Genomic DNA, 288,358 nt, shown 5'->3' with positions numbered 1-288,358 from the left:
GAATAAATAAAATATAGGGGGAAAAGGAGGACATGACTGAAACTTATAGAGAATTAGAATCCTGATACCACCGCTTATGAGCTATAGAAACTTGGAAAATTCATTCAATCTTTTCTAAATCTCAAATTTCCTGACTGTAAAATGAAGATAATAGTTTATTATATTTAGGGTTGCTAAAGGGATAAAATAAGATGCAGTTTTAAAGTCCCAAACATAACACCTAAAATAAACCATGTTTTCTATAAAGGGGCAAGTTCTCTTCACCTTTCTGCTTGAAAGAATAGAAAAAAAAAAAAAGGCATTCAAGTGAGCAAAAGGATAGAAGAGGCAATTCAGGTGACAGGTACAATGTACAGATCAAGTTAAATAAAACTCGAGGTTGATTTAAAGCGTAGTCAGAGGGTTATAAAGGAAAATCTGAGCTGACCATTTGCAAATATGCGCATATTACTGTAACTGATCCTTTGTTCCCATGCAGCTCAGACATGTTCAACCATAGTACTAAGTTGTGTTATGCACGGTGTAATTGCTAGTGTTGTGGGGTGTTGAGCACATAGCTTTCTTGATTAAGAAAAAAAAATCAAATTTCTTTTCTCTTACATACAGTCAGTACTATGGCATTTCTTGGTGTCTGACCACCTAGCAATAATATAGCAAATTTCAAATCCAGGTGTTCTGAAAGAGACACAGTCCAAGGAGAGAAGAATGCACTTGAAAACCTATTAGAAACATGTGCAGAGTGTCCTTTGAAGGCTCAGCTTCCCCACCCCCTGTTCAGTCCTGAGTGTAAGACCTCATTCCAAAAGGTTGAATAAAAAGGGAAGATAGACTAATGATTAAAAAAAAAATCAGATACAGTCTTGCCCCGATAGCCCACCCATCATACTTTCAAATAAGCTGATCACTTACAGTAGAGGTTATTTAGAACAAAGTGGAGCTCCAGAGTCCATTTATTTGAATGTATTTCCATTTCAATCACTCAGCTTCAGAAGTTGCCTCTCCTTCTCGTCACATAAGGTGAACAGATGTGATGTTAAGGACTTACTTCACAAACTGCTCTGAAAAAAACAGAGCTGTCTGGATAGGGTGTTTGTTTGTTTGTTTGTTTGTTTGTTTTTCCCCGTTTGGGGTATAAGATTAAAAAATTAGTTCATTTCTGATCCTACTCCTGTGAGGGCATCATATTAGTTGCCTTTCTATATCCTTAGTCATAGGTTCTTAGATGAATGAGTTTTCCTCCACTCTGTGCATAAATAGATTAAAGCTGTCTGTTCAAGTGAGGAAGCAGAGATCAAGAAGACTTTTTAAAATTTTTCATTTCATTTGGCATAGTCATTGGTATACAAAGGAATTCCTCTTACACAAGTGTAACATCAGTTGAAGTTCCTTTTCCAGAAAATGAGAAAGAAAGGATGGATCTGAAGAGAACCAAGTGCACAGTTTCTTGTGCTCTCAGTACTCTTGTGACATACAGGCTTTTACTTCAAATGATTAGCCAATACCAGAGTTGATGTCTGCCCTGAGACCAAATATGGTTACATTATGAACATTCAGCCATTTATCCATTATTTCTAGTGTATTATAAAACAGGAATAGCAACACTGAAAAGCAAGATACAAAAATGTACGATAAATTCTTACCTCTTCTATGACTATGGAAAAATAATGGCATTATTTTGTGTCGTTTTTGAGAACTTATTATCCTGTTAGGCAATAGTATCACCCTGGCCACTCTGAGAAGAGACAAGGCTTTTACCCTCCCAATGGGAAGATAAAACCTACACACACACACACACACACACACACTCATGCACTCACTCACACACAGAGCTCAAAAAATATGACATAAATAAATAAAAAGTAAATAGAGTGCACGTATGGAGACAAAAGGGATATGGGAATTTTCTGTACCTTCTACTCAATTTTGCTATAAACCTCAAACTGCTCTAAAAATAAAGTCTATTTAAATAATTAGAGAGATAGATGACAGATAGATGATGATAGATAGATAGATAGATAGATAGATAGATAGACAGATAGATAGATAGAAGTTCATTTAGAATAAAAATAGGCAGAGAATCATAGGAAGCTTCTGAAAGAGGTGCACCTTGTTTTGGAACTTGAAAGGGGGTAGAATTGGTATACATTTAATTAAAGCAGAGAACTACAATGAGCAAAGGCTAGGAGCACAGAATGTTTGGACTTCATAGAAACTGTCTTTATTCTATCAAAAGGAGCATGTTGGAAAGTACTTGGAAGTGAGTCTGAAAAGTGGAGTCACGAGAAGGTAAGGTCCTTGTTTTTATAACATCAATCATCTTATTAATTTAACGTGCCTACTTGATAGGGTCAAAATACAGGGCTAATTAATGATGAGGTGAAGCTCTCACAGCCAAGGTATGTAATTTCAGAAAAGCTAGTAGTGGCCTTGAGCAATATTCACCTTTGACACTAGGTGCCCTGGTCAGCCTGACACATCTAGAATAATAAAGTTGGAGATACGCAATAATCCAACTTCTGTTCAATAGGACTAAGGAAATGGGGTCATTTTTTTTTTCAGGGGGGAAAAAATCCTGCAGAGATTTTTTTCTTGGAGGAAGAAGTTCAAGGACAGAAGTGCCAGCAGCAACTGAAGCAAACAGAAAAAAATAACCTCATGTAATGGTAATTTGAAGGGTAGGAAGGAGTTTGTGCATTTAATTACGATAACACCAGTTTGTCAGGAAAGCTAAACTCAACAAGAAAGTCCTTAATCATTAACACTGTCATCCCGGAAAAGTGCCTTCTCGCAACTGCCTGTTTGATAGATTCTGGATGACAAAAAGAGCCTGCAGACAAGAACATGTCAATCCTGCTGCACAAAACATCAGAGAGACCCCTGAATATGTTGCGCGTATGTGCATGCGCACTGTGTACGGTGTGTTAGCAGGGTATATATTTGTTTCCCTTTTTGCTTTTCAGCCTTTGTCCTTGAAAATTCTTCCGTCTTGTTCTCTAAAACAAATTGGCAATGCCCAGTTTGCTCCATTGCACTTTTTCCTCCCAGTACCTTCTGCTTGCTTATTTCCCTGAAGGTTTTAGTCATCTTCACGGTCTGCTTCCAAGGGGGGCCATGTTATTGAAAACCATTGTCAAATCCCAGTCTCTTTCCAGCATGCCCTTCCACCTCCACCTTCATCTTACCTCAGAATAGAAGCTTCTAAACCAGTTGCACAGGTTGAGAGGTAGTTAGAGGCCACCTGCCTGGCCCAGATACCCACAGCCAGGACCTGCACCAACAAAGAGGTCAGACTTTAATTGGTCTCTTGTTGACTCCTGCCACTTCTCTCCTCCTCACCAGCCGAGCAACATGGCAGGTAGTTCACCAGGCACACACAGTCACTCACCTCTAAAGGCTTGCAATCCACTCCTCTAAATCAACAGCCTTTGCCCGTTCCTGCCTACTTCTCCCAGCACATTGTCTTTAAAAATAACCTAGCGATTTAGCATTTAAATTGGTAACATTTATACTAATTCCCAAGCTAAACTACTGAGATGGGGTGGTAGTGTTGGGGAGCGAACCGTGGGCAAATATTGAAAGATCGCAAGTCCCAAAAGAGGTGAAAAATAGTTCTATGTCGCCCAAGAGGGTATTATTCAGAACAAAGAAATGAGATTGAGAGAAGGTAAATACATGCCCTATTGCAAGGGGAGAGATCCTAACCAAGAGTTGATGAGACTGCAGGGTAGCTTCTGTGGGGAAATGGCAAAAACTGAAGCAGCAGGGTCGCTGGAGACAAACCCAGCAAAGTGCCCGAAATGAACGAGAGGTAACACTCTACACAAAGGGCCCAATTTTGTCAGTATGTGGTAATGGCAGATTTCCCAGTTTGGACATCTGTCATTCTCAGATTTTGACCAGGGGAAAAACTGCTATTCATTTTCTGTACATTTGATGAAGAACCCTTGAAACTTGTGAGAGGGGAAAATGTAACTTGCTGCCACCTTCCAAAAATACATTTCTATGACAGAGTCTTGGTTTTTCACAGAATCGCAGGTCTTTGCTAGATCTTTGCTTTATTTGCATTCATATGTCATTTGACAGTTAATCATATCTTGTCTTGTACCATCTTTTGCATAACACATATTCCACTTTTACATTGTTAGTGGTTTGTATTTCTTACCTCCCTAGCCAGCAAGTAAGATTTTTGAGGATAGAGGATACTTTGTTCCTCAAAACTTTTAGCATTAGATTCTCTACATAGTAGCCAATCATAAATATGCTCAATAATCACAATTATCAAATGTTATTATAGATTAAAAAGAGCACAAATCATTGATGATCTATCATATGGCAGAGAGTATGCTAGGAAATTTTTGTCATCATTTTATCTGATCGTCAGAACAATGTAATAGATATCATTATCCCCATTTTACAGAAGAAGAAATCAAGGCTTGGAGAAATTTAAAAACAAAACTTACCTAAAGTCTCCCAGTTAGTAAGTGACAGAGCCAGAATTCAAACCCATCTAATGCCACTCCTCCAGCTCTAAAGGCCAAAGAATCCAAACTGTATTATTTTATAGCACATTGTAACAGCTAACTTTTTGAATGTCATGCAATAAGCATTGGGCTAAGTGCTTAACATATGTTAGCTACCCTATGATGCCAGTACTATTGCTATGTGAACTACAGCCATTTTACAGATGAAGAACCAACACAGAGATATCAAAGAGCAAGGCCGTGCAGGTAACAAGGAGCAGAGAAAGGATTTATACCCCAGTGGTCTTATTCTGGTGCACATGCTCCTCATCACTTTGGTATACCACTATTCAGATGAAGGAACTGGAAATTCGAGAAGAAAATCTGGGTCCTCGGGCTCCTAGCCCCAGGCCATATTCACCACAGCATAATTTGTTGATTCGATAATTGTTTAGATGTGACTCTCCTTTGACGTTCGTTTAACTGTCACTGAGTTCATGAAAGCTTCACCCAATCTTGTTAAGACAATTCAGTGGAAGCTCCTGTGCCTTTTTTGAATTGCAACATAGCGACATTAAAAGTGACCTTTGAAGAAGAAAAGAAGTAATGCTATTGCCCATGCACCCCTTACAGGAATCAGAGGTGAGCCAGAGTCTCGGGCTGGGTGTTTGAAGAGGAGGTAGAATGGAGAGTATGTAAACTGAAATCTTATGTTTGAAAGTCCTGGTTACAAACCAAATCCAAGGTTTAAAAAAAGCCACAAAGCCTATTTTCCAATGTGTCTTACCATTGTCGATCTACATCATAAATTAATATTGAATTCTCACAAAAAAATTAAAAAATAATATACCATAGAAAGGATCTCCATTGAGCAACAACAATCAAGCCATAAACTCCTTGAGAGCATGCATCCTAACTTTTGGCTCTCTTTGTGCCCATCAGAGCTTTGGCACAATTCTAAACACATAGGAAGTGCTTGATCAGTGAAAGCTGAATTTAACTGAATCTTTCTAGAGTCTTGTACTGAATCTACCACTAGCTAACTAGGTGATAAGTCACTTATGAGACTCAGGGGAGGCGGCAGGATTAGAGGACTGGGCTATGAGAGGACATGATCTTCCTCAAGTTATGGAAGAAAGTCGCAAATCCATTGGGTGCTATCACTGGCTATATAGCCTAGCAAAATAACATATTTTACACACACATACTTTTATGACAGTTTTTCTTCAACTTAATATAGATGCAGAAATGAATGAGGTTCAGATTCACTTAACAGTGTCACTAAATCCATAGCTACTTTTTGTGAAATTATGGGTTTTTTAATTGGAGAATACAACTATTATGTGGAGAATCTGGGATATTTCATAGCATTTTTAAAGGATCCTCGTGTTTAAAGATGTTTGGAAATATTGGATCAGAAGACTTTTATAGTTTCTTTATATTCTAAGCTTTTATGATTCTTTCACTTGAAGTAAGATGAAGTGAGTTGACAATGCTTTTCAAAAGGTGTGTGCTTCATTCTTAGGAACTGCCTTTGGGTGGTGACAATTTTCACAATATACCTTTGAAAAATCAGGACATTTTATATTTCCATATCTGGTTCTATAAGTAATGTTTTCTAAACCTTTTTTGAATTACAAAGGTAATTATTATCTTTAACCAAATTACCTTGCCTTCTTCCAAGATAGCCAGGTCTTTGCAAAAAGCTTTTCAATGGAGGGAGTAGATTTCTCAGTCCCATCTCTTATTATACCCCTCTATGTATTATTTGCTGTAGTCACACAAACCTTTGTTCTTTTTTCCCTGAACTTGCCACACACCTTTACATCCATGCTGTTCCATTAGCTGGAGGATGCCCTTTCACCAATCCTCAGACCAATCTAAGTGCCCTTGAGCCTCTTTCCCTTGCACCATCACTATTAGCCACTGCTTCCTACCACACAGAGGCCCTAACACAGCGCCGAACCCAGGGCATCGCACTCTGCCTTATGTTATAGCTCATTGTTTGAATGGCTATGCACTCTTGTAGCCTGAAGGTTACTTGAGTTAATTGTGATTATTCCTCATTTATCTTCTTTCCCCTAGACAACCTGGCTAAGGTGATCTCTAAGTGTTCATTAAATGTCCTGAATGAATGAAATGATAGATGAGGTAACCAGAGAAAGTAAATATCTTTGATTATAAAAAAACTTGCATTCAAAAGTTTAAACTGGTTTCCAACTTGTACCTGATATGGTTTAAGATGAGTTTAAATTTAAAAAAAAAAAATCTTACCCTCCTCCTCTTAATTACCTGATATTCTTTATACTTTATCAAAAGGCAACTGAAAGAAAATAAATTCTTTCTGCAGTCTCCTGGCCCTGCTTCTATACTCTGCAGAAAGAATTAATAAACCAACATTATTCTAGAAACGGGGTAGATATAAATTGATGACTCTAGTACCCAATCCAGGATGTGGCAGTAGGATAAGACTCTGAGAGCATAAATTTTTGTTAAAGGAAGAAACTACATTAGTTCTTTCACCGTATATAACAAACCAAAAGTTAAAAAAAAAAAAAGAAAGAGAGAGAGAGAAGAGAAAATTACACTCCCTTTGTGGGGATGAGCATAGACAGGGAAAAGAAAAATATATATTTGTTCTTTTAAGTTATTTCTAAACCAAGGGGAAGAAATTAGAATGTACATGTAAGAATGAAGACATTTGCTAAAACAAAAGATATGGCATGGAGTTTGTTCTCACAGCAAAACTGTTTCTTCTCTAAACTGCAGAGGGATAGTATACCATTCAGCACAGGACCCAAGACATAGAGCTGACAATTGCTAACGTGGATACATCGCTTCATCCCAAGTCGGGTACTGTGCTAAGCTCTTTACCTGCTTATAATATTTTATCTTTACACTAGGCCTCTGAACTGTGAACTGAGTACGGTACTATTATTATCTCCATTTTTCAGACGAGGCTTAATGAGATTAGGTTGCCCAAGACAACATAAATAAGCCATGAGACCAGGATTCAGACCCAGATACTCTGATTTAAGGCTCCTATCTACTTCCCATTCCTAGTACAGCTTAAGGATAGGAAATCTGGAATTTAATCTCAATTCTATATTTGAGCTAGATTTTCAGCATGAGGCAGAATTTCAACAAACATGGACTGAGGATAAGATTTTCCAGTTTGAGACTAACACCAAGGAAGATGTGGAAGTGGGAAAGCAAGAGGTACCCTCAGGGAAGAGAAGAGACCCAGGAAGCAAAGAGCACAGTATCTATGGAGAGGGCAGGGCTGATAAACTGACCCACCACATGTTTTTGTACAGCTGATGATTAAAATATGTTTTTTACATTTTTAATCAGTTGAAAAATAATTTCCAAAAGAATAATATTTCATGGCACATGAAAATTATATAACATCTATAAACTTATATAGAATTTCATTGTTATTAATAAAGTTTTATTGGAACACAATTATGCTCATTCATTTTGTATTGTCTATGGCTACTTCTCAGAGAATTGAGTTACAGCATAGACCATGGGTCCTGCAAAGCCTAAAATGTTCACAATATTGTCTTTTACAGAAAAAGCTTACTGATTCTTGATCTAGAGAAGTAATAGAGGGATGCTTAGAAGGGTAAGTGACAGGCAGTCTTTAAAAACAGGCTCGATCATTCATAATATGAAAGATACTGGATCCAGAATTCTGAAAGGTTTTGAGACATGAAATGACATAATTAGAATCCTAGGTTTTTAAGATTGCAAAGAAAAGACATTCTCATATGCCTTACGTAATGATCATTTATTGTAAAGTCACGAAGAGAAGCAAGGCAACTGGATCAAGGGCAGTATAGCCATTCCCAGGACTTCCAAGCTGCAAGGAAAATAGTTCATCTACTCAGGATTCATCATGACCTCAGGGGAGCTACCAGCCCTAGAGGCCATAGCATTCATTTCCCCAAGAGAGACTATCTTGTTAGACTGATTCATTACCATTTAATATTCAGTCTGCCTTATTTCACTAAGTAGGGTGGCTAGCCTTCTGTACTCCAGCCTGTCCATGGTTGCTCTTGACTGAAACCATTGGTAGGTCCAGATAATGGCAGGAAATCAGGTTCTCTGGAGAAATTCCAGCTGCTACAGAAGAACTGCTTGAGGTCACTTTCCTTTGAAGAGAAATGTGAATGCAACAGCCCCTTAGCACTTTGAGGTTTCCCCCCAGTGCAAGAGAAGAAAGACTGCTCTTTGGATCCAGAGGCTACCCCAAGGGACATATACCTACCTTGACTTCAATGGAGACTCTACCTCAGTATCTGTTCTCCAACTGCCCTGTTCTAGGCTTCACAGCTGTACCAAGTATCTTACTGGCTCTAAGGATCCAAAGAAAGACACAGGCTTCAGGTCTGAATTCTAATTTTGTGTCCTAATAGATTAATCAACCTTATCTACTGTTTTAACCATTTCTTTTTCATGCAGCATTCTGCATCTTTTACTGCAATTACTTTTGTTCTTTTCCGAAAGAAGGAAGGAAGAAAGAAGGAAGGAGAGAGGGAGAAAGGGAGGAAACTGAGAGAGAGAGATGTCCTTGAGAGGATCTCTCTCCATTAGTGATGACAAATCAGCAGGCAGTCATTTATCCTCCTTTGAAGATCCTTGTGTCATACCTACTTTGAATAGAATAGCAAAAGATTGTCTTTATAACTAGCTTAGCAAGTCTTAATAGTTTTCAAATCTGAGTCCCTAAAAGTTCTTTATCCTTCTTTCCTCTGAAGTATTTGAACTATTTGAACAGAACAGCCAAAAACCAGTTTGGTAGAAAACCTTACAGATGAAGAGAAATATAAAGTGAACCTGCAGAAATAGCCATAAGAGAACCTGAGTTCTAATCCTAACTCTATCACTCACTAGCTATGAGATCTTAAGAAAGTCAAAACCCTTCAGAGCTTCATATTAGACATATACGAAATATGAATAATAATACTTCTATGACACACTTCATGGCTGGCTCCAGTGATCACATGAGAAGAGAACACATTCCAAGTTTTAAATACAGGATTCATGTGAATAAAGGATTTAAATATTAGTACACAGAATAAATATTACAGGGCTGCAGAAGAATGATACTGGGCCAGATTGATAAAGGGTTAATCTGGAATTTCATCGAGATGTTGAAGAAAGAAAACATTACAGGCTGGAAGAATAGTGCAGAAAAAAGCCTAGAAGCCAGAAAGCTAGGTATGCTTAAGGAGCAGTGAGAAACAGAAGGGCTGCAGCAGACTGAGCGTGTCAGCAAAGCCAAGAGACACGAACATGGAAAAGGTAAGTCGAAGCCACACTGTCGGAGGCCTTGAATGCCAGGGTTAGAAGTTTAGAATTTATTCGGGAAACGAGGAGCAGTATAACTTGCCCATAGCACGCAGGATAGATCAGAGATAGACTGGGGAGCAGACAGAACCTATTAGAAGCGATAGCTTTCATCTATCTAGGAATGAGATAAGGAACGAAGCTGAAGCTGTTGCTGTGTTGGCTACCCTGAAAGATGAGGATGTAAAGGGAGAACGAAGCACCTCTTTTAAGATGCTGTAGTAGGAAATGGTGACTTTATAAGCGAGCCATCCTAGGAGAAGAAATTAACTTACTTTCAGCCTCGGTTTTTGAGGTGCTGGCATCTGGGGCTTAAAAGAATTATAACATATCAGATGGTAAAGGCTTTGAGAAAGGAATGAGCTTGGAGCCACAGAGAAAGACAGAGGCAAATATTTCCCCAGATTTTTAGATTGAACAGGTTCTCCAAAACAGGCATGAGGGAGGCTGAGAGCGATCCAGCCAGAAGAGAAACAGCTCCCCATGGAGCCTGAATAATGGAGAAGGAAATACCGAACTCTCATATTAAGGCCCTGGATTGTCTAAACCTGACCTTCTCCAGAGGTCTCCTACACAGAGGAAAACTGCAATTTAAGCCAAATGTTTCTGAACTAGGCAAATGGGGAGCCAAACACCGAGGAGGGCTAATTTATATTTAAATACAATATTTTTAGTACTTTTCTGGAAATTTGACACCAATCCTCATTTTAAACTAGACAAAGCAGCATAATTTTTTTTCTTTCAAAATGATTGACACTCAAAAGGTAATACCCTTTAAATTCCTCCAATTAAAGCAAATTTAATTTTAAGTTTAATTAAAGGAAACTTTAATTAGAAAGAAGATTAAATTTTAATTAAATTTCTCTAAAATCTTTATACCGGCCTTTACAGCTAATATTTCTGTCAGAAACCAAATCCCTTCTTAATATTCTTAAATTCTATTCTAGCATTTTCCTTCGTATTAAAACAGCATCTCACCAGCTGTACCTGCCACTGTGAAAATTATTCCTATCTTAAAATACTGGAAATGCAACTGAGGAACCAAAGTCTCCCTGGGCAGAGAAGGGAAAACAACAGATTATATTATTGATGAGATTTTTATTTTCATTCTCTTCCCAGTCCTTTTAGAGGCAACTGGGTATGGTGGACCTGCTGTGAGCCAGTTATACTGCATCCATAGCATTGACAAATATTTATGGAACACCTACTGTGTGCATGGCCCTGCACTAAATTCTTTGTCTAGCAGGGAAATGTTAAAATACTAGTTCAACCAGAGACAAAGCCTGGATTCTTGGGTGCTTCTGGATTCTTGGGTGGTTCTTTATTCCCAGAGTCAGGAAGAAAAAGATCATCTCCTAGTGACCGCCTAGTCCAAGGTCTTTCCAACTGCCCATCCCTGTTCGATGCCTGACACAGGTCATTAGGTGGAAGGGCCCTGGTTTGGGGACATAAGTCTCAGATTCTAGACCTAAATTGCTGCTAGATAGCTATACTATCTTTAGGGATGACATAAACTCCATTTCTCACATTTCTCATCTGTAAAATGGGGTAATAAAACCTGTCATACCTACTTCCCAAGGATGCATAGGGATCAAATGAAATAATGTAGCTAGAAAAAGTTTCTGAAAACCACAAAGTGCTACATATTCTCATGTATAACCTCCTCCTATTGCCATGTTGCATGTCCTCATCGCATTCTTCTCAGGACCCATGTTCCTACTCTCTATCAACCCATAACCAAGCTCAGCTCATGTCATTTCCTCCCCAAAGCCAACACTGAACTAAGCCCCCAACAGGGAACATTCTCTTTACATATGAACCCTGACCTCGACTGCTGTATATTTACAGATACCGATCTAGAGCAGAGCCCTGCCTCTGCCTTCAGACACATGAAACAAATTTCAAGATCCCCAGCATAAGAATGAAGTTAAAATAAAGTGAGGATAAAGAATTGCATTAAGAGAAAGGTAACTTCAGTTTGCTTGACTGAAGGAAATCTCCTCTGCAGGATACTAGATTGAGTTTCCAAGCACTGTGAAAAGGGCTGTGCTGAGCTCGGCACCTGCTGCTCCACGTACCAGTGCACACCTTGTTTTCTTGAGTAGCTAATATGGGCAAGGGCCTAGGCTGCAAGCTACAGAAAGATGCTCTCTAATTTTCTTTATCCGTGATCGCCCCCTAACAACTCCCCCTCATCCCAGGGCAACTTTTGGCCCTAGATCTAGAATGCCTCTCCTAAATCTTCTACTCACTTAGTCTTCAAAATTTCCACCAAGCTCAAGATCTTCCAAGAATCTTGTTTGACTCCTGTATCCTCCCTGCTCAATTCCTATATCCCTAGGAATTGGGTAAAACATAGTGAAGCCTCTGATGCAGGGCCTGGCTCCTTGTTATATGTACCTTGGATCTCAGTTCTGTCCTTTCACCTGCACACAGCTTCTCTGAGGAAGGATCTCTGCTTTATGTTCCTTCTGTGCCCCTGTAGTGCCCAGGCCACTGGCTGCAGACACGGGAGGTAACCAAAAAACACTTATTCATTACCTGTTTTTGAAAAGAGAGTAGAGGCCCTATTGCAATTTGTTAAGTGTACCAGAAATATAATAATTCTCACAAAACAGTAGAGACAATGATTATATGAGACAAAAAGCAAGCAAAAGAGAGGGATGGTCAGACATGGAAAACAAAATGAAGGAAAGGTGCTTAAATCGGTGGGCTTGGCACAGGGTAAAGGTGAGATGTGGAGGGTGGCTTCTCCTAGGAGTGTGTGGGAGATTGACAGGCACCCAAAGTGAGAGGAAGGAGTCAAGGACAGAGGACTTAGAAATAATTGTTTCCCAGAAGATTATTTCCTAGAAGATTGCTGGCCAGAAGATTGGTCAGCTCTCAACGTGTAGTTTTCCGTTATTCAACTATAAAATGGGTACAGTATAACTGTTCTTACTTTGAGGTCTTTTGTAGGCCCAATTATTTATTGTTTGTAAAGGGCTTTGAACTCTCCAGATGAAAGACAGCACGAGCAGTTCAAAGGATGACTCTAGACTGTTATTAGCTGTAGTTAGATTCAAAATGAGAGGAAAGACATGACCATTTTCAGTGCACCTGTCAGCTTGGCCTTTTTTTATCATTTGTAGGATTTTCATGGTTAAATTAAAATTGCTCTTCATTACTTTTTCACTGGCAATTAAAAAAAGATCAAAATGGGACTTGTAACGAGGAGACTGAATGCTAATTTTTGCTCTCTATAGAAAGGCAAAACATACATCTCAGGAAGCCTTTTCTCTCTACACTTACAGTCTGCAAGAATTTTAGGAAATGTGTGACTTTCCTCTTCTGCCTCAAAAACTGGGGCTAAGAGAATTGAAGGAAAAAGATAACTCACTAACTTCAAATGTTGATTTTTCCTTTTTTACATTACTTGCCAAACTTCCAAACTGTCAACCAAATGATGGAACACTTTTATTTTATTTATTTATTTTTTTTAGCTGAATCTCTGAATATAACTATGGTTCTCATTATCAAAATGCTGCCATCAATAAATCCTGACTTTTTCTCTCTCTGGCTCATTCATATTCTCTCTTTCATTCTTTTGCTCCCTCTCCCCTCCCTCCCTCGTCGCTCCCTGCCACCTCCCTTGAATAGCATCCTCTTTAGGAGGTGAATTGCTCAAGGATCCAGTGGAAATGAAGTGTGACAACTTTCTTTTCCTGTTCTGATTGAAAAATTCTTTGGGGTTCCTTCTTCATCAAGGGATGTCGCCTACAGATCATGTTCATCTCATGCCAAGGTCCCCATTTACTCCCGGCCCTTTTTCTTTCTTGCCTTTTGTTTAACCTAGCTGCTTCCAGGAGCTACCTTCACTGAGAACCAGCTTGCTCCAATCTTTTTATTTTCTTTTCTAGCTTTACTGAGGGATACTTGACAAATAAAAATTGTATATGTTTATGGTATACAATGTGATGTTTTGATATACACATACATTATGAAATGAGTACCACAATTAAGCTAATTAACATCACCATTAACTCACATAGTTAGGATATTTTTTCTGTGGCGAGAAAAGAAAATCGACTCTCAGCAAATTTCGAGTACACAATACAGTAGTATTAATTACAGTCTCCATGCCATGCAGTACATAAGATCTCCAGAACTTATTCATCTCACATAACTGAACCCAAAGATTTGACCAATATCTACCCGGCAAAGCACAATCTACTCCCTATATTTATGAGTCTGACTTTTTTAGATTCCACCAATGAGTAAGATCGTGCAATATTTGTCTTTCTGTGTCTGGCTTATTTATTAAGCATACTGCCCTCCAGCCTCATCCATGTTGACACAAATGGCAGAATTTCCTTCCTTTTTAAGGTTAAGTGATATTTCATTCTGTGTATTTTATGTATAATATGTGCATACATATATACGCATACATATAGATGTATATATACATACATAATCACATTTTCTTTATTCATCCATCAACACTTAGAATGTTTGCATATCTTAACTATTGTGAATACTGCTGCAATGAACATGGAATGTAGTTATATCTTTGAGATACTAATTTCATTTCCTTTGGAGGTATACCCAGAAGAGGGATTGCTGGATCGTATGATAATAACTCTATTTTTAATTTTTTGAAGAACCTCCATACTGTTTTCCTGTGATCTTTGAGAATCAGGACTAACGAGAGGTGTTGTTGTCACTTCTTTCTAGCTCTTCTTTTTTCCCTCTTACATACAGAAGTTAATTCACCAAGATGAACCTTCATGTTGGAGCTACAGATGAAGATCAGGAAAGAGCAAAGCTGTGACCTGTTCATACAGCCTCTTTCCTTCTCCATTATATACTAATCCTCAAAGATAGTCTGACCAATAATCTAAATTTTTAAATATTGCTTGAAGATGACAAATCTAACCCAGAACGGAGAGTTGGGAATAAGTTGGCTTGAAAATAAAATTCGGAACTAGAATGCTTTCTGTTTTGACTGCCAAGACTGGTTGTTGAGAGGATTCTACACACTCTTACCCCTCCACAATAGCAGACACTGTCTAAACAACAAATAGAGGTGAGGTAAACCTCCCCCCACCACTTGGGTTATTAGAGCAAAGATCCACTTTGTTCCTGGTCGAGGAGAGTCCCAAACTGTGCTGTGGACAATATTAGAAAATTTTCTTGTCCCCTCCAAAGGTCTGTGTTTATATTTAGGGTATCCACAAGTATTCTGTAAAGGGCTTTTCATCCCATAGCAATACTACATGAGTACTCAATCTGAAGTATCTTGAATGTGTGTTTAATGTGTCCTATCTTTTCATAAATTTTTCCTCCAAGAATATAAACTTCTCTTTTTAATAATTGATGTTGGTTATCTGTTGTTGTTGTTGTTGTGTTGTTGCTGGAGGGTATATTATATAATATAAACAATAAAGGCATCCATTTCAGTAATTCCTTAAAGTGTAATAATTTAACAACAATAACAACAACAACAAAAACAATGCTCAGGGATAGAAGCAATGAGATGAAACATTTAGGAGATTTCACAATATTCTTACTGCTTTACTTTCTCTCTCAGAGTTCTATTTACAAGGAAACCTCTACCTAAGTGTTCTCCTTTAAACACACACACACACACACACACACACACACACACACACACACACACATATCCCCTTCACTCTAATACCCTATACACATATAATCATGGTATTTCTCATTAGCTTCATTTCCAAGACTGGTCATTGTTTTCAAATGTCCTTGGCTTCTTTCATTCCCTTACAAAACTCCATACTCATCTCTGACATCATCAATCACCAAATGCTTGAATAAAAAAACAATGAAATAAATTACTTAACCATTATTTTGAGCATAGGAGTAAAAGACAGGTAACCTATATTGACCCCAGCTTTACAAATTATTAGTTTTGTGACCTAGAATAAATGACTTAATACCACCAAGTCTAATTTCTTCATCAGTAACATAAGGAATATAACTGTTCTGCCCATTTTACAAAGTTGTTGTGAGAAATATTTGTGTACTAAATAGACACCTGAAGCCAAATGCTTACTATCGGCCACATCTATCTTATGATATCTAGGTCTCTGACATCTTCCCTGGTAGCATTCCCTAATGATTACTATCTCACCTATTTGTCATTCATTCTTTTATTCATTCAACATACACTTGTCATGTGCTAACTACAGGCCAGGCATCAGGAGCTCACACACTCATGGGAAAAGCAGATAACTTACCAGAAGTGGACTCCTGTGTGAAAGGTGCCCAAAGTTCTGAGGAGCATCACACCAAGTCTGTGAAAACAGAAAGACTTGAGGTAGTATATCTATATCTATCTATATCTATCTATCTATCTATCTATCTATCTATCTATCTATCTATCTATTATCTATCTATATAGAGTGGATTTCTGTCTTGTTTTACTTTCTCCTTCAGTCACTCACCATTCATTTTCTTTCTTAATAAGATCTTCTTTTGAGAAATTTACTCTTTACCCCAATGGGCCAAGAAGCAGATTCAACTGATGCTAATTGGGTGCTCCTTCCTTGATACATGAAACTTGCTCACAGTGACAGATTTTGAATGTGGATTTACTGATTATAGCCATGGCCCCTGACCCAGCTCTCTCTGCTATGAGATTGTTTCAGTCATTACCTTTTCTGCTCCTCCAAAGCTGTCTCAGTTCCTCTCCCAAGCCTGGTTCTTAGCCTTCTCTGTGAGTTATCAATCTCCTTCTATTAAATTTCATTTTTGCTTTAGTTAGCCAGAGTTGCCTGTAACAATAGCAAAAAATAACAAAAACAAAAACAAAATTGCCAAAGATGACTGCACTAATTTTTGTTCTGTCAAAAACTAATTCTACATAGTATCCATTTCCGTTTCCTGCTGTTTAAGACAGCACCTCTTTCATACTGTTTTTCACATTGTAGTGTGTGTGTGCGTTCTTCTGTTTTCCTTACCACTCATTTTAATAATGGAAAACAATTATAAGAAGAGCCCATGCCTCAGGTCCTGTTCAAAAATTGTCAGAGTCAGTGACTCAGTGTAAATGATGTTATCCCACTGAAAAATTACTTGCCAAAAATCCTGTCTACCTATATATAGAGAAATTCTATGGAAAGTAGAGGGCATCCAACCAAGACAGCTATCTGTTGGTCACCACTGGAGATGTGACCTTTCTCTTTACTCCTAACACCACCCACCTCTGAATGACTAAAGAGCTCTGAATAAGAGATATCCTAGAGCAGGGAGACAAGCAAATCCCTGGGAGGACAACTCTTTGACTATAGAAAAGAAAGAGAGAGAGAGAAAGAGAGAGAGAGAGAAAGAGAGAGAGAGAGAGCACACAGTCTAAGGGGAAAAAAATAAAGTAGGAAGATCTGGACTTCCTATTAGTTTCAAGACATGAGAAATCCTTGCAAACCACTTCCCCTATGATTAAATTTAAGCACCAAGCTGTGAGCAACTTCTCTTTCCATTAAAATTTACTAAAAGAACAATGAACATGAAGGAAATTTTGTTGACAGGTGTTGGTTTGCAAACTTAGAAGTTCTCCAGGTAAAATCAGAAACTAGTCTTCATATATAGAGGACAAGAAGAGACCAAAGAAAGAGGCAAACTGCTCCATCCAGATTGGCAGGTGGTAGTTATAATAAACAAGGGAATTTACAGATGAGTCTGTTTTGAGTGGCAAAATAAGTAGATCTCACCTGTCCACGAGAATCTTAAAAGTTTATACAGAAGCCCTAATTGGTTCTGTCGCATATACTGTCCAGATGGTCTCAATAACACATTGTTCTCTCAAAGACGCATTCTTGAAAGTGGCTCCTACTATGTGAATAGTGAGCAGAATGTATATTCTAGGGACAATAGAGGAAGTGAGGAGACTCTGATGGCCCAGGTTCAGCTCTCAGGTCAGCCAGCGGTCATGTTTTCTCGATAACCTCCTCCAACAATAGCTTTGTACCATCTCTGAGTGTGAGAAGGAAAATAAAACTCAAATACAAAGTGAGCTCAGTCCATAAAAGTTCATGTAATGTCAGCACTGCTAAGGAAACACAACTGAGAAGACTATACAAGGAGCACGTCTCACCAGGGGTCTGGAACCAGTGTTCTCCAGGGCACAGAGGCACCCACCCTCCCAGCTAGGGGAGCGGGATCTAGGGTGTGCGAACTTCAGCTTTAGTTCTATTGTTTTATTCTCCTTGTTGCTCTTCTAATACACAATACACATCATCATTGTTAAATCTTCACCCATCCCATTTCTCTCTCTCCTTTTCTCCCCTCTTGTCTACATCTTACCCATCCTGAAGATCCAGTTAAAATTTGGCTAAAAACCCCTGGGAAGTTTTCCCTATTCAAACTAACCCTAAGTCTCATCTCAATTCCTATGGCAATCACTGTATGAATCACTCATTTGGCACTTAAAGTATCTTTATATTATTATGAGTTAAAATAGATAATGGATATGATAATCAATCGAAAGCTATAAAGTGATAATCTAGTATTTATCAAAGTATATTCTGCAGAATAATAAATATGTGGCATATTAATAAATATTACATTTTAAAAGGATTACTTAGTATGAAGAACAGGCCGATCCACTTTACCTGTGAGGATGGAAATCAGGTTGGTGGTTGCCTGAGGGAAGGGCAGTCTGGGCAGAGAGGATTGACTGGCAAGGATCATGAGAAAACTTTCTAGAGTGATAGAAATATTCCACCCCTTATTTAAGTTTTGGTTATAAGAGTGTATCCATTGGTCAAAACTTATCAAATCTTATACCTAAAATCTGTATATTTTGTTGTATGTAATTATATGTCTTTATCACAAAACATCTGAAAGCTTCTATCACGTTATTGCACATTATGCACATATCCAGAAAGTGGATATAGTACCTTATTTGTCCAAAGCATTCTTCACTTTTTAAAGTGTTCTGACATAGTAGTAGTATTCTATGAAAAACTCTGTGCTTTCACATAACATTTATTTCGATTTTCTACTATTAGATTAGTTCAGGGTATAGAGCGGTTTTGACAGTCTGTACTGACAATGCTTACAATAGGGCTCCATAGCCACAGTCAATGTGCCCTTCAGCTGTTGCTGAAAATAATGATGCGGATAATGATGATACAAGATACTAAGATACTAAAAGTAAGGGTGAGTAAGTTGTCCCAAGATTAGAACCAAAGCAATCTTAGCACCAACGAGTATGATGGATTCTCTGGCTATAGGAACAGGATGAAGGGGCAGTGAGTATTATATTTTAGTGTGAAGATTCTATTTAGTAGTTCTCAGGTCTCATGAGGTGGCTGCATTCTCTACTCATTTAGGAGATCATGCTGCCACTTTCTGAAAATTTACTCACCCATAAAACACCCATGAAACATTCTGGTGCTAGGCACTGGGGAATCCACAGTGAATAAAACACAGTATTTGCCCTCAAAAAGCTCATGGTCTAGTGAAGGAGTGTGATACAGAGATGACTTAAAATACAGTGGAGTAGAAGCAAGTGCTAGGTGAGAGCAAGTGCTAGGTGAGAGCAAGTGCTAGGTGAGAAATAACTCATTTGGATCTTGGAGGATTTGAGACACTGATATTTCCTAGACAGAGATGGTGGTGGAAGATATTCCAAGGTGGAAGAAGATAAAGGTAATAAAGTAATATATTTGGAAAGATTTATAACTTATATGCCTTATTATCTTGTATAAATCATTTATCTTTAGCTTCCTCATCCCCTAACAAATATAATAGTAGTTTAGATATGTCCAGTAACGCTGGAACACAAAGTCATGAAGGAGATTTGGTTGGATGAGCTAGGACCAGGTCACAAAGCTCTTGTGGATCCAGGAGCTGTAAAGGAATCTGGAACTTATCCCCCGAGATGAGTTTGAAGACAGTGGCATGACTGCATATGTATTTAGAATATCACTTAAGTTTATACCACATGGCTAATTTTACTTGTGTTTTTCAGTATTTTTTCCAGAGTGTTAGCTTCGTTTCCCCAAACACATCGTAAGCTACTTGAAGTCAAGGTTGTTAACTCACATAGCAAGTAGCAACATACTGAGGCCATAGAATGTGCTAAATGTTTATTTCTTGATTCATTCTAATATTATTATCTGGCTTCCTTTTAGACGTCTTATATGATTTGATATAATCATATATTATAAAGCAGAGATAGAAAAATCAAAGGGCACAGGATTTTATATTTTGTACAAACATTTTATAAAGAAAAAATTATTTTTATTTTCAGAAAACTTGCATTTACCCATATTTTTTTCTAACTGAATTGTATATGTATGGAGAAGTCTCTGAGCATGATGTTGCTAGAAGGTCTCTGCACATGTATGGAGAAGTCTCTGAGCAATGCTGTGAGGGCTGCTGATTACACAGGCTTAAGTAGAAATGGGGTAAAGGAGATAGTAATGTCCAAAAAATCCTAGCAAAATATATTAGAAGGCAAGAGAGATGTGATGAAGAACTGAAAGTAGGATAAGGGGAAGGAGAAGATGAATTGATAGAGGCAACCAGCTTAGAGATCTATTTACTGGTGGGTCCAAACTCTTCTTTGGAGACCACAGGATTTAAAGGTTCAAAGAAAAATGTATACAAATAAATTGAGAAAAATCGATGATGACTTTGTAGACTATTGAAGACTCAACTTGAATGAGTTATTTTTTCTTTTGTTCATCTTTGCTCATAAGTAGAAATACACATCACGAACACACTTGAGTTCTAGTGTACCTCAGCCCCTCTTAGGATTCACAAACCCTGGATACTAACTACCCTCTGGGCCACAGACTCCCTCTTCTCCCTCACAAAGATAAATTTCATATCAGCCCAGCACTCAGCCATCATCTGTTCTCAGGGGAGGAGTATATAGCATGACCTTCCTTGAAATATTAGCTCTATTTACACAGGTTTGCATGGACCACATTACTTATGAGTCACTAAGGGGAAACAGAGCCACTAGTAGATAAAGCGATCGGTACAAACCTTTGTAAATAAATCTGAAATTTCAATGAAGGTCATGCCAGGCCTGATTTATTCCTCAGCATCCTATGAAACAGTGTTGACCAGGTAAGTGGTTTTCATTTTTATCCCTCCATCCACATAAGGGAGAAACTTTTAGCTCTAAGGAGTTTGGTGTGCATGTAATGATGAGCATCTGGCTGGAGAGATAATACACCTTGAAGGAAATAACCTTTTATTATTATGTTAGATTCTCAATACTGAAAGACAAGGTCATACAGCAACAATTTTGTTTGTTTTTAAATTTAATCTGGTGGTACAAGTTGTTGTTACAGAAATTAATTGAGGAGCTATAGCTCAACAATAGAAAGTAATTTTTACTTAATAAACAGAAATGAAGCATCTACCTATAGGAAGAACTGAGCAGACAGAGCATGAGGTTAATGAATATAAGGGGGATGAGATAAATATGGCATAGTTCCTGAAAGCTTCCTTGTGCCTCCATTGAAAACCCCCAACTATCTTATGTCTATGACTATTTGATAAACTAGTCAATTTAGTAAATAAATCATTTACTAAATTTAGTAAATAAATGTAGTAAATAATCATTCAGTCAAACTGTATTTATTGAGCGTTTTCTAAGGATAAGACTTTATGCTAAATATTGAGGTAGTAGTCGGGGGTAGAAATGAAACGAACGCATAAGAAATTTTTCCCTAACCCTCAGAAGGTTTTAATGCAGTTGAATTTTATTATATAATTAGTCATTCCAGTAAGAAAACCAATAAAATTGGTGGTTTTGTAAATTTTAGAGCTCAAAAACCATATTTTTTTCTAACCGAATTTTCTACTTTCCCATCTGTGTTATACATAGCTCATATGTAGCAAAGGGACTTCAGGACCCCAAAGAATTGTCCTTTAAGCAAGAAAAAACATGATGTTGCTAGGTCCTGAGAGGATTTCTGAGAAAGGTAAAGAGAAGGCTCAGAAAGCCTAAGGTAAGAACTAGACATTAGTTGTTCAAAGAAAAAGATGCCAATAACACTAGATGTATGCATCTAGAATTCTCACTGTCAGTATGACTCTGCCAGGTTTGGTTGTAATTTACAGAACGAATGGTAACAACTCTTGCTTTCATTTCTATCTGGAATTATGATAAAAGATAACTTGTCAGTGTGTATGGGTGCCATTAGAAATTATAGCTTAGAGAACAAGAAGTTATCCCTCTGCCCAGTGTTAAGAGAAATATTATCTCACTCATTTTTAAAAAGGTTCCTCTAGTTCTCATTAAAAATATCACTTATATGTAAACAATTGGTAAGTTTTTTTTATAAGATAATTCCATCTGTCCATTAAACTTTCTCACCTTAAGCAATTCACTGTGTACCTTAAACTAAAAAATTCTGGATTTTGTTACACAGACTAATTCTTATTTAAACAGATTTCCTCATCTTTACCCTCTCTTACAATCTTCTGACTTCTTGCAGTTCCACTGTCCTTCTAAAAAAATATCTCTTCTTTTGAGGCCTGGCCTCATACCCTGTTGAAGAGAAAGTCTCAAAGTGTTGTTGTTTCTATATTTCGCAACTTGGATGTCCAGTAAGGCATGAGCGTCCATTCTGGATATGATATATGGTAATTCTGTTGGGTTTTTCAGTCCTTGCTTACAAAGGTGTCAGAACATTTTAACTGGTTAGAGCATTAGCGAAATCCTGAGGGCTGCTTATTGTCATGCTGAGGCTCTCGCTGTTATCTTTCACTTTTTTTTTTTTTTTCCATTAGATCAGGCTTTATGTGTGCTTTGATCCAGGCAAAACATAATAAAGATATTTTTCAGTTGCAGAACTCTATATATCCACAGAGAGCAAAGCTAAAACCATCATTAGGCAACAATGATGCTTTGAAATTCTGGCTGTAGAATTTTGTGGAGCATATTCTCTTTCCCCTTTGTGTGAATAAAACCCTTTATAATGCTTCATATTCGCGATGCCTCTTGGTTTCCCTGTAATGCAACCCTGCTTTGTTATTCCCTCCTTGCTGCTAAAAAAACAAAACAAAACAAAACAAAACATGTACAGGAGTGGCTAAGTAACCTAGTCACATGGATTAAAATAAGAATGTTAAAACTACTGTAAAGAATGAAATGAATGTTCACAATCACAGATTCTTCCTGTGGCAATGCTAATACTTGTTGCCTGAAATGCACTCTCCCTAAACTAACATCTATCAGTTCAAATTTTGTCCCTTCTCTGAGGCTAGCTCAGGCCCCACCTTTATAAGGTCCCCTTCTTCCAAACCAGCCTACCATGAACTTCTCTCAGACTTATCAACTGAATGCACGACCAAGGTCTTGAGTCTATATATAGTTGAACCTCGGACAACAAGGATTTGAACAGCGGGGGTCCACTTGCATGCATAATTTTTTTCAATAAATACATTCGACTCTTGGTATCGTGGGTTTCCAATCGGCAGATTAAACCAACAGTCAGTTGAAAACGGTATTTTTGCATTCCCAACCATAGTTTCCCAGCAGCAGATTCTCCTCCGTGGATCGGAAAATACTGTTTTTAATCCTCGATTGGTTGGAATCCTCAAATGCAAAGGGCTGACTGTAGAGTCAAAAGTTATATGAAAATTTTTAAGTTCATGGGGGTTTACACCCTAACGCCTACATTGTTCCAGGATAAGCTAACTGTACTGTATTTCATTCTATGCAATCCAAATTGGTAAAGTCTTTAGGATAGTAACATGTTCTCTACTTCTTTTGTCTACAATGTTACTCATCCTACTTCATGGCAACAGTAGTAGCATGATAATTATTTCCATTGACTAACAAAAAGTACTAGATTTAGACTCAAAAAAAAAAAAAAGACTGATGCTATAATAAGCTCTAGAAATGTGGACAAGTCTTTTAAGTTTCAGTTTTCCAAACTATAAAATTAAAGTGCTAAATAACACACTTTCTGATAGCAATTCTAAAACTAACATGACTCTATTATTTTATTTGTACATATCTTCTAGGATGCTAAGAGGAGGACTTCCCTTGAATATTCTCACTCCCTTCCCTCCTGCATCCAACTTTTATCTACATGTTCCTTCAATCTGACCCAAGGATCTCACCATTTCCAGAAGTGGGGTTTAGAGAGATGTTACTAAATAAGTCTACTACTAGTCTATTTAATGTGTCATCATTTTAAATATATATATTTCAAGATGTATTGCAGCAAGTGTCATGACTCTAATCATGGATGCTTCAGTTTGGAAGTATTATTCTCTGTCTCCAGTATATGGAAAAGGAACATTGCCAAACACATTTTTTCTAGCCTCAGGAAATAGAAGTTGATGAAAGCTTTTTTCTTTTCTTTTTCTTTTTTTTTTTAAGAAATTGAAATTGCATATGAGAGTTCATGGTAATTAAAGGAGAAAAAGGTTGTCACTGGTATTATTCATTCTTTGATGAACAATGCATCCAACTTGGCATTATGAAATCCGAACTCCTGCTATTGAAATAGGTATTTGGTAAACTGGAAATGGTCTCTAATATCTCTTCCAGAACTAACTTTACAGTATTACAAGATCTGATGGGGCCTCCTCTACCTCCTCTGAGTAACTCTATACTTGAGTTCCCAAGACCCTCCGTTCCCCCAGGGTAGTGTTCTTTTCCTCCTAAAACAGCTCTCAATAGGTGGACCTATTCAACAGCTTCCACCTATATCAGTCTTAACTGGATTTATCTCAGTTCTTCAGAAACCTTCTAGTGACATAAATACTTCAGTCATGAGGCGAGCTCCTGCTGTTAATTTACATGCACATGTGAGAACACAGGACCTCCTTGGAATCTGTCCAACATAATAAAATAAGCTACTGTTGGATCAGAAGAGTGATCCATATTCCCTTGTCTGTTGACCAGTTACCTCAATTTTCAGCAGGTATCTATTTTTCATTATGACCTGATCTTTTACAAATATCAAATGATGCACCAGCATTAAGGAAACCAATCTCAGAGGGCTCTTTGCCAGTAATTTTATATGAGCTAAAACTCTCATCTTTCATATGAAAGTGACAGCATGACATAAAGAAAGGACTCAAGGAGACCTTGAAGAGACCTTGAAGAGTACTTTCTCTGGCTTCAGCTTCTTTGTCTATAAAGTGAAATGGTTGCATGTATGTCCAAAATTACAAGTATGATTTAGTAACTTAAGGTAGATCTACACAATAGACTATCATGAAGCCATTCCAATGAAAATTACAAAAAACTATAATACATTTATTTTTTTCTAATTTAACATTAAATAATAGTAAAAAATATTTTATTGTAATTTTACTTCAGTAACCATATAAATATAAATGTGTCTATATAAGTGAAGACATTATGCAAAAAGTGAAAATAACTGAGTAGTTTGGTATTGGGCAATTTATGTGGATGATAGCTTGAATAATGGTAAAATCTTTTTGATGAACAATAGTTAGAATGATTGCTCAGGTCTCATCCATCAATGGAATTCCATGATCATTGATAAACACATCCATGTAAATATGTTTAGCAATTGTAAATGGAATAAGAAGCTTCTCATTGAGATAAAGGGTACATTAAAAACACACACACACACACCTGGAAAAAATGCCTGTATAAAAAGCATGACTGAAACACTTATTTCAGTAGTTTCAAAATTAGGAAAATATTTTATATCTCTTGTCTTTTGGTTTTCCTTCTACCTCTCCAGCTATTTTTTTTTTCAGGGACTTATCTTCTCTTAAATATTTAGGTTCTGTTTTTATTTTTCTTCTCATTTTACTTTGTCTTCCTAGGTGAATTCATCTATTCCCATGAGTCAGAAGTTCTTACATGAGAATGATTTTCACAATCCTCAGCCATATCTATCTCCTGAGCTCCAGAACTAATATACCATATAGTGAATATCTCCATTTCAACATCTAGAGACACCTTAAATTTAACATTTCAAAAAAATGAACTCATTATTACACTCCCCAAACATGTACCTCTTTTGTATTCTTTATCTCTGTGACTGGTAAGAACATGTACCCATTCACCTGAAGCAGACACCTGCTAGTCATCCCCAATTCTCTCTTCTCTTTCTCACCCTCCCTACTCAACCAATCACCAAATCTTATTGCTTTTCTTTCCTCCATAACTAAAATCCATTCACTTCTCTCCATCCCCAATATTGATACCCTACCTAATTCAGGTTACCATCTTCTTTCACCTGAACTATTTCTACCATTTCACCCTTAACCTTAAAAGATATAGTAGAATGAGGCAGGAAATCCAATCAATTCTTTCTTCTTATAGCCAAATTATTTCCACCAGCATAAACACATTTTAGGTCTATGTAGTTACTTTACCTTGATCTTCAAACAGGTTACAGATTAGAAATAAGGATAGATACTCAAGAGAATCACAGCAGTGTTCACTATACCCTATTGCCCTTAATTATGCAATTGGAATGTATCTTTTGTCTCATTCACAATTTCACTTCTTGCATGGTATTAATCAACCAGTGCTCAAGACTACAGAAAAGTGTTACAAGTACAGGCTCTGGAGCCCATACGATTAGGTTACAATACTTACTGTGTGGCTTGGGGTAAGATATTTAACATCCTCAGGCCTTAGTTTACTCATCAATTATATGAGGACATAAATTGTGTCTATCTCAAAAAATTATTATAACGGACATTTGTTAACACAGATTATGAACTTCAGGAAATGCCTCTCCTGAGGCAAACTCTGCTGGTCTTTTTCTATTATTATTTCACGTGGCTTATCTCTTCCTCTTATAGTTTTCTCGAGCCTACTATTCATGACCACCACCAGTTGCCCTCTTGCTGTCATGAGATGCACCCTTTCTGGCATCCCCTCCTTTTCTCCAGCCTCACACCTGTACTGAAAAGTAGGCTTAATGATCTTCTCTTTAGAAAAGAGGGAGAAAGACTTTAGAAATGGAAGAGATTGCCACAATTAAAGAGCAAGTGAATGGTAGAGATGGGAGTAGATCCCAATAGCTCATAACTTTGCGTTCAGGGTACTTTTCATCTCCTGGGAGACATCTTCCTCTTGTTATTGAACAGAAAATGTTTCCATATGCCCTACATAAAGCATTATTTCTAGACAAGATAAAAAGAGTGGCTGTCAAATGATGGCTTTATTCTGCCATGGTGTCTACAATTTCCAGCATTGAAAGTACTCCCTAAGATATTCTGGAGAAACTTTCTCTAGGGAAGCCATTTTCACTATTTCCCTTCTAAGCCACTTTCCTTTTTTGTTATCTCAGAGCACCTTATTTACTGTATTTCTATCACAACTTAGCATAATTCGCTAAAATTAGTTGTTTCTGTGTCTCTTCTCATTCTTCTCCTACGCCCAATAGATTATGAGCTTTGTGAAAGGAAGGACATCTCATTAATCTTCAGCACCTGGCATGAAGGTTATCTCATAGAAGATAATTCAATAAAAGCATATTTTATGAATTAGTAAATAATATGCTCCAAATGGGTTAAAGCACAAAGTATTTGAAAAACAGCAACATCCCAAGAGAATGTTTTAGATGATTCTACACAAGCCAGAACACATCAGAACTCTCATGAGATTGAGTCTAGAACAGCTGTTTTTCATGGCACAATACTTTCATTTGCAAATAACAGAATACCCAACTAAAAGTAGCTCAGATTTTTAAGGTGCCATGCATTGCTTATTTCAAGTTTAGAGATGGATAGTCCCTCAGCACCCAAGAACCAAAGGAGAGATGGCAAAGGTGTAGAAGAATACAGCTGCTCTTCTGTGAAGCGTAACCCCAATTGCCTTACCAGGTTTTTCTCTCCTCTTTGTAAAATTCCATAAGACTTCTCAATACTAGTTGTCTATAATTTACTTCTATTTTATGCTGATATCTCACCTTCCCAAGTAGATGTTAAAGTGGTCAAAGGGAAGAAGAATATCTTATACATATTTGTATCTGTCACCGAGATAGTTATCATGCCCCGGTAGGCACTTACAGCTTAGTCATTGTTTGAGTAATTGATTCAAAGTTCCACTCATGTCCTACATGCAAGGGATTTCTACAGAGAAACAATGCATATTCTCTATTATGGAATACAGGTTTTAGGTGAGGAGGAGGGTCTCTTCACTTGCTTATCCAGCAATCTAACCCAAATTCATTTGTATTTTCTTCTTTCTCTGAGGTGTTGCTGCATGAGTCTCTGGTAAGGATGAGTTTGTCAGAGTCATGCCCTTACGCTATCAACATTGCCACAATTTTATCTGAATTGAGTTAAAGTCCTGTTGATTTAATTCAGAAATTTATTTCTGACAGATGAATGAGTAGCTTTTTTGCCAATGTGTTTTGAATCTACAGTCAAAGAGATTGAGAGTCAGCATCATCAGTGTTTGGGTGGTAGTAAACCACAAACGTGGTTTATTTCCATCATAAACTGGTATTTGTTGTTTTTACAATGTGCAGAAACCCATAGGCTAAACAACGGGAATGCTTTATACATTGTACAAATAAAGACATAAACGCTCTGGAATGAGTACTATGTTTTGGTATCCAAGTTTAGATATTTCATTCAGAGGATCTGGTCTCTTTAATCTAGACTTTTTCATTTATATCAGTCAATGGAGCAAAAATTAAATATAGGTGCCATTAAAACTCTCCCCCCAATTCCTTTGGCACAGATTTAGTAAAGGATACTGTTCTTGGCCTCACATCTCAGAGATTCCCCAACAGCCTCAGCAGGAAATATACATGAGACAATCTATAAAAAATGTGTGGTTAATGTAGACATTCTGTCAATGAACAGAAAAGTAATTCAGAGCCAGAATTCAGCTTTCTATAATATTTACCAACTAAAGTCAATTTGGAAGTAAATTCTCCATGTGGAGAAGCCAAAAGCTTTAACCACATCACTACACAATTTGTCAAACAATTAGCTGTTTCCTAAACTATTACCATAACCACACACTATTTTGGATAAAGGCTAATCAAACCTATGTGTTTTATCGCATCTTAAAAATTAGTGAATTTTAATGAATCAAGAAGGGAGGTTACAGCTTCCTAATTTCCCAGTACTCTATGAGTTTGACATCTACTTATAGGTTTAAGCAACTGTTACAGAAAATGAATCCTAGAACAATCAATTTAAGATTAATTCACTGGGTAATAGATTATTCGTTTTGTACCTGGTTGTACCTGAGGATTGAATGTAGAATTCAAAGGTACACATAGTGTAATACAGCACATTTACTGGAAATGGAACACAAATTTGTCTCTAAATGAGACATGAATTTGTCTTCCAAGAGACCTACAATAAAAAAGAAAACTAGCATTCGCATCACTTGGTGTTTGAAAGGTAAAACACAGGTGCACAGGAGAAGTTGATTTTTTTGGTACTAAGAGCAGAACCCTCATGGAGAAACACTCTCATGTAGTGAACAACATCTCTTAAAAAATACATTCACATTATAAAAGCATTAATGATGCTCTTTCATAATAAGGCTATTTCTTAAAAAGTCTCTTAGCGTAGCCATTGACATGCCACCAAAGTTCAACACAGTAATAGCATTTTCTGTGGTGCTGCTTTTACTTGTACAGATAAGTTAGACAGTGGATCAGGAAATTAGCAAGTAACATTTGTTTATCATCTATCAGAGCAGCCTGCTGCATCATTTGCATTACAGCTTAGAGGTAAGCATAAAAACGGAAGAAATTTTTCTTTTTTAAAAAATACCCTAAAGTCGGAGGGCAGATGGCCTGTTACTTACAGTGCTCTGGTTTTTTGAAAAGCTTCCTAAGATTTCTTGGACACAGAAACTGTACCTATCTAAGTACCCTGAAATAGAGATATAATTATTTAAAAACTTTGGCAGGGAAAAAATAACTTTTTTCACTGAAATGGCAGTTGTGTCTAAATTTATATAGTATGGCTCTGTCATCAGCCAAATCACTACACAGTTTTCTTAAAGTTCTATCTCCTCTGCCAATACATTAGTTTCTCCCGGGGCATCAATTACTGTGAGCCATTTTTTGGAAGGTATTTAGAGACAACTATCCTAGCAGTTCAGTAAACTGTAGCCGTCACCCAAAGCAATCTGTTATTTCCATATACCCTATATATGTACTAAATTTCACTGAAATCTATCAAATATTACAGAAGATATGCCTATTTGATAAGTTTGCTCAGCTTGCATTTTGTCTCAAGATGAATGTGTTAAAAATAAAGAGACATCTTGATATCCTATCATAAAGTACACAATTTTAGCAAAATAGGTCAATGTAGAACAAACCTATACTAAAACAAAATGTTTCAATAGAGTTGAAAGAGAGTAAATATTCCAGCAGACTGAAAAACCACATGAAATGCCTACTAATTGAATGGCACACCTTTTATTAAAACTCCAATGAGATTATGCAATCAAAGCTCTCCAGGCTCAGGCCAACTTTCATTTACTCCAATAAGAGCCCATATTCCTCTTTCTGTAACCTACAAACACACTATTTTCAGAAAAAGGCCTGTAGTAGAGTGTATTTTCCAAGAGGTCTGCAGCAATATCCCCTATCTCATTATGGCCTTGCCCCTGCCCAGTGAGAGGCAGAATCTATTTTTCCACTCCCTTGAGTATGGATGGACCTTATAGCAGCTTTGATTGATAGAGCAGGGCAAATAATGCTGTGCTTCTGATGTAATCCTTAACTGGGCTGGCATCTTCCAACTCCTGCCTCTTGGAGCCTGTGTAAGAAGACCACGCTACTCTGATAGATAAGCACTTGGAGAAGTACTGAGAATCTAGACACATGAGTAAAATGCCAGCCTCCTATATCAAGTTAAAGAACTGGGATTTTGCCCTCAAGAGTTGTAAGGAGAATGTCATAGTCAGATTTATACTGTAATTTATTTTCCTGACACATATATATTATTAATAATATAAATAATATGAAATAATAAATTAATAATTATATATCATTACATATATTATATATATATATATGATGGGATGAGGAAGGCAAGTCTCAGAGAAGAGAGAGTTCAATTAGGTATCCATGGCAAGTCCATCTCAAAGATGGTAAGAACCTGCCTGAGGACAATAGCCATAGTGACAGCAATTAGAATTAATCTAACTGAACTCATGCACTTGTAAAATCTCAGAAGGATAAGCGCTCTTCCTCATGCTCTGACAAGTCAGGACAAAATTTAAAATAAAATTCAGATTTACTAATTCTTCACTTTCCTCATTCTATTAAAATGATATCTCCAATCTCCAAGATTATTCACTCTTTAATTAATAAAGTGATCAATAACTATTCATCTTTATATTTCTTATAATATGTACTGCAGACCCTTTAAATAATGAGTGCTTAAAAGTATTTGTTGACTTTGATTCTTAACTCACATTATGGAGGCAGTAATATAATAATGTATATACCACATTACTGTTATTAATATTCTCTCCAAAATATTTTTTTGAATGTGTAGCAATTTTAACATACATGATTCTGATTTAAAGAGTCGACATCTGGGTAGCAACAATTACCGTGGTAGCTTTAAGAAAAGCATTTACTTACACTCATTTTTTCCATCTATAAATATGAATTCCTCTTCTAAGGATCATACTAGCACCATCTCCAGAGGAGTCGCCCCTGATCCTCTAATCTCATAGCCACCCATCAGCCATCATGTCAACTCAAGACCCCACAACACTAAATGTCTAGAGCACTTTAGAACTTTGTTTATTCCTTCCATGTTTTTCTGTGGTGGTTTTATATACGTTGACCTTGTTTCACCAATGAAATGATATCAATGTGGGTAAGAAGAGCATTGAACACATGTCCTGCTCTTTTTCCTTGCACACGAGAACACAGAACTGAGTTAGAAATACTTGACCAGGCAGTTTACCCTTGAGCTTTACCCTTGCCTTCCATGTATTTATAAAACAAAGACACATGAAATGACTACAGAGTGATATTTAAAGGAAATAAGCATGTTGGCAAAATGGGGGAAAAGTTTGAACAAATTAATACAGTATTATATTTATATTCCAATTAATTGAATAATAGTAATAATAATAAATACCTAATAATGTTTATAAGATGTCGGATGGTCTATATAGCCCTACGTAACCATTGTCTCATTTATCTTAGAAAAAGATATATTAAGGAATATAGAATAATTGAAAAAATGTTGGAGTTATGTATCAATGAGTCACCAACTTTAATCAATCAAGGAAGGCTTCAGAAGTAATTGTGTACTAAAGTGAAATTCTGTAGAGTGAAAATAATATCATTTTACTTTGTCTTTGTCTATGGGATCTACGAAAAATGATGTCTCTCCAAGGGAATGAGCAAAATTTTGAAGATGTCAGAAGATGATTGCAAACCTGACACGGAATTTTGAAAGGCAACTAAAAGTAAAATGAAGACAAAAAAGATTTTCTCCAATACCACTGCCTTGACTCTAGAAGGAAATTACTGTATCCTTTAAAAAATAAACTGTTTTATTTCTTAGAAAAAGAATATTATTAAACATGTAAGAGTCAGTCAGTCTTTCTCTATACATTCCCCCTTGGCTAATCAAAGGGACCAGTAATTATTTTTCTTTTTTCAGGACTTTCTCTGCATGGAATTTGGGAGCACATCCAGCTAATTGTTGAAAAGGCAAATCATACAGAGGAGGCAGAGGACTGGATGAATCACAGAAATGTGTCACAGTCCTTTTAATTATAACAATATTTTAAAATAATAGATCATGTTATAGTTCCATGGGCCCCTTTGCTACCACAAAAACAAGGATTCCCTTTTGTGCATTGAGTCCAATAAAAATCTGGTAGTAGATTTCCAGTACATGAAATATACTCCACTACATTTTTCCATGTTTTTTAATTCAATTTTTATGAGCCTCTGTGGCTTAGGAAACTATGGCTAAAGGAACAGGGAGTTCTGGGTGTTTTAACAGCAGGCTGATATATGCTCATAGAATTATAGAAATGAAATGAACCTTGGGAATCAACTTGCCCAATCCCCCCTCACTTTATAGAAAGTACTAGAGCAGTACTTTCCAACCATGTTCATGTCATGATAGCAGAGAAACTGAACATGCTTTTACACAATGAGATAATCTATAAAGGCTGCTCATAACAAGTCCTGCTTGGCTGCCAATATCTTGAGATCAATATCTTGGCATACTTATAACCCATTCATAGTACTTCAGTGTTGCCAAGGTCGCATCAATGGGGAGCTCTGGTCTAAAGTCCACACATTCAATTTACATGAGTAACATCTGAGTTTCTAACTTCCCAAAAGGTACTTGTATGGTCTTGACCAATTGATCAGGGAAACGGTTAGAAGCAGGCTGCTCCATCATAAGGTTTATGGTATGCAAATGGTGGTTGCCCTCAATTTCCAGCCATCTTATACATCACTACTTAATGTCTCTACTTTTCTGATCTCTCCAAGATCTCTGGCCTTAGAAAATAGCATAGCAAATTTAAATCATTGCTTTATTCCACTTTCCCATCGCCATCCATTAACTTCCACAATAACTAGACAGAATTATGATTTTTAGAATAGAAAAAATATTGATGTGAATAATTGCTACAAATTTCATGCACACACACACATAAGCATTCATAAAAGTCTATTCTGAAATAATTAAAATCCTATAATGTTGCAAGCCTCTTACGTATTACAATTTTTTAAAAATTTTATTTCACTGTACCATTTTCTTTAAACTTAGGCAGAGACAAGATGCTTGCTGAGCCCATGGGTGGTCAGATCTCAGTCTCAGTAGCTTTCACAAGCTAGCCTCAGAAAACTTGAAAGGCATTTAAACTATTTATGAACTTTGTGCTTTGTCAGGGTAAAACCTATATGAACCATACTTCATTGTTATAGGGTGCTTGTGGCAGTGCCTAAATCAGAAACACCAAGGCAACTAGGCACTGGTATTATTAACGTTGTATTCATTAGCCTTTCTTCTCCATCACAACTGTTTCCACATTGAGTTCTTTTCTGAGCTCTGAAGGAGAGAAAGAATACGCCTATGAAATGTTTTCTTGTATGCTGCACATTCAAGAATGTAACAAGATTCTTCTCGTTTTGTTAAAAGTTATTATCTTAGTAAAGTCCAGGTTCAAAACAAATGACTGCAGAATTATATTTTTTAACATTAGGAAAACTTGCTTTTTACACAACTCTACTTCCACTGCACAGAGAATGTCTTGACTATTCATTTCATTTGACTACTTTTTAATCTCAGTTTTTATGAGGACACTAATGACCCTCACAGATTGTTACCCTCCAGTGAAATAACAGAGCTTTGGCAGCGGCTGGATTCCAGTTGAAGAGTTCTGAAACTCACTGTAAATCTTCCTGTTTTGTTGTTCTTCAAACTAGGCTTTGCCATCTGCCTTATGAATTGAATTTTTGTCACAGTATTTCACATGATCTAAAATACGGTTATTGCCATCCATAAACTGAGGTTCCTGGAGAGTATTAATTAAGTCCAAAATATTGCACCAATGTGCACAGTGAAATACAACACAAATGTCATGGCGTGACCATCATTATAACCCTATCTACATTCCATGATGGCTGTTCTCTCAAAATGCGGAGACAATTTGGTTATAGCAGCCAATGAAGTTAAACCTGAAGACTTAAATTCAGGTGGATGAGATAAATTGAAACAGATCTTATTGCTCCCAAACACTCTTTTGGAAATAACGGCATCTTGACATTTTATCAGTCACTCAAGCGGTCATTCTCAGCAGTATCAGCCAGAGCTTGAAGGATAGAGCCGTAAAGAAAGAACTGTCAGCCATAAACATTCCTCAAAACCATGAAAACCACAAATGAGAGCTTAAGTAATGGAGGACGCAATACCCTTGATATTTCAACAATCACCTACCTGCAGCAACAGGCTTTGTTCAGAACCGTAGTCATTTTTTCAAAAGTCTTACTTGTCAGGCCCAGAATGGGGGAACAGGAGAAAGAAAAGAGAAGGGGGAAGGCGAGGTGAAAGGCGGATCTGATGTCCTTAAGTTAAAAAGTGAACTGGAGCTGGCTGCATATTTAAGCTATGGGAATTTGTCAACAGCAACAAAGTAAAAAAGTAAAAATAAAAAAAAACCCACCAAAGATTGATCTGAGGACATTAGTATTATTAAGCTCATAGTGAAGCTTTGAGAACATTAGAAGGGCATTTACACTGCTCAGCCATTTCCTGTGTGGCCATTCCTGATGTCAAATTACAGAGCAGAAAAACAGCAGGGAATGCACTGCAGAGAAGAGACCGTAGTGATGAGTAAGAGTGGGAGTGTGGGAAGGAAAAATAGATTTAACTTCATTACACTTCAGGAACATATCGCTGTGTTGAGGAAGAAGAAAGACAAATTTTAAATGGACTTGGTGCTATTATCTTGGCAATTGGGACCCAAGAAAACTAAATAAAATTGAGTATATACCACCACCGAGTCACCCAAACTCAGGAGACGGCAAACGTGGAAAGGTTAAATGCTCTAGCAATTGCATTTGTGGAGTTTCTCAACACGAGATTAATGGTTACTCAAAGCAATGGATAAATATTAGCTGAAGACCATTAGCCGAGGAAAACACATCAGTGCATCACAGTTCTCAGGGCTTATCAGATCAATTTTAAATAGGTTTATCTTGGACTTTTCTAACATTTAATGAGGAATGAATTGTTTTGTTTTGTTTTTCTGTTTCCTCTACGCATGTTGACTTTTTGATATTACCTAAGAGAGAACAATTAAAATGAATGGGTTTGTGACAAAGTGTTAATTTGCTTATCTCTGAAGCAACTGGGAAAGGATCATTTTATGATCGTTTCCTCCTATTACATAGTTTATCATTTAGATTGAATAGTAGGCTCCTTAGGTGAGAAGAGAGTTTGTATGGTCATTCGGCTCTTTCTACAGTCTTCACATAACACCCACCTAAACAATCTTAGTTTAACATGAATCTAATAGCTCTCAATCCATGTCAATCAGAATCAAACTGTCAGTCAATTCTCTTTATATTTAACAACAACAAATAAAAGCAAACATAAAACACATGTTATTATTATCTATCTGGGTCCAGTCACTGTGCTTGGTGTGGTGGGGAATTTAAAAAATAAATAAAGCTCAAGTCCTTATCCTCAAGAAGCTTAGCACCTATTAAACCTATTTCACTCGTGTGATATAAACCCATTTCTTCTGTCCCTAGGAAAAAATGAGAAGAAAAAGTGCAATTATTTTACTCATAGTTTCCTGATTGTATGCAAAGAATACTGAAGTGCAGAGCTTCCTGATTAAGCATTAACAAACCACTGGGAGAAAACCAAGGAGTATAGCTGAAGACTATGGAGATCAAACTTCAGTTTTACGGCTTGGCTTCTGCCTCAGCCCTTTTTTGTCTCCATCTCAGCCTCAATTCATCGCTAGGTTCTCCTATCAGCTATGTGGCCTGCTTGATCATTCTGGAAATCACAAAGACATCGAGATATAAGTTTGCCTCTTAACATTTCCTTTTTTAAAAAACAACTTTCTGTTTCTATGATTACACTTTGCAACTCAGGTAGATTTGCAATAGCTATCTAAACTTTTTGATAAGCAGCAAATAAAGCAATACAAATATTCAACCAAATTCTCCAATTTTGAAAGTAACAAGTGACATTTCTGCTTCCTTCAATGAACCATGCATTTCATCTTCATTAAAAGAATCGCTTCTTTTATTCTATGTCAGTAGCTCATAATAAGGCATAAATAGAATAGTGCTTATATGCTGTGGCTTGGCTAACCTGTAAAGCAACTTCTCATGACCCCAATATTTCTCTTTGTGAATAGTACAGCATGAAGCATCCTGGTCCCACCCATACAGAAGCCTTCAATGCCACAACAAACAAAATAGCACAGTAGAAGACCATGCATGCTTTTCATATATTGAGGACTGTTCACAGATTTAAATCTAAGGATATTCATGGTCTGAAAACACAGGTCATGAACAAAGGAAGCTTTGAGAAAATTATTTCATAAGAGAACAAAAGACAAGTCCCCTCCAGTGATCAGAAGAAATGTGTCCCTTCTAGTATCAATAAATGGAATATTCTGTGTCTTAGCAATAGTGACATTGTTGTTCACCGTGGAGGCTCTGTATAGAGGAATCTGATTGGGGTAGGAGAGTAGAGGTTAAATTTCCTTCTCTCTCTCTCTCTCTCTCTCTCTCTCTCTCTCTCTCTCTCTCTCTCAACACACACACACACACACACACACACACACACACACTATCTATCTATCTATCTGTTTAGGGTTTTTACAATAAATATGCATAATTTCATGTTTTAAAGTTAAAAATAGGGCAAACTCTCACACAGTTTCTAGTATATTAGCTTTCAATAATTCTTTTTTTTTAAATTTATATTCTACAAAAGCAAGTGTAGCCAATATCTATCCTATCATGAGCCCTTTCAGCTAGGTCACAAATCCTCTTTGTCATGCTCATAATGAGAAATAAAATTATGTAAAACAGTAAGTTGGTCGGAGCTTCTTTCTTCCACCCAGATCATCCATTTACATTTTCTTGTTAATCTCATTTTGGAATTCCCAACTGCATACCCTGACTTCAAAACTTGCCTCTGATCTACTTTGGTTCAGATGACTCTCTAGCCTCCCAGGCTGGACTTTCAGATTTCTGCTTTCCCATGCTGTTTTTGTTTGGGTCTCTTGACTATCTAGGCCAGAACTCCCAGCCCAGTCTCCAACTCTGTGGAACCTCATGATCAAATGATCTAGTTTCTGAAATCTTCACTTTCTCTGCCCAGAAGGGCATAAATTGAGTTAGCTAAAAAGTAGATTAGTCAAAATAATGATGTGATCGTCATTTTTATTATTTTAAGAAAGAAAAGAGAAATTCAAATCTAAAGGGTAAAGCTATTAGTAAGAAAAATGACAAAAGTTAACCTACAAAGGAAGGAATCCAACAAGAGAGGTAAAAATCAAGAAGCATTTGGAGGCAGAGAGAAGGAATTAAGCTACTGCTTATTAGTCCTCACTCAAACCCCAAGGATGCTATTAGAGAGGATCTCTAGGTCTACAGTATTTCTGGGCCCACACGAATCATAGGTAAGATGATAGGATCATTTTGTTTCTCTTTTCTATTTCCTTCCCTCACATCATGTTTATACTTATTTCTATTTTGTCTATCTATTCAGCCAAACAACTATGAATGAACCAACTCCTAAATTTTCTATAAGTACAGCAACAAAGAAGAAAAATTCTGTCCTTATATACTTAAGGAAATTTGCCTCTACATAATAGACAAGGAGATAAAATTTACATTTGTATTAATCAGTAACAGAAAAGAAATTTCTGCTTTCTCCAGAAGAGTCTGATAATTAAAAATTAACTTTGGCTATGCAAAAAGAAAAAGAAATGGAAGGAAAAAAGCAAAGACCCCAATTTGGAAACAGAGACAGAAGGAGAACTGAATCTTTGCATAAAAAAAAAAAAAGAGGAAAAATATTGGATCATGTTGGGATGGGAGTAGAGAAAAAAGGAAGATGGGGAAGAGAGAGAATGTCCTAGAAACTTCGAAAAGTATAAGAAGGACTTTTAATGAGAAATAGGCCTAAATTTAATTACACAATTTTACTTTACTTGGATATAGTCCCCAACTTTATGGAACCTCATGATTTCAGGAAAGTCTGAAAAATGCAAAATAAACCAAAAAAAAAACAAAAAACCTGTATCTTTGTAAAAATCAGAGAAATGGGCTAATATTCATGCTTGGAGAGAAGCCACAGTGGAAATAATCTGGAAGAAAACACAAAATGAATAATCTGGAATTCAGAAAAGGCCAGATACTGACCTTGATAATATAACACACCATTAAAGTCAGAAATCTCGGGAGAGCAGTGAACCTTACACAGAGCATAGAACAGGAATATAGATTAATTTAGATCTCAAGAAAAAAGGAGACCAGAACTGATATCTGTGTTCTCCATATAACTAGCCATATGATGTAATATGTATGTCAAATACATAATACACACCCAAAAATGCTAGCGAGAATGGAGAAATTAAAGCAAGCAGAAGGCCAACAAAAAAAAAAGGATTTTAAAGGAGGTAGAGTTCAAAGCATGAGCACAGTCCTGATTTCACTAGCTATTGTGAAATAGGGCCGCTTTATTGTAATATAAATATAATGTTATTTGGAAGCTGTGTCAAAGGTTTTGTAAGGACACTCAAAGCCCATAGGGACAAATTCTATAACACCAGAACTGAGAAAAATACAATCTCTTCAAAGGGTTTCCCCCTGGAGAGTTCTAGTTTTCTTTGATCTCTTTGCCCAGGGTCTAATGTTAGCAATGCCTTTCCTGTGAGTTCCCCATACAGGAAATAAAGAGTACAGCCTTAGTATCGCTTACTCCTTATTTAGGAAGAGGGAATAACATAGTTGTCAGATATCTTTGAATCCCAATTCTGACATTGACTAACAGTGTGATCCTGAAAAAGTCACTTGACTCTTATGAGCCCTGATATTACCCTCTATAAAGTGTGGATGAGAATAGCTATTTCATAAAGTCATTAAGAGAATTGCGTGAGATCTTGTAAGCAAAGCATGTAATACAGTGTAACACAGCAAATGCTCAATAAACTGAAGCCTTCATTCTAATCATAAGCCACTCCAACATAAAATTATTTTGTTTTAGATGTGTATTCACTCAATTCTACAAATATTTGAACTCAATATACTCACATAATATTATCCCAGGCATTAGAGGATTTACCTAAAATATATTTTCCCACCCTCTAAGAGTTTGCCATCTGATTGGACACTTAAGACACAGACACCACATAAATAATTTTTTTAAAAATACAAGAAAATGTCATTAAGTGCCAGAGGGAGAAAGCAGTACATATCTCAAGTATAGAGATTTCACTATGTTCCTGAAAAAAACAAAAAAATTATCAGGAAAAAAATATTTCAGGTTATCAGATAAAAATGTTGCTTATGCCAGCTTAGTAACTATTTAATTCAGTGTTGAGAGCACTATAACATTGGGTCATGCAAATGTCTAATAGTTGATCAATAAATATTTGATGAGCATCTACTATAATCAAAGATTTGATATAAAACTAGAGAGGAAAACAAAAAAAAACTGAAAGACATAAATGTGTGAAGTTGTATTTTGGAGATCCTCAAACATTGAAAGAGAGTGAGCTTCATCATTTAGGCAGAATGGTAAAAACAATTTATTAAGAGTCCTTAATCTGAAAGAAACGTATGGAAAGAGCTGGACTAGGTAGAGAAGAGAGGCAGGTAGATCCATTTACAAGGCTTTGGAGGTGATAAGAGCTGAAACCAAATGACAATGAGAATAAAAATAAGTATTTTTGTTATCTTTTAGTTATTTTCAACTATATATAGAAAAAATAATATAATTCCTCTGATAGCCATCACTTAGCTTCAGTAATTATCAATATATGGCCAATCTTGTGCTTTGATACCTTTACCTACTTCCCCTCACCTCATATCACCATCATGATCTCTATTGCAATGCTAAAATGGTACCCCAAAATGAGGACACGTAAGAAGTACTGACTTAATAAGTCTAAGATCCCTGAATGAGAATGGACTTAGCTCATAAATATGTAAGCTGCTCTACTCATTTGGAATTCTGTAATGCCTCCAACCTTTGATGGGAATTTAGTATAATTGCAAGTATCAGCTAAGGGAGAGTAAAAGTACAAATTATTCCACAAACTTGATAAACCTGGGCATCTATCTTTCCTTATTTTCATTTATTACAAGGATCTCAGCAATAAAACTGTATAACCTTAAGGACAGGGACTCTATCATCTTTCTTCTTTAGTGCACTCCCCATCCCTAGGCGCTAGAACTTTACTTTGCACAAAAAAAAAAAATTTCTATGATTAGTATTGCAGAAATAATAATACAGTCATGTGCTGCTTAACAAAGGTTATATGTGTTGAAAAATGCATCGTTAGGTGATGTTTTCATTGTGCGAACATCATAGAGTGCACTTACACAAACCTAGATGGTATAGTCTATTATACACTTAGGCTATATGGTATATAGCTTATTGCTCCTAGGCTAAAACCTATACAGCATGTTACTGTACTGAATACTGTAAGCAACTGTAATAATGGTATTTGTATGTCAAAACATAGAAAAAGTACAGTAAAATATAGTATATAAAAGATTTTTTTTTAATGGTCCACCTGTATAAGGCACATACCATGAATGGATCTTGCAGGTTGCTCTGGGTGAATCAGTGAGTGGTGAAGGTGAGTAAATGTGAAAGCCTAAGACATTACTGTACACTACTAAATACTTTATAAACACTGTACACTTGAGCTATAGTAAATTTATTTTTAAAAATTTCTTCAATAATAAATTAACTGTAGCTTACTGTTACTCTTTTACTTCATAAACTTTAATTTTTTAAAGCTTCTGACTCTTGTAATAACACTTAGATTAAAACACAAACACATTGTACAGCTGTACAAAAATATTTTCTTTCTTTATATCCTTATCCCATAAGCTTTTCTCTATTTTTTATTGACTTTTTTTTTTTTTACTTTCAAAACATTTTTGTTAAAAACTAAGACACCAACACACACATTAGACTAACCCTACAGGGGGTCAGTATCATCAATATCACTGTCTTCCATTTCCATATCTTCTCCCACTGGAAGATTTTCAGGGGGCAATAACACATTGGGAGCTGCCATCTATGATAACAAAGCCTTTTCCTGAATACCTCCTGAAGGAACTGCCTGAGGCTCTTCTTGAAGAGGTATCACTCTTTTCAGAAATATTTCCATGGTGGTTTGTTTCATTTATTTCTTTTTTTCATTGTAGATTTGCTTATAAGCCGATAATGCACCATGAACAGCCCTTTTTATTAATGAAAATCTTTTAGTGTTGAGGTCAACATTGTCATACTTTTTAAGAAGCTTCTTGAGGTCTGCAAAAGCTTCTGCTAAACTCATCACTGTGAATTTTCTCGGAGGTTCTTTTTCCTTTTTTTCTCCTATAGTTTCCTTTTCTCTTGCCTCTTCTTCAGCTATGTCTTCCTCTTCCAGTTCCAACAACTCCTCATTAGTCAATTCCTCAGGGACCACCTTTAGGATCTCCTCAATGTCATCCTTATCCACAGCCAGATTCTAGTTGTTTGCCATCTAAACCCCAGCCTCGTTGATCTTTGCAACTTCCTCAGCTTTGGCAAAGCCTTTAAAGTCATGGAAGAACATCTTCAAGTCTTCTTTCAGATGCCATTCATACACTCCTTGGTGACATCACCCCAAGTCTAAGGAAAGTTCTTGATGCAGTTACAGATGCTTCCAGAATTGCATCAGTATCTTCTCAGCATCTTCCTCAGTTACAGAAATAGCTAGCTAGGGCAAAGGAAGCTCAAGCAGCAAGCCTTAAAAGCTACTATGACTCTTTGATTCATTGGTTGGATCAAAGAGGTGGTATTTTGGAGGAAGAAACACCACTTTGATATTGGGATGAAGATCATCAATAAGGGAGAATATCTGGTTGCATTATCAACAGTAAGACAACTAAAAGGTATGTTATTCTATAAGCAATAGTTCATTTCACTGGCATAGCAATTCAGGAGGGCATTTTGGAAGTGGAACTGGGTCATCCATGACTTCCTATTGCTCCTGTAGTATACTAGCAGTATGTTCTTGTTGATATGCTTGAAGGTCCTGGGGTTCTTACTATGCCAGATCATAAAGGGTTTAATTTGTGGCCTGCAACACTGCCTACAACACTGTTACCCTGTTCTTAAAAGCCTTGAAACCTGGCATTGATTCGGTCTCCATATGGATGAAAGTCTTTTTAGGCATCCATTTCCACAATAGGGAGGTTTTATCCATACTGAATATTTGCTCTGGCAAGTTATTTTCCTCCATAATACATTTATCTAGAGTTTTCAGAAATTCTTCAGCTGCCTTCACATCTGCACTCATAGACTCACCACTCACTTTTATATTGTGTACTAAATAATAAATCTTGAGTCCTTCAAATTTCCCAGAGTTTGCAATAAATTCAACACCATAGTTGGGTCCAGACTTTGCTTTCAACATTGCCGACAAACTTTTGCTTTGGTCATGATCATGACGGTGCTGAGAGGGATGCATTTCAGTGTCTGGTCTGGTCTTCAATCCAAGTCATTAGAAGTTTGACTTAGGCCCTTCTCAAATTTTTGTTAGTATCATTGCATTTAATGAAGCAGATCCTTTAACAACTTCTACCACTTTGTTCCTATTCTTCAAGATCATAGCTATGGTAAAATGGAATATGCCTGACTGGAGAGCAATAACCATCACTAATTTTCCATAGTGGTAGTCCTTAACCACTTTTAATTTTACTTTCATGTTAGTCACTTGATGTGGCTTCTTACTGGTGACATTAGCAATGGATTTTGTATGCTTAGGGGCTGTGATGAACAAAACAACATGAGATTAAATTAAAGATGAGAAAATGATGCAATAAGAGATGTGTTAAACACAAGATGTATGAGGCTACTGCAGGCATAATAGCATACTGTTATAGAAAACCTTTTTTTATAAGTAGAAACAGCATACTGAGGAAGACAAGATAATGATAAATGGTATAGTATAGTAAATGCATAAGCCAGCAACATAGCCATTCATTATCATTTTTAAGTATTATGATTGCATGTGCTATACTTTTACATGACTGGCAGGACAGTAGGTTTGTTTACACCAGTATCACCACAAACATATGAGTAATGTGTTATGCTATGACATCACTAGACAATAGGAATTTTTTAGCTCCATTGTAATATTATGGGACCACCTTCAAATATGTGGCCTATATTCGACCAAAATGTAGTTTTAATTAATGATTAATTAAAATAAATTAGAAATAAATTCATGTATTACAGTTATTTGATAATCCTCCCCCACTCATAGTTTCCCCAAACTTCTATTCTAATCACCACTTTCTCTCCATAATAAGTAACCTGACCCTAATTCCTTTATTTTGCTCTTTTCATTTCTTTATTTTTGCTGGAGAAACATGGATACTTAGTGAATGAGCAGTTGTTTCTCCAAGTTTTCTAGCATGTCATATTTTCTTTAGATCTCACTATATTATCTCAACCTTAACCAGATCTTATCATAAATATGTTGCGGCTGTGACAGTGCTTATGCTACATCTCGTCCTTATCCTCGAGTTTTACTTTTGTGTTTTGATCCAATGTATTAGAACCAAACTACTCAACAGTCTATGTCTTCCTTTTCTTTCTTTTCTTTTTTTCTTTTTCTTTCAAAAAACCCTGTTTTTGTCATTGCTCCCGAGGTGTGCTTCGCAAGCTTTAATTGAGACAGGAACCATCAGAGCCCTTAATAAAATGCAGATCCTGATTCAGAAGGCCTGGCTGGGTTAAGCTGTAATTCTGCATTTCTAATGAGCTCCCAGACAGAGCCAATGCTGCTAGTCTATGCAGCACACTTTGAGTAGCAAGGCGCTAGTTGTCCTCAAAATCCCTTACAGCATGGTGACTATAGTTAACAATACTATACTGTATACTCGAAAGTTGCTATGACAGCAGAGATTTAATGTTCTCATCATAAGAACAACAAAATGGTAATTATGTGAGGTAAAGAATATACTAACTAACCTTATCATGGTAAACATTTCACAATATATATGTGTGTATCAAATCATCACAGTGTGCACCTTAAACTTACATAATGTCATATGGCAATTATATATCAATAAAACTAGAAAAAACATCCTTTGCCGTGCTTTAATTATAAGCATTTCTTTAAACAACTAGACAGGGCTGAGGAGGCACAGGAGGGAGAGATGTAAGATATAAGAGCCTTTGCCTACTTTCATTCACTGACCATCCAGTAACAATGGTTGATTCCTTAGGTCTCTTTTTGCCAGACATTGTGCAACATGCACAGCATTATTATTTCATTTTACCTTTACAACTATTATTTCTGAAGTAGGCACTATTATTTCTATGTTACAGATAAGAAAACTGAGGCCTAGAGAGGCTGAGTAATTTGCCCAAGTTCACATAAACTAGTTAATCCATGTCAGAGACAGAAACTGAATGAAAGCAGTCTAACTTAGACCCTAAACTCTTCACACTCATTATTTGTCTCTTTTTATACTATATTCACATAGCAAAATATAACCATATTTAGTTCTATGTCAATAGATTAATCAATTGTTTACTTAATGCCCTTACAGCTGTAAATAGAGTTTCCTCCCAACCATGGAGAAAGAGTAAGATACAGGCAATTTAGAAAAGTCCCTTCCACTTAGCCTCAGGGAATATCTTTTACCTAAATTGACAGATTCTAGGTAGTTCCCTACTACCCATTAGCCATTAGCCATCATCAGGTGATTCTATTCTTGTTTCCCTCACCCCTGTCCCTTGTTCTTGTCACCCTGGAACTTCCACTGGCTCTGAAAGAGTTGTCTTGGCTCCATGCTGAGCAACTGAAGGCCAGCTCTGCCTTCTTTCCAGATCACAACTCCAGACCTATCAGGTTAATTCTACCCTCCTCCCACCAATCAAGAAGAAAAGTTCGGACACTGAGCCATTTGCTAGTCACAAAAATAAATCCAGGCCTATGAATTTGTAGTTGGAGAAGGCTTTCGCAAATCAGGGAGTGTTTTGCTTAAGCGACCCCATCTCCTATTTGTACCCTTAATGGAGAAACTGAAATTATCAAATCAGTGGAATCTTCTGCACACGAATAATTTATTTTAAGACTTCTTATGCCTTTGGGGTTCTCTTTTCTGGGTCACAAATGATAAAGCATGAAAAATTTTATTCATTTCTATCATGGTCCTGGGGATGTTAAAAATCACATTCTGCTTTTAATAGCTTCTCTATCAATATAGGTAGTAACCTTTTACCCAGCCTCCCATCTCTAACTGCTATTCCTGCCAGTCTGTCTTCACTGTGGAAACAATTTGCTTGTGTGAGCTCTCATTTATTAAGTGCAGACTACAGCTAAGTGCTTTGTAGAATATACAGCATTAGCACTTTGTGAGATTCACCCTGGTTTTATAAATTGATGACAATATTAATGCTTTACTTTTTGTAGTTCTTTATATTTTTCAAAGGGCTTTTCATGTTCATTGTCTCATTTGATCTAAAACAACCTTGAGGAAGTAGAATATGTATTATTCTGCCTATTTTAAAATTTTTTTAAATGACAGTTAGAGAGATTAAGTGACTTGTTCTGGATTAGACAAGTTTTGTCAGTGTCAGTTGGAAATAAGGGGTCCCCTAACTCACTGTACACTTCTTTTTAAAATTCAAAACAGAAAAATGCAAACAAAAACCAAAACACTTTGTCACCTACCCCAAATTAATAAATACTATCATTTTGTCATAGAAGGAAGGAAAGAAGGAAGAAAGAAAGGAGAGAAGGTGGGACAGAGGGAATCAGATTTGACTGATTAGTTCACAAAGAAGATAAAATTTTATCTTGCTCTTGAAGTTTAGCTGAAATGTTAACAGTCAGTAGGAGAAGGAATTGGCATAAGTAACTGTGTCGGTATATGATCATCTATGAATATGCAAGTTGAGTACATGAAGCTTTAAGTAAAAAAATTTAACTAGAGCAGAAGACTCAATTACGAGAGTTAGTAAGAAGCAAGCCGAGATCAGATGATAGAAAGTCTTGAATATCAGCCTAAGGAGTTTAATGCAATTCATATTTACATAGTTGAAAACTAACGTGTAGATGGTAATTATTGCATTTTCAGTCAATCCATTTATCTCAGTAATAACTACTAGGCTCAGTGCTGGGAAAAATACAAAGGGTATTAGGCAGAGTGATCTCTGCACCAAGCTTCTACTACCACGATTAAACATGCCTTTCCTAACCTTTAATCTTGATCTTCATAGCTGTGGACATACAGTGCAAGTTTAGGGTCATGGGTTTTAATGTGTGACCCTTTCTTTGGAAGTATTTTCAAGAAGCCTGCAATGGTAATACCTCAAATAACTAAAATCCACTTCACTGGTTATATCAATTAGTCAGATTTTTTTTTTTAATTGCAATCAAGCAAGTGAACTTAAATATTAAGAAAATGTGAACCAATGATAGTAAAACATGTATGGTCATGTATTTCCTTAAAAAAAGCATGGGGACAGGGCTATATATATTGTGGGACTGATACATTCAGCCCAACTCCAGAATCTTCTTGTTCCCTACCTCTATCCTTGGTGATGAAAATTCAGTTTGAGAAAAAGAGCAGTGGAATTCTGTAGAAATTCCTAGTTTAAATATATATATATATATATTAAATTATGTTCCCTGAAGCCTACTGATCAGGATTTCTCAACCTTGACACTATTAGCATTTCAGATCTAATAATTCTTTTTTGTGATGGTGTGGTGATGGTTGAGGAGTTATTCCGTACATCAAAGGATGTATAGCAGCACCCATGGCCTCTACCCACTAGATGCTATTATCAATCCCCTAGGAATAACAACCAAAAATGTCTTCAGACATTGCCAAATGCACCTGGGTGGCAAAAATTGCCCCTTATTGAGAACCACTGGACTACAGCACACACACGCACACACACACACGCGCGCGCGCGCACACACACACACACACACACACATTCAAAAGGATCTGTACAATAGGTTTGAAACAAAACTAAGAAAAATAAACTAACTAGCCTCTCTATCTCCCTAAGCATTCCAGTTCATCAAGACTTTGCTGTATAATCTCATTTGCATAGGTAAACCTATCTAAATTGATAATGGAGGGAAAAAAAATGACGAAAAATAAATCTCAGCTATGAACCAGTTAACTAACATTCCACAGGAAGTTATAGACAATTTCCCTCAAGAAATTAAATTCCTTTGCAAAAACACCCTTAGGACTTTAACACAAATCACTCTTCTTACTTGAAACTATTTATCATTTTTTAGAGCTTATAAATTATATATACCAGCAGCAATTTTATACACCAACAACCACAATAATCCAGACACAAAACAGAGCAGTTGAAGGGTATACTCTTCTAACAAAGAAAGAGATGGAGGGGAGGGGAACAAGAAAGGAACTAGCCATGCTCTCCTTTACAGCTCTCCTCTCAGGGACATAGCTTTTCTCTTCTGTCCTGTCTTAATAGATTTCATCTTCCTTTAAAAGACAAGTCACTATCTGTCCCCAAAGACAGCCGTTATCATTAAAACGCTCCACTGGGGGCAGAGGGGCAACATTACTCAGTGTGAAACAGGACATGTGAGAAGACGTGTGACACTTTTTCTTCAGGGCTAGCATTGTGGAGAATAGAGGGGCTAAGACAGGACTCCCAAAGGTCAGCTCTTCCACTCTCTTGCCTCTGGTTGAGGCTGCAATCTAAGACATTCAAGAAGGAAAAGCAGTCAACTCCCTTCATTTGCATTTCCAGAAAGGAATAGTTTTTCATTTCACAGCAGTTAAAAGAGCACAGTTATATTCTGTGTTCACCTTAGCTATCCTGATCTGAACATCACTTAAAATGATCAAGAATCAGATGCCAGATATTCATCTGTGCAGCGCACAGAGACTACATCACTCCTGTCCTCCCGTATTAGGGGCGAAAAGAAACCATATGAAGGACACACACACACACAGTGGTCAACTTTCTTTGCGGTGCCTTTCATCTCATTTTTCTGCGTAGTAACCTACATATCACAATTAAGCTGTACACCATTTACAGAACTCAATAGATAGATAGTAAAGTAATTACAGTATTTAGAGCTGGAAGGCACCTTGAAAAAAATCTCTACATCCAAACTCTTTTCACAAAAAGGGAAAGTCAGAACCAGGTAGGTAAAATGACACTGTCCAAGGTCATTCAGCACATCAGTGACTCATGAGAACCAGAGCCTCTGTCTCTGGACTCAGTCAAATGCTCTCTCCTTGACAGTCAGAAACAGTGACAAAAAAACCTAGTTCAAATTGGCACAAGGAATGAGAAAACAAAAACAAAAGCAAACAAAAGAGTTCCTATAATCAAACAAATCAGAGAGTGAGTACTTGGGTTTTTTAAGCTGCCCAGCAGCCATTCCTGTTCCTAGCAGCAATCTAAGTTCTTTGTCTCCCGTTCTCAGCCATCCGGTTTGGGTGGATCTGGCCTCACTGCCAGCTCCATGCATCTTCCTTTGAGATTCAGTTGCAAACTCTTCAAAGTAAATGAATTTATCGGATTGTTTTCATTCCAGTAAAGAGAAATATTAACAACAGGAAGACAGGCAACTTGAGGGTAGGGTTAGAATGAGGAACCTGCAGATATACACCTTTATTTTGTTTGGAGCTGATCCTAAACAGAGTTTCTATTCTTATATACCCAAGAGGCTTGGGAGAACCCAAGACCGAAGAGGCCCAAGACTTCTCACCAGATGTCACAAGGCAACAGCTGAAGAATATAGCTCCAGTTTATTAACTCAAGATCCTCCTGAGCCAACCAGAAATTAACAAGAAATATCTCAGAGAACTCCACCCAACAGTAGAACATTGCGTTTACTGTCCAAGCCACTTTGGATAAACCCTCTAAGCTAAAATAAAATCCCATGTGTGACGAACATCAGTGGCCTTGTTTATTCCAGTTATGTGTTTATGATGCTCTGGCTATTCCCAGAAAGAAGAACAGGTCTCCTCTTATAATTGTATTTTTAAAAATAGTACTCAGGTAATAATAGCAATTATATTTTAATTTTTTAAATTATAAAGATCACATTTGACTAACACTTTTATACTTTTCAAAACCTAATGTATGCTTTCTCATTTGATCCTCACAAGACATTATTTATCCCCATTTTACAGATGAGGACAACTGAACCACAGATTCAAAATGATTATCTAGGATTACATAGTAAGGACACTCCTGACACAGGATTAAGATACATTTATTTTATACGATGCAAAGAGTAGGGCTCTTTGTTTCTTTTTCTTGGAATGGCTCTAAATATATAATTATTCTTCTCTGTCTTCAAAACATTGAATTTTTGTCTAATCTCCATAAAGTAAACTAAGACAAGTAGATCTTAAAGCAGGCACAAAGGAAATACTTTTGAAGTAATATGACATTGTGAGAACTTTTGACAATTTCATTCAAATTTCATGAGATTCTGGCTTCATGCTCTTGTTGCTGATAGAGGGCTTGCTATAGCAATGGCAGAGTGTGTGTGTGTGTGTGTGTGTGTGTGTGTGTGTGTGTACAGACACATGCCAGTGTAAAAAAACAGAAGGGCAACATGTGATAGATCATGGTATGGAAATTAAAGTCAGAAAATTTCGTTTATTTTTTATGTGGCACTATTGACTTTAGACTGGGATTAATCATTCATATAGTCACTTAGGTCACCCAACGTTTAAAGTGACTTCTTGGCTATGAGATTTACACTTAGATTCTTACTCCTTTTTCTACTAAAATTAATAAATAAGCATTTTGGACAATGCCAATGATCTTGCATCTATGAATCTGAAGGTGCTTTTTAAATCCCCATGCTCTGGATGCAGCACTAAGTCAATTAGAAATGTTTAACTCTGTTATATAGGTATTCATTTACCTAAATCTACTTCTTCTATTTGTTTATATCATCAACAAGTATGAGAAAATCTGACCACTCTATTGAAATTTCAGAAGACTAAGTGAGAGGTTTTGAAAGAATTACTTCTCAATTCTTGCTAGAAAGATTGAGAAAAGCAGCAGAGGTGAGCAGCTGCTCATGTTTCCTGCAGCTTGGAAACAGAGGAGCTGACTCAGACATCATCATGGGAGGAAGAGGAAATGGAGGAAGGAGAGGGGGTGTGTGGCGAAGCCTAGACACCTCCACCCAACCCACTAGCGCTTCAAACAGGTCAGCTCCACATCTATCTGTTTTATATATTCAGATTTCAATTAAGAATTAATTTGGTAGATTCCGGTTCCACAGACACACCCTAAAAGGTTTGAAAAGTTTGAGGATCATTCAGGCAAAATGACCTGGCCCATATCACCTAGTCATTGTGAAATAAGGATTCCAGCCCTAGCTGTCTGCATCCAGCACACGCTTCCTTTACCAATTCACAACCCCCTGACTTCCTGCCTCTAATCTCATTTAATCCTCATGGCAACCAGGCAAAGTAGATATTATTAGGCTTATTTTCTGACTGCAAAAACTGAAGCCCAGAACTTCATAGCATTTTGGCTAAGGTTGGATTACCTGTGTTCCCTGACTACAATCCCCATGTCGTTGGCACTATACGAATCATGTCTCAATGCAAAACACCATGTGTTTTTTCAATAAATATGAGTCATGCTATTTCCCTTTCCTATTTCACTTTAAATTGTCTTCTTTAAACACCACCGTGTCTCTTCTGAAATGTCTTTGTCCTTTAGCTTCAAGTTCGTTTCTTCTCTATTAAACTGATTGTGTCTGTGGTGCCCTTCCAAGATGACCTCCGCCTGGCACAGAAAGACATCCAACAGGCCATTTGTCACACCTCATCTCTTCTCTTTTAGGAAAGGGACAAAAGCTGTCTTGGAGCCCCCTTTGGAAGTGTTTTCATGCTAATCCAAGAATTACTGTTGTGTTTGTTTTCTGGCTGGTGCAGTGTGAAGCCATTCATGGGGCCGCATGGACCTCGTCTAGTCACATTTCAGGCCATTCTTGGAACATTTTGGGGAAATGCATCATCGCTCTGCTGGTGGGAGACAAGTCTGTGTCCCTGCCTGAGGCTGGCAGCCAATGCGTCTGTGCCCTTGATTGCACATGAAAACATCTCCTGCCATCTCTGCCAGGCAGCCCAGTACACACACATGGTGAGGAAGGAGAGCAGAATCAAAGGTTCATCCAAAAAAAGAAGATGAAAACAACAACCTCCTAAATGTGTATCTTTCTGGAAAACAAGGAAAGAAAGTGAGCCTAGCACTTTTGTCAAGAAAATGCACGCTTTTCCAAAACAACCTGTCATTATGAGGTAACAGAAATAGATTCTGAATGGGTATCCAGAGACAGAAATACCAATTCTGATTCTGCCACTAACTAGCTGTGTGACTTTGAGCACATTCCATTATTTTGTCTCATATTATCTCTGATAAAATAGGGCTAATATTTCAAACCTCATGGAACTCTGATAAGGATTAAAGGAAATTCTGTCCATAGAAGCACTTGGTAAAAAACAAAATCCAAACAAACAGTACTGTTGTTGCTACTGCTTTCTGGAAGATACTGGGGTAGAACTATGTCTCGAAAGCCAGCAATGTATCAGAAACACTCAAGGGGCTTTTTAAAAATCTAAAGTAGGAGCCTCATTAAAATCTTGAGGGTTAGGACCCAAGCGCATGTTTTTGTTTTAATTTCTCAGGTTATTCAGATATACCCCACCCAGGGCTGGTTTTTAAGATCTCCTGGATTATCCACTAAAGATCAATAGTTCAGTGTTTAGTGATTCTCAAAGACAAAATAGCTGATCTAAACTGAGATTCTCTATAATTTCACCACTAAACTTTCAGTATTTTGAGTTACTAAAAGCCTATCTTCAAAAGTTCCCTATTAAAAAGGTAAATATCATTGATAGTGGCAACAATCTAATCTACCAAAGCTTATTTGTTGACCCTTGTCAATTACACTAACGATTAAAAGCATACTTAACTTAGTGGAACACAAGAAATGCCTGTGTATGTTTCAGCGTAGGATTTTCTAGAACAATCTCTTTATTTTCAAATATGGCAACTGAACCCAAGAAAGTTCACAAGTAGAGTAATCATATAATTTTCACACAAAACAGGATATTTTGAGAGTGAAAGAGAAATTCTTGATAGTTACATTAGAAAAAAAAAAAAACAGGGCGTATAGGGATATACATTCACCCTATTTAAAAGGACTTGTCTACATCACAGAAAAACTTCTTCATCAACCCACATCACAGCCTGTGTGATTTAAATTTACTTCACTTTGGGTCCACGTTCACACTTACTTCTCAGAAAGAACCTAAGAATATAGACCTTTCTTCTCTTCCTTTTTCTCTCCATATTCTAGTTGGCCTATGTTGGGGTTCTGACTCCATGACATCTGTGACACTCCATTGACTCAGAAAGTTCGCTAACATGTTTAAGGTGCCTTTCCTTTGGATGAGCAAAGACACCAACGGTGCAGGATTAACAGCAGCCCGTGTAAATATCAGAGATTACACCAGGACCCTTAGAAATGCTCCCAAATGAAGACAGATATTCTTGAGTTTGTTGTAAAACCCTGGCAGTCCAGAAACTCTGTACTTTCCCCCTCTAATTCTCATCAGCAGTGTCATAACTAAACCCAAGCTGCCAGTCTGCCAACATCACACTGGGAAACAGGAAAAATATCTCTTCCCCAAATTAGGTTTTCAAATATTTCTTGTTTGACAAACGTTATTTCATTTGGCTTTCTTTCCAAGAGATGACTTCTGGGTTGGTAATGAGCTTTTGCCCCTATTCCCCTATTCTCAGTAAGCAATATTAATAGGTACCAAACACCAGGCATGGGATTTCAGAAAAAAATAACCTGTTTTCCAGTCTCCTTTCATGTTTGAAAGGAAATTTGTATATTGTCAACTTGACTTAATTTTTCCTCTGGACTCACACCTATTTGCTGTAGTAAGAATCCCCCACCTCCTACCCCCCACCCCGGGTTTCACTCATCTGCAGCGTGTGGCAGAAAAAAAAGGATTAGGATTGTTTTTGTTGACTTTTCTGAGTGGATTTTCTTTCAGCAAGTCTGCTATCAATTCTGTCTGCCAAAATAGCATCTTAATGTGTTACCTGCTGGTCAAGAACATTCTATTAAGTTCTACCTCTGCTGTGTTTTCTGATGCTGTTTACTATTAATTTTTCCCATTGTTACTAAGCTTATTATTTTTAATAAAAATGCAGATTAGGCTATTTTGATCATTTCTCTTATTTCTGCAATACATTAGTTTAAAAAGAAAAAAAAGGAGGGTGTGGAGAGGGTAGGAAATTCGGCCTATACTTACTGGAAAGACAATTTTAATGAGTTTTATTCTGTAGTTGGGGAGATGCTCTTAACCTCTTTGGCCCAGTAAGATGTGATTTCTCAACACTGAGCATATTGCCAATGCATTTTTATCAGAGCTGTGTAAGGTGGACACCAGGGGGATTTAACCAGTATTTAACAAAGGCATCTATTTGCAACACAAAGTAATGTTTTGTTTACCCTTCCTCTTTGTCCTGGGCATGGCATTATTCCAGAGGCATTGCTTCTCCCTTGCAAACTGTCAGTAGCCAAGTGTACTTTTCAGCGTGGTTGGGATCATAATTGGCAAAAAAATGTCTGCTCAGTAGTGGAGAAGAGGTAAAGGTCAGACATGACCCGATGGGGGCCATTCTCCAGTTTACGTGACACAGACACCAAAGTGTCTTGCCCATTCTCAAAAGTTCACAAACCCTTCTATGTATTCCAGGGACACAGCCTTTCCTCCCTGCCAGATAATTAGCAGCAGCAGCAAGCCCAGCCGACTTGTCACTGGGCACTCAATGGTGCTCCTTTCCTCCAAGCTTATTTCCTGGGAAGGTGAGAGCCATTATCGTAAAGAAGGTTATTGTGAATTCTGTACCTTCTGCTACATGGCTCTGAGCAGAGAAATTTGTGTTTTCTGCCAGGGAGAAGAATAATATTTATTTAATGGATGCTGAGCAAAAGTATTCACATTTCATGCTTCGAGACTTAAGCCAATCCTAGATCAGAAGGGAACTTTTCCAGGCTCCGAATTGTACAACTGGGTAAGTGCTTAGTGCTAACAACCCTTCTGTCCCCATCCGGGCATACTCTGAGGTCACCACCCCAAGAGTGTCCCCACATCCCTTCAGCTCCTAAATTTGTTCACAAACAGTGTTTTATACCCCCCCACTGCCGCCCCAGCTTCCCCTACAAACTTAAACCTAGTGGTGCTTCTTACAGACAGCTCTGCTGCACTGGATTCCAGTTCTACTTCACCAGCATGCCAAATTCTTGAAAAGAATCCTCCACAGCAGGAGTCTCCAACTCTTGGGCCACAGACTAGTAACAGTCCATGGCCTGTTAGGAACCAGGCCGCACAGTAGTAGGCAAGCGGCAAGTGAAAAAGCAAAGCTTCATCTCTATTTGCAGCCGTTCCCTAGTACTAGTATCACTGCCTCAGCTCCACCTCAGATCATCAGGCATTAGATTCTCATAGGAGAATCATTCTCTGGTGCCAAAAATGGTTGGGGACCGTTGCTCTAGTGTTAGAGCTGTGAGTGTTTCCTCATTCAGTACTGCAGACAGCAGAAAACCATGAGGACAGAGAGAGCCTTTGCAGCATTGTTTTGAGGACCAAATGAAGTCACATGTCATATATGTGGTCCATAAAAGGCAGAAGTTGGATCACATCTCATCTCCCATGTCTGAAAGGATTGCAATCTAGTCTTGTTCTAATGCTAAATTGCTAAGTAACTTCTAGAAAGTCATTCAAATTCTCTGTGAGTTCATCTTCAAAATGAGGAAAAGGGAAACTTCCATCCTGCCTTCCCTGCAGATTATTATGAAATATTCATTAAAACAGAAATTTGTACAATGCAAATAAAGTAAGCGTTGCCAGGAAATAACGTGTTGTTATTATGCTTATGCTTACTCTTATTATCTTTAAAGTCTAGAAATTGTGTTTTTAAAAATATTATCCACAATTAACTAGGCCCATCTGAAAATATAATGATACTTTGCAATCACATATAGATTCAGGCCACAGTGTTCTGATGGTGGAAAAACTATCATAATCTTGTGTCTTGAGAATAAGTTTGCTCTCAGAGCTAAGACAAAAGATTCCTAGTGGCTTGGTCTATATATAAAATGAATAAGTACTTGGAAATTTAGTGGTATCATAATTAAGCAAAAGCCTTGCAGATAAGCATGTGAAGCATATAACAGATGCTCACTAAAATGTCAGATTTCAAGTTGTCATGGTGTGCCAATCAGCCCTGGCCTTCTTCTTCACCCCATCTTCTGGCCTCTCAGCTCTCTTTGCCTTCCCATCCCATACACTGTGCCCCACTCATTTTCAGAGTCATCTGGACTTGAGAAAGGTAAAAGCTAAGCATCTCCAGTTGCACTCAATCCTTACTTCTAGTCTTCCTTGGGCATTCAATCCTAGTCTCCTAGCTAAGGTTCCACTTCACATCTTGGATTCTACTAAAAGGGTCCTATCTTATTCTTCATTCCTGAGCTTTTTCTCACCAATGTCTAGGGAGCTTCCATCTCCACTTTAGGGACTCTTTTCAAATCTGCTAGAATGTAAGACTCTTTGGTTTGGAAATAACAAAAGCCAACTCAATTTACCTTGTGAAATAAAAATTAGAGAAATACACGAGAAGAACATAGGAGTGTCTCGCAGAACACAAGACTTGAATTGCACTGGGCTCCTCTCCATGCCCCTGCTTCCTTCTCGGTCTCTCTGCAGTGGGCCTCCTTGGTTCTCTGTCCATGTGACCACTGACAGCTTCACAGAATACAAGACACTGATCCAGCTACCAGGAGAGAATAAATTACTCTTTGGGGCCCAATGGTAAATTCGTGGATAATGGAGACTAATTAGCCTGGCCTAGGTCACATGTTCACCACTAATTAAACAACAGTGAAAAAGGAGTGGGCCATTGTTAACTGAAATTTGAGGAATAGAGGGACATTGTAAGCTGAATTCCCCAAAGGCGTCCACTACACATGGTAGAGTGGTCTCCAGAATTGGCCTTCACTCCTATTCCTATTCGATTACGACAAGTCTTCCACTTAGCCCTCTACAGCCTGCAAGGCATCATCAGGCCATCTCCAATAGTGTCTAAGACTTCTATTCCATTCTTGCGTCACAGTCTGTTAGTGGGGTTTCAAATATAGTGGGGTTTCATGCGTTCTGTGTTATACAGATGTAGGTGAAACTACTTTTTCTTTTATTTGTGGCCCTCAGCATCACTCAAAGCACAAGTCTTTGCCAGTGGGTCAAGAGCATCATGACTTGTTCCTTCATCCCTTAACATGGGTTTTCTCCCAAGAGACCGCTTAGCTTTTATGAAATTCCTCTGGCATGCCCTCGAGTCCTGTTGTTCTACAGTTGTTCTACAGGCATAGACATGTAGGAATCTCATCTTGAACTAGAATCTTACCACAGTCAGAATTAAACAGAAGTGACTATAGACTAGTTGTGAAGCTAAAGTTTCACTCAAAAAGGTTTTCCTGTCTATGGCCATGCCTCCCTGAACAAGCCTGATACCGTCTGATTTTGGAAGCTAAGCAGGGTCAGGCCTAGTTAGTACTTGCATGGGAGACCACCCAGGAAGACCAGGTGCTGCAGGTGTAAAAAATAAATAAAAAATAAAAAGTAAGAGATTGTAAGCTGACAAGGTCCTTGCAATCTGTGAGATCAACCAAGGGTTGCCTCGCCTAAAAAAAAAAAAATTTTCCTCACCATAAGATGTTCATAATTACCACTTTTAGTGAATCTCACTATTTAGTCAACTAGGATTTTGTTTTTATCAAGAGTAGCCTCTTACAAATAAGAATTTGTTCCCAACAAGAACTTAGTTTCCCTTGTATTCAAGCTTGCTTTATGTTAAAGTTGTATCAAAATACTCTGTCAGACAGAGTATTTTGTCTGGCATACCTGTAGTCGGTATGTAGCCAAATGAAAAGCTGGCTTACTGATAGTTCCTACTGCAAGGGAAGATGGTGGTGAGTTAGGACTGTGAAGAGTGAGGCTGGGACAGCGAAGGAAGGAGAGAGAGGCTGCAGTTGGAAAGTTGCAGTAAAATACTGTAAAATATTGCTGAGGGCATCATCATGAGTGCCTTCTCCCTGAATCCGCTGGAAGAACTGATAACTGCCTGGCCTTTACAAAATGAAATTGACATTTGTAGGCTTAAGTTCAACAGAAACTGAAAAGGGAGGGGTGAAGGATGCTGTAGGCAAAGCCAGATCCCAGTTCATTGGATCCAGGGCAGCAAGTCCATAACTCTGCTGTGAGTGATGGGTCAATATCCAATAACTCCGAATCAAAAGCTGAAGTCTTCTTGAGTCAGCAGAGCTGAAACCTCCTTCAGGGGATAAGAGTACAGCACCAACCCTTCTGACACAGCTGGAGTTGCCAGTAGCCTTTAATCTAAGGAAACCACAGGCAAAGCAAACCTGGCATATAACTTTTCCTACATTAATTAGCACCCTTAAGTTGAAAAGGGAAAATATAATAATATTCTTGGGAGAGCAGCTAGAGCTCAACCTCAACTCATTTGGATTCAGCACATAAAGACCCTGGGAGGGCATAATGGGGTGGAGAACAGAGCACAGTCAGGGAGCAGCAAAAGAGATTATTTTCAGTTCAGCTGAACAGTGGCTTTTAGAAGTGGGCTATTGTTTGAATTGTTTCATGATATTGATTAGGAATCATCTTTAGGAGTTCTTCACCTTTTTGGTCAGGCTTTGCCTGTCCTATTGGAAATGAGATTCAGTACATCCTAGAGCTGTGCTAAATGTGTTCTTTTCTTAAATGCAATGAGTCCGTTGGACATGGTTTTAAAATGTACTTTTAATAGGTCATTGTCTAGTAAAATTTAGCTAAGAAAATTAGTTAAATATTTTTGTTTTGACTGACTGCTAATCAAAAACAAATCAATGAGTGAAAAAAATTATCTAATAGGTACTTTTCACTATTTATGTGGATTTTAAAGACCTACAAAACAAGTTCTTTTAAAAATGAACTGAGTATAGGCACATCAGACTCACAATAGTAATTCAGTGTGGTGAGGACAAAAGCTCAGAATTGAAAATGATGGACAAAAAAGAGTGAGCTTTATCTTGCCACTCTAATTTTTCATTTTGAAAAGAATAATTAAAATTCATAAATGCTTATGTAATTAATTATAGGAAAAAAAGAGAAATCGCTGTAGCTATCTGTAGTTTTCTTTTAATTCCCCAAATTAAAACAAGTAGTTGGCATAGGTGGTTATTGTTTCTGTCCACTTTGCATCTGAAGGTAACATTTCAAGGACTGTTCTTGGACAGAAGATACTGGACTCCTGACTCTGACATCATTATCTAAATGCTTTTTAAGTTTTGAGTCAGCTAGCAAGGCAGCAAGCAGAAGTCAAACTCTATGTAGGGAACTATTGTCCCTTCTTCGAATCTACCTTCAGCCAGAAAGTCCATAGACTTGAATCCATCTGCAGATTCTAACTTCCTTTTATTTTTACATTTTTTGTTTACCTTTATTGTACTTGTAGCACATTTTTAAAGAGTTATTTAAAACATTTTTAAATGTTATAAAATTGAAAAATGAAAATAATTTAAAACTATTTCAGTCTCCAGTTGCAAAGTCTTTTAAGTAATTACTTTGGAAGGTGCTTGGGTTGAGATTATTTTACCATTCTACAAATGAAGGAACTGAAGCCCCAAAAGATTAAATCACATCAGTAGTAGTAAGGACCATAACCAGAGTTCAAGTCTTCTGGTTCTTAGCTGTCCATCCATTTATTCATTCAACAAACATTTATTAAGCTCCAACTATGTAGACTCTTTTCTAAAATTATTTTTAGTGGCTCTGGTAACTGTATCTCCCTAACTCTTTACTATGTTATTGTAAGATACTATTATAGACTATATTATTAATTATTGTTCCATTGTGCATGCCTTGTCCTTCACCTCAACTACCCAATAGATTATAACACCCTTAGATAATTCCATATTCCATGATGTAATCTTTTTTTATGTCCTATAAGACTTAGCAGTTCTGGGTATATGGAGACAATCAGTGTTTGTTACTTAACCAATTTATTGAAGATTATTTTACTGGTTTAAAAGCCTAGATCTTAAAGATTAACCCATACACCTCTAATTATGATGAGTAGAACCACATCACATATGTTCCATCTGCCCCAGATATGTGGAGAAGATGTTAGAATCCAATAACAGATCAGAAACTTCAGAGGATATTCTCTGTGCCTGTGTTACCCTAGAAACTGTGCTAAGCTTCTAGTTTAATTCCCACTTAGAGCCCATTATATAACACTGAGAACATAATCAGACTAGCCCTTTTGGTTAGAGAAAAAAAATTGCCATCTATTGTCATCTTAAAAAATTGTCATCTATTCATCTATCAACTGGTTTTCACTGAGGTTCTACTACATGCACATTATTTTGGATATTATAATTAAACAAAGTAAAGCACGTAAACATCTTCCTTCTCCTCAATGTGAAGTGTACTTTACAGTTTATATGTTACCTCCTTCCAAACTTTATAATATAGTTTAGCATGGCAGTTATATGCTTGAGCTCTGAGTCAGATGGTCTAAATTTAAATCCTGGCTCTACCACTTTCCAGCTGTGTGACCTCAGGCAATTTGCTTAATTTTGCCAAACTTCAATTTCCTCATTTGTAGAATGATAATAGGGTTCTTGGGAAGATTAAAAGAGATAATTCATGTAAAGCACTTAGCACAGTGTCTGGCACAGAGTAAGCCCTCACTAAATGTTAGCTATTCCTATCATCATCTTTACAATCACCCTCTGAGGTAGATAAGGCATGCATTATTTATACATTAAAGAGAAAACTGGGGCTGAGATAAATTATGTTAGTTGCAAAGGGTGACAGAGATAGTAAAGACCATCCACTTCAGGCATAATCACTCTAGTCCCCAGTGCTAGCCCCATATTGCACTGCCCTTTGACAGTGAGGATGAGGAAAAAACACAGAAACATCAGGAAAAGTATAAATGTGGAAGACGATTTAAGAAAAAATGACTGTTCTTTCTGTCTGAGCTCTCTTCTCCTTCAATCAAGGTCTGGTCTGCTCCTTACCAAAAGATGAACACATACTTGGTGTTTTGAAGTTCTTCCCGATTAAGCTTATTTTCTTTAATATAGGCCAGTCTCTGTTTTTTAATCTCAAAGACTTGCTGGCTTTTTTGATGACATGATATGCCTTTGGATTAAACTAAATAATACAACATACATTCAAGGGATAAACATTATTCATTGGTGTGCCCAGAGGAATCATGAAGGAGGTAAAATTTATCCCCAGCCCCACCACAGCGCCTGCACCAAGTTCTCATATTTTAGTAAGCATTTGAATCACAAACTGTTGGGCCCATCTCATAGATTTTGATTCAATAAGTCTAATAATTTGCATTTCTACAAATTCCCAGGTGCTGATGATGCTGGTCTGGGGTCTATGATTGGAATACTGCCCTCAATCAGCGTTTCCTAATGCATAGTCTCCAGACAATCTACATCCAATCGTTCCAGGCAATTGTCAAAATGCAACTTCCTAAATCCTACGCCAGACTTGCTGAATATGATTCCTCTTGGACGGGTCCTAGGAATCTGTATTGTCACAAGTATCCCCAGTGAATATTAAACATAAAAGTTTGAGAACCACTAATTTAAATTCTGAGTTTTTCCATGACCTAAAATGTATTATTGCATACTCAGGACCTAACATAGTCCTTGGCTTGTAGTAGCTACTAAATAAATGTTTTATTTATTTTGTTAGTCCTGTCTCCCTACACCACCCCAGGTATAGCTCCATACTCTGAATGCCTGCCTTACTGCCACACCTACTCAGCCAACATTTACAATTTCTTATCTAAAAATAGCTTTCATATTGTCATTTTAATTACTTCATCACATTGTTATGAAACCTTGTACAAACCCCTTATGTGATGATAGGAGTATAAACCCTGAGGAGAGTGAGTGAGCACCTTATTTCCTTCATCCACAGAACTTCAATCCCAGTTAGTGCATTGCCATTTCCCTCCGAAATAAAATATTTGTTTAAATTTTGTTTTATCAGATTGAAAATCTGTTTTTATTCATTCAGTTGTTAAATTGAGCATCTATTAGGTTTCAGACACTTAGCAAGACACTAGGCTCTCAATTAACATATATAATAATCAGTGAGTGAATGCTTGGCAAATACTAATTCTCTTTCACTTCTTTGTCTCCCCATTACAACACGCACACTCACACACACATTCTTTTAGAAGGCTGACAATATTCACTGGTGGCTGAAAGGGATAAAGCTCTGATAACAAAGTGATTTCTCAGGAAAGATTTGGGAGCTTATCTCAGTGAATATCTATGCAATTCTCGTCCCCACCTCACTCCTGAGAAAGAAGTAAGCCATTTCTTTTGCCCCCTCCAATCTGATGACAGATACTTTCATATTCCCTGTATTCAATCTATGCTTTATCATATCACACTACATTGTTTTTTCACTGTGTGGCAGGGAAATGCTACCATCGGTTTTATGGAAGTCTCTCCTGGAATCAAGTAGCTGTCGGCAAGATTGGCTGGCAGCAGGACTTAGACGTTTACAGATGTGGATCTAGCTGTGAGGGAAGAAAAAGTAATTTAAAGAGACACTGTCAAATTTGAGAGGACTAAATATTTCATCTTCAAGTTAGTAATTAGTAGCTTGAAAACTATCCAATTAAAAATATTTTCATTAATCTTTTAAAGAAAGAAATGAAGAATCAGGTTTTGTTTTGTTTTTTTCCACCCATGGACTTATTCCCCAAATGACAAAGCCAGGGAAAGCTGAAGGACAATTAAAAATCATCTTCAAATAAATATAAATGTATTGCTGGACAAGGCCATAAAGATGAACAATTCAATCCCCTCTTATGCTGAAGCTGAGATACCGAGACAGAAGATTTACCAAAATTCACAAGCCTCACTGGCCATCATTTCTTATGTTAGACTGATTAGGTAAAATGTTAACGGCAGGAACTCTTAAAAACCTTAAAGAGATAGTACTTTACAACAGAGAGAACTTGGGCAAAACTGTGATTCAGGGTCACATAGCCAGATTCTAGTCCTGTAGCCATGTCTCCTCTTATACCTACTCACTGCCTCCTGGGAGAAAAATCCCCCCAAGTTTCAGTCAACTTAGGGAAAAAAAAGCAGTCTATGTTCATAAAGGATTTCAATTAGACATAAAAACCCCATTTCTCATGGTAAACTTGGTTATAGGGAATTTCTCCTTCTACATTCTCCTGTTTTTCTTTAAAAGGCAGGAGTGACAACAGTACCACATCTGTACTTTGGCAGATGCCTGTGATGTGCAATTTATAAAAACTAAAAAAGTACTTTTACGTCTTGAAAGCTCCTTGTCATTGGCCTATCATGGTGTCTAATGTCCTTGCCATTAAAAAGTTGCTCCAAAAACACTAAAATTTAAAGCATTTTATATTCAGAAAACTGCAGTATAATGTTACTACTTCTAGAAAGGCTGGCACATGAATCAAAGAGCAGTCATTAATGCACTGGCATAGCAGGACCCTGAAGGAATGGGATGTAGAGCCCCAGCTTGAAAGAGTAGGACCTGAAGCCATGAGTGCTGCCTGGGGAGGACAAACAGAAAGGTGAGTCCTAGTAAAGCCGGATTACAATTTGAGAAGAGCAAGTAGCTGAGTTATTGAGGGAAAGAAATAAATGAAAGAAAAATAAAATGAACCACCTACTTCATAATTTGAACTAGGGTTGATTCTAGGCGGTCCCCAAGAAAAGCATGGGTTAACACAAGCTAAATGACTCATTTGGCAAGTAGTGATTTCACACCTACTCTGTGTTAAATTCAGTTAAGGAATACAGAAGGAAACTAAAGGTATGTTTTTCTTTTTCCTTAAAGAGATAGTGAGTAAAAAGACAAGATTGACAGAAACTTAACAGGAAAAGAAATACAGTGTCTGTGGTTTAGAAGAGTGGCCAACCAACATTCGCTGAACCTTAATAGGGCCAAAGCTATAAGTTAGGTTTGTGGGATGTCTCGTTGCCTTCACTGATTGATAGAGAAGTTGGTCTTGGTACACAAACAGCCCCAGTAGGATGGGAGATGAGGTCCTGGCAGGAGATACAAGCAAAACTTGAGCCACAAGTGTGTGCATTTGGAAGGGACATTATTTCTACTGCAGAAAATCTTTGTTGTGGCTCTGTCACTAAACTTGAGCCTAAACTTGAAGGAAAGATAAACCTAAATAGCTGAAGATTAAGGATAATAAATTAAAGAAGGCCACAAAAGCAAACATATGTATGTTTGCAAGACCGTGAGCAGTCCTGTTGACTGGGATGAAAAAAAGAAGTAAGAATTTAGGAAGTGATCTTGTACTTTTCCCACTTCTCAGGAATCAAAGAATAGAGGACAACTTTAAGGGTCCTTGAACCCTTGACCTATTTCTCCAAAGAAGCAGAGTGAATTTAGATCCTATTTCAAGGCCTGGCTTAGTTGCTTAACATGTGAGTGACTTGGGCAAATTAAGTAACTTTCCTTAGCTTGTTTCCACATCTGTAACATAGGAGGTGGAATATTCTGACTACCTGACTACTGGCTTGATAAGGTTATGAGAGCCAAACAAAATAAGATTTTTTTTAAAAAATCCTAAACAGAGCTATACAAATAGTCATTACCATTATTATTATGGAAGTGTGCCTAGCATGGTGGAATTCATCTAACACTAGGGCAGGACATAGAATTAAATTAGTCCATCCTGAAATGACCTTATAGTCTGGAAAAGTAAATCCCTACCTAAAATTAGAAATCAAAATAGTATATATGTAAGGTGCATCTGGGTTCTAGCATAGATACCTTTGCTGTTTATACCTTTCGAGCAGCAGAAAAGTTAGTTCATGGGGTGAGGTAGGGGTGGAAGGTCACCCCGATCCTTCTAGAAATATTTAGATGGACAAAATACTACAAATGCTTCCAGAAAGAACACCAAGAAATATTTTTTCTATAATTCTGATTAGTTAGAACTTCCTTATATATCATAATGCTAATAGGATATCTTTCAATAGAATTACATATTTTCTAATTAGAGCATAAATACAATGCACAATATTTTATATATTTCTTTACACATGCCTCAAAAACCTCAAAGGCAGCACTGAAGAGTCTTACGATATATTAAGGCTAGTCAATGACTACTTCTGTAAAAAAATGGATTGGTAATAACTGTGGAGATTTCAAACTTATTATAAGGATATTCCAAAGGATCAAGCTAACAGTATGTTCAGTTTCAGTTTTGAAATATGAAATGCCTATTCCCTTAATTAGCCCCATCCCAACTCTTCCTAACGAGTATAATTATCTGCAGACTTCCCATACATCTTTAGAACCAGTGAGAGCCCAGGGTTACAATCAGGCTTTGCAGGTAGTCACACAGGTTCCTACTTACTTTAATATTCTTCTTCTTATTATTAATAATCTTATTTTCAAACTTGTGTTTAATAAGCAAGTGATGGGATAATGGAGCATGTGTGTGAGGAGAGGAGATAAACAGTGGAAAAGAAAAAGCTTCCCAGTTTAGCACTTTTCAGCATGGTGTTTTGGCCTGAGTTGGCTCATGGCTGCATTTACAGAACAGCTCTTTAGACAGGAAATATGGAAAACTGAGCTGACCTTGCAGTTGCTGTTTCTTCATCCCCTACTAGATGCTGTTCTTAAGGCCCTGTTATGCCTCAAACTATTTCACTGAAGCCATGACAATTTGCCATACTGCGGCCCAGGCTGTATCTTCTTTAGAACACAAAGCTATGTTACATTTTCAGAACTATAATAGAGTGGTGATACTAGCTTTGTATCAGTCTTTTGAGTTGTAAGAACAGTGTTAATATTCTGTTTCAATCTATGATGAAGAAATATCCTCTATCAAAATCAATCCATCCATGTTTTCAAAAGTAATTCTGGAAAATAGAAGCCTAAGAAATATTAAGCACTTAAAAATTCAAAGTAAAAAACAATGAGTTAAGATTAAAATTCCAAATGTCAAATTGGCTTCTGTTTTGACTGCTGCTTATCTATTTCTTTCATGAGAATAAATTTAGATTTCTCTTTCAGTCTCAGTACTTCAGCAAATTCTAACTTGTTTTAAAGGGGTTCAGGCACACACATACACTTACACATACCTATCTGTCAACAAAGGCATTAAATTCACAGTCTTTAGATATTGATGTTCTATTTAGAAGGATGTCAGACATATAAAAGCTGTAGGGAAAAGTTTCTTTGCATAACAAAAGAGCTAATGCATCAAGTTATGGTTTGTTAATGGCATTCAATTAACAAATAACTGTTGTTAGTTGATTAAAAATTAACTGTGAATAACCATTTAACATTTAGTACTTGCAAATGTTCCTTGATTTATTAAAATTGTGGGAACTAAGGAGTCTGGGGAGAAGCTAGAAATATTTGGTTAGATTTTTTAATGGAAATTGTAGGCACCCTGTGAAATATTTCTTCCTAGTAAATATACATTTGTAAATCAATCTTCATGTTTTAACTGCTCATGAAGAATTCTTCAGACCTCCTGTTTTAAAGGCACTTGAGAAATAAATATCTGCCAGGGAGAGAAATCCCATCAGTTTTCTCTCTGTTCCTATACAGATGGTGGACCATACTGTGAAATTTGCTATTCTTCGATTGCTCCATTCTGCACACGCCCCGAGGAATCTCAGAATTGTAGAAACTAAAGATGTAATAGACTAAATAGGTCATCTATTCCAATAGAAATTTTACTAGATTTACACAAGACTCCTTTGAATTTACAATACAACTTACTTCCAAAGGAGTCTAAATGCTGAATAAAAAAAAATGGCTTTTTTTTTTCAGCCACCCTAGTGTCATATATTATGTTCTACTATTAACCATGTTTTTCTTTTGTGAAGATAATACACCATCGGAATGTGCACGCGAAATTGCTTTTTCAACAAAGGGATTAGATTTGCAGTGATACATGTCCAGGCTCTCATCTGCACCCCCACTCCACGCCCAACCCAAGGGCTATACTTGCAGGACAACTGTCTGCAGTCTCAGGAGTATCCCCCAGCCCTGGGAGAATGAACTTACAGGTAAGTGACTTTTGTGTGTGTGATATTCAACAGTTTAGTCTCTTTGAAACCATACCTTAACCAACCAAAATAACTAGCTGCAGACATATTCCATGATTACTCCAAAATCATTTCAACATATTTTTGAACACCAAGGATATGTAAAGAATACTCAGGAATTTGAAACACAGTCTCAAACTATAAAGGTTTGCATTCTTGGGTAGATGGTTAAACCTTTAACTACTTGAGAACTTCATACCACTAGGTAATGTGAATTTCCTTTGTTTTTATGTGCCTTCCTTTTTCTTCTTCTGTTCCTACGGTGACTATTCTCTCTGTGGTTCAGATGGAAATGACCTCACAGTAACTCATACCTTCAGCCACAGCAATTGGTGCAGAAATGATCAACGATCTAAGTTTGCAAATTACGGTCCTCCCAGGAATTTTATGCTAGAGGTCTCTAAAAAAAAAATAAAACAAAATAAAACAAAAAAAACTCCATCACCAAAAAGTCCTAAACATTTTTAAATTGGAAGAATGTGGGCCCAAGGCTACCAATGGCAACTTACTCAACACATGTAGAGAGCCCATCTGAGAAAAAAGTCAGGGTAAGAGAAGTAGAGAGACTGCAAGAGTCCAGACAATATCATTGAACTTACAAATTCAGCTGCTCCCAAAGCTACATCCAAATTTTTAACTTCTCTGTTCTGTGACCTCCCACAAAAGATCTCCTTTTAATTAAGGTAGTTTGAGTTGGATTTCTATCATTTGTAACTGAAAGAGATCTAATAGAGACACCTGTCAAGTGAGATATATAGATAACAAGAATTACGGGAGTTCAGAGTAGAAGTTCAAGGGAAGACTTTCCCGAGAAAATGGAGCTTGAGTTATACTTTTAAGAATGTGGGAAGATAGAAAGGAGAAAAGAGGCATTGCAAGTAAAATGTTATATAAAAAGGCTAAAAAGAATATGCCAGTTTCAAGGGTCAGAGAAGATCAATTTTGGGTAAAATGCAAGCTACACATAAGATAAGAAGTAGGAGGTAAGGCACAAAAATAGAAATATGCTTAATAAATGTAGGACATAACTGGTCATCTAAATGCAAGATAATGTTTTTAAATAAGCTTTGAAAAAAATAAAATGCTGAACAAATATCATTGTCATCATTATTAAGTACCATTACAAATTAGCATCACTCATAAAAGCCTTGGAAAAGATCCTGGATACAAGTACAGAGAAAGCAGTCCAAAGGTAACCAGAATTGCATGTGCCCTCTGACTCAGCTACACACTTGAGCATCCAGGGCCATCTACCCTACATTTGTCTTGATGACATAATCCTTTTAGAAAGACCAATAGAATCGACTGTATATATAGATTACAATTTTTCTCCTCTTCTAGTCTCTTATCTCTGGAAAATAATTCAATTAGATACTCTTTCCCCTCACTTTCATCATCCTGAGCTTTTGTTTGTCTATTTCTTACATTCTATACCTTAACTTTATCTGGGGCTAGTATACTGTTGCATGTATGATACAGAAGAGAAAAGCTTATAATGTTTTCTCCAGCTGCAGCTGAAAGTTCTTTTGTACTTATATAAAGCACTGAAAACATATGTAAAATGTCAAAATAATTATCTAGCCAATCTGATTCTTTGGGAGTAGAGGTGATGAATTTGGAGTAATTTATGAAGACAAATTTTGTAAGCCACAATAATAGGAATATATAGTTAGATATATATGGATATGAATTTAGATATACAGATGTATAGATATAGATGGAGATGCAGCTGCTGGTGTAGGTAGAGGGAGGGATAGGGATAGAGATAGAGACAGAGACAGAGACAGAGACAGAGACAGAGACAGAGACAGTGATAGAGGGAGAATGTCTGCAATCTGAGATTACCAAGGCCTTTCATACGATCGCACCCTGATCTCCTCTTTCCCAGCGACCCCTGTCAAACTGTACTCCTTTTAGCTCTATAAGGGTTGTGAAATAACCTGTGTCTTTCATTAGAATGAGCTCACTCACAGAAGTGATACTTTTTCTATATATTGGAAAACAACTGGTAGAAAAGGTGAAATAATTTGAACCACCTTTTTGAACGCTGGCTGAGGAGGAACAAAGCTTCAACTACATCTGACTAAAAGAAAGAGGTTCGGCTAAACCTCTTTCTATAAGTGTCATTTTCATCTACTCATTTAGAGTTTATACTTATATACACATATCTAATAGCCAGAGAGAAATGAATCTACAATGGGGGGCATGTATTAGGATGAGAAATGGAAGCCATTTTTATAATTTCTAAATAATTGAGCTATATTAATAATTTAGATAACAAATATTAGTTGAGTATTTACTGTTCTCTTAGGCATCAAATTAGCTGCATTGCATGGTGCATATGTTTATGTACCTAAATTTTAGACTATGAGCTTGCTGAATGATCTAGCTTGTGTCTTTCCATTTTTATATTATAAAACCGAAAGCAATGTCAGGTATGTTGTAGATGGTTAATATTTGTTCAACAGATTAATGGTTTGATGATTAAATGATATAATATGTGCAAATTATAGAGTAAGTATTCCATTGATGTTGCAATTTTTATTAAAACATTTAAAGAAAAGGAAGATAAAGAACATGCAAAGATTGAAAAGGAAGAGATAAAAAGGGAATCAGGAAAACAGAGATGTCACATAAGCCATGCCTTCTTTCCATCATATTTTTTTCTCTTTGAAATGCCCTCATAACTCCTTTTGCCTGGCTAACTTATTCTCATTCACCAAGACTCAGCTTTGGTGCCAAGAATGGCCAGTTTGACTTAAATGCTCTTCTTTTCTAGTGCACCAGACTCCACATCCACTAACCCACATTCAGTATTTATAACTCCTATAAACCACCAGAGCTAAGATCATGAAGGCAGGAGTCTGATGAGTTTATCCATTATTTAGATTCTCTGATGAACTCATTTATTTATGCAGCCAATATTTATTGAGCACCTACTATGTGATGTATACCAACACCTATGGAATAAGCAATATCACATCTCAAGAACAGCCCAAAGAGTAGACTTTTAAAACATTTGTATAAACTAAGTCTATCTTCACACTGAAACAGTTTGTGTAAGTCACTTCTATTATCAGAATAGCTCAAACCCATAATCATCAGCATTATAAGGAAATTGATGAAAGCTAGTCATTTGTCTTCAGGCATATTCAATAAGGTTAACCATTTCAGAGAGGTCAAGTAAGATGGAGCCTGAAAAGTCTGCCGGAGTGAGCCTCAGCTGTTCCTTCATGCTCGCCATGAGGAAAGTTGAAGTGAAACTAAGGAGAGCAAATCCGAAGGCAGTGGTAGAAGCCTCAGTGTGAAGTCAAGAAGCTTGACTCTCATCCAAAGGCAAGAGGGAAGTGGTTTCTAAAGGTGTGGAATATGGAGAGATCGTTTTGAGGATTTTTTTGGTTTTTAAGGTAGAAGAGGCTTGAGTTTATTTATAGGATTAAAAAAAGAAGAAGAACCAATAAAGAGGGAGAGGTTGAAAATGAGGAGAGAGGCAAAAAATGACTTCTTAAAGGAGAGGTGTGGGGATGGATCATGAACAACTCTGGAGAGAGTCATCGGTTCCTCAGGAAAGAAGAAGAGCCTAGGTAAAGGTATAAATTTATTAGAAAGTAAAAGGCAAGGTCACCTGCTATGATGGAGCAGATTTGGAGCTAGGGACTTTAGGGACATGAAGCAACCCTTCACAGAATATTAGAGCTTTGGAAAGGCTGGGACTAGGCTTTACCTTTGTAGAGATGTCAACCCTCACCAAGCAGCCTAGTTGGCTGGGGGAGGAGGTAAAATCACACCAGGTAGCAGCTGGGGAAACAGGAGCAAATTAGAAGTTCATCCTATTAGGAATGACAGAGAAGGGTCAGAGACCACAGAACAAACTTAAGATTTTAGTTGATTAAAAAGAAACAAAAATCCAATGTATGATCTCAGAATTATGAGCCTGCAGTGGAAGGGGTAAATATTGTTTTAAGTTTTAAGACTGGAGCAAGAAGGTCAAATTTGTTTTCTTTCATGAAGTGCTATGTTGACAAAGATTCTAGGAGTTCGTCTAGGCTTAATAGAAAAGAGGGCCATAGTCAATGAGTAATATCTGCCCTTAGGGAGTAAAGGTAGGAACATAGGGCAAACTTTTACCATCTCTTGCCTAGGCTGTCTACATGGATAGTCATCTAGAACTTTAGAGAGAAGAGCAATACAGTACGGCAGGAACCAAAGTCCTAAATAAAAAAAAGGGTGGTAAAGGGCAGCCACAAGTAGCATGAACCTAAAAAAAGAGGGATTTCTTTTCTTATGATAAATAGTAATAATCTGGCAAAAGTAATGAGAATTGACAAAATGGAGTGGGGCATTAACAAAATATAAGACGATAAGCACTTTTGTCAGAATAAAGAAAATTGTGGCTTTAGGGGGAAGTTGAGTTTTCATTAAAAACGTTTGATGCTCAAAGTGTCCTAACCAAACCATGGAATTGTTCTCTATAATATGCCCTTTTTAGGCTTGCCATGGAGAAACCTTGGTTTAGTTTTATGCATAAATCACTGAGGCATATCAGAGTACTGAATTTGATCTTATATGAGTAAGTGGATAAAAATCATCTGAAACACTACTCTGAAATGGCACTCTCTGATTCAAAACCTTCCGTTGAACACTCATATTCCTTAGCTGGCTTTAATCTAGTTTTTCATTTTCTCTCACATTCCTCTAAATTTCTGCCACAAACAGGCTCATATGTTCACAGTCAACCCTTCTTTCCACCTCCTCTTCCTTATTCCCTCTTTCAGCATCATCCCCACCTCAGGTGTCCCCTTTGTTTTTTTCTGGCTGTTAAAATTGTTCATGTCCCTTTTAGCCCAGTCCATTACCCACTCATTTCATGAAGTCGTCCTTTGATACCAGAGAATTATGACATCATCCTCCTCTGTAATTATTTGTACCCATTTGTACTTTCAGGTGTACTTTTTAAATTTTTTTAATCACCAACAAACCTATTAGAACCTTGCATGCAAGAACAATCCATACCTCCTACCTTTTTTCATTCCCCACAATACCCAACATACACCAGATACTCAGTAAATAACTGGTAGATAAATAAGTGAATGAATTAAAGAAAAATTCCTCCATTACTTTCAATCTATAATTTTTACCTTCTCCAGGGTGTGGGGGTGGGGGAGCTCTGAGTGATAGAATCGAAGACCCAGATAGGGAATGAAGCATAATTCCAATAGGGAGAGGGAGGCAGAAAACCAACTTTAATGCAGACACCTGCAGAGAGGTTGGCAGTGGGAAGGTGGGAGCTAAAGCCACCTGAAGAACAGGGGTTAGGAGGGGAGTACCCCTCCCCCCCAAGGCTTGAAGGGTATCTCTGTAGTCACTCACCAGAGAGTGTGTAGCACTTCTGGCAAGTTCCCATTATCCCATCACTCTCTCAGATGGTGGGCAGTGGAATCGATATTCCCAAGGCTTTAAAAAGCTCCCAAATGTTGTGCTGCCATTCATTCAACAACAGGGGGAGAAATAAGAGAAGGAAAAAAACTGATGTTGGCTTCTTATTTTGCTTATGTTGTTAAAAGCCACTCTGATGCTGCTGTTCTGGAATAGGTCCCCTCTTTCTTTGAAAGCATGCTGTGTGATAGACTGTCATTTGTCCCCTGCCTCCAGAAGAGCCAGCTGGCAGCTAAGTGCTAAAGCCAGTGACTTGCATGTGTTTTTCTGACATTTAACAAATGGGAACAGCTTGCAAATCTGCATTAACTCACTCTGTCTCACAAATAATCAGGGCCTACACAGTGTAGACACTGGGAACATTAGCTCCGACACAAAAGAGTGAGAGGCTGGGGGTGGGGGACGACAGAAAACAAGTCAGCAAATAACGGATGTTTTAACGAAGAGATGAATGTAACATTCTGGTTCAGAGGGAAGAGTTTCGAAGTCATTTTTGCTTTTCAACAAGCCACTGCTAATGGTGCTAAATCCGTCTGTCAAGGCCCCGCTTTGCAGCTTGAAGTCGAGTCGCCTGCACCTCACAAATGCTGATCTGTTGGTTCCTTCCATCTTGCAAATACCACTTCGAATTCTTTATGTTTCAGAGTTAAGGGCCTATGTTTGACCACACGTGGACTTTTGCCAAGTCACACCACACAGTTAGATTTCCACCCCTACTCAGACGTTGAATGAAAGAAAACATATCAGTCAAAAGGGCACACATAGACATAGATTTGCAGGAAATTGTCACATGCATGTGTAGGAATCTGTTGCACAACTTTCTCAAACATACCCCCATAAATTGGGGTACATGTCTGGCTCATGCTAGCACTGTGGATTTAGAATAAATTTAGGAGCTTTTCTCATTAAGAGTGATTTGGCATTTGGAGATAGGCACTATCAATCCCAAAATGTTTCAGACCATTTAAAAGATAGCTGTGTTTGTGATGTTCTAACTTCTAGCCCCAGATATCCGAGGAAAATAAGTCCCTAAGCATGAATAAAGAAAGAAATAGATACACTGGGGAATGTGTTTGGCACAGAGTTTGGAAATTCTGTCTTCTAGGAGAGGCAAAATAAACCTGTACCTTCCTTAAACTTTCAGGAAGGGTCACAGTAGAGGAGGTTAACTCCCATCCTCCTATGTGAGAAAGAGAGAGATAGGTCCTCAGACCTTCTGGAAGGAGCCATGAAGAAAACTTAGGGTCTCATAATTAGGACATTGAACCACAGGATGAAAATATTGTTACAAAAAAAAAAAAGGAAGGATATAAATATCCCCAACCACAACCATGAGTGCGCAGGAAGGCAGTCACCTGGCCCAAGGGAAGATGTTCTCGAGCCTAGCCCTGCTTAGAGCCTGGTCATGGTAAGCATTCTTGAGGTGATATCTCTGCCCGACCCCAAGACATAAGGAGAGATTCCCAGCAAAGACCTCTTTTCTTCCTAGGTGCCTTGATAGAGGAAGCAATAACCCTGAAGACCACATCCAACTTTCAGAAAACAAAAGGGCAGGAATTAGAATCCTAGTTGACCACTGCTGGGAAAGAACTGTCATGCTCAGAAGCAAGTGGCAACTGTCAGTGGAACAGATAGTGATCTGCAGCTCTGAATTTTGGCAAGAGTTACAGCTCAGCAAGGAAGCAGATGAGAGCACCAACTGAAACTGGAAGTTCAGAGGCATGAGGCCAGGTGTCAGGATGAGGGGCCCTGTGGCATTGAGACTCTTCAGCCTATTCTACAACCTTAATTGAGTTGTTTACAATGCTGAGAAGAAAAGCAAAAGGGAAGGGTGGCCCATTCCTCTAGCATAGGGAGTCACGCATGTAACCACTATGGGACTGAACACAACCCAGTGGCCTCTCTGCATATCCCACGAATCCTGATTTCTCCCATGGCAGGAGGCTGGGGAAAATAAGAGTTACAGACAATTTTTATACACAAAAGATCAACAAATTATTTGTCTGAAATGTGAGACAGCTGAGGAATGTATCCCTCCAACTGGATCAACCAGATATAATGTTCAAAAATGTTATTTTCTAAATAAATAATTTTGAGTCCAAATCTCTATTTTCTCTGCCTTTGTCTAGCTTCAAACCTTGTGTTTTGATGTCTATTCTCTTAAATAATAGTCACACATGCCTCTTCATTTATAGTAACACTGTGCTAGACTAAGCTTCTATCATCTTACCTTCCCCACTGCAAGTGCTTCTGAATTCATCCCCCCCAATGCCACTTTCAATTCCAACCAATCCACAAGCCAGGGGGCTTTCTTCAAAACACAGGCTGGTCGTATGAATCTCCTGCTTAAAATTCTTCAATTAGTAGTTCTCAAAATGTACTCTATTAAAAACTCACGAGAGCCTTCTGGGATATTTTTAAATTTCAAGAGAAATAGCAATCCTCCACATCAGACCCAGCAATTTCAACACTGCTTTGCACTACATTTCTTTCAATGACATCACATCTTCATGATGCTGTTTTCAGTAATTGCTGTGAAAAGAAGCCAATACCACATGAAGTCAAAGTGGAACAAGAAATAAGGGTGGAAGAGTCTAATCTGATCCCAAGTTTGAGAAGTAGTGGAGTGCCCAATAGACAAACATGTCCAATTAATAAGTCAGGACATAGACTACAGCCCTATGTCCAGGGTCTTGTTAAAAAAAAAAAATAGCAATCTCTAGTTTTATTTTGTTAACATTCGCTGTATGCAGCCAATCCTTTATTCATCTGATTGGACTTCTGGCCTGGTTTCCTGCTTGTATTCTGGCCTTCACCTAGAACGAAGCCTTGCTATAAACCCTCAAGCAGTCTGCTGGGGTCTTAAGCGCCTCTTCCCCACTCTGCCTGGCCCTTTCTCCCAGGACTGGCTCCTGTGTCCAGTATCCCTTATCCCAACTTGGACAGTCCTCTTTGAACTGCAACCCTGAGCCAGAAACTGCAATCTGCTGCCACTGAGAAGCCTTTAATTTCCACCATACCCCCCATCTTTCGACAACAATAAAAAATTATTGAGTACTACTGAGTACCAGTCACCAAGGAAACTGTGATAGTCATACAAACAAAATTTAAACTGCACAGTGGGGGAGACAGACAATGAAAAGTACACAAGGAAATAATGTCATTTTTCAGCTGATATTAAATGATCTTGTTTGTGTATTGACATCAGCTTGGATTGAACTTTAGTTAACTCTGCCTTTTGTTTGGTATTTTCTATTCCTGGCTCCTCCCAGAGAGATAGGGGTCACTGCAACTACCATAGTCAGCTTGTCCCACATGTCTACTAGACCAGTCTCCTTCATTTCTTTTTGTTGGGAGTTCTCAACATCCTATAAACTTGAGTTCAAACTATTTATAACACTCCTGTGATGGTTAATTTTATGTGTCAATGTGGCTGGGACACAGGGTACCCATATATTTGGTCAAACATTTAAATTAGAGAACTTTGAGTAAAGCAGATTGCCCTTCATAATGTGGATATCTTCATCCAATCAGTCGAATACCTGAGTAGAACGAAAAGCCAACCTCCTCCGAGCAAGAGAGAATTCTCTAGCAAACTGCCTTTGAATTTCATCTGCAACATTGGCTCTTCCTGGTTCTATAGCAGATGGTCTTCAGACTCAAACTGGAACATTGTCTCTCCTGGGTTTCCAGTTTACTGGCCAGCCTGCAAATCTTGAGACTTGCCAGCCTCCATAATTGTGTGAGCCAATTCTTTACATGAAATCTCTACACACACACACACACGCATGCACATACACGCACGCGTGCACGCGCGCGCGCGCACACACACACACACACATTGTATTGTATTGGTTCTATTTCTCTGGAATATCCTGACTAATACATCTCCCTATGACCAATTGGAAATTAAAAGTAACTTTTTCCCCCAAAAAACAGAAAATAAAACCTAAGGTATCTCCAGCCAAGACCAAGGTCAAATGATATGTACGAATCCAATAAACCCTTGCTGGCTGATTGACTCACCAACCAGAGAAAGCAACATGACACTAATCACTAGATTTAGGATTATAAAGTACATACAAAGTCAAAAGATCAAGACATTTCACAAAACACTTGAAGCAAGAACTATCGACTAGAGAACCAACTAGGGAAACAAATCACTTGTGCTATGTAATTATAAGCAGAAAAAAATGGAGGGGGGCAGTAAAAAGAACCTCATTTTATTCTCAAAATCAATGTGTCAAAAGTGGCAGAAGCAGAAGGAGACTTGGATTCTTATTACTTGAATCAGTAATGTCAAGTGTAAAATGAGGACAATAATGAGGACACCTACCTCACAAGATTGCCATGAGGATTAAATGAGAGAATGAAAGAAAAGCATTTAGATAGTGCCCGGGTATACATGCTAAGTGCTCAGTAAATGTTGACTGCTCTCATTATTATTTGTCTGTCCTACATCTTGAAACGTAAGGCCAGAAAAGTGCTTAGGAATGTAAAGAAATAGAAGAGAGATTTTTAAAAAGCAAGTTAATACAATAATATCCTGAGGACTATTCATTCATTAACATATGTCAAGCCCACATCTGACCTTCCCCCAAATATGACTATCTGGCAGATCCGTTAACAGATACACAGACTAATGCAATCCCATATAGAAACATTTAAGTGCCATAAGAGAGTTTCAGGTACCTCGTTGTGAAAGTTCGGGGAGAAAAAGAAATCCCTTCCTAGAGAGAATCAATAAAGCAAGCAGGACTGGAGTCTGGTTTGGGAGGACAAAGGACATATGTGCATGTGGAGGTAAGAGAGGAAAACTGTGAGCAAAGTCATGGAGGTGGGGCATCTTTGTTATCAGACAGTAGTCCAGGTTGTTGGGGGTGAGAGAGGAGTGAGGCGGAGTAGTGACAGGTAAAAAGTGAAAAGCGACTTAGAAGAGGTTAAATGACTTTCCCAGATCCAAAGATAGGATTCAACTCCTAGGCCTGATATCGAAACCCTTTCTTTCACTACCCAACTCAGCAAACAAACAAACAAAATTAAGTTTGGGCCAGGATCATAAAAAATATAGTGTTAATGTTTGATTCCCCAGTACCTAACACAACATCTAACCTACAATAAGTAAGCAGAAACTTTGTAACATATTAGAAAAGGGGCACTGAAATAGCGCAATGTGGAAGACCAGCTTGTTATAAGGTGGAGAATTAGTTACATTCAATGAAATTTAATTGTATCTTGAAATGCCTTCTGAACAATATCCAGAATTATAACAATATCCAGAATTGTAACTAATAAAAAATACCTCAAAAGGAGAGCTGCCCCTCTATTCGTATGCCTGTCTCAGCAACCTAGAAAATTCCCATTGACATAAAAAAAAAAAAATCTCCTGTGTGGGGTTCCATTACTCCTATTACCTTCTAACTATGAGCCAAGTAATTCTAACAAATCCTTTCTAGTAATCTACAGGCAAATTCAAATCTCACTTTGGAAAACCCTTTACAGTGTATCATTTCTATGCTCACCCTGAGCTAAATTCATGAAGAGGCTTCTGTTGGCATTTGAGTCAGGTGAGCTGGATTTATTTACCAGCGCAGACTGTGAGGAGTCAGAAGATGCTACCTGGACAGGCCTGTGCACAAGCTCCCACCCCTCAAGTCTTTCTGGAACATTCCTTGACTTCTCTAGGCCTAATATAGCAATCTCACCTAGCTAATAGTAAATTTGTTACGGGCCAGATATGTGTGTCTGTACGTACGTGTTACTACTATTTTGACAGCCTCTTCCTAGTTTCCAAACCATTCTTAATGCTGGCAAGTCCATTTGTTCCCTCCATGTTTTTTTCTTGTACTTCTTTCCTTTTTAATAAATTATCAGGCTAGAGGAAGAAGCTCTTAGTTTACTTTTGTCGCTTCTCTAAGAGTTTTGGTTTTGGTGGTTTCCCTGGCCCTCCCATCTATATAAAATGTGCCATTGCTCTTTTCCAGGATTTTTATGGATTTATTCAGCTAATATATTTATGGAGCCTCTACTATGTGCCCAGCACTGTGCTGGCTGTCAGTTTGATTGCAAGCATTCCATTTAAACAAATATCAACATAAAGGCCACAAAACACTGAGTTTAGAAACTTATAAACCTCAGTTAGAGGGGCCGCCTGATATGCTAAACCAGAAGGCTAAAGTTCTAAATTAAGATCTGCCTTTAAAAATCTGTCTATATTTTCATTTTTCATATAAAAAAAAATTAGAGAACAGGACTGAATGAGTACTGTTCCTTCCAGCTCTAAAATTATAAATTTGGAAATCTATTCAAGATTTCCTCAGATGGTCCATGTTTTATTAGGTAGAAAAAATACCTTACAATTTATCTCATCTCATATTTCTTCAATATGCTCTTTATATTGGCTATCAATGTCCTCTTCAGTATAAACCCAATTTACCTTTCTAATAAAATCTCCTACAAGTTACCTTTTATATATACCCAAATTTCCAAGTCAATTTGAGTCTTGTGTCCTAAAATCATTCCAATTCTCCCAACCAAATGCCTTTGCTATCATTATTTTTTCAGCTTGAACTGTCTTTTCCAACCAGCTCTATCGAAAGGCCACCATTTTCTGTGTGGCTCAGCAGGTATGTTTCCTAATCTATAAACTTTGCCTTACTCACTTCAGTCAATTATGGTTGTTTTTTACACTGACCTCCCTAACACTCTCTACCTCCCTTATTAAACCTATCATGTCATGTGTCCACGAGTCACATTTGTTACTCCCTACTTGCTATGCCCAAATGTTCAAAACTGACTTATCGATATTCCCCACTCTGCCCCAACATTTGTGTCCTCCTATATAGGGTCTTTCTTGGTGAATGATAGTTTGAGAGCAGTGATGTGCTAGTAAATGTTTAACAACTAGTTCTCTGGGGGAAAAAAATTAAATGTTCACGCGTAAGATAAAACTGAAGCAATGAAGATGTCGGAAATTTACTTGTTGCTCAATCAATAATAGTTTTCAATACTACAAGAACATTTTCTCAAATTTTATCATATTCACTATGTAACAGCTACAGAGACAATACACTTTTAGGTTTAATCTACATTATTAGCATCTTTTCTATCACTCTTATAATGTTTCTGATTTTCACAAGATAAGTACAACTACCATGGCTAATTTTAAGCTAACAATGTAATATCAGTAAACAGAGCTCATCTTTCTGGGCCCTGTTCAAGCATCAGCTACTCCAAGAAGATCCCTTGTCCTCATCCCAACTTTCCAAGCTATGTCCTCTGTTCCCATAGCACAGGACTTGGGTTTGAATTTCAAAGCCCCAAATAAGTCTCCTTAACTCTATAAATGTTTGTTCTCCTCACAGAAAAATAAGTTAAATATGAAAGAAGAAAGAAAAAGAAAGAAAGAAAGAAAGAAAGAAAGAAAGAAAGAAAGAAAGAAAGAAAGAAAGAAAGAAAGAGAGGAGGAGAGAGAGAGAGAGAGGAGAGAGAGGAGGGGAGGGAAGGGAGGAAGGAGGAAGGAAGGAAGGAAGGAAAGAAGGAAGGAAGAAGAAAGGGAGGAGGAGGAGGGAGAGGGAGGAGGAGGAAGGAAGGAGGAAAAGCAACTGCAAGGAGGATAAGGGTGATGTCGTGGTGCATAGTTCCTTCACCAGCTTTTGGCTCCCTTCTGTGGATAAAATAAGGCACTCTCTCACTGCCATAGGTGACAGGAAAGGCCACTGGCTCTTGAGCAATCAATCAAACAAAAGGGCGTGCTTCTCCCAGAATTTTGATATGGAATCTTGTTTCACATTCCCATCTTTTAAACTGGGTGTATTAGAATAAATAATTACCAGAAACATGGAATAATGGGTCAAGCTGTATAACCCATCTGAAAGCAGCAGAGGGGGTGCTTTTCCTCCCTGGCAGTCAGCCCCTCATCCATATTCATAAAGTGGCCCTCTGCCTTGATAAATGGTGTTTTAGTGTTATGAATCAGTTTTCTCTGGATAGTACCACAGCCCTCCACTTACTCTTAACATTTTTGCTAATGCTCTCCTCTCATAATCTTCAGCGGTTTTCAGGGAAACAGGAAAACTTGTGCATTGATATTATACTCTAATACAAATAACTTCCCACTTTCATAATTTTTACTCACAGAAATTCATTCTCATAAACAATGTTTCCAATTCTCTTCCAAGATGATGCTGTAGGTAGTAAAATGTATGTATGCATGGTGGTAGGGGTGCATGAAGTAAGCACATTAACAGTTACATACCATCACATGATCTAGGTCTGCCTTCCCTACAAAGCAGAGGACTCAAGTGTGTTAAACCCAAGCTTCTCAAACCTCAAAAACACATGGAAATGCAATCATAAAATCTCTGATTGAGAACACCTATCAACAAAAAGATTACAAAACCCCACCTACCTCTTACTCCCAGATTATCTCACAGGTCCTGTGCTTAGCCAGTAGAGAATGGCTGCAGGACTTAGGTTCCTGGGGAGACAGCAACATGCACAAGTGCCAGATGGTGCAGTGTTAAAAACCATCCTTTGGCACCAAACTGAATCCGAGAAAGTCAGTGAACCTTCACCTCCCTGTATAGAAATGACCACTTTATACATTGCTTGCTTGAGAAGTTCAGCACTAGGGCTAGACTGTGAGTGCCACCCTTTCTGAAGATCCAGTCACTCCTCATACAAAGGTATCTTTGAAGGTCCAGGCAGCAGTAGAAATCCATAATGTCCCAGCATAATACCTGTTGGAATTCTCTCTAGCTAGCACAATAACTGCGTATGTGAAAGGAAGAAATGGTTTTATTGGGTCATCACTGACCTTCATCTCTTAAAGAATAAGGGAATTGATTTGTGCTTTCAGTACTGCCTTATGAAGCACTCAACAACCATTTATAAGGAAACTCCATCTCTCATTGCTATGCGAATATAACCTTTCTATGCCTTAGAACTTATTCAGCTCATCCAAGAAATTTCTGGGAAGTCAAAAAGAAGGGCATTTTAAAGATGGGAAGTTAAAAAATAAGAAGAGAGTATCTTTCTTTTGGTACATCTACTTCTGAAATTCTTCATGTTGTTCTGTGAAAGATCCAGATAAGACATTTAAGATATTTAAGAAAATAGAGATTTCCTCTGTAATGTCAAAATACAAAGATCCAAAGGCAGTGCAAAGACTGACAAGATAATATTGAAATCAATTATGTATTTTTATCATGTTATATTCATTTTCCCCATTGCAGTTTACCATAGTTTCATCTATATTTAGTTTTTGCTTTTCAAAATCTACACAGAAGATATTATTCATTTCTATTTCTCAGAGGTGGAAACAAAGTCAGAAAAGTTAAGTGAATTGCCCATATTCAACCACCCAGATAAATGTTTGTGGAGCCAAAATTAGAGGACCTTCTAATTCTTAAACCATTGTGCTTCCATTTTACCACAAATTCTTTTCTACGAAGGTTTGGAATGGTGGAAGAAAGAGAGCCTATGACATTGCAGAGTATCAGAATTGGGAAAGAGAGTAGAGAGACATTTAAAAATTGAAAGAAACAATTTTGAGATGAAGAAAGTGTCATTAAGGCAGTTAAGCAAACCCGTCATGCAGACAAATTCTGCAATCAGAATACCTAAATTAGAATCCCAGCTCTTTCACTTACTCTGTGTTCTAAGACAAATAACCTTCCAAAAAGTCTCAATGTGATTGTCTGTAAAATGGGGGTTATCAGAGGAACATCTCCTTCAAGATTGCTGTAAGGATAAAATGAGCCAATGCATGTGAAGCACAGAATACAGAAAAACATAAGAAATACTTAATACATTTTAACAATTGTCATTGGTATCTCACAAGTTGTAACACTAGGTAAAAATTAAAAATAGCTCAAAAGTGGTTGATATGAATTTATAGATAACAAATCTAAAGGTGTCCTTGAGAAGAATCAGATTATTTGGAAAATGTTCCTAACTTCTCAACACCAAGGAGAAGGGGCAGAGACTCCCACAACCTCTCCTTATGTGCCTTGCTAGAATAAATCCTAAGTAGATGGAATACACAGCTTAATATATGTATTTATAGAAAATTCTGTGTCTTGGTTAATACGTTCTTAAGACTATCGACTTCTGGAGGGCAAGGACCGAGTCTTCTTTAGATCATTTAAAACCCTCCCAAAGACCAATACACTGCTCTGCACTCAATGAAATAATTTTAATCTCTTACTTATTGATGGAAAAAACATGAGGTATTTGGAGAGATTTGCCACCAGCAATTGATTGTAAAAAACAGCAATTAAACTTCATCAAGCAAAGTCAATGGCAGGCAGAAACCAAGAAAGAAGCACTGAGAAAATGGAAAACTAAGGCAACAATGGCTTGGTAAAGAAAACACCCATAAAAGAGTATTTATTCTGTAATTTTTCATTAAGCATCAAATTCAATCCCCTTGATACCCCAGAATGGTAGGGCAATATTTTTACATATGATATCTCTGAGACTCAGAGAGAAAACAGCTGGCTTAGAGGAACACAGTTAATAAACTAATATAAACCAATAAAGCCAATGCTTCGAATTTAAAACAACGAAAACTATGCAGAGGAATGACCATGTTTCAAATTTTTTTGTTTAAAGGGAGCTATGTTGACAATCATTTTTCTGGCACTTTTCTCTATCTGTCAATATAATACTTTTAGACTGCAGATGAGTTTTATTTTTAATAGAGCTACAGTTACTAAGATATAACATTTGATAACTTCATGGCCTTGCCTTGCAAACTTGGCCCTATAGCTTGAAGTGTTAGTGTGTGCGTGCGTGTGTGTGTGTGTGTGTGTGTGTGTGTGTGTGTGTGTGTCCCGCTAGGCAGAGCTATATGTGAAGTCCGCTTTTAACCTGGGAAAAATCAGATCATGTGATAGAATAACGCTGTGAAAGACCCAGACATTGCCCAGCAGAGTAACCCAAGCAACAAAGAGTCCTGGCTCACCTGGGAGCCTTCTCTTTTCCTCTTTTCCCCACAAACCTCCCCCATCTCTGAGCAATGCACCTCCCAGTGCCACATCATGGAATGCCCAGCAATGATGAGGGCCCCTGCTGATCTGATCTGCCCAACTGTCCTGAAAGCCACTTAAAATCATTCAATTTCTCCTTACGTTTCAGGCAAGAGAAGGTGCTTGACAAATATTTACTGATGAATGCATTGGGGCTGGGGAATTGTAATGCAATTTAATAACAGGATAAACATGAAAGAATTCTATAGAAATACAAATAAAGAAAAAGTATATCTGACTGGAGGAATATGATTAGACATCACTGCATAACGCACAAACTGGACCTGAAAGAAAAGTGGATCACCACAGAATTAGGACAGTTAGATAAACAGAGGGCTGGATGGAAGTTCAGTGGTGATATAATCCAGTGAAGCTTTTCATACTGTAAAATCTCTCCATAATATGAAAAGTAGACTCAAAATTTTCACTCAATAAAATGTCTAGGCTGACTATTGTGAAGTTAATGAAATGACAAGTGCAACATTTTATTTGGTGGTATAATCTGGACCTATTCAAATCCCAGTTATGGTGTAGTAGCATCAGGGCTTCGGTGCGGGCTGGGGCTTCTAAGACTGCTGTAAGCAATTCCAGGAATCATTTAATAAAGTGGTGCCTGTTCCATAGGCCTGATCAGGAGAGATTGGACCAGGAGAACACAGGTCTGTTAACTGGATGTGGTTGCCTCTTATCTCCTTTCTTAACTTCCCTCTCCCCTGTTCACATCCAAATCAGCTCTCCATTCCTCTCCTCGTAGGAAAATAACAAATTTAGCCAACCCCTTTTGAAGAAGAGAAACAAGGGGCTAATTGTTAAATACATTATATGAGAATCCCTATGATCATGGGGCTCATTATCACAGGATTTTACATTTGACTTCTTCTTATGGCCTATAAGAGATCAGTCAACTTACGCTGTACATACCTGTTGCAAAGCAACCCATTCCTCCAGTGGATGTTTTTATTTATGAAAAGTCATGTCCCAGACACTACTCCATTTAACATACGTACATGAGCACTAATTCTGTGATCATCCAGAAGGATGCTATGCCCTTCAAATATTGGAAAATAGATAGCACATATTTGCTAAGTTTTCTCTTTTACAGGCTAAATTTCCTGAGTTCCCTCAGGAATTACTTATCTGCCTTGTTCACTGTTGTATCCTGAGAACCAAGGGAAATTCCTGGAACACAGTAGGCACTCGGTAAAGATGTATTGAATGAGTGAGTACATGATGAATGAATGGTTCCAAATTCTGCCCTATGATGAGAATGCCCTCATTTGTCTCTGTTTCTCTTCAAGTATGGCACCTAAAATAGAATGTAAAATTCCAGGAATTGTCCAGTAAGTACGGAGAACCAGACTGGTCCCTACTCTCATCCTGGATGCTACACATCTACAAATGCCACCTAAAACCTACTTCGCTTTTTGAACAATCCTATTACTATGGATTCATATCAACTTTATTGCCAGCTAAGACCCCCCTGAGATTTTTTTCACAGATCCACTGTTAAGCTACATCTCCCCCAATTGAGTTTTCAGACTGAAGTGCAAGACCTCACATTATTCCCTGTAAACTTTGTTTTATTGGATTTAGGCCATTACACCAGCATCTAAAGACCTCTTTGAGCCTTGATTCTGACCTCTGACATACTAGATATGCAGCCTAGCTTTGTGCCACTTACAAATTTGATCAGTGTTCTCTCACTGTCCTCACATAGGACTTCAATAAGTAGCTGGACAAAGTCCTAGACAGAGCCCTGAGACTTGCTTCAGAGACTCTCCTCCAGATTAATGGTCATTTATCTTGTAGCTGCATTATTGCCTGAGGCCACATGGGAAGTCACCAGAAAGAGAAATAATATACCGTCAGGGCTTAGACAGAACTACTTTGTAACCCCAGCTTATCATTTACTAATTGTGTTCCTTCTGGCAAGAGATGAGGAAAAAAGAGCATCTATTGCACATTTATGGTCATATGTCAGACACTGGTAAAGGGTTTTGAACCCATAAGTTCATGTCATCATCAGAACAACATAAATAAATATCATGATCCCCATGTTTACAGATGTGAAAATTGAGGTTTAAAAAGGTAAAATAACTGAAACAAACTATATAAATAGGAGGCAACAAAGCCAATATTAGAATTCAGGTCTTTCTCAATTTAAAGCCCATGTTGCTCTCACTAAATCTGTGCTCCATTCAAATCTAATTTCATAAGACAGAAAATTTAGAAACCTTAGCAATGGAGGAAACAACAGACATCACCTCAGTATAATCTTATATTAATCCTGAACATTTTGGGACTTTTAGGCCTTTTAAAAATCTCTGGAATATTTTTAAATAGAATAAATTCTAGCTTTAAAAAAATAATTCTGGGAAATTAATCATCTTACTCAAAGACACAGGGTGGTTGGTAACAAAGCCAACATCTAATAAGAATCAGACCTCCATCTCCTTTCACTTACACTATGCTTTAAGATAGGAAAATGCTGCCCTATCTCACATCAAAATCCATCAATAATACTTGGCAAGTCTATTCTTCATATAATTTATTTTCCTTATGAGTTTCTGAGAGCACACAGGGTAAGATAAGGTATGGACCCTCCCTCCGGATGTTCACATCTAAATGGGAAGATATAATATACAGGATTTGATTCCATCCCATTTATACTATTCAACTTTCTTGTATTTAATAGTCCACCACAGGTAAGACAGAACAGAATATACAGGTATAAGTAAGTGATAGCTCCTGTGGGCAGATAGCTTACACTCTAGTGAAATGCATAATCTAAGCAAACACATGGGGTAAGGTATAACAGTATATTAGGGCCCTAGAGATACAGGCAGAGTATTCCAGTGAATCAAGGAAAAAGTACAGAACTGCTTAAGATCTAGCATGATGCCTGGATCTTTGATGGTGCTCATGGCAAAAGGGAACTTTTCTCAGTAACAGAAATAGTAGTTTAGAGTAGGAAATTCTTTTAGCCAAACAAAGGAAAAATTACAGTAGAAAAATGAAGCTTGAATTTGATTTAGGTGGCAATGAAGCACATGAGACATGGCTAATCAAAATCGATTATGTGCTCTAAATATTAAATGCATATAAAAATTTGGAAGACTTAATATAAAGAAAATAATATAAAATATCCCATTAACAATGTCTATATCAATTACATGTTAAATGATAATAATTTGGATATATTGAGATAAATAAAATATATTATTAAAACTAATTTCTACTTTTTCTTTTTTTAAACATGGCTACTAGAAAATATAAAATTTCATGTGTGGCTTGAATTCTTCTTCTGCTGGACAGTGCCAGTGTTGAGAGTGGCTGGCACAGAGAAGGTGCTTACTACATGTGTGTTGAACCAGACTGAGGGATACGAAGGCTATTTCAAGAGTTGCAAACAACAAAAGCAATGGCACAAAAGCAAAAAGCTAAGCCATGCCCAGGGGACAGAAAGAAAAAAAAAAAGATGGTGCTATGGTACTTTGGAAAAAAGATAGGCTATGAATGCATCATATTGTTGCTTTTATGTTTGTATAGAAATTGTCTAACTACTATCTGAGACTCAATAATTGGGGGAAAATACCACCTTAAGTAATAAAGAAATAATTTCTCTTAAAAGAAGTATTTATGTGCAATTTTGTGTGTCAAGAGAGGACAGAGTATCCTGGTTCTTCACCAACTTGTTTTGTGACATTGGCGAGGTCGCTTCATTAACTTCTTTGATCTCCTCTCCTACAAAATAAGGGAGTTAGACTGGACTAAGATCCTTGCATTTCTACTGTGGTGGGGTGGGGGATAAGGGGATAATCTATAGGGCCTAAAAGCAAAAAGTTACATTCTACTTTCTGCTGATGAGTGTTTTTCCTTCCTCTAGTCTCCTCACTGCTAGATTTAGGCAGCCTTGGAACTCCAACGAACCTTTTTTCCTTCCTACTTCTGGTCCTTCTTAGGAGAAAACATATAGAAGAACATTGGCCAGCTCAGCACGCTGTCAATCACAGTATTTAAGAAAAAAACCCAGGAGTTGATGAAAATTCCTTTCACTGTAAGTTTCCCGAGAAAAATGTGGTAAATTGTTACAAGTATTTGATTCTGTCCTAAAATGTCGTAAATTGTTACAAGTATTTGATTCTGTCCTAAACAATACCTCTTACAGGGGTAGCTAATACTTCTGCTTCAGGTCATAAAATGTTCATGAGTCAAGATGACCAAAATTTGAAATATAGTTATATTTTCTTCTAAAGATATTGACTGTTTTCTCTATTAGAATCAGATGGCAAGCTGAGCTAGCAATATAAAATAATTTAATTAATGGAATTCATAGTAGCAACATATATGCATATTAGAAGACTCAGTCGAACTGGCTGGGGAATATAATAGTCAAGGTTTTCATGGTTGCCAGTGGCAGTGTCCCGGCTTCAGTAGTTTAAGTTAAAAAGGAATGTATTAGGTCATTTAACCGGGAAGATCAGAGATGGAGCTATTTTATCATCTCTACCTTTGCTGAACTCACATCTCTGCTTCTTTCTGCCCATTAGCTTCATTCTCCATGACTTCAGACAGTTTTGCTCCATGTTTGAAGAGAGGAGAGAGCGAGGCCACAAAAAGTTCCAGGCTTCTATCATCCCAGCTTCACTATTCCAAAGAAAGAGAGAGCATTTTATCTGTCTGTCTATCTATCTGTCTCTCTAAATAAAATCTCAGAGAAGAAGTCCGATTGGCTGTTTTTGGATCATAAGCCAATTGTATAACAGATACTATGGTTGATGAGACCTGATAACATGCGTAACCTGTAACCAGAAGATTGCGATACTGTGTTTGCCAGACCCAAAAGAACCACATGGGGTAGAATAAAGTCAAAGGAAGGGCTATATTTATAGAAAAGAGAGAGAGAGAGAGAGAGAGAGAGAGGGGAAAGGTATGCCGAAAGGAAGCAGGAAAAAAATGTCCAGTACAGGAAGCCACTGGCCCTTAATATGACCATTTCCCATAATGCTCATAAATCCACTTCACTTTCATTAAAAATCTTCTGGTCATCTCTTTGGCCCTGACAATAATAGTAGGTATTGCCTAAATCTTCAGACTTTCTTCTGACAATGATAAATGCCTCCAGGCTCAGGGCACCATGATAACAAAGAAAGCTAACAGAGCAGGGAGAAACAAGCCTCTGCTCTAGAGCCAGTTCATCGTGTTTGGCAGTGCCTGCCATCAGTGGGGATTTGTCTTACTTGGACCTTGTCAGCTCTGAAACCTGACTGCCTGTTGGACCTCTGACTCTCTGCCTTAACCCTCCATGAACACCACTTTCCTTCATGGTGTTTTGGTATTTTTCACATTCTCTCAACTCAACCAGCCTCCAAAGGCCCTTTGCTGTCTCTACCTCCATATGACTAGGGCTAGCTTCTCATGTATAGTTTTCAATATATTTTGCTTTTTTGCATTCTTATGCATGGCCCTCCCCAAATTCCAACTCTTGTACTTTACCAATAATTCAGTCCTTATTTATTTCCTAATCAAATTGGGCATATTTGGTGCTGTCAAAACCACAAAGCTAACTAGGCTCCCATGTGTACATAAATGTATGCCATCAGGGATAGTTTTATAAAAAAAAAAAAAACACACACACACATAAAAGTAGATAGCCAAAATGGTGACTTCACAAACAATATCTCTGACTGCCAAAATTCAAAACTTACCTTCCTACCATTAGTATTTTATTCCATTACTTTATCAAATATATGCTTTGTCTCCCGTTAAAATGGCTATCTTCAGTTGGAATTAGTTCATCAATCCTTTTCCTGGGGCAGGATTTGATAAGGACCTTTGGAAAAGAGCATAAAAGCTCCAAGCAACCAAGAAGAGTACCAAGCAGGAGACACCATTCTAGAAATCAAAGCCATAGGACCAGAGACTGAAAGAGGGCTCCTGTCTCTGGCATTGCACTTCCCCGGAACATACATTTCTGTTTCTGATTTCCCTTTATACCTACGACCCAATCTGACCCGATCTGCTGTTTTCTTTTTGCCCTATTGGGACTCCCTGACCCCACCCTAATCTTCTTTTGGACAGATGTCCCTTTATCAGATTTGGCTATGCATCAAAACGCCTACTTACAGCAGCTTAGGCTAAACAGGAGAAAGCTGAGGCTACTGAAAGGCCAGATTAGACGAGACCCGAAAGAGATCAGCATCAGCACGGTGGTGACAAGCTAATGGGGTTGGCAGAGCTATGACGGGCAGATTGCCAGTATCTTACCTCCCAGAAAAGGAGTCGTGGTTTGCTAGGTGGTTCTAAATGTTGATAGCAGCTCCAGGGCCAGAGAATTGAGGGGCACAGGTTAGGCAAGATTGTCAGTTTCTCCGGCCTTCCATTGGGATGTCTTGCATCATTGGGTTTTTTGTTTGTTTGTTTGCTTGCCTGCTTGCTTTATTTTTCTTTCTTTCTTTCCTTCTTTTTTTTTTTTTTGAAGATGTGTCCTACACTGGTCTTGATACATTTGCAAATGATGTTCACAGTTGCTATCACCCTTTGCATCATCTGAAAATGTCCAGATGAGTTGGAGACAGCAATGAACAACCAGGCAGCCAGCTCCCATAAAGATGAATCAAACTATGGTGATCTGATAAGAAGACTTGCGAAATCCATTTATTTTCACTCAAAAGGGTAAGAGTTATTATATCTTCTGAAATTGTCAATGTTGATAAAGTAACCAGTTGGAAGACATACTATTCATGTTTCACCCAAATGTACCGACCAGGTAAACAGAACCAGCTCGTACCAGCAACCATAAATTTAAAGTTAGTATTTCAGGTCTATATCTAAAGAATGACAGAACATCACCTCTCCTGATTCATCCAGCAGAAATACATCACTCTTTTTCTCCCAATCTAATCAGGAACACTTCTGCCATGTTCATTTTTCTTTGTAAGTCAGAAAAGCACAGAAAAGATTTAGGCCTTCTCTTCTACACCCCTTTGGACACAGGGTAGGGGAAGAGGCAGAATGCATAAGAGCAAAACCTCAGATTCTATTCTGACCACACCACAGGTACTCGATTTTTTTTTTTAACCAGAATCCATTTGAAATGCTGTACACAAGTGCCATCTAGTGGTCAGCAATAAACTAACATGGCTCTTCAAGAAAGAAAGTCATTTTGTGACTAACGAGATGGTCTTTTCTTTTGTATTTAAACAAGATTTTTCTGCATTTGCCTTTTTTTTTTTTAAGAGAAAAAATTATTTTTTCCATAAGGTTCTCTTTGGTCCAGATGGAAGTATCTTGGCTCCTCTTCTGCCAAGGTGTGCTTCAAGCCATAGAACACAGGCTGGGGTTTATTCACAAGAAAACACATTGAGAATGTACCCTTTATTTCCAGTCACTACTCTATGCAATAAAATCCGTGTGCTTCTATCAGCTCTGTGCTCTACTTTTACAAACACTTCAGAATTGAGTAGTGGCTGAAATGAAAGAGAAAAGTAAGAAATTGGGATGGAGCAAACCACGGTCACCACCTTCAGTGGTTCTCCACTGCATATAGGGTAACAATAGAAGCTACCACCCTAAAATAAAAATCTCTGCAGTCTGACTCAAACTCACTTTACTAGCCTCTTTCTCCTTCCACACCCTGGTGTAAATTTTTATCTCCATATTAGCCTATCCATTGACTCCTGAATAAAAGAATACAGTTTAACCTCTCTACATTTTCTTACTATTGTCCCTTTTCTCCGGTCTGTGATATTATTGCCTCCCCTCCCTGCTTGTTCTGTAATCATCCTTCAAGTTATATATTACTGTAACAGTATATCTGATGGAACTATTTTAGTCTTAGTTCTCACTGAGACCTCTATCAATTGCTGTATAACAAATCACCCCAAAACTTCAAGCATTAATTGTTGTTCACAAGTCTGAGTTAGCTAGGCAGTTCTAAGCTTAGCTAGGCCCTCTCATGCATCTGTGGTCAGTGGTGGATCATGTAGGCAGCTCTGCTGTTCTTGGTCCAGCTTTCTCACATGTGTGTTGGTGTGACATAATAAGAAATATATATTTGGTGGGAACCTCCATTCTGCAGACTTTAGCCAGTTGTTCAGAAGTACAGGTGACAACCTGGGACTTGCAACTGGTATCTGAAGTGGGAGCAGTCTGTGAGACTGAGCCTTTAACCTGTCATGTCTATACTAATTCCTAGTAATTAATGTCATAATTGAATTATGACATTCCATTTGGAATTATAATATCCATTTAGAATCCAAGAGTTGGAGTATTATTTGAGAGGGGGAGAAACCAATTTGGTGTCAGAAGTGTTATGAGTATAGAAAAAGTATCCTATTTAATTAATTAGCTGGCTGTAGGCTGGTCTAATATGGCCACAGCTGGGACAACTGGGCTCTTCTCCTGGGGAATCTCATCCTCCAGCAGGCTAGCCTGGATTTGTTCACATGATGGTACAGGTACTTAGAGAGAGAAGAATCACTGAAGACTTCTTGAGGCCCCAGCCTGGAACTAGCACCTTGTCACTTCTACTGCAATCAGTTGACCAAAGGAAATCACAAGATTAATTCAGATTATAAAGAAATAGACTCCACCTTCTGATAGGATGAAATAACCTATCTTAGCATAGAGAAACAGGGAGAAGTGAGGGAAACTGGTCATTTTAGCAATCGATCTACTTCAAGGCCCCCACAGATGCTACATTTCACAGTAAGGTAACACTCTGCAGACTTTATTATGTATCTACATAAATATTTGTGTGAAAAGTAACTTTTTTCCAAAGCAAAATAATTTAAGGAGAATAGTGGCATTGTTTTTCCTTTTTTCAAAATGTTTTAATATCTGCTCTAATAGAAGACAGATTCTTATGTCTGCTTCTGCATTCAAAATTGCAATATGTAATTTTGGTTATAGTATATGAGGAAAATTTGGCCTTACGTAGATATGTACTTGAAAGAGTGAGGAGTATTTTAGTAGCAATTTCAGATAACTGAATATTCTTCTTTGATACTACACCAAAACTTAACAAGTGGTAATTTCTTAAAGTTCATAATAATATGAAACCCAAAACCATATCAATGATTTTGGTACTCTATTACATAAAAACTTATTGGTTTATTGTGTACTTTGAGTGGATCTTTTATCCATGCATGATTTTATTATATTATGTATTGTTCATTTGGAAAATACTAGTTCATTGATTTATATAGGTCATCCAAATATTGACATATTTTATTATTCAGTATCAAAAATATTTATTAATATCACCACTGGCCTCATCGTAAAATTCTCTAAGTATTGGGGAGCTATCATTTTCATGTGGCAGATAGAAGGGGTCTATACTGACAATTTTTGCTTCAAAGCTCAAATGTTTTATTAGCAATAAATATTGTTCATTGTTTCCTTGGAGTGACAAATTTACATTGTTCATTTTCAAAATATGTCTGCCAGATTCTAAAGACTGAATAACCATACTTTGTCAGTGTTCAGTTTCAAGCAAAATGGTGTCTCATGAAAAAAAGCTGTTAGCTAAACGATTTCAAAAGTGCTTTTCCAGTGGAAAAGGGAGTGTCTGTAATGCTGGCCACACTTTCCTTCCTGTACACTTGTCTATGCCACTTGTCTTGGCCAAGTTAACAGTGGTGGCTTTCAGTCACATATCTCAACAGGAATTTTATTTTGGCTTGAATCATCCAGGAGAGCCATAGTAATAATGTCAAATTAGTGAATCATAGAATTAGAAAATATTTTAAACATCATCTAGTTCACTCTAAGAGAAAATTCTCTGTACAGCAGGCTTGACACAAGGTCATTCAGCTTCTGATCAAGCACTTCCAGTGATGTGAATCTCAATAGTTCTCTAAGCAGCCTATTCCACCATTCTTAGATAACTTCAATTATTATTCAGATCTTCGTTATATTAAGCCAAATGTTCCTTTCTTGGTTTCATGATGCATGAGAGAATGAATCTACTTTCTCATCCATATGGCTAACTTTCAAGCATTGAAACTTTAAATTTCTTTGAGTTTTCAGGACTATTTTAATCCATACCCTTTCTCACTTCATACTCACATACATACACATACACACACCTTTCCTTATGCTATTTTTTCTCTAGGATAGAACATAGTTCCTTTACTACTCTCTCCTAAATAACATAGTTTCTCAATTCCTGTTACCTTACCATCTTAGACTCTTTCTATTCATTCATGTGCCTCTTAAAAAGAGCACCAGAACCCTACTAAAAGATTCTAAATCAAATCTTTTTAGATCAGAATTCATTTCCTTCCTTATATCAGTGCAACCTACAATTGTATTTGCTTTTTTGTTATCATGTTTGTTTTTCAGGAACCACATCAAACTGTAGGCTCATACTGAATTAGTCTTCAAGCAAAATCTTCAGCTCTGTTATCCCTATGAACATTGGTAATTTGGCTTTCCTATTCCATACTTGTGCAATTAATTTCTTTAGCCTAAGTGAAGGAATTTAAATACTAGGTTGAAAGATTTTATTTTATCTAGGTTTAGACCCATTTTAAATAATCTATGCTGTTGGATTTTTATCTATTTTAATTTTATATCTGTGGCAAAGAATACTTGCTGGCCACCAAGACCTAGTCTCTCATTCCTGAGGACAAGACTAGATTACATTTCCTAGCCCCCTTTGTAGTTAGATGCAGCTCTGAGGTTGATTTCTAGCCTGAACGTGAGTAAAAAGATTGTGTACTACTTTAAGGGGCTTTAAGGAAGAGTATGCCTACTTCATCCTCTCTTCTACCTTCCACTCTTGAACCTGGACATGACAATTCACCTTAACTATATGATACACCAATTAATCTATGGTTATGTCAGAGGCACTGGCAGATGGAGCCTGAATCTCTGCATGAGAGCTGCCTTCTGACCTTGAGTACTGCCCTGGAATTATATGTGCAAGATATAAACTGTCCTTAAGCCATTGAATTTGGGGTCTATTTATTATAACAGCTTAACTTACATTTGTTAATATAATATGCAATATATTGATGGTAAATATTATTATTAAGATACATGTTTTCAACCAAATTGGTTGTTTTTCAGATAGAATAATGGTGAGAAATATAATGCCCACTAATAAAATTAGGCCTGCCACATGTCTATGCTTCATTTCAGTTCAAGAAACCTATTTTATTTCCTAGAGGATACCTTAGGTCCCTGATTCTGGTAATATCATGCTTTTATCATAAGTAACCTCCTCTTTGAAGTCCAATCCATCAGCCCCAAAGTCAGAACCTTTCTCTACTATGCTCTCAATAAAACCTTGCCCAAGCCTCATGACTTGTAACTCCATTAAAATTGCCTGATATCCCTTTTTTCGACTGTGTGCTCTCAAAGATGTGGATCACATTTTATTTTATTTATCTGTATATTCTTAGTGTTGTGTCACAGTATCTGACACATAGTGAATACTTAACAAATAATAAAGACTTGGAAATGAATGAATAAGTAGATTTGGACCTTAAAAAGAATCACCGGGATATAGTGGTTCTAATATCACTAATTTCCCACTAATGTCAAATAAAGATTGAGTCCCTGAGTACAAATTTATAAGAACAGAGTAGTATTTAGTTATCTGGAGACTGTCTGGTATTCTGAGATCTATGAATCCTTTTATAATTCTATTTTTACTTTGAATGTCTAGAACTAGTCATGGTGTCATAATCGCCTATAACTAACTAATGTTCCAACTGCAGTGAACGAACCTTTGAAAACCAGAGCATGTTTTTCAAACCATGCACATTCTCTTCAGATGGAACCTGATGTCTACTTAGATTTCTTACTTTCAATACAATTTATTTAAGACTATTCATGACAACCAGATGGTTCACACTAGTTGCAGACAATTTATCACAGTGCTCAGCTGTTCCATTAAATCTGTTTCTTAAAGGAGAAAAATCGTTTATTATTTTAACAAAAAAAAAAATAGGGTTTCACTTACAAAGTAGCCTAAATGTCAGCTCAGGGCTCCCTGATTTTTAGACTCTCTATCTAGAACTTATCTGATTGGCTTAAACTCCAATGTCCTGAGGAAATCCAAAACCCTTGCCAGATTTTCTCCAAACCCTTGGGAATACGGGATGTGGAGTATATATCCTAATGATGACCTCTTGCTTGGAGGTCTTTCTTTTCACCTTCTCAGGTACACAGTCTGCATTCTACACCACAACTCAGTTATGAAGATAAGCTCCTTTCTCAGTTCCCACTAAAAATCCCAACAGATGTTATCAATGACTTAGGGAAATTATAGAATTGCAAATAACTTCAAAGTGAATGCTAGCCTTTTAAGTAACCTTGCTCTCTCAATTTCCTTAACCCACCTTGGCATTTCTTTCTAATTGGCCACTTCACCTGTGGTGCTTCAGCCCTGTGTCTTTTCACTGGCTCTTCTCCCCTTACCTCTCTTGTATTTCTTCTCTTATCTCATTTTTTATATTTTTTTTAACTCAGAGGAATGTAGTTATTTCATTTTTGGCTTAGGTTCCTTCGGACACAATGATGGTCTCACCTTCCTCTCTGAATCTTACCAAGGTACTTTCCTAAATAATGACATTATTTTTCTAAGCGCAATTCTGTCTCCAATTGTAAGCCCATAACAAATAAATGCTTGGGGTGGGGGAGAGATTGATGACATCTGGACCTCAGTCACTTTGTATATAGACTTATCTAAGGATCCACAGGACATCAGCTACAGAATACAGCCTTGACTCTGGCCCCCCTGGGTCCCAGTTGGCTACTCACCGTAGGCCATAATCGTCAGCCTCTGCCCTATGGAATGAGTGTACTTCAGCCTATACTCCAAGCTCAGCTGACACTCCTCTACTCTCTCGTCTTTATGCCTCAGTTCAGTAACAGTACTCCTTTCTTGTACCTCTGTTCCTGTTTTCACAATCTGTCCATTACTTCTATCCATCTAGAACTACGATTCTGATACTCCAATGCATCTAAGGTTAGAGCTACAATTCCAGCTTTCACTATTTCACTATTCCAGGATATTGAGATATTTCCATGTACTAAATTACTGCATTTTGTTTATGATTTTTTAAATATCAAATTTGTATAATTTACACCTTGAGCTAAATCTTTAAAAAACATTCTGGCCATATCCTCCCCTTGTTTAAAAGCTCTACAATGTGTCTTGCTATTTTAACTCACATTTCCTGAGTTAATAGAAAGATTGGGCATGTTGTCTTACCTTTACTGGTTATTTGAATTTACTTAAGACTAAATGACCTTGATAAAGTGTTAGAAGTTGAGACAGAGATGTGGGGAGCCAAGAAAAACTAGAGGTGGATATATTTTTTAATTAACTGTTACTGGGATGAAGTATTCAATATGCAATATCCAAATAGGGCTGGGAAGTAGATAATCCATTCATACATATGCTGAAAGAGAATTATCTAAATTTTGGCAATAGACCAACATGTAATATGAACTAAACTTAAATATTCTTCTAAACTATATCACACACACTTTATCTCAGAGTTGGGTACAAGAGGGGTTAGTAATTGTTTCCAAATAACATCAATATATCCCCTCACAAAGTTAATATAAGCACATGCACACTCACATACCTTCCAGATGTGTTGTCTTTGTGTTCAGGACACCTGGTTGTTTCTAAGTAGCTGGGTGCATGGCCTCCTACAGGTGGAACATCTGGATGATTGACTGTATTTTTCCCTATTCATCCAAAAGGTTTTGGCAGCTAGTTGCAGACAGATTGAAGATCTTCCCCTGAAACAAGCAGGAGTAGCCTCTGTCAGCTGAATATTGACAGGATCCCTCGTAGAGTTTCTTCCCCAAGTCTCAGCTACCATCAAAATGTTATTTTCCAACTGCTGATCTTTTATATTATAACTCAAGAACAATTATATTTGCAATGAAGCATTAAAAATACATTTGGTAAGATTTAAGCCCTGGCAAAGGTGCATATATAGCAGATAAAGTCACAAAATGGTTTATAGGGCAACGTACCTGTGAATATCAGACTGTTTGACATCTGAAATTTCCCTTCATGATGAATTCGGCCTCTATGTATATAAAAAGAATTGGAGTTGGTCATCTATTGGCAATTAAATTTACATTGGTCCGAACCCACGTACATTTATTTTTCTAATGAACAGTGGAATACTAAATTAAGGAGATTTCTGAGTTCCAATGGAATAAACATGTGGTTTAAATTGATTATAGATTGTTTGGCATTAATAATCACAAATAAATTATGTAAAATGCACCTATATAGTAAAACATATACACATTATTTCCTGCATACGCATACATTATTTAGCTGTATGGCTTAATGGATAAGAAGAACATCTGTTTTAGTAATCGGGCTGTGTATGAATTTTAGCTCTACCACCTACTACCTACATGAACTTGGGCAAATTATTTAACCTCTCCTGTGATTTTATAAGTGTGAATAACAATAGAGACTGCATCATAAGGTCATAGTGTGAGGGTTAAATGATATCATATGTGTAAGGTATGTGGGAGGTCCCTGGATCATAATAAACTCAATAAACGCAATAGGTCTGTGTATGCGTGTGTGTGTGTGTGTGTATGTGTGTGTGTGTGTGTGTGTGTGTACTTAAAAATCTAGTCATATGTTATTTTTTCTGAATACTGAGAAGCTTTGGCATTGATTTCCTAAATTTTACCTTCAACAAACAGTCATATGATTTACAGGTTTTAAAAATACAGAAGGAATAAAAAAAAAAAAGGGGGAACAGAAGAGGAGAGGGAAAAAATGGTGTAGATGATAGAGGCTCTGTTCATCCCTCTGGCTACCAAATCAAAGTTGTGATGGAAACGAGGAGTAAGCAGGAAGGAAAAATTGCCTGAGATCTAGATGAACAAGCCATACAACTATGGAGAAATCCAAGAAAGCACCCTGCAATGGCAGAAGTGCGGACAGGGCGAGAATATGGGGCTGCCTGGTTGAGCAGCTGAGTGAGACAGAGGCTTCAGCAACAGCGGCAGCAGACACCACTTAAAGGGGCTGCGTCTGCAAGCAGATTTTCGTGGTGACGGACCTGCTCACTCTGAGTGCCCATTAGGCTGCTCACAGGAAGCACCAGGGACTTACAGGGAGACATTGTCGGAGTGAGGGCCAAGTTGAGACTTGCTCAATACAGAAGTGCTGGCAGTATCCTGTTTCCTTTTGAGCCCTCCCCCTCCAGTGAGCCAGACACAGCACTGTAAAGCTGTGACATCATCAAACTGGATAATAGAGGTCGTTCCACCCAGAGGATTCTCTGAACCCCGCTTACCCCAACTCAGGCCCCACGCAAGCTACAACCAGGTATATCTGCAGCTGGCCCCGGCTTCTGGTGTGGCCTTTTGAGGCACAGCATCTGTGGATTACTTGCTGAATCTTAACAGGTGACCACGGAGGAATAGAGGCTTGGGCTACGTTTGGCCTGCAGCTAAACCCTTCTCAGGACTGTGCCACTGGACACCTACTTCACAAATCCACACTAATAAGACTGGGAGACCTAGGAGCTTTGCTTAGTACATAGAAATAGACAGGGAAAGGCAGCCAAAATGGGAAGACAAAGAACCAGAAACCATATGACAGAACAGAACAGAGATCCAGATATAAAGGAGTCAAGTAATCTAACAGATGCAGAGTTCAAAACACTAGTTATAAAGATGCTCAACAAAATTTTGGGAGGTGTAGAGAACTCCAACAAAGAGATAAAAATGGAGATGGAAATTATAAAAGGGAACCAGTCTGAAATAGAGAACATATTATCTGAGATGAGAAGTATATTAAATGGACTAAACAAAGGAATAAACAAAGTGAATAGAGAAGAGGATCAAATGCCCTATTTAGAGGACAGGAAAGCCCATCAGGACACTCAATCAGAATGACAAGAAAAAAGATGCCAAAACTATAAAAATAATTTAATGAGGTTTTGGGACACTACTAAGTTTCCAAATATTCATCCGATTGGCATAACAGAAGAAAATCAAGATGTTGAACAGCTGATTGAATAAATAATGATGAAAAACTTCCCTAACTTGGTAAAGGAAATGGACATAAAACTCCAGGAAGCTCAGAGAATTCCAAAAATCAGAGATCCAAAAAGGCCCACACCAAGACACATCATAATCAAAATGCCAAAAGGTTAAATACAAAGAAAGAATATAAAAAGCAGCAAGAGAAAAACAGATAGTTACTTACAAGGGAACACCCATAAGACTGGTAGCTGATTTCTCAAAAGAAACTATACAGGACAGAAGGGCTTAGCAAAAAATATTTGACAAAATGAAGTTCCAAGATATACAACCAAGAATAACTTATCCAGCAAAGCTATCATTTAGAGTTGAAGGACAGATAGAGTTTCCTAGACAAAAATAAGCTAAAGAAATTTATCACCACTAAGCCAGTATTACAGGAAATGTTGGAGAGATTTCTTTAAGAAGAAAAAACATGTATCAAAAACAGGAATAAAGAATGGTAACAGCTATGTTCCTATCAATAAGTACCTCAAATGGAAAAGAATTAAGTGCTCCAACCAAAAGACAGAGTGGCTGAAAGGATAAGAAAACAAGACCCCTACATATGAAAAGGAAAGAGATGGAAAAAGATATTGTTTTGATGTACATGGAAGGTATTTAATTCAGACAGAGAAAGATAAACACTATATGATTTCACTTATATGAGGAATTTAAGGAATAAAAAGAACAAACTAATCAAAAACAGACTCACAAATATAGTGGATGATTGGTGATAGACAGAGGGGTAGGGGGTATGGGGAGCTGCGAGAATGGGGTGAAGGGTTAAAGAAGTACAAATTAGTAGCTGATGGATGGTCACGGTTGGGGAGCACGGCATAGGGAATGCAGCTAGCATTAATACATTGGCTAGGTGGAGGGTTAGTGGAGGTAGGGAGCAATTGGAGGGATCATTTTACTAACTATATCGATGTATAACCAATGTACTATATACTTGAAAGTAATTAAAATTTTTTTAAAAAGGGAACAGAAGAAAATCTTGCTCAAAACTAAAACATAGCTATGAGGGCTCATCTCTATATTGCTAATCTTTCTTAAATATCACTTTGATTATTTCACTTTCCTGCTCTAAAACCTTCAGTGACTTTTGATCAAGTTTGTGCTTGACCTTTTACAAATTATTTGACTTTGGGCCAGCCATTGCCTCCTCATATATTAATGAGAATAGGAATTCTTGTTCTATCTCTTGGAACTGTTGTGAGGATCACATAGGAAACTTTAATAGATATCTACTTCTTTCCTTGGGGGAACTGTCCCCTTTCTCCATCTGCATAGGTCCTGTGGATTGTCCACCATGGGGACCTGCTTGCTTCTCATCTCAGACCTAGGCATGAGGTAGAGGTGGGATCAACTGTGGTACTCCATTCCCATGTCCTCAGCAATTGGTCCAAAGAATAGACATCCAAGAAGAATCAGGAATAGTCTATCCATGAATTTACATATAAACGGACTCTTGGTAAGAAAACAGCCTCTTCTTGGATCACCATTTGTATGGAGGATGTGGGCTAGAGCTTTTGCCACCATCTTCTATAGCCACAAAAGGAAAGCTGTCTTTAATAGCAGAGAAAGAGGCTAATCAGTAAAAAGTAGATATGAACAAAGAAGACAGAGCAAGTCTATAGCAAAACCACTTTTCCAAGCTTGCTATAGGTCTATAAAGAATCACTTAAATTATTTCTCATTACCCTGAATTACAGTCTCCAAGTTTATACCTTCACTCTCATTGCTCTACTTCCGCTCCTCTCTCCATACTCCACTTCCAATACCTAAATCTCTTTTCAAATCTTGGGGTTTTCAATTTCTAGATTTCTTTTATTTCTCCACCTCTTATTTATTTCCTTCTCTTAAATTTTACCAACTATTAACATGTACTTCATATTTTGGTATTGAAAGATATTCTATAAATGATACTTTTGGATGTTTTATGTGTCAGTCTGGGTTTCTTATCCATACCTGCTTTTGTATTGTAGTCCCAAGACTTCACTTACTCCATAATAGAGTCAAGACTACTTGCCTGCCAGTTGCTTTCTAACTTTTAAATATCTAATCCATGTTCAGAGCAAAATGAGTAGATCTTTAATAGATAGGGCTTAGTAAAAAATAAAAATAAAAAAAAATAACAGAATGTTATACCAACAACATTTATAGACACTAAATATATAGACGTGCATCTTATAAAAGCACAAACAAAAAAGTTAATATTAAAAAGAATAAAGTGGATGTAGAAGAAAGGTGTGAATATAGGAGTAGAGTATAGCGTTGAAAGTTTTTGCATGAACTAATGGTCATGGTGTGCTGTAAACTGAAAGGATAAAAAAAAAAGCCAACCCTCTACACTTGAGGTCCTAAATAAGTTCATAAATATATATCTATATTCTGGGTCACAAGTGTTACAAGATCCTTCGACAGTTTTAGGAATTAAAATTAGAACCCCTCTCAAGTACATGTTTTGTTACATATACCCTATTTATGTAATGAAGCAAAAAGATCTCATACTGAATGGATGTCAAATTAATAAAATCCAATATTAAAAAATATGAATAAAAATTTTTAAAACATATTTAAAAAGTTGGGAAGTAATTATCTCTATTGCCAAAAAAAAAAAAAAAAAAGAGTCCTACTTAATAGATAACTTGCTGTAAGGTTAATTTAAAATTGAGCAGTCCTATTTATGTAAAATCATGTTTCAATTAAAATGTTCTTCTAGTTACAAAAATTTAACTCACACCAATATTTCATAAAGAGAAGCAGCTCTACTTTTTGTTGTTGTTCAATCTCTGCTTTTCCAACTTTAGTTTACATGTTACATGTCTTAATGAATAAAGTATGCAGTATAAAATATATACAGAGAAATCTGAGAATATTTTTAAAGAGTAATTTAATCATTTTAAAAATACATTTTCCAAGTGTTTGTTTCAAAATATCTGCTTTGTTTGGGGGGGTTTGTTTTAAAAATGCTGGACTATAAGAGCAGAGACATATGGTGTCCCTTTTCTTGTGAGTCCTAGATTTACAGGATCTGGCGATGGCAGTCATCTCATTAATGATGTTAATGACAGTAATAATGTCACCAGCAAAGGTAGTCAAGATTGGCGAGTTGAAAAATCTCATACTTGAAATGGGTCCTTTTAAATTATCTTTTCTTCCTTTTTTCCCCCCTTTTCTCCATTGGCAATAATAGGTATGGAATCACAAATAATTTCAAACTACATCATGTTCTTTGACACAGGGGACCATGTCTTAAATCACCAGTTTTCAACCAAGGTGTCATGATATACTCATTTGTTCATAACAGCTGTGAAGTACTTTAAGATCAATCTTAGTGTGTGATATAAGTAATTAGATATTAATAGGGAAAATACTTTAAATATGATTTTTAATAAAACAGAATATCTTTGAGGCTGTACCATGAACACTGTCATTTTGACTCATTTTCTTTCAAATATGCTTTCTTGAGAGAAAAAAAATGAAGATATAACCAGTATGTTAAAAATTGTACATAAAGCCCTTCTATTTTGTCTATACCACAGCCCTATGCTGAAAACCTTCACGGATCCTCATTTTAAATATCCTGTCGTCCCATAAACAAGGAAAGATCCCAGTATTTAAGTCTGTCACAATGTGCTTCTTCAATAGCAAACTGGCACAAAAATCTTTTGTTGAATTCTTGATCCTGAATTTTTGTTTGAAAATTATGGTCACCATGAAAACCTGCTAAAAAATGTAATGTTTGTTAGTTGTCATATAGAAGAAAAACAGAACCAGAGCACCATGTTACAGAGAGTTTATCAGGTACAAATCAGGCTTAAACCAATAATCTATGAAAACCCAAATAAATAAAAATTGTTTTTCATCAGAACAATGCATTTAACTGATAATTTCAACATTTTCCTTCCCATAGTCTTTTTACTATGTCTGTTAACAACAACAAAAAAAGGAGAAACTATAAAGGGCATCCAAGCTTCTAAGAATTTATAAGACCAAAAAGGGAGACATTTGGTTATATTCGCACCTGCAATAGATTGCCAGTCATTTGCAGTGCACTGAATAAAGAATTGCCGTTTTCAATTCACACTGGGGAGAGAGAATGGAAAAATTCTATAGGTAAAAAGGAAAATGTCATATTCACACAAAACACTAAAAATACAAAGTTGAGTGAGAGAAAAAAGGTAGGAAGAAAAGGAGAAAAGGAGAAAAGAAGCCCGTGGGTGTCGAGGTAAGACTGAAAGAGGAGAGAGACTGAATTGAGTTTTTAATTTTAAGAGAAGAAGGAATTAAATTCTCTACCAGAAAAATAAATCAAGGGAACTTTTACAGGATGACTAATACATTAATAACCTACAGGAAGAGTTGAGCTCTCAGGTGAAGTCAGTTCAAGGACAAAAGGCAAGCTTCCACTCTCCAAATACTGTCAAGGGATCCTCAATGAATTCACAGACCAGAAACACAGAATCTGGAATTCTTAGAGATGCTCATCCGCGTCCAGAAAGTCTCTTGTGTACATCTCTGAAAGACCTTATTATTGACTAATGAGCTTGTCTGAATCACCTATTTGCTTTATTATTTGCAAGCAAACATACAATTATGCCTGAGCTAATTTGAGATTCCAACTTTTCATTTTTAATGCAGCTTAGTTAACGCATAAAACCTTTCACAATGTTCATGACAAAAAGGTTACTCTTTATTCTTTTGTGATGGTGAATTTTTCAGAGTGAGCTTCACTGGATGTCATTTTCTCTAGAAACTTTTTTCCCTTCTTCCATTAGTGAAACAGTCTAATTACAGCATAATCAAAAAGAGAAGCGCACACAGCCGCCTGGCTTCGCCACATCCACACAATAGTGCCGAATACTTCTTAACAGTCCAGTGAACTGTCAGCGGCAAAAGTAATTGGAAATTGGGGGCTATTTCTTCCTGTACTGGTAGTGGGAGTTGTTCTTGTGCTTTGTTAATAGGCAAATCACTCTTGGGAGGTAGGGAGTATATAGTTAGTTTGTAAAGACTCTTTCTAATTTTTTTTTTTTTTTAAGTTAAGACACTGCCTTACATTCTCCTAAAAAAATTTTTTTTTTCAATTATACATTAAATGATTTGGCTTTTGGGGTAATGTTATCTAGTGTTAATTCACCTGTTAGGAAATTGCCTCTCTCTAGAACGTGGGGTTAATAGAGTGCAAAAGACCATTCTTATCAAGGGGTGGGAGAAAGGCAATTAATTTACACTATAAATTAAAACATAGAAAATGGAAAGAAAACAGACTCCGAGTTCTGGCCTCACTCCTGAAAAGCCATTATGTTTTGTTGTTTTTTTTGTTTTTAATTTGTTATTTTTATCCAGTTTAGCAGGCCTCTAATCATTTCAGGCAGAACACACAGCATGGATGAAACTATACATGAAAGAATATGCTTCAGGAAGCAAAATTAATTGACATTGCAGGGAACATATTCACAGAGTCCATGGAGTTACAGCCATGTGGCTTCTATTCACATCACAGTAGAATCATTTGTCTGTTTAATATTTGCAAAAGCACATTTGAAAAGGGAAACCATCAAGTGCTAAGTAGTTTGTTGACAAGCATGGATCTTCATTGTCATATTTTACCTTTAATGAAAATAGTGATGCTAATAATGATTAAATCCATTTGTACCACATTCAGAAGCCATTACAAAGTACTGTAGGCCAGAAGATGGCTTCCAACAAGTGAGCCTGGAAATAGTTGTTTATGGGCCTTTGTGAAGATCAGTTATTTTAAAAAAAGTCTCTGGTGAATAAACAGTAAAAAATAAATAAATAAGGATAGATACGTAAGTTATTCATTTTCTTTTCAGGAGACAGGCCTTTGTTCTCTTCTTTACCCACCTCCAACAACTAAAGGTAACAGCAGGTCTCGTCACATGCAAAATTTTAAATAACCTACTGATGCTTACCTTTCATTTCCCTGACTGCCAAGCCCCAGCATCCTCATGATATCTGGTACCTTCCCAGAAGGCCACACTCAGATGCCTCAGGTTAGACCTTAGCATTTCCCTTCTCCTTCTCTGCCAGTATTTACTTTTCCTGTTCCTTTCTATTGACATAGGTAATTTGTGTGATTGATCAAGTTTCCACCACTTACAAGTTTGGTAGCGTTAGACATTGTTGCTTAATTTCTTAAGCCTGTTTCCTCATTTGTAAAACTGGGTCAATACCCCTATAAGGGTCTGGGGAAAATTAAATGAGATGATTCATATAAGGCCCCCATCCCAATGCCTAGCACACAGTAGATACTCAATAAGTATATAGATAAGAGATTATTATCCCCACAGCCAAGCACAGTACCTGCCACATAATTGGAACTAAATACATGTTTGTTGAATAGAATGAATGAATAAAGACAAATGAGGCCAGATTGCCATCTGCAAACCTGAAATATCAGAACAAGTCATCAATCAAGTAGCAATTATTTTGTGCAGAAAATATCATGCAAATACCAACATAGTTTCCAGAAGAACATAACATTTTAGGTTATTTCAGTTTCCTCCTATGATAAAGCATAGATTATGGAGATAGGATAAATGCTTAATACTTTCAGTAAGGCATTAGAGCCTATTACAGATATCATTTCCACTGAAGGAAACATGGAATTGCCCCAGTCACTGCTACCTGGGATTATTTGAATTGGAATTAGAAATAATTCACTTTTCCCCTGACAATTTCATATGGTGGCCCAAATGACACATTTTTAGCATCCATTTCACTCAATCTATTTGCTGAAAACAATGAACAATTCTTTTAAAAAATCAATTTCAATGTATTACAAAGTAAGTGTTAAAGACAAAGAAAACTTAAAATGTCCCTGAAATTGTTTTTAAAATAGTACAAAAATCAATGGGGATAAGACAATCCATTTAGAGAAAATAAATAAAGAGTAAGAACTGATGGAAAAGAATATTTGGGGGAGGAAAAGGGATTTTAATGAAAATAAATTTGGATTAGAATATAATTCCATCACTTCTTAGCTGAATAACTTTAAATATTCCACTTAGCTTCTCTAAACCTGTTTTCTTATCTTTAAAATGGAAATTATAATATGTCTCTGCAAGTTTCTTGTGAGAATTCGAATAATAAATATTCCGGGCCCACAGCAGCCAGTCAGTAAACAGCAATAGTAGACTACTGCTTTAACTACAGGCTAAATAAAGTAGCAATTTCTTATTGTGGGGGAACAGTATTTTTTAAAGTATGTAATGGAAGAGGAAAAAAACAAATGGGCTTTCAATTTTACTAATGATCAAGGAAATGCAAATTAAATAATGAGATACCATTATGCACATATCCGATTGGCAAAAATTTAAAAACATGACAATAACAAATACGAGTGAGGATGTGAAAAACAAGAGCTAAGAGAAGCAGTTTGGAGAGCAGTTTAAAAGCTGCAGGTTCTCTGCTGCTCTCCAGCGGCATTTCTCCAAAGAGACACTCTCATACAAGCATTGCTTATAATAAAAAAAGAGAGAGAGAGAGAAAACATAAATGTCTCTCAACAGGAAAACATATAAAAGCAGTTTATTCATTAAATAAAATATGATAGAACATTTAAAATGAATGAATCAAAGCTACATGTATCAACATGGATAAACCTTAAAAACAATGCTAACATAAGAAAACCACTTTGCTGAACGATAAACAAAAAAAGTCTACTATTTTGTATTGGTTCTGGAAAAGCACAAAAACATGAAATGATGCCCACTAGATTCAAGATGGTAAATTTCCCTGGGATAGGAATGAGAAGACTAGAATTAGGAGTACAGAGTCTAAGATATTTGATTTCTTTCAAAAAATGTTTGAAGCAAATAAGACAAATGGATGATATTTCTTAAACTCGATACTATGTATGCAGAAAGGCCCATGTAAACACACCATGTAGACAGATCTCTGGGGCTTAGAGTCACCATCTGTAAAATGAAGTGACTGGACCAACTAATCACCAAATTCCCTTCCAGCTGAGGTATTCCATAACTCTATTGAAAGAAGAATTTATAATGATGGAGCAGGCCAGTCAAGTTGTTCTCTCTGGCATAGGAAGAGGAAATCAGTTTAAAATTAAGGAGGAATACCAGACAGATACAGTAATCAAATAGTGTGATATTAGCATCAGGCTAAACATACAGATAAATGAAATAGAACTGAGAGTTCAGAAATAAACTCTTACATTTATGGCCAATTGATTTTCAACAAGGGTGTCAAGGCCATTCAATGGAGGAAAGAATGGTCTTTTCAACAAACGGCAGTAAGACAGATATTCACATGCAAAAGAATGAAGTGGACCCTCGCCACTATACACAAAAATTAACTCAAAATATATCATAGATCTAAATGACAGAGCTAAAACTGTAAAATTCTTAGAAAAAATAGAAATTTTTGTGACCTTGGATTAGGCAATGTTTTCTTAGATATGACAGCAAAAGGACAAGAAACAAAAGAAAAATAAATAAAATGGATTTCATCAAAATTTAAAAATTTGTGTTTCAAAGAACACCATCAAGATAGTGAAAAGGCAATCCATGAAACAGGTAAAAATACTTTTGAATCATATGTCTGATAAGATATTTGTGTCAAGAATTCTGAATAATAAAAAGACAAATAACCCAATTTTTAAAATAAGCAAAGAATTTGAATAGCTATTTCTCCTTATACAAATAAAAAAATGATATACAAGAAGCAATAAACATATGAAAAGATATTTAATATCATTAGTCATTAGAGAAATTCAAAGTAAAACCACAATGAGATACCACTTCACACCCACCAGCATGTCTATAATCAAATAGATGGATGATATCAAGTGTTGGAGAAATGTGGAGAAAATGGAAACCTTATGCATTGCTAGCAGGAATGTAAATTGGTGTAGCCATTTTGGAAAACAGATTGGAAGTTCCTCCAAGAGTTAAACATGACCCAGCAATTCCACTCCTAGGTATATACCCCAAAGAACTGAAAGCATATGTGCGCACAAAAACTTGTACACACTTATTTACAGCCGTATTACCCAAAATAGACAAGGAGTAGAAACAATCCAAATGTCTAACAACTGGTGAAGAGATAAATAAATGTGATATAGCTATGCAACAGAATATTATTTGGCCTTAAAAAAGGAATAAAGTACTGATACATTCTACAACATGGATAATCCTTGAAAACATTATGTTGAGTAAAAGAAGCCAGACACAAAAGGTCACATATTGTATGATTCCATTTATATGAAATGTCCAGAATAGGTAGACTCATAGAAATAGAAAGTAAGTTAGTGATTGCCAAATCAGGGAAGAGTAAATAGGGAATGATTGCTAATGGGTTTCTTTTTAAGGTGAGCAAAATGAGTTAAAATTAGTGGTGATGGGTGCACAACTCAGGATATACTAAAAACCACTGAACTATATACACTTTAAAAGGGTGAATGTTATGGTGTATGATTTATAGCTCGAAAAAATTGTTTTAAGTTTATAAGGGAAAATTTAGGGTTAAACTTTTCAAAGACAATCTTGATTATCACAATTATTAGGATTATTAGAATTTCCTTATAAAGCTCTAAGAAAATATGTGGGGCGTTGTTATAAAGGATTTCCAGAAGAGAATGCATTATAAACTGTCCTGATGCCTTTAGACACTTTTTTATCTGAAGGCAAAAGATTGATTCATAGAATTTTATAAGATTTCTTCCAGTTTTATTCAATAATGAACCTAAGACTTCTGTTACCAGGTATTGATTTTTCTCTTGTTTCTCTCTTGGGTTTTATTTCTAAATACAAAATGTATTCTCTTTCTCATCAAATGTGAGGAAAACCATTTGTGGAAATCAAAATTCAGTGATAATATATTCACCCGTCATCATTAAGAATTGTTCTATGTAGGTAAATATTATAAAATAACTGAAATGTATCTGCAGCCAAGCCCCACATTGTGCTTTCTTTAACCACACTTGATAGAAATATCTCAAAAATGCTTTATTTCTCTGACTTCTGAAGCAGAGAATAGTGACCATACCCGCACTTTCCACATTATTCACTGGCTGGCTTTGCATTGGTTTTGAGTGTCCTATTCTCCAACAGTCACTTCTGTTGTCACTGCAGAATGCCTTCCATGAAAGCTTTGCATAGGTTTACAGAGGGATTACTTCACTTCTGCCTAGCCCTCCCCCGTGTTTCAAGCAAATAAACTCTTTAATGTCAGTCACTTTTAGAGGGAAAAAAGGAACTTTTTATAGAGAAAAATGAAAATAAAGGACAACAATTGCCTTGCACTCCCATAACTCGACCACATCTCGACTTGAGTGGTTGATGGAAGACTCCTGAGTCCACTCATCCTTTAGGGATGAATGGCTTATGGGAGGCTTGATGTTAAATAATGGATGGAATCCCCATCTTTGCAGTCCCAGGGAGAGCCAGAGGAGTTGAGATAGGTACCAGGACTTTATCCTCATGAAGTCAATATAACACTCCTTCCAGCAGCCCTATTCTGCAACCAGGAGCCCTTCTAACTAATGTCTTTTCCCTAAAGATGGTAAGGTAAGTGTGTGGGCAATTTTAGAGGATGAGGGGAACAAGGGAGGCAGAAGCAAGGTTTTTACATTGACTTATTTCCTTCTAAGACCTAAGCAGAAGAACAGGATTAATTATTATAGTATTAGCTTCTTAATCTTACTTAAAGATACAATTTAAATAAATTAGCGCATTCTCTGGCTACATTATGTTGCCCAAACAGGATTATTTTTTATTTATGTACCATTTTTCATCTTTGAACCCTGGATATAGATATGGTCTTGGCTTTCATTTTTTCCAAAAGAAGGAACAAATATCTCTAGGAAAATTGTCTCCCAAATTGGCTGCCACCTGTCTTCCTTCTTTTGTCTTCCCAGCACTTCAGTGTTAAATAATTACAAACAAAACTTTAATAGCCTTTGCGTCTGCATGGGTAGAAAATCAGATTGATAAACACTAAAATATTATAATAGATATTTTGGAATCTCAGGGTTCCCATTCATTTATTTCTTGGTCCACAAATATGCTATAAGTTTGAGTATATCTGAAGTCTCATTTCTAAATAAATGAGATAAAATTATTTAAGAGGAACAAATTTAAGTTCAGTAGCTAAGATTACTGTGTGTTTCAGATGGTACGGCTGTTTTTTTAGGTACTGTTCTCTGAGTGATTATATGGAAGCAAAATCCCTGACGACCTTTATTAGAAATGTAGCATGAGCAAGAAATAAAGATTTGTTAAATAATTGACATTTCAAGGTAATTTGTTACCACAATATAGCCTACCAATCATGACTAATACAGACTATGAGTCTAAAGATGGAGCAAATCTGTACGAAAGGGTATTCAGTTTGAGCTTTGTCAAAAATGATTGTTATTTAGAAAGAAAGAAAAGCATCCTAGGCTAGGATATGCAACTTGAGCAAAAGGAGAAATGTGAGGTCCACGTGAGTGAAAGAGGAAAATGACAAATGTAAAGAAAGCATTCGAAAATATTGAGGAATATGGCTGGCCATTTAATATAGGGACCAGATCAGATAGAGCTTTTGAAATCCAGTCATTTCACTGGAAGTAACAAAATGATTTAAACTAGCTTAAGCCAAATAGAAAAAAATATATATTTAGAAGATATGGAGGGGTTTTAAAGAAACCCAAATTCAGGAATGCCTCCAAGACTCAGAAAAAGTTGAGAACCAGAACTGGTAAAGATGGTACAAACACTGACTCTGAATATCTCACTTCTACTTCTTTTGGCATGCCTTTTTCATTTCTGTCTCTCTCTGTCTCTCTCTCTCTCTCTCTTTGCAGACCAGCTTTGATTTACATATTCTAATTCTTGACATAGACTGGTTGTTCTAGATTCCAATATCATATCCCAGGAGACACCTTTGGGTGCCGTATAGGTCAGGTGTCCCACACGGACCCAATCAGCTATAGGCCAGGAGGGAGGATCATGTCATACATATAGGAATGCCAGGAGCTCACTCTGTGAATCAAGGGTCTCTCAAAAGGGAGATAGCCTTATGGGCTGGACTGGCCCCCAGCAATTGCCCACTACAGAGAGTATAGTAATGATTGTTTCTTGTTTTATAGGACAGGATTTGAATATTGTGTGGACAGTCTACTTCTTATTCGGTTAAAGCCATATGGACTAAGAAAAATGAATATTTGTTAATGGAGCCAATCAAGTCATTTCCTCAAATTTTAAAGATAAATACACATAGACCTCATAACATTGATAAATGAAACATTAATGCCTTCTATCGGGTCAATAATAGGAATTTCCCCTATCTTTAAACATTTAAGTCAGAAGAGTTTTCTATTTAACTTTTTCAAACTATGAATAATATATTTCCTCATATATTTTTCTCATTCAGAATTTATATCCTCTTTTGAGTCAGTCCTGCAAGAAATGAGTTTGATGAGGCTGAGATGGCCCTAGCCTTAAAGTTGAAAGACCTGTTCTGAAATCATTAATTCTGCCTCTCTGGGTTTGGAGTCCTTGAGTAAGGATTTATGAAGTTAGACTCTCTGTTTCTTCATACATATATTGATTTTTTAAAATATATTTAATAAGCAGGGCTTTGAGCAACACAAGAAAGCATCATTTGGTTCACACTGAGTACCACCAACAGAGGTTTGGCACATGTATGTCTCCCCAGTTCTCATGCCATTCTTTGTAGCAATGTAATTGGCTGAGCAGCACTGGTTCCACTATGAGGCTGGGCTCCAAGAGAAGGATCTTGCCCTCTGCAGATGCACCCCTGCCTGTGGTGCTCTGCGTTGCAGAGGATAGGGATATGGTCTGAGTGTGGACAGCAGAGTCTGAATGTTTGGGGGACTTTCAATCCTAGCAGCCCTGCACAAAGCCATCGTGTGGGAAGTTGACCTTTTCATAAAGCCGACCCTTAATTATTTGCTGATCCAAATCATTTTCCTATTCCAGGGTAGTGTCTTTCACTACCTATCGGCAAATAGAAAGGCACATGTTATCTCAGTAATCCTTGCTTTCATCACTTGATAATAGGTTCATCACTCATGTTTTGAAGTATATACATGTTCTCCAATAAAAACCAAAACTACATTGGTGTAAGTTGTGAATCCATTTGGCATATCTATTGACATTTCTCACTTCATAGCGTCATAGTCATATCAACATTAGTGTCCTACATTGAATTCTGTAATCCTAAGGTGAAGGTAATTTGCCTTTTTTTCCTTTTGTATTAGCTGAACCTTTCAGAGTGCCTAGAAAATGTGGATGTTCAATAAATATTCATTGAGCAAAGGAAACATGAAACATTTTCTTATAAAATAAAATCTCAAAGACAGAAATGAAGGAAAGGAATGCATCAAAGATTTGAAAAGTAAGCAGGCAAAGAGTAGCTTGAGACTTTAATAAAGTTCCAACTGGATTTCCACCTGGCATAGGAAGTGTGTGTGTGTGTGTGTGTGTGTGTGTGTGTGTGTGTGTGTAAAAAAGAATAGGAATCTTAAAGCAATATGATGTGGCCTTTCTCTCTAGCCCAGATGCTTTTGCTCCTTTTAGCTAGTATGTATAATCAGAGGGGTTGTGATTCTTTAGATTTATTGTATTTGATATTCACTCAGCTCTTTAATTTGTAGGTTTACGTCTTTCACCACATTTAGGGAAATTTCAGTACTATTTTTTTTCAGTCCATTTTCTCTCTATTGTTAAGATAAAGTAAATTCAATTGATCTATCTTCAAATTCACCAATTCTCTTCTCTATCATCTCCATCTATCACTGAGACCACCATGCAAGTTTTTCATTTCAGTTACTGCATTTTCCAGTTTTATTAATCTCTATTAGTTTCTTTTTAAATAATTTTTGTTTATCACAATTTTGTTTCACTTGTTTCCAGAGAATTCATAACTGTTTGTTGAACATTAGACAATGGCTGCTTTAAAAACTTTGTCAGACAATTCCAATATTTCCTTGGAAGTGAGACAACACTAGCATCACAGCATTACCTCCAGTGGGAGTGTAAACTCCAGAGGAAGAGGGGAAAGAAAATGATGTGTCAACTATTCCTTCTCCCTATCAACTCACTCACTATTGTTAGATGGCAGGTCTGTGTGGAAACTGGCTCTCCACTAGGCTCTCCAGATGTGGGAGGGGAGGTGGTGGGGAAGGAGGAGACTGGAGCACAGACTAGCCCTTCTTTTCCCTGATTCATTCAGTCTCATTGCAGCCACATGGGTGTGAGGTTCAGCTTCCCACTGAGCTCTATTGACCTGGATGATCCGGGGAGCAGTGAAACATAGTGGCACTCAGACCTCACCCCTAAGAACCCCACACTTACCTTTCTCCCACCATTTTCTTAAGTCTTCTTGCTGCTTGCTGGGGGTGGAGGCTCAACTCCATATAAAACCCTGCTGCAGATGCCCTGTTGGAGAGCCTGTTTCACTGTGGGAGAAAAGGATAGAAGATCAGTTTCCCCATTCAGTCCTGCTGAAACCACGGTGGGAGTGTGTGCTGGTTTTTCTGTTAGGCCTACATTTTCCAGACTCTTTGGCTGGGAGAAACAGACTTTTCTTGCTGCTTTTTTGTCTGTGCCTGTTGGTGACTCCAGGTTGGAAGTTTCTGTCAGCTAGATCCAATCTGGAGATATGTGGGCGACAATAAGGAAGCCTATAGAACTCACTGTCTTGTGGTTTCTCAAGTCCTGAGGTCCCTAGGAAATCCATCCATTTCTTTCTACCTTTCAGAGTCTTCTTATACCTGTTTGTTCTGTTTATGTCCAGAGTTTTTTAGTTGACCTCTATTTTTATCAGAACCATAAGTCTGGGGTATACTCATTTAATTCGGACAGCTGAGACACTCCCCAGATTCGCAGGCAGGAGCCAGTCCAACCATGTGCCTTCCTAGGCAAAAAGATTTTGGAGGAACAAATGAATGAATGCATAAATGAATCAATGATTACCATATACTCTAAAATTTTAGCCATTGTCACCTGATTTGAAGAGAGGTTTCATCCCACTGTAATCTATTTATGTGATTTAATATAACCATCCTCTATTTTCACTCTAACACACAAAAGACATTTCATGAAAACAACTAGACAGATTAAGAACAGTTTATTTAATTGTGATGTGTATATTGCAAGATTTTAAAAAATACTTAGCTATTAATCTAATGTTAAATCTGATTTAAAATCTTTTTTCTTTAATTTTTAAAAAACTTTATTTTTGTTAGAAAAGTAATACATGCTTATTATGGAAAACTTCAAAGTATAGAAAAGTTTAAGGAAGAAACTAAAAATACCTTTACTCTTACTACTTTCAATATTTTGTAATATTTCTAGTCTTTTTTGTGTCTACTTAGATGCATTAATTAGATTCATCTAGTACATACAGTTTTAAATTCTCCCCTTTTTTTTTTCATCTAACTGTATCCTGACCATTTTCTTTAGAGACTAAAATTATTGAAAAATTTAGAGTTCACCATTTTAGGAATTAATCGGAATTTATGTGGATGACCCCTTTTATTGAATATTAAGATTATTTTTTGTTATGATAAATTGTGCTGCAAAACACAATTTTTTAAATAAATTTATCTCTATGTAATTGTGATTATTGCCTTAGGATAGATTTCTTGCCTTTAATTTTTATTTTGAAGGACAGTTCTACCCTATAAGGTCAATGGTATTATTTTGGTCTGTTTAGTAAAAGTGGAAAAATAGTCAAGATCCTAGTTTTGAACGTTGCAATATACTGTAAAAGTATATAAAAAATACAGTTATATGGAAAGTTAGGGCTCCATGTTTCCAGTACATATTCACATCATTGTTATTTGATGCTTTATTAGAGTTTGTGATATTTTTAGTAGCCTCTGTAATGTTACTGTAGTGATGAGTGGCTCTTACCTGACATCTGATTTTTCCAACAAAGTGTAAAGATTGCACTTGAAATAGTAAACAACATCTTTAAAATATACCTGAACACATGTTTTATTTGTTTTATTTTTTGTTTTTTGTTTTTTCGGTTTTAGGTCTTAATGGCATCATCAGAAAAAAAATTTCATATTAATTCTTTTTGAAGGATATGTAGGGAAAACATTGTTGAACACACAATCTGCTTGAGGACAGCCATTGGTAGCATGAAAATTAGTGAAATTTTTAGAACTATTTGGTAAAGTTTATATGATTTTTTAAAAAGTGAATCTGATTATCATTGGTGAGCGTAACAATCAGGCTTCAGCTGAAAGAGGTCCAGGACTATCACAAAAGATGAAAAACAAATTAAGTTCAGATGACTTGAGGATAAAAAGAGACTGGTTATAGGTAAAGTTCTTCATTTCCTAAAATGCTCAACAGTAGAAAAAAATATTCACATAAAAGAGTTTAAAGATTAAATTGCCTTAAATTGCCTTTTCTTTCTTTAGAAAATAGACACAATACGGCTCTTTGTAGCAACAGATCTCTTCTGTAATTGAAATGATAAATAAATGGAGGTAGGTAAAACCCGAGGTGGTTTGGAGTTTGAGCTGAGAGTATTGCATTTACACTTTCTAAGTTTTCTTTCTTAACTTGTGACTCTGGGGCTGAAATAATGATCTCTTTTTCTCCTTTAAAATAAATCTTTCCCTGCTTCTAACTACCAGGGGAATATTATGAAAACATTCAGAACTAACATTACAGAACTAACATAGCTAAAAACCGTGCATCAGCATTGTGAAAAGGCCTATAATCCCAGAGAGAGAAAAACTCCAAACATTATCAGCAGTGCAGGGCTCTTTACTGTTGATTCTGAGAAACAGTAAGTTTGGGGTTCTTGTGCTCATTTAGCAAAAATAAACTTGTTTGAAAAAAAAGAATAAAGAAAAAAGAATAGTTAAAAAGAACCCCATAGAAAAGACTTCCCTGTGTTACCCTTCACCTTGGTGCTTCATCACCACATAACCTGTCACACCCTCACAGAATGAGAGCAGACAGAAGGGAGAGACGGGAGAAGAGCCGAAAGAGGAGGGACAGAGTAGGAGCTTCCAGCTTCCGGTATGTTGCTTCTTCCTCCATGCTGCTTTGCTCATCCAAAAGAATACAGACGTCAGACACCAATTTTACTCTGCTATGTCTTCCCAGTTGGTATGAGAATTAGCAGGGAATTGAAGCAGCTCAGGTTGAAAAAGGAGATGTCCTTTAAACAATTATGAATGTTCCCTCCCATCAAAAAAAATTAAACCCAGTGCCACCATCTCTCCATGAGTCCTCCAGTTCCTTTTGGTATTTACTTTCAGTATAATTTGAAAGTCTACTGCACATATTTCTATCACCGTGTGCATAACTCTGTATGTGTATGTGTGTGTGTCTCGAAGGGGGCAATTCTTTGCTTCATTGCCTCACCACTTAATTATGCACTCCTTGAGAGTAACCCTGAATCCCAAAAAGTTTTCAAAATACCTGGCACATTGTAAGCATTTTACAGTAATAATTATCATTATATATTGAGCAACTACTAAATCCCAGAAATTCAGCTAAGTAATTTTATAGATGTTTAAAAGAATTAAGTAACTCGTCCAGGGTCACCAGCTAGTGGGGGCAAAGCTAGCCCCAGGAGCTAGGCTTCTGACAAGAAATAAAGTCTCACACATTTATTAAATAAAAGTAGAAAGCTCTTTTACACTCTCCCCATTTTGATAACTGTGACTACAGATAGCTGATATTTTAAATATAGAAACCTGAAAAATTTGTCTTTTTACTATCACCAAAACACAATTTAGCACTTATATATGCTGAGAATCCAGGGCCATTACATTATGGGCAGCACAGATACATAAAGGACATACAGCCTGAAGAATAAAAGCATTACCCTATACATTAATGGACCGTAAAATACTACTCAGAGGTCCTCTGTATTCAAGTTATACTGAAAACCGCAGCAAGAACATTTAAATATATCTATATACATGCATACGCACATGTATACACATATATCTATATACATAAATACACACACATGTATACACACACACACACATACACCTATGTATACGCACATACATGCACACATACACACATGTATACATACATACACCTATATCTATATACATGCATGCACGCATATGTATGCACACATGCATATATGTATTTGTGCATTATACATATATGTGTATATAACATACTTCTGTATATATATTAATTATATATACATATACATGTGTACATATATATACATACGTATACATATATGTATACACACACAACACAGAGACGAGAATCTTCTTTATTTCTCTGACTCCACTGTAAAATGGATTGTTGTAAGAATTAAACAAACTAAGAGTAGTGGCAGAAGTTGGTGTTTCCTGGAAGCAGCTGATATTGACAGAAGCGCGGGTGGCAGAGATCATTCAGGAGATTATAGGTTTTAACAACCATGGGAAGTTGTGACTGGTCTGCTTCTACCAGTGTTTCCCAGAAGAAATTCTATAGCAGATTGTTCAAAAAACTTTCTACCTAGTTGTCAGGAGGGATGGCAACATCTGTAACTTCTTAATTGGTAGCTCTGCCTACGTACTGATGTATGGGCACTATGCTATCTTCTACTTTGTATTTTGTGTGAATTCATAAGAGTGAACTTGGGATCTTGGACCTCATCTAGGAATACTGCATACTGGAAGACTTATTCATTGTATCCAAATAGTCTTTATCCCGAGGATACAAATCAGTTTAAGGAAAATTTCCTAGACTCTATTACGGCGGTAAGAAAAATAGCGGAAACAAATATATTGTGTCAGTAGATGCTGAGAGATATTATCTAAATTATATTCCTAAAATACTCTTAAATTGAAATAGGAATCATTGTTATTAGATTATTTAGTGCACGTTTATTTGTTTAATGGAAACTATTTATCGTTGAATTAAAATACATTTATGGGGTTCAAAATTCGAAAAGCACACCAAAAGTATACAGTGACAAATATCTTTCACCTAGTTTATTTTCCTAGAAGCAGCCAATTTTAGTTTTAAAACCAAGAGCCAGAGCCAATGTTATCTCAGGGGAAAAATCTATAGGAATTCATGTAACGTATCTCTTACTATGCACTACTATTTGAACAAACACTTGTAATGAGTGATAGCGAAGGAAATGAAGAAGTAACATAGTAAAGGAAGAGAGAGATAAGTTATCAATGTCAGATGGTCTGATATATCCCTAGAAAACCAAAAAAAGAGAGAAAAAAAAAAACAAAAGCAAGAAAGTATAACGAGTAATAAATGATATGAACAAAATAGCAGAATTCAAGATAAATTCATCAAAATTGAATTTTCTACTTCTTAGAAAACTGCTTTATAATTAATTTCACTTGTAGTAGTGACAAAGCATATTTAGTATTTGGAAATTAACTTAGTACAGAATACTTGACATTGATTCCAATAAAATTGTAAAATCTTAAAGAAAAAACAGACAGAATACTTGAAATAATCGAAGTTATAAGCCCTCACCTTGTTGGGGAGAGTCAAGCAAAGATGACAGTAGTAATCAATAGATTAAATGAAAAACCAAGTATAATTCCATCAGGAGATCTTACAGAACTTGGTAAAGAGAAAATTTACCAGGAAAAATAAATGGTCAAGAAATGCAAAATCTGTTTTGAGGGAAAAACGACAGTAATAGGGGATGGATTGGCTTTACTAGCATAAGAATATATAATGTTTGCAAATGAAATTAACTAGAAAATCTAAAACAATCAACTGGAAAACAATTAGAACTAATAATAGAGTTTAGTAAGGGGACTGGATACAAATCTAACATGTAAAAATTAATAGCTTTTCTTTAGTAATAATAAGTTAGAAAATATAATATTTAAAAAGGGCCCACTCACAATAACAAAAAGTTCCATAAAATGCCCAGGAATAAATGTAAATAATGTACATGATCTATATGAAGAAAACTTTAAATCTCTACTGAAAATATTTTTAAAAGGAGCAAAATAAATGAATAAAACATCAAATTAAAGAATTAAGTGAGATAAAGTATAAAAAGTGCTTCAAATGCAGTCTGCACTCTGTCATTTCTCAGATTATCACAGCAGGAGGGAACATTCCTTCTGAAGTTAAAGTAGACATTCTAGTGAGCTGAATTCCCAGAGTAGAGCTCTGTGGATCATCTACCCACTTAGAAACAACTCAGGACTGCTCCAAGTGCATCAAGCCTCGCATTTGTGTGTCCTTTACTATCTAAGTTTTGGTCATCCACTATTACCTGAATTCTCATTACTCTTTGGCCATACTACCCCAATGTGATTCAATTCCATCCTCCTTCTCTCTGAATACTTTCCCTGGGCCTCTGGAACTACCTTTTGTAATTAGACAGTAACCACAGCCTCATTTCTCAAAGCCGTTGGTTTTTTTTTCTACTACACGCTATGTACTCAGGCCCAGGAGGTAGACTAGGTAAACACTTGATCCCCACTGCTGCTTCCAGCCATTCTCCTTTATCTCCTTTCAAACAAAGGACAACTTATCCACTGGACACAGTAGGCACAGAGCTTAGGACCTGTGTTGCTTTTAGAGGACTATGAGAACATATTTTGATTTCTTTTAAAATCGGAAGAAAATAATAAATATAATCCAACCTGAATTATATTCATCTTTTACTAATGCAGATGTAAAATACACTTTTTAGTATTTTTTTAATGAAGGAGAGACATAATATGTCCCTGCTTTAAATCCTTTTCTCTTCCCAAGCTCCTGCCATCAGAGTCCATCACCTCTATTTCCATACTGGTCCATCTAACAACTAGAGTTCTGCCCTTATTTATTGAGGAGCTAAGTTCCCACCACTACTTTCCTCTCCATCTGGACTCTAATATCCAGAGTTGGCCCAACTGTATACTGAAGCATTAATGCAAGAAGCCACACTTCTAGATATGCCTCCTCACTGGGTTGCAGAAGGTATGTGTGCATTTGGGTGGGTGCAGGGGTGAAGTGTAAGGAAAGAATGCTAAGAGCTGGAACACTAAATATTTTCTCTTCAGTCCAGATCATCTCAGACATTGGGGAGAGATTGAATCTAAAAGCAGAGGGCCTTTGGCAGTCTTGGTAAAAAGAGCTAGGGAAGGCAGAGAGATAGCAATTGAAGCTGAGGATAGTACCGTGGTCCACTCTCATCCTATAGGGGAATACATTCCCAAATCCCCAGTGGATGCCCGAAACCGCAGATAGTACCGAATCCTATATATAAACTGTTTTTCTCATACGCGCACACCAATGATAAAGCTTAAGTTATAAATTAGACACAGTAAAAGATTAACAACAATAACTAATAGTAAAATAGAACAATTATAATAATATACTGCAGTTGAAGTTATATAAATGTGATCTTTCTCAAAATATCTTATTGTACTGTACTTACCTTTTCACTGAAAGGAAGCACTTCACAGCTTTCTCTGGCATATCTGAATTACCAGCATCACTACTCTTGTGCTTTGGAGGCATTACTAAGTAAAATAAGTGTTACGTAAACACAAGCGCTGCAATTCCAGGAGAATAGGTCCGATAACCAAGATGGCTACTAGGTGCCTAACGGGCCCGTGGCATACATATTCCTCGTGAAGACGCGAGGAGGAGGGATGATTCACTTCCTGGGTGGGACAGAGCCGGATATCGCGAGATTTCATCATGCTACATAGAATGGCGCACAATTGAAAAATTATGAATTTTTTATTTATGAACTTTTCCATTTAATATTTTTGGACCGTGGTTAACTGCAGGTAGTTGAAACGAAGAAAAGCAGAACGGCAGGTAAGGAGGGCTACTGTACAGGCATTTGGAAATTTTCGCCAAGTATTCTCTCCTTCTCCGTAGCCCCAGCCACTCTCATCTACCTTGCAGGGCTGGATGAGCCAAGAGAGGGATGCCAGGTGGGTGTGCTCATGACCCAGTGTTGCTAAGGACCTCCTTGTGCTTTAGCCCTGGATGAGCAAACCACATGCCTCTGGCCTCTGAGTGCGCTGTATCAAAAGCCACATGTGAGTTTTCAAGGTGCTTCAGTGCATCCTGTAGGGAAAGCAAATGCTCATCGCAACGGAGGGGGAAAAAAAATCCTAAATCCTTATTTCCCCTGAAGCTTCGTAAGTTCTTGAAGTGCAAAGTAGAGTGAAGAACTCAATGTGTGTGCAGAGGGCTCTTCATGCTGTAAAAGCCAGCCTGAGAGGGGAGGTAGCACTCATTAGGCAGGTTCGGAGAAGCCTCTTCTTCAAAAGGCAGGATGCTAGGTAGCAGCTGATGGGGCAGAAGTGTTTGTTTTAACCTGGCCTGGGTCCTGGGACTGCACTGTGGGGAAGGACGATTGCCTGGGGTCAGAGAATGACCCTGCCCCAGGCGTCTCTCCTTATTTTTCTCTCTTTGTTAAAATACAGATTTACATCAGGAAGCAGTCTAGCTTCATAATGATGGAGATTGCCTCTGTGCAATATAATCTCTGATGGTGTGTGGGGAGGGAAGGAAAAAGACAAAAGATACTTTATGAATTCACTCTAAGATTCAAATCACATCAGGGACCTGCCGGCCTCCTTAAGCATAAAATTGGGCAAGGCAGAGATTAGCACTATGTGTGTTGATGTTTCACTGGCTCCCCATTTTCTCTAAATCTATTTACTAACTTAACAATCTACTGAACTTGCAAAACGGAGCCTTACTACTTCTTGCATAGGCAAAACAGACATGGAAATTCTTGATTTTGTTGTTGTTTTTTGTTTTTTTGTTTTTTGTTTTTTGTTTTTTTTTAATCCCTGTTCTACCCTAGGGACACTAGCAAAACTGAATTTATTGGTTCACTTTTAAAGAAATTTTTATCTAAATTGCTCCCAGTGGGGTGCTCAGAGTTTATTTAGTTTACTATTTGCCTCAGTACTTAAAAGAATAATGTATGAATAAAAACAAGGATTTTGTAAATGCTCGCTGTCATTCACCTAAAGACAATTACTCAAAAGATAATCAATTTAACATCAATATATTTTTTTTGTGCCAATATCCATCTGGCACTCTTCTGGGACTCTTCATGAATATAAGAAAATAAAAGTCGTATTCCATGCTGATTAATGTGGGGTAAAAAAGCAAACTCATGAAACAATGGCAAAGAAAGCAGCATGCTAAATAAAAAAGTACCAACAGGCATAGCAATTTACCTTACACATTCTAGGTGTTCTACACATGTGTTGAATAAATAAAGCTTATATTTTCTATATAGTAATACTGACCTATAAATACATTATGCCATTTCATAATGCTGGTCACCTTATCAATATAACATGCAAATCATGTTCAAATGAAATAAAAAAAGAGCGAGGTTTTTTTTCCTTCTGAGATGAGATCATTTGCGAGACTAAGAAAAAAAATCAATAAACCACAGAAAGATTCTAAGTCATGGCAGAACTATTTAAATCAGTTTAAGAAAAATCTGTATTTTAAAAGGGTGCTTCTATAGAAAATGTGAATCCATAGTTTCTGTGCATAGTACTGAAAAACACTTTCAGTAACCCTAAAGTCGTATGGGAATGCAAATACTAAATGCATATCATCAAATATTGATATCATACTAAAGGACTTTATAGGCATCAAGTACTACTAGAGACAAAACAGTATGTTGTATAATTTTACCTTCAGAACTTTTCTTTCTTTCTTTTCCTTCATATAATTTTTAATTGTTTTAGTTTAATATAAATAGTTAAATACCAAAAGAAGGTTTTTGTTTGTTTGTTTGTTTGTTTGTTTAATCAGAGAATTATTGTGCAGGGAGAAGTTAACCCTACTGCAGAGGATCCCAACAGTAGTATATTCAAGCAATAAATGCAAAAACTACAGGGTGAGACTCCAGCTATGGAAGGGGAACAGAGAACCAAATAAATTTGACATTGGAACTAAGGTTGAGAGGAAATAATAATTTCACTGAACCTACAAGTTGCCTATTAAATTCTAGATTTTCATTCCAATTTCAAGGCTGTTTGGAGACACTTGGAATCTATGATTGGTTCTTGTCAAAGACGAAAACCAAACAAAGAAGGAAATTACTTTTATTCAGGCTATTACTATAGAGAAAACATCCCAGATCTGAAGATCAGAGTTTCTCAGCAGGATGGTTTCATCTCAGGCTTTTACAGAGAGAAGCAGACCAGTTATAGGAAGAGAGATTTTACAGTTGAGATTGTTTTTATAATTAGGGGCATTCTCAGCCTGTCATCTGAACAGGAAATATTTCCGTCTGTGTTTGTCTAATCTGAGGAAGAAAAACTGTTCTATTAATCATTTAAGAGACAAAGAATGGAAATTTGATGGATCTGTGTATAGTCTTGTCATAAGAAAAAAGGGGTTCATTAGCAAGTTTTATCTAAGTTGTAGGGATAAGGGTGGTTCTTTACAGTAAACCATTTTTCTGGATCACAGAGTGGGGGTTTTCTTAACCATCCTTGTTTTCCAGGAATACAGGGCTCAGATAAAGTTCAGTCTATAACTAGAACTAAACTGTTTTGCCTCTTGAGAGTTTACTTACTAGAAAACCTGACTTACTTATGCAGTTGTTCATTTTTTATTGAATTCTCCATTGAGGGCTTCAAATTCCTGCAGAAGGTAATTTTCAGAAAAAGATACAGACATAAACACATTAATAATTTTATTCTACTCATTAATCGAAGAGAGAATCAGGTCAATGTCATAACCAATTCAAAAGAAAATTCAAAGACTATTCTTTATATTTTTCAATCAGGAATATTGGTATGAACATGTAAATTAAGACAAAACTGGTTTTGCCAAAGATGTTGGAGGGAAGTCAGTTTGGATTTTTCTGTAGGAATTATTTTGCATTGCTATTAGTTACCTACAATTTATGAAATAGTAAAATAGCTCAAAGGCTATGAAAGACTACAAACATATAACCTTGAGGAGTGTCACTGGAAAATGCCTAGTTCTTCCTTGAAGCACAGTTTTTTTCTGCCTTGCCTTTATGGCGAAGCCTGAACTTTTTAGTGTTCTTTAACCAGGTCTTGGCGACTCCTAGCTCTCATCCTCTTTCATTGTCTTTCCTCTCAGTTATGAGTTGAGTTGTGTCCTCTCAAAATCCTTATGTTAAAGAATGTGAGCTTATTTGGAAATAGGCTTATTGCAAATGTAATTAGTTAAGATGAGCTAATACTGAAGTAGGGTGAGCCCTAATTCAATATGACTGGTGTTCTTAAAAGAAAAATTTGCACGCTAACATTCACACAGGGAGAAGGCCATGTGAAAAATCAGGGTGAAGCTTCTATAAACCAAGAAATATGAAAGACTGCCAGCAAAACATGAGGAGAGACATGAAATAGATTTTCCCTCACAGTCCCCAGAAAGAGCCAGCCCTGGAGATACATCAGTCTTGGACTTGTAGCCTTCAGAAGTATGAGAATAAATTTCTGTCATTTATGCCACCCAAGTTATGGTACTTCTTATAAAAGACCTGGCAAACTAACATACTCTGTTCCTACTGTTCTGTGCTTCTTTCAATTCGTCCTCTTTTGAGGAAACCCAGGCTCTTTTCTATTCCTGGAACACTTTTCTTTCTTCTTTCCATTCATATTTCTCCCTAGTCTCCTGACCAACTTCTACTCATTCTTCAGATCTCTGTTTCATCCTTTCTTCCTCTGCAAAGACTTCCTTGTCTCAACAGCACCTCACAACTGTAAAGAACCACTCTGATGTGCTCCTGTGGAACACTATATCACTTTTCACGCTATCATAACTAATTATAGACAATTCTGGTTATTTGCAGTAGTTCAATTCTATAAAGTAGCCGTGAACACTGAACCAATGAATACTGAACCATTCCTCTTAGGGAAAATACAGGGTTAAGTTCCTTTGAGCCTTGGGTCCCAACATTCTCATCAATCAACACATAATCTAGTTTTATGTGTGTTTCTGTTTAAAGACACCTGTTTAATATATATCATGGATTCATTAACATTGAATTCATAGCTAACTGCTCTATACTCAGCCTGAATGAAGCTTACATGACACACATAATTTCTCTGTGAGGCACATCGCAACCTTCTTATACTGAAAAACAGTAGATAGCACTTCAGCACTACATTTGGGGGCCATTTTAAATGGTGAAGTCACCAATAAAAAGCACAAACATGCAAAATAATGTGACACTAAATAGATTGCAAAGAGGACACTTGTTTATAGTATAAGAGCTGAAACAAGGCAGAACATTGCCTTGTTCAGCCTCAGCCAGAAAATGGGTATCGTACATGCAAGACTCGAATTTTTTTTTTTCTCTGCACATGTCTGCAAATGACCATGAAAGCACTGTGAGTATTAATTTTGGGGTTACAGAAAAATTTTAGTGAGAGTAGGTAAATTTGTAAGTATGGAATTCAATAATAATGATTATCATACTTTTTTTAGTTTTATGCCTTTCCTACGAAATGGTAACTCAGAGAGAGCAGAGACTATACCTACCTATGTCTATTTTTTCTTCTATTTTCACTACTATGCCTGGCACATGGCAGATAATAAATATTTGTTAAAAGAATAAATGAATGACAGATGCCATAATAAATTTGTATACTGTTGTTCTGTGGAAAATATATAGAGAGATGAATTAATTTTGGCTCTTAAGACAACAAAAGTACATACATATGCATGCCAATAAGTGTAGGAATTTCAAAGGTATCTAAGAGTTTGGAAAATTTGTGTCTGAATATCAAAGAGAGCTAAATATAATAAAGCTGGTTCTTGAAGTAAGAGGGATAATAAAGAAAGAAGAAATTATTTAAGGAGATGTAGCATAAACAACAGATACGTGAGGAAACCTGAGTTGCACAGAAGACTGTAGCTGGCTAGAACCTAAAGAAAGTTTCTTCCTTGAGAAGCAATGGACAACCACATACCAAAAGGAGGCTGAAGTAAAGATCTGGAATATAAACAGTCTCAGGTAGGAGACCTGTATTTTGTTCTATCAAATGTGATAAGCCATTGAAGGATTTTGAGTAGAGGAAGGACAAACTGATATATAATAAAATGTAGGCATCATGGAAAGAATAGAATGGACTCTTATATGGGCTTATTAGAAATCCTAATAGAAAGGTTTTGTTCTTTTTAATAAATCTGGAGAAGATGTTCCATAGTATAAAGGTGGCCTTCAAGAATTGCAAACAGATATGGGAAAGGAATGGAGAAGGGGAGAAGCAGAGAGCAGCCAAAGCAGATCATAGCTTCCTAGGAAGCCCTAACCATAAGTTTAATTTGGTGCCTGTTAGTATAATGGAAGTCCATCTTCTCTTTGAAGTCTTCTGGTACACTGTACTCTAGTTCCAACTCTATAATTATCAGTGTGATCTCAGCAATTTACTTTAATTTCTACAGAACTCGATTTCTGTGTCTCTAAGTGAAGTGTAATGAATGGTGCAGATTAGTACTACTCAAGACAGTCTTAGCCTCACTCATTAGAAATAAAGACTCTCAGGCCCCACTGCCCCTATCTACTGAATTAGAATCTGAGTTTTAGTAAGGTCCCTGGATCACATGCAAACTGGTTTAGAGAAGCTCAAGCTCTTTTTTCTCTTTCGAAAACAAGTACATTCAATTCTGGTTATTCATGGATTCTGTATTTGTGAATTTGCCTGCTCACTAAAGTTTATTTGTAACCCCAAAATCAATACAGCCATCACTAGGATGCACAGAGCAGTGAAAAATTTGAGTCACTAGATGTACATGTTCCCAGCTGAGGTCAAACAAGGCAATACTATCTTTTTGTTTCATTTCTGATACAGTAAATGAGTATCTTTTTTGTAGTCCGTTTAGTGCCAAGCTGTGGTTTGTTTCTTTGGTTTTTTTTTTTTTTTGCACTTTCTGTGGTATTTTTTTGGCCATTTCACTGTTTCAAATGGTCCCCAAGGACACTGATGAAATGCTGTCTGGTGTTCCTAAATGCAAAAAGAATGTGATGTGCCTCATGGAGAAAATACCTGTGCTAGGTAAGCTTCATTTGGGCATGAGTTATAGTGCTACTGGCCATAAGTTCAGTGTTAACAAATCAACAATATATATTAAATAAGGTGTCTTTTAACAGAAACATATATAAAACAAGGCTATATATTCATTGTGTGATGAAGTGTCATGACCAGAGGCTTGCAGGAACATAACCCTTTATTTCCATTAAGAACAATATTTTAATATTCATTAATTTAGTGCACTGTGACCTTATAGAACCTAACTACCATGAATAACAATGATTGACTATACCACCTACTGGGGAAGATAAAGGCAAAATCTGAATAGAGAATAAGAGAAAGGATATTCAGAACTGATATTTTCAAACAAACATTGAGAAACAAATAGAAAATAACAATTTCATGAAATAAAACTTAACTCCAATTCTAAATAGGTTCTGGAAATCCTCTGTTATTAACTGTTGTGAAGAGCCCTGGCATAGAACAGCACTTCCATGTTGTTTTGTCTTTATTGGTTCAAAAATTCCAGAGCTTCCTGGGTGAAATCTGAAACTGGCCCCCTCATGTGGAAGGTAAAGACAGACAAAAGAAAGACAAAGGCCACTTCATATTGGTAGATGGCAGTTTTAATAAGCAAGGGGACATTGCCTATGCATCTTGTCTTGAGTGACCAAAAGATGAGTATCATCACATCTGCCTATCGGAATCTTCAAAGTTTATATAGAGGCCTTAACTGAGTTCAGTCACATATATGACCCAGCTGGTCTCAACAACACCTTACTGTCTCAAGGTTGCATCCTTGAAACTGGCTCCAGCTATGGAAATGGTGGGTTAGACATACATTCCAAGGGTAGGGGAAGGATGAGGAGCCTCCAATTTCCCAGGTCCCACTCTTGAGCCATCTGGCTATAGCATCCTCTCAAGGACCTCCTCTCATAGTCTTTAAGACAGAAAAATAAACAAAGTTTCATCCCTGAGTGTTTTTTAGACTTGATTTCTCTTAGAAGATGAAAGTCTCAGTGTTTTATTTTTCACGTTCTCTCATTTGAGTCCCCTTATGAAATTCCCCTTCCAGCCTGACAGGCATCCCTCTCTTTCCAGAAAGAATATTAACTTTCAGAATTCTTAAACAAATACACAGCTTAAATTCAAGTAGACTCTCAAGTAAACAATTAATTTCCTCCCCTTCTTCCTCATTTCAGAGTTTCTTTTAGTGTTTACATAAGCTTTTTGTTCTGTTCATCCTTAAAACATATATTCCTACAACACAGTGAGGGGCTTCCTTTTAGGGTGTTTGTCATTCTTCCCCTGTGCTTTTACAGAATCTGGGTAGGTGGTAAAGTGATTTAGAATGATTTAGGGTATAGCAAGGAATTACTTGTGTCACTAATTATTGCCTATGGACGCAGGTTCTGATTGCTCCTCTACCTTCTGTCTCAGAGAAGCAAATCTGAGTGTCAGGTCAATAACCTTTCTGTGATTAAATATTCATGCGCAAACACAAATGCACACAGGCAAGGCAATAAGAATTGCCAAAAATAACAGCAGCATCTCTGTCCTGCAGGGCATGTAGAAGCACAAGTAAAGAGTGAACACTGAGCAGAACTGCAGATCAAACCTAATGTGGGCTGAAGATGGGTTTTCTAATAACGGTGAGTTCTCAGAAACATCTAAAGCCATTATCATCCCCCCATATTTATAGAACAAATAAAATAAAGCTCTCTGTGGCCTTCATTCTTATAGGACAGATTGCATGATGACACAGGAAACACGTGAGGAATGCCAGGGGTGGCACCATGCAGAAATTGTTACTACCATTTTCTCCCTGGTGAGATTGGAGAGAACAATGTCTAAAACAATGCTTGGTGAAGTTTGTGGCACATTTTAAGTGCTCAGTAAATACTTGCTAAATAAACGGATGACTTGCAAAGGTGCTCTGTGGGCCCAAATCTCCTCTCTTGATGGAGTCAATCTACAAGGGGTCAAAATGTTTACCTGATAATATAATTTATAAAGAGACAGAGGGATCAATGGCAGTGCTAAATAACACCGAGGATGGTAAAAATACTACCATGAAGAATTTATTTTCTGTTGCAAAAAGTTCAGAAATTGCTCTGGAATATTTCATCATAGTTTGGTAAAAATATCATGTCTTTTGAAGTCAGACACACCTGGCTCTGCCATGTATTAGCTATTATATACAAATCACCTAACCTACTTTATAGTTACTTTTCTGTAAAATACAGTAACAACACCTAATTCACTAATCTGTTGAAAAAATTAAAATACTATACTTAAAACCACCTAACGTGTTGTCTGACAGATACTAGTTTTTCAAGTGCTAGTCTAATTCTGCTTTTCTTATTGAAAATCTGCTCTATGCCAAAAACTAAAGTAGGTAGTAGTGGTAAATATAACTGACACAATAGAACCCTTCCCTTGCAGAGCTTGTTGTCTAGTTGGGAAGCAGACAGTAACCAAATTACTGGTTTCCCTCAGATCTGAAAGTAGAGTGTTTCTATGAAAACTTTCATAAGCCAAACGGTATAAAATGAAGAAGCAATTACCTTTAATTTATACGAAAAATATTTTAAGCATTCCCAGACCAAAAATTCAACACATGCACAATGGCTTAATTTCATTTGCCACAATCAAAACGCTTAGTTATATCCAGTTTTACACTAACCGTAACACCCTTATGAGCTTTCTTAGGCTTTTCTGATATCTTAGGACACATCTTGCTATATCTTAGGACACATCTTGCTACCAAATGCACAAAATAAATCAAAATAAAGCACAGATGTTCACAGACACAGTTCAAAGTGATAGCAGCTTGATGCTGATCTGCTGAGTGTAGTGACCTGGAAATGAGCTTGGCGGGGGCTACTCTGCTGCCCTGGGTGCTGCTGCCCCTGTAAAAGCTCGCTGCTAAACAAATGCTGAGCGCTATTTTCACTTTTTTCCAATTACAGTTGACATACAATATTGTTTTATATTAGTTCAGGTACACAGTGTAGTGGTTGGACATTTATATAATTTACGAAGCGATCCCACTGATTAGTCTAATACCCATCTAGAGCTATGCATAGTTATTACAATATTATTGACCATATTCCTTATGCTGTACTTCACATCCTTCACATGACTAGTTTATAACTACCAAATTGCACTTCTTAATCCCTTCACCTTTTTCACCCAGTTCCCCAACCTCTTCAATCTGGAAACCATCAGTTTCTTCTCTGTATCTATGAGTTTGTTAATGTTTGATTTCTTTGTTATTTCTCTTTGTGTTTCTTTTGGTTAGCAAAAATAGGTTCTAATGTAGGCTTTGCTTTAAAGTAAACAGGCGTAATTCAAACTTTCAAAAAGCAGGGGATACAAGTATTGTAACAGAAACTTTTGAAAATACTGTGAAAGAAGAATACAAGGAGGGATGGAGTTTTGAGTAAGATGGCTTATCTAGTGTTGGGGAGGAACGTGAGGTCAGAGGAGGAAATAAATCTTAGGCTTGAAATGTAAAAATCTAAGAGAAGTTTCTTTGGATAGGGTCAGGGAGAAAGAGAGAGAGTCTCCCAGGGTCCAATAAAGTTTGGTAATACACAGGGGGCTTAGGGTTTTAAAAATCTTCTAATATTTTGACTTAAGACAATATAAAGAACAATTAGATACTTCTCACACTGTTTTTGAGATTTGAGATCACTCCCATATTGAGTGAGGGGGTTCAGGAGGCACAAAGACCTCAATCTACAGCCATGTTTTTGGACATGATCCGATCATATATCTTAGGGGGAAATATGACCCTATTTCTCATTTATAGCTGACATTCTTGATTGACAGTGATATCTTTAATTATGAATTTTCTTTCCTCACTTGTGACACTGAGAGAGAAGCTAATAGAAATAATAGAAATGTTACATAATAGAAATATTACAAAGGAGCACGCATGTAAGGTATACTTTTAATATTATTCAGTACCTCATGCTTTTGATCCTTTCCCTTTTGTAGATGATAGAAATTACCTTTTTGAATGGAACCACGAGGCCTGTGGGTTCGTGCTCCAGGATCACTAATAGACATTCTCAAGCTCATTCTTTTCTTCATTGTTATCTGACAAATGGCCAAGAGTCTTGGCTTATAAGGTAGAATTTTTCAAGTTTCCTTACACTGTTGTCTGTTCTATCACATGATTAGGCTCTAAAACACCTGAAGTTATTAGAAAATTTATCAAGGCAATATTTTAATTGGATAAAAAGGAGTTATAATTTAATCTCACAATATAATATTCATTTTAATAATAAATAGTTGCTTTTTAAATAGGTCAATAATAAATAGTTGCTTTTTAAAGCTGTGAGTGCAATATTTTATTCTAAGCTAAAGAGAATAAATTGAGTGACAGAAACTTGACAAAACCAAACCCAATTATCACTACATGAGTCCTGAGCAACTTGAAGGAATGGACCATTATCAATAAATTCTCGACATCATTAAAATCTGTTATTCGAATAATTAAACACGAAATTGAAACAAGATAGCAAAAGAAACACAAAATCAAAATTGCAACTCTGAGAATGAATTAAATATGGAACCAAACAGTCAATGAAGTTGCTAGCCTATCACATGAAGAAAACTCCTAAGTGTACAAGTTATTTTTCTACAGATAGAAAGTGGTCTGTGGAACTGTGGGCTCTTACAATGCAAATTGTGTTCTATAATTATAAGTGTGTATTATATTTCTGAGTTGTGAAAGATCATGTGGGAAAGAAAATTTTATTCCTTTCCTTTCATAATAAAATGCCTAAGGCTTCCATTTTTCTCTATGGACATGGCCTTGCCAACTGGACTCCGTTACTCAGATCTACTAACATCTTTCAGACTCCATGAAAGGCACTGCCAGTTTCTGTGACTTCTATCATACTTCTATGACCTACTGAAATCATCTTCCTTACTGGCACATTAGTTTTTCTTACATCAATATGTTTAACAATTACATCCTAGACATCTAAGATTTTCCCATGATAAATTTTTAATGTCATTTTTGATGATTATCTTTAAAAAGTTAAAATAACTTTATCCTGAATTCTGTGAATCAGTCTCTTAGAACTAAGTACTGACACTTCAATTTTACACCTTTATCTGTGTTTGTGGTTGTGTTGGGGTCAGTTAGTATTATTTTAATTGTTATGAGCTAATGAGAAACGGACAGAGATAGACTTAAGACAAAAAAAATGCTTTGGTGGTCAAGTAAAGGCCAAATGTCATCATGATACTTGCACTGATGAAGATTTCATAGTAATTTGAACAGAAAATAAGGCAAGAAAATTAAATTGCTATGTAGTATACAGTAGTTTAGACCTGCAGAATTTCAAAGAACCAGTCCTACAAAAGTAATCAATGCCATATTCATGTTGTAAGCAATAGAGTTAATTTTTAATTAAATCTATAATTTTTTGAAGGCTACTGGAATTTAAACTTGGCAAAATTCTAATTCTTTTGATTGTTCTCTGTTTAGCCTGTAACCAGTAAAAATTGTTACAATTCTTTTAGAAACGAATTTTCTTTGAGATTGATTTTAGAACCAGCTCAAGCTCAAGTGACAGATGAATTAAAAAAAAAAAAAAAAAGGTCTCGTTAAGACAGGAAGACACTAGAAAATCTGGAAAGTAACCCGCCCCTATTTTCCGGGATCCTATTTTCCCTTAAGCAAGATGGCGGGCTCCTGTGCACATGCGCAGAAGGGGAGCTTGGGCGGGGAGTTCCGCCGCGTCGGGTCGCACACAAGGCAGGGATTGGCGCCGCTAGGGCTGAGAGGCGGAACCGGAAGCGCCTGTGTTGTGAGACTGAGCCGGTTCAGTCCTATCCTCTTTCCATCACCCTGCTACCAGCTATAGTTTGCTGTATTTATTGGGACTGCAATGGGGGAAGCGGAGAAGTTTCACTATATCTACAGTTGTGACCTGGACATCAACGTGCAGCTTAAGATGTAAGAGAATCTGTGGACAGGGTTTGCTGGAGTTTAGGGACTGGGAGGCAGGGGCCTGTGAATTGGGGAGAGATGATTAGTCTCATGGCCGGTCTGGGGGCGGCCAGAGGGGCTGTGGGCAGGGAAGCGGAGGAAGAATGGAGTCCTGTAGGAGAGGGTTTGAGGACGTGGTCTCTGAGAAGGACAGCGGCAGGAATAAGCCCTTAAATCCCACGGTGTTTTACGTTCTTCAAAGCATTTGGCTGTGCATAGCAACCTTTTGAGGGATTACTGTCCCATTTTACAGGTGAAGTCAAGTCTCAGTAAAGTCGTCCCGCAGTTAATAATTGGGAGATCTTTAATTGAGAACGAGGCCTGAAAGTGAAAAGGAGACTGCAGAAACTTGGAGAGGTAGGCTAAGGCAGATGTAGTAGCTAAGACTGAGATGAACACATGGATTTATGGTAGTTCTGGAAGCACGGGAGGTGACAGAGGCTTAGTTTGAATCTTTGGACAGTCGGGCATTGTTTAGTCAGAGAAGTTATTAGCTGAGTCGAAGGTGAGAGTTCTCGTTGCAAAGGGACCAGAAGATATGAGAAAAAGAGCCTTGCAGGAAAATCTAGGGGCATCACGGTTGAAGTAAAGGCCAGGGGCATGACATTTGGAGATGAGAATATGAGAATAATGGAACTGAGGCAGACCACAGTTAGGATAAAATTGGAAATTATCTCCATTTTAAGGCAGTCTTAGAGGAATATTTTCATGTGCAAAAGTCACAGCATTATTCATAATATGTTCCTCAGGCAAAGGGCTGCATATTTCCAGGAAGTACTTTTCTCAGATGGACCTTTAAGTGATTGTCTTTTTTTTTATTTTCAGAAGTTACTTACCTCAGACTCTGACAATTTACTGTTCATTTTGTGGTGGTCGTAAAATGATATGTCAACATCCATACCTTCCATTTGTGTAATACTTTATACACCCATTTAAGCTAATTTCAGCAGCATACACCACTAGATGCTTATGTGGGATCTGTATGCCACATAAGTTCTCGTAGAGAACTTGCCTTCAGTCTTATTCCTCAGTATTTAAGGGACATATGAATGTATATTTTTGAAACTTTTGAACATTAAAAGGAAAGAAGAAAAAAAAAAAACCAGGCCTATTATAATAACAAATACACACATCGAATATTTTAAGATAAAGATAAAGCATAAATCAAAAGTTTGGCAAAATTCAATACAAACCATCTTTTAGCTTCTGAGATTGCCATTGTTGGTTTTTGAGGGGCTGGAAGTATCAATTTAGAATTATATAATCAGAATAGTAATTTCTTTAATTCTGTTTATTCACCCCAGCCCTTTTCATCTATTTTTATGGGTTTAATAACAACTTATACTTTGATGTCTCTTTTCTTAGCACCGTAATTGAATATCAAACTGCGCACAAGACATGGTCTCTTTGGATCTTTCAAAGCATTTTAAAAGCAGCTTGTCCAAAATTGAGCATGTCATTAGCCTACCCCTCTAACTCTGATCTTCTCATATTCTCTCACCCTGTTTTGGTGAATGTTAACATCATTCATCAACTTGGTTAAGACAGAAAACTTCAAGTCATGCAGACATCCCTCTTAGTTTTTCTGTTTAATCATTCTCAGGTTGTCTTGAATCTACCTGCTGAATATCTTTGACCCACACCCCCTTTTCTTACCCACTGCCCTAGCTTTAGTCTACCTTTTTCTTTTCTAATTTTGACTGAAAGTCTGACTAACTGGTCTGCATGCTTTCAGCCCCACCTCTCTGTTTTGTTCTTCTGCTACTGCCAAAAGTATCGTTAATACAAATCTGATTGTATTACTCTCACCTCAGATAATTAATTTAACAGATTTTTGAATGTCACTGTGTCAGACACTATACTGAATTTGGTGTCTCCTTAGCTTCATTGTCTCCCTACTTTTCATTGTCATGTGTAGCTTCTTCTCCACATGAGCTTTATGCTTTAGCTCTACCTAATAATTTGGCAGTTCTTCAGACACACTGTCTTACTCTTTGCCTTTGTATTTGCTGTTCTTTTCTTCTGGGATGACACCCTACCTCTTTGGCTCTCATATCTCATATATTGTTCAAGCTCATTTCAGGCATCTCTTTGGGATATCAAGTCCCTGTCTCCAAGCTCTGAGACTTTTTTTTTTTTTTAATGCCTACAACACCTACTATTCCTAGGTGGTCTCCCATCCAAATACTAACCAGGCCCGACCCTGCTTAGCTTCTGAGATCAGATGAGATTGGGCACGTTCAGGGTGGCATGGCCGTAGACTGAGACTTTTTGATGTATGGTATCTTTGTATGGTGGAATTAACATTGGTTTTGAACTCCTGTGCCCTGGTTTTTATTTTCAGTTCTGTTACTTACTTTGTGATCCTTGATCTCTGAGTCTCTGCTTCATTATTTATGAAATGAGAATATGGTAAAAAAATAAATAAGAAAGAGTATATAAAATGGGAGGTATATTATCTGACATAATCTCAATGTCAGATAGCAATGTTTCTACCTCTTTTATAGTTTCCTGTGCATATCTGTTATGACTTATAACACTGCCTTTTTTAATTTGAAGAAATATAAGATAATGCATCTACATAGTAAAAAAAAAAAAAATTAAAAAGTACAAAAAGAATATCCAATTAAAAGTAAGTTTTCTCTCCAGAAGAAAGGACTTAACATTTTCTCGTAATGCTGTATTGCTTATCTTGTCTTTTGTTTTTGAGCCTCCGTGCCTAGTACAATAACTGTTTATTGAAAGAATAGATAAATAAGTGCTCAGCTTGAAATAAGTAAAAATGAAACTAAGGCCTGGAAAACTTGATATCTGGAAGATAGACCAAGAGTTGATGACAGGGTTTAAAATGAAGAAGCCTAACAGAGAACTAGGTTGACGAAGAGATGAATGATTTTAGGTATGTTAGGGTTAAGAGACCTTTGTGAGATGTAAAAGTGACTTTAATTTCGAAAATGTATAGGTAGCATAAGGTTACTGTGACACGACCATAAACTGTTTTTCGTATTTATTGTATATATACTTAAAAAATGTATGTCTAAACATTCTTGTTCTGCTTCCAGAGGAAGTTTAGAAGGGAAGAGAGAACAAAAGAGTTACAAAGCTGTTCTAGAAGACCCGATGTTGAAGTTCTCAGGATTGTACCAAGACACATGCTCTGACCTTTATGTTACTTGTCAAGTTTTTGCAGAAGGGAAGCCTCTGGCCTTGCCAGTGAGAACATCCTACAAGGCATTTAGTACAAGGTGGAAGTAAGTTGTTTTCTTGCATACGGTGGGTTCCAGACTGTTCTCCCATTTCTTTATAGGTGTTGCAAGTATAATTTGGTAATGATTACAGGGGAATTTTTATTTTCATTTCTTTATTTGATACCTAAAAGCGTTGCTCGAATAATTTAAAGTAGTTACCTACTCAGAATGAACTATTATATATAGTGATATAATAACTGCAATTAAGGTGGAAGTGAATTTATGTTTGTATTTAGTATATCCACATATTTTTATAAGAACTTCACTGATTCACAAATGACCTAAACCAAAAACACATATGTAGCATCTTTAAATTTTCTATTCTATGCCTTTGAATGTATAAAAACTCCTTGATAATCTGAAATCTTGACTAACCAGGTGTTTGGAGCTCAGATCTTCAAAGAGAGATCTGTTGTCATCTGTCCAGATCATCTTTTTATTATTATTTTAAATATGAAACTAACTTTTTTTTTTTTAAAGTTTATGATTTGTTGAGCATAGTACTTTAGCACACCATTGTCAGGATGCAAGGTAAATATAATAAACATGAAGTTCTTGTTTTTCCAGAACAGTATTGTAGATCTTTAACTTTCTGATACTTCTTATTTAATAGGTTATATGGTGCAGTTTTAATGCTTGATCCACAATTATTATTCAGTATCCTGGTAGGCTTGCTGCAGGATACACAAGTTGTGTGCCTCTCAAGGAAGGTGCTTATGCCCACAGTGTTCGTGGAAGACATGATGTGTGCCCACATGGACTACCAGGCTGTGCTGTTGAGGGTACAACCCTGTGTTTGCCAAGCGTGGCCCAGCAGGCTGGGAAGGATTTTTCAGTGTGTAGAAGCCTGAGCTCTGGTGATCTGGCTACACGGAAACCAACTACTTTGATGGCGTAATTTCTTACTAGTTTTTTTGTGCATAAGTATACACAGAAGTAGATATATATGTGTGTATATACTTGTTATTAAGAAAATTTTCAAACCTGTAAAAGTAGAGAGAAGACTATAATGAACTTCCAAGGCCTCATCATCTACCTTCAATAGTTACTAACTCAAAGACAATCTTGTTTTACCTATTATTTTGAAGCAAATTCCAAATATAATATTATCCTAATTGTAATTATTTCCGTATACCTCTTTTTAAAACATAACTGCAGTATTATCATTTTATCTAAAACAGTGGTCCGAAATTCCTTAATTGTATCAGAGATTTTTAAACTGGAATCAAGATATCTACAAAGCCCCGAAATTGTATGCAGAATTTTGTGTGTCTTGTACATTTTTACAGGGACAGAGCTCAAAGCTTTTATTAGACATTTTGAGGTGTCTCGTGACCCCCCAAAAAACTTAGAAGCACAGATTTGGTTCTAGAAAATCAACATTTATGAATTCTACTTTTCTGTGGTAAGGAAAATTGTAAAATGGTTTTGTTTCTTGCCTTGGCAATAAAGAAAATTAGAACAAAAGCAAATTCCCAGTTACAGGGAGATTAAAGTCTTTCTCCTATTTGTTAATTCCTCTCTGCATTATTTCTATGTTAGATTTTTTTCAAGGATATAAAAACTTCTATATTTGCACTCTAAAAGTTTGTTTTTTTAAAAAAAAATTGTGAAACTACTTAATAAAATAAGTAACATAATTAAGAAATAGCCTTTTTAAAAATTAAAACATTTAAAACAACTGTGTAGAAAATATGTTGAGAAGATACTTCATGTTGGATAAGGTAACAGGATAAAATAACATACTCTTTGGGCTTAGGGGAAGACATTTGCAGATTTGTGCATCCTGTTCATTAGTATTTAAGATTTAAAGTTTTTACCAGTTTTTCAAAACAGATGTTGCCTTTCTAAAATCAACAAGTTGTGTAAACTTTACACAGCTATCATTTTCTATAAGCACTTACTTAAATATTTTGTAAACTGTGGGAAAAGTAAATTATACCAAAAAGGATCTCTTGCTATCCAGTTCTCCATTTCCTTAGTTCAGGTAGTATTTTTGAGTAGTACAGTATTCCAAATTATCTAAATCTGACTTCTGAGTTTCTGATAGTGAGTTGAAAGAGTTTGAATAATGAAGAATTCATTCAAAATTTATCCAAGTCTATTTTATCACATTCTATTCTATTCTATCCTATCCTGTAATAAGAGAGCCCATAATGAGGGAAACCTATACTTTCTTTAGTTATACTTAAGATAAAATTTTCATTTTTAGGTGTGGACTACTGCAAATTTCCAAGTTTTATATATGAATATTATTCTGTAGGCAAGTAATTTAATTTTTTAAATTTATAATTTGTCTTGTCCCATAAGGCGTTTAAAATGGCTTTAGAGAGAGAGATATATACTAAATTGTCTAATATAACTTAACAATTAGAAATTTACAGTTTAGGAGTACATTAATTAGACTAGAGAATTAGTACAGTGGTGTGTGCCGGTGGGGGTACATGATAGGGATTGAACCATCCAGAATCGAACTTTACATTCTTGCAGTGTTTTGAGAGTTGCCAGGTAAATTTAGTCTTGAGCTTAATGAGGGTTGGGGCATGGGGAAGGGATGATGTATGGGGAAGGAGAGAACAGAATGATATTCAAAATACACAGCTTTCTGATGTCTGATGAGATCTTTCCATAACTACTGAAGTATCTAGAGCAGTTTTCAAACCATTTTTTAGCTGCAGATTCATTTCCTTCAAAAGAACTAACTCTTCTGCAGAAGCCTAGTATGTAAAACAGGTTAAAGTACAGTTGCTTTGACTTATAAAGGTGTGGGCTGGTGTTGGATGGCAAAAGGTTTGAGGCGAATGATTGCTTGGTCATGTGTATCGTTTCCTGGTCAAAGGACAGAATATAGAAGTGAGAGTTTTCACATTTTGGGTATTGTTGCTGACTTTTCTCTTGAACTTTAGCCTGTGTTAATAACTTCTGTGTTTTTTTTCATTGGTAGAAGATGATAATCCTTAGTATTTACCTTTTCTTCCTGGCCTACCATGTGGATACTAATTAAATAAATTCATTTAGTTCCTCAAGCTTATCTGTAGTGGAGAATGACTTTTTAGGCATGTGACTTATTTTTAAGAACTTCATAGCAGAAATGCGTTTAATGACTTTAATTCTCCTTTAAATTGATGGTCATCTCTAATTTTCCTATAGGTCCTTGAATTTATATGGTAGATATAAATGATTTGTCCTTTATGTTTTTGAAAGTTCTGTTCAATTTCTTAACCAATGCAGATATATTTGACCTACACTGGTATATGCCCCTTTGAGATTAGTTCTGAGTAAACAAAATAATTTTGTGTAAAGAGAGAGAAACAATTCCATGTGTCTGCTGGATATTTGTGTACTGTTTGCAGTTTTTGGGAGGGATTTTTTTAAAGACATCTATTGTTTAAGAGAGTTGAAATTATCCAATAAATCCAATGTGAAGTTTGAATACAGAAGAAACTTTTCAGAGATGAATAAAAACTAAAAAAAAAGAAAAGACCTGCATTGTTACTATATTATTAAGAACAAACATTACTTAGGGAAATTGTATATAAACATACTTTGAAAGTGTAAAAAAACTAATAGCTAAGCATTATCAGTATTAATTAAATAACTTTAGGAACAGAAAAATCTCATGTAAAAAAGTGTCACATGTCTGTCCAGAGCTGTCTGGTAACTTACTCATATTATAAAGGTAGTGGGTAGTCTTCTTTAACCTTTTTAAGGTTTGGTTATTATTTTTTTACTTTATTGAGGCACTACTGTATGCTATAGGACCCTATTACCCGTGATAGTGTTTTAAATGTTATGTGAATAATTCTGATTTTTTTCTTTCTGTAATGTAAAACTGTGTTCTGGAGAATGCTCATAGAAAAATCACAGTTTGATTCAAAACATGTTTGGTTCAAACGGGTTTAAATATTTTCCTGGATGTTGTCTGAGTTTCTTAGTTAAAGGATTTACCAGTGTTATTTTCCATGAGCCCTGTTTTTCAAAAAATTTTTTGCCATGTTTTCTTTATTTAAAATGGAAGTTACCTAGAGCAAAATTGAGGTAACTGCCACATTTATTTTTTGTCGTACTAACTTAATCTTTTGAGACATTTTCTCTGGCCAAAGCTTGCATGGTTTGTTAATTTAAAAGAAAGTTATATATATATATATGCGTTTATGTTGACTTTATTTCCATAGCTGGAATGAATGGTTAAAACTGCCCGTGAAATACCCTGACCTGCCCAGGAATGCCCAAGTGGCCCTGACTATATGGGATGTGTATGGACCAGGAAAGGCAGTGCCTGTGGGTGGAACAACAGTTTCACTTTTTGGAAAATATGGGTAAGCATTCTCTTCCAAATTTGTAGGAATATTGTAGTTTTCTGTTTCTTTTCTTTTGGGGAGGTTTTAATAGTCCGGTCTGGTTCTCTATATGTACATGTTTGATACATATGATTCCATCATTCTTGAGACTGAATTTGACACATATCTCCTGTGGGATATGCAGATAAATTAATTAAGAAATGCAGTTTATATTACTTTACTGCTAGTGTAATATGATTCCTCTTAGAAAATAGTCATTGGAAATTAGAAGCTTGCTTTTAGGAAGAAAAGGCTATTTGGTATATATTGTAATTGCATTGTCATGGGGTTTTTCTTTGTCATAATGATAAAAACGACAACAAGCTGGGTTAAAAAGCACTAATTTGCTAATAGTGGTAACGATTACAATAGAAAAGTTGTTAAGTTTTTAAAAATTTACAGATAACAGAAGTTTATTGTGAAAAAACAAAACCCATATTCCCAAAGGATATTTTTACCTATCCTTTTTTTCTTTAAAGACTTGGTCTTCTATGTTGTTATAAATATTTCATCATTTTTTATGGTTGAATAGTATTACATTGATTGTATGTACCACATCTTCTTTATCCAGTGTAAGTGAAGTAAGTCAGACGGAAAAGGACGAGAATCATATGATTTCCGTCATATGTGGGATTTAAAACAAAGTAACAAATGAACCAACAAACAAACTCATAGGCACAGATAATAGTATGGTGATTACCAGAGGGGAAAGGGTGAGGGAGGAGGTAGAAAAGGGTAAAGGTGGTCAGATATATGGTGACAGGAGACCAGGCTTTGATGAGTACACGATGCAGTATACAGATGATCTGTTATAGAATTGTACAACTGGAACTTATATAATGTTAATAATTCATATCCCCCCCCCAAAATTTAATTAAATATAAAAAAAGAATAATCATTAGAAAATAATTTAAAAATATAAAGAGCTTGGTCTTTTATCAAGTATTGACTTACCTTGGTATACAGTTTGTATAGGAAGGGCAGATGAATGTTTGATTTTTTTTCCCTTTTACAATTTTAAGAATGAGTTGGTGCCCAGATAACCTGCAAAGGTGATGATTGATGTTTTTTGTTTTTTTGTTTTTAAGTTTTTTCATGAACTTTTAGTCTTACACATTTTTGAAATATTTCAATCTGTTGCTGTCTTTATTCTTTATAATGCTCGAAAACTCCCATTATCAATTTGTAGGAGCCCCTTGAAGTTGATCCCATGTCCTTTAGATAGTAGGCCAGTCAGTAGTCATTGCTTTCTGGTAGACAAGCTATTCCAGGCCCCAGACTTGGAGTCTTTGAAAGATGTCTAGTTCCTTTCAGTACAGAATAGAGACCTTAATTTAGGTATTATTAAAGTTGTTAATTTTTGCCTATATTGAAGTTGAGAATTGTAATTTCCTGAATTTTCACATCATTAAATATGAATGATCATATTTTGATATGTTCGCATACTATTTGTGTTTAGGCTTCTGTGATTTGCTTTTTTGATGATATCCTTTGCTTATTTGAAAATTGAGGTATAATTCACATACCATAAAATTCTTGGCTTTTTTTTTGAATTGCAGTTTTTCTTATTAGTGTATAAGAGGTCTTTGTAGATTAATGAAATCGGCCCTTTGTGTATTACATGTTACGAATATTATTTTTCTTGTTTGACATTTTCTTTTGCGTTTCTTGTATATTTGTTTATTTGCTTGTTTGCTTGCTCTTCATGAATCTTAAATTATGATGTTGAATGTATCAGTTTTTTATGATCTGTGAATTTAATGTTTTTGAAAGTCCTTTCCTATTAAAAATAAGGTTTTTTTCTGTTATGGTTTTAATCTTTCGTTTAAATTTTTGATTCATCTGAAATTACTTTTGTAATTTAGAAAGGAAATGGTATGTATTGGGTTAGCTTTATTTTTTTAACAGCAATTGGCTAGTTAATTTGTCTCAACACTATTTATTAAATAAACTATTGTTGCCAACTATTCTGAAGTGATATCTTTATGTATTTAGTTCATCATATATTCACATCTAAGAGAAACAATGTAGTGTGTCGTATGGTGGTTAGGAAGGCAAGTTGTAGAACTAGATTATCTGGGTTCATATCCTGGCTCCGTTAATATCTGTGTACCGTTGGGCAAGTTATTTAATCTCCTATGCCACAGTTTCCTCATATGTTAAATGTTATAACGATAGTATTTACCTCATAGAGTAGTTTATTATGATAAATTACCAAAGATGTAATGAGCTTAATGAGTGCTCAGCAAATATTAGCTATCATTATTTCTGAACTATCCTGTTAGTTTTCAATACTATTACATTATAAAATGTTTTAATAATAAATAGGAATAATCTTCCTCATTAGTCCTCTTTTTTAGAATTTTTCTGGATATTCTCTGTGTTTTATCAGGTAAATTTTAATATTAATTTCTCAATTTAAAAAAGGTTATTGGAAAATTCTGTTAAATCATATATGTTAATTAAAGGGATAATAGACACCTTCATAATATTGAATTTTCCTCTCTAGGGAATAGGGTGTGTCAGAAAGACTTAAACTCATGAATAAGATCAAGATGTAACTCCATTTATTTAGGATAGCTTGATTGCTCAGTAATGTGTAAATATTTTAGTTTAATGTAGCTATTAAAGAGATATTTATTATTGAAATCCATGGAGGAACAGTACTTTAGATATAGTTCGACACTTTGTGGCCTCCAGTTTTTAAGTGTAAGTTTTGATAAATAGCATGTTGTAGTACAGCGGTCATACTACTAAATCAGTATTGTTCCTTTTCCAGAGTGTTTCTTTTTCTTTTTTTCTTTTAGGGTAGGGTTTGCTTGCCACAGAGAAAAAATAGATAAAAGTTTATTACTCTTACTATATAGTCTTAGTTGTTAAATGTTCTTGAGAAACAGCCAGATGGACTTCTTGGTTTTTCCTCCCAGCTTCTCATAAGTGTTTACTTTATGAAGAAAAACACCATGTTAGCACTCATGTGCCTTTTGGATGACCTTAGGATGTAGTTTTAGGAGACACTCTGGTGACTCTAATGTATGGATGTGAGACAATTGAGATTTCCACAGAAGTGTGGTAAAATGACCTGCCAGGATGTGAGACAATTGAGATTTCCACAGAAGTGTGGTAAAATGACCTGCCAAAAGCAAATAAACTCTTTCTCAGACTGATATTTGTGACATTGTTTCACTTGGCTTTTGGCAAGTTTTTAAAAAATAGGCGAAATCAGGATTTAATGAATATATGTATATATAAGAATCATCTGTTAAACTCACTAGAAAAGCACTTCCCTATGTTCTCATTAATTCATTAAGTCTGTAGTAGGGCCCAAGAATCAGTGTTTTTAATGAGCATCCTGAGTGATTCTGTGAAAGGTGGCTTATGGACCATATTTTGAGAAAGACTGCATTAGCTTTTTCATGCTGGTCTAGCTATATGACTTATGCAGGCAGTTATTTTAAGAATTTCTTCCTTTACTGCATTCTCTGGTACCCACTTTATTTGTATTTCTATGTATATCCCAGTGAAAGAATAATTTCTTTACCTTCTGTCCAGACATGCTGGAAGTGTGCCTGAAACATAAATCAGAAGTATTTGTTCTACTTTAAGAAGTAATTAAACCACAAAAACCCATAAAAGTAGCAGTAGCAATAAGTGAGAGTTAAACTTCAATTACTTTTTCTGGTTTTAAGTAAATTAAGACTTTGAATTTTGGACAGTCAACTGTTTTCTCTTTACACAACTGGAGAGTAGTTCATGCTATTCCTCCATGTCCTGAACACATCAAATGTTAGATACAAATGAAACATTTAGAGAGCAGAACAGATTATGTGCAATTACCTCCCTTAGAGCAGGGTTTCTCATATGTGAGCCATTGACTTGCAACTTTCAGAATTCCTGCAATAGCTCTGTACTAAATACATATACTCTTATTTACTTGATTTTTTAATTTAAAGCAAGTCACTTTTTTTGACTTCCATTCAGTTTAAGGCAAAAAGTTAGTATCTGCTGTACATGGCAAACAACTAAATACAATGAAAACAACTATGTTATTAAATATTAGAAATTGAAGAGGAAAAACCCTAGTGAAATACAAATGGTAATCTATTTGCTTTGTAAAATATGTATATAATACCTACAAAAAAAGTCTTTTAATTAAAATGGTTCTGTTTGTGCGTAATTAGATGTAAGGGGATATTCAACTTACTGTCACTTAATTTAAAGGAAAGATAAGGTTTTGCATCAACATTTTCTTTTACCAGTTGTAGGGCATTTAAGCAAATGATAACACTAAATTTTAATAGAGGTCTGTGGTTGCTTTGAACAGTGGGCAAGGAATGTAAAAAGCTAGATCTCTTAACTCCTGTTCCTTCTAGGCTGACTCTTATACTGACCTTCACCTTAGAAAAAGGAATTCTAAGAAACCTTATGAAATTAAAATAACTCCTTTTCCCTATGTGTCATGGAGCCTTTCCTTGAGAGTAAACTGATTGCAGTGGAGCCAAGACCAGATGTACTCTAGGATGATACTGGACTTCCTGTGCAGCTTTGGATTGTGGAAAAATATGATATTCAGGATGCTGCAGGTGCTGTAGCAGAGTGCAAACATACACTTGTACTGCTGGATCACAGCTGCTGCTCTGCATGATGCTGCTGACATCAGGGAGAGAAAGAAGTATGAGTCTTTTGGGTGGCCTCAGCAGGAAGCCTATGCAAATTTTCTTTCACCTACCATTAAAAATCATGTCATGTGCCTCCACAGTTCTCATTACTTAGGGAATGGTGCTTTGAACCGTAGTTTCATCAGATGTTTCTTAATCAGTGAGATAACACCAGATGCTCCCTCCTTGTTCCTTAAATAGCCCTGTTATGGACTCAGTAGTTTTTTAAAAGAGGTCCTCAAAGTGTCTAATAGTTGCATTATAGTATTAGGATGCTTGTGACTACCAGCTCTTCCTATTTGCTAATAATCTGTTTTATATACTTGAGTCAGTTTGAAGCAGTCCTTCCTGGAGAATAGTGTAATTAATAATTGAAAGACTAATCTGTTAGGATATGGCTAGAATAACTGTTCTCATTTTGAAAGTCTAGCTTATGAGATTTCTAAGTAGGTAAAGAATGGATTGATCATTAAGTTGAATTGGCAAAGAACCATAGGCAAACTGCAGATTTCTCTTCCAGATGTTTTTTCCAAATGTGGATTCTGAAGTCAGGGCAGTTGCTGCTGTAGTGGCTTGGCACTGGGAGCTGGAGTGTCAACAGCAGCTGTCGCCGGGCCTCTGTTGGCATGTGAAGGAGGTCCTGCTGTGCTGTTTCTTTTGTCTTGCCTGTTTGGCTTAATTTCCCAAGTGGACACGATACTCTGAGCATCTTCCGGCTTGCCACCTGGAGGCTGTGTAACTCTCTATAAACGTTCCATTAGTGTCAAGAGAAAGTAATATGTTCACTTGATTATTTGAGTCACTTGCCATCACCCCTACCCTCCACGTTCCCTATCCTTAAATCTTATCTCCACATTCATCCCAAGGCACCTAAATCATTTAGTTAAACTGACTTCCTGCCAAATGTACTTATTTTTGATGTAGTTAAGTTCAGCTAGTCATAGTATTCACTGGGGTGTAGGGAAGTAGAGAAAAGGGAGGGAGGCCTTCTGATGTTTCTGAAGATACATTTAAGGATATTCATTAAAAATGATGTTATTCCTTCACCGTACTCAGTTTCTTAGAGACCAAGCAGGTCTCCTTGATGTTGAATCTATATCTCAGTTGAAATGGAAAGAAAATGGAACTTTATAAATGGCTTATATATGTGCTTTTTTGTAAGGTAACTTTAAAAAAAGATCTTTAACATGGTAAATATTGAGAATTTTAATGCCTCACAATCATTCAGTGTATTTTGTATTGGGCCTATAAGGTAAGCTTTTGCAGATATAGTTGCTCGATATTACCTGTTTATTGCCAACCTTAGAGACCTTACAACAGATATGGTCTTAATCTTTGCTTATGAACTTGTAGCTGTCCTTTGTAGTTCCCAATCTAAATGTTTATGGCAATATTACCTATATACATTGTACAATGTTCAGTGAAAATCCTCTTTGTTATGCCAGGAAAGTCTGTGAAGAAATTTTCCATTAGTTAGAACACGATAATAATGGTTTAAAAAAATTTATGTAAAACTTTTCCAGTTAAGTGCAATGTTTTTAAAGGTGGGAAAAAGTATCAATATATCCAAAATGTATTTTTAAAACTATTTCATGTGAGAGTGTGCAAAATGCTTTGGACTTGCCTACTCACCTGTATACACTTCCAGTATTACTATTTCCATTGCATTTGACAACTTACTCTTTCAGTTTTTGGGAGGATGCTATTTGACTAGACTTTACATTGTCTGAAAAGTTTTGTTAAAGAACACTGAACAAGAGAGAACACATAACGGAGCACTATCTTTATCTTTAAACCTCCCATAAAAACAAAACAAAACAAACAAACAAAAACCTCAGAAACTTGACAGGAGCATATCTAAAAAAAACATAGTTATCTAAAGCTCCTTTATAAGTTTATTCTACCTTTATTTTAGATCTTGGTAGCTTTTTGAAGGAAAAATGACTAACAAAGGTCATATGGTGTTTCATTTTAAAGAAGGATCACCAAACCCAGATTGAATTCTGACTATGTGTTTAATTTCTGATTTGTAGATATGGGGATTTTTTTCTTGTACGAATCCACTGTTGTATTCCCTTTTAGACATTGATCTTATGGAAGACAGGAGAAAAATCAACCTGTACCTAGTGAAAAGGATAGTAATGGCTAACATTTATTGAATACTTTTTATATGTCAGATACTATTATAAGTACTTTTTACTTGTACTGATTTACTTAAATTTTCTAACAGCCCTCGGAGATATAGGTACTCTTTATAAGCCCATTTTATGGATTAGCAAACTGAGGCACAGCAAAGTTAAGTAATTCACCCAAGATCATGTGGGAAACAGATAGCATAGCTGGGATTCAAATCCCAGCAACTTGATTGTACAGTCTACTATTGCTGAATTGTCACTTAAAGTAGACAGTTATGTAATTATTTAAATTTTTGTTTCAGTCCTTGTAAATGTGACATTCTTTCATTAGGTAAGAATTGGTCTCTGTTATTTCTGAGATCTCCACTGGAGTGATGAAGGGTGTAGAGTCCTTTACTGATCGTTTTCTCCTTTCGGTCTGCCTTTAGAATCTCTGTAATAGTTCTAACTGCTTGGAAGAGAAAAGATGGCATGTGAAAAACAATGTTACACGGATGTTAGTTGCTTAGTTAATTGCTTTACAACCCACTGGAGGCTTAAAGCTTGGCGAGAGACTTGCATTTCCTAGTGTGGCATTCTCTCTGTCTAGGGATCGAAAATTCCCTATAATGAACAGCATTAATTTACTTCTACCCCGAACATTCTCTTTTTGCCTAGCATGTTTCGCCAAGGGATGCATGACTTGAAAGTCTGGCCTAATGTAGAAGCAGATGGATCAGAACCCACAAAAACTCCTGGCAGAACAAGCAGTACTCTCTCAGAAGATCAGATGAGCCGCCTTGCCAAGGTAAAAAAGAAACTATTGGAACAGGTGGAAAGCTCTGAATAACTTCTATTGTAGTGTAAATTAACATTATGAAATCTGTCAGATTATTTTTAATTTAAATTTAGTTCTTTAGTAGTAGTTTTATTGAAATAAAATTCGCCTTTGGAAAGTGTACAGTACATTGGATTTTCGTAAATTCACAGTTGTGCAGTCATCACCACTACTTAATTTGAGAACATTTTTCATCACAAATGTAACCATGTACCCATTAGCTTTTATTCCCCATTCCCTCCTCTCTTTTGCCTTTGGCACCTACTAATTTTCTTTTTATCTTTATGGCTTTCCTTATTCTGGACATTTCCTATAAATAGAATCATGTGACCTTCTGTGTTGGTAATTCCGTCAGATTTAAAAATGTGGAGCTTATGGTGATATTTTCAAGGAGAATACCTACGTTTTTTGGTGATGTAGTCTTAAAGATGCAAGTGTTATATGTTAGAGATTCTTTTGTTGTTTGGAAGTGAAGATTCCATACCAGCAGTCCCCAACTTTTGTGGCACCAGGGACCAGTGCTCCTATGAGAATCTACTGCCTGATGATCTGAGTTGGAGCTGAAGCGGTGATGCTAGTGCTGGGGAGCGGCTGCAAATACAGATGAAGCTTCACTCGCTCGCCCGCCGCTCATCTCCTGCTGTGTACCTGTCCACTGCCCTGTGGATGGGGACCCCTGCCATATATTATTAGCTAGTCTAAATTGCCCTCACTCCAGTTCTACCCCTGTTTTTGTAAGCAGACAGAGTTATTATCTTTTTCTTTTAGAATTGTTTTAACGAAATGTTTTCATTTAGAAATACAAAAGCTAAGCTCAATTCTGTGCTTAAATCAGAACAATATAACTTGTCAATATCTGTTCAGAAACACTATGCTAGATACTGTTTAAAGATCCTTTTACAATTCTTTCCATAAGAGACTTTTAAAAAATTTTTATATGTAATTTTCCTTTGCAGTCTTGTTAGTATAGATGACTCTTTAATGTCTAAAGAAGGCTTGACACCAAGCACTTTATAGCTTGTTGCCCCAACCTCTGTGTGAAGAAATCTTAATTATAAAGAATAAGTACTTGAATTGGCTAGGCTTTGTGCTTCACAGTTGTGCAGTCATCACCACATTGGATTTACTAAGATCCCATGCTCTGTACACTTTCCAAAGGCAATTTTTATTTCTATAAAACTACTACGAAAAGCTAAATTTAAATTAAAAAATAATCTGACATATTTCATAAGATTTTTGCTATTCTGTGTTTTTTTGTATAGCTCTTTTATGGAAAAATTTCATGGCTTCCTAATAAGCTCTTTAACCAAATTGTCAACTTCCTCCTCTATAATTAAATAAATAAAATTTAATTTTTAATTCGTTCTGAGTTTTTGTTTACATTCTTTCATAGGATGTAGGAAGTTCTTAAGTTTTTAATATTTCTACCTTCTCTTTAAGACTTTATCTTAGTGATGAACTTCCATTTAAGGTACTCTGTGACTTTTGTAAACCTGGAATAGTTAATAGAAATTCCATTAAATTTAGATCATTCATAGCTTGTGGGTCACAAAAGGTTAAATCTCAAATGCAAGAGGAATGTAGCATGTGTCGAAGAAGCAAATGTTCTTAAATTGCTTTATTGAGAACAGCATCATGATTTATATTAGGGATAAAATTTTTAATTTAAGGGGGAATGGGTAGAATCAAGAAATATAAAGCTATATAGTTGTACAATTCGTCCACTTTGGTTCTCATTAAATAAATTCATACGTTCATATGTTCTTAATTTTTTCCCAGTTATTTTTGATGGGAGATTCAAAAATAATTTTTATAGCAACTGACTTAGGCATTCTTCAAACTGCAGTAGATGCAGCATTGGAATTTGAACTGAACTCTTCTGACTTTTTAATGGAGTGCAATGTTACAAAATGTTTCTCATTTTTTTAATATTTTGGGTTTTATGGTAGGAAAAAATGTGACTTAATAATGATCAACTTTTCATGATTGAAAGACTAACCCTTGAAAGAATCGTATGGGTTCATATTTATTTTTTTGGTTATCACTGCACATTTGCAACTCTAGAAATGACGACTAAGCATATATAGAGCTAAACGAGGTGTTGGGAAGAAGCCTCCTTAACACTTTTGTTAATTGGTAACAATCATCAACAGTCTAAATTCTTTATATTGGAGAGTATGGCAAGTTGGGTCCTCCTTTTTCAAGAGATAGTTATTAAAATTTATGTGCCATCTGTCTTGCCCAGGGTAGTTAACAGTTTTCAAGTAAGTCTTTATGCATTGGTTTCTAAATATTTAACATAGGAATAAAAATTAATGAAAATAAGCATGTTATAGTCTTAATGATGCTAATTGGAGATGAGCGCTTTTCAAAGTTCTTTGCCCCTAATAGAATTCTACTTTTTACTTCTGAGTGGAGACTTTAGAGCTTGCTATGCTGTGGCAGCATGTGTTACTGTTAACTCATATTCCCCAGAAACTAAATAGAAACCATTAAAACCAGTGGTTATTTTTCTTAAGGGGAAACATGCATCAAGTTTGTAGCATTGGTGAAACAACTGCTCCCTCTTTGAAGGAAGCTCTTTTTATTTTTCGGCACTTGCAGGTTAATATTTCATTCTTCACCATACAGCAGTTGGTCATGTTCTTTGAGGTTTCAGAACCTGTTCTAGCCCTGCTGCTGTTGAAGAGAATGTGTTTTAAAAAGGTCTTAGGTTTGATGAAATTGGAAAGTTTTGCACTTAGAAGCACTTTACAGTGGGAAGAGCACTGTAGTATGAGTCAGATTAGCTACCCTACCAACTCAGGGAAAATCATTTCTGAGCCTATAAAATCAGAAGTTTAGAATGAATGATTTCTGAGGTTCTATGTAGCTGTTCATATTTTATGACTCTGAAAGTTCTGAAATAGCAGATAATTGGGATTATTTCTCTACCTAGATTTTATAATTATCACCTTAGTAGAGAATGAATATGTCATCAGTTTGCAGTTGTGAATGTTGTGTTCATGTCATTTCTTTTCTTCTGCAAGGTGTATGTCTAGAGTATTATTTAGGGCCTGCCTAATATGAATGATGTGGCTATGCTCTTAGATTTTGTTTTGGTTGTTATTGTTTGATTAGTGCCTGCTTCTTAAATTTTTCAGACTGGATATCTGAGTCTCTTTCGTTTGCCTTGTATCAGAGAAGGTATACTTTAATATTTGTTTTGGTCTTAACTCCTAAACTTACCAGGGAGTATATATTCTATTACTTGTTATGTCAAACTTGAAATTATATTTCAATATTTATTTTGTTTTTAAAATTGTGACGCAATAGGACTCTTTCTCCCTGCTTCCCTATCACCATCCCTCTCCCCCCATCATTCATTTTTATGGTTCCACATTAAAAAGTTTGTTCAGTTAGATTATCATTTTCCTCCTCAAAACATTTTGAAATTGTTTTTGGTACAATACACATTAAAAACTGGGAAAGAATATGTTTGCTCATATTTCCATTTTCATACAAAAGGAACAGAAATTTTGGGTATAATATTTATATTTTTCAACTCCCATTTTATGAAAAGAAAAGAGTATTCAGGTAGATGAGGTTTAAATGGTTGGAACTGAATAGTTTATTTCTTGTTGCACTTTGATTTTCCAGCCAGTGAATTTACTGTGATTGTTTCTAATTGTTAAGAAGGCAGTTGGCTTACGAGTAAAAAGGTGTACATAAATCTTAATAATAGGAAAGCATAGTTACCATACATTGTACCCATGAGCCAAAATAAATAGCATAGTGACAATTTTCAAACTGCAATGTAAGAAAGTTTATTCAGTTATAGAACTGCTTCAGTTTTGGCTGCCTGGGGATAATGAGACAAGAGGACTGTGAAATGAAGATGAACTATTATTTAAATGGCCTGTGAAAAGATGGTGTTAGATAATTATTAAGCAAAGAACCTCAAACTCCAGCTGGACTAAATAGTCTTATTCTGACTTATTGCTTATCAATGAAAGTTGGATTATAACTGCAACATGAATAACTGAAGTTTAAAAAGCCTTATTTCTAGGTTTAACTTATTAAAAATCAGATCTTTTCAGAGGAATTTTAGTGGAATTAACCTCTCTACTGATTTTACATTATTTTGTGAATATGTGTAGTTTTCCCTTGAGAAAAAACTGAGTAAAGGTGACTAACCTGAAGAGTCTTCAGTTTAGTTCTTTATGTAACTGGATTTCTTAGACTTAGTAGGCAATAGGAAGAAATGAATGTTTTAATGTACACTCCTCCTCAGTCTTTCTCATTATCTTTCCCAGCTCCGAAATTCCCTAAGTAATTTTTACCAATATAGTATCTTTCTGTTTGAATTGATTTGTGAAAATAATCAAAGGCCAGACTTCTGGGGCATTTATCATACTTTCATTGTTCATAACCCAGCCTTTTAATGATTGTGGCCTTGAGCAAATTTGCCCATTGTTCCCATCTGCTCTGTTTTTCAGCTTGTCATATTGTAAGAGTTTTATGACTAGGATGTGTATCCACCTGGGGTTTTGGATGTGCCGACCAAGCTTTAGTGTTTGATTTATATTTGAATCCATGTCTTTAGACATGAAAGGTTAGTGCAGAAGCATGCTTCTCTACTGTCTCCTTTTCATTTTAGCATCTCTGCTTGATTCCTCTGGAATGTGCTTTAGTTTCTGTCAGTTTGATTAAGAGGCAGCAAAGAGAAAGTAACGACTAGATGAAAAATGTTCTTTGGTCTGAGTGACACAGATAAGTTGAGGAATGTTGAGCAGAGTGTTTAAGTGAGCATTGGTATAGTGATGTTGTGGTAAGTTGTGGTGATGTTTTAGGCTGGCCTTCAGATTGCCTGCATGGAGTCACTGTGGTCCAGAGGCCAGACCTCAGGTTTGTCGCCATAGGAACTGGATTTTTCTAGTTCATCCAGAAATAACTAGTTTCTTGCAGATAGGTTTATGTCAGTCAATTCAAAAGGTTATTTATCCTTTAGAGCTGTACTGTTAAATAGCCACAATCCACATGTGACAACTTAAGTTTAAGTTAATTAAACTGCAATTAAAAATTTAGTTGGTCTATTACATAATCACATTTTGGGTGCTGAACAGCCACATGTGGCTAGTGACTACCTATTGAACAGTAGATATGGAATATTTTCATTATTGCCAGAAGTTCGATCAGACAGTACTGGTCTAGAATGACCACTTACTAATTTGTAATGGGTGAGTAACCATTTTATTGTCTTTCTGGTAATCCTCTTACTTGTGTCTGCTACCCAGGACACCATTTTTCAAGGCATCTTGGAAATTAAATTAGTTTTCAGGAGACTGTTGATTTCTTGGTGAGCCATGAAGGAACTAGCCTGAAGGAGCTAGAAAGTTTTGTGAGATATTTCTCTCACTTTGAGAGAAGTCTTAAAAGGACTTTATCTTTTGACATTATCTTTCTAGTGCAGGATTATTTGAATGTGCTGGCTACACCTCATTAAACATTGACAAATTGTCATGATTACAAAACAATCCTTTAAAAAATTGATATTAAGGTAACAAATTTTCTGGTCACATAATTTTGTGAGGTGGCATTGAGCCTCTTTATTTTATATTATTTTATAGTACTGTTTAACATTTTGCTGAAAAATTTGCTATTGAAAGAAAATATTTTGCATTGAATGCTTTGACTGAATAGGGTACTTGAGTCATTAATTAGAAGAACTCACAAGTCGTCTTTATCTCCACCATAGTCACTTGTTTTGGTAAAGGCGTACTCCTGAATGTTGGAGACAAAGTATATTGCCATGTTGATGCTGTCATGACTAGGGCCATTTTGAGGAATAACAGTAACAACTACCACAATGATAATCACCTTGCATGTATAAAGTGCTTTAACATATGTAAAATCCTATAGCATAGCTTGAGAACTAAAGTGGAGACATGGTTAAAATCATGGCTTTTGGAGGCCATTTTTCATTCAGATTCCAGTTGCGTCACTTCTTTAAATGTGATCTTGGATTAGCTACTCAACCTTTACTAAACCATGAAATCCTCATCTGTAAAATAGGGATAAGAGTTATATCTACCTTTTTGAGTTATTGTGAAGACTAAATATAAGTGAAATAAAAAATTTAAAGGATTTAGCATATCGCCTGGCAATTCTGAGCACTAATAAATGTTAGCTGTTGTTATTACTTTATCATATTTGCATTCGTTTGATTCTAACAAGTGTAATGATTAGACTTGTAGCATATATCAGGGAGGGGGAAATTCCCCCCTCTACCCTTCTTTGGTTCTGTGGTTGGACTGATAACAAAACTGACACAAGACCAGATTAACAGAAGAACCAATTTAATATGTGTACATTGAAGATGATAGATGACGCTCTCTGAAATGATGAACCAGCCAGCTTTTTATACCTTTTAGACAAAGAAAGAGTAAATTTGTGAAGAAACGAGAGGGCAAAGGCACTTTAAGTTTGAGTGCTCGTTAGTAAGGGCTCTAACCAAAGTTTGGTCTTGGATGGTAAATTAGTAAAGGAGTAACAAGGTTCTTTTATGTAAGCTTTTGGCCCTAGATTCCTTAATTCTAGCCTTAAGGGTGTCTCTCTTAGCACCCCTGGATCAGGAGGCCACGTTTCACAGGGAAGATTTATTTCTTGATTCAAGAAGACAAGGGAGGGTCCACATTCTCTTCATGCACTGGCTACTTGTCAAGTAATTTTAATTCAAAGTAATCGACATGTCACTGTAGGATATTTTGGGGTGGCCTGCCCTGGGATCCCAACACAAACTCATGAATATATATTTGTTTTTAAGCTCATGAAAAGATAGAAACTTAGAGAAGTTAAGTGATTTATTTAAGGTTTCATGTTTATTAAGTTATAGAACCAGGACTTAAAATCAGTCCTTTAAATTCTTTATGTAAATGTCTTTCCAAAGATATGCATCACTGGTGTGTTTTAAGATTTAAGGATTGTGAAGATTTTCTTTGCATGGAGAATATGTTGTTCTTATCAAGAACATGGCATTTGAAAATAGGAGAAGAGGCAGAGGGAGTATGAAGCAGTTGTTAACAACACTGGAGTTCTTGGGTTTCCCAAGATAGAAATTGAGAGGAAACCCTAGAAAAATTTCTAGACAAATTTTATTAAGCTTGTGCTCAAGTACAGGGGAAGCAGCACAGAGGAAAGGTCCTCCAAAGTGACTTGGGGTCTGGCTCTGTTTGGCTATTTTTATAAGCTGGGGACAAAGCTGGCTTTTTGGATAAGGGAGGTGCGGGACTTTTGAATAAAGCAGATATGGGCTTTTCGGAGTGATGGGGTGGTGGTATTCTTGTGGTCAGTTTACTTGGCATTCCTCCTGGCCATCTGGCATTCCTTTGACCTCAGGGCCCAAGTCCGTATGCTGTCTCACAATGTATATACACCCGTAGGTCCTCGGGTGTGGCATAAAAGATGGTGCCCAGTACCTCACTAAACAAACAGAGACTAGCCTGTGGTGAGTGAGCACCCATTACATATTTGTGCTGTAAATGAACTGGAGTTATAAACAATACTTAGAGCTCTGGTTTGTGTAAGCAATGCATAAATTAAAAGCAATAAAAAACAGTTGTTCTTCAGATTTCTTTCACCCATAGACCTCAAAGAAATGAGATTAAGGAGGAAGGGAATCATGACTGCGAATAGCATATATGTTGTTCTAAGAAACGATATAATAGGAACTTCAGGGTACAGACACATGTGAAAGCCCTTTACTAAGGATAAAAAACAAAAAGGACAGATGCTGATAAACTTGTGGAAACATTTTGGAGCCGTAGCAGTGGCTGATAGTTTCGTTGTGATGCAGCTAGAAAGTTAGCAGTGATAAAGAAGTTTCATTTACTTAGCCCAAGCTTTTGTCAAATTGTTGCTTCATCACAGGATAATTTTTCAGGAAGTTAAGGAAAAAAGACACACTGCTCTAGGACTAATTATAATCTATGTGAAATAATCAGTTGGCGAATGAAAGGAACTTTGGAAAAAATTAAAGTTGTCGCATTATACTGTGGGATTACAGTTATACCTATTTTACTGCTACTTCACATTTTTACCTTTTGCTGTGGGAGGATTTTCAGTTTATTTTTGTCTGCCACATTATTGAAACTAGAAATCAAATCCAACATTATTTACTTATCTGCTATTGATGTTAGACAGACCTAGAGAACAGAAGAGATTTATTGGAAAATAAGCTTGGCAAATGTTTTGGTTTTTAGAAATATGATTTAAGAAATGAATTTTGTTATTATAAGCTGGGTGTAATTTTTTGTTACAAATCCTAGAATAGATTATCAAATTGATGATTTATGTGTATTTCTAAACTTGTATTCACATAATCATATTTTTGTAGTTAGATTTTAGAGGAATGGGGAACACGGAACTATCCAAGGAGGTGTTTTGAAAATTGGAGGCATTACCTTTTATTTTATGCTTTTAAAATTAGTAGAAGTATCAAAACTGGTGGAAGATTTAAAAAGTAATGAGATACATCATAACTGAGTAGAAAGACTGGCAGTCAAAACCTGATTTATAACTCTCACAGTGGCTCATTGAATAACCAATTATTTCTGTAGTTGTGGATATTTTTTATTGATAAAATATGGTTAGTTGGACTCCTTTTTCTCTGTTAATTATAGAAATCACAATAATGCCATTATTAATATTTTTTAGCTATTCTGAAAAGGAAACAACTTTAGAGACTATTTTGTTCATAGTATAGCAAGTTGATTAACTATATTTTTCTTGGGTTCTGAATACATTTCCACCTTGTAGCAGCTGTATGAAATATTTTTCATGAGTAAACTGACATTTTTAGTAAAACTAGTTTAATAGAATAAATTATTTAGTAGGACCTATTAATGATCTCTTCCCCTCATTATAAGTACTGTTTTTAGAATGAAACACTAAGTTCCTAGAGATACTTTCAATTGGTTTCATGTTAGGACTTTTCTTGGGAAGTTGGTATTCTTTGTAATATCTGTTCTTGATTAAGTCTCTTCACATGAAGAAAGTGTCTTTTTTCCATAGTGATGATGATTTGGTTATAACTGAAGTAGCTTGATAATGTTTAGTTTTCTAAGTTACAGTCAGTTCACTTATGAACAATTACTTATGCTATGAACACTATATGTGATGCAATATTAGACCAGGTATAGCAATTTAGGAATGTGAATCTGCTACTCAGAATCACATAACCCACATCTAAGTAAATGGACATACAAAATACATACAGGGTTTTGTCTGTTGTATCTCTATTACATTTACATTTTATGCACAATATAAAACAAGCCATTGAGACTTGACAATATACTGATGAATGTAGTAGAAATAATTTGATGTTCTCAAAAAAAAAAATGAGTGCCCCATTTATGTATTTTGTCTGTAATAATGTTCTTTAATGACAAGAAACAAAACAAAACAAAATCTTCTGTTTTTTAAATGTCTATTTTAGAGGAAGGAAAACAGAGATCAAAAGCATTAATAGAGACATTTTTTGCTTTAAAAACGAAAAAACAGAATCTTGGCCACAAAATTTGAGTTGGGCAGAAGAGCCTCATTTTGTTTTATTTCTTTCCTCAAAATGTAAATGACAGTAATAACAGACTGATGACAGCTGCTGAAATTACTTAAAGCTGTGAAACTTGTTTAGTGGCACAGTTGACATCATCGAAAATACCTCTTAGCTGCAGGATTTTGTATAAATAATATGTGTAACTTTTATAAACATAGCCTATTTGAATTTATTATGTGTTACCATTCTTTTGTGTCTGGGAATCTCTTAGATCTTTATTACTAATGATGCATAGTAGAATCTTTTTTATTAGTTTTTTTAGTTATCTAAAACTGTCAAAACTTTTAGATTTGTTTTGAAATCTATGGTAGTAAATAGACTAAGGTAGTTTTCACAAGGGTAAGATTAAACCCTAAAAAAAATATTGATTTATGTTCTATAAATCTATTCTGTCTTTACAGCTATAATTTCTGCCAGAAAAAGAAAAAAATGACATGGTTCTAAGACAAGATTAATCTCTGAGTTTAGCTGAATGAAACTTTTATGAGGCAAAATTTTAAATATAAGATTTACCTGTAAAGTTTCAAAGTAAAATCGAAGATTTGTGGCTAAGACTTTATTAATCAGGAAGCTAGAAGTAACTCCGATGCTTCCTAAGAATTAAATACACAGGTGTGTGTGCAGATAGATTCTCTGACACACACAACTTTTTTACTCTCAATAGTTCAAGTGAATTCTTCTATACAATTACATTTTGTCTTGAATTATAAATTCCTGCATTGCTTGTATTTGATTTAATACAAGTAAATCTCACTGCCTTACGTTTATTGAAGAATTATACTTTTAAATAATAGAAATTTGAATAAACCATAGTACATCATGGAAATGGATTAGCTGACCAATAATGATATTCTGTTCAATAGTATTTAGCTCAGTTTTAGTCTTTGCTCAGGAAAGCATTAAGAGTTGAAGAGTTACATTATGGCCTTTAACTTTAGGGAATTTAGAGGTACAGGATATAAGGTAGTTGAATAAACAATCCTGTATAATCATGCTAAAAAAAAAATAGCCTTGCATATTACTATAAATACTTCAAGAGAAATTTTGAACTTTCATATAGATTTTGTTAATCTAAAAGTTTTGTGTCTGGTTTTTCAAGTGGTAGAGAAAAAAAGGGGAAAAAATACACCTTTGTCATTTGTTCCCTTTTAGATAGCATATGTGTACCTAGACCAAGCATCACCTTTTGTATAACTACTTTTTTGGGGGAAATTCATTTATTGGGAAACTCTCCTGTTATAGATTTTTGACATGAGTAAACCTGATACCAAAATCCTCTATGTTCTGTATTATAGGAGTTTTTATTAAACACATATTGAAAAATGGTAGCATCATTTAATTTATATGGTTCTTTAGTTGGACCTAGTTGAAAGGCCTTTGGAAGAAGTAATTTGAGAAAAAATTATGTTAGTACCTGGTTTTCATTTTAGATGGTGAAGTTAATCAAATAGATTTTTATTCTTTGAATTTTTATTATGAGGTAAAATAATTTAACATGTGTTATTAAATGCTAATCTGTAGTAGTTTTCTCAAAAGAGATTTTTTCCCACAGTTAATTATTTTTAAAATAACATTAGTTTTTAAATAACATTTTTTTATTACAAAGATTATATGCATCTTCTACAATGATAGATTTGTTAAAACACAAAGACTATAAAAATCACCTCTGACCCTCTTCCCAGAAATAATTATCATTAATATTTTAGTTGATATGCTTTCAGTAAATTAATATGTGTGTTGCATATGAATGTGTATATAGTTATTTTTAAATCAGGATCATGTTGTGTATGTGTTTAATTGAATTCTGCTTTTATACTTAATGGTATCTCAAAATTGTTTTGGGTCATTTAAGATACAGCAGGTCCTCAAATGACATTGTTTCTTTATAATGTTGATGACATACCAGAAGAACTTAACTCTTATTTATATCAATTAGCCTATGGTAAAATTGCTTTTGTTTCACATCGCTTCTCTTAAAGTCATGGAACCTATCAAAGACATTAAGTAAGGACTTACTATGCTTGTACATGATTTGTAAATAATTCAGGATTTTGCAAAGTTGGATATGCCATAATTCATTTTAGTAATCCTCTATGGTTGGATATTCAAGATGTTTGCAATTCTGTGCTTTCGTTAAGCCATTATCAATTTTATATTTTCTGTTGGCTTGAAAATAAAAAGTGAAAATTGTTCTTTTGAGATGTTTTTAGATGGCTTATTTGATTTGTTCATATGCTATATTTCCAAGTTACCAGACATAGTCATAAGGTCTGTGTGGGTGCTTAAAATCAGGATCGAGTTTGATATACATCTTTGACTATTTTTATTCTATCAGTTATATTCTGTCTATGTGTTCATCTTATTTTTATAGCCAAATATTAAACTTGTTAAGCCATCTCTTAATTAGCAAACAAACCAACCCACTTTTCATAGCATCTGTGAACTTCGGCTTTGTATCTGGTACTTTTTTATAAATACATGTTCATCGATGTCTTTTGTAAAGATAAAGTGGTCATATGAATATGGAAGAAACTAGTTGAAGGAAAATTTATAAAGTAGAAATCATTTCTCTCCAGTTTCCTTTTGAATCTATCTGCCCCCATTTACCTCTACAGATTCCTGGGCAGACTTGAAATATATAAACATTGTTTTTCAGTCCCTCTCACTTTTTCTTTTTCCCCTGTGGGCTTTTTAAGTGTAATGTCTATTATAAGGAAAAATCTAGATCATCATGACCTCAAGAAAGCTGATTCCCAGTAAGCATCTTATATATGTATACATCTTCCTACTTTCACCTTGCAGAGAACTTGATTTATTTAGTTAAATATTTACTGAGGACTAATCAGGATCTCTCTTTAAAGCCTGGGCACATCAGGCTCACTGACGTACTGGCAAACATGTAGTTATTTGCTCTGCTGGAAGATTTCATCCTGTTTGGCTGATTCTTTATCCTTCGGGTCTCTGCTTAAATGTCATTTGCCTGAGACGCCTTCTCAAGACTCATTATTTTCTGTCACAGCACCCTGTTCATTACTTCATCTCACTGTTTCAGTTTGTAGTTACACATAGAGCCATTTACCATAAGACTGGCTCACCCCTTCCTACCTTTAAGTTCTACGAGTGCAGGGAAATTGCTTCTTTCAACATTCTGTGATTATCTGCAGAGCAGAAGACCTAAGGAAAGTTTGAAACTTATAACAACAATCAAGTAATACATATTTATGTCGAGGGTACAGGCATACCTCAGAGATATTGCGGGTTTGGTTCCAGACCACTGCAGCAAAGCAAATCGTAATCTTTTTGCTGGTGGAGGGTCTTGCCTTCAATCTGTGAAGTACAATAAAGTGAAGCTCAGTAAAGGGAGGTGTGCCTGTGTATAAATACTAGAGAAAAGTGACTGAAGGCATGTATCATTCTTTTCTTCAGCTTCCTTTGGACTGTTACTCTTTCCTCCTTGGCCCCCATCAAATCCCTAAAGCTTTTGAGCAGAATTCCAAAGTATATAAACATTTGTTTTCTCTCCTACCACTATTCCATATTAGAAGGCCTTTCAATAAATGTAAACATTCACTGAGTGAGTAAATACAAGGTTCTATTAACTATTCATAGCTCTAGCACTCAAGGAGCTTATAGTCTAGTGGAGCAGGTATGAATAAGTCGCTATGAACTGTGATTTGTGATCCTGGGAGTTTATCTGTTCCCAGGGATCACTACCTGGTTTGAAATTTGTTTTTCCTAATGTTCTTAGTCTATATACAGTGCCGCAAGTTGGCCTACTTTTAGTTCTGTCCCAGGTACTTGTATTGTACACTTAAATTCTGAGACATCTTCCTCAAGCACTTATTTCTGTCCTCCCATTAAATCTGATAATACATGTACACCAAACAATTTCCTTGACATGTTACTTGGTTCTTACAGATTTTTTTTATTTAAATAGCTTTTAAAACTCCTTGCTGTTTAATTCTTGGAGAAATTAGAGCTCAATAATTATGCACTTATTTCTGTGACCGTGGGCTTCTCCTTTTAGTTCTATGTGACTTCTTGTGAATTCTTTGGAAACCCGTGTTCCTTAAAAAGAGAGAATGACACTTTCACTGATTTCTTGACCTGTCTTCTTCCTAGGATGGGCACCCTAGTGAGAATTATTTTTTCAGAAGCAATTTGAAACAGATTGTACTAGTTTTACCCTGCTGTTTAACAGAATGCAGATTTCCTCTTTTGAAAGATCTAGGTCACTGACATTTCATACCCAAAATGAAATATGAATTGTTAAAGTTCATTTTTGGTTTTCATTATCTCTAGAAGTTCCTAGCCTGGAGAGAACTAGAAGCTGCTTTAGACTGTTGAAAACCACCCAAGTCTGTCTATATTGTTATCAGCACCTATAAGAGGTGAAGTGACATAGATTATGGGCCAGTTATAATAGCTGCTAACAGTTTGCATAGTGCTTTATAGTTTTCTAAAATTTTACAAAATTTTAGAAAAATATTTTCATCCAATATTTAATTATTTTATCTGCATTGAGTCATAAAAAGTAAAAAGTGTTATGATTTGAATAATTGAAAAGGGTGGCTGAAATGTAGCATCTCAGAGTTGTAGATTATTTTAGAGAGGAAAGCAGTGGCCAATCATTTAGAAGTTGTGAAAGTTAATTCTAGACTTTCCCTGTTCTCTAAAGTTTAGCCAAGAGCTGACTTTGCCATCTTGAAATCCTCTCCCCTTGCTCTTTTACAGTTGCGCAATCAATTGTATCATATGCTTGAGTTTTCCAAGAAGCAAGTGTTGTGCTAGCTGGTCTCCAAAGATGGTTCTCAATGAAACATGCCTCCCGATGCTCACACCCTTCTGCATTGGATCTGCATTAGCCCTGTGACTCATTTTAACCAATATGATGCAGCTGAAGTGATGCTTTGCCTGTTTTAAGATAGCTTGATCGCTTTTGTTTTTACATTTTTGGGAACAGTGAGCCGTGATGTAAGATGTCTTGCTACTCTATTGCAGTGACTACGTTGAAACCTGGAGAGAGAGTAGTACTGATAGTACAAGCAGAAAGAAAGAGGCCCCACCACCCTGGTTTCCCAGCAGAGCAAAGGCATTAGAAATGTGCGTGGAGCTATCTTGGACATTCCAGCTCCAGCTACCAAATGTCAACAGTCTTGTGAGAGGCTGTTAGAAAAATATCAAAAAATATCCAGATGTCTCTCGAAAAGAATTCTTGAATTCCCCAAGAATCATGGAAAATAATAAAATGAATGTTGTGTTAAAGCATTTAGGTTTGCGGTGCTTTGTTACATAGCAGATAAATAGCACAAGTGGCTAGGGGACCTTTTGAGTAGTAACTTTCCAGTTCTGCAGAAATTATAAAACTAATTCAAACAAATATTTAGAAATTCTGCTCTCAGTCTCAAAGTGTAGTGCAGGAGACAGACTTGTAAACAGTTAGGCGTAGCATAAGTGGTACCTCTCATTTTGCAGTTGCTTTTGCATTCAGCAGTATTGTAGTGATGTTCGCCTATCAGGGTATGTTGATTTTCCTTTCTTTTTGATCATAGTATTTCATAGTGTGTGTACTATAGTCTACTTAACAGTTGCCACTATTGAGGGACATTTACATTCTTTTACGTCTAAATTTTCTTTATTGCAAATAATGATACGCAAATGTGAATGTATCTAGGATAATTTAACCTTGTTCTCCTAAGTGGCCTTACCAATTTATGGTACTGTTATCCTGACCAAATGGTCATCTTTAGCATTCATATAGAGAAGCTAGGAATATGCTATATAGGAAGTAATATATATTAGCAGCAAACATGAATTCTGGAAAGAGTGAAAAATGACTTTTTTTTAACATGTTCAGATGGCAGATTTTGGACTTAAAAAAATTTTTTTAATTGTTTTTCTCTAAGAAAACATGATGGTTAGTCACTAAGCCAAGTCTTTCTTGTCCTGATTGTTGTGTATGGTGTGTTATGTACAGGAATGTATCAGATATGATGATGAGAGCATTGTAGAGCAGTTTTAGGTTCTCAGAAATATTGAGAGAAAGGTACAGAGATTTCCTGTATACCTTCTGCCCTCACATATGCATAGCCATTATTAACATCCCCCACCAGAGTGGTGCATTTGTTGTAATTGATGTACCTAAAAACAAAACAAAACAAAACAAAGCAATTAATGAACCTACATTGATATATCGTTATCACACAAAGTCCCTAGTTTATCACAGGGTACATTCTGTGGGCTTGGAGAACTTTATAATGACATGTAGCCATCATTATGTATTATTCGGTAGTTTCATTGTCCTAAAAATCTTTTCGTGCTCCACCTGTTCAGCCCTCCTTCCTCCTCCCCCGTGCCCAACCCTGGGCAACTAATTATCTTTTTACTGTCTCTGTAGTTTTATCTTTTTCAGAATGTCATATGGTTGGAATCTTACAGCAGTCATTCAAATAGATTTCTTTCACCTAGGATTATGCATTTAAGATTCCTTAGTGTCTTTTTATGGCTTGATAGCTCATTTTATTTTAGCACTGAATAATATTCCATTGCTTTGAGTACCACAGTTTATTTATTCATTCATCCACTGAGGGATATCTTAGTTGCTTCCAGGTTTTGGCAATTACAAATAAAGCTGCTATAAAAATTCCTGTGCAGACTTCTGTGTGGACATGATTTTTCAGCATCTTTAGGAAAATATCAAGGAATGTGATTCCTGAATTGTATGGTAAGATTATGTTTAGTTTTGTAAGAAACTGTTATACTGTCTTCCAAAGTAGCTGTACCATTTTGCATTTCCACCAGCAGTGAATGCGAGTTCCTGTTGTTCTACATTCTCGTCTGCATTTGATGTTGTTAGTGTACCAGATTTTGGCCACTCTAATCGGTGTTTAGGGGTATCCTGTTGTTTTAATTTGCATTTTCCTGATACATATATGGAGTATCTTTTCATATGTATATTGGTCATCTGTATATCTTTGGTGAGTTGTCTGTGAAGGGCCCATTATTTAATCTGGTTGCTTGTTTTCTTACCGAGTTTTAAGAGTTCTTCGTATATTTTGGATAATAGTGTGTCTTTGCAAATATCTTCTCCCAATCTGTGGCTTGTCTTGGTCTCTTGGCAGTATCTTTCACAGAGCAGAAGTTTTTAATTTTAACGAAGTCTGGCTTATCAGTGATTTCTGTCATGGATCATGTCCGTGGCGTTGCATCTAAAAAGGCATCACCATACCCAAGGTCATCTAGGTTTTCTCTTATGTTATCTTATAGGAATTTTATAGATTTGCATTTTACATTTAGGTCTAATGCATTTTGAGTTAATTTTTGAAGGGTTGATTCTTTTCAATTTTTTTATATGTGGCTGTCTAGTTAGTCCAGCACCATTTGTTGAAAAACTATCTTTGCCCCATTGTTTTGCCTCTGCTCCTTTGTCAGAGATCAGTTGACTATATTTATTTATATGGGTCTCTTTCTGGGCTTTCTATACTGTTCCATGAATGTTTGTCTATCCTTTTGCCAGTGTCAGACCGTCTTGATTATTGTAGCTTTATTATAATTTCTGAAGTTAGATAGTGTCAGTCCTCCAATTTTGTTCTTTTCCTTCAGTATTGTTTTGGCTCTTCTGGATCTTTTGCCTCTTCATATAAACTTTAGAATCATTTCGCTATCCACAAGATAACTCACTAGCGTTTTTAGTGGGATTTTATTAAATCTAAATATCAAGTTGGGGAGAACTGACATCTTGACAATATTGAGTATTCTTATTCATGGACAGGATTATATCTCCGTCTGTGTAGTTCTTTGGTATTGTTCATCAGAGTTTCGTGGTTTTCCTCATATAGATCATTTACGTATTTCGTTAGATTTATAACAATATCATTTTTGGGGATGCTAATGTAAATGTTGCTTTTAAAAAAAATAATGGCTTTATTGAGATATAATTTAGACATCTCTGTGTCTTTAATTTCAAATTCCACTTGTCCGTTGCTGGTATATAAGAGTAATTGACTTTTGTATGTTAACTTATTATTCTACAGCCTTGCTATAATCGCTTATTAGTTCCAGGAGTTTTTTTTGTCCATTGTTTCCTATTTTCTACATAGATGACCATGTCATATGCGAACAGAGATAGTTTGATTTCTTCCCAATAGCTTTTATTACATTAGGTAGTACTTCCAGTATGATGTTGAAAGGGAGTGATGGGCAATGCTATTTTTTATCTCATGCTGTGAGATCTATGTTAAAATTTTCTCCATTGTGCTTTTTCTGCAGCTCACCAAAGCCCATCGACAAGGACACATGGTGAAAGTAGATTGGCTGGACAGACTGACTTTTAGAGAAATTGAAATGATAAATGAGGTGGGTTGTATTCTTCTTTTTTATTACAAAATATTTTCTCCAGGTATCTAAATCAAGAGTTTTTTGAGAATTATTTATTGCCAGATATCTCACAAATATGGGATTATTGGGGTGATGTGTAGTTGGGAGTTCTTTGTTAATAAGTGGAAAACTTGGGATATCTGCCTTTCTTATATTTTAGTGTTCTGTCCAACCGTGAAGTAGGTAGTGTATATTATAAGTATACTAAATATCGTATAAGTGAAGCCAGTATGAGTTTGATGCCTCACTTGCGTGTTCTGTCTCCATATGGCAGCTTGTATTCAGCACAGTGCTACCTCTTCACTTCAATTACCTTAGTCATCTTTAGCAAGTCCTCTCTCCAATTAAGATACTTCTTCTCTTATGTACTACATATAGGACTCTGCATCCTTAATAAAGTTACATAGTTCAAGTACTTTGTCTCTTGATCTTGTGTATCTTAGGATATGTTTAATTAAAAGATGACTTCAATGAAACTCTTTCCAAAAGTTAGAATGCATAATTTCTCTTTTTTATGTATTTGCACTGAAGTACTAGACATTTTTCCTAACATTTGGCATCTAAGAGAACAGAAATAACTATTACTATTAATCACATTAAGAGAAAGGAATATCAACTTTGTGATATGCCTAGCTTACAGTGACCACCACAGATACTGTTCTCTGCGAAGTTTTCAGGAGCTGGAAAGAGAAAGAAATTTTTAATTTTACAATGAACACTTGTAAAAATTATATTCTAGCATTGTTAATTTTTAAAAAAGAAATTAGTGGTGTTTAACAACATTTATATTTAGTATGAATACTGGGCATTTTTTCCAAATTTATTCATAGTACATTCTCATATATTCAAACTGGAAGGAGACTTTACTATTTTGAATTTTTATAATAATCACATTCCAAAATTAGTTTAATCGAAATGCTTACCTGTATTTTTCTGTTCTTCAACTTAGGTACCCCCTGGGTAGAAAATATAATGTTAGGGCTTACTCTCTCCAGCCTTTTCCATTCTCCTTAAAAGATAGGAGACCATTACCATTACCATAATAGACTATACTATGCTTCATAAAGTTGAACAATGTAAATGACCTCCTTAGACTTTGATTTTATACATATGGATTTAAAGCCATTTAAAAAACTGTTTTGGGTCAAGACTAATCATCCTTTTAGACTTAATTTTATTTCACTTCGTTATTTACATAGTATTTGCTTGTTTTTAAAGGGACAAATTTATACATAGAATTAACATTTTTTTACGTTGAAGAAGTAACTGTTTCCCAGTATACTTAAAGTATACTGATAAAAATTTACGAGTCACTGCAAGTTGTCTTAAAACTGTTTATAAATTGTGAAAAACTTGTAAAGGTTATATCTGTTAAGATCAATTGCCCTCAGTCGTTAGTCACACATTTTGTTTTCCTTTTGATTTTTGTTATAGCAATTGCTATAGATTAGTTGTATGGTTTAAGGGTGAACTGTTCTTTGTTTAACATTGTTATAAGTACAAAACATCTTTAGTTTTGAAAGAAAATAGTTCTCATACATGTGCATACAAAATACCATCAAGATTTTATATAATAAAATCCAAATTACTGAATAAACTAAGTGTCATTAAGTTTTAGGAAGGAGTTAGAAGTGAATAGTAGATACTACTGGCTAAACAGCAGTGTTGTATATAATAAAATAGTAGTGCTGTAACATTGCATTTATAATAACAAAATAAAAATTTGTTACATTTCAAGTTGTTCTTGATAGATCTGTGTATTACTGAATTGGGAATAATGGTATAAACTGATCCTTTAAGAGAATGTTAAAGATGATCATTTTTCATGAAAATCTTTTTTTTTTTTAGAGTGAAAAACGAAGTTCTAATTTCATGTACTTGATGGTTGAGTTTCGATGTGTCAAGTGCGATGACAAGGAATATGGCATTGTTTATTATGAAAAGGTATTTGCCTTGGAACTGTTTATGGTCTCTAAAGTAGAGGGGAGGGGAAACATTAAAAAAAATTACTGTTGTTCCTGCTGAGATGAATTATTTGGTTGCAGGATAGCAGCAGACAGCTGTCAGCAGCAGCTGTTTATGTATGCACAAATCAAATCATATAGCTACAACAAGATTACAAAAGCCAATCATTCATGTAATACAGTTCTGGGTTACAGAATTCAATAAATATGCAGAAGATTAAAAACTTTTTGATTAATTGTTCTACAAATTGGCAAATAGGACATTAAAGCTGTAGCTTTATTAACAATTAGAATTCATTTGAAAAATAATCATGCTTTTTAAATAGTAATCTATTGAAAGTTAAGGTTATGTTTGTTATTTGAGTATATATATAATGTGTTGGAAATTTATATGTGACCCTAACATAAGTATGCTTAGGAAACACTTTATACATCTGCATTTATTAGTATAATATATGCAGAATTAAGAAAATTATGTTATCAGTAGGCCGAGTGATAGCACATATGCAGTTCTAGATTTCCTCTGGCTCATTATGCGAAAGAAAGTAATGTGTGTTTGACATGTAGCTACTTGAAAAATGTCTGTGCCTCAAATGTTTGTTGAAGGGTCTTTATTTAAGTATTATAGAAATAATTCTATGTGTAGTTTAAAACCACATAAAACAGGTACTTTTTATTATTGTAGAAATACTAAGACAAGTACTTAAATCAGTGTTAATGAGGACAGACTTTTTTTTAATTTTTATTTTTCAATTGGAATTGACATTCAATATTATTTTATATTAGTTTCAGTTGCATAGCATAGTGGTTAGAAATTTATATTATTTACTAAGTGATCCCCCCGATTAGTCAAGGACCCACCCACCTGGCACTATATATTGTTATTACAGTATTATTGACTATATTTCCTTTGCTGTTTTTCACATCCTGTGACTGTTTTGTAACTACCAATCTGTACTTCTTAATCCCTTCACTTTTTTTACCCATCCCCTTAACCCCTCTTCTTTCTGGCAATCACCAGTTTATACTCTGTATCTATGAATCTGTTGCTCTTTTGTTTATTTCGTTCTTTAGATTCCACATATAAGTGAAATCATATGGTATTTGTCTTTCTCTGGAGGACAGACTTTTGATACATGGCATAATAGAATAATATTCTTCTAGCATATAGCTAAGCTCATATACAGTGCATTTGTTCATTAGAAGCAACACTTTTAAATTACTTTTAAACTTTAGTGTTATTTGTTAAAGCTGTCACAAGTGATTTTTAACAATATATTTGTAACTATAAATTATCGTTTGAAGGATGTTTTCATAATGTAATTCTAGGGTTTGTACAGTTAATTTATCATCACTTTTCTGGTATTTTTCAAGTTACTATTCATACTTTTTCCCTTTAGCTTTTATACCTTCCTTTTAGTAAAAGGTTAGGAAACATTAACTTGTTTCAGCTTTTCATTTTATAAATGAAATAAAATAAGAAAGATAGACTAACATTGTTTATTAATTCATTAGAAAAACTATATAAATGAAATAAAATAAGAAAGATAGACTAACATTGTTTATTAATTCATTAGAAAAACTATGTTAAAAAGAGAAATGTAGGTGAGTGAAATTTTTGTCACCATACATTTTTAAAAAATTACATTTTACATTTTACATTATATATAATTTCATTTAAAGCAATATTTCCTGCCCATGTGGAGTTTATATTGCAAAAGCATGCTAATGAAAGTGGTATTTTACAACATTGGAGATGTGAAGGATCTTTCGAAAGACGGCTTTGATAGTAGATGAAATAATAACAGAATAGAAATTAGAAGAATTTCAAGTATTTTCTGAAAAGGTTCTTGACCCCTTTCTACTGCTTTTTGAAAATTGCCCATAAATTAATGCCTGTGTACCTACCCTGTCATACTTCCACTTAGTATAAAGATTGCTGGGCCAGTGTATTGAATCTAATGGAAATAGACTTTCTTGTCACCTGTCTTTTGTGACAGATAGCTTTAGTGAAGATTACTTGTCACAGTTGGGCTGATAAATGTGTTTTCTGGTGTTGTGACTAAGAACCAGCCTGTTAAACAACCGCTGTGGGAATTTGTGGTTTTCTCTAAGACTCAATTACTGAACTAAAGTCACAATACTTCCCCCTTTTCAGTGTCTCCTGATTTTGTTGAACATATCTAAAATTGAAAATATAGTAGCATTTGGAAATTGACAAAAAATCTTACCTCTGGTTGTACAATCGTGAGGAAACGAATTTTTACCTTAATTAGTTTAGCCTTTCCAGTATGTATGCAGTGACATTTATTATACTGAATTACCTTTCTTGCCTGAATTGCATAAAAATAAAAGCCAACATTCTTCAAAAGTGATAATACCAACAAAATAAGACAGCTTTATTTCTTAAGAATTGATTCTCTTTATTGAAGTTTGCATTATGTTGAGTTAGGTGCCTCTGTGAGAAGCAATGCTGCTGAGTCTCTTCCTGTATATAAATTTGAGTAACATTAATCCCACACTTAAAATTCTTCTCTGAATGGAACTTAGTTGTGATCATTTGAACTTACCAACATCCACTTAGTAGTGTTTGGAAGTGATGTAACATATCCATTGCACAATATTTTAATTATGCTCTGTGGTTTCTTGTTCCATGTTTGAATATTAGGACATATTATTTTTGACCTGTGGTCATCATAGAGTTTAAAAAAAAAAGACAAAAACAATCTAATTTCTAGACCTCATATTCCTAAAAACTGCATTGCAAATTTTTATTGTTAGAGTTTATTTTTTCCAAAATATTTTATAAGTAACAAAAGGTAAAAAATAGATATGTTTTAAAATATAGTAAGAGGAAGAATAATTTTCTTAAAGGAAGGAGTGATGTTCATTACATGGAATTAAAATACATTGGAATATACATTATCATGTATTATTTCTTATCATTTGGTTAAATTTTATTTATTTGCTTTTTTTGACTTATTACACTGTAATCCAGGATGGTGATGAGTCATCTCCAATTTTAACCAGCTTTGAGATAGTGAAAGTTCCTGACCCTCAGATGTCTATGGTGAGTTATTGCCAAGTTTCTTACAAAAGTACTTTACTTCAGAATGACTTAGACCCACATCATACATTTCTTTTTAAAAAAGTGTACCTCAGTTATCTAAAATTGATTTATAAATCCACTTTAGCTGTCTGGTTCAGATGAGATTTTTATAAGAAATCTTAACATGTAAAAATAAAGTCAGGATAGTACAGTGTTGGGGAGCCATTTTATTTGGATTACTGAAAGAGCTGGGGAATGTAGTCTTGAACTGAGGACTTGGGGGACCAGGTGCAGCCTTGGAGATACTGCATGTTTGGTTCCAGGCTGCTGCAATAAAGCAAGTCACATGAAGTTTTTGCCTTCCCAGTGCATATAAAAGTTACGCTTATACTATACTGTAGTCTATTAAGTGTGCAATAACATTATGTCTAAAAAAACAGTGTACATTAAAAAATTAAAAAATACTTAATTAAAAATACTTTATTGCTAAAAAATGCTAATCATCATCTGAGCTTTCAGAATATTGCAATCTTTTTGCTGGTGGAGAGTCTTGGCTCGATATTGATGGCTGCTGAATGACCAGGGTGGTGGTTTCTGAAGGTTTGGGATGGCTGTGGCAATTTTTTAAAATAAGACAGCAATGAAGTTTGCCACATCGATTGACTCTTTCTTTTACAAATGATTACTGAGTAGCAAGCAATGCTGTTTGATAGCATTATACCTACGGTAGAAAGTCTTTCAGAATTGAGTCAGTCCTCTCAAATCCTGCTACTGCTTTATCAGCTAAGTTTACTAAGTTTACATAATATTCTAAATCCTTTGTTGTCATTTTAACAGTCTGCACAGCATCTTCACCAGGAGTAGATTTCATTCCAAGAAACCACTTTCTGTGCTCATCCATAAGAAGTAACTCCTCAGCCATTCAGGTTTTATTATGAGATTGCAGTAATTCAGTCACATCTTCAGGCTCTACTTCTATTTTAGTTCTCTTGCTATTTCCACCACATCTGCAGTTACTTCCTCTGTTGAAGTCTTGAACCCCTCAAAATCATCCATGAGGGTTGGATTCAACTTCTTCCGAACTCCAGTTAATGTTGATATTTCGACCTTTTCCCATGAATTATGAATGTTCTTAAAGGCATCTAGAATGGTGACTTCTTTTCAGAAAGTTTTAAATTTACGTTGCCTTGATCCATCAGAGGAATCACTGTATGGCAATTACAGCTTTTTACAAAATGTGTTTCTTTAGACTTGAAAGTTGAAATTACTCCTTGATCTATGGACTGAAGAATGGGTGTTGTGTTAGCAGGCAAGAAAACAACATTAATCCATCAGAGTTCTTGGGTGACTAGGTGCCTTGTTAATGACAGTAATATTTTGAAAGGAATCTTTTTTCTGAGCAGTAAGTCTCAACACTGCGTTTAAAATGTTCAGTAAACCATGATGTAAACATATAAGCTGTTATCCAAGCTTTGTTCTTCTATTCATAGAGGATAGTCAGATTAAATTTAGCATAATTCTTAAGTACCCTAGGGTTTTCAGAATGGTAAGTGATCATTGGCTTCAACTTAAAGTCACCATCTGCATTAGCCCCCAACAAGAGAATCAGCCTGTCCTTTGAAGCTCTGAAGCCAGGCATTGGCTTTTCCTATCTAGCCATGAAAATCCTAAATTGCATCTTCTTCCAATGTAAGGCTGTTTGTCTACTTTGCAAATCTGTTGTTTAATGTAGCCACCTTCATTAATTAGCTTGATCTTCTGGATAACTTGCTGCAGCTTCTACATTAGCACTTGCTGTTTCACCTTTTACTTTTATGTTATGGAGGTGGCTTCTTTCCTTAAACTATATGAACCAACCTCTTCTAGTTTCAAACGTTTCTTTCACGGCTTCCTCTCCTCTCTCATCCTTCATAGAATTGAAGAGGCTTAAGGCCTAACTCTGGATTAGGCTTTGGTTTAAGGGAATGTTGTGGCTGGTTTGATTTTATATCCAGACCACTAAAACTCTCCATATCAGCAGTAAGGGTGTTTCATATTCTTATCATTTGTGTGTTAACTGGAGTAGCACTTTTAATATCCTTTAAAAACTTTGTATTCACAACTCGACTCACTGTTTGGCACAAGAGGCCTATCTTTTGTCTTGTCTCGGTTTTCGACATGCCTCCCTCACTGTTTAATAGTTTCTAGCTTTTGATTTAAAGTGAGAAGCATGTGACTCTTCCTTTCACTTGACTACTTCGAGGCCATTATAGAGTTATTAATTGGCATAATTTCAGTATTTTTATGTCATAGAGTAGGGGTCTCCAACCTTTGGGCTGTGGACTGGTACCGGTCTGTGGCCTCTTAGGAACACGGCCACGCAGCAGGAGGTAAGCGGCAGGCAAGCAAGCAACGCTTCATCTATATCTGTAGCCGGTCCCCAGCGCTTGCATTACCGCCTCAGCTCTACCTCAGATCATCAGGCATTAGATTTTCATAGGAGCACCTGGTGCCAAAAAGGTTAAGCACCAGGGAATAGCGAGGCTTGAGGAGAGAGACTGGGTAAAGGCTAGTCAGTGAGGCCATCAGAACATCCACAACATTTATGTTCAGTTGGCTTTCTTATATGAGTGGGTTCATGGCACCCCCAAACAGTTACAATAGTAACATCAAACATCACTAATCACAGATCACCATATAACAAACATGATAATAATGAAAAAGTGCAAAATATTGTGAGAATTAACAAAAATGTGATACAGAGACACGAAGTGGGCAAATGCTTTTGGAAATGGTGCCTACAGATTTGTTCAAGGCAGGGTTGCTACAAACCTTCAATGTGTAAAAAAAACCAAAAACCCTCAATATCTCCTAGGTTGAATAAAGCAAAGAGCAATAAGACAATCATAAATTGCACAGAAAGGGAATTAGTTTATACCAGGACATAACACTATGATCAATGGATGAAAATTTTAGGGAGACTAAGTTGGTTGTAAAATATGGAAGATCACTGTAGCTACTAAAACTATTCAATTTGAATCATAGTGTCTGGATGATTTTGAGATACCTGTCTGTTGAATTTTTGAGATGATAACTCTCTCATAGGTATGAAAGAATAAGAATTCCTGCTTTACAAACAGATGTTTAATTAGATGACTTTAGATTTAGAAGGTTTCAGGCGAAAAAATTCTTTTAGCAGCACAATAGATATCATCATATTCATACTTATAATTCATTCACATCACTCTGAACTATTTCATTCTTATTTTATGCATTTCTAATTCGATTATAACCTTCTTTATCAGACCAAAGTAGATTAAAAGTTGCACGTTAAAAATGAAAACATGATAACCGAGGTAAATATCGGTCATTAAAGCAGGAAGTAATGACTGATGGCCTAACAGCAGAGGAAGAGATAGGAAAAAAAGAGTATAAAAAGTGAGGAAAAAAGAGTCACTTGGGAATCTTTTAGAAACAAACCCTACATATCTTCATAGTCCCTATGCACAACATACTATGATTGAGTTAATATATTTAAAATTGATACTTTTCATTATAAAAATCAAATTATATTTTGCATTCTGGATATTTAAAACACAAATGTGTATTCTCGGTGTATACTTCAAAATGTGTATACTTCAAAATGGCCAAGAGTAAACAAATTTTGTCACATTGAGATCACAGATATCACTTTTGCTTAACTTCTACCAAAATACCGGGTAAATGAGATGTCTGTATATGTAGTATGTTATTTTCCAAAGAAAATGCTCATCAACAGTTATAGTTTTAACATAATGGATACTGTAATTAAAAACAAACAAACAAAAGAACTAAGGTCCCTGTTAAAAATTTTTAGTTTTAAATGTAGGCAAGCAAGCAAGCAAACAAACAAAAAAACCTATTCTCCTTACCGCTTGTATTCAAAAATTCAATTCAGTTTGTAGCCGTAATTATTTATTATATAGAGGAATATATTTTAACCAAGTAATTTTGAGTGCCACTGAGCTGGTATACCACTGTATCAGACAGTAAAACAGACTATAAAACTTCTGTTAATTACAGAGTTATACTAGCTCATATACATAAACAAATAGACTGGTAGAACAGAATAAAAAGCCCAGAAATAGATTCAAATAAACATGGAAATTTGTGTATGATAAAGGTGGTATTTCGTCACTGGAGCATAGTGCTAAAGAACAGATTAGCCATTTGGGAAAAGAAAATGAAATCAGATCCATATCTCACACCATATATAAGGAAAAACTCCAAATGGATCAGGCATTTAAATGTTAAAAAAATGAAACTTTACTAGTACTTTACTCTCACTGTAGTGAAAAACTTTCTAATGATGACTGAAAATCAGAGGCAGCAAAAGAAATGATTGATAATCTTGATTGCATTAAAAATTTGACTGCATGGCAAAAACACTGTAACAGAGTCAAAAGAATGTTAATAAATTGGAAGAAAGTATTTGTGACACATCACAGACCAAAGGGCTGAATATTTAATACATGAAGAACTCTTAAAAACTTAAGGACAAAGAATCAAAAAGCTAATTGAAAATTAGGAAAAAGACATTAACAGACAATTTACACAGGCAAAAATACATAGAATAAAACGTATTTTAAGCAAAAATAGTATATTTAAAACAATTTTGGCTGTAGGTAAAATCGTGAACAGAAAATAAACATGGAATATATATATATCTTAAATGTATATACTCAAATATGTATACTTAAATATGTATATTTAAGTATTGTGGTCTCTGCCCTCAGTTACTACTGGTGATTAAACTGCTAAGATGAAAATATCACAAGGTTGTTAGTAGCTTATAAGAAGAGAGAATGCTTTACTCTGAGTTGTAAAGAAGGTCATGGATTGAAGGGGTTTTTGAGTGGATAGAGGATATAAAAACCTGGAGTATGTGGAGAATGAAGGGTAGATGTTTTAAGAAGCTGAAATGGCATGGGCATGTTATGGTTCTAGTGAAGCATAAACCATACTTTGTTTCCCTGTCTCCAAATAGTGATATGTTTTTAAAATATACATAGAGACTAAAGTGGTAACAAAAATAAAATATTAAATATTATAAAATGGTCCTAAGTAAGTAACTATTTACTTTTCTATTTGTAACTGGCTATTGGAACTTCCTTTTGGTGAAGTTTACATTGTTGATTAATATTTTAAAATTATTTATAGGAGAATTTAGTTGAGAGCAAACACCACAAACTTGCCCGGAGTTTAAGAAGTGGACCTTCTGACCATGATCTCAAACCTAATGCTGCCACAAGAGACCAGCTAAATGTAAGAATTTATAAAATAATAATATAAAAATAATTAAATGAGGCAACACCACATCAGTTTAAAGTGATTTAGATGAATGTTTTTTTTTCCCAAGTTAATGAACACCACATGATTTCAACAGCTTCGCAATCCTGAGGTTTTATTTTTATTTTGGAGCTTTCAGTAAATATATTAGCCCTGGAGACAGCTACAAATAGTTTGCACTTTTGCGATACCGTGTTCTCAGAAACTGGCCCTGAAGTACATTGCCTGAGAGAGGCCTTGGTGCACACGTGTGTTGTTGCGCACATTGACTTGATAAGACAAACACGTATTGTTTGGATTTTTCCTTTTTTGAAAGGATGACTTTTTTAAATTTTGGTTGGTTTTGTTTTTGGTTGAATTAAATTAGCTCTGTAGTTATATACTGTAATGTGGAGTATGACTTTTTCATTTTATCTTTTATTCTCCCTTATACTCTATTAGTATCCTTTTTGGATTGATAAGTATAGCAAACTTAAGTCTTACTTAGTTGCATGTACATTCTCCTTCTGTAATAGTTCTATTATAGAATATTTAAATAAATGGAAAAAAATATAAATGAACTGGAAACAGATAGGAAGAATGTATTTGACAAAAGTACCTCTTTTTTGTTTTGTAGATTATTGTGAGTTTTCCACCAACCAAGCAGCTTACATATGAAGAACAAGATCTCGTTTGGAAGTTTAGATATTATCTTACTAATCAAGAAAAAGTGAGTTTTTTGAGTACTTTCATATATCAAATTTACCTATAAACTTTGTTGCTGATGAACAAGAGGAAGTAAAACTGCCATGGGAATATAGAGTTATTGTCAAATTTTAAAAAAGTTACAGAACAATATTTATGATACTCCATTGAAAAAATTATAGAGGTATACACACAAAGACACATATACCCATTTGTTGATGTGTAGACAGTGACTGAATGGTTTAAATCAGAGAGACTTGGGTTCAGTTTCCAGCACTACAACTTACTATTCCTAGGTAAGGCAAGGCAAATTTGGAAGTTTGATTTCCTCATTTTTCTGATGATGACAACCTCCTTCGCAGTTGAGATAATACAGGTGAATAACTTGGCTGAGTACCTGGTACACAGTAGTAAATGTTGATTCACTTCTGTCTTCATTCTCCTCACCTCTTTGAACTTGGGCGATTAGCCAAATATTTACATTATTAAAAGAACTAGAATTCTAGAAGAGATGTGGCTAGAGAGAGAGTATGAGAAATGTAATTTGAAATGTGTAAATTGAGTTGGTAGCATAATAGCTAGCTTATAGTGCATGATAGAGGCTAGATTAGAACTAGACATTTACTTTCCATAATGAAACCATGGAGTGCATAAAGTCTCTGGAGAGACTGAATTGCGTTGAAGCAAGTAGTCTGGCGACTTGGTTGTGAGTCTTTTGTTGCCACTAAGAAGCTTTTTGATGGCAAGCAAATTACTTCACCTGTTTAAGCTTTAGTTTACTCATATTTAATATGTGTTATTTAAATGATAGTGAACTTTATCTCTTCCAGTTCTTAAAATAGTCTGTAAATTCTTAGAATATAGGTTCAAGGGATAACTTTTAAAGTATAATAATCATTACTAGCATCTTTTGAACAGCTGTTGTGTCTAGGGATCTTTTTGGCCCCATAACCCCCCACACACTATTTAGGTATTATCGTTGCTGTTCTACAGATGAGGGAACTTGAGTCTTAGTGATTAAGAAACTTCTGCAGAATCACAGAGTTTATAAATGCTGCTCTTTGGTGTGATCACATTTATGAGTTCGAAGAGAAGGTAGTCAGTGAAAACACAGAGTAAGAGGGATTATAGAGAAAATATTTGCAGCATCATGCTCATGCCTTGGCAGAAATTACGAAATGCATTGGGAGCAAAACAGAGAAGCATCAAGAAATTTAATATCTGTCAGAAAATTATTACATAATTATGTAAGAATAAATATGTTTCACAACCTCATGAGATGGTCTTTAGCTACTTTAACTTGTTTTTCTGAAGCAGTTGTATTTTCTTTAGTTTCAAAAGTAAAGATAAAAAAGTAGTTGCAATTCCTCTTAACTCTTCAGCTTTTCCTCCTTATCTTTGATTGAGGCCTTTGGAAATTCAAATAAACCATAGTCGTTTTTCTTATATTCATAACAATAATGAGAGAATAATTTAAAATTTGCCATAGCTTCAAGTGTTATTCTCTTTATCACTGCAAAAAAAGAGAAATATTCATTAATAGAATCACAGGTTTGTGGTTTTGTGTTTTATGAAAAAACTGAGTTAGTATGTGATACTCTGTTAAATGAAGAATAACCTTGGTCACAGAAATTGCATCTTGAATGCAGCACAGTCTTGTCTAAAATACACAGCAAGATATTGAATTAAACCTCTTAGAATATATAGGTTCAAGAAGCATAGAATGGATTTACAGAGCAGAACAGCCTTAGATAGAAAGGCTTGCAAGAAAAATTGTTTGTTTAAACAAGTAGTCACTTCCCACTGAAATTCAATTATTTCTAGATATGTGCAAAAGAAATAAAATGCTCAAGTGATATAAAGTATGTGACAAGTTTCATTTAACTGGTTGATTTCAAGTTTTCAAAAAGTGAGTGATGAAACTTCAATTCTCAGGACATATTATAGGATTCTTATGATCACTAGAATCAAGTGAACAATATTTTTTTAACGTTCATGAAGCACTTTTCAGTTAAACCAAATGTCTATTGGCCTTGGAGTGACCAGAGAAATTATTCACACAGCCACATTTGTATCTTTATAATAATTTAAAATGAGTTTTGTAGAAAACAAATACTTTTGTACCTTTGTCCTTTAATTTGTTTACTCAAAGAAATTCTTTCAGTGTCAGTTTCTCAGGAACAATGATTTAAGTTATTTGGCATTTGGGCCTTGAGGCTGAAAAGATTTTCTACAGAGAAAGCGGTGCTCAGAAAAAAATTGGTGGAAATTGGTTCTTACAAAGTTATACTTCTTATTTATTTTTTAATTAAATTTGGTCTTTCTACCTATAATTTTTCTAAATGACTGTGTATCAGAGCTTGCCGGCACAGTCTTAAGTATTTCAGATGAAAACCCTCTAGTCTAGACCTCAGTTTGTGGCCCATAGCATGTAAGAAGTGACTCATTTTTATGGAACGCAAAATGTGAATGTTATCACTTTTTGAAACTAGTTTTTAGCATAGTGAATGGCCTTTCTTTTTATAAAAATGTTGATTAAAAACAGCTTTACATTATTGCCTTTCTTTCCATTATATTTTGGGAAAAACATGCAGTCAGAAGAGTTGTATCTGGTAAAGGTAATAGTGATACACTGAATATTCTTAAGAAATTGCTTCTGAAGTATCCACTGAGGCAGTGATATCAGGACTCAGGACACGAATAATTACATTTGTGCATCCTGACCAGAAGTTGGTGGCGAATCAAGACTCTGAGCTTCAAGCTATAATTTCTCTGTCTTCATATAAACAAACTGCTTTAGGGAAAGGATATTTATCTACCATCAAAATGGAGAAATATAAGATAGTAATCGATTAAGGGTTACTCTCTTGGTAAACATTTAGGTAATTAATAAAAATGTGGAGCAGAATAAGATCAGTGTGGAGGAGGTTTCACAGAGCAAAGATTGGTCTTAAAGTTTGTGTAAGCTTTCATGGTATTTTTTGTTTGATCATTTTTCATAGGGAAAAAGAACATGAGTAAGGCAGAGTGTTAGGTTCAGAGACACAAAGGTACGAATGGTTATGAAATAGAAAACGTGTCAGTTTGTGATGAACCTTGAATTCTGTGCTTGGGAGTTGGATTTCACTGGCAATAGGAGACTACTAAATCAACAGAATGTGTCTTAACAAGTGATATTTTAAGGAAGGTGAACCAGGTAGAATGGAGCAGAGCTGAGAATGAAAAAAAAAGACAAATTAGAAGACGCGTGTACTGATTTTTAGAGATATTTTGGAGGGAATGTATAAAATGACTTGGAGACAATGCCCCAGACTTAGGCCTGAATGCCCGAAATAAGGAAATATGGCAAGTGGAAGGAGCAGGATAAGGATGTACTTTCAGTTTTGAATGTTTTTAATTGAAAGCATTAGAAGAACAAGTGTGATGTTGTGATATAGTAAGGAATATACATTTGGTCTTTGGTTCCTGGCATAGTTTCTAAAACACTCAGAATTTCCTCAGTGGTAAGGATGAGAAGAGCATCTTTTATTACTCATTTTAAGTCCCTTTCAGCCATGCTGGAGTTTATGCTAATGAGGTGACTTGGAGGATGGGGCTGGTTGCCAGAGGAACCAATCTTGTGAGTTGAGGGTAGGAATTTTCAGCTCTACCCCCTAACTTCTGGGAGAGGGGCTGGAGGTTGAGTTAATCACCAGTGGCCTGTGATTTTAATAAATCATGTCTGTGTAATGGAGCCTTCATAAAAACATATGATGGGATTCATAGAGCTTCTTGGTTATCCATGTGACAGGAGAGTGGCACACCTTAAACTGTATGCGGACAGAAACTCCTGTGCCTGGGACTCTTCCAGACCTTGCCGAATGTACCTCTTCATATGGTTATTCATTTGTATCCTTTATAATATAACAGTAATAATAAGTATTTCTCTGAGTTCTATGAGCCATGATATCAAATCATCAAACTGGAGGAGGGTATTGTGGGAACCCTGATTTGTAGCCAAGTCAGATAGAAGTATGAGCAACCTGGGGACCTAAAATTGGCTTCTGAAATGGGAAGCAGCTTTGTGAGATTGGCTCCTTAACCCCAGGAATCTGCACTGACTCCAGGTAGTTAGTGTCAGAATTGAATTAAATTGTAGGACACTCAGTTAGTGTTCTTAGAGAATCAGGGAGTTAGTTGGATGGTGTGGAAAACCTACACATTTGGTGTCAGAAGTGTGTTGAGTAGAGAAATAGCAATAAAGTAGAACTTTCCAATAACTAAGTTGGTAGAAGTTAAAATTAGAACTACGTATATGGGAAATATAGTATTTTCAGCTCTAAAGTTATTGTGGTCGTGATTTTCAGAATAGGAGATAACAGTGAGGTGATTCTAAGATCAAAAGATTAAAATATTTATTGCTATTAATATAAATATAAAACAGTAATGTTAACATTTGATGTTGGAGTCAACCTCAGAAACAGAATAACAGTAATATTGGATAATAAAATAATTAACATTTATCAAGTATTTATTATATGCAAGGTTCTGTTCTAAATAGTAACATTCTATAATATATTTAATCTTTACCACAACCTTAGGAGATAGGTCACTTAAAAGTTAAATAATGTGTTCTAGATGACTCCGTGAATAATTGATAAAGCCAGGAGTTCAGATTTGACTCCAAATACTCTGGTTCTGCAGCTTGTATGTACACTCAAATCATCTGTGGAAACCCTAAGAATAAAAATGTATTTCAGTCCTGTACCTTTACTTACATAGATTAATGAAACACTAAAGTGTCATCATTATCATTGCTGCCTTCAAATTCTTATTCTTTCTCATTCTTCTTGTTTTCTCCTTCATTCTGTTGCCTCCTTGTTTACATTTGTAATATTTAGCATTATAAAGTTGTGGAATTCTTTGTACAGTGACCGAAGTTTTTTGGCGGTATTGTACTCTATAAAATCTTAGTAATCTATAAATCTGAGAAACTGGGAGTTAGGTTGTTTCCATTACTGAATTGAGTACATTGGCGTGCTGCAAGATTTGCTTATAAGCAGCACGTTTCTATTAAGACTGCTGATGTACTATGAAATGGGAAAGCTTTTGCTGTAGTTATGTAAGAAGTATTGCTCTGTTTCCACGTTCAACCTAGAAATACATTTTAGAAGTGAAAAATAATTGTGTGGAATGAACTAGTAGGTCAGGCTGTGTTTTTACGGGGAGAGAGGACACTTTACTAAGAGGTTTGCAGGAGATACAGGGGAAATGGATACTTGTCCTTGGGGAATGCGGATTCCAGTTGTAGAAATAAGAACACCCACAAAAGCATTTTGCAAAAAAATAAAAAATAAAAAATAAATAAATAAAAAGCAGTTGGAAGAGCATGATTTAAATGAAGGTTGTAAGATTGAGACAGCTACTAAAGGAAGAGCTGAAAGTTGCCAGAAACTTCCTGGAAAAATTGAATTTTTGATAACCTGGCTTTAAAGAAAATGACACTCCTGTTTTGGTGAGTATAAGGAAGTCTTGTAGATAGGATTTGAACAGTTATATATAAAATAGGTTAACTTAGTTGAATCATAGAAGAGCAACAAGAGTTAGTTTAATGAGAGAGGTTTGGATTGTGGTGAGAGCTATCAATGGAATGTTTTGAGATGAGCCAAGATTTTGTTGTTACATTTGTTTTTTGTTGTTTGTTTGTTTTTGTTTTGTTTTGTTTTTACAAACTAGAGTGACTCATCTATCTGGAAACCACGCTATAACAATCTGGCATCATCTTCAAATATTGGAAAGGTCATCTATGTGGTAGGGGTTAGAGTTGACTTTCATTATCTCCAGACAATGAAACTGACCAGGGGAAGAAGTTAAATGAAGACACTGTTGTCTTTTGCTTCATTACAGTTTAAAAAACCAACAAAAATTGTTTTACTGTCTATAAATACAATAGGTTCTTTGGAAATTAGTCGCTGGAATTAGTTAAGTAAATATTGGTCCTCTTTATGTCAGGGATGTTATAAGGTAAATTTCTGCTGACAGTGGGAGGTTCGTGCTAAAATCATTTCCCACTTGAGCTTTTGAGAGTTTGTGTGAAATGCTTAGAAGATAAACTGGTATTGAGGTTCTTAGAAGGCTGTGCCAAACTCCAGATATATGGTATAGTGAGAATCAATCTGAGAAGAAAAACAGGAAACATTGCTAGGAAATAATTGACTGGAATTGGGAATGGATTTAGGAGATCAATGTTGGTGCAGTAATGGCTCGAAGGGGCATGGGTTTAGCTAATTAGGAGATGGCAGTACCTTAATGGTAAGGAGGCGGAAGATGCACAAGCTGAGAGTCAGTGAACCTAGATTCTAGGTCTAGCTTCTTCACTATTTTGAGGTGATGGGTAAGTCACTTATTTTGCTGAAATTAAATATATTGAGCATCGGACTGATGCCAGAGAGCTCAACAGCATAGGAGTCCAAAGAGGGACCCCGGCCTGGAGCTCTGGTGACCAAGTTCTTATCTCTTGGGGGGTAGATGTGTCCCAAGGCTATCCGGCCTACTTTCTGATCTTGGCCTGTTTCCCATGCCACCTGGAGGAAAGGAGGCGGTCCAAAGCCATCTATCTTGTCTCCTGGCCTTGGTTTATTTCTCCTGCTGGAGTTTCATGGTTGAAATCAAAACAAGGAGAGAGGGCTGAGTAAGAGACTAAGGAAAAATTCCAGAGTCATATCCTGGAATGGCGGATGGGGAGCTTCCCTGGGCTAACTGTCCTGCCTCAGGGCTAGATAGTCTCCATGGAGCCTTTTTTCTTAATCTAATTAAATCAAGAATAAGTTAGGGAATGGACATGAAGTTTCATTTTATGCTATACTAACCAGTATTGTGTTTTATTGTCTAAGCAGATATTTTCTTGAGAATTTACTAATGAAGAAGTTTTAATTGGGTGGAGAAGGCATTTAAAATTTTAAAGTTATCTTTGTTCAAGTGATGAATTCATAGAAGAGAAAGAAGAAAATATCTTGGGATCAGCCAGGAAAGTGTTGCCAGTAGGGAGATTACTGTTTATGGAAAACAGATATGTACCTTTCTTTAAAGAGCATTTATTATGTATACAACTATGAGTGATATGCTTCAAGGTAATTTAGTTACCTGACAGTCTGGTGAAAACTTTAGTATGCTACCTATCTAAAGAGGTTCTAGAAAGATGCTGCAAACAGCCAGCTGAATCCTGGACTATCTGCTGCTGCTTCTGTACATATCCATTTTTATGCTTGTTTCTGTGGAGGTTTTGTTTGACTCTCTTTTTAAATAGTTACTTCTCTGTGTGACAGACATAGCATATTCAATTTAGTTTGAGTCCTCATGTATGTGAGTGTCTAGGAAACCCAGTGTCTAGAGAGGTGTTCAAGAGTGGGTTTAGTGGTATGGATTCTACCCTTGCTTGGCTTTGTACTCTTTTATTCATTGGCTGCTTTATGTCACATGGAGATGTTGTAAAATGAACGTCTTCTCAAAGGCATCTCAGAGTTCATGCAACATGACTCAACTATTTCTATGTCTTGAGCCCTGCAATATTTTAAAATAACAAAAGCATAGTGAAGAAAAGCCAAAGAAAATTTTAAAATTCATAGCTTTCTGGAAGTAGTTTGATCTTTTCTGTCCTGCAGGGTTTTTGAGCATCATTTGTATAACTTTGTTTAGTGTTTACACAGGAGTCTGTTGATGACTCTGTGACTCTTTCATCACAACCAGGCAGAATTCTGTCTAGTCACCTTTGACTTTCCCTATCTCAGCTAATAGGCTGTTGTTTCTAATTTTAAAATCTTTTCTAATTTTAGGCTTTGACAAAATTTTTGAAGTGTGTTAATTGGGATCTACCTCAGGAGGCCAAACAAGCATTGGAACTTCTGGGGAAATGGAAGCCAATGGATGTAGAGGATTCCTTGGAGCTGTTATCCTCCCATTACACCAATCCAACAGTGAGGCGTTATGCTGTTGCCCGATTGCGACAGGCAGATGATGAGGTACATTATTATTCATTATTCCTCTTTGGGTACATCTTAAACTACAGCCTGATTATAGACTGTGTGTGTGTGTGTGTGTGTGTGTGTGTGTGTGTGTGTGTGTGTGAGATCGAGAGAGAGAGAGAGAGAGAGAGAGAGAGAGAGAGACAAGAGAGATTTTTTTTTAGAAGGAAAGAGGATATACTAGGTGTGTTTTCAGAAGTAAAATTAAAATATTCCTCCAAGGACTTCTCTGTGAAATGAAAATTTACTTCCTGATCTGTTTTGTGATAGGACAATCTCTCCCAGGACATTTACCTGGCAGCAGAGCTTGAATTGCTCTGTCTAGAAAAAGGAATTCTAATGAAAAATGGTTTAATGCAGCACCAGCTAGGGAATAATTCTGATCCCCTATATCAGTCAGTATACAATAAGCCACATTTAATTGTAGCCTTGAAAAGCCCTTGAGGCCTTTAAAACATAAAGATGCATGGGCATCTTATTCTCCTTCAAATTCCTTTAGAGTTCAGTTGCTGACAATTACGTGTATATGTAGATTTTCTGAAGGTGGTTTTGAATCCCCTGGGAAGCGAAGATTGCAAACTTTATGCTGGCTATTTATGTACATATTAGACCACTAGAGAAGAAAGAACACTCTCTGTTGACACAAAGTATTGCTGGATTTTGAATTTTAGTAATTCCTAATAAGATAGACTAATCCAGCAGTGTTTTTTACTTATTAATTTTTGTAGGCTGAATGTGCTTTCAGACATAACCTAATAGTTTATGCTAGTCTGTACGAGGCTTTTGGGATATGAAATAACTTTTCTCAAGCCTCAATTTATATAGGAATGCTGATTCTGCAGAACCTATTGTCAATGACCTTTATAAAAAAATAATTAAATTATTTTGAATTCATAGTAGTATCTGAATTTCAGGACTCAAAACACAGCATTTATTAAGGTCAATATTTGTGTGCGTTTAATTATAGTAGAATTTAAACACTTAAGTAAATAGTATATTCAATGCTTGCATATAATTCACCCATCTTCAGCTTGCATATAATTTACCCACCTCATAGCTAATCTTGCTTCATCTATAACACCACTTATTCTATCCTCCCCATTCCCTACTCTCCACTAGATTACTTTGAGGCAAATCTCAGATATTGTAGAATTTTATCAGAATACGATATATTTTTCACTCTCCTGTCAAAAAGCAATCCTGAGCATTGTGATTCAGAGTATTATCTTCTCTTTCTTAATTGCCTTTACTGTATCACAAGAAATAAATTACCATGTTATTTGAAATATTTACTTTGAAATTCATTAAAAATTTTACTTGTCATTAATTATCTGTGACAGGAGTCATAGAGTTTAGACAAAAGCCTCTGGGGCATAGTCAAAGCAGCTCCTCAATGTAGGTTCAGAATTTAAGTAGAAAAATTGTAAATCATCATTTTTCATTGACTAGTTCCCTTATAAGCTTAGATGCTAAGTATTTGTTTCTAGAATTATCAGTGTTCGTGCAGGTACTGAGCTATTTCTAGACCATTTAATAATTTTTGTTATGAGTTGAGGATAATGATAAAAACATTGCATGCATCTAAACTGCAAAATATGGGTGACTTATTGAATGTTAGTTTTTTTGAGGTTTTAGAGATATAGTGTAAATCCAATAGTGGTTATCTCATGATTTCCCTTTCTATGAACTTTGTTAAGTAATGGATTATACATACTCAGCTGAAAAAAAAAAAAGGCCTTTTAATTCTGTTATGACTGATTCATTAGATGTATATTAAGATCAGAATTTTGTCTTTTCTCTGATTCTGTGTACCTATGTCTGTCTTTGGAAACACTATATATTGTTCTCACCTCAGTTTCCGATCCAAAAATAGAGTGAAAATAGCTGCTTATGAAATTCGATAGTTGTGGAAAAAAATTTTGTAGGGCAGAGTTTTGATATGCACATAGGCAGAAAGATTGCACACTTATGTACATTTCATGTTGAAATCATGAGCATGTTGTGCCTTTCATTTGTAATTGCTTTAAAATGTCCCCTTTTTGCTATATCTGTGGAGTACAGTATTTATAATTTGATAAACTTCAAATGTTTTTGGATATTGCAAAAGATAATAGAAACATATAATTATAGCATCAAAAGATATATCAGAGGCAACTCTGTCTAAATATCTACATCAGTACAACTGGAAAACTTGAATGAAAAATATTGTGTTTTATGCATAGACAATTAGTCTAATTTCTTGAATGTGCCATAGTCTCTCCAGTAACCATGCCTTTGTATGTGTTTCTTCATTGTGCTGTGGCACAGACCTTACCACCTCTGGGATACCACTCTGAACCATCCCAGAAGGAAGCAGCGTTTTTGTTTGTTCATTTTCTGCTTCCACAGTGTTTGGTTTATTTCTTTACTGTAATATTAACCTCCCGCCCGCCACCGCCCCGCCTCCGACTTACTTCGCCTTTTAATTGTGAAAGAAATAGTGTAGAAAGTAATACTCTTTTGACAGCCCCACTCCTCTAGTCATTTCTTATCCCTAGAAGGGTAGCCACTCATTTATCTTTCCATATATTCTCTCTGCAAATTGTAAGCATATGTATGCATGTACAATATAGACACTCTTTTTAAAATTAACTTGAATAGGAACATCTTATATTGCCAAAAACTTGATTTACTGATTGAACAATATAATCTTGGACATTTTTTCATTATCAACACATATATTTGGTGTCCTAAAGTCTGGAAACAGGCAAATGAATATCAAGGCAAATGATATCAGGGGCATGTTTAATTTGTAAAAAAAAAAAATGCTTTGTCTTAGCTTAGACTTTATGGACATCTTATTTTTAACAGTAGCATATTTTACTGCAAATATATTTTATAATTTATTTAACCTGTCAGATTCTTCTGATAGGCAGTTATGTTATTTTCAGTCTTGCAAAACTGTATTTTAGTGAACAAACGTGTATATATTTTTTCTATAGTCTTGAATAAGAGGCTTGCATTGGAATTATTAAGTCAAAATATATATGCCTTTTACATTTCACTGATAATCCTCTACAAATATCTTTTTTTGCATGTGTTTGTATTATGCTTCTAAAAATTACAGTTGCTTTATAATACCTTTATACATATGATTGGACAAATCCTCTTCCTTTGTTCTTTTTCCAAGTTTTATAATTTTTGTACATTTATTCTTTCCAAGACTTAAAATAATTCTATCATTTTCTTAAAATGCCACCAAAATTTTAAGTGGAATCACATTAAATTTTTATGAGGAAAAAATTGACATCCATATGATACTGAATCTTCTTTCTGGAGACATGATTTTTTTATTCAAGTTGCAATTTTAAAAAAAATTTTATGCATTTTTTAAAAAATTAAATTTATTCTGTGACAATTATATTACTATTATGAACCACTTTTATCTCCTATTTTTGTTAGTTAAATGCAAAACTATGTTTTCATTTTAAATTTTATATTTTACCTTGTCAGTTTAGTGATTTCCCTTATTCTAATAGGTTTAGGTGGGTTCCTACTTTTCTGTAGGTCTTAACATCATGCTCTCTGAAAAACATCAGTATATAATATATACTAAATATGAAATCTGTAATGATAGATATCCTAATGTTATACCAGCTGTACATTTGTAAAATAAATCTTACTCAATCTCTTAATACCTTTTTGAATTAGACTTGCTAATATTATACTTAAGAAATTTTTAAAACCATGTTTCTTATTGTTTGCTGTGTGGCTCAAAATAAGAGATTCCCCATTAGAATTTCAAGAGGAAGTGGCATTTGAGATAAATATTGAAGGGAGAGTAGAACTTGCACAGTTGGACATGAGTTTACATTCCAAGTAGAAAGAGCAATATGAGCAAAGGGACGGTAACTGGAACGTACAGGAAAAATATAAAGTGTTTCACTTTAACCGCCATGTGGGATATATGTGGCCGTCTGTGAGGCAAGATCAGGACCCATGTCTCCAACTGTAAATGCCTATATGAAGAGTCACTTTTAATTAAGAAGTGAGAGTGAATTTGACATGAGACTTTGCATTTGCACTCTGAAGCATTAGAATTAACGTGTTCTTGAGAAAAATGGTGATCACTATCTAAATAATATTTCATAGTTCTTGAGAAATTTTTATTGACTTGCCTGAGATGTAAACCTGATTTTTTTTTCTTCGTTTTACTTGTATGCTTATGTCCTTTATGCTTGGAGGAATTTTATACTTTTGAAGATGTGACTATATAATGAGCAAACAGACTTTATACTTACTGTTGTAGTTAATTCATTTCCATACAAAAGAAAGAAAGTGTAGTTTGAATATAGAATACCAGATGACCAACATATCAGATGGCGATGAGTGACTTAAAAAGAGGATAAATTTTTTGTTTTTTGTTTTTTGTTTTTCTGTAATTGGGAAAACATAACAGGTGATATATTCAGTGGCATTTCTGAAGCGTGCCTTGGTAATCAAGGGTAGTAGTGAAACTGAATTACCTCCCAAGAAGATTACTTGTCATTAAGTATATTAATCAATATTCTGTTATGGAATTCATTTTTTTTTTAAAGAAAAAGCATGGAAGCATACCTATAGATATTAGATGCAATAACTCAAATAAAATAATAGAAAATCAGATGTTTATTGCTGCAACTAAAAAGTTTTTAGAAACAGTACTCTATAGGAGTGCTTTGATAAAGTCACTTGATTTTCCTGGCCACTGACATGGATTGAAGAGATATTTGAATAAGAATTAATAAGCCAGTTAACTTCTCATTTAACTTTTTTTGGGAAAAAAATCATATTTAATGGTGAAATCACCTATATTACTCTGTCAGTATTTGGGTAATGATAAAAATGTTGACTGTCAATGTAAGAAAAAAGTTATGAAAAAATATATTAAATAAGGAAAATAGGTTGTTGAGATGTGGTCTTTGTCCTCATAGAGTTTATAAGATGGTAGGAAAGACAAAGAGTAAATAAACAGGTAATTACAAATGCTATAGTTGTTACAAATAGGAAAGGAAAGCATATGCTATGAAATTTTTACAAGGGACTTAACTTGATTTGTGGACTAAAAGAAGAGACGGAAATTGAATTGATAGTTGCAAAGTCTCAAAACTATCTAATTACAAGCTTTGAGGGGCTAACTAGGTGACTGACATTTGGAACTAGAAGATAATAGATACTTAAAAAGATTTGGGGGGTTTTCTTAAAAGTCATTGGGAAGGGCTAAGAGCTATATTTATAGAGTAAGATAGAAAATATTTTTATCCTAAACATTAAACCTAAAGAGACTTTTTTACATTAGGAGAATACCCGGAAAAGTAAAGCTACTTTGTTGACACTTTTTTAGTCCTAATTATCCCATTGATTATCAATAGAAGTGTGGGAAATTTAGGCTTAAGAATTTTTCTTCAAACCTTTATTGTAGTCCTCAGGAAAGTATTTTCTTTAACCAGAAGTGTTAAAATGTCTGTTTTATAAGATTTTTTGTATAGAAGCAACATAAATTCTTTAAAACCAAGCTTTTAGGAAGAAAAAGGAATGCAAGATTTTTAACTAGAAAAGATTATGAAACAAATTCTTTAAAAACTTGAAAATTTGGAGTTTCTTACGTAACCTTAGACATAAATGCCATTATCTGATCTATTGCTAAAAAAAGATCCATCATTAATTTCTTTTACATGAACCGTCTAACTCTTTTTTTGTTTTAATTTTTCCTTTGTTTTTTGGATACTACTTTAAATAAGGCATTTAATGGCCACTTTCTCTGTGCCAAGCACTATTCTGTGACTTTTTTCGGTTAACTGATTTAATCCTCAGAACTCATCTCTAGGGCTTATATGATTACATCTGTTTTATAGATGAGGACCCAATGAGACACACCAGGAGGTTAAGTTTCCTAGTAACCTGCCAAAGGGAACACAATTGATAAGTGCTAGATAAAAGAAAATTGCTAGCTTGATATTTAGGAATCAATTATGTCTATAATCACATTGCATTTGTTTTTCTAATATTAGCTTATTTTTTTGTTTGTTTTCCAGGATTTGTTGATGTACCTATTACAGCTGGTCCAAGCTCTCAAATATGAAAATTTTGATGATATAAAGAATGGATTAGAACCTACCAAAAAAGATAGTCAGGGTTCAGTGTCAGAGAGCGTGTCAAATTCTGGAATAAATTCTGCAGAAATAGATAGGTATGGATATCCAGAGAGGACTTATTTTCAAATCTAAGTTTTCCCCTTTTCAAACGCTCTTTCCTTTTTTGTTTTTCCTAGATGTACCAAACCCTAGTGCGTACTAAGTTTGAAGTTTTACTAATGAATATAGCATATGCATTCACAAAACGAAGTACTATGTTACAGAGCAGTGTTTGCAGGCTACGAGTCAGAATACCTAAGTTAAAATCTTAACTCTACCACTTACTAGCTGTATAAGTTAAATATTCTCTGTGTGGCCCCAGTTTCTCATTGTAAAAATGAGGATATAGCAACAGTAACTGATCTTTAAGGATTGTTGAAAGATTAAATGAGTTAATGTATATAAAATGTTTAGAAAAGTGTCTGACACATACAGCACAGAAAGTATTAGATACTATTTACTGTTCATACAAAAATAAAATGAAGGACAGAGCATGCCAGTGGACTTGAATATTTTATTGTAAATTTTTGTTGGCTACTTGTCACCTCTTTGGTAGTTATGCTAAAGAAATAGCATGTTACTTGAATTAAGTCAGCTATTAACAGTAATAGCAATTAAGAACTCACTTCTGTAGCAGACACTGTGAGGTGGTCTACATACAGTAACTTGTTCCAATAATGCTCTGAGGTAGGTATTCATATCCCAAATTCAGATTTGAAAGTCTTAACCAGAAAATAACTAAATTGCCCAAAATCATATACCTTGCCAATAGTAGAGTTGACTCCAAATAGTAGAGTTGACTCCTGTTCTTTCTACTTTGCTGTTGTGCTTTCCACAAAATTTTACAATTTGAAATAATTAGGACTTTTGGTGAGAAATCTGAGGCCCAGTGGTATCAAGTTGTTTGTAAAGGTCATGAGATTTGTTAATGACAAAACAAAATCTAGAATTCAGATTTTCTGAATCAGTCCAATTTTCTCAATTATCACATGAGCTTAAGATTATATTTCTGAATTTTTCTTTATGATTATGTTAATACTGTTTTTCTTCTGTGTTTTATTTGGAGAAGAACTGAAAAACAGGAAACATTTTTTTCATCCCTAGGTGGTTTTATATTTTTCTATATTAAGAGAAGAGAAACCCTTTACATTTTCTCCTGCTGTACATTGATTGGAAGCCTTTAGTCTCTAATCATGCTAATTTATTTTCCCCTTACTTATGGCACCTAGAATTTTTTTTTTTTAGAAGACTATTTAAGATTTTATGACAGGATGTAAACTAAACCAATACTTTCCAAATTATGGTCTGCTGGTCACTAATTTGTATATTTTTTAAAAAGATAAAAAAAGATAGGGGTGGCCTTGTAGCCAGATATGTTCAGGAAATGCTGAAATGTTGGGTTAAAGTAAAATGGGCTCTGTTTTTGGAACTACAGTACTTAGCAACAGTTTTAATACACTGACTTGCTATACGTTTCCAAGAGGCCTATATTCTCTGACGGGGCCTTTTTTACCAGAGCATAATGCTAGGAAGTGACACCTTAACCAGACATAATTGAGGTGAACTCTGCTAAAAAATGTGTATCTCCTCTTGTAGACAGAATATTTTACATATTAGTGATATCTCCTATTATTTTTTCAGCTCCCAAATTATAAGCAGCCCTCTTCCTCCAGTGTCTTCCCCTCCTCCTGCATCTAAAACAAAAGAAGGTTCAGATGGTGAAAATCTAGAGGTAAGTACAGAGCTTTTCAAGTTTCCTATATGAGAAATTCTACCAGATAAACATTTTATGTTTGTCTTTAAAACATTGACTTTGATTAATAAACTAAATATTACAACTTTATTAAATAACTTGTTTTATGATGCATGTTTTTAGCTTTTTCTATCAGCAAAAAGTGCCAGATAATCTTCAATTCAAGACACTTTATTGGTACTTTGGGCATACAAATGGATTCATAATGCAGTGTGAAAATAACCTGAGCTTAAATATTTTATTAAGGAAACTCAGAATATTTATTGTTATCACATTTATGAAACATTACTATAATTGTTGGTTTTCGTGATTACCTTATAGAACTGTATGACTTCGATACTAAGGATAATATACTAATAAGCTGTTTTAACTTATACAGAAAAATTAAATCCTTTTAGATAAGTAGACTAATTTTTGAGGTAAAAGAGGCCTATTTGGCTAGTGCTCCTCTGAAAGTACATTTGGAAGTGCATTTGCAGAAGCTGATCTAGTATATGTTGTTGAATTTCTCTCTAAGACTTCTAATTTGAGAAGTATTTTTCACACCTGATGTTTAAAATAAATAATACATGCTTTGCTATTAGAAAATTCAGTTTTTAGGTATATTTATTACTTTTAGTCGATATTTAGGAGTTAATGTTGATGATCGAATGACTCTTGTTTTTACTATTAACTGTTAACCAGAGTTTGTGTGTCTGCTTTCCTCTTGATATAACAGAAAATACTGAAAAAGGAATTTTTAACTACAGGATCATAGAATCCTTAGGGAACCCTTTAAGGAACCATTCAGCGCCAGTTTAAATTTTTTGCCCTTTCAAAGCTAATTCATTCATTCATACATATCTTTTAAATTCTTATTATGTACCAGAAACTATTCTAGGTGCTGGAGTTGATGCAGCAGAGAACAAAGTAGTCAAACTCCTTGTCTTCATGGAGCTTACATTTTTACTTGGAGCTATTGAAATATTCCAGGGAGATTTATCAATAGCTTGAACCAGAGTGGTTTACACTGAAGATTGTGTGACATGATTGGATTCTGAAAGTTATGTTCAGAATATAGTTTTACACACTACTTATCATTTGAAATTTTTATGCCAAAAATAAAAATAATTTTTATATATTTCTGGTACTTCTTTTATGACGAATGAACTTGTCTGTTGTTATGCAGTGATTAAGCCTTTTCTCAGCTGAATAATTCCTTAAAGAGTTCAGGTAATCCAGACTATCCCAGAAAGCAGTGGGAATCATTTTGAGTGCTATTTCCCTCTCCCTTCCCCTATCCCCAGTAGAGTAATAATACTGTGTTGGCAGTCATCACCTTTAAGATATCTCTAAGCAATTAAGTGTTTAGGGATATCAAGACAATATCCAACCAAGCTGAATTCTCTCTCTTATCTCTACAGATACCAACATTCTTGTCTCTTCACTGACACCTGAGAAGTGTCTTGTTTTCTTTTCCTTTCTTTTTCTCTGTTTCTCTTGGTGTTTTAGGAAACCTCTATGCATGTCTGGCAAAATATTAGAAAGAAGATAGAAACTCAGTTAATATCATTTCACAAATATGGTCACTTTTCATTATTATTTGAGCTTTTGGTAAGAAGGTATGTTCCCAAATTGTTGGGTACATTACACATATGTCACTAGAGCAAGCTTATTTATTGTGCTGTGGTACCCCTTGCCTGTTATATTTTTTTTCTGCTTGATCCGTTAAAGAATTAGGGTAAAATTCCCCTTGTATAATGGTAGAATTGTCAACTCCTCCTTGTATTTCTATTGATTTTGCTTTAAAATTTTTGAAGCTATTTTATTAGGTGCATTCAAGTAAATTGAATCTTCTATCACTGTTTACTAAACCTCTTTATACCTAATTATGTTTTTGCCTTAATCTCTGTTTTGTCTGATATTAATAGAGCTTTCTATTGATTAGTATTCACTAGTATACTCATCAGTTCTTTCAGTGTTTCTGAGGCCTTATATTTTAGGTTTATCTCTTAAAAATATCATCTAGCTCATTTAAAAAAATATCTAGTTTAATACCTGTCTTTTAACTGGAACTTTCACCCCCCCTTTTTTTTTTTTTACTGTATTAGAGCTATATTTGGATTTATTTCACCATCTTATGTGGTTCTTTCTATTTTTTTCTTACATATTTTTTCCTTGCCCATGTTTGGCTGGATTCCTTCCTTATCTTCAATCTCTATCCCCAACTTAGAGGTTAGATTGTCTATATTGATTCTTTTACTAGTTATCCTAGAAAGTTTATTAACATCTAGCCTTAACATTAAGTCTGGCATAGTTAGTATTACCTTGTCTGAAACAGTACACTTCTTACTTGTATGTAATTTTAATCCAGTGATTTAGTTCTATCTTATTTAACCTTCAAATTAGATAATATTATTATTGTATACAATCAGTAACTATTTAGAGGTATTTACCTATATCCTTATTCACCATGTCTTCTTGTATCTCTGACCTTCAATACGATTCTTTTTTTGTTCATAAAGAACATTCTTCTCATTATTCTATATTTTTTAAATAATTGCTTATAAAGATTGAGTTTAAATTTTACAGTTTCCTGCTTCACAATATTTTTAAATTTAATTCTTCCCTATTTATGCTCTGCAAGTAAAGTTTTTAATGAAAAAAAGCGTAATGTCAACTGAAACACAAATGTTTTCTATTTAAATTATATGTCACTGTATAAAAGTATAGCATCCTCATATAGTCAAAGATAAACTTTAGGCTTAGATTCTACTTATTAAACTCATGAATTCAGCATTGCATTATAGCTTTCTGTTTAAGGAGTTTCCTTATTTTAAGATGTTATACATTTAAACTGTAGTGCTAAGGTTTTAGCTCTAAAATTTGAAATAAGATTTCTTGCCACCTCTGAAAGTAATAACATCTGCTCTGTGATAACAACCTCTTATTACTCTAACTTACTTTCCTAACTATCCCTACTGCACTGAAATTTCTAATCAATTGATCTCTACCCTTTTCTTTGTTCATCAGCCCCTTTAATATTTGCTTTACTCTGAATATAGCTTTTATCCCATGGTTCATCATTTTAATCATTTTTTTATTAGTACTTTCAGTTCCCTTGGCAAAATCTTAACTCTTGATGAGCCTAATTAATCACCTATTTCTTTCGTACCTGAATAATGCTGAAGAAAAGAACATAGCCTAGCATGTTGATATCACTATAAATTCATGATCACAGAGTCAGGTAAGCACTCAACACTGTGTCATCTTACATTTCTGTAGTTGCATGCCTCTCCCTGTTCTGCAGTGACTCCTTCATACCTTTTGTGCTCTGTTCTTTATGCCCTGTCTCCCAGTCTCCAGATGATATTCTGTCTAATACTTAATAGAAACCACTAGGTAAGAATGGTCTCGATTTCCCATCACCAGATTTATAGATACGAGTCCCTTCTCATCCTTTACTTCTATTTTCTTGCACAGAAGAAACATAACTCCCTTCAAAGATAGTTTCTCTTCCTTTCCTGGTAGAAATATTCAAATATATGTTAATATCACCCATATTAAAAATTCAGAAATGAAAAAAACGAAATAAAAACTCTTGCTTGACATCACATCCCTCGATTCGGAACCATATTCTCTTACTTTTCTTCATGATCAAGCTTCTCAAAGGAGTTGTTTGTACTTCTGACTCTCTCCTTCCCTTCTTTCCAGTCTAACCCATATCATTCTGGCCTTTGTTTCTCATCAGTGTATTAAAACTTACTTTGACAAAGTAGTAAATGACTTTAATGTTTGTGATTTTAAATAGTTTTCATTTCCTCTCAGAAGTACTTAGTGCAAAGTAAATTACTTCCTTGAAAAAATTAACTCTTCTCGTGGTTTAGATCAGCAGTCCTCAGCCTTTTTGGCATCAGAGGCCGGTGTTCCTATGAGAATCTACTGCCTGATGCTCTGAGGTGGAGCTGATGTGGTGATGCTAGCGCTGGGGAGCGACTGCAGGTGCCAATGAAGCTTTCGCTGGCTTGCCCGCTGCTCACCTGCTGTGTGGCCCAGTTCCTAACAGGCATAGACCAGTACTGGTCTGCGGCCTGTGGGTTGGGGACCCCTGGTTTAGATAATACCATACATCTCTGTTTTCCTTTTCACTTTTTTTGCCGTTCTTTCTATTTCTTTTGTCAGCACTTTTTCTTCACTGCTTGACATCTTAATAATCCTCAGGGTCCTCTTCTAGTCTCAATTTATACTCTTGCCCTTGGTTGCACTGATAAACTCAAATTTATATGTCTAGTGCATTTCTCTCACTTGAATTTTAGATTCATATATCCAAATGACCAACCTACTTGACCTCCCTTATATATCTGGCAAGTATTTCAAAATACAGCTCTCTGCTCACACTCTAGTCCTTTCCTCATCTGCATGTTTCATCTGTGATGTAACAAATCATCTCATTTGCTAAATCTAGAAATTTGGGAGTTTTTTGTCAATTTCTTTCTTTCCTTCTTACTTCTTCATCAGCAGTTCCTTTTAATTATACTTCCAAAATATTTTTAAAAATCTGTCAACATCTCTGTGTCTTTACTCTCAACATTAACTCTTCTAGACTAGATAGCATGCTAACTGATCTCAGGCTGGATGTCTCAGAGCAGCTTTAGTCATTTTCATAAAATATAGATCAGATTATCTCACTCTCCTCTCCTGCTTAAGATCTTTTTGGGTACCCATTGCTTTGAAAATAAAATCTATACTCAATAGTGTGCCCTTAATGGTCTTGTACAACCTTTGCCTACCTTTTCAGCCTCATTTACTTTGATGTTCACTCTAATTTAGCCATATTGGGCCATTTTAAAATTCCTTGAACAGTTAAGTTCAGGGACTTTGTTCACAGTGTCATTTTGGTCTTGCCTAAATATCACATCCTTGTCACTGCCTTTGCTGACTTCCCAATCTAAATTGTTTTTATGACTGTTTCTTTAATGTCTCTCTCCTACACTAAATGTTAAGCCTCCAGTCGGACAAGGAAGTCTGTGAACCATGGCATCCTTAACCTCTCACATTCTGTTGCTTGGGTTAGAATAAATATTGGATGGAGGGATGCAGGGATAGATCCATGCATGAAATCTGATCTGTGACTTAAGATGTGTAGATGAAAACTGATAGGCAAATGTAGACTCTTATTTCCTCCTTGTTTATAGCAGAAGGTAATTCATATACATTTCTTTTAATTCTTTCAGCAAGATCTCTGTACCTTCTTGATATCAAGAGCCTGCAAAAACTCAACACTGGCTAATTATTTGTACTGGTATGTGAAAATAATTTTGTTTATTTTCTTATCACTCTTTAGGACTATTTTTCCCCCATACTGTAAACTTAAAGTCAGTTTACGATAAGGTATGAACAATCATCAAAGACCTAACTGTATTTATATCTAGTTGCATTCCTTTACAATTGTGTTTATGGAAATGCCTGTTAGCACCACTATATCTCTTCCTTTCTCTCTACAGGATCTAAGATAAACTTGCCTAAGGTTTTTGGTTTTCAGTTTGATGTCTGTTTGCCTTTTATGCTATTTAAGTAATGTAAGATTGATACTTCACAGTCCTTCATGAGTGTGTATTTTCACCGTATTTACCAAAACATTGGAATCATAAAAAAATAGCTTGAATTTGAAGTTACTTACTTTATAGATGAAGAAACTGAGGCAGAGGCAGGATGTGCTTGAACTTGATAGAACTTGAACTAGCATTAAATAATTTATTTAGCATTTTGTCATTTATAGAATATTGTCAGTAGTGACCTTTTCATCTTTGTCCCTGTGAAGTCAAGAGGGCAAGGGTAAATATCTCTATTTTATATGAGAACAAGTTTCTTGAGTTGAAGGTAAGAAAGAAACAAAGGCACAGAGAAGCTAATTGACTTCTTGAGGCCCAATTAATATGAAGAATAGTTCCCTTTAATCATCAAGTCCGGGAGAGTGGTCTCTGAGTGCCCCATGTCACAGAATTCTAAAGTGTGAAGGAAAAGAAGCTTAAGCTACGGGGAGAAATATTTTGGTTCAATAAAAAAAAAAAAAGCTCTAGGATTAACACTAGGCTAGAGAGCTTTCTCTAGGTTTACAGAGCAAGAAAAGGGAAGAGCCAGCTGGGTAAGCCCTTCCTGACACCTTCTGTACATTTGAGAGAACACTTAAAACTTCTTGACATAACTTGATATTTTTTAACTGTAGAAATGATCCCTGATCTAATCTTACTGTTCAGTTTACTGCATTTACTTGAACGGTACAAATTACTAGATATCCATTCTGAAAGCTCATTATTTTTGAAGAATAATGAGGCACTTTGCTTTTCATGGCAAAATTTAAAAAAATACTATCTTGTTTTAGATTGAGTGTAGAAAAACTGTCCAGTAGGTCAAATCAAGCCTTAACGTCATTCTCCTGCTCTCCAAACCTAATGTTATTGTGGACACTGCTGCTGTAGCCAAGAGCTAGGTAACTAAATTAAAGGGCTCTTCACAAACACAGGTATCCATTATTTGCATAAAAACAGTAAATAATTGTTTACTTTCAGTCTTTATGGTTCTCTTTATAAAGAAGAAAACCATAATTAGTAATCTTAACTACATCTGTCACTTTTACCCCCTTTGGAACCTATGATTTTTTTCTCTGTTGGCTTTAGTAGTGGGGAGAAAAATAGTTCCTTGCTTTTACTCTAGCAGTTTAATATAATATTCATAACACTACATTTCCCTCATAGTAAATTTCAGTATGTCCTTGAAAATATACCCACAGAACTTTTTGGCTAGTTGTTAATCACCATTTTTACTTTGAAAAGTTTATTTAGAAATTCTCATATTACCAAATAGCTACATTTTCCTTCTAATATAGGGTCTTGCTTCATAATGTTCTTCATAGTCCAACCTGAATTCTTAAGTATGTCTATTCTCTGGTGTTCCAGAGAAATATTTCCTCATGAAAATCTAAGTAAATATTTAGAAGTAAATAAAAAAATGTGTAAGGTACGTTGCCAAGTTTTTGAGTAAGTACTTATAAGTTTCTTAGATATTTTAAAATAAAGATTTTATATATTTTTTAAATCATTTACTAAGAATTTCTTTATATGCACTTTTATTTCCTTGCAGTATTTATGGAAGTTTTATCTGGCTCAGAATTTATAGTGTTATGAAAGCTGTGTGTGTATATACTGATTATGTGGTGTTTTAAAACTACGTATTCTTTGGATTTGACTGTAGATCAGATTTCATTGTAAAACCTGAAATTAGTTGTGGTAGAGTCTTTGATCTCTTCTTTTAAGTTGGAAGAGTTTTCATGCCATTCTGAAAGCAGCCATACAGTAAGAAACCTATTAGATGAGCAGTTTCTAACAAGGCAATGGTTTCTGTTCAGAAAGAGCACTTTGTTTTCTCCATGGATAATAAACAAAGTACAACCCAGCTCCTTGTCTTATAAACATTCCACCAGACTTAGATTTGATTTGTTTTCTCACGGCATCTCTGATTCATTAAAGCAGTAGCATGTGCTTTGTGTATTTATTCGCCAAGGTGTAATTGTGTTTCCCATATTTACAGTCTGCATATTACATATTCAGAAATACTCATGGGAGGAGCTATTGATGTTGCCTTCTGGCTTTGGTAGGCACTGCTTTAGTGATTGTAGGTGAATCATGGGAAATAATTTCAAATGGTTGGTTTAAAATGATTATTGTCTTCCTTTGAAACTGTACAGAATGGTATAAAAATATTAATCAAATGTAACAATTTAAGTGCCTCTAACCCTAAGCTTACTGTATTATAACAAATATATTAAGATATGAATTTTAATTGATTATGCTGTTTCCTTTTGAACATTTTGAATTTCTTTTTTCATTTATTTCTTTTCCAGTAATTTAAATGAGATTACTGCTATAGATGAATCCTCAGGGGCCTATTATTATGCAGACAGCCCTTTTGAAATGAATAATGTCAACCTTTTCAGCCAATGAGGGGAGTTAGAGTCTCCAGTCTGTAAAGTGTGGAATATCAGGATCTATGAATCCTTTCAGTGTTTTATTTGTATAGCTTCTCTAGCATGTTGAAATTGAAAGTAAACTTTGGATGCTTCAACATGTTTTTCTGTAACTTTTAAGACCTTTCAAAGTAACAAGAGTTATTTACTCCACAAAACAAAATTTCTAGGCAACAGGTAGATTCCTGAAGTCATCTTAAAATTGTTACCTGGACAATTTTGTCTGCCTTTCTACTTGAGGATGACAGGTTTCAAGGGAATACCTTTTAGAGTGCTTTGTGGAATCTAGCTTACTGTTGTGAACAGAGAATTCAGAAATGATTCAAATCTAGGTCTTCTAGACGTGATCTAAATTTTATGTGTTCATCTAGAACAGAGCTGTCCAGTGAAACTTTCTTCAGTGACGGAAATAATCTGCCGTGCTGCACATATGACTGCTGAGCACTGAGATGTGCATAGTGTGACTGAGAAACTGAATTTTAATTTTTATTCAATTTTAAATAATTTTATTTTAGATAATCATGTGTATCCTGTGTCTCTAGAAGGCTTTCTTGATTGAAGATTCAAGAATGCCTTCTTGAGTTTTTGGTCTAGAACTCTTGTTGGGAACATGATATGGTGGATATAGTGTCGTGGTTCAGTTCCTTAACCACTTTATAGAAATTCTAGGTTAGTACAACTCTGGGGACTTCCAGAACACCTGTTATTGTAATCGTAAAGCATGACACTGGGAAGTTGGGAGGGGAAGACACTTAATTTTATCAATATTTTATCAAATACTTCTGTGTATAAGACTATATTGTACATGTCAGGCTACTGAAAATTTTGTAAGATATGGCATCTGGCATCAGTTTCTAAAGAGAGCTAGGAGATAAAAACATGTGAAATAGTGACTAGGTAATATTATCAGTTCAAGTTGTGTGAGAGGGTATGCCTTTTCCAGGAAGTCAAAGAAGTAAGAAGTTGTTAAGGTTTGTGAAGACTTCCTGAACTAGAATGTCACATATATTGGAAGGATGGGTAGAATATGGAGAGATGAAATGGGAAGGTATTTCTGCAGCATGACCAAAACCACAAAGGGGTAATTAGGAGATTGACCTGACTGGAGTGTGAATGCTTGAATTGGGCATAGTGTAAGTTTGAACTAGAAGTTTGGCCCAGAAACTGTTTTAAAATAGTAGAAAGGATGGAACCATTGATGTTTTTATTAATAGAGGTGGGGCATGTTGAAAGTAGTTTAAAGAATAAAAGTTTAGTATGATTGTATTGAGCAATGAGGTGTTTCTTTTTAGAGTTGAAGAGACCAGGTAAGAGCTACCTCCTGGTCGATTCCAGATGGGGCTGGCTAGTAGCGCAGAACCATTATAAGAGGCATTTTATAGGAAAAAGTCAACAAGGTTTGGTTGAATATTGGTGTTTGAAGCAGGGAAATGTGAGCTAGGTTTGGCTCTAGATGCATGGACCACAAATTAAACACAAAGCGCCAATGACAGTTTTAGATAGAGCTTGTGTTCTCTGGTTTTATTACAGCCTCATCTCTCTTTTCTTATATTCAGGTGATGCAAACATTTATGTTTCCTGCCTGACTTTTGAGAAAACTTGAGTTTATAAACTCTGACACATGAGAATTTCTAGTCCAAATGTCTGAGATATTAATAATACCTTTAATAGAGATAGAAAAATAACTCAGTATGACGACTTCAATTTTACAACTGTTCAGTTAAAAATGACAAGCAGTCCCTTAAAAAGGGGACCTGCTGTTTGAAAATTAGGGAGGATGAATGTAAAAGCAGGCCAAGTAATGAAATGCAAAATTAGATTTTATTTATGTTAAGAGGGATGTATATTCACCTTTGAGAATTATCAACATTGAGATAATGGTTAAATTCATAAGATCGGAGTCATTCATTCATTCAACAAAAGTATATTTACTGTTATGAGTCAAGCATGGAAATGCTGGCAGTAAGTGTGAATAAGACAGTAAGCTCTTTGCTTTCATAAAGTTTACCTTCTAGATGGCTATTTGTACTATTTCTTTCTTAGAAATAGTACAAAGGAAAATAATAGGTAGTAGTTGTGAATTGTGATTTGTGAATCACTATCAATTAAGGAGGTTGAAAAATTTCATGTGGCTTTTAAAGATAAAACAGTGTAAGAGTAAGCTTAGTAGAATATAAGGAATCATGGTAGGAGCCCAAAGTTCTGCGTTCTGATTATACTTCTATACTCAACTAATTGTGCCGTGGTGGGCAAGATACAACCCCTCTAAGTTTCGCTATTGATGAAACAAGCAAATTGGTCTAGATCTGTGTTTTTTAAACTACATATCATGATCCATTAAAATAAGTGTTAAGGCTCACAATCTAGAACTATCATTCAAAGAAAAAAAATATGAAACGTTTTTCATTTAATGCATCTGTGTGCCCATGTGGGGCTGTGTGTACTGAGTTTTGATAGGAACCCTTGTGTACTGTTAGTGGGATTGTAAATCAGTACAGCCGCTATGGAAACAGTATGGAGGCCTTATTTACAATAGCCAAAATATGGAAGCAATCTAGGTGTCCATCAACGAATGGAATAAGAAGTTATGGTACACATACACACACATTGGAGTATTACTCAGCCATAAAAAGAATGAAATCTTTGCCATTTGCACAACATAGATGGACGTAGAGAGCAATAAGAGAAATAAGTCTGAGAAAGACAAATACCATGTGGTCTCACTTATATTTTGAATCTGAAGGTCAAAACAAACAAGCAAGCAAAACAAAACAGAAACAGACTCATAGATATAGAGAACAAACTAATGATTGGCAGACAGGGGGGTTTTGAGGGGATGGATGAAAAAGGTGAAGGAGATTAAGAGGTACAAATTTCCAGTTGTAAAATAAAGTCATGGGGATGTAAAGTACAGCACAGAGAATGTAGTCAGTAGTATCGTTATAACTGTACAGCGATAGGTTACTAGAATTGTAAGGTATATAGATGTTGAATTGCTATGTTGTACACCTGAAACTAATATAATATAAGTCAACTATACTTAAAAAAAAAAAACAAAAAACAGAAACACTGGATTAGAAGACCTCTAAAATCTAATTTAACTAGAGGGAAATGAGGGTAGGAGGGAGGTAGAAAAGGATAAAGGGGGCCAAATATATAGTGACAAAAGAAGACCTGACTACACATGATGTAATATACTGATGATATATTATAGAATGGTACACTTGAAACCTATATAATTTTATTAACCAATGTACCCCAATAAATTTAATAAAATTAATTTAAAAAAAATGTAGATCATTGCTCATGTGATTTTGTAGTTGCATAAGTAGTTTAGGTTTAAGAAAATATTTACAACTTTAACTCTCTAAAACCACAATTTTATGATGGAAAAATTGAAGATTACATATGGGTTTTTGAGAAATGGGGAAATTGGATGGGAAAGGAAAAATCAATTAAAAATTTTATTCATCTTTCAGAAGAATATTAGTAAGGGAAATAACTTCAGAATAAGAGAGCCTTAAGTAACACCAAAAGTATTACATAGGTTGTGAAAATATTTTTGTTCCTGTGTTACTGGGCAAATATGTGAGCTTAGACGATTTCTAAAGATGTCAGTGCTTTACGTACCTCATATAATAGTAAGAGTGAAAGCTTGTTTCGATGCCAAAGATTTTTAGAAAATCAAGGATATGGTGCAAATTAAGGCGTTACTATTATTAATTTACCTTTTATAGATGGTTGTATATGTTCCTCAGTTTTCCACTTTTAAAAGAGTGATGATAAAATATGTCTCATCACTCCCATTTCATTATTTTTGCAAATGTGAATTAACCTGTTTTAATGAAAAGGCTTAAATATTTACAGAGTGAATCTGAGTTTCATTTCACATCTTCTGACTGACTTACCTTATTTTTAAGGTATGTGATAGTGGAATGTGAAGATCAGGATACTCAGCAGAGAGATCCAAAGACCCATGAGATGTACTTGAATGTAATGAGACGATTCAGCCAAGCATTGTTGAAGGTAACCATTTAATGTGGGCGTTGGCAAACAGTGGATGGACCAAATCTGGTCTGTTGCCCGTTTTGGTATGTCTCATGAGCTAAGAATGGTTTTTATATTTTCAAATGGTTGAAAAAATTAAAAGAAAAAAATATTTTGTCATATAGGAAAATTGTGAAATTTAAACGTCAGTATTCATAAGTAAAATTTTATTGAAACATGGTCATGCTCATTTGTTTTCAAATTGTGGCCATTTTTGTACTACAATAGCACTTGAATAGTTGGATTTGAAAGTGTATGGCCAGCAGGCCTAAAGTGTTTATACTTTGCCCTTTACAAAAAGTTTTGTTTATCTCTGATATAATAAAATAAACCTATATAAGAAACAAAAACCCCCGAAGTTTAACTTTTTCATTTTCATCTGTTTTCTGTTTTTCTTTTCAGACTAGGTACATTTTTCAGAAATATGGCAATGATCATATTGTAGATAATGGTCATATAGCAGACACTTTCTATATAACATCTTTTTCTCTTTTAAAATTTTTTTAAGATTTGTAAGGCCATTTTTCCCCTGATGTTCTTCTGGTTCTTAAAACAATGTCATAGTTTAGCCAGCAGAGGGTGCACGGGCAGTGAAAATAAAACTCAGAACATTAATCTGATTACAGAAATATTGTACTTCATCTTTTATCTTGTTTTATATTATTAAAAATTTAAATCACCTCTTATTGAACTCTTTGAAACTAAACTTTTATATAATTCTCAGAACTCAGAGCCTCTTTATCAAACTGATTAGCAAATAAGCAGTTGGTCTTATTTTCTAATCTGTTCTATCACTTATAGCCTTTGTCACAGCTTGTGAAGCAATCTCAGTTCCTCTGAGCTTAAATGTTCTTATCTTCAAAATGAGGATGATGATATTTGCCCAGTTGCCCTTATCAGTGGAATTCGAAAGGTTAAATGAAAAAATGTATTTTATAATTTATGAACTAGGAATCATTATAGGACTTTATAGTATTTAGTTTTTATGACATATTTTACCGAGCCAGCATGCAATATGTTGCTATTTGAATACTTTCCTTTTTATTTTTTAGTAGATTTTTAGTTTTTGTAGATATTATTGTTTCTGCCATATGCCCAGCACATTTCTGAAGACATCATAGGTGTCCAGATATTTATTGAATCAGTGAGTGAATGCATTTTGGGGAATGAATTCTATCTTGTCACATGGTTGAATGTGAAAAAAAATACTGTTTTGGATAGACTCAAATATTTGCTGAAGACTCAGATAGTTTTCAACTGTGGAGGAGTTGGTGGTGTTTAAGATAGTGAGTTTCTCATTATCTCTGAATCAAGATAATTAATCTTTTTCAATTGCACTTTGTATTGAAGTTTGCAGCTATTAGAGGAATAAATAAAGATCACCCATGCTATTAAAGAAACCCCAGTCATTATGCTGCATAGAACTAATTTTCCTGTCTGCTGAATCCCTTCAGGGTGATAAGTCTGTCAGAGTTATGCGTTCTTTGCTGGCTGCACAGCAGACATTCGTAGATCGGCTGGTGCATCTAATGAAGGCAGTGCAGCGTGAAAGTGGAAATCGTAAGAAAAAGGTAAACCTATAGGCTTTGCCTTCCATTTGTGACGAATAATGCCTTGATATTATAAGATACTGAGTTTTGGTACTTTCTTTTTAGGTTGATATATTTTATGAAATTTTTATCATGTAATTATAGTAGTAGGAACACTTAAAAGTACTGATTATGTACAAGATCCTGTTTTATAAGTTTACATATATTGACTTAATCCTCATAACAACCCTATAAATTAGGTACTATTATTAACCTAATTACACAGAGAAGTAGGGATAGAGAAGTTATTTTTCCAGTGCCCTCAGCTTGTGTTAGTGTTAGGATTTGTACCCAGGTATTCTAAGTTTATGTTTTTATCTACAACGTCTTATTGGCTCATTCTTTAGAATCTTAGCATGCTAGAATATAATTCATTTGACATGGAAAGGACCTCTGGAGATAATTTAGATTAGAATTTTTTAGTGAAAATGAAGATCCAGAGTAACTTATCTAAGGTTGCAGAACTAGTTGTTAGTAAGATACTGGTTTTGTATTTGTTCTCACAGCTAGTACATTTATCTTTCTTTCAACAGTGAGGCTTTTACTTGGTGAGACTAGATGAGTATCTGTTCTTCACTTCTCATTTTTCCTAATCAATAGCCTAAATGATATGAAGGACTCACTTTGTATCTTCTCCTTATCTCATCCCATAGTAGGCATATCTTTCTTAATGACCTTTGTTAAATAACACAATACATGTTACTGTTGCTCTCCAGGCTTGTGAGAAGAAGGTGGAGAGAGGAGAAGGTGAAAGACTGAGTCAGGAATTGAAAGGCAGGGGATCAGGTCTGAAGAGAATTGCTAGCAGAGATACGTACATGGAATAATGTTCATAAGTTTAGGAAAGAGAAAATAGGCTGAAGAGAAACACAATTCTATTAAGTTATCCTTTTTTTTGTTGTTGAAATGGTCACAAACCATGGTTAAATAACTAAATCCCTACTACACTTCCTTCTGAAGCCCCTCTCCCGAAAGTGCCTTTGTGAGAAGCAGTGCGATTCAAATGCCCAGTGGCAGAGGGAGTGTCTGTTACTGTGACTGTCAGTTTGGGGCATGTACTTAAAGCATAATTTGTTTTTGCATAATGTACTCTTCTATTTATTACACATAAGAATCTCTGGCTACTCCTCAGTTTTATCTATTTGGGAGGATGACTACTTATTTGAGACATCACTTAGAGCCCCCCAAAATAAATTTTGTTTTTGCCACCAAGGCTTTTATTTTAAGTTAGACAATCTCAACTATAGTCTCAACTTTGGCAGAAAGTCTTTTTAGTTTATGTAGATTTACTAGAAACAAGCTCTGGCACCATGGAGAGATGCCGAGATGGCTCTCTACTACCATTATTTGTGTTGCTGCTAGTAATAATGTCATGACTACTGTTAATAATTTAAAATCATACTTGTACTTTTCACCTCCTCATAATAAAGTTGGGAGAGACATATGGAGAAAATAAAGCAGGAAAGGGGGATTGAAAGGGCTGGGTTCAAGTAGTGAGGCAGTGTTTCACTTCTTAACAGAATGGTCTGGGAAGGCCTCACGGAGAAGGCGGCATTTGAACAAGACCTGAACAGGTGAGGGAACAAGCCATGTGAATATCTAGAGAAGACTATTCCAGCCAGAGGAACAGCAGGCCATGTGGGAACATGTGTGACATGTTTGAGACATAGGAAGAAGCCCACTGTTTTTAGAGCAAAAGAAGCATGGAGTAGAATAGTAGTAGATGAGGACAGAGGACAAAGATAATAGGGAAACAGATGGAGGAGATCTTTGCAAGCCATTATGAGGACTTTGACTTAAACATTGAGTTAGAGTGGAAGCTATTGGAGGTTTTGAATAGAAAAGTGACATCATCTGACTTACATTTTAGCAGTAGCATTCTAGTTTTTGATAAGAGACTGTAAGAGGCAAAACTTGAATAAGAAGAGCAATCAGGAGCCTATTGCAGTAATCAAGATAGGAAATGATGGGGGCTTGGACCCCAGGGCTTATAGTGGTGGAGGTGGCGAGAAGTGGCTGAATTTTTTTACCCTTCTCTTATTATCTGCTTTCTGGTTATTTTATTATTATTAGCACATTACCTAGAAATTGGATATTAGTTGATTTTACTTCCTACTACTATATCTGATAGTACGTTTGATTAGGTAGATTTACTGAGTTTTGTAAGGGATATACAGAAATTTATAGACAGTTTTCAGTTGACATCAACTTGAACTTTCCATGATTTAAGGATTGGACTATTACGGAAGGGAAAAAATTTAACTTTTATGTCTTGGTGGTCCTGGAAACATTATTTTTCTGAACTTGCATCTCATTGATTTCAGAGTTCTCTCCTTTGATGCATATGTCTTTCAGTGGTATTACAGTTGAAGTGTTTTATGCTGCTGGGATTGACAAGTCACGATTTCCCCCTTAAAGATAAAGCTCACCTGTTTAAAGAATGCATGACTCACAGATTTAAAGGAAGTAGATTATTCTTTTGAAATTGAGTGGAAGGCCTTGGTTTAAAACACTACAGATGCTGTTAAGTGATGAAGCTGGTTCACTGTGACTTGAATTTCTATTTCTGAAATCTTGACTCAATGCGGTGTGCATGTGAACTGAAGAAAATAAATGATGATATCTTAGGAAAAGTTACATCACTCAGAGTCAATAGTAAAAGGTAGTGTCCAAGTTCTGCCAAGTAAATTGAGTTTACTTTTTAAACCCAAAACATGCACTGGAGCCACATAATAAAATTCTTGCTTAATTTTCCATTTGGCCATGGAAAATTAAACTTCAAATGAAATTACAGTTTCTCTTTGTGGCTTCACAAATCCTTTGAAAAGAGAAATTTAATCTTTATGTGTGGCTTCTGTTTCTCAGTTGCAGCAAGAGAAATATATTCCCTAATCTCATGAAAGTCCAGCTTTTCATAGTCAAAAGAATTGTTCCTTTTAAAGCATCTCCTACTTTTGTCAGCTGGATTATAAGCGCTTGAATCTCACATATACACTATCCCCTTTATGTTACCTTCTACATATTTTTTGTGGTGCTTTGCAGATATTTTAAAGTTAATAGAATCAGTCTTAATGTCTTCATTACATTTTGTAAACTACTTTTTCATTTAACCTAATTAATCCTTTCTAACTTGTTTTCCTAGAATGAAAGACTACAGGCATTGCTGGGAGACAATGAAAAGATGAATTTGTCAGATGTGGAACTTATCCCATTGCCTTTAGAACCTCAGGTGAAAATTAGAGGAATAATTCCAGAAACAGCTACATTATTCAAGGTAACTGTGATGGAACTTTAATGTATATGATTGAACCTAATTCTTTAGAGCTAGAACAGAGACACTGCTGTTGAAAATTATTACATCTCAGGTAATATGTATAATTTTATTTCATTTAGTAAATGCTAGACAAAAAGATACCTTTTATTAGTGCTATTTGACTTAAGATTATGTATTACCTATAGGCATTTAAGTATGAAATGTTTAAAGTATTTTTATATATCTAGGTTGTTTTTTAATCTTTTAATTCTTTGAACTATTTATTAATCAGACTACACCTACTTTTTTCCATATGAGCTTTTTTTTTTAAATTAATTTGCAAAACTTATATTATGCATTCAGCTCATAAGTTCACATGGTTAGATATCAGTCCCAGTTAACCTTTTAACATTTGTCAATCTGATATATGTTCCTATGACTTAAATTTTTTCTTTTTTCGTAATATTTTCAAGTAGTACACTAATTGTCTGTGGTCCTTAATAGCATGCCAGGCTTTTTGTTTTGGCTGGCCACCACTTGGATAGTTAAAAACAGATAATGGCAGCTGCCTTCTCTACTTTGGTCAAAGGACTGAGCCTCATTACCTGTAAAGCATTTTTATCTGCCAGACGTCATAATGAAAGGTCTCTGTGATATGTAGTGTTTTAGGTTTTGTGATTCTAGGGGGTTGAAGGGCATAAGTTGCATTGGGATATTACTTTGCATTAGATAAGGAAGGGGCTTATAGAACAACATGTTATGTTTATTAAAAGGGGTGTCATTGCAGTGAGAAATGGTTCAGATTTTTTAAAGGGTATGTTTAAAGGCAAAGTATGTGGGTATTCTTGAAAATTTTGAGCTGAAGTTTAGGATTAATGGTTTTGGGACATTTACTACATAATTCTGGTTTAGTAATTCTAAATCATTTTTTGTGTCATGAATGCTTTTGAGAGTCCAAAGAAAGTGATGGATTACGTACTTTAGAAAGTTACTCATATGCTTGTACTTCCGCTGGGTTTTCTGCACACAGTTGTAGGGGATTCCATGCATTCTTATTGTCCCTTTATGAAATCCTTGGAGCTGAAAAGATTATAGACCCAGCATTTGGCGTTTTTAAGAGAATTTTGTAGACCTTAGCTTAAGAGCCAAAGCTATCTTCATGGAGAAATGAACCCTTTAAAGCATTGGGTATAGTGCTAGTTATTCTCTGGTTGTCATCTGCTTGCTTTAGATTTCAGAAGAAATCTAAATTTCAGAATCAGATCTGGATCTGAAAAGGGAAATTACAACACAAATCCTCTTGCCTGTCATTTTTTTAGGAAGTTCAGTTTCAGTTATTCTTCTTGAGCTTTTGGGAACCAAGACACAGGGCAATTTATAAAACACGTTTTTGCCTGGAGTGATAAAAAGATTCTTGAAATTTAAGATAATTTAAAGCTCTGTCTACAGCCATGCCACTTTGAACAAGCCAGATCCCATCTGATCTCAGAAGCTAAGCAGGGTCGGGCCTGGTTAGTACTTGAATGGGAGACCACCTAGGAAGACCAGGTTCTGTAGGCGTAAAAAATAAATAAAAAATTAAAAGTAAGGGATCGTAAGCTGACAAGTTCCTTGCAATCTGTGAGGTCAACCAAGGGATATCTCGCCTAAAAAAATAAAAAAATTACAAAGAAAAAAGATAATTTAAAGCTCAGAGTTTCAGTCCACTAGAGATTATAAGTTCTGAACATATATTCTCTGAAGCATTTTTGATGCCTTTTCCCTCTGTTTTATAAGAAAGTTTTTAAACATACAACAAAGTTAAAAGAGTTTATAATAAGTAACTGTATAACTACCACTTTGATTCTGTTGTTAACATTTTATTCTGTGGGCTTTGTCACATATTTCTTCATCCCTCTATGTGATACATTTTGTGCTGTTATTTCTCATGGCCTACATAAATTGATGTTATTTTTTAAAACTCATCACTCATTTTTTTCTTTAGATTATTATAGATTTCTTCAAATTTCCATATTATATAATTTTTTCTCAGTGATCAAAACCAGTAGGGCATATCTCTCAGAACAGTTTTCTGACCTTTTATCTCCAATGCAGTAGTCCTCAAGGTGCTACTGTATGGGAGATTTTGTATCTAAAGAAAATTTAATTATATTATTTGATTTAAACATACACCTAAAGTAAGTCATAGATTTTATCTAATTAAGAAAAAGATTTGGAGAAAACATAATTATTCCAGAATAAAAGATAAAGGTATTTGAGATCTCCCTTCATTTTATAAAAGAGTAATTTGAGTCTCAAAGCTGCACAGCTAATTATATACCTGCCATTAGAAACCAGTGCTCTTTACTTTTTATCTGGTACATTGTTATGCTATATTTTTATCTCATTTATTCTGGTATGTCTCTAATAATACAAGTAGTGATAGCAAACACATATAGAATGTCTGCTCTTTACCAGGCATGGTACCAGACTCTTAACCCTCTCCAGTTTAAGATTACCTTAGCAACTTTGCAGAGGAGGTGTTACGTTTTATTTTACAGGTGAAGAAGTATTAAAGAATATGTACAAGATCATCCAGTTCATATCTGGAAAAGCCTGGGTTCATATCCATGCCTGTGCTCTTGATGTTGTGTAGGCTTCTGACTATTAGCTAGCTTACTGTTTTCTCCAAGGTACCCTAATGCATCTTGCTGCCAACTCATTTTGTTTCTTTAGGTCACATTTACCTGTCTTTTTTCCCTTACATGTCAGCATTTTCTTCTGTGTATAAAAAAGTTTTATGCGTTAATTTATCTCCAAATTTGAAAACAATATTTTTATTTCCAGAGTGCCCTTATGCCTGCACAGTTATTCTTTAAGACAGAAGATGGAGGCAAATATCCAGTTATATTTAAGCATGGGGATGATTTACGACAAGATCAACTTATTCTTCAAATAATTTCGCTCATGGACAAGGTGAACGTGACCTTATGCTGGTGGGGAACACTATTTCATTTTAGAGAACTATTGTTTAGTGCATATGCTGTATATGGACACAAGGTGTTTTTTGTAACTTTCAAGTACAATCTAGAAACCACCTGTCTCCATTTGACCTTGTATAAATTTTGTTGTTTTTGTACATTTCAGAATGGCTCTTGTGATAAGTATAAAGTGAAACTGCATGTGTTCCTTTTTATAAAACCTTTTTCCCAATTAAGGTCTCTGAGTGTTGGATTTAGTAATTTCCTTCCTCTTAGTCCAGCTAGATCTTCTTTTTTAAATACCATCCCTAACCCTGGCTTTTAAAGGAACTTATTTGCCCTCATTTCTTTTTTTCCTGAGTTCTAAAATACTTTATGACCAGAAAAAAAGAAAAAACTGCATAAATCAGTAGGAGGAATCCTACTATTCACGGAAAACTACTGACAGTGATTTAGAGTAAGATAAAAAATTTGGCATGCCATCAAGCAAATGCTTAATAATTTTTTTTTGGTAATGGAAATTAAGTTAACTAAATAATTTAGTTAAACCTTAATTTAAGTTCACCTCCTGAATCCGGTGTATTAAACTGCTATAATACTTGCTTGCAAAACTGTTTCATTACAAACTTTACATTTGATTAATGTATTGTACCTTTTGATCAAAAGCTGCTACGGAAAGAAAATCTGGATTTGAAGTTAACACCCTATAAAGTATTAGCCACTAGTACAAAACATGGTAAGTTTATTTTACATCGTCATTATTTCACTGTCCAATGAGTATACTTTTCCTTTTTTTTAATTGAAAGTTGTGAAGAATGTTAGAGATTGAACTGATTTGTAGATCTGAAGACCAATTGGGCTTGCCTGCCTGCTTCTCCCCCTCCCTTATAAAATCATTAAACAGCATATTTGGAAGAAAAATTAAAAATTTCTCATGTATTTTTTGCATTCAAAACTGATTATAATTCATAGTAGTTTCTTACATAGTAATCTGTGTCCTGATCATCTTTCAGAGTTACTACAGCCAGAGTGGCTTTGTACTGTGCTCTCCTTACAGAGGTCACTTATTAACTAATATTTTTTTATATGGATCCATAACATCGAAGTCTTTCTGAGATTGAATAATTTCTGGAAGTTTGGTGGAAGATTCCCTAGGCATATTAGTCTAATGCCTGTTGTAAATTCCATAGTCTTGTTACTCGTAGAGCGTCTTACCCTTAGATACCTTGGAGAAACAAAAGTTATCTCCTAGGTTTCCTGCTCTTCACCTGTCCAAATCTTTTTGGTGGTTTAATTCCTCTTCTCATTTTCCTCTCAGAATTATCTTGTTAAAAGTGCAAAAATATGCTCTTCTACTATCCTGCATAAATTGATTGACTAGCTTTCATTTGCTCCTGGGACAAAGACAAAAGCCTTAGCTTAGTTACAGGTTCTGGCATGGTGTGGTATTTCTCCTGCACCTGCCCCTGAAGCCTCTCTTTTGCCACTCTCCTCCTTGCTTCCTAGGCTTTAGCCACATTGGCCGCTTTCTGATTTCTCGAATGCACTGAACACTTTTCAGCCTTAATGCCTTCACATATGCTGTGTTCATTATCTTTAACATTCTTTTTCCACAGCTTTCCCTGTTATCTTTCATTATCCTTCAAAACATGACTCAAATTGTCAGATGCCCTCTGATCTCTGTTATAATTTAGGCCTCCCCACACTGTTCCCTTTTATAGTACCCTTTAATTTGTAGTATTTATCCCCAAAACTTGCAAGCTTGTATGATCTGTGAAGACAGGGTCAAGGCTCTGTTTTTTACCTGGCAAAGTTCTTGCTACATAGTAGAAAAACAGTAACAATCTTAAGTAAATTAATGAAGACTATTCTGTGTTTAGGATATTGGAATGGGAGTATCCAACCTCCTAAATTACATGCAAATAATTATAATGTAAGGCTTACCAAAACCAGATCACGATTATTTATGATCCTGAAATAGATTCCTTTATTCAACTTTGATCATTTTCATAGATTTGTTGTTTTAAACTCCTCTTTTTCCCAAGAGTATAAAACTTACTAGACTTACATTTCGTCATCTTTTGTTCTCCTATATACTGTCTCCTTCCCCTTCTTTTAGGTAGTTTAAAGGATTTGTACTTTTTTCTCATATGGCAGAGATGGAGTATTAAACAAAAAAAGCTAATGAATATAATAGAGTTTTAGGGTTAAGTGATTGATATTATAGTTTCAAAGTGCTTTTAAATTTAGAATGGAATATTTTCAATTGGTATGTTAAAAAATTACAGAATAGAGAAATTTTTATGCCAGATTTAAGAAACTTGGCTTATTACTTTGTGTTCCTTATATTTAATAATAGAAATTGGCCTAAAGAAACATACAGATTAGACTAGCTAAATTTTTAAAAAGTTTCCTGTGACATAAATGCCAATATAAGCTTAAACAGTGTTTATAGACCTGGTTAAGTTGTTCAGAAATGTAGTGTATACATTTGCAAGTGAAGGTTATTCTTAGCAGAACCATTAATTTTACTGCTTAACCAGTAACTATACTTAATGCAATGCTTATGTTTCTTTGTAGGATTCATGCAGTTTATCCAGTCAGTTCCTGTTGCTGAAGTTCTTGATACAGAAGGAAGCATTCAGGTACATTGTCTATTTTAGAGATTTATATAATTCGTGAATACATTCTTGTTATAAAGAGTTCAATCTTTATAAAAGTATATAGAGTTAAAAATAAAAGTCTCCTTTTAGTCACTCCTCTTCAAGTTTTTTCTCTTTTCCGTAGAAGTAAACAGTGTCTAGCAGTTGGAAATTCTTCTGTGTTAGTATATATAGATGCTCAATTCTGTAAACAGTGCCTGGCACGTAATAGGAGATAAGAAATTAATTGGTGAATGAATTAAAAAATTTTGTGGTTATAATTCAAAGTATGGAATTATTATAATTTAACCATTAATGAACATTTTGATTACATCCAGTTTTTGTTATTATTCAGAATAGTGCTACAGTGATTTCTTGCTTGTGCATATTTGCACAATTATTTTTTTAAGACCCCTATCCTCCCCCTCCAACCTCTTCCTTTTCCTTTAATACAAGAAAAGGCAGTTCTTAGGACTAAGCCATGTATATCTTTGGAATTTTTTTTTTTACATTTTAAATACATGGAGTAGTTCTTATTACATCTTAGTGGTTTATTTTTGTTGTTTTTTAAATATAATTTTTTTCCTTATGTAATAAAAAAGTATGTGATTCACACAGAAAAATTGCCTGAGATGAAAGATAATACAGAAAAGGGCTTGACAGAGGATATTTGCTACAGTATGATTTTGTCTTTTTCAGTTTAGAGTGTCCAGGTAATTCAATATAGAGTTTAGATTTACAGAAAAGCACTACTCAGATTTCTTGGCAAAGCAAGTGGTTAATAATTCTGCCCTTATTTTTGAGGTACAATTATATGCAATGGTTAAAAACTCAGGCTCAGAACATCAAATTGCCTGGGGCTGAAATTTGGCTATGTAGCTTTCCAACTATGTAACATTGAGTGACTTTTTAACCCTTTATGCAGAAAAAGTTAGCATAGCAGGCCTGAGGCTACTATATTTAGAAAGGTCTGCTTACAGGGTTAGCCATTGGCTGTTATCTGCGAACCTGGCTTTCAGCATGTTCCCTCTGTTCTCTAACTGATAAGGATGGTTCACTGTGCTTGTACTGTACAAACAATGAGCTTTTTTTAAAATTTTGGTAGTTGCTAGACAGAGAGTGGCTATTGCTGTAATAAACCTTAGTTGTGCTACAATTGTATGTTGAATCTGTGACTCCATCTAACAAATGAAACCTGTTGAAGGTCTTGGGGACCCTTTAATAACTGTTCATGCCTCAGGTTTTGCATCTGTAAAATTTGAGTCATAATTTATAGTATCTAGCACTAGGATTGTTCTAAAGATGACATAAAATGCATGCAGAGCCTTAACCCAGGTTCTAATTATTCGATAAAGTTATCAGTTATTGTGTTGCTGTGTACAATTATCCTTTTGTGAAGTGATGACAGTTTGTATGATGATTCTTGGTTCCGTGTCTGTCTGATCTGTGTATATAGTTTAGCTGGGTCTTAGGTTATTTTATCCTTAACTTTAGTAGATAATTAAAAATTGTTTTTGAAAATAGTTGACACCTGTCATGTTTCTCTTTGCTACATATCTTTGCCTGTTCTTGGTATTGTCAAACTTCTAAATTTTGGTATTTTATTGTTATTTTAGTTTGTATTTTCTTGGTTCTTATAATACCTAAATAGTTGTTATCCTGTATTTTTTAGGGACTAAGGACAAGGAAAAAAAAATCTATACATGTTCAGTACACATGGAACCATATTAGCCTTAACTACATAGTACACATTAGCAACAATGGAACATTTTTTCCTTAAATATTTTCAGTCTGCAGTTGGTTGAATCCACTGTTGTAGAACCCGAAGATAGGGAGAGCCAACTGTAACTAAAAAAAAAAATACACAAAAAAAACTCCTGTTCACTTTCAGAAAAAAGATGAAACAAAGTGATATATTAAGAATAGAGATATAGCAGTAAATTTATTTTATTTTATGTTTTCCCTATGATATAGAAGTAGCAGTATGTGTGTATATATATTTATATGTGGATGTTTATATGTTTGTCTTAGCAGGCATAATAATAGACCAATTCTTGAGGAATATGCTTTCTAATATCTACATTTTATAATTACTGACCAAATTTTAGCTCAGACACTTAGGGTCATTATTTACAATTTCAAAATGCCCATTGTATTAAAGGATTGTATTGAATTTGTAAATACATAAATAATATCGTTTCAGAACTTTTTTAGAAAATATGCACCGAGTGAGAATGGGCCATATGGGATCAGTGCTGAGGTTATGGACACTTATGTTAAAAGCTGTGGTAAGTTTTTCAAACTATTAGTTTGCATTGACATGTTTGAATAAAGGAAAACAGGATATTCTGATATGTGCCATGTTCATACACATTTAGAACATGGTAAGATTTTTGTCTTAGTCCCTTTGGGCTGCTATATGCTATAACAAAATGCCAGAGACGGATGGCTTATAAATAACAGAAATGTATTTCTCACAGTTTTGAAGGCTAGAAGTCTGAGATCAAGGTACCAGCATGGTCAGTTGAGGGTCTTCTTTGGGTCAAAGACTTCTTTTCATATCTTCATATGGTGGAGAAAGGGGCTCATTACCTAATCACCTCCCAAAAGTCTCACCTTCTAGAACCATCACATTGGGCATTAGGATTCCAGCATGTGGATGTTGGGGGGCCATAAGCATTTAAATTATAATAAACTTAAATGCTCTACAAGAAGATGAAAATATATAAAATGTTGATAAAACAAGTCATTAATGCTTTGATATAATAGTAATGTTGTATAAATTCTGTTTAGTCTTAAATATATGTATCTTTGCAGTCACTTAACTATTATAATTAAAAGTTATCTCTTCCTAGAAGCTGTTAATTTTCCCCTAGGTTTTCCCTGTGTTTGAGTAACTGCAATTAATTAGACTGCAGGAGAAGTCTCAGTCAGCAATATTTATGCTTTAAATAAATCTCAAGAGCTAAGACAACAGTGTTTTGTTGTGAAGGTCCCTCATAGTATTTTAGATTAGTACTTATTGTCTTTTCCTGGAAAGAAGTGAGTAGCAGCATTCTATAGAGATTAATTCTGATATTTTAACCTTTTATGCTTGTCCTCATGAAGTTTATAGTCTTGAGAATTATTTTTTTTATTTTTAAGATTTTTTAAATAAGTAGACTGTTTAAGAGAGAGTTAATAAATGAATTGACATTGGAATTAAGCCCTGAATGCTACATGGCATGTGCTACTCCTGTTTTATATAAATGTTTATTTCTGTTTATGTCCATATTTTTACTTGTACTTGAGCAATCAAAGATGGGAGCAAGCAGAGGGTTTTCTAGACATATAACAACTATATTTAAACTTTTATATCATTTCATAAATTGCTTTGTTGTACATGGCATTTAAAAATTTTTCACAGTGCTCCTGTGAAGTGGTATTCCAGATTATTTTGAACCCCAAAATTTATTCCCAAATTTACATTTGATGATATATTTTTGGCTGAGAAGTATAAATAAAATATATTCTTTGGAAATTTACAAACACTGAAATAAAATGTATGTATATTTATTGGAATCCTTTATGTTTTTAATTCTCATGTTCACTGGAGAAATATAACATGTTACATGTAACTTTCCCCTAGAAATGATCACATGTAGTGTATTTACAGACTAAAAAAAATGGAAACATTCGAGAGAATTTGTTTCCCTTCTCTTACTCTTCCCCCTTGCTTCTCACTCTATTTTTCTCTCCTCTCCCTCCCTCCCTTCCTGCTTTCATTTCTTCCTTCCCCCCTTTTTTTTTCTTTCCCATTTTTCTCAGATCTCAAGTCTTTGTTTTTTATAATCTGAAAGAAATTACATATCATATAAAGACTCAAGTATGTGATAGATCACTCATATGACAGGCAGTTTATATTGTTTTTCAGCTAGGCTTGTCAATTCTATCACCTGTGTATGCATGGCCTCTCTGAGGCTTGGGCTTCTCATAGCTGCTGGGTTTCAAGAGGAAGTATTATAGGAGACAAGAGATGGAAACTTGGTTTCTGACGGCGAGGACTGGCAAGCTGGTACTTTGTCATTTCTGTCAGATTCTGTTGGTTAAAGCAGACCTAGGCTTTGCCCGGACCGAAGGGAAAGGGATATAGTTCCCATATTGAATAATAAGAGTATTAAAAAATATGTGGCCATCTTTAACTCAGCACATCTAGTTCTTAGTACCATATTAAATGAGATATTTTGCATGCCCCAAAAAAGTTATCTTGTATTTTTTTTTACTTGACTTTCAATTCATATAGTTACTATAGACCTTTTTACATCATAAATCTATTTAATAAAGGAATTTTTACTATTAGTATTTGAAATATATGTATACATACATAACCTATAAATATTGACGAAAAATTGAAAACCCTGCTCACTTATTAATTACAAGACCAATGTGTTATGGATACAGGCAAGTGAACTGGGCATTGTAGTCTTTATCTAGGCACAGTCTTTCTCCATAAATCCCAGTTTGGTTTTGTTTTAAGGAAGAAGCATAGAGAGGATATTGTGTAGGCAAATTATTAGTCCCTTTCATACTACAGACTATATTTTGAGAATCACTGATAATGTTTACAGTGAACTGTAACTGATTTGTTATAGTTAAGTAAAAATTGTTAGTAGAGTAAGTAATATGATTAGAAGCATTTTTTTGAATGATAGTGTTATCTATAATTAGAATATGGTTATTTATTCTAAACAAATATACTTTAGCTTAAACAGCTTGTTGAGTGTTACACCTATCAAAATAGTCACTTTGGGCATAAGTAGTTACACAGTGCAAAAACAGCATGAGCAAGGACTTCAGAGTCAAATTTAAATTCAGATCCCACCTGCTGACCTTGGACAATCCCATTAACTCCTAGAGCCTGAGGTTTTCCATTTGGAGGATGGTTATATTTAAAGGGGTTAGAGATGACAAAAGTAATGCACCTTGCTAAGAGCCTAGCCTTCAATAATTTGTAACTGTAATCATTATTACTTAATAATTAAAGATTAGTCCAATGGTTATATCATTGTTTAAATCACTTCTGGACTTCTGGAAAGGCCTTCAGAGCCTGATTCAAGTGAACTTTAATATTTATTGAATTTTGACAGGATTAATTTGGTCATTAACAGGTGGCCCAGTCTTTTTTCTGCATATTAGCTAAAATAAACATGTTTTTGTAAATATTAGTATAATCATGTGTGTTTGCCAGTTTTTTGTTGTCAGGTTACTAATGGGAGAAGTAGCGAAGAAAAAAATAAGCTTCACATTTTGTTTTAGCATTTTGAATACATGCCAAGTTTCCAGACTTTTTAAAAGAGAAAGATAAAAGACAATAAAGCTAGAGCCAACGACTCTACCCCTAGCCCAGGTCATGTAATATTTCTTAACTTTAGAAGATTATGGTGTGAACTTCATAAATGTCTTTTTCACTCAAGTGAATTCATTTGTTTTTCTACCTGCTGGCACTTCAGTATTTGTTTCTCTAAAGGTATTTACTTTGTTATCTTATAGACAACACAGTTGGGGGATGGTTGGCTTCATTTTGTGTATTTCTGTAGACACTTCTTTTTCACTGTCATCTTTAACATGAGTTCAGTTTGAAACGAGAAGTGGTAGACTCGTTATGATTAAGGTTCCTGAAACCTGATTTAACTTTAATACAAATGACTTTTATCATTTAACAAATTTCTACACAATATTTTTTTGTTACAAATAATTTCTTGAGTTTTAGGTGATAAACTCTTCATAGAGTCAAAGAATATTATAGAATTAATTTCAGAATTCAAGTAAGAAATCAAAAACTAGTAAGCAAATTGAAATTAAAGTAACACAAACTGCTTTTATATTCAGTGCTATGAATAACTTAGTTTGCTTGTGTTTTTCTCAATTTTTTTTTAATTGTTATTATAGCTGGATATTGTGTGATTACATATATACTTGGAGTTGGAGACCGGCACCTGGATAACCTTTTGCTGACAAAAACAGGTAATACATAATGGCCACTAGTAGATATACATCTTATATGCTGGTGTTTTTTTTACCTTGGAATCTATTTAATAACAAAATAAATCACAGAGTCTTAAAAATCCCTTTAAATGGTACCTTTGAAGAATATCTAGGGGAAACTCCTCTCCCTTGTAAGAATCACTTTAGTAGTAATCCTCCAAATGGTCATCTAGCCCTACTTTGGTGGCAAGTCCATAATGTATGCAAGCAGTCCAGTCTCTTACTGTACAGCTCTAGTTAGAATGTTAGAATGTTGTCTCTCATTAACTCGTATCAAAGTTAACTCACTTTAACCTCTCTCTTTAATTCTTTGCTTTTCCATAGAATAATCATTATCCTCCCCCTTCTTCTTGATAATTCTTTGGCCCCATGACTTTAAGCATCATCTGTGAAAACAAGTGCTAAACATATAGCTCCCACCTCAATCCATTTTTTACTAGCTTCAAACTGCAATATGCAGCTGCTTACTTGAACTCCTAATTATATGGCTAGTTCTAAAAGTTTTTTCCTTCCTCCACTACCTGCCTAAAACCTGCTCATCATTTCATTTTTCCACCTCAGTAAATAGCCTTATCTACCCACTTGTTTAAGCACCAAACTAAAGAATCATTTTTAAAACTACTCTTGGCCTCCTCTCACATATTGAACTTATCACCTAATCATGTCTATTCCTCACCTCTAAAACAGATCAAGAAGTTACATTCTCTCTTCATTTCCACTGCTTTGACCCCATTTGAAACCACCAATATCTTTGGCCCAAAGTATTTGAATGAAATCTGACTCTTCACTATGGAGGCGGTGGCTTGCCCACACTGACCAGTCTGTTTAAATGTCAAACCACTCTTGCCTTAGGCCAGTGCCCTTGTTTCCTCTTCCTGGAGATCTCTTCTTTTAGATCTTTGCAAGTCTGACTTTGGTTATTGAGTCTAAGTTCTAATGGCATTTCCTAGAGAAGCCTCTTCTAATTCTCTGATCTAAAATAACATATACTTGCCACCCCACCCTTCCCCATGACACTCTATTATTCTTTATACTACTTATCACTATCTGAAGTTATCTTTTGTATATAATTCAATAAATACTTATTTAGCACCTACTATGTGTCAGGTGCTAGGGATACCAGAGTGAATAGAACAGAAAGAAATTCTGACTCTCATGGAGCTCATTGATCTCCTATCAGTATCTTTTCTTGTGTAGGATTCAGGATCCATGAGAGCAGGACCTTGCCACCACCTAGCCAAAGTGTTCATTAGATCAATGTCGAATTAATGAATGAATCAGTATATCTGCTCCTTTATGTAGCCTTTTCTTCCATTGGCTAAATAATTCAAGTTTTTTTTATCCTTCCTTAGAAAACAGATTTTAAATTATTTTTTAAAATGGTATCCCAGGTAAGGACATTTTGTTTTGTTAGTATTCCTCCAAAATGTGATATTAAGAATTTAACGAATACATAATATGTAGTCTAATTATTAATAGAATAATTCTGTTAACTCACATAATCTGGAATTTCATCCATTTAATTTTAAATTACTAATCTGAAAAATTATATGTAGTAGAATTTCCATATGGAAACCACATCTATGTCAAGGCCAGGCAGTCCCTTTAATAACCATGACCAGAGGAATATAATCTGATTGTCCTGGAGATTCTTACCTAATTTGCTAGTTTAGCAAAAGGATATTTATAAAACATTATAATGTGTTTGGAGAGAATTAATTTTAAATAAATTTTTCTGTGTTTTTTCTCAGATCTCTTTTTGGTTGAATTTTTAAACCGCATGTATCAATCGAGCTATCAAAGTTATTCCATTTGTTTTTATGATTTAATACTGTTATGGCCACAGTAGGATCTTTAACATATAGATCCTATGATGCTATATTCACAGATCTTACTTGCATTTTCTTTTGGAAATTGATAAATAATAGACCTTTTTCTGTTGGACTTTGAGAGCTGTTCTGTGCGTGTGTGTGTTGATGGGGATATTTTAGGAGTAAGATTTGGAAAGAGTAGTCTACCTAATATATTTTTTTGGCCCAGGTCACAGTTAACTTCTTTTATGGAAATTTAATTATAAAATTACAGAAATAGAAGCTTTAAGTTTCTTGTTACCAGTTTTCCACTAGAGGGTGCTCCAAAGTTGCCTTTAAAAACAAAACACCTTAAAATGTGCTAGATAAGAGACATATTCTCTTCTTTTAAAACAGCATTTCTTTGAGTTATTTTTTTCTTAAAGTTTCATCATAACTATATCATATAGCTAGCATTTTAAGTCCTACTCACTAGGATAATTATTTTCAATGTTCAGGTTTAATTTGAATGAAATCAGATTATATAAGGAAGATTTAATTATGTCAAGGTAAATGGAAGTATAATGCATTTTCAACTTTTGAAAACTTATAATGATTTATTTAAAAATATTTTGTGTCTTTAGTCATCTTTTACCAACAGTCCATGTATTTCAAGGCTCTTTCAAGTTATATCAATCACATATGTGTTGTAAATAGATTTTGTATAGTTTAGGCAACTATTATATGTTCTCAGTGAATTTTTAATGTGGTTCATTGCAGGAAATACATTTCAGTGCTTGAATATCATGATGCATCTTTCATTGTATATTTTGGGTTAGTTATACCTTCAATACAGACATATAAAAAGTTTAGAACTTTAGGCTCTCTTATGTAACTATATAGTCTCTCAGTGTTAATGGAACATTTTTTTAAAAATGAAAAGTAACATTTTTCCTATTCTTCAAACTACAATACCTTTTGTCTTCTGTTCATTTCCCAATTTGAGCAGATTCAAAGCTTATGACTCAGCTTTGGATGAAAGTGGTTTGGAATTGTAATCAGAGTTCCACGGATTCATCTGTGTCCAGTTCTCTGGAATGAGAGGTGGAACAAAGAGAAAGGAGGCCCCGGATTTCATTTCACTGGGGTCCTTTGGGGACTTACCCCCAATACATTGTTCCACCTTGCAAATATAGATGAGATAGAAAAGGGTCAGACTGAGAAATTTAGTAGGAGTGTGTGGAGGAAAATACTTCACATATAGAGGATTTCAAAATATATACAATGATAATGTGTAAAAATGTAAAATACGAGTCTCAGTTACAGATTACCAAGAAATTGTGCCCATATTTCATTAAAAGTTTTGGATACTTTAAGCTTGGCTGAAGTTTCGTCAGCTTGTACAGCAGAGGGCGCTGTGTTTCCATCATAAATGTAAAACTAAGTTCCTTTGTCAGTGTTTTGTCATGTGGTCAATTAAAACATTGTTTTCTTGACGCAAATTTAGAGTAAATGATGTTTCATTTATTGCTGCATTAATATAGCATTATTTGAGCAAGAAATTATAAAATTTAAGCTGTGATATGTGATAAAAAAATGATTTTTTTTTCAAAGTTGGTGTCCTTTGAGGAAGCTTTAAGTTTCTTCAGAGTATCATTTGTAGCAGTACTTAAAAGAAACATGATTTGGGTTTATCCCAAATCTTTGGAGAAAGGTTTATTTTTGTTTTTATTTTTGAGACTTCGAGGGTGAAATAAAGGACCAGCATAACTGAAAAACTTGTTTATTGTTTATGGCATACAGACTTTACAATAGAATTAACATATAAAATTAATATGTAACCTAAAAAATGTTCACACATGAAAACTAAGGAGTAAGTGTCTGTAGTATCTGGAAAGTTAGTTGTAGGTTCTAAGGATGGCCCTTTTAATCTGGAGTTTCTCATTTCTATAGTGAGAGGAAAGGTGGCTTTTTTGTCTATTTTGGCACTTCAGAGTACCCTTTGGGCCTTCTGTCAGAAATCTCAAAGTAAAGACAAATAGTTATTGTTACCTTAATTAGGAAAAAGTTTTAATATATTTCCTAGCTTGATCTTTATCATTCTTGAATTTTATGTGAAATTGCTTCACTTTCTTTTTTAATTCTTAGGAGCAGTCTCATATATAAGTTAATATGTCAGGCTCCCAAGTCAAATCCTTTGAGTTTAAAATGCCGCTCCACCACTGCATGACTTTAAGTAATTTATCTACTATATCTATGACTCAGTTTCTTTTTCTGAGTGTGTAAATAATAAAAGAACCTCTCTTGTGGTGTTATGAGAGGAGGATTAGATACATAATAGAATTTTCTGTGGTGCTGAGCACATAGTAAACAATTCTTAAGGGCTAGTAGCTATTATGGTTTTGTTTGTTTTACCATCAGGAAATAAGAAGGCCTTACATTTTTAACTTATATAGCTGATATTTGGAATTATAATTTTATTTATTTATTTACTTATTTATTATTATTTATGCCGACAGCACCTGGTCTTCCTAGGTGGTCTCCCATCCAAGAACTAACCAGGCCCGACCCTGCTTAGTTTCCAAGATCAGACATTGGGCTTGTTCAGGGTGGCATGGCCGTAGACCATGTACCGTGGCTCCACTGCGGCATGAACCCAGGACCTTCTGTGTGTAAAGCAGATGTGCTAACCACTATACTATGGAACCACATCCTTGGAATCATAATTTTATAGATTAAAAAATAATTTATTTCAAAAATTCCTTTCCCCCACCCAAAAGTTCAAACTTTTTAAAGTTACTGCCTTCTAAATTCTCTTTTGAGTGGCTCTTTATTTTAGCGGTCCAGGAACATTTATAATTTATAAAAGAAGTGGTCAGTTTGATCATTGATTAAATGTTATCTGTTTTGTGTTTTAAGGTAAACCTTGACACCTTAAAAATATAGTATATTTTATTTTTTTCTCAAGGAATAACAGTTGTTTATGATGTTCAAAATCTTACATGGAAAGAATTTAGTTAATTGTTCAAATAGTGAATCTTCAGCTATTTGTATTTAAGTTATTAAGTTTGGTAGGCTAAATATATTACAAAGTCTCAACCTGCAGACTTATTTTCTTAATGTGCATGTTTATTCTCTGGGAAATGAGAGAAAGAAATATAAAAATTTTATGTAATAGTAATCACCCAGTAAGTACTTTTAGAATGAGTAAATGAACTAGGTTTTTTAATGTAATTTTTATCCATTATTAGAGTTTATAGGAAAATATGTTTCCTGCCTAAACTTTTATTATTATAGATTATGGACATACTGTTATTTACCAGTTTGGTTTTTCTCAATTGATAATGTAAAAGAGAACAAGGCACATGAGACCTTTCCTTTTTATCCATAAATAACTTCTTTAGTCTATTGATCATGACTTAAGATGTTTAAATAATGAGAAGGACTTGTTTTCATGTGAATAGTTTTCTTTTCAGACATTATTTAAAAAATGATATTTTGAAAGATTCTTAGATATTCAGTATCAAGGAGTCAGTCTCCTTGTGTTTACTGAAACCTTATAATAAGGAAAATTTAATGGTTGCTGTAAGTGCCTTTTTTTTTAAAGTTTATTTTAGAAGAACATTGTTTCTTCTCATAAGTAGTAAAAATAATAAAGTGCTATGCTCTGTGTGCCTATGGAGCTAGAAATTATTTCGTTGAGGAAATTACTCAGGCTGGATCATGAAGAAGATGTTGGGTGTGTATGTGATACAAATGGAGAAAAACACACATATTAGTAAAAGCCCCACAAGCTGAAATAAGCAATGCGTTTGCAGTTAATATGTAGGCTTGTTAGATTAATTTGCAGTTAGAATGTGGAGGGAATTCACTCTACCTCCTTTTGGATCATCTTTCATATAGCAAAGCCTAATTCAGTCATTGGAATAAAACTATAGATTTGAATATTAAATTTTTATGTGAGTTTTCTTATTGGGTGATGTGTTCCTTAATGCTGGGTAGACACTGTGTTTGTTTTGCTTTGCAATGAATAATTTTGGGAGAGGTTAAATTTTAATGTACTTTATTCAAAGTTCAACTATAAATTGGCATAACCATAAACCAGATTATTAAAAAGTTAATACATTTTCATAGTGACCCCTCAAACAAAAAAATGTGTTAAATTTTAAGATAATGAGGTTGTATACAACACAGGGAAACTGAAACCATTAGTCTTGAATATCAGTTTTAATTCCTTTAAGTGATTAATCTCACCACTGTCCCTTCCGCAGTAACCTAAGTGAAGTTAAGGGTTGTATTAGTCATTACGTAGATCAGAAGCTTGTTTTAGCTTGTGTCAAAATCACCTGTCAAAATACAGATTGTTGAGCTTCAGGCTCAGAATTTCTGATTCAGTAGGTATGGTAGGACCTGAAAATTTGTTTTAGTTGCAAAGGAAGTATCCATATCTATCTGAAAAGGTTATTAAAATTCTTCTCTCTTTTTAAAATCCTTATCTATTTAGGGACTGGATCTCTTTTACTTCAATCAAAATATCATCATAATAGATTGAAAAAGGAAGCAAATAGGAGAGTCCAGTTGTCTCCTGTTAAGCCAGACATTAAAGAAATTAGTAAAATATAAGACAAGGCTATTCTTCTCTCTAAATTATTTTTTTAGAAAAGTTATTCATAAAAAAACAAGATATGTTAAAATGGTATTGACTTACTCTTTTTAGTTAATTAACATTTTTAAAAGGTTTTGAAACCAAAATGTTTTAGAATTGCTAAACATTTTGAAACCAAAATGTTTTAGTAATTGAAGTCTATTAGACAGTAAACAGTTCTCTAGAAGAAAAGAGTATTTCAGGTGAAAAAAAGACTTCATTGACATTGATGACCATAGAAAAAATGAAAATATATAACATTAAGAAATTTGTTTTTCTTGAATAGAAATAGGCTATATAATCAAGTATAGTGTCTAAGTAGACATAGTTTGTCCTTTTTCATTAGTTAGCCATCTTAACAGTTGAATGTGAAATGATAATAAATTATATGAAACATTAAGCGATAATTGGAATGTCTATACCAATCTGTACTTATGTATGTCTTATCATTCTATAGCAAAAATTATTTTTGAAAAATATTTCTTTACTATGCTTTTAACTATAAGTGAGAAATACCTCTAACCAAGTATATGATAAGGGATTAACTAGTAAGTGTTGAGGAGTGTAGATATAGGGAGAATTTTTAATTCCAAAAATATAGATTCCATTGTAGCAATAAATAGTAGTTTGCCACCTTCTTTGTTTCCAGGTTTCATAGTAGGGCAACAGGAAAGAGATAATATTCACATAAGAAATAAAAACATTTTGTAGAAAAATTGTAACATGTCAGGTTGAAGAGAGTAGAAAACTTACTCTGGAGTAGAGTGGCAGGAAGAATTTTTGAATTTGGGAATTTTGTGGGATTTTCAAAAAAATAGGGTTGAATTTTAGGGGAAAGAAGAGAAATATAAAGGGAGTGAGCAGAATTATGAAAAATGGAATACTTAACAATTTTGAGATTGGCCACATTTAATTATTAGATAGACAAACTGGAAATTAAAAATTATTTCAGCCAGATCTATTCTCTTTAATCCAAGAACTACAAATGCCTTGAACTACAAATTTAGAAATAAGTTCATGCCACTTATGCAAATAACAGGGAAAATTAATTAACTCTTTTTTATTCCCTTTCTATTACAAGTCAGAGACATAAGGAGATAATTACAGTCAACATTCAATTTATTTTATGTACACTTGACCTCTTTCCTGTTTAAGGTAATAAATTTGAAAAAGACCACACTTCCTGAATTTCAAAACAATTTTTTTTTAAAATTTCATGAAGTATGTTTTTAAAACCCTTAAGTTTCATCTATAGATATTACCCTTAAAAGAGCCATTCCCTTTGGTATGTAAGAGGATAAATTTTCTTAAAACATTAATAGCCTTTTTTCAAAATACATGACTCTTGATCTTACAAAACATAATAATGGTTTAATTGTTAGATACTGAATCTTTTATATCTTATAATTAAGCAGTAATCCTGTTCTTTGAGGTTTCTTATAAGAAGGATAGAAATACGCTCATTTGTAAGGAGCAATGCATAGCTGACATTGGAATTCCAGTGATGCCTGTAATGAAATGAAAAGTAGGGCTGGGTTTCCTATTAAAAGCACAGAGTCCATTAAATAAACCATGTGTGATGACTGATATCATCTGATACCAGGATAGCGTGGTTTACTAAGGGTGGCAGTTTTGAATGAAAGATTGGTCAGACTGGTTATCTGCTCAAGTGCTGAGTATCTTTAGGAATTGCATTGGTAACAAAACAAAGCATCATTTAAATAATTAAAACCAAGAAAAGTTTATCTGTACCTGTAATGTAAGTTCCTTATCTCTTTACCTTTTGAAGAGTAGAATGGTGTTTGTCTAACAAAGTAGAAATGGGAACTCCAGAATCAGAATAAAACAACAGTGAAGTTCTTAGCTTAGTTGGATAGAAAATACATATTTAGTTGACGGAAGTGAAATCCTTATCAGAAGTTGATCTTGGACTTTTCAACAAATCCTGGAAAATTTAATGATAGCATAAATGATAGCTTAAGGTTCCCTTGGACCTTAAGAGATTAGGGGACTATGCTTTCCTAGTGAGTACTACAGTTATCAAATTCCTTATTCTAAAACTAGTTTCTCATCTTTGGGATCATGGACTCCACTTGAGAATTTGGTGAACTCTGTGGATTTCCAAAAAAAAAATTGCACAATGGCCACACTGAGCACTCCTGTATGCTAGGGATGAGCGTAGGTTTCAGGACTGTAACAAAAATAATAAATGAGATCCTTGATTGTAAGTCTCTTAATGGGTCATGAACAGTTTAGCATGGGGAAAACAGATTAGCGAACAAATAATTTCGATATAAACTTAGCTAAGGTGTATAGAAACAGGTGAGGTAGGAGCTTCTTTAATTACTGCTTACCAAGTGCGGCCGATTACGGTAGCCCTGGGGTGAGCACAGGAAGCTGTTACTGCTTTGGTTATTTTTGGGGTGGGGTGGGCGCAAAACAATTTTCCATTTCTCTATAGGTTCCTTGCTATCTATGTCTAATTATAATTTCTTCTTATTTTCTCCATTAGTCATTTACTATAATAGATATAACCATTTTCTAAAAAAAATAATTCTTATGAACCGTTCACCAGTTCTCTTATTTGAACAGAACATTTTAAGCCTGGTATAGGCTAAAAAAAAGAAAGACAAGGAGATGACTTGGATAAATCTGGTTTTCAGTGCAGAAGTTACACTGATAATGGCTACTTTTTCTACAGCCTGCTGATGATAGTGTTTAAACCTTTGAACACTTCTTATGAGCATTTATATGTAAGCTGTTGTTTTTCTTTATGTATCAACCCTATGTCCCAAATTTAATATAACTTCTGTCAACTCCAGATAATTTTCAGTCTAGTTTTCTTTACAATTATGTGAAAAGAGTCCCAGTATCTATCTTGAATTTTACTTAAAATTTAATTTCATTATTGCCTAAAATTCAGACTTTTTTAAGTTCTTTCTTATTTTCTGAGTTTTTTAAGATTTCTAACTTAATGTATTACTTAGGTTTTTTTTTAAGATGCCTGAAAGAGTTGTAAAAAATATTGCTTATTCATTCAATATTTAATTTAATTTTACTGGCATTGCTATCTCAGGCATAAGGGGCATTTAAATATCAATTCAGTATATTTAAATACTTTTAAAAAAGTAACATTTGAATTTTTTAAGATAAACATTTATAATCACCTTTAGTAGACTTGGTCATTAGATACTAAATAGCTTGATCTCAAGTTTTGTGTTTACATTAAAATGATTTTTTTTCCTCTGACTTAGGGAAAGGTCTGCTAAAATGGGCAAAGCTATAGAGGTAACCATTCCTGTTATAAATGAGTTTTTTTTTTTTTTTTAGCTATTTTGCTTGACTCACTCATCTGTAACTTATTTGGTAATAATAATAATGACAGGTAACATTTATTTACTGTATTTACTGTGTACCAGGTTCTATGTTAAGTATTAGAAGTATTATCTCTTTTCATTCTGCCTTATGTGGTAATTATCAGTATTGACCTATTTTGCAGTTTAGAAAGTGAGGTTTAGAAAGGTTAAGCAACTTTCTCAGGGTCACATTCCTGGCTATGTGAGACATGAAGGTGTTAGTTGTACTGAAGGGCAGCTGTACTACTCAGAGTGCCTGCCAGTGCATCACTGTTAACTTGCGACTTCAGTGCTATAACTAGAGTTCTGTGCCTGTCATTGTTTTATATTTCCAACAGTGACCAGAGTACAAAAGTTCACAGATAAGAGTAATAATACTCAGAGAAAGCATATAGAAGGGTGTAAAGGTAATATCTTAATGGTTACAGTCATTACATAAAAATACTTTGCAAGATGGCAGAAGTGTGCAAAATCTCAATACACGCACTTCAAGAAGGAAAGTTTTCGGTTGGTGCCTTTAATGAGAAAGAAAAAAATGTAATCTTCCCAAATACATGAGTGAAGATAGGTTTCCAAATAAAACAGATCATAATGTATTACAAGATAAACGAGAGTGGGCAGATTGCACTAGGGAGGTTTTGGGTAGCTTTTTAAATGAATTTGTTCCTCCATTCAACAAGGATTGCCTGCTGTGTGCCAGAAACTATCTTGAGCCTGGTGATACAGCAACATACAAACAGACATAAAGCTCTGCCTTGGTGGAGCTTAAATTGTAGGATATGTGGGGTTACTTTTTGTGTTGAAATGTATGCCTACTTTATACCTACCTGTAAATCACAAGATGCTTTATGAATTCTATGGTGAGTCATTCTCTAACGTGAATGATCACATTCATACATACCTGGTCTGTGAGTTTAGATGACAGCTCCAGGGTTTGTCTTCACGGGCACTGAAGCTATCTATATTCAACTGTAGGCAGATGTTAATACTGTGCTTGGTTTCTTAGTCTGCATCTAATGAGTGACACATTAGTTGGAATGGTTCAGATGATGCTAACAATATAATGTAAAATTTGGGGGATTTTTTTGGCCAGGAGTTGGGGTAGAGAATAGTGATAAGTTGAGGATTCATTTTAGGAATACTTAAAAGAAATGGTCTTCTGCTATATGAAGGGTAGTTTGCTTAAACTTTAGCATGAGAAATTTCTTGTAAGATATTATTTATATTAATACCTTGTCCAGGCTTTGACTGTCTTTGATTGTGGAGATCTAAAAGTAGGATTTAAATTTTTAAATTAATACTACTATGGGATGATTTTAAGCATAGTTTCATCTGAATGAATGTAGGTTGAAACAAACTAAAAAATATGCTCTGAAGGCCACTCTCAAGCCTGGCATTAGAGGATCAAACCATTTAATAGACTTCATGCTGAACTAATAATCTTTACAAAGAGAACAGTTTTACTAGTTGTATGACATATCCCCTTGTCAGTTCCTTAAGATGATTCTGGAAACAAATGAGTTTCTTATCAACATGCAGGCAAACTCTTCCACATAGACTTTGGATATATCTTGGGTCGGGATCCGAAGCCTCTTCCTCCTCCAATGAAGCTGAATAAAGAAATGGTAGAAGGAATGGGGGGCACACAGAGTGAGCAGTACCAAGAGTTCCGTAAACAGTGTTACACGGCTTTTCTCCACCTTCGAAGGTAAGTTGATTTGCTTGACATAGAGAATTTTGTAAATTTATTTCATAGAGCAAGAAAAATAGAATAGTTCACATATATGAATTCTTTAGCATCACTTTTTCAGAATGACATAGGCAACATTTCATAATTGATTATTTCATAATCAAAATAGAGACATTTGGTCTCTATTTTGATAAAATCTGATATTAAAAGAAAAATAATTTCTTGATTTCCCACTAATTATCTGATTGCTAAATCTCACCAAATGGAAAGCTGCCATTACACAAAATTCAGCAGACATGGAGGCTCCAAAAATCAGTCGATTGAAATAATTTTAATAAAATATACTGTGTTCTTTGACAGTGCTGAGATAGAGAAAAGGTTAAGCAGCTTCCTATTATTCAGATCTCCACGAGGCCAGCCTTGAAAGGTTATAATCACCAGGCTGGGTTATTTCCCTTCTCCCTAGCTGACTAACCACTTCTTTATCAATGAAGCCTTTAGCTTATTTAGAGTGATATTAGTATAACCATTTTTATTCTCTAGCACTTTTATCAGCCTTAGTTTTGTTTCCTCTTCAGGAACATTCAGGATTTTGTTAAATGAGTGAAGAATAAATATTACGTATGATTTTGTTTCTTTAGCACCTTATCAGTCATTCTGCTAAAAAAAAAAAAAAGTTGATTTTTCTCTATCTTCATTTTCCTCCAATGCCACTATCTCTCTCTGCTTCCTTCACCTTAGTTTACTTAGGACTGAACATCAGAAAAAAAAAGTCACGTTTGTTAAATTCAGGACCCGGCTCTGATGATTAGTCAAAAATGATAGGATCATTTGCCTCTAACTTTGTTTTCAACCAAACTATGCAAAATGAATGTTCTTAGTTCAGCTGAAAATCCCAGCCCAGGAGACATACTGTATGTTCTTCCAGGTGAAAATATAACTTATAGACAGTGAGTTGCCTATCTATTACCTGGGCTCTATCTTGTCTGTCTTTGTAATCTCATTTACTCATATCCTAAAGTGATTAGAACATAGACACTCAATGTATGTTTACTGAATGAGAACTTTCAATATTTGTATGAGAACCCCCAGAATTTCTGCTTCACATCTGAGGGGAGGCTGTGTTCTCAGGTAATGTTGACGCTGCCAGTTGTATGAAATACCTGTCCTGTATTAATCAGGTTTAACCTTTGCATTGACTCCATAGACCTTTAGTGTTAACTCCATCTCCATCACACAAGTCACAAACTCTAATGTGCATTTTAAAACGGCCATGTTATTTATCCTTTTGGTAGTAGAGAGGCTCAGTTTTAGTTACAAAAATGCTAAAAGAATCATGAGATCAGTGTTCTTTTGACATTCCTGGTGATGCAGAAGCACTTTGAGATGAGAGTTCCACTTTAATATCCGGGATTTTTAATTTGAAATAGTCAAAGCCTACAGAAAACTAGATAGAACCATGGTGATCTCAGTGAGGAGCCAGACATGATATGAAATGATAACTGGAGAAATGTCACAGGTACTCTATCTTATTGAAAGCAGAAGGAAAACACTGTGCTTTATAAACTGTCATTGATAATGGATTAATAGCAATTCCGTAGAATGAGAAAACAGAAGCAGATTATTAATGTGGAGCCAAAGTTAACTTTCTTCACTATTAGGAAAAATCATAGAGATTAAATAATTTTATGTTGTCTTCATGAAAATTGTTTTACTTTTTTATTTAAAATCAGCATACTTCAGTTAAGATAAGCCGGATTCTAATATTTTGATAAATGTTTATTTTTCAACGTATTTTGGAATATGGTTGCATTAGTAAAAATTTCCTTTAGGACCTAAGAATTAATCTAATAGTCAAATTTGTTTGAAGCTATTTGACACATTATTAAGGTTGGTAAGTATGACCGACTATCCTCTTTTCATGGTTTTTACTGATTGCTGATCAATTCCTGCAATAAACCACTGAATAACAGTGAACCACATTAACAGAGCAGTCCCTTTTGAACTAAGTTATGGTTACAGTTGTGCAGATGTCAGAACACCTTTGATGGTGTGATTCTCATATAACAAAACATAGTGTCTCTTTTATTAATACCCATTACACTAGTAATTAATTTGTAAATTTATTTTGAATACTCACAGAAACAGTAGTAATGCTAAAATGTTTTAAATCTTAAGTGTTCAAGGAAAACATAACTCATTCTCTTAACCCATGTTTATGCCAGACATCATGCTAGACACTGTAGAAAGATGGCCTAAATAGTAAAATTAGGAATGCATTTATTTTATCAAGGAAAGTTCTTAGATTGTCTTAGAGGATGTTTCCTTAGTCACCAAATAGCAGTGAATTTGTTGATCGTACTACCTTTCTTCATCAACTTCATTGTTTTCCGTCCTTGAAGTAGTACACTTATTAAATAAAGCTTCTTTTGTTTTTTTGTTTTGTTTTTTAGATTGTACATACAAGTGAGATCATATGGTATTTTTCTTTCTCTCTCTTATTTCACTTAGAATAATACCCTCTAGGTCTACCCATCTCCTTACAAAAGGGTAGGATTTCAATTTTTATGGCTGAGTAATATTCCATTGCATATATGGGCCACCACTTCTATATCCAGTTGTCTTATTGATGGGCACTTAGGTTGCCTCCGTATCTTGGCTATTGTAAATAGTGCTGCAGTGAACATGAGGGTGCATATATTCTTCTGAATTAGTGTTTTGAATTCCTTCAGATAAATGCTCAGAAGTGGAATTAATGGATCATACGATAGTTCTGTTTTTAATTCTTTGAGGAACTTCCAGACTCTTTTCCACAGTGGCTGCACCAATTTGCAGTCCCACCAACCATGCATGAGGGTTTCCTTCTCCCCACATCCTCACTAACACTTGTTTGTGGTTTACTGATGATGGCCATCCTGACAGGTGTGAGGTGATATAATTTGCATTTCTCTGATGATTGGTGACATTGAGCATCTTTTCATATGTCTCTTGGCTATCTATATGTCGTCTTTAGAGAAATTTTTATTCAGGTCCTCTGCCCATTTTTTAATTGGATTGTTAGTTTTTTTGGTGTTCACTTACGTGAATTCTTTATAAATTTTGAATATTAACCCCTTATCGGGGGTATCTTTGGTGAATATCTTCCCCCATTCACTAGGTTGTTTTCTGTTTTGTTGAAAGTAAAGCTTCTTTTAATAAGATTCCATTGATTATTGTTGCATGCAAAAGGGATAGATTGTATAGGAACTAGACCTTTGAAACACTGTAAGAACCTCACTTGATATAGTTAAATGCATTTCTGTTTTTAGTATTAAAGGTTTTCACTGAAAAATATAGACTATCTTTATATGACCAGTGGCTTGCATGGTGGTTGGTGTGATACACTTTTTATCAATTTCCACAAGGAAACCGGTAACTTAAAGCTAGGTTAAAGCTGTTTAGCTATTATCTTACTTTTTTTTTTTCAGGAGAATAAATGAGTTAGGGCCTAATTTGGTTAAAAGATTACATCAAAGTAGAAGTTTTCATTATAGTACCTCATGATTTTCATGGGCAATATAAAATTCAAAATGATAAAATAGGTAATTTGAGGTTCATATGGATACTCATTTTTGTCTGCAACTTTCATTGTCATTATAGTTCAAGTATTAAATAGTTTTTATGTAATAGGTTGTACGTTTTTTATATTAAGACTAGATAGATGGCTGGAATAAAGATTATCCATCTCCCCAATCCCGACCTCGCTTGAAGGCAATGCAAGGCACTTGTGTTGACATTTTTACTGAGACCAGCTGAAAGCCTTCATTGCCTAAAACTAAGGCTTTCTTTACTTATATCTATCCCCAAAGGCAAACCTGAATCTCCTCCTATCACTATTGTGCAAATGGGCGATTGACAACATAATGTCTGAGATCAGTGTTCTGGAGCAGAAGGTGGATCCAGTGTACACTCAGTTACTTTTTCCCACCTCTAGAAATGAGCATGTGGAATAAAGACATTCTTTTTCCTTGTTCGAAGGAAGATGAAAAGTCCGAGGACTGGTGAGGATAAACCTTTAGTTCCTATAGGAGTTAGCATAATCTAAAGATAATATTTAAATATATTGCCCATTTTTAATACAGTAGAGTACTAGCTGTTTTCTCCTTCATTCAGGGTTGCTTATATTCAGACCATTCACTGTCCTAAAATGGTGATTAGTATCCTGGTAGGATACTCATGAATGATTAGTGGGGATCACAGTATTTCTGTTTCATTCATTTACCCATGACACACAGGTAGTCTTAAAGTGGCAGATTCTTGTCATCAGTAAGGCAAGACAGATCTTCATTGTTTAGTAAAATGCTAATTAGGTATAAAGCGGAGTCTCCCTAGGCCCCTTCAAAAAGAACATACTTACTAAAAACTGAAAAGAATGTCATTATTAGATGGTTATGCCAAAAGTTTGTTCCATAGTGTGGGACCTAGAAATTGCATTCTATCAAGACTCCAGAATAAGGTATTTTTTCAGGGCTTACTTTTCATTGAGACAGCTGGTAAAGAGTCTCACATTCTAATAATAGTAATTATTATAAAGATCCAGGTACCACTATTTCTAGGAGTGTTCTTGATATGAGAAAACTGTAAAATTCTAACATGTTGCTGTTTCCCCAACCCCCCATCTTCTTTAGGTATTCTAATTTGATTTTGAACTTGTTTTCCTTGATGGTGGATGCAAACATTCCAGATATTGCTCTTGAACCAGATAAAACTGTGAAAAAGGTAAATTTTATACAACTTAGACATTGCAGTCTCCTTTTGCATATATGAAAGATGTTAGGGTTTTAAAAACCAGTGTCCTGTTTTTGTCCTAGCCCCTAGACTCTTCATTAACATAAATTAAGAAAGAGACCTTGTGTAAATTTTTTTTCACATATCTCTTAAGGCTTCATCAGCCAGTGCCATCTCCTTCCTTGTTCTTACCCATAGTCACACGAATAGGTCACTATGTCTAGAGAGTGAGCTTTCTACCACACAGCCCTTGTTCTTTGTCCTGAAAAGTTTAGCCCTTCTTTAGTATTCCTAATAAGATACCTGATTCTTGGCACTCCCAGGCTAAGTGTGCTGAGGATCATAAACAAAATATTGTAATAGCATGTAGGAGAAAATAGCCATTCTTTATCTTTCCCATTCATACCAATGGTTATAGGAGTTACTTGCTATGTCAGGAGAGTAGACACTTGCTTTTTAAGTCAGCCTGCAAAGAGAAGAACAAAGGAAAGCTATCATGTAGATGAACAGTTATTCAGAACTATCTTACCTTGAGTTCCAGCAAGAGATGTTCAGAAGGGTAGCAGATTTGAAGATTTTCAACCAAATTAATTTCTGACTCTCTGATTCATTGATGGGGAGGGGACTATATGTAAAGCACTTTATTTACGCAAGATAACATGAAATGATATTAAATATCAGGATGATTATCAATATTAAACTTCAAAGAAAGATAGTATAGCTTTTTAACTATAGTAGTATAAAATTACTGAAGGGCAGTAGCAGTATCAGAGGTAGAATTGCTATAGTGGTTGAAAATAATTGGCACCAAAAGCCCTAAGTTCTGACATAACTTTCTGAACATTATTAGAAAGATACCTCTGTGGATTGGACATTATCTTTTCCATTCAGGTGATTATAACAAAATACCATAGCCTGGGTGGCTTATAAACAAATTTCTTGTGGTTCTGGAAATTGGTTGATGAAAATGTCCTTGGCTGTATTTGATGGCTGCCCCAGATTTCAAATGTTGTTGCTTTTTTTTTTTTTTTTGCATTGCTATATACAGGGTCTGTTTTGCTGTTTATTTTAAACCTATATATGTTTACTTTTCTCTGACTTCACTCTTGTTCAGAATCAGTTTATGAAAGTTCTAACAGTAATTGTCAAACTGAGTTTTCTAGTTTCTTCTGCCAATTACATTATATTGTTTTTATTAGATCTTTCTGTACCATCTTGGTTTCTCTTTTTAAAAAAATCATGATTTTATTAAAGACAATGCCCTTTGTTACCAGCTATATTTATGGCACTATTTTTTAACATATTAAGCAAATCATTTTACGGAGAAAAAGCATATACATGAGTCATTTTTCTTTAGTACTCCCTAGCCATTTACTTTAGTTTCAATTAAGTGAACCTTGAAAAAAGGTATTTCACCATATTTTTCCCCAAAAGGGTATTTCAGAAAAGGTTTCTTTTTTTCTGCTGTTTTATCAAGAATATGGAGTAATCAATTACAACATAAACTTGACATTAAAATCATAATAATGGAAATTTATGCTGGAATAAGCTGAAATTTGTTTCATATTGGCTGACTTTTTAAAAAAGTAGTAGCAATGAACTCACAATTGCTGACATAACTTTGCACTCTTACTACTTATAAAATTTTTGCATTGGCCTCACAAATGGAAGCCACCTAGAGAAAGAGTGGCACTTTTGAGGCTGAAGTCTTCAGAGAAGTACGCATTATTAAAATTATTTGAGTAATCATAACAATGTGCAAAAATATTTTCCTGTCTCCATAACCTGTTTTAATATATGTCAGATTTGTTTCATTTTTTTGGAAACTGAATACTTTTATATGGAACCTATATTTTTGTTAATCAGATTTGTTTATTTCTTAGAAAATACAACTGCTCCAAAAGGTGAGATTTTATCACAAATTCAAACATAGTTCTTAATCACAAACATCAGTGAGTAACTGGTAGTAGGTTAGTATGCCACTTGTTGCTTGCTGCTATGAGGAGCTTGTACAAAGTTTTTTTAATACTTTGATAATTTAGAGTAAAGTTATCCAAGTAGTCTAATAAATTACATATTAAAAAATAATATATATTGATAAAAGCAAAGTGTTATAATGCTAATATTAGTAAAGCATAGAGATAGACTAATTTCCAACAAGCAAACTGATTACACTAGTCTTTTCCTTAATAATTTTTATATGAAATATTTAAATCATAAAAAGACATGAATGCTCATGTAACAAACACTTAGTAACCACCACCCATATTTAACAGAAGTTAACATTTTGCCCTATTTGTTTTAAATCTTCGTTTATTAATGAATCAAAATATAGTTAGTGTCGAATCACACTCACCTGCATTCCTCTATCCCAAAGGTAATCCTTCCCGTACAGCTTGAGTATATCTTTTCATGAATATTCTTTATACTTAACTCATTCACTCAGCAGAATGTATTGAGCTGTTCACTATGTGCCAAGCACTGTTTCAGTGTTTGAATTGTAATAATAATGAACAGAACAAAATTTCCTGTCCTCATAGAACTTACCTTCTAGTAAGGGAAACAGACAAAAAACGAGATAAGGTAGGTAAAAAATACAGCATGTTAATAGTGATCAGTGTTATACAGAAAAAAGTAAAAGATAGGGAAATTAAATACTGGGTTGATAGTGGTGTTGGAAATTTTAGTTGTGGCCAGCAAAAGTGTGTGTCAGCTCTCTTTGAATAAATTAGAAGATATTTTATAAACGTGGTGTGGAAAAAAGACTTCTTAGTCAAATTCTATAGAATGTACAAGTGAATGAAGAAAAGTAAAAATATATGCGATAAAAAGCATATGTATTCTCTAGCAAATTATTAACTTTGCTACTAGGGAGAGTGTTGAAAGAAGATAATTACTTATCTTCAAATAGTTTTAAACCTTTCTTAGCTTTTTGATACATATGAATCTCTTTTCAGGGGAAAAAAAAAAAGAGGGAAAGGGAAAGTAAAACTAGTTTAATGGATAAACATGACCACTTAACAATCAGTGCTTTTCCACTCATGTTCTTTTAACTCAATAAGAAAAACAAGAAACCTTTAAACTATGGTAACAAGTTTATTCAAAGTAATTTAATGAGATAATGCTGTTTTGTGTTGAAGAATTAAATGGATATGTTCTCCTTTAAACTGAATTTTTTTAAGCTTTAAAACAAACGAATACACACACACACACACACACACACACACACACACACACACACATACAGATATTACAAGCAATAAATTATCTGAAGATCTATTATTCCAGATGACCTGTAAAATTAAATTACCTTTGGTACCTGTAAGATTAATAAGCATATAAGCCATGATATCCACTCTCATGGAACTTTTGCAAGGTAGGTTTTTAAAAAATAGTATCCATATTTCTTATAACAAACAATTCTTTACAGTATTGATTCTCTTTTAGGAATAGTTTGATGAGGATTCAGTTTCATTACTTTTCTCTTTAATTACTCTTTATTTTAAATTGTAGGTTTTCTTTTCAAAGTAAGAGATTGTTTTGTATTCTAATGCAGCTCAAGTACATCAAATGAAGACAGCAAGAAAATAATACTTAGATTAAAATTCTTCCTTTCATTTTTGTAACTGAAAATTGTCCCTTAGTTGTAATTACTTTTGGAATTAAATTATTGGGAAATGAGTACAAAGAAAAACATTTTTTTTCCTAGTTCTAATACTTTTGAGTAATAAAAATTTAAAAGGGAAGTCTGCTTTTATCATTTTGATGAAAGTTACTACTATTTCAGAGATGTTAAACACTAAATTATTTTAAGCAAATGCCTTCTGTGCTAATGTTAGTCTTTTAATGGTGTATTTTGAGCTTTTAAAGATAGAAAATAAAGATTAGGTATAGATGAAATCATTGTGCTCCTTATGAAAGACAATGTAATTCTGTCTACAAATGGATTGCAGAGTTTTGTTTGAGGAATAGCTCTGTTCACCTGAAAATGTGGGTAGGTGCAAGAAGACTGTTCATCGAAATCTATTTAAGACAAAATTTAATACTTAGTATTAATTGGAGTGTTAGGCGCTGGGTAAGTGGGTGGATTTGTGGGTATGTGTGTATGTATAGAACTTACAGTTTAAAAGCTGTATTATTCCTGTATAGTTCAAGAACTTTAAGCTAAATCTGTGTTTTTTATTTTATTATAATTCACATTTAATAAATCGTTCCTTGGAATTAAAAGAAGGTCTAATATTTTGCTTGTCAGCCCCTTTGGTGCACAAAACGAATGACTGGGAGATCCTTGCTTAGCTGTTAGCTCTTCTAACCTCTCACGAGTTTGGTTTGACCATTAAGTAGAGTAAGAGATCACAGGTAGAATGAGGTTACTTATCCTTCTACATATTTAGATAATTCCTAATTATTGTTCCCAAAAGAACCATCTGACACATGGATACCTCATGACCAGAAGTGTGAAGTGTAAAAAGGAAAGTATCAGTCATCCAATATTAACCAGAAAAGCAGATATAATAGACAAAGATCTTGTTTCTTAAGGATGGTTATCTTTCAGATCAATATGTGAAATGCTCAGGGACAGATTAGGAAAAACATAGTTTTAAATTAGTTTTCAAATATAAGAACACATATTGCTCATTATTTTATTTCATAATCATTAAATGTTTATTTTTAAGTGTAAGTGTGGTAAAGTTTCAACAGAAAAATAAGCTACCGAGTCTCCAGTTATTTTTTAATGTATCCAAATTGAGGCCCATAGACTTCGAAGAAAAAAGAATCTATATTACCATTTTGAAAGCAGAGAAATCAGATGATTTGATTCCGTCCTTTGTAGCAGATATAAATGCTTGATTGGATATCAGCAACTGGTAATTCATTGACATACAAAGAACTCAGTAAATTTTAGGAATACCACTTTTACTGCCTAAGGTTGGCACCACAACTGTCCATTGATTATAGCGAACGCCTCTGGTGAGAAATGCCCATGTTTTCCTTTAAAAGCTATGCTGTCAAGGACATATGTTTAGTATATTTTTCAGAAGACTGTAGTGTCAGGCTACAATGAAAAAATGTTCTCTCTAGTTAAAAGATACTGAGTTTAACAATATCTGAAAATGAGACTTGGATAAACAGCCTATTACTTGCTGGTAAGGGCTAACTGAGTAGCAAATGGATTCATCATTTATTATGACCTTTCTAGAACCATGACACTTGAATGATAGAGGCTGTAGAGTAGATTTTGCCAATTACATATTCTTATAAGAAATAGTTATCCACTTTTTTGTTGTTGTTAATAATGTAGCACATTAATTCTTACATCATCATTTGATTATGAATGGAAAACTGGAATGGGCTAGTAGATAACTTAGTTGACAATAACCTGATAATTCAAGGGAATAAATACTTACCTCCCCAGCACAATTTGAGAAGTTACACTGCCCTTTAGTCTTGGACTAGGAAAGTTAGGCCTTTTCTTTTTTTGGCAAGTAAATTAAAATATCATTGTTTATAGGCTAGATAAAATACAGATTTTCCAGATTAAAACATCTCCCACAGTCCAATACAAAAATGATGCTACCGCATGTACAATCAGTCTTTTTTATATTGGTAAAGAGGATGTTAATTGAGACTGTTTTTAGAAGATTATAACTTTTCAAGATGAAATCATGCTTGTAATCCTCCATAAAATTATTTTTAGTCAGTTTTTAATATTACTAATATTTTATGTTTTTAAAGACAAGACATCCAAATTTAAGGTGATAACGTTAAGTTTGATGTTCTTGGTCTCGACTGTTTTCTCTATATTAAGGATTGTAATAGGCAAGAATTTCAAAAATAAAAGAGAAAACAGTAGTTTCTGGTGGGTTTAAAAAGATAGGTCTTTCAAATATTTGGTGACAAAGAAATCTAACTATGGGTGGTGAACACACAATGCAAAGTATATATGACTTACTGTTGAATTGTACACTTGAAACTTACTGGATCTTGTTAAGTGATGTAACCATAATAAAATAAAAAAAAATAAGAAATGGGTCTTTAAATATAAGGGTTCATTTCTACTTGTAAGTCAAATTTCAATAAAATTTGTATAAAATGGATTTTACTTTCAATTTATAAGTGAGGTTTTAAAAGGACAGTGATAATGACTAATTTTTATTATTTAGGAATTAGAAATTAGAAAGCATAAAGGAAGAAAGCTGATCTCTAATATCATTCCATGTTTAAAAATAAGAGACTGGTTTTAAAGAATAGAAAAATTGAAACTATAATTTATTTTGCCTCATTTAGTTCTGACTGCCTAAGGCTAGGGTCTATATTAAACCAAAGTTTTTATCAGTTCTAGGAACCTTTCATCATGGACGCATACAACAAGTCATGTTTTGGTTGGCTGCTGCTCAACTTCCCCTTGACGTTAAGCTTAATAAGAACTAACTGGCATGTGGCTAATATAGAAGCCTATAAAATTTATAATCTATTACTTGAAATGTAGTATCCAAATAAAGAAAGCCATTAGTCCCACCATATTCTATACCATTTCTATACTGCTGTGTTAAACTTTTAAGATGAATACAGACACATCACAGACTCAGGATATATAAACGCTGAAAGACGAGAGGTGTGTGTAGTGAAGGTGCTACCATATGGAGGACAAAAAAAAAAAAAAGACACTAGAGACGTTTAATCAACGTAAGAGAAGATATAGAAGAATCAATACCCGCCGCCACACACACACACGTATAAATTTATATGAGTAACTCTGAAAAGCAAGACAAAAATGAAGGGATACATGTTTTAGTTCTCTGGAACTTTTAGATAATTTGCGCAGCTGGTAATGGTAATGGTAAAATGAGTTCCTCATAATGTAGTTAATTGCCCATTGCTGAAATTTTATTAGTGGCTGTATGACTATCTTTCAGAGAAGCTGTTTTGTTTCCTGTGAATGGTTGGTGTTTGAAATGGTTCAAATATGGTACAAGATTGCTAGTGGATCATTAGAATTGGAAGTGGTGATTGTATGTACAAGATGGAAAAACAGACACTATGAATATTATTTTGTTTCTCTTGATAGTCTGGTATATCCCTAATGTACCAGCTATTTCAAAGAGGAAGACACTGATCCAGATAGCAATTTTTAAATATGGTAAAAATAAAATATATTATTTGGAAGCGGGGGGGTGGGGTGGGGGTGTAATAAGCCTAAACAAAAAGGGTATTTATATTTATTTACCTTTGAAAGACAAACTGCAGAGGCTGAGATTTGCAAGTTTGTAACCTTTTATTTTAAGACACTCCAGATTGTTTTGGGTGCAGCCTTACTAATGAAGTGCAAGAGGACAGAGTCTGGAGTTGGAAGGATAGCCAGGAAGTTAGAGGAGAAGTCTAGAAAGATGAAAGTCACAGAGGTAGTGAATCCCCTTTCCCCAATCTGCATATATAAAATTTTCCCAAATCCTAACTAAATGTGAAACTGCAGACCCAGTGGTCCCAGGGGAGCAGGGAGTAGAGTAAAAGCTGTTGCCCACCTTTGGAAGGACAAGATTTGAGATTTGATTTCAGCCAAGTTGACTGCCTGAATCTTCACAGTAATACATCAAAGTTCAGAGTCTCTATAACAAAAATATCTAGTTTTTAGTAAAAAAATAACTATCATCTATGGGAAGAAACAGAAATGTGACCCACAGTCAATGAAAAAAAGCAGTCAGTAGAAACTCACCCTGAGATGACCTAGACGTCACTAGAAAAAGACTTTGAAGAAGCTATTTTAAATATTTTCAAGGGCTTAAGGAAAAATAAATGCACAATGACTGCACAGATAATGATTTCAACAGAGAAATAAAAATTAGAAAGTAAAAAAACAAAATGGAAATTCTAGAGCTGATATAATAACTAAAATGAAATAATTGGATAGCTTTAAAGGCAGATTGGTATGGCATTAGGAGGGGAGGAGTCAGTGAACTTAAAGATAAATCAGTAAAAATTATATAATCTGAAGAACAAGGAATGTAGCTTGAAAAAAAAATGACTAGAACCTTAAGGACCTAGGGGACAATAACAAGTAGCCTAACAGGTCAGTATATATGCTATAAAATCGACTATATGTATGAAGTTATCCTTTGTTATAAAAGAATGTGTTCATATTTGATCATATTTTCTTTATATGCCAAATACATATCTTGTTTGTAATTCAAGCTCTTACAAAAGTATATAAGTTTTGATAAATTGGGTTAAATTTTTGATTCTCCTGCCTTGTAATTTTTTGCTTAAAAATTTTGTGCTTAAAAATAGTTCCAGAATTGTCAAGACATGATCTCTGTAAGTAGAAGTGAAGGAAAATAAAGGACTAAACTCAAGGAACATGTTTGTCATTAACTGGGATCCAGGAATGAGAGAGCTAGTTCATTGAAGATATACTCTGAGATTTCACTTCGCCAAATTTTCTTTCACTTTTTACATCTACCTCTCCTTTACTCCCCATCCTGAGGCTGCAGAACTGTCAGATCATCTCTTGCCTTCAATCCATTGAAGGAACAAGAGCACTGAGCTGGAGCCATGGTTATATCGTCTGTCTTTTCTTTTTACTAGTTGTCTAGTAATTAAACCCCATACTTAAAAGGAAATACTAAGTGTGGATTACTTTTTTTTTTTTCTCCTAGCCTGCCTTGTAGATGTGTATCTGGGCAATGATAGGAGAAGACAAGAGTAGAGTGTAATGGGCATGTGCAGTGGTGTGAGACTGTCTGGAAGCATGAGCCTGTTATCAGTTAAGGGTCCCTGGGTTGGCTTCATAAATTCTCTGTACTTCGGTTTTTGCGTCTTTTAGATGGAGGTACTATCTAACTCAGAGCCATCTGAGAGTGAAGTGAAAACCTATATATATTTGCACAGTGTTTTGCACAAACTAGTCATTCAGTAACACTGAGTTTTATATTTTAGGGAATCATTCTTTCTCACACATATCTCTATGAGTTTTTCTAGTACTTATTAAAGATCAACTGTAACTTTAGATATGAACTAAGAAAATTCCTCTGTCTTTGGAAATTATAGACCAACTGAAGTAGTTCTTGGAAGAAGTACAGGGAACTAGTACAGGAAGGGAGACATTTTAGAAGATGTAGTATAGTTTATCTTACCAGTGATTCACACAGTTCTTGTTCTAGTACAGACAGTGAAGGTGAGGAAGAATATTGATATAACCTCATCTTGCTATATCCATTTCACAATGAATAATGGAAAAAGTAAAGGAGATTGTTAATATCAATTTAAAATGGATATAGTAGTTCTAGATTTGAAATGCAAAAAAAATGAATCACACCTTTGAATTTTTTTTTTTAAATCTACTTTTAAATGTGCAGGGCCTAACGGAATCATATTTTAATTATATTTATTTTTCTTAAAAAATTTTTGCAACCAACAAGGATAGGTGATATAAAGAACATGTAGCAGAAACAATAAACTTCCACACTCAAATGAATATTATCTCGAACTCCTTATAAGTTTTGAATCACTTGTTATAGAAATGGCTCATAATATAATATCTATATTAGTTTAATTCTGTCTCTTCAAAATATATCTGTTTTTCTTTATTTAAAACACTAATAGACTGTGACCTTATAGGTTCAGGATAAGTTCCGTTTGGACCTGTCGGATGAAGAGGCGGTGCATTACATGCAGAGTCTGATTGATGAAAGCGTCCACGCTCTCTTTGCTGCAGTGGTAGAACAGATTCACAAGTTTGCCCAGGTAAGTTCTCTGAGGACAGCGCCTTTATCTCGGCTACTCCAGAGTCCTATGAGAGCCACACTTTCCTCCTGCCGACTGGTATCTTTTCTGTTTTTTTTGGTCAAGCCTTTTGACATCTTACCAGCCAGCTGATATGAATGTGTTCCATGAATGATTAACTCTAAAACATTTCAGTTAAATTTTCTTAGTGGAATGTGTAGTAAATTGTGGAGGCCAACATAGGTGTATTCGCCTTTTATAGTCAGTGGTAATTATGAACTCTTCTTGGGAATGATTTTGGGTCTAGCAGAAGCCTTGGCAAGTGAGACTTCAACAGTTGCTGGGTTTTGGTGAATGGTGAAGTATTAGGAAAGGAGTTTTGAAGCTGAGAAAAGAAATATATACCACACACTGAAAAGATCTATCCATAGACTTACTGTTAGCAGAATCTGTCATACAAATGTCTCAAGGAAGACCTTTTCGCACTAGCCACTGATGATAATCCTCAGATTTAAAACCTGCTTTAATTATGAATTTCATAATGAGGAGGATGATATAAAATGTTAGCAAACAGGAAAACTAGGCTGCTTTCCTCTCCCATAGCTTCACGCACCTCTCGCAAATTCTTTCCTGACTATACATTCAGTTAATTATACTTTTACTAAGTTCCTAAGTGTAAAGCCCGTCTGCTTTGTTTTCTCCCTCACCTAGTGTCTAGTATGTCATCAAGCCTTGTCAGTTTCTTTAACCATTTCTTTAATTATCCTTTTCTGTTATTTTCTGACTAACATTTTAATCTATAGATGGTGGTTCAATTTAAGATTTTCCAACTTTACGATGGTGTGAAAGTGATACACGTTCAGTAGAAGCTGAATTATAAATTTTGATCTTTTCCTGGGCTAGTGATATTCTCACCATAGAGTACTCCAGCCCGAGCTGCTGCTCTACTGCATGGCAACTGGCTTCCCCGAGAGAATGGGGAAGGAGTAGCAGCAGGCCTCTTAAAACAAGTCACAAGGCCAGGCCAGATTCACAGATAGAAGAAATAAATTCCACCTCTTGATGGGAGAAGAGGGATGCATATGCAGAGAAGGTAGAAGTGTGTCATCTTTGAAGAATTAACTGCCACTCATCTAATATGCTCAAGCATAAGGTCTGAGCTTTCTAGTTCTGTAAATTGAACTAGTGGCAAACTTTGTTTTCATGGTCTAGTATTGTTGACTTGTATATTTTGTTTCGCTAACTGAATCTAAGACTAGAAGGATTATTTTTCTAATTTCTCTATCAAAAATAGAGGAGAGGAAGAACCTGATTAAAAAAAAAAGAGAGAGAGAGAGAGACCATACTATTCTTTGGGGGATGTAGTAATAGAGAGACATTTGTTTACCAGTGTCTCTGGACCTCAGTTTGCACCTCTATAAAGTGATTGATATTGAAGTTAAAAACTAACAAATTTAATCTAATATCAGAGATGTATAATAGTTAATTGCTTTTCATATATAAAGCTAATATTGACTACCACGAAGACTTAATAAATGAAATCTCATCTCCTGCCCCAATAGTTAAATTATGAAGGTGGTTTGGAACTGAGTTCTTGCCATGTACCTTTTCTATTCATAGAGAAAATATGAATGTGGATGATGAATTGATTGTAGAGATGAGCATAATCTTAAATTTGACATGAGAAAGACCATTTTATAACCATTAACTAATAGGTTATTAATCATTTTAACTATAGACTTAATAGATTAAGTCTATTTCCTAGGTTCCTATTTTCCAGTTATTCAGTAAAATAGTAATTAAGATGTAGAATAATTCCAGATGTAGAATATTCTGGATAATTCATTCTTTAAAATTACTTAAGCTTCGGTTGTTACAAATTCTTTGGACTGGGATAAATTCTTGATAATAAAATGTGTAGAAAAACAAGGCAATAGCAACATGAATATGAGTTATGAGCAAATGCCTGGATGATTCCAACAACTTAAAGACCATCACCATCATCATCCCAGACTGGTAAAAGTGGACTTTTAGTGCAGCATAGATACTTATGTAGATAAAATTTTTTTAGATTATATCTTAGCTCTGTTTTATAATCATAGATACAGTATCTGGGGCAATATTTGGGACAATAGCTTCGCTTTACTTGAACTTTGTACTTCATATAGTACTTCCCATTTTTTACTATCATGTAATTTTTACTATAATCATCTAAGTGAGTTTTAGCATTTATCCCCTTTTTTAGATGAGAAGACTGAACCACATAAAAAAGTTGTTTCCTAGCTTAATAAATTCAGATTTTCTTTATCAGAATCCCATATTCTTTATCCTATGAACTTGAAAATGCTCATGTTTTCAGGTTTTCTCAAATATCTCACCTGTGCCCATACTATTGAACTCCTGAAACAATATCAAAATAAGAGTAACCAAAGGATGTTAAATTTCATTGGAACTTGCTTAGGCATTGCTGGGTACAAGAGATACTAAATAAGGTATTAGTGTCACATAAATTTGATCAAATTATAAAATTACAGAAGCATACCTGGTTCTTAACTAATCTCTGAAATTTGTTTTCTTTCTGAAACTCACATTTCTACATATATTTTCTAAGTATTAATACTAATAAATCACATGCACACTCAACTTCTAATGACCAACATCTTTTATTTTGTCACTCATAGTATTTATTATAAGGATGCATGTTGTTAATTGATTTATGCTAATTTTAGTGTGTTCCTATTCATCACTATGGATTGTAGAACCCAGTTTTTAAAAAATGGAGGTAGACTGATTCCAGTGTTGACCAAAGTTATAGTTGTTTCAGCATTAAAAAAAAAACTGATGTTCTAAAAGATTCAAAATTTGCCAGATCCAATTATTATGTTGAAATGCTGAAATTTATTTTCTTTTTTTCTTCTATCATGCCATTCCCCAGGAAGGGTAGAGTTTAAACACGGCAATATTCGTTACCTAGCAACACCCACCTAGTAGTGGTACAAATTTTCCATTGAAAAACAGTTTAATTTGGGTCACTCTCTTTGAAATTACATCATTGGAACTCTTCTCCCTCCTGAAATGATCTTTCAAGGACATTCTAGTCTTATCTGCACAGAAGGGTAGAGATCACTCAGTTTGGATCACTAACAGCTCGAAAACTGGAACTTTGAATAGTAGTCTCGCATAGTGAGGCCATTTCTTCCCTATTTCTTGTTTTGCCTGCCTATATTTCTCTTCACTGATTGATGGTAGAAGTATGGAGAATGGGGTATGGTTTCCATTAATCTTAATACATATTAAATTGAATTAATTGAAACTTGGTAGATTAACTGAGGTTAGAGATTTATTTTTTTTATAGACTGAACATTAAAAAATAAGAACAAATTGGGTTCAGAAAATTAACCTAAGCTCATATACTAAGAACACATCATTGCTGTCTGTTTGCCAAGAATGCTTACTTAGCTCCTACAGTGTTCAAGAAGGAAAAGCACAGGCCCAGGCCTTTAACTGGAGAGAATTTAACTATATATACTTGAGGGGATTAAAAAAAAATGGAAGAAGGAAATTGGTGTGGTTATTCTGTCTGACATTTCCCCTGAAGAACATATGTCCTCTAATACAGCGGTCCCAAACCTTTTTGGCACCAGGGACCTGTGCTCCTATGAGAATTGAATGCCTAATGATCTGAGGTGGAGCTGAGGCCGTGATGCTAGCGCTGGGGAGTGGTTGCAAATACGATCAAGCTCTGCTGCTCACCTGCTGTGTGGCCCGGTTCCTAACAGGCCACAGACCGGTACGGGTCTGCGGCTCAGGGGTTGGGGACCCCTGCTGTAATAAATGTTAGTAGAGTTGTCAGAAGTGTTTCAGATTTCAAGTGCCTCTCATGACATGACATCTTACCTTGTTAAATGTGATTCCAGTATAGCAGGTTCTTTTTTTGTGTGTGTGCGTGTGTGTGTACAACATGGCCTATAAGTACAGGCCATCTGTCCCATCTGCAGCTCAAAGAAACAGGTGTTTTGTTTTGTTTTGTTTTGCATCAGTACTGTACTAAAGGAAAAGCTTCTTGTTTTGGACGTTTTTAGAGATGTCTGTCTTATGTGTTGATTTCTGAAGGGCTTTTCTTGAGTAATTTTATTTATTGATATTGGTGTTTTACCTTTATGTGCTGACCTAAACCCCATGTAAAATGTTTCCACTGTAACGGCACTACTTTCTCATATACTTTGAGAGGGCATAGATGCAGATGCCTTGAGGAAGAGAGAATAGAATACTCTTTCTGAGTTTATATTATATGGACCTTAATTTTCCATTAGGTATGGAGAATAGCAGTGTAAAATATTTTATTGAACACAACAAAAAGTATTGAATTCTGTAGCTGAGTAGAAATTTTTCTGCTCTAAACCAAATTTTTTTTAATTTAGTAAATAATCTCATAAAGTGTCAGATGATTCCCAGACCAGTGGCTTAAATAAATAACACCACTATATCATACAAATCTATTTTGTATCATTTTGTATCCCAGATCTATTCCTAATTTATTCCATTTATCTTGGAAGGAATGAGAACAACAACAAACAATAGTAATGGCAATAATAACTTCCTATTGAACACATAAATGTGCCAGGAATTATATAAAGTGCTTTCTCTGGCATTACCTCGTTCAACCTGTGAAGTAGTTATATCACCAGGCCTGTTTATAGATGAGAACTGAGGTTTAGCTAGGTTAAATAACTTGCCCACCGTCTCAAGATTAATAGGTGACAAAATCCAGATTCAGACTCAAACTCCGGGTTGTAGAAATAGATAATAGTTTCTAAATAACATTTGTTCTCGTTATACATCTAAACTTTATTAGATATGAATAGATTTTGCTATGAGTAGCTAGTTTTTAAAAATACACTTAGAACTTTTATTATTTATTTATTTTTAATTAATTATTTTTTTTAGGCGAGGCAACCCTTGGTTGACCTTACAGATTGCAAGAGCCTTGTCAGCTTACAATCCCTTATTTTTTAACACCTGCAGCACCTGGTCTTCCTAGGTGGTCTCCCATACAAGTACTAACCAGGCCCGACCCTGCTTAGCTTCTGAGGTCAGATGGGATCAGGCTTGTTCAGGGTAGCATGGCTGTAGACTACTTGTAAATTTTAAACACCATCTTTTTTATCTTTTTTCTCCATAATTTTTCAGTTGACCATCAAAAAAATCAGCTGTGCAAACAGCCAATAGAGTATGATATAAAAAGGAGGCATTGGGAACAGTTAATTCAAGATAAATATGATAAATACGGGATAACATTTATTTTGCATGTTGGTCAAAAACCAGCCTTGAATTTTATTGACCCACATGTGCTCTCTTGTTGCACTGCCATCAGCACTGCTGCACAAGTACCTGTTAAAACCCATGATGTTTAAAACAACATAATATCGGCACTTGCTTCATCACAAATGTTTTAAGGTCTTAAAATAGTTAATTATTATATAGCAACAATCAGCAGAATGCCTCATAATTTTCAGCTAAAATGTCCTGCAGTTTATTTTTCATCTGTATAAATTTAATTTCCTTAACTTCTCTAAGGAAAGTTTTCAAACACTTGAATGTAATTTATGGTAAGATTTGTGTGTTTGCTTCAATAATGGTTTTTAATAAGGTTAGTTGTTATACTGTTGTTATCTTGCCCTTCTGTGTTATATCAAACCAACCCTTTTATGTAAATTCTACACATGCATAGGGTGTTGAATATTTGGGATTTGTTCCATTACATAGTTATCACTAATTTTTTTCCACCATACACAAAGACACTTTGAAGTATTTAGGAAATGCATTAGAGACCATCTGTTTAGTATCAGCATTTTTCTCAAACATATAAACATATACATTTGCAGTTTTTGTTTCCAGAATTTTTAGAATTCCTAACATGTCAGTAAGGATCCTTCACAATTTGACATTAACCTGCATTTTCAATTTTCATGATCTTCCACCAGCCTTCAGAAAGAACCTTTCTTCGTAGCTCTAATGACCTACCCTCATGACAATTCTTTATATCCAAGAATTCATCACTATTCCTTCTCATAAATCAGTACATTTTTGCTCTTTGCCTAGAATGAGTTCCCCATCTATTTGCCCAACTCGAGCATGTGTGTATTATATGACTCTATATAAACATTTTGCCTCAAGTAACTTGAGGTTTCTCATAGAACCTTAACTGTTCCTGGCACATAGTAGGCACCAATTAAACATAGGTCTTTTTTTATAAATGCCCAAGATGATTTGAGAAGTTTATTTATTTTTGGTTAGACATTTATAGAATTTATAAAGTAATCCCCCTGATTACTCTAGTACCCATCTGTCAATATTTTCTCTGATATTGCCTTTAAGAAAACATTTAAATAGCTTCTTACTTTGCAAATTACATTCCTTTTATTAGCATTAAAAACAAATCCTGCCATATTCTTTCTAGATTACCACTTAAATTGTATTAAATTAAAAGCAGTCAGCATCTTTCACATCCTCACACATATGCACATATGTGCACACATACAAATTTGTTAGTGAGGGTTTTTTTCCCCCATCACATTTTCCCTCAGAGTAATAGAAACAAAGTTATGTTAACCATAAACAGCATTCTTAATACCTCCAAGACAATGCCAGCATATATGATACTGAACGAGAAGGTACCTGAGATATGGATGACTCAGTGTCTAGTCACCCAAACAAAATGATCAGAGTTTTCCTTACTCAGAGACTGACAGCATCTGCACGTGTTAAAGACAACCTTTACCTATTGCCGATAACCTTTACCAATTGCGGATGAGTTTTGCATTAAATAGTCCTCAAATGTAGTAGGTGTAGCCTTCTATTAGATTTCACTGATTCCTGAATTTGAGAGACAATAACAGTGAAGAGAGGGCAGTATCACAGACACTTCTGTATAAGCCTGTGAGGATGCTTAGCACAAAATAGGTACCAAAAATGTTGATTTCTTCTATTTCTACTTGATATTTTAATATTGAACAATGTTAATGCATTGGCCCCCAAACAACTCTTGACTAGAACTGTCTTATCCTCTCAGGACTACTTTCTTTGATTTTGTTCCAGACCATTTCTAGAATGAAGTGGTTATGGAATAAAGTGGTTTATGGAATGAAGTAGTTGTGAAAGTGGTGTGTGGAATAAACTACTGTTTTTACAGTCTTTCTAAAAATGTTGCAACAAGATTTAAGGACACTTCTCAAAATATTATCTATCACTGTAGAATTCAGTGGAATTTTTGCCTTCCTACTGATAGATTTGCTTACCATGTAATAATAATTGAGTCGTCTTGAGTTTATAGTCAGCAAACACTCCTTCTCTAAAATATTTTCTCATATAAACTCATTGTTAAGCCAAGTCTCAGGAATCCTATACATTGTGGTTAATCGAAATCTCCTTCATGGCATTTAGTAAAATAATTCTATTGCCTTTTTTTAATAGATTTTTTTTTTTAAGGACTGGAATTAGCTAACTTTATCAAAGAATTATGTGTTCATCTCTTTCTAACCATTTTTTAAAACTACAGACTGTTGTTTTATCTATGTGAACAGTAAGGCTAATTATTTTCTCTTTTTTTTAATTTGTTAATTTTTTGTAGTATTGGAGAAAATGAAACGGGGTTTGGTCCACCAAGACGCTTGGCTCTGTGAGAAAACTACTTTAGGAGCAACTTGTATATAATGAAGACTTTAGAGTAACAAGAAAGAGAACATTTAATCTTCAAGATACCATATATCCTAAATGTTACATTATGCTTGAATTAAGTATCCTTGGATGTTATTGCTTAAACATGGTCTTGAATGGTTTGTTTTGAAATATTGTATATAGTTATTTTCAAATGTACAGATTGCTAATAAAACTAAGACGTGAGAAGCCTACTCCAGGACGATGTACATATTATAAGAGTTCTGGAGGAATTTTATGTGGAAATAGTAAACTATTGTAGTCTTGAAACATCCTTCTCCCCTCATCTCCTCACATCAGGAGAGCAGTTACATGAATTTGGATTGTCTCAATTTAGAAGTTTTTTTCATTGTCTCTCCTTTCTTCCTTCTTACTCTCTCCTCATGTTTGTTTTTTGCCTAATTTACGATACTAAAAGATTTACATGTTATATAGCTCATTCTTTTACAGTTCAAGAATTATATATATTTCAAATAACATGTTCATTTTCTCTTAAAAATATTGTTTTGTTTTGAAAACTATATATCACAATTCTCCTAGGATGTAAATACATAAAGCAGGATATGAAAATGTAGCCATATCTGGATAACTGGCCAAAAGGTAATACAACAGCAGCTTTTAGTATTGAGCCTAAGATATTTTTAAATATATGTGTAAACATAAATTGTCTTCCTCAATAAAATTTTTTTAATGCAAACTTAATTTTCAAATGCCTTGTGAAATAGACCTGTTTATGTAATATTCTCTGATTCTGATGATTCTGATTTTTTTTTTGTCTTTTAAGACTAGGAATCCCACTAATCCATCTAGTTTTTTTTTTTTTTTTTTTTTGCCTCATGGGAAGAAGGAATGTACACAAATGAGCAATACAATAATAAAAGCAATACAATAATAATCTTTACAAATTAATATGTTCTATAGTCATGTGACTTTGTTCCATAAGAAAAAGACTATTTCATTCTTTTGCTGCTAAATAAATATTAAATATCAAATGACAGAAAAGATTAAGAACATTAACTTAAGGCACAGTTTCAGAAAATGCCATTAATTATAATGTTTATTTGTCACCAAATTCTTATCTGTGAGTGTCTCTTTAGAGTCGGGTTACCAGCCGGAAAGAAAGCATATAATTAGGAGACTTCGCAAAAGCATGTGGAACGTGATTTGTATAAAACACACATGCAAATTAGAAAAATGGTAAAGATGAAAAGACCTTTGTAAATCTTCGTAAGAGAGTTTATGCCCAAACTGACTGGCAAGCTCCATCCTCTATCTTGCTTTTTCTTTGCATCACATATTTATATCATTTTTGTTGCCTAGAAGCTTTTAGTCTGTTCTCTTTCCTTTAGTCCTGTTTCTATCAGCACCTCCTCCAAAAACTTTTCTCAAAATAGCCGTATTGAAAGTGACCTCTCCAACCTTCTGAACTTTAATTATTTATAGCTTTTAAATTGGAATTTAGTGAAAGTGGAGCATTTTTATTATACTTGCATCTGCTATAGAGGGTGCCAAACTTTTTTTGTAAAGGGCCACGATGGTAAATATCTTCAGCTTTGGAAAGCATATGATCTTGGTCACAACTCTGCTCTGTTGTTATAGTAAAAAAGCAGCCATAAACAACATGTAAACAAATGGCATGGCCAGATTTGACCCTCGGGCCATAACTTGTTGATTCCTGTCTGAATTACCATAAGGAAAACTGTTTCATATTACTCATCTTTATAGACTGCACACCACTTTGCATAGATAGGAGCATGTTTATCATAGAGTTCTACAAGTAATATTTGGACTAATATGAAATCTACAAGTGCAAACACTGACAACTAGTAAGGAGGGTTGACCATGAATAACCTTATATTCAGTGCATCTTTCTAAGATCTGTAAGGGTGATAAAGCTTTCTAGGAAGAAAGACAGGTATTGACTGAGGGTGGGCAGCCTCTTTGTTCCTACTATTTTCTGCAAATTCCATTGTTTTTTGTTTGTTTGTTTGTTTTTGTCCAGAGCTCTGTCTTAACAATGTAGTTTGCACGTCTTTGTCCTTGAAATAGTATAAACTTTGGCAAGTTTTATAGCATTTCAGAACCACAGTTTGCTTTGATTTTAAGAAATGTTTTTGTGAGTTCACAGTGCTTTAATTAATATGTGTGAGTGCCATGGTCATGTACTGAGATGTCTGAGTCGGGGAGAGAGAACATGGATAACAGCCACTGAGAATGGAGCTATGGGAAACAAAGTAAAGTGTGGTTCACATTCTTAAATAAAGACTGGATACAACTGGATTTTTGCTATTCTCCGTAAACTCGGGTTAGATCCATGTTCCCCAGCTCAGTTGTACTACAGAATTTTCAGCTCGGTATATATTGTAATAATAGCAGTCAACATTATTTGTAAGGGCTTACTATTTTATATGTCAGGACTGTGCTCATGGTTTCATATACCTCACTATTCTGTATAACAGTCCCGTGAAGTAGAATTGTGTCCCCATTTTCTAGAAGTTTTAAGTCATCTGTCCAAGGTTTACATTCAGTGAGAGCAGAACTGGGATTTGAAGTTGAGTTACTCAGATTTTAGCGATCACAGCAGTCCCGACCATCAAATTCTCCTGGCCTTCACTTCTCAGAGGCAACAGTGATAGTACTGACCTCTCATGTGTGCATGTGTGTGTATGTGGTCCATTATACTTGAGTTGCCCCTCAAAAAGCTTATCCTTTATTTTTTCTGTCATGTTCAAAATTACCAAAGGTACAGGCGGCAGTAAATAAAGTAAATTTCTAAGAAACTGAATTGTGTCATCATACTACATATTCATACTTGCTTTAAGATGGGAAATAAATCTTTCAGTAGAAACATACAGGCAAAATAAATCTTGACCATGCACATGATCTACGATCATGATGTACTTTATCCTTGTACATGGTTCTAACATTGCAATTAAAAAAAATAAACCAGATTGAAACTCTTAGGAAGACTTTTTTTAGTAGATAAATTTCAAAAAAACAACATGAACTTTTTATAACAGCAAAAATATACTGGTTTTCCAAAGTGAATAATTTGATATATTAACACTTCACCATAAAGAAAGCAGACTACCCAGATAGGATCCTGAAACTGAAAAATACATTAGCTAAAAACTGAAGAAATCTAAAGTATGGACTTCATATTTAAATATAAACATATTTAATAAAGTATTTTTTTTTCTTTTAATGGAATGGGTAGCCTCAGGGTAGTGAATGTCCTACCTAGGTGACCACTTAGGGAAGCTGAAGTCCTGCATCTGAGTCTTCAACCTGAAATCATCCCTCAGTTCTCTCTCTCTTGCCCTTGAACTATTTATAAAAGTTCAAGGCATTTACTTTGTAGTAAACCCCACAGCATGGATTTGTCTAATTTTCCTCAAGATTTATTCATTTTTGGTAAGAATACTTCAGAAGTAATGCTGTGTTCTCAGAGCATCTTATCAGAAGGCCCATGATGTCAATTTGTCCTATTTCTGGTGGTGGTAACTTTTATTACTTGGTTAGGATGGTGTTTTCCTGTTTTCTCCATTCAGAAGTTAATTTTATTTGATGCTTATAAGTTAATGAGAAATTCATAATTGTTTTAAGAGAAGATTCTTTGAAACTATGTAAATATCTCATCTTTACCACACTTTTACCCACCAATTTGGCATAGATTGATGACTCTGCCCAAATCAAGTATTACTATGGTGAAAGCCAAATATTGATTAAAAAAAAAACCATTATTCTTTCTACATTTATTCGTGTTCTACTACAAGATAAAACTCTCCTTTTACACATATTTATTTATATTAGTATGGACTCTACGGATCCATTTTATTTTATTATAAATGCACTCCTATTATCACTTATTATGATGGTAAAATCGCCCCAGAATTGACATGTATTCAATCTGGTGCCTGTGTGCCATGACTTGGCCCCAATATTCTTTGAGCTCTTCCTTTTTGGCACAAGATGATCCTGGCTTGTACTTTCTCTGCCCCAGCCATGGAGTCAGCCTTCTCCAAGGAGTCCTAGCTGTTTTTTTTTGTTTTGTTGGTCTGATTTTACAATGTAACTCCTCAAATAAGGTGTCTCATTTTTCTAAAGTAGAAGTTATTATGGCATCCTGATATTGTCATTCTAAAACTCTGGATTCTGAACAGGGTTTGTGTAGGGGAGTGAGGATATGGATATAAATAAGCTCAAAATAGGTATATAACCCTATCTAAATGAATCATAGAATTGAGCTATTTTTAAAAATTCTCAGTTTTAGATCAACACTACTGTCTGCCTTGAGACCATCAGGACTAATCTTATTATGTCCTTTATCCCTGTTTTGTCAGTCACCACAGGAACCCCAGACCACCCTAAATCACTAACGCCCATACAGCTTTGTACAACCACCATTTCCCAGTCCTCTGGAATTCCTTGGGTCGTCATTAACAGAATCTGTGAGTGTCAAAGTTTACCTTCTGTGCTGTAAAACTGCTGCATACTTTAAATATCTGATCTCTCTCTTTAGAAGACAAACAAGTAAAACCAAGCAACTTAGTTTCTGGTATTCAGTAAAATCAACTTAAAAAGAAATCCCAGAGTATATCCTAATGTCTATATACCTTCAACTCCATTCTCTACACAGCACTAAACAATGACTGTTATGTTCAAATCATTCTTTGCAAGATTACCCGTCATCAGAAAAAACATGTTTAGTTAATTTTACCTAATATTAATGGTTAGTACAATGTCTAGCTCAAAGTTTTTTGAAATGAGTAAAAGAATGATTAATTTTCAGTTAAAAAGGATTTTAATTAGAAATTCCTTCAACTTGAGTTAATTTTCGTTTCAATTAGCAGGCTTTTTGATCGAACTATCTTTTAAATCTAGTCAAGGGATCTGAGTTAGCCATTAAAAAAAGTAACAAACAGCATACAAAACCGAATTTCACTCCTAGATATTGCTCAAGGGAAATGAAAACGTGTCCACGTAGACTTGTACACAAATGTTCCTAGTATGATTCATAATAACCCCCAAAGTGGAACAACTCAAGTGTCTATCAACTGGTGAAGGCTAAAGAAAGTTATACTTTCACACGATGAGATACTATTCAGCAATAAAAAAATAACAAACTATACTGCAATAATATCGATGAACCTCAAAAATATGCTAAGTGAAAGAAGCTGGACACAAAAGACCACATACCCACATACCGAAAGAAGCTAGACACAAAAGACCGCATAACCACATACCCACATTCCATTTTCAGAAAAGATAGATGGGCAGAGGCAGAAAGCAGATCAGAGGTTAGCAGGAGCTGTGGGTGAAAACAGCAGTCGACTGGAAAGAGACACTGGAGGAACTTAATGCAACGACGGAAATGTTCTAAAACTGGATTCTGATGATGGATGCACAAATCTATGCGAAAAAAATAATAAAATTATGATTTTTGACATGTAAAGTGTACCTTAGTAAAGCGGCTTTGAAGAGATCCAAAGCAACTCTGTCTAAAGCAAGGAAATGCTGGATTCCATCCCCATCTCACGGAGAAGCAAAGGTGCGTGGGGCCGGTCTCCGCCTCCCGGCGAGGCCGCCGGAAGAGGCGGCTCCACAGCGACGTCCCACCCGGGCCGCTGGCGCGTCTTCTCCACGCGGTTTCGCCTGGGCTCCACTTGGACGCCATCTCCGCCCGCAGTGTTCTTTGTCCGCCGTGTTGTGGACCTCCTAGCCCCAGGCAGATGCCACCTCCTCCAGTGCTGCTTTCCCAGGTCACGGGATACTGACACCGTGCTTTCCGACGTGGCTGGCGATAAGGACCTACCATCCTGGCAGGTGCTGAGGAATGAGAAGAGCCTGGAAGCAGTGGAGGAGCCAGAGGCCCTGTGCGAGGTTCCTTAACAGCCTGCCCGACTCAGTGCGGGATAACAAGTTCAAGGACACTCATATCTTGAAAGAGTATGGTGCTCTATTTAAGTCTATACTTGATTTGAGACATGGCTCCTTTGATTCAGAAAACGCTCGTGACTTGGAAGATAGAGCACGAAGCAGAAATCAAAGAAATGACAAAGCCCAGCACGTAAGCAGCCACCTTCAAACTTTTGAGCAGTTCCCTTGGGGCCTTTCTCCTTTGGCGTGGCGTGAGAAAGTACCACTTTTTTCACCAGAAGGAGGAAAAGAACAACCTCTCTTGGAACATTGCACTCCCCTCAACAAGGTAACCACTCCCTCCGTTTTCTGTTATTTTATATACAGCAGGTGTGGGTGGTAGTGGCTTTACCGATTCTAATAAATTGATGCTTCAGTTAGGAGAAAGCCAAATTGATATTCTGGGACTATTGTCACTCTTTTTTCTTGATTTGGGTGAGGGATTAGTCTCCCATCCCAAAATATGTGCAAGGAATGTGCAGCAACCATCCACTGGCAGGTAGAGGTTTTGGCTTATCTTTCCTTAGGGAAAAAAGCCACATACTCAAGCTTGCCACAGAACTAGCGGAATTAGCCCTCAAATATCAGGTGGATGTGAATATAGTCACCTAACTCAAATTTCCCTATGGGCATCTCTCTGAATTCAAAATCTGCTTAGAACTGGTACTTATATGTTATTACGCTTCCCTATGAGAGCGTTAATATTCTAGTGTACAGCTAAACGACTCCCTTTTTTGGTTCCTAGCCACAGTACTGGGTCCCAGAAAAATGCAAGTAATAGTATTGTGGCCAGATAATTTTTCATATCATGTCTTTTTACCTTCTTGGCTGCTCTTTTTCAGACTTTTCTGAACTCTTCTTTGATCAGCCTTTCAGTGTTTAATCACCACAGTGCTTGTGGTTGGAACCCTTTGTTTTTTGACCATCTGCACTCTCACAAGTAATCACATCCCACCCTCTGGAGTTAAATGCCATTTATATGCTGATGCCAGGGCCAGCTTCATGGGCATGCTACCTGTGCAGTTAATTATACAAGACTCCACATTCAGAAGGGACCTGAGCTTAATTTAATGTTCTGCTGTTGTTGTGTTAAAAGCCTTCCTCATTTTATTTTTGACTTGGTGTTTTTGTAAGTGAAGTCTGATGGGACAGTGGAGCATGTGCAGGAGAAGAGGAGATACCCTCAATATGTGTGTCAGTTGCCATTTCTTGCTACTCCATTAGTGTTTATAGTGTGCCCCATGAGCACAGAATTCTGGCGGGCCCACCATACATGACGTCAGTGAGATTCAAAGAGAGAGCAAGTAAATGTGTTACATCTACGGCTGAAAGTGAGGACACTGACATCTTCAAGAGGCATCATTTTCCATTTGAACCAGAACTTTTGACACAGAAGGAAGGAAGTGGTGCTCTAAGAATGCAAACAGCCAAGAAACCCTAGGCCCATACAGAAACGTCAAGGAACTCGTGTGTGTGTGTGTGTGTGCGCGCGCGCGCGCGTGTATGTGTGTGCATGTGTGTGCGTGTGTGTGCACTGTGGCGGGAGGGGATGACAGTATGAAGGTTAAGGCCCATCCAGTGCACAGCAGTGCCCATTATAAGGCTTCCATCTTCAACTGTTTTTTATACATATATATTTTATTGAAGAGATAAAGTTGATATAACATTTTGTAATTTTAAGGTGTACAACATGTGGGTTTGGTATATTTACATATCGCAGTACGATTACTACAGTAGCATTAGCTAACACCTTTTTCATGTCACATTTATCATTTCTATTTTGTGTTGAGAATAGTTAAGATTTAGGCTCTTAGTAACTTTGAAATTTATAATACAGTATTGCTGACATAGTATAATCACTGTGTTGTACATTAGATCCCCAGAACTTATTCATCTTCTAATTGCAAGTTTGTACCGTTTCACCAATATCTCCCCAATTCTGAATTCTTCATTGCAGATCCCTAAGGACAAGAAAAGAAAACAGCAAGGAGGAGTAATATTAGGGAATGTCACTGAGAGACTATAAATTGAGTACTCAAAAATGGTCATTGTATTTGGTTAAGTAGGATTATCTTTATCTCCTATTCGGATGTAAATTCCTTGAATGCAGGTTGCTAAGATTATCAATTTATATGGAAAGGTAGAAAAGGCTGGAGTGGTCATAGAGTGAAGGTGGGTGAAGGACTGGGGATAGTAATTGTAAACAACTCTGCCGATTATTGAAGGAGCAGATAAGTGAGGGCATAGATACAAGAGGATATTGAGTAAAGGGATGATTTTTTTTTTTTGGCATAGATGATAATAGAGCCATAAGATGATGGTGATGAGTCAAAAGAAAGAAGACTAATAATGCAAAGGAGGGCTGTAAATAAAGAAATGAAATCTCCAGAGTGAGGCATGCCATCCCTGAGACAAGCGGAGATTTTGTTTTAGTGATTTTTTTCATTGTAAGAGGAGCGGGGAGATATAAGGTTGATAAGTTGGAGGGAGTTTTAATTTGAATTTTAAATTGTCCAGTGTAATAGTAGGGAAGGTTATTAGTTGACGGTGATGGAGGAAGAGAAATGTGAAAGGTTTAAAAAGAGATTATATTGCAAAATGATTGCAGAAAGATTACCACAATAAAGTTAGTTAACGTGGTATAATCACTGTCGCTTAACATAATTACAGTTGTGTGTGTTGAGAACTTTTAATATCTACTCTCATAACAACTTTCAAATCTACATACACTACTGTTAACTATAGTCACTGTGCTGTGCATTCCCATCACTGGAAGTCACTACCCTTTGACCGCCCTCACCCATTTCTCCACTTCGGACAACCACCGTTCTACTATTTCTGAGTTTGTTTCAGATTCCACATGTAAGTGAGATCATACAGTATTTTCTTTCTCTCACTTATTTCACTTAGCAGAATGCCCTCAAGATCCATTTATGTTGTCACAAATGGCAAATTCTCTTTTTTTTATGGTTAAATAATATTCCTGTATGTGTGTGTGTGTGTGTGTATGTGTGTGTCTGCGTGCGTGTGTCACTTTTTTATTTAATACATTCATTTATCCATGGACGCTTAGGTTGTTTCCATGCATTGGCTATTGTAAATAATATTACAATATGGGGGATGGAGATATGTGATTTTATTTGCTTTAGATATATACCCAGAAGTAGAATCACTGGATCATAGGCTAGTTCTATTTTTAATTTTTTTGAGAAACCTCCATATTCCATGGTAACTGTACCAGTTTACATTCCCACCAACAGTAGATAAGCTTCTCTTTTCTCCATATCCTCTTGTCTTTTTGAAAATAGCCATTCTAACAGGTATGAGGTGATAATCTCATTGTGGTTTTGATTTGCATTTGCATTTCCCTGATGGTTAGTGATGTTGAGCATTTTTTCATGTACCTGTTGGCTCCATGTCAAGGAGCTTTTTCCTTATGTTTTCTTTTAGGATTTTTATGGTTTTAGATCTTACTGTTTTAGTTTTCAGTCTACTACCAGTTAAATTTTGTGAGCGTTGTAAGATAAGGGTCCAGTTTCATTCTTCTGCATATGAATATCCAGTTTTCTTAACACCGTTTATTGAAGAGATTATCTTTTCACCATTGAGTATTCTTGGCTCCCTTGTTAAATAGTAGTTTACCATATATGAATGGGTTTATTTCTAGGCTCTTAATTCTATTCTATTGGCCTATGTGTTTTTTTATGCCAGTACTATACTGTTTTGATCATTGTAGCTTTGTAATAAGTATAGTCTTAAATCAGAAAGTGTGATGCCTTTAGCTGTGTTCTTTCTCAAGATTGCTTTGGCTTTTTGGGGTCTTTGTGGTTCCAAGCAAATTTTAAGATTTTTCTTTTCTATTTCTGTAGAAAATGCCATTGAGATTTTAATAGAGATTTCATTGACTCTATAGGCGGACAGCTTAACAATATTAACTCTCTGATCCCCGAACATGGGATGGCCTTCCATTCATTTGTATCATCTTTAATTTCTTTCATCAGTATCATACAGTTTTTAGCATACAGATATTTCACCTTCATGGTTAAGTTTATTCCTAAGTGTTCTATTATTTTTGATGTTGTTGTAAATGAGATTGTTTTCTTTTTAAGTATTTTGTTGTTAGTGTATAGAAACACAACTGATATCTGTATGTTGACTTTGTATCCTACAACTTTACTGATTATTAGTACTGTTTATTAGTTGTATATAGAAAATCTTTAGGATTTTCTATATATAAGATCATGTCATCTCCAAATAGAGACAGTTTTCCTTCTTTTCTGATTTGGATGCCTGTAATTTCTTTTTCTTACTGGATTGCTCTGGCTAGGGCAATTTTCCAAGTGAAAATTTGGCAGCATCCATTGTCCATTTTGAGACCATGATCATGAAATAAGGTGAAGACAGCTGTGTAATCTCTCTTTTTCTAATAATCTGCAGCTGCAAACATAACAAAGTCGGGTTGTTGGAGGTTGTCCAGAGCCCGTGTTTGGTCCCAGCCATGCAAAGGAGGTGGAGAAGAGTAAGAGAATTCAGGATTTTTTGAGGGAGTGCTTGAATTGATGAGGCATGTTATCTAAGCTCCACAAAGCGGAATGTGAAGGTAGGAGAGTGAGGAGGTTGTGGAAGTAGTGGAGTCAGTGCCCTGGAGGTCTCTAGATTTAGAATATCATGGGCATGAGTGAGCACGTGAGCTACAAGGGTAGGTGGTAATAGTTATGAAGTGGGATGTTCGAAGCCAAGATTTTGGAGATAATGGAATTTCTGGTGTTGACATTGTCTTTGCAGCATGGAGCAGTGTGAATACATAGCCAAGAAAGAGTTGAGAATAAAAAAGATTTAAAAATATATTTATTTGAGAGGCCTAGCATTGGATGGACCCATCTATGTGCATATAGACGAAAATAAGAAAGACGTTCCCCTAAGCTACTTGTGGTGAGCTGCTCTCTCAAATATACTTTTTGGTGGTACCTTAATGTGGCCTTATCAAAGAACAACTTGCAACACCATTATTTAAAGAAAACTTGTGTCACCAATTTGCACAATGGAAATAATTTTGGGGGGTCATATCTAAGTGTGTACGAAGGGTTTTTGTGCAATCTTATTTAAAACTTAGAAAACTTTGGAGTTTTTCTTTGTGGGGTGGTTTTAATAATCCCTATCTAAGAAAGAACACTTTGTTATTCTCTTTTTCTCTCTAGTTCTGCATTTTTCCAGTTTATTTATCCATTGATTTCATACCTAACCATCATATTTAAGGTTCTGGTGGGCAGAAAAAGGGCAGCATTCTAGTTGAGAGTGTCAAGGTGGGGCTTCTCTGCCTGAGGGCGCTGCAGACTGCACTAGTAACAGGTACAATCAGATGAAGAGTTTGAGCCATGTACCGTGGAGAGAGGAGAGATAAAAGCTGTGATTCCAGACCTTGGTCTTTTGAACCATGATGAACAGAAGAGAGGCTGAGAAAGGAACAAGTGGTTTCCTCATCACCTGGTGAAGACTGTAAGGTGACCTGAAATGCCACAGGGGAAACTCCTACTTTAGACAAAAGAGAAAGAGGAAACCCTGCTACCTGGGCCTTAATAACTCCCTGACAGCCAGTAAACAGTAGCAATTTGATTTGGCCAAGTTCTCAGAGAGTGAAAATGGACATTTTCAGCAAGGGTGTTCAGTGTGGTCTTTTGATATAGAATAAAATTCAAAGACCGGAGTCTCCGGGCAGCCAGGTGAGAACCTGATCGACTGAGGGGGGGACTGACCACAGCTGTTCCTTGACAAAAATAATGTCTCAGATAACAGTGTCTGAAGAGGGCAGATGAGCGGGGTATATATTATCTCCCAACAAGTGCAGGGGCCTGGACTTAAGTTTGAGTTGTGGGAAATGAAGGAGCGAGGCAGCTGTCAAGGAAGGGGGAGTCTGGGTTTCCCATCAGAGAGTCACATAGAATATGGCCTTGTTAACTCGCTAACTCAACAGGCCTTTGTTGTGAACGTGTTATTATGTACTACCAACAAATATTTTATCTTCTCAATTAGTAGTCTGATATCATAGACTATTAAAACTTAAAGAGTCAGTTTTAGGCAAAGCTAATTTGCCTTTTCCCCGCCCCCCCTCTATTTGAGCCCAATAAGAAGCAAGCTCAGAATATCTAGGGTTTTTTATTTGTTTGTTTTTTTGTTTTGTATTCAGCAACATTAAGCAGCTTATTTAGATTCACAGTCCTCTGCTCATTCTTGCTTTTTTATCCCTTTCATCAGTCATATTCAAAGAGAAACACTTCTCTAGTAACCCAACTAATTTTTCAAGTTCCTGAAGACATGTCAATTGATATCTGTTGTCCCGAAGAATCCTAGGCAGTTACTCTTTCCCTTTCATGGTTGCTTCTGTTTTTTGTCCTTGCATACTCTGTGTCAGGAGTGTGCTTTGCAGGGTGCTGGCCGTGGTAGTGGGGGTGTAGTGTGTTTATTTCTCATCGTCCCTGTCTTTCTCACTCTTGCCTCCCTAGATCCTTCTGTCCCCATCTCCCTAACCCAAATGTTCGGCAACTGTGTTGTCTTTGCTCTGATAATCTCCCTTTGACGTTGAATATTGGGAAGAACTCTATGGCCTGTGAAGGGTGTGGCTGGACAGATCGCCATCCATCTTCTCTCTATAACTCTGCTATTTCATCTTGCTAATGTAGGTTTCTGACCCTTCAAAGGTAGAGAGATGAGGAGGAAGTAGAGAAAGGAAACTGACTGAAAAGTCATTACCTGAATAGTAATGTCCTGACACAGCTTTGTGATGTTCGGGTCCAGTAGGTGTTTAATGCTGTCTCTTTCTCATGTGCATGCTTTAGAGAGCTTCTCAGAGGTCTGCATTAGGGACTAAGCGACCAGCGACTTTCTCCAGCTGGCTGCCTTGCCCTCAGTCCTTTTGGCAATTTGCTTCAAAGACACTTTGCTAGAACCTATTATCATTCCTGGCAGTTTTCTTGCATGGGATTTAACATAGTTCTAGGCTGGCTTTTGCTCCTGTGTCGACCACATCCAGTTGATGAGAAATTCTTGTGTATGTTTTGCCCAACAAAGCAGTGGCTCTGTTTTACTCTCCCTTCTAAGCTATGCACTGACTGTCTCTTGTCCTCTGTGTTTCCTAGACTGGAGTCAGACACGAGTCATTGAGCTCTCTCCTTACTGCAAGGAACCCATAAAGGTTTTACTTATAGTCTCTTCTTTTTAACACTTAGTTATCGGGCTAGTTCATAGAAGAAGCTGGACCATAGGAAAAGCTGAGTGAGAGATGCAGCAGGGCTCAGAATCTCCTTATCATTTCAATCGTGAATTAATGTTCTTGAACTGAGTGTCTCTTCTCTCCCCCTTTTCCTTGAACTGTAGTTCCCCTAAGTAAGCCACTCCAGAGACCCTCTAGACATGTAAAATGAAGATAATAATAGTCCCTACCTCATAGGGTCATGTGAAGGTTAAATGAGTTAATGTGTGTAAAGCATTTACAACAGATCTTGGCATGTAGTAATTGCCATGTAAGTATTAGCTACTGTAATTATCGTGCCACTTGGATGAACCCTCTAGTTTATCCTTCTAGTTCTGTGGGCTTCAGGCATAGGGGCGTAGGTAGGGGTGATAGAAGCAGAGGATTGCTCTCGAACAGGAGACTTGGGATTCCAGCGGGGGGACTTAAGTACTTTAGGTTTATTAACTAGACAGAAAGTAGCTAATTTAAATCAGTACTATTGCAATTTCTTTGAGCTAGGTGTCAAGAAGATGAAATGTTGAATTGCTAGACAATGAAATATTAAAATTATGCATTCAGCTGGACTGGAAGGAACGTCGATGGGGCATACTGCCTTGTTAAATATATATGGTAATTAATCCTCTATTCATTGAACTAGGAAAACTCTTAAAATCCTGGTTAATGCCTCCAACAGTGTCTAAATGATATGACTGAGATTGCAATGGGGCTCTAAATACCGGTATGAATTAAGATGCCAGCTTGTTAGCCCATGGGAAGTTAGTATCTACCTGTCAGCAGTTGAGTTTGTCCATTTCAGGCATTGAGTTGCTGTTGCCTTCTGGGTCTTAGGCTACTGGAAAGTGTAAAGTATGCATACCCAACACAGGTAATGCCTGGTAGTGAGGGCTCAGTCCGTGTGCATTGAGTGTGGAACAGTCACTGGCCCACGTGAGCGCATTCACTCATTCAGCAAAAGTCCTGCCATGTTTTAGGGTTCCAAATTTAGTGTTTTCCAAATTTCACAATGAGCACATTGTTTATAATCAGATAAAAGACCCCTCCAACCTGAACTAATAAGCACTGTTATCCGTGTTTATCTGGTTTAATTGTTCTTTCTACTTATTTCATGCCTGGGTTCTCATCAGCTTCTGCTGGCCCGTCTGCCCATCTCAGCCTTGTCGCCCAGCTCGACCCTTTCCTGTTCTTTCACAGCCTGCTGTCCGTGCCTCCTCTCTCTCAATGGCTGCATGTAAAACACGGATGTTCTGCTCGTTTTAATTTAGCCACATTGATTCCATTGATGTCTTGTCAGATACTCTGGATCCCAAGGCCTCATCAGCCACGCAAGACAGATCAGAGATGGGCCCTCTGGTCTTTTGACCCTGATTATCTTTTCTTTTTATCTGACTTTCTGTTGGCATCATAGAATTACATGGAGAAGGAAGGCCTAGGGGGCTAGGGGAGAGAAGGCAGGAAGCAAGAAGGAGAGTAAGAGGTCAGCATTCACAAAAACAGAAGAAGAAAAGAACTGCAAATTGGCACCTCTCTCCACAGGCACCTTCCTTTCAGAAAGTTGGTACAGAACCATATATCATCTCCCAGGGGCTCCCAGCTCAGGGCTGGCAGGGACCCAGTGAGAGCTGCCTAGGTGCTCACTTGTCAGATCAGTCCTAGGGCCACCTTAGTGCAGTCATCCTGCCTTCCCCAGGTGGGACCTCCTGCTGCCTTCAGGGACTCCACATCCCTATTATTTATTAAGGAGACAAAAAGAAATAGGTGATGGAGCCCATGGTTGAAGAGCAGGAGGCAGCCCCGGGCTGCTGCTGGAGGGATGGGCTCCTGTTTGGCAAATGCTTGACCTGGTGTATTTTCTTTGGACTTTTTGTTGTTATTGGACACAGTTGGAGAGGGTATGTGCCCTAATTGCAGGTCCGGAATACTTTTTGACATTCCGGTAATTTATTGGTTTTTAAAATTCAAATCTTGTCATTAGAGATTCCTTTAATATTTCAGTCTGGTTTATAAGTGAAGGTGGGTTGGGATGGGGGGGTCTATAAATAATATATACAATTTGTAACCATCTGTGGAGCTAAAAATAAAATAGATTGTGTGTATGTGTGTGTATCAGACCTCTGTATCTGCATCCTGTATTTAGAATTGAGTTTAAGTGAAATGAAAGTTGGTGCCTTTATCTGACCTGTCAACATTATAGATGATACTGTATATTTATAAAGATATTTGCATATCTTTTATCAGATGGATGCGCTTAGTTGATGTGGTGTTCCAGCTTCTATTTGGAAAATAAATCAATATTTAAAATGAAGATGAAAAGCTCACAGGATTTGACTCACTGGTCCTAGGTTCCTCTTGTACTTGGGATGTGTGACCTTTTTGAGGTCCATGCTGGATGTAGGCAAATTAATGAAATAGGAGCCCTCCCGTTTCTTTTTCTTTTGTTACTGTCAGTTTAAAGGACTACAGTATATCCTAATTCTTAAAGGTTTATTTTGGGCTCTGCTGTCAACTGATTATCATTTAAAAATGCATCTCCCTTCTATTGAGTTTTAAGTGGACATTTTTAAAGACTTTAATTATCCAGGATTAAAAAAAAATGGAGTTCTTCGAGAATTTCTATAACAAAAGCAAACCTGGTTGAAAAAGTGCTTTTGCATATATTATCTCATTCTGATTTTTCTTTCTCAATTACAGAAGTTCTATTTGATAAGAAGGATCAGTTTTATTGTATATATTTCACTGATGATAAAACTGATATTCAAAGAGGTAAGGAATTTAAAGCCTCAATACCTCAGCCCCAAGATAGGAGAATTCATTCCATCTTACTTGAAGTGCTTTGCCCCACGGTAAGCACTGTCTCTTTAATGATGGAGTTTCAGGCAGTAGGATAGAAGAGGGAGAGAGATTTTTTGGCAGAGAAGTGTACTCACATCCTTCAGGGTGACCCTCTGCTCTGCCTCATCTTGAAGAAGAATATGGTAGAGCAGAACCTACTTAGAGTCTGGCAAAATTCAGTTCTTAATCCAGCTCTGCAACACAGCTGTATGATCTTTCCGTGTATTTAACACCTCTGAGACTCAGTTTCACATTCTGGAAAATGCAAAAACATTGAACTGTGAGAATTTGAGATGTGCATATAATGTTCCTGGATTATTGTGAATAATAATATTCTGATTATTAACACCTCACACTTGCTCTCTCCTTTTTGGGGCCAAGGAAAGCTCAAATAAGAGGACAGTTCAGGCTGTACATGCAGATGTTTACACACGAGTTGGTTTGGGGTTAAAAAAAGAAAACCAGTCTAATTTCAATAAGCAAAGATTTTTTTTCCTATTATATAGCTAACTCCATAAAGTTCTAAGTGGAGGTAGAGTCCCATTTCATTGAGTTCTCACCTTGGCTGCCTAATATGCTTATCTCGAAGGGCTCCTTCTGGGGACTAGAAAACAAACTCAGAGCAGTGGTGTCAAGAATTGTGAAGGGTCTCTGACTTTTACCTTGCAAGTTAACAAGTTGGTTGGCCACAGTTCCATGGGCACTGGCAAATGACATGAGTCTCCTGACTCAGAGACAAACAACTTCATTTTTCACAGTACAGCGAGCAGCATGAGCTTCATGTTCATGTCAGTTCTTCTTTGTCCTCAAATTCTGAAACAACAAGGAGTAGCTCAGGTAAATGTTGCATACATAGGAGTTTATCTCACAGCTGAGAAATCCTAAATTTAGGAAACCCCAGTATTTTATAATGTGTTTTAAGCAAACCTTTCCAACTTCTACCTCAGAAGTAGTCATTATCTTTATTATACTGGGCAGCAAACAAACCTGCCCTTGGCTCTAGAGGGAGAGTTCTAAGGCTGTTTGTTACACAAACATCCTTAAAAAGATAATCCAGAACAAAGAGAGTTAGTGCCTCTGCTTATAAGATGTGCAGAGATAAGAAAGACCCATATTTGTTACTGTGAAAATATTTGTTATTGAGGACTTAACTGTGTGCCAGGTGCTACTGCTGATGTTAATGAGTAAGCTAGTTAACTCCATTCCACAGTTGAAGAAACTGAGTCTCAGGTGTTAAGGCAACTTAACCAAGGTCACATGGGCAATTAGTGACAGGGATTGCACTGAAAGATCTGATTTTTTACAGTCTTACACACACACAAAGAGAAGTGTATCTTCAGTGCATTTCTTACATACTTGGAGAGGTGAGGAATAGGTGTAGATGGAACATGCAACTGAAAAGCAGGGGCAGAAAAACTGGGAGAAAATGCTCTTCACATTTTATAGTCACCATTTAAGTCACTAAATGTACAAAGGGTGCTTGGGGAAAGCTATAAAATAATAACTCATAGGGGAGGAACGTTTATGTTTCAGTTGTCTCCGTTTAAGAAACACTTTGCATATCTGTTCAAGGCTTCAGATCATGGTCTTGAATATGAATGAGAGGAAGAAACAAAGAAGGCTAGAGGCAAGAAAAGGCAATTAGAGGTACTTCAGACCGGGCACCTCAATCGTTGTAGAATCCCAGGCTTGACCTTATTGCCAAGCCAGGTAGAAGCCCAAGTCTGGTTTTGTGTGCTTTCTCACTGAGATGAGCATCCCTTTCACGGCCTCCTCTGAGATGTACCTGTGATTGCCTCAGAAGTGGGCCAATAATTTTCCTTCGTAATTGGCTCATGTGGCCCAAATGCAATATAAAGGCTATTGGGTCCTAGGCAGTCACTTCATAAATGTTCAGATGCACTAATTAGGTTAATATATGCCACAGTACTAGAAGGAGAGGAAAACGATAGTTTTCAGCTAAACTTATCTAAATTATGGGACCTTGAGGATTTCTGCTTTCTGTTAGAATTAGAGCAAAAATTAACTTTTATCTTTCAAGTGAAGCTATGAACTAATAAAGATCCTGAGGCTCTGCATTACTTCATATTTTTTACCCCAGTAGCTGAGAGAGTAGACAGAGCAAGCACTGTTATCCCCAATTTTCTACAAGAGACAGCTAATGCAGAGTTAAAGGACTTTTCTGCAGCCATCTACCTAATTGCTAGTAAAACTGAAACTAGAAACAAAGTTATTCCACTAGGTGGCACCACCCACTAAGCTAGAGGCTAGAGGCGGCACTGCCAGGTGTGCACAGAACTTGGTTCAGTACAAGCTTGAGATTTTTCTCCTTAAATAACTAAAAGAAGAAAGCCTCATTGTATGTTTTAGGGTTTTTCTTTACCTCCCTCCACTCAGCCATAGTTTAATGCGGTTAGTATCAAGGTGCGGTCCTGAACACAGGTTTTAGAGGCAATGTAAATTTCTGAAGATTGGACCTTTTAAACACTTTGATTTACATGATTAAAAATAAGAAAGAATTTTGACATCCCAGACAAACTATGTACTTACAGAAACAAGGAGAAGACAAAAGAAAATCATACCATTTGGATAAGGTTTTGGTAATAATAACAAAATAAGTCACAAGGAGAAATATTATCTTGAAACTTCATTCTCTCTGATTTACAGATATCCTAGGATAACTGTAAACATGTAATAGTATTTGAAATTTCAGCTTCTTTTGTTCAGTTAATACTCTATTTCAAATGTCTTTTTTAAAAATTAGTTTATAATTATAAACAAATCTTAGCCATGTGCTTGGGTTTACTCTTTATTACACTGCCGTCTTTGTTGGTAATTTGCATAATTAATATTTCTGTCCTGGTTACTGTCAAGACTTGCTTGAAAAAAAAGCTTTTTTTTTTAAATATATTGAATAGCCTTATTTTTTAAGTCAGTTTTAGTTTTACAGAAAAATTGCACATAAGGTACAGAGAGTTCCTATAACCCCTCCTTCTTCTGCCAAGTTTCCGTATTATTAACGTCTTCATTAGTATGGTACATTTGTTACAACTGAGGAACAAAATTAATAACACATTCTTATCTAAAGTCCATAGTCTAATTAGAGTTCTCTCTTTGTGTTGTACAGTTTGATAGGTTTTCACAAAGGTAAAGTGTCATGTATCCACCATTACAGCATCATGCAGAACAGTGTCACCGCCCTAAAACTTACCTGTGCTCCACTTATTCGTTCCTCCTCCCACAGTCTTCAACTCCTGTCAACCACAGGTTTTTCTTTTTACTGTCATTTCACCTTTTTCCAGAATGTCATATAATTGGAATCATTGTATTTAGCCTTTCATACTGACTTCTTTCACTTAGCGATATGTATTTAAGATTACTCCGTATCTTTTTGTGGCTGATAGCTTTTTTTTTTTTAAATCACTGAATAATAGTCTATTGTATAGATGTGTACTGGTTTGTTTATCCATTTACCTATTGAAAAACATCTCGATTGCTTCCAATTTTTGGCAACTGTGAGTAAGGCTATTATAACTATTTGTGTGCAAGTTTTTATGTGGCCATAAGTTTTCAAATCATTAGGTAAATATCTATGTTACGTGGTAAATTTATGTTAAGCTTTGTAAGAAATTGCCAAACTGTCTTCCAAACTGGCTATGTCATTTTACATTCCCACCAGCAATGAAGGAGAGAGTTCCGGATGCTCTATATCCTTATCAGTGTTTTAGATTTTAGCCGTTCTAATAAGGGTACAGTGGTACCTTATTGTTGTTTTATTTTGCAGTCGAGCATCTATTTATCTCTTCATATTTATTTGCCACCTGCCATCTTCTTTGGTAGGTTGTCTATACAGATCTTTTGCCCATTTTATAATTGGATTGTTTGTTTTCTTACTATTGAGTTTTAAGAGTTTTTTTTTGTATATTTTGAATACATGTTCTTTATCAGATATATTGTTTTGCAAATATTTTCTCTCAGTCTGTTTTGTGTTTTAATTCTCTTTAAAGGGTTTGCTTTTTTAGACTTACTTTAAAGCTATCTTATTACAACAAGAAAACTTGATTTCTTCTTTCTTGTGGCTTTTGCATGTGTAAGAAACTTCTGGATTTCAAGGCAGGCTCTGCTTTTAGATAGAGAAAGCCAGTTTCTTCTCTAAGCATTCATTTCTCGTATGTAAATACAAAGACCTTGAATTAGATTTTTTCTAAAGCTGCATGTAGCTTGAATGTTCTGTGAGTCCATTTGATGAATACAGATTCTGAACATGCAGAGATTTTTCTGAAGCTTACTTCATTTACATGGATGTTGTGGGGGACTTTTCTGATTTCTTCACATATATTGATGTCAGAAATGGAGGACTCATTCTTCCTTGGGTTAAGATGCTCACTCCTGTTTTTAAAGTGTTCGTAATTCTGGAAGTTAAATAAGAGAATGATATTGGAATTCTATGCACAAACTCACACACACAAAAACAAAACATAGAACCTGAGTTGGTAAGGTTGCAGAAAGAAGAGGGAAGGGCAGTTAGAACCTCTGAGGTAGTCAAGGAGAGTATCCTAGGAAGCATGGTAGGAATCAGCCTAGAAAATGGCATTAACAATTAGTTGTAGAGAGGGAAAAACTGAGGCTTTTCTTCTACCCTTCGTACAAGGAATTCGGGGTTGGGCAAACACTCCCTCACAAGGACATAGGGACTGAACAGAGAGCCTGAGTCATGGAAAGGAGAATGACCTTTCAGTGTATAGAGAATACTTTCTCATCTCAGTTGACGTTGAGTATGCTTCAGAACTTGGACTTGGTTTATCTTTGGAGCTGTTTCCCATGTCTTCCCTTTGCCTGGGTGGCACTCACCTCCACCCAACTCATGTGCCATCACCTGATTCTAGTGCCATCTTTTGCACCAAACCTTCTTGATTCCGCCTCAGGAAAAAAAAAAGTAGTTTTTATTCCTCAGAGATCCTGATGTGCTTTGTGTGTCCTTGCCTGTTTGAAGTCTTTTCCTACACATTCCTCCCATGTACTAGGCTCTTGCCTCACAAATAGTCAGACTCACTTTTGACTTAGGAATTGAGAGCTTTTACTTAGGAATTAAGAGCTTTTACTTAGGAATTAAGAGCTTTTACTATAGCTCTTAACCCCGCCTACAAAGAGTGATCTCCCAGATTTCTGCAGGCCTGGTAATTATTGTCATTTAAATCTCAACCATCACTTCCTGGAAAGAAGCTTTCCCTGACCCTTAAACCTAGATAAGGGGATCAGATATAGGATGGTGACGAAAGGAAATTTAACTTTGAGAGATGAGCACACAGTGCAATATACATATGACGTATTACTGAATTGTACACTTGAAACCTAACCAATGTCACCTCAATAAATTTAATAAAAAAATAAAAGTAGACTGTTATCTTTTTTTGTTTTCTCCTCCTATTCTAACTTCTATTAGAATGATCGAGATTTTCAAGTTTCCTTTTTACTTCTACTACTTTGTGAGTCACTCATATGATTTGTGTTCTTTTGGTGGTAATCCTCACATTTTAAACATGTATGCTTACCCTAAGTAGGTTAAAATTAATTAGTATCTTTTCTGTTCTGAAGCATCCTCCAAAGTTAATTAACATTATCTTTTCTTTTTTCAGTCTTCAATACATATTTATATTTCCCAATGTGTTTACCAGCTTCTTTCCTTGTTGTATTCTGCTTCTTCCTCTTTGGGTCCAATATCCTTTTTTGTGGAAATATATCTCCTGTATAGTTATTTCATTAAAGTTTGTCATTAGGTAACACTTTCAGTATTTGTATTTCTGGAAAATATTTTTATTTTGCACTTTGCTCTTGAATGATCATTTAGTTTCCTGTCAAAATCTCATCTGACAGTAATTTCCACACTACTTTGAAGATGTTAATCTTTTGTCTTCTGGCATTTATTAATTGCTTATAAAAATATACATGATGAGTCTGTCATTCCTTTTTAGAGAAACAGTCATTTCTAGTAGCAGTTGGAATATCTCATTTTCTGTTATATTCTGTAGATACATTAATAAATGTTTAGTATGGATTTACTTTTTTTTGCTTGGGACCCATTGTGATTCTTAAATCTTAGAATTCATAACTTTCATTGATTTCCATTTATTTCTTTAATTATTTCTCTTCTATTTACATTGTGTTTCATTTCTTTTTATAGTGTCTTAAAGTAGAAACTAAAGTCATTAATTTGAGGTCTTTTTTTTAATGGATGATCGGTGCTTTAAATTTCTAACTACTGCTCTAGTTACATCACAATTTGGTATGTTGCTTTTTCATTTTCATCCATTTCAAAATAGTTTCTAATTTCTCTCGATTTCTTTATTCTATGGGTTATTCAGACATATATTATTATTTATTATTATTATATTTTACTATTAGCATTTATTTATATTAGATATGTTACATTTATCTGCATTCACATATACTGGCATGCTGAATTTACTCCTGGACCGTAAGTTTTTGTTTCTTCAGTTTCTTCTGGGACATATTTTTCTTTTGTGCAGCCTCTTCTTTTGGTTTAGGAACCATCTGCCCTTTTTCTGTGAGGATCATCTCAGTGTGGCAGGGAGAGCTCACGGAGGGGTTAATCCGCCCATGAGCTCTGTAAGTTCTGCGCCTCATCTCGGGAGTGTCATTCACCTGGATGTGCTCCATGACCAGAGACTCTACATCTAAACCCTTAAGTTCAGCATCACTGTCTGCATTTTTAAGCATGTGCAGTGAAAATTCAGCACTCTTTTTGGGTCACCGACCCTGCATCCAGCCCCATGGTTTGGCCTGGACACATCTACCCACTTTATCATTGTAACAAAGGAATGGCACACTTTGCTCCTGTAAAGTGACATCCTTCAGATACTTGCTGGCTGTTCAGATACACATACCCTTGATGGCTTGGGCAGTTTCCTGAGAGTTCTTAAAATAAACACGAAGAATCAACCCTCTTGATTTACATGATTTTGTGCGGTTTTCTGTGTCAAGTGAATCGCAAACCACTTTCAGAGTTCACCTCAGACCGTTTATGGGAAGAGCTAGAATTATATTACTTAGTTTACAAATATTGAGGATGTTTCTATATAGCTTTCTATTATTTATTTCTAATTTAATTCCATTGTAGTCAGGGAAAATAGTTTTTCTTTTTATCACTGCTTTTCAGAAAATTGATTATATATGATGTGTCTTGGTTTAATTTTATGTTCTTGTGCTTGGGATTTATGCTTGGATGATGAACACAATGCGATATACATATGATGTATTATTGAATTGTGCACTTGAAACCTAACCAATGTCACCCCAATAAATTTAATAAAAAAATAAAAGTAGACTTATCTTTTTTATTTTCTCCTCCTATTCTAACTTCTATTAGAATGATTAAGATTTTCAAGACCTTGAAACTGTGAGTTTATAGTTTTCATGAAGTTTTAGAGCTTCAGTCATTATTTCTTCAAATATTTTTTTCCCCTCTTATTCCTGCTAAGGACTCTAATTATGTATTTATTAGATTGCTTGAAATAATTTTCATTTCATTGATACTCTTTTTATTTACTTATTAATTTTTTTTGGTGTATTTGCTTTTGGATGGTTTCTGTTTCTATGTCTTCATGTTCACTAATCTTTTTATTGGCAAATGGCTAATCTACCACTAAATACTGACTCTGTATTTTTTTTTCTCAGACATTGTAATTTTCAGAAGTTTCTTGGGCTGTTTTTCATATCATCTATATCTCTACTTATTTTTTTTGACTCTGGAATATAGTTAACTTTTTAAAATGTTAATCATAAATCTACTTATCATTTTCTGTTTTTTAATTCTGTTTCTTGTCTCTCTGTTTACCTTTTCTTGCCTTCTTGTGAGTTACTTGGGCTTTTGAATTTCATTTTCATTTCTCTCTAGTATTTTTTAAATATAATATTGTATATATTTTTATTGGTTGCTCTAGATAATATATTTTTATTGGTTGCTCTAGGTATTAAAATATACATATGTAATATATCACAGTCTCCTTGTATCAACATTTTACCACTTTGAATTAAATGTAAAACCCTTATTTTCCTTTAGGTCCCTCTATAGTTTGCACTTTTATAATATAAATATCTTTAGTATTTCTGCTATAATACATCGAGTACCACATCAGATGATGATATAATTTTTGCTTCATCTATAAAATATAAATAATATAAAAATTTTTATAAATTTTATAATTATTTCTATAAATAATATAAAAAATTCATGAGGGAAAGGATAGTCTATTATATTTACCCCTATTTTTGCCCATTTCTTTGAATTCGAGTCTCTTTCTGCTCTGTTATCACTTCCTTTCTGTTTAGTTTCTTTAATCACTCTAAAAGTAGGCTTGTTGGCAAAAATTGTTCTTAGTTATATTTATTTTGAGAATGACTTTATTTCTCCCTTCATTATTGATGGGTATTTTCACTAGATTTCAGTACTCGGAAAAAGGCTGTGCCTTTTTTGCCGCTCCCTTCTGGCTTCCTTCCGTGGCTTCAATGAGAAATCTGCTGTTGTGTGAATAGCTTTTGTTCACTACAGGTAAGACTAACTTCTTGCAAGAATTTTTCTTTTTTTTAATTTTATTAAATTTCTTGGAGTGACATTGGTGAATAAAATTACATAGGTTTCAAGTGTACAATTCAATAATATGTCATATGTATATTGCATTGTATGTTCACCACCCAAAGTTAAATTTCCTTCGGTCACCATATATTTGAGCCCCTTTACCCTTATCTATATCTTCCCTCCCCTCCTTCCCTCTGGTAATCACTAGACTGTTTGTCCATGAGTCTCTGTTTGTCTTGTTCATTCGTTGCCTTCAGTTTTATTTCTCACAGATAAGTGAAATCATATGGCTCTCAGCTTTTCCTATCTGACTAATTTTGCTTAGCATGGTAATCTCAAGATCCATGTTGTCACAAATGGCAGTATTTCATCTTTGCTTAGGAATAAGTAATATTCCATTGTATATATGTACAACATCTTCTTTATCTTGCTGGGAAAAATTGGAAACTACATGCAAAAGACTGCTATCTGTCACCATACACTATAATTAACTCAAAATAGATCAAAGACCCGAATACAAGATTCATTGAAGAAAACATATGTACTAAATTCGTAGACCTTGGATTTAAAGAGGAGTTTATGAAGACCTTGAAGGCAAGGGAAGTAAAAGCAAAAATAAATGAATGGGACTGTATTAAATAAAACTAAAAAGCTTCTACACAGCAAAAGAAACCGTCAGTAAGACAAAGAGGCAACCATCTGAATGGGCGAAGATATTTGCAAACTATCTCCAATCGTTAAGGAGATATATCCAAAATATCCAAAATATACAAAGAACTCATACAATTCAATGAGAAAAAAACAATCCAATTAAAAAATTGGATGGAGGATCTGAACAGACACTTCTCCCAAGAGTTTTTGTTTATCTTTGGTTTTAAGAAGTTTGATTATGATATGTCTTGTTGTGAATTCTTTTGGTGTTAGTCTCTGTAGGGTTCATGCTTCTTATATTAGTATGTTTATGCCTTTCAGTAAATTTGGGAAATTTTTAGCCATTATTTCTTTGAATATTTTTTTAATCCCATACTTTTCTTCTTTCTGTAATTCCAGTGGTACAAATGTTGTATCTTTTATTATTGTTTTAGAAGTTCCCTGAGGTGCTCTTCATTTTTTTTTTTCAATTTCTTTTATCTCTTGTTCATTTTGAGTATCTATTGATCCGTCTTCAAATTCACAGATTCTTTTCCCTGTTGTCTCCAGTTTACTTTTGAGCCTGCGCAGTGAGAGTTTTATTTTATTTTATTTTGGTTATTGTGTTTTTTATTTCTACATTTTTTTCTCTGGTTGTTTTTTCTACTTTCTGTTTTTCTATCAAGGTTTTCTAATTTTCATTTGTTTCAAGAGTGCTCATAATTCCTAAATGAAGACTTTTTTTATGGTGGCTGATTTAAAAGCCTTGTCAGATAATTCTAACGCATGAATCATCTCAGTGTTGGTATATATTGATTGTCTTTCCTCATTCAGTTTGTGGTTTTCCTAGTTCTTGGCATGAAGAGTGGTTTTTAATTGTGTCCTTGACATTTTTGAAATTATGCTGTGAGACTCTGAATTCTATTTAATCTTTTTTTTTTTTAAGCAGGTAATCACCCCATTTAGGTATGGTGCATAGGTCCAGATTGGGGAGTAAATAGTTTCCTGCTTGGCCCTGGTGATAGTGCCTTAGCAAAAGGCAAGTGCTGAATCATGCTTCTTCATTGCACATGAGTAGGATGTGTATAAACCTCCGGTTGGGCCCTAATGACAGCTCCCTGGGGAAAATGAAGCATGAACTTGCACCTCCTTATTGGTAGTGCATAGACACAAAAGCCCAGTTCCTCACTTAGACCACTCTGATAGAGAAAGCAGAATGCCACCACTTTGTCCCCCTGGATGGGGGTTGGATGATTAGCTAACTACCTTCTTAGCCCCACTGCAACTACAGGACGGAGAGAATGTGAGTGGTTTTTTATTGGTGTTTGGCTGGAGTAGGGCAGGTGTTGTCAGAAAGACTTTCTGTTCTGTTAGGCCGATCATTTCTCACTCCTTAGGCTAGAGACAGCAAGCTTTTTTTTTGAGCTTTGTGCCCGTTTGGAATTCTGGGTTTCAGTCTTCTCTAGCACCCTCTCTGGGATACCTGGAAGACGAAACCCAGTAAACTCACTGTCATGTTGTTCTTCAAGTCCTTGCATTCTTTCCACCATTCAGAGCCTTCCTACGATTGCTTTTTGTGTTATGTCAGTATTTTCTAGTTGTTATAATAACTATTTTAATGCTCTGTTTGAAAATTATAACATTTGTGTTAGTTATGGGTTAGTTTCAGTTGGTTGATTTTTCTCCTTTTTAGGGATTATATTTTCTGGCTTCTATGATTGGATGCCAGGAATTGTGAATTTTATTTTTGGAGGTGCAGAATATTCTTCTATTGTTATATTTTTTAACTCTGATTTTGTACACAGTTAAACTTCTTAGAATAGTTTGATTCTTTTGGGTATGACTTTAAATTTTGTTAAGTGGGGCCAAAACAGTATTTTGCCTAAGGCTAATTATTCCCTACTAATGGAGCAAGAAGACCCTTCTAAATATCCTACACATCGCCTCCTGGATTATGAGATTTTCTGCTCTGATAGATGGGAATAGGTGCTATTCTCAGCCTTGTTTGATTGTTGGGCACTTTTCTATCTGATCGTATCAGATAGTTCATTCTATAGCCCTAACTAGTTTCCCCATATGCATCCTCACATGCTGAATACTCAAGGACTTCTCTTTCTGTGCAACTTTCTCTTCTTTGGTACACAGGGACTCTAGCTGCCCTGTTTTATCCCAGACTCTCAGCTCTATCTCTTCAACTCAGCGAGTCCACCGGGCTCCACTGGGCTCTGCCTGGGTTCCGCCTCCCTGTAATTAGCTCTCTGGACACTCTCTTGCAGTAAGTTGAGGCAGTAATGTGTTTCCTGTCTCTCAGATATCACTCTCCTTCATTGGTTAAAGTTCTATCTTTTGAAAACTGTTTATACATTGCTTTTTAAAAATTATTTCAGGGGGAAGGTAAATCTGGTTTTTATTACTCCATCTTGGCCAAAAGCAGAAGTCCATGGGCATCCTTAAAGAGGAGAAAACACATACACACACACACACTACGTAGTTTGGGATAGAGATGTGAGGAAATGAGAAGAGCTTAGGTTCAGGTGAAGTTAGAAGTATTCATGATAATCTTCAAAAAATACTCATCAGCAAGCAACCTAAATATATATTTCTTTCACACCTAGTTCCATCCTAGAATTAATATTTAATGTCAATAGTGCTAAAAGATGGAGCTAGAACACATGTTTAATATTTGTTCTTAGCTTTCTCTAAGGGCCAGTGCAAATAAACCAACTCTCTCTATGCTAAATCTCACTTTTTCCAAGGGCAAATTCAATTGCTCTTGGAATCTTTCTGAAACTAAAGTTTCTTCTTTCTTCATAAGATAATTCCATGCATTCAACACTCAGAATGGTTAATTTTACTTTTATAGATAACAGAGAATGTTATCATCGGAAGGATGTCTAAAGATCAAAAATCTCTCATCTTATAAATGGAAAAAGGAAACTGAGATACAGAGAAAACTGATCAGTGAAGGTTACAGTATTAAATAAACACAATACAGTGAAATAGCCAAGGAAGATATTCTTCATGTGTCATAGTTGAGGAAAGTCAGGCTTGTACAGGTCAGATGACTTACTGGGTATTGTATGAAGTCATAAAGCTGGTTTCTTTTTGTGTATAAAGTGTGCGTGTGCGTGTGTGTGTGTGTGTTTGTGTTGTGTGTGTGTGTGTGTATGTATGTGAGAGAGAGAGAGAATGAGAGAGAAAGAGAGAGAGAGATACTTCTAGTCCTTTCTTGAAAAAGCTTCTATTTTCTGATCCTCAGATCAGGACTTCTTTTGCATATGAGCCTCCTAGAATCGCAGCTGAGACTGTCAGCTGGAACACCTACATATGGCCTCTCTATATGCCAGGATTTTCTTTATAACGTGGCAGCCTCAAACTTTTTACGTGATAGCTCAGGGCTCTAAATGTCCCAGGAGGCTCATGTGGCAGTTGAATCATTTTTTATGACTTCGTCACAGAAGTCACATAATTCACTTCTGCCATAGCCACAGGCCTACTCTTATTCAAGGAGAGGAAATATAGACACCGCCTCTCAATGAGAAGAGTGTCAGTGTTACATTGCAAGAAGAATACATGAGCTGGAGATATCGAGGCCATCTTGAAAATATAATTTGTCACACACATTATTTAGAAAGTGTATGGAGTCAATTTTGTAAAAAGTCTGAGATACATATGTGTGAGAAACAATAATAACACGATGGTGGTGGTTTTAAACTGCTGAGTTTTGGGGTGATTTGTTATACAACATAAATATCTGAAACACTCAAATACATTGCTGTCTTTTCATCCGTTAAGTTTAGACATCATCTCTTGCCTTCCTTTTACAGTTCTTGACAGTTTACCTCTCTTATATCACCAACTCCTTTGTGTCCTCTCCCCACCCTTCTGGTATAATTTTATAGCATCATTTTTGGTTAAATTAATAATCATATTTACATTTTTATGACTGTTCCCTTTCTCAATTTTTACCTCGTTAAGCAGTTAAGTTAGCGATTATCTTGATTTTAATCTGCTTTGATTTTGTACAAAATTGTTTCCCACTCATTTCAGTTGCGTCCAGTACCATTTTACATCAAGACATAATAATGGCTGCCCTGCATGAGCCTATCTAGAATCCAGGTTGGAATAGCTATGTGAGAATTTTGGGACCTTGCATATCTGAAAATGTCTTTTTTAGAATTTGACATTTAAAGTAATCTAAGTTTTTTCACAGGAACTTTGCCTCAGTTTAGATGGAAATTTTCAGCTTTTGGGACAGTCGTGAACTAATGTAAGTAGAGATGTTGATACTAAGTACTTTTCTGGGAATGAGCTTAACTTAAAAAAGAAAAGTAGAAAGAGAAGCGACTAGTCCCTAAGAGTGAACCTGCAAGAAAGATTACTGTTTTCTAGACTAGGGGCTGGGAAAGTACATAAACATATTTATGAGAATCATGCGTGAAATAAAATTAGAGAAATTGGAACCCTTGCACATTGCTAGTGTGAATGAATGTAAAACGGTTCAGCTGCTGTGGAAAACAGTCTGTCAGTTCCTCAAAAAGTTAAACATAAACTTACCATATAATCTATCAGTTCCATTCCTAGGTATGTACACTTAAGAATTGAAATCAGGTTTTAAATAAGTACTTGTACACACATGTTCATAGTCACGCTCTTCACAATGGTCAAAAATTAAAAACGACCATTTCCATCAATGGATACATGGATAAATAAACATGGTGTGTCCACACAGTGGAATATCATTCAGCTATAAAGAGAAATGAAGTACTGATACACACTACAGTGTGGCTGGACCTTATAAATACTAATCTAAGTAAAAGAAGCCAGATATAAAAGGTCCCATTTCATTTACGTGAAATATATACACTTGGTAAATCCCACATGTTATATGATTCCATTTACTTGAAATACATATAATTGGTAAACCCACAGCATATGAAGCAGATCCGTGATTGCAGCAGCCAGGGGTAGGGGAATGAGGAGTATGTGTGTAATGGGTGTGGGGTGTCATTTCAAGGTGATAAGAATATTTTGGAACTAGTTCGAGGGGGTGTTTCACAATACTGTGAATGTGCTAAATGACACTGAATTGTTCACTTTAAAATGGTTAATGTTATGTGAATTTCACAAGCTTAATTTGGATAAGAGAAGTAGTAAGAGAAGTGACTGGTCTCTAAAAATAAGCCAGTAGGAAGGATTATTACTTTCTAGATCGGGGACTGGGAAAGTGCATAAATACATGTGTGAGAATTGTATAGAAAATGAAGTGAAAAAAATGGACATATGACATTTATTTTGACTTTCTAGAAAACTGCTTTGCTTACATAACGCTTTTATATAATGTTTTGGATATAAGAATACTCTAGAAAGATGAATTCTGGTTAGATAAACTTTTACTTAGCCATGCACATACATTTTGTGATAATTAAAAATTTTTGATGAAATGAGATAGAATAGCTGCGGAAAAAAAATGACATTTAAAAATATTAAGTACGAGGTACTATCCAGGGATTTCTACACCTAAAACAATACTTTTTCAAATGATTTTTAGAAAAAAAAAAAAAACATAATTAAAACAGAATAAAGGAGAAGGAACAAATGACAAGGTGAATAAGAATCGGATCTTAGAGGGCCTCCCTTAATCAGCAGGGTGGCTCTCTGCCGTGCTGAGTGCCTTCACCTGTAGGAGCAAGTGTCAGAGTTTCGTACTGTTCTAGAAACAGAATGAGTGAGCACTTGCCAAGAAGCCCAGCCCAGCCAGCGGGAGAGCGAGCGGGAGAGGAGAGCGGGAGAGCCTTTATTAAGCTGTAGCCCTAGAGCCTCCCAGTTTTATTTTATTGTTTCTGGAATGAGAGTGCAATGCAGTTCTTGGGCAACTTTCTTTCCAAGCAATTAAGTCCCCCATCTTCCCATGTCCTAAGCCACAGAAAGGAAGTAAATAAGAGGGGAGGCAGCAGCTTGGTGGGGGCCTCCAGGTTATTTATTACTTTAATAATCTGGGCTCCTCCCAGTCATCCTCAGACTCCTGTTTCTGTCAAGCTTGTGAGGACAAACGATCGCTTAATTGTAGAGTTTGTGGGCCGAGGTGGGCGCCAAGCACAGTTTATTGTCCAGGAAAGGCTGTTAAGTAAGATGATGTTATAGAACCCTGGCTAATACATCATTAAACAGAAATTAAAAGCAGAAAACTTCTAAGTAGCCACTCTCTAACTGATATTAACCTCTTAAAGGCAGAGTCGATTGTGTTGGGAGCTGAGGGTGAAATGGGAGAAGGTTTGGTCAGAGAAGCAGGAGAGCAGAAGGGGCTTTAGAATCCTGGTGTGTCCTTTTGTCCTCAGCGTGGCCCCTGCCTTACCTGCTCCATCCAGACAGTGGCCGTCACACGTGGATATGGAAGGCTGCCAAACTCCAGGCAATGTGTTACTCATCTGTTACCCTAACTTTGCTACCTCCTTGCAGTACACAATGCACACTACTTATTGCCACATGAGGTAGTGGCCAGGGGTTTTGGACCTTGAGTGAGAGCATGGATGGGCCTTGAATATGGATCTCTTCTCAGCTGCTAACTTTCATTTGGAACAGAAACCTCTTACCTCTGGGAATCTGTCTCAGACTCCAGCTTGACTTCATTCAAGCAGTGTAATATTTCCTTATGGATTGGAGTTCAATTTCTCCCCTCTGGGTTTAAGGAATAGAGTAACTGAAAAACTTTGAATAATGGTCAGGCAGCTGATCAATGCTTCCTTCTAACTGCATCACAAAGAAATCCATGGAGCAAGTGAATAATAGCGGAATGGAAATTTCAGCTTGTCTCTACTGAACTGATTGCTCTGTTTTTGCCTGTACCTTCCCACTTTGCTTTTAATCTTATCATCTTCTGTATGTTGCTCCTCACGCTTTGTGACTTTTCCTGATTCTCTGGTCTTAAGTGTCTCCATCCCCTGTTCCTCCTGGTCTTCACTTTTTTTGTCTCTTTGATTCCTGTCTGGTCTTTTACTCATGCTCTTTCTTTCTACTCTTTCATTTCTCTTCCTTTTCCCACCCTTTCTTCCATTTCAACTTTCATAAACATGACATCGAAGAGTAATATTTCCAGTACATACTGGTTGTATTCGATATATAATTATTAGCTCTTAATTAAAAATAGCAAATATTGGGCATTTTACATTTGTGGAAGGGAAACCGCACTAACTAAATTCCTTTTTGTTTGTAGCTCTTGGTTTATTTATTTTTCCTGTGGGGTCTGTAATTCTCAAAAGTGATTTCCTACCCCGTTTTTATGTCACCTACCCACAAGGATTTTTAGCAAATGGAAAAAAAAATTCTCGACATATTTCTAATGCTGTAAGATTATCTGCTCAAACCTATATTTCTCAGAATGAAACTTAACCTTATTTTTTCTTATTCAGTCCATAACTGACAGTTGTTTTTCTCTTAATGATGAACTTGAGTGGAGGGTCGAACAGTGACCTTGTCATCCCAACTCTCCCTTCACTTTTAATGATGTTTGTTTCCACTGTTGCTCTCTACTTACATTCTACCTTTGTTAAGAAAGAATTTCCAAAACTTGGAAATAAGGCAGAAAGAATCCTCTATGCCCTTTCAATGTCA

General features: G+C 35.5%; 1 protein-coding gene and 5 pseudogenes across 5 annotated transcripts; 2 read left to right on the top strand and 4 right to left on the bottom strand.

The window, feature by feature from the left end:
* The first annotated feature begins 133,040 nt into the window (after positions 1 to 133,040).
* Positions 133,041 to 256,226, top strand: PIK3C3 (phosphatidylinositol 3-kinase catalytic subunit type 3). 5 transcript variants are annotated; one of them, XM_039842676.1, is made up of 26 exons: positions 133,083 to 133,212; positions 133,499 to 133,602; positions 136,308 to 136,496; positions 140,654 to 140,812; positions 148,284 to 148,413; positions 166,307 to 166,393; positions 168,263 to 168,358; positions 171,377 to 171,448; positions 176,606 to 176,710; positions 177,351 to 177,443; positions 185,230 to 185,415; positions 191,472 to 191,626; positions 193,212 to 193,302; positions 198,537 to 198,604; positions 205,246 to 205,351; positions 206,827 to 206,943; positions 210,104 to 210,235; positions 213,041 to 213,169; positions 213,841 to 213,910; positions 215,755 to 215,819; positions 218,020 to 218,104; positions 221,745 to 221,819; positions 233,171 to 233,339; positions 237,989 to 238,079; positions 247,704 to 247,829; positions 255,439 to 255,770. In XM_039842676.1, the coding sequence occupies exons 3-26, from the start codon at positions 136,366 to 136,368 to the stop codon at positions 255,451 to 255,453; spliced, it is 2,553 nt and encodes an 850-aa protein (XP_039698610.1). In that variant the 5' UTR covers positions 133,083 to 133,212; positions 133,499 to 133,602; positions 136,308 to 136,365; the 3' UTR covers positions 255,454 to 255,770. The 5 variants fall into 5 exon arrangements, with proteins under 5 accessions (XP_039698591.1, XP_039698601.1, XP_039698616.1 ...); XM_039842657.1 differs by lacking the exon at positions 133,499 to 133,602 and having other exon boundaries at positions 133,041 to 133,212; positions 255,439 to 256,226; XM_039842667.1 differs by lacking the exon at positions 133,499 to 133,602 and having other exon boundaries at positions 133,041 to 133,212; positions 140,669 to 140,812.
* LOC120589865 (uncharacterized) lies at positions 135,389 to 135,507 on the bottom strand (annotated as a pseudogene).
* On the top strand, positions 211,656 to 211,774 carry LOC120589537 (uncharacterized; annotated as a pseudogene).
* On the bottom strand, positions 226,141 to 226,256 carry LOC120590601 (uncharacterized; annotated as a pseudogene).
* LOC120589409 (uncharacterized) lies at positions 252,825 to 252,943 on the bottom strand (annotated as a pseudogene).
* Positions 256,227 to 277,983: 21,757 nt separating the features above from the next.
* LOC120586207 (60S ribosomal protein L17-like) lies at positions 277,984 to 278,439 on the bottom strand (annotated as a pseudogene).
* Positions 278,440 to 288,358: the final 9,919 nt, after the last annotated feature.

Source organism: Pteropus medius, unplaced genomic scaffold (assembly GCF_902729225.1).
Source record: "Pteropus medius unplaced genomic scaffold, Ma_sr-lr_union100, whole genome shotgun sequence".
Taxonomy (NCBI): domain Eukaryota; kingdom Metazoa; phylum Chordata; class Mammalia; order Chiroptera; family Pteropodidae; genus Pteropus; species Pteropus medius.
Note: the sequence above shows the minus strand (reverse complement) of the source record. Positions and strands in the feature narration are given on the sequence as shown.

What these genes read in the sequence shown, in the direction of transcription:
- PIK3C3 (XM_039842657.1), top strand. Translation starts at nt 133,145, where the DNA reads ATGGGGGAAGCGGAGAAGTTTCACTATATCTACAGTTGTGACCTGGAC. An exon ending in AAACAGCTACATTATTCAAG is followed by an intron (nt 210,236 to 213,040) that starts GTAACTGTGATG and finishes TTTTATTTCCAG; the next exon opens with AGTGCCCTTATGCCTGCACA. An exon ending in ATACAGAAGGAAGCATTCAG is followed by an intron (nt 215,820 to 218,019) that starts GTACATTGTCTA and finishes ATATCGTTTCAG; the next exon opens with AACTTTTTTAGAAAATATGC.